The sequence below is a fragment of the Panthera leo genome, chromosome D4 (genome assembly GCF_018350215.1).
Source record: "Panthera leo isolate Ple1 chromosome D4, P.leo_Ple1_pat1.1, whole genome shotgun sequence".
In the NCBI taxonomy this organism is placed as follows: Eukaryota; Metazoa; Chordata; class Mammalia; order Carnivora; family Felidae; genus Panthera; species Panthera leo.
In genome coordinates, this window is record NC_056691.1 from 6,038,478 (window position 1) to 6,308,040 (window position 269,563).

Sequence of the window (269,563 nt, forward strand, 5' to 3'; positions counted from 1 at the left end):
GCCTGCCGCGTAATAATCGTGTCCTGTAAGTTTTCAATTCTCTCTTGTTCTTGCCACTCGAGGAAATCGATGCTTACTATGGCCTTTAGTGTTGACATCAACTCAAGCATACATAACTGTCTCGCATCATGCTAGGCTAAATATAATATAGTGTCGATATAATAAAAAATGGTGTTCTTCATGCCTGAAATTTTTATGGAGCCGTCATATTATTTTCTGTAATTTCATTCAATATGCCTCTTCCTTTAGTCACCTCGTTGGTTTTATTAATGTCAGGTGCTATAGTTTTCCCGGTATCCTATATATCACTATGTTTTTAATATATTTCCTTTAATTTAGATTCTGGGGTATTATTAGTGCTCATTATTATCTCTGTGGGTGTCTGCACTATTCATCTATTCAAAGAAATTTTTCCATCCTTCCTATGTCTGTGATTTAGAGATCTTGCAGCCTCCCAGATTGCCTTAGTCCAAGCTTTCAAATCTAGATCATTAGTAAGGAACCTAGAATTTTGTGTGAGTGAGCCACTGTGTCTTTCAATTGAACCACATTATGCTTCATTCCTCAGCCCATTCTTGTATTCTCTTTCCTATAAAGTAGGTGCCCTGATCTGATCTGATGATGATGATTGGGCTATCAAAGCAAGTAACACAGCTTTCTAATGCTCTGGTGTTGGTTTCTTAAATCATTTTTCTGGAAAAGATAGGGGAATCCTATTCCTGACCATGTGTCTTCTATGGTGCATACATATATTTTATTCTCTGATACAGGCAAGAGTTTGTTATAACCAATTTGTATAATTTGGGAGAGTGTGTCAGTTTTGACCAAATCTGGAGTATTCACAAATGACCTTCAACCTTCATCTTTGGCAATTCTCACATTTCTTTATTTGAGAGTGGAAGGGTTTCATAAGGATATAGATGTTCCTTGCCTCTAACCATGTTCTTCTGCGTTTGCCAGCATAACCTATTTCGTGATATGCAGGTGTCCATGCAATGCTCCTATCAATTGGCATATGTGTGTGTTGGCTATCTGTACGTCTTCTTAGAAGAAATGTCTGTTCGTGTTTTCTGTCCATTTTTAAATTGGAGTATTTGGGTTTTACGTTGAGTTGTATAAGTTCTTTATATACTTTGCATACTAATCCTTTATCAGATATGTAATTTGCAAATATCTTCTCCCACTCAGCACGTTTTCGTTAGTATGTTTTGTTGGTTGTTTCTTTTGCTACGCAGAGCTTTTTATTTTGGTGTAGTCTCAATAGTTTTTTTGTTTTGTTTTGTTTTTACCCCAGGAGACATATCTAGAAAGATGCTGCTATGGCCAATGTCAGAGAAATTACTGCCTGTCCTCTCTTCTAGGATTTTTATGGTTTCATGTCTAACATTTAGGTCCTTAATCTATTTTGAGTTTATTTTTGTGTTTGGTGTAAGAAAGTGGTTCTGTTTCATTCTTTTGCATGTAGCTGTCTAATTTCCCAACGCCATTTGTTGAAGGGATTATTTTTCCCCCACTACATATTCTTGCCTCCTTTGTCAAAAATTAATTGACCATATAATTGTGGGTTTATTTCTAGGCTTTCCATTCTGTTCTATTGATGTATGTGTCTACATTTGTGCCATTGCCATACTGTTTTGATGACTATAGCTTTGTAGTATAACTTGAGATCTGGAATTCTGATACCTCCAGTTTAGTTTTTCCTTTTCAAGATTGCTTTGGCTGTTTGGGGTCTTTTGTGGGTCCGTAGAAATTTTAAGATTGTCTGTTCTAGTTCTGTGAAAAATGCTGTTGGTGTTTTGATCAGGATTGCATTAAATATGTAGATTGCTTTGGGCAGGATAGATATTTTAACAATATTTGTTCTTCTAATCCATGAACTTGGAATTTCTTTCCATTTCTTTGTGTAATCTTCATATTCTTTAACCACTGTTTCGTAGTGTTCAGAGTATAGGTCTTTCACCTCTTTGGTTGACTTTATTCCTAGGTATTTTATTTTATTTTTGTATTTCGTGCAATTGTAAATAGGGTTGTTTTCTTAATTTCTCTTTCTGCTGCTGCTTCATCAGTGTATAGAAGTGTAATTGATTTCTGTACATTGATTTTGTGTCCTGCAACCGTACTGAATTCATTTATAACATTTATCATGACTCATTTCCTCACTAGTTCTTATTGATCAATCAATTCTGTGTCTCTCATCTGCAAATACTGTAAATAATGCTGTTCTGTCCTGTGAGGGCACAGCATTTAAATCTTTTTAATTTTTTCTGTTGCCACTGCATGGAGTGGTATGTCATCTATCACAAATCATAATTAATAGTCCTAATTTTATTATTAGTAGGTTTTCCTGATGTTTTCCATGGAGATATTTTAAAGGATTATATATTAGGTATATGCCATCTTAATCTCCAGTTTGCTCCTACCCAGTCAAAGATGTTTGTAAATTAGCATTATTTTCCAAAATCCTCTAAGGTGTTGATTAAGTTTTAGCATCAATGGTAATGGACCTGAGTTGCACAATCTCTGTCCCCGGAGGATCAGATTTTTTCCACCATTGGTCCATACATTTAATAGCCATCGGGTTTCTGTGTCTGAATCAGTTTTTGGAATTCTAATTTTCATCATTTGTGTTTTGGTATAAGTTCTCACTTATAGTATTTATTCAAATATTCAAATAAACAAGTAATAATATAATACATAATATTTATGCAAATAGTCTGGTAAATATAGTCAAATGAATTGCTGGCTTCCCAGTGTATATGAAGATCTATTTATACTTTATTTTATTCTATTAAGTGTGCAATAGCATTGAGTCTAAACAGTGTACATATTTTAATTAAAAAAATACTTTATTGTTAAAAAATGCTAACCATCATTCAAGTTTTCAGTGAGTTATAATTTTTTTGCTGGTGGAGGGTCTTGCCGTGATGTCGATGGCTGTGGACTGAACAGGGTGGTGGTTGCTAAAGTGTGGGGGACAGTGGCAATTTCTTTAACATAAGGCAAAAATGAAGTTTACCACATTGATGGACTCTTCTTTTTACAAATAATTTCTCTGCAGCATGCAATGCTGTTCAAATGCTTTTTACCCACTGTTGAACTTTTTTCAAAATTGTGAGTCTATCCTCTCAAACCCTGCCACTACATTTATGGGATATCCTAAATCCTTCATTGTCATCTTGACACTCTTCACAGTATCTTCACCAGGAGTAGATTCCATCTCAGAAAACCACTCTCTTGGCTGATTCATGAGCAGCAACTCCTCATCTGCTCAAGTTTTATCATGGCATTGCAGCAGCTCTGTCCCATCATCACGCTCCACTTGTGATTGTGTTTCTTTTGCTATTTCCACCACCTCTGCATCTACTTCCTCTCCTGAAGTCTGGAACCCCTCGAAGCCATCCATAAAGATTGGAATCAACTTTTTCCACCCTCTTATTAATGTTGATATTTTGACCTCTCTCCATTATTCACAAATGTTACTAATGGCATCAAGAATGTTGAATCCTTTCCAGTTTATTCTGTGCAAGTACCTCAGAGGAATCACGCTCTGTGGCAGCTATAGCTTTATGAAATGTACTTCTTTTCTTTTCCTTTTTTTTTTTTTTTGAAAGGGAGCATGCCTGAGTGGGGGGAGAGGGGTGGGGGGAGGAGGGAAAGAAGAGAATGAATCCCAAGCAGGGTCCACACTCAGCATGGAGCCTGATGTGGGGCTTGATCCCATGACTCTGGTATCATGATCTGAGCCAAACTCAAGAATTGGATGCCCAACCGACTCAGCCACTCAGGTGCCCTGAAATGTATTTCTTAAATAAGGAGACACTACAGCCACCATAACTCCTTGACCCACAGGCTGCAGACTGGGTGTTGTGTTAGTAGGCATGAAAATAACATTAATCTTGAATCTATCTCCATCAGAGTTGTTGGGTGACCAGTTACTGCCAAGGAGCAGTAACATTTTGAAAGGAATCTTTTTTTTCCTGAGCAGTAGGTCTCAACAGTGGGCTTAAAATATTCAGTAAACCATGTTGCAAACAGGTGTGCTGTCATCCAGTCTAGTTCCATTTGTAGAGCACAGAAAACCTAGATTTAGCATGATTCTTAAGAGTCCCTAGGGTATTTATAATGGTAAATGAGCACTGGCTTTAACTTAAAGTCACCAGTTGCATTAGCTCCTGACAAGAGAGTCTGCCTGTCCTTTGAAGCTTTGAAGTCAGGCATTGACTTCTCTCCAGCTAAGAAAGTCCTAAATGGCATCTTCTTCAAGTAGAAGGCAGTTTCATCTACATTCGGACTCTGTTGTTGAAGACAGCCATCCTCATTAATTATCTCCGCTAGATCTTCTGGAGCTTCTACATCAGCACTTGGTGCTTGACTTTATATTTTCAGGTTATGAAAATGGCTTCCTTTCTTAAACCTCATGAACTCTGCTGACCTCAGACTTATTTTTCTCTTCTTTACCTCTCTCAGCCTTTACAGAATTGAAGAGAGTTAGGGCCTTGCTCTGGGTTAGGCTTTGGCTGAAGGGAACGTTGTAGCTGGTTTGACATTTTATCCGCTGGACGTTCTCCATATCAGCTTCACTTTCTTGTCATTCGGGTGCTCGCTGTCATCGCACTTCTCAATTCCTTCAAGAACATTTCTTTTACAGTCACAGCTTAGCGAACTGCTTGGTGCAAGAGGCCTAGCTTTTGGCTGTCTTGGCTTTCGACAACCCTTCCTCACTAAGCTTCATCGCTTCTAGCTTTTGATTGAAAGCAAGAGACATGTGAGTCTCCCTTTTGGTTGAACATTTATGGGCCATTGTAAGGTTTAACTGCCATAATTTCAGTATTGTTACGTCTTAGGGAATAGGGAGGCCTGAAGAGAGAAAGAGACTGGGGAACAGCGGGCCAATGGAACAGTCACAACACAGACAACATCTGTTGATTAAATTCACTGCTTTCTATCATGGTGCCCCCAAACGATTCCAATGGTAACATCAAAGATCACTGATCAAAGATCGCCGTAACAAATATAATAACAGTGGGAAAGTTAGAGGTGTGAGAATTACCAAAATGAGACAGAGACGTGAAGTAACCAAATGCCATTGAAAAAATGGTGCCAATAACATTGGTGATGCAGCATCGTCACAAACCTTCAATTTGTAGGAAAAAAAAGGGGGGGGGGACAATATATGTGAGGCATAATAAAGAGAGGTATGTCTTCAGTTATGTGTTTTACATTTAGGTCTATGTTCCATTTTGAATGACTTTTGTGAAAGGTGTAGGGTCTGTGCCCAAATTCACTTTTTACACATGGATATCTTACTGTCCTGGGTCCATTTATGGAAAGGTCTTCACTCTGTTGTGCTGTCTTTACCTCTTTATCAAAGATCAATTAACTATATTTATGTGGGTCATTTTCTGGCCTTTCCGTTCCATTCCACTGATCTATTTTTTCACCAGGACCCCCACTGTCTCAACGACTGTAGCTTTACAGTAAATCTTGAAGTCGGATAGTGTCATACTGTCTGTCCTCTAATTTTGTTCTTCTCCCTTAACATTGAGCTGGCTATTCTGGGTCTTTTGCCTCTGCATATATACTTTAGAATCTGTTTATTGATATCCACAAAAAAAAAAAAAACTTGCTGAGAATTTGATTTTCTTTTTGTCTCTTTATATCAGCTAGGACTTTCTCTCTACCAAGTCAGTTATCATCACTTATCCACTTTCTGTCTTTCAAAATGTTGACGTCTCTCATTATGATGTTGAAAAGCAGTGATAAGAGGGGACATCCCTGCCTTGTTCCTGTTCATAGTGAGAAAACGTTGCGTTTCTCACCATTAAGTATAATGGTAGCTTTACGTTTTCATAGATGATCTTTATTAAGTTGAGGAAATTCCCCTCTGTTCTTAGATTGCTGGGTTTTTAATCATTACTTGATGAGCTGTGCATTTTGTCAAATGTTTTATCCGCGTCTACTGCCCTGGAACAGAACAAGTGTCAGGAGAAGCGGGTCACGGTTGCTAGCATTTGGGGGTGTAAGATATCTGCCAGTACTGAACCCCAGCCTACACGAATATGCATCTTCCCCCTGAAGGTATAGCAGAGGAGCCTGGACTGGCCAGGACAACACCTAGCTAGCTGCTGGAGCCCCTTTCTGAAGACACTTGGGAGCCTTGATTAGCACTAAGCACAAGACCCTATCAGATAGCCAGTTAAAATGGTGGCTGACTTTTTGCTCGTTTGAAGCTAACACCTCAGCAAGATTTTTCTCCCTCCACCCTGGCAGCTGTCTAGGTAGATGAGAACCGGCCTGAGCGGCACGGGTCTGCCGTGCCCTGGTTTCCTAAGGTTGGCTGATGGGGTATGTTCTGTACATGCTTGTGTCAGTAGTTTGGAGTAGTCACGGACCTGTTACAGGACAAGTATCAGCAGAAGCCTGGTCGTGGGAACAAGCTGTTGGGAGTATAGTGCATCTGCCCGTCTCCAGCCCTAACCGACTCACGTGCGCCTATTCCCCATGAAGGCAGAGCTGGAAGAAATGGCACTGCCTTGCCAGTGTTGGCCTCCAAGAAGAGACACCTGAGAGCCCTGATTGCTAGCGAAGCCAGGAACTCCATCAGTCCAAATGGGGACTGAGTGTTGCCAGCTTAAAGCTGTCACCTCAAAGATTTTTCTGAGCATAGACTCCCTCCCCGTTGGAGGCTCTGCAGGTGGTGGGAACCGGTTCCACAGGCCTGGAGTGTCCAGGCTGCCTAGACAGGCTGGCAACGTGTGTACTGCATGAGCACAGACCCCTCGGATTACTTCTGCAACGGACCTGAAATAGGGCAAGCATCAAGAGAGGCCGGGACACAGAAGGGGAGCAATTGTGGGTCCAGGGAATCTGGGTAATTTCATACCCTAACCTACACACATGCCCATGTGTGGGCCAAGGGCAGGGCAATGTAAAATGTACCACATTGGCATAGTGATTATTTTTAATTAAACTTAAGGAACAGCCTGTGCAAGAATATCCTGTGCCCCCTTTGTCTCCAGAAAACAGGAAATAAGTCTCGTGTGAACGGTGCCCTCCCTATACCAGGAGGTACAGACAGACATTGTTTTTTGTTTGTTTTTTTTTGTTTTAAATTTAAGTGTATTTATTTATTTTGAGACAGAAAGAGATAGAGCCTAGGGGGAAGGGCAGAGAGAGAGGGAGAGACAGGGAATCCCAAGCAGGCTCCGCACTGACAGTATGGAGCCCAATGTGGGGCTTGAACTCATGAACTGTGAGATCATGACCTGAGCTGAAATTGAGAGTTGTCCGCATCACTGACTGAGCCACCCAGGTGCCCCTAGACAGACATTTTAACCTCTAGAGATAGGACGTTCAGAGCTGAATGGCTATATGAACAAACCTTATCATTTTCACGAATTTATTACCCCAGCCCAAAACTCAGTTTTGATTTCTTTATCAGTTGAAGCTCCTGAACAAAAGTTTTCTTCGTCCCATCAGTTCCTCACAGATTTGTTGTTTGTCTAAAAAGTATAAATGCTGCCAACCTGGATCATTTCTTTGGGTCTCAGCTTTAATATTGGGCCTCCTTGTGCTTATATTTAAAGTTGGGGGTTTTTCTTTCCTGTTAATTTGTCTCTTGGCAATTTGATTCTCAGAACAGCTAGAAGAACTTTGAAGAGTAGAGGGAAAACGTCCTCCCCAACTGTTGGCATTGTCAGCGGGATAAACTTTAACCAGCTGGAGACCCCTGCAGCTGAGAGACCCTGGGACATCTGACAAACAGCGGGCAGAAGGTAAGAATCCTTACCACGTCAGCCTGAAGGTCTAATGGAAGCAAGACTGGTGAGAGATCTTTTTCTCTCTCTTTTTAAATTTATATCAATAGGAGAAAAACGTGTGGAACTAGTTCTTTGGGTTTCGTGGACTCTGGTAAATTCGGCAGAGTACTCTTGCTGTGACTCACCCATTTCCTCCCAGAGATGGTCACCGTTTTGAATTTTGTGTATTTGTCATAAAAAGGAATTACCATGAGGGGAAAACAGTGTGGGCATATGACCTGTAAACCTGCTGTTTAAGCCAGCCTCACAGTTCTGACCAGTGGCTGTTTACACCAATTTTGTGGTTGGTCCCCTGTGTGAAACCCAGATGATGTGTTTCCTTCACCTAGTTCTGTGTACTAAGAGCTTGGCTTTGTGACCAGTGAGAATGTTCTCTCTGGTCTCCACCATCTGGAGGGTGCGCTTCCCGGGATGCACTTCAGTGGTTTGCCAGATAGACTATGGCCCAGAGTTCCGAGACATGCAGCCACAAGCAAAACTCTTTGGCCAGGCCAGCTCTCAAGGGAGTTTGGCATGGCAGTCCCAGCCCACAAGGGACCTCTGGCATTCCAACCCTTGTTGCTGGTTAGTGCTGGAAAAGTCCTACTGCTGTACCCTTGAGCGGTGCCACAGATTAGCAGGTCCCCAACTAGAGGTGCCGCGCACTCATGGTAGACTGGGGACCCCGTTTTCAAAACACTGTCCTTACTGCCTGTGTATTGAAGGCCTTGGCTTTCTTAGACTCTTTTTGGGAGTAAACTTCTGGATTATGGGGGGCTGCATCACAGATGCCCTCTCCAGGGATGCCCTCTTGCATCCGTGGCCTAAGCCTGGACTTTACTTCCGAGTCTGTTCATTAAAAGAGCTTATCGGTTTCAGTGGCTGTTGAGATTAATGGGAGCCAACCTGTCAATGGCCAGAGGATGGACCCTTCAAAATGGCTATATTTGAGAGAAAACAAATTCTCGATGGTCTTATTAATACAACGGTTAGCTTTAGAGACTCCCTTGACAAGATGAAGCAACAGAAATGAGAAGGAAGACAAAAGCTAGCATCCGCATCTAATGCCAATTCCCTCTCAAAAGCTGGCCCCCACCTGCCTCTCTTAACTTGCCTTTCCCTGCAAGATACGCAGGGCGCACTCTGGCCTAGTCTCTAGGCCCAAAGTATCCAGGTCAGCCATGCAAATGCTAAAAGCTAGGAAATGAATTTTGCACATGCTGTCCCGTGCTGCTCCTTCTGTGTTCCAGAGCTCTGTCACAAGGCTCTGCCAGCTTCTGGCAGTCCTATGCAAGGTCCTCTACAGAGGTAGCCTAAACCACTCCACACACATGTTATGGAACCAGGCTGGAACGCTGGCGGAGAAACCAAGCAGCGCTTGGAGGTCTTGGTGGATCAGAGATTTATTTAACACCGGTGGGCTCAGAAGAGACTGTTTCTCCAAAGATCTGAACGCCGAATGCAAGTGGGAAGGGTAATTTATAGTCGTCAGCTTCCATATCTATGGCAGGTTTTTGCTTGGGCGGCAAACAGGGCGAGAAGAACCCAGAGGAGGGCTCTCTAAGCCAGAGATCCAAGCTTCTTTTAGTCCCATTGGCCATCTTTGGCGCAGTACTTTATTCATTTCTCCAACATTCCCCCCCTTTGATGCCTAAAAAAAACTTTCAGTAGGCATCACCTTTTAGTTTTACAGGTTGGTACTCTCGGAAGGCTAAGATACGTGCTGTAGTTTGGCGAGCAATAGTGTTTTCAATAAAACGTACCACGGCATTCAGTATACAGGGGCCAATGGATACAAGTAAAATTTTGGAGAAGAGGGACCCGGCCAGGGCAGGAAGCCAGGATGCCCAATCTGTGAGATCCCGTCCTTTCCATTGATTGATACTTTCCTGTTGTCTACGTTGAATTCTTTCCTTGAGTTCCTTAACCTTAGTTGTAACTATTCCAGACTGGTTTACAAAATACCAACATTCCTCCCCCAGAAAGATTCAAGTTTCTCCTTTTTCTGAAGTGAGGAGGTCAAGGACTCACCTATTTTGGAGGGTCACTGCCGCCAGAGAGTTCATTTGGTTTTGTAAGGTTACCAGAGAATCTGCCACTCGTTCCATGTCTTCGCTTATCTCTTGAGATAGTCCATGGTATAGTCCAACAAGATGAACCTATGCCCCCTATTCCGGTTCCTATTCCTGTCACAATTCCTGCTCCTATCAGAACGGGTAGCAGGACAGCCTGTTTAGCCCGGGACTTGGGGCTAAATGCTGTTAGGAGCTGATCTTCAGTGTACATGGATATCTCTGGGGTTAGGAAGACAGAATAACATATCTGAGTCCAGTTGGCCTCTACGCATCGGTAGGCCGAACTAGAACACAGATAGAACACCCAGGGGTTGAACACAGGGTTGCATTCCTCTGTAAGGGTATATTTCTTCTGCATAGAGAGGTACTGTTCATACCTTCAGGGACTGTAGAGATTAGATTGTCGGCATTTGTGAGACAGACCCCAGTGGCCAGAGGTCCAATTAAGACAGAGGTGTTGGTTTTGAGATTTTCAGGAGCTTCCCAGGTCAAAGGGATGTGAGTGGCTAAGTAAGCCCTCTGCTGAGAGGCAAGCACATCCAGCAGGTTTGGGTGTGATTATCTATTTTATGGAGGACTTGGAGAGTGGTGTTGGCCCAATGCTGGAGTGGGGAATTGGTAAGCATCTGATTGAGGGCTGAAAGGTCAAACCTTGGTAGGCTGCCGGGGGAGTGGTCGCCTTTATGGCTTGTATTACCCTATCCTGGGTATCCTTTATAACTTTTGGAAGGGCCCTGTCTTGCACCCCTCCCCCGTCCGAGATCCCCCATTGAGGAAGGTAAGTGTGGCAAGATCGCTTCCCTCTCTGGAGGCCCTTGTTGTGACATGGGTTCCTGACATTTTGGGTTATCTCTACAGTCCAATACTTAGTCCTTGGGGCACCGGGTGACTGACAGAGAGTGGGTGTTTTTCCCTTGTAGCAATCTTTGTGGAGGGAGGTGAAGGCACTAAACACCCTTGACCCCCTTATTGTCATATAACAATCCTGGAGGCAAAGTGGGTAAGCGGCAGTTGTGAGGGTGAGAGAGGTTATCATAATATGCAGGCAATGCTTAGTAATCCTCCCATGCAGAGGAGGTACTTGAGACCCAGCATGCATCTTTTGTCCCATGTCCATCCTGTTGGTATAGTCTCTGTCAGCCCAACAGTAAAAAGTAAGATCAGGGCTATGACACCAGTAAGGGGCAAGGGCTGGCAGAGTTGCATCCAAACCCCTGGACTAGGTTCACGTATTGATTTCTCAGGCTTCTGCCGTTTCCAGGGTGTGGCTGGAGCAGGGCTGGAGGTCTCAGGGGCCAGTTTCCCTTTTGAGGGTCAGTTTAAGTGGGTTGACTGGATCTGGATCACTTCGCCATGTTGTGGGTTCTTCTGAGTTGGCCTTCTTAACTCTGGAGTGATGGACCCATGGGGCGACACCTGAAACTGTAAGGGCTGTAGGAGTTGTTAGAATAACAGCATGAGGCCCAGTCCACCGTGGTCTTCCAATCTTTGACCCACACAGAGAGTCCTGGCAGAAAGGGGTGACTGGGGTCCCTAAGGAAATTGGGGCCCTCTCTTTGGTGTATCTCTATAACTTGTTTAGGATTGCCCCAAAGATGTGGAGCTGTTTTCTTATTTCCTTGTCTCCAATCTGGTGTAGGTCTCCTGGAAGTTTCCCTAAACATGGCGGGGGTGGGGGGGTTTGCCCATATACTAACTTAAAAGGGGACAATCCTAGTGCCCCAGGCATGCATCCGGCACGCAGGAGGGCCAGCGGTAGTAAATCTGGCCATGGGAGATTAGTCTCTTGGTGGAACTTAGCCAGGGTTTCCTTGAGGGTGCGATTCATCCGCTCTACTTTCCCTGAGCTCTGCGGTCGGTAAGCAGTGTGCAGTTTCCAGGTAATGTTGAGGGACTTTGTCAGCGTTTGTATAACGTCTGCCACAAATGCAGGCCCGTTGTCACTGTGTATGGTTAAGGGTAGACCAAACTGTAGAAGAGCTTTGGCCACCTCGCGACTTCATTCCATTCTGGTCAGGAATGCTTCGACCCATCCCGAATATGTGCAGATTGTTACAAGAAGGTACCTGTACGCTTTATTTGGTTGTATGTCGGTAAAGTCCACCCCTAAGTCTTTGAAAGGGGTGGCCCTCATCCTTTGTGTGCCAGGCGGGGACCGTGGGGCAGACGGAGCATTGTTTTTGGCACATGTTACATATCGTTGACTGACAGCTCGGCATAATGCCGGCAGCTGGCTGATACAGTAGTTCTTTTTTTTTGGGGGGGGGGGGGGGACCTCCAGTGCAGTTTTCCCCAGGTGCGTGAGTGGTGGTATTCCTTCACTAGGTGTTTTCCCATAGACGATGGGACGAAGATGTACCCATTTGGCATGACCCACCATCCCGCCTTGCTCAGTGTGACCCCTTCTGTCGAGGTCCAACTTCTTTTCTCTTGTGTACAGGGGCGTGGAAGCTTCCCTCTGGGGCGCAAGAGTCATAGTGTAGGTAGGAGCTTCGCCTGGGTCACCACAGGCGGCCGCTCTGGCTGTTTTGTCAGCCAGGCGATTTCCGTGCGTTACGGGGTCGTCTCCTTGCCGATGTCCCTTATGGTGTAGGATAGCTACCTTGTCTGGCAGCCAAATGGCCTCAAGAAGCTGTAGTATTTCTTCCTTGTTTTTGATAGTTTTCCCTGCAGCAGTAAGGAGGCCTCTTTCTTTACAGATGGCCCCATGTACATGCACAGTAGTGAAGGCATACCGGGAATCCGCGTAGATGTTAACTCGTTTACCTTTGCTAAGGATGAGGGCTCGGGTTAAGGCATCCAGTTCAGCCCATTGTGCCGACCATCCTTCCGTCAAGGCCTTGGCTTCCAGAACTTCAGTGGTTGTGGTTACCGCATATCCTGCTCTTCTCTTCGGCTGCACTCTTGTAAATAGCTGCTCCCATCGCTGAACAGGGTAATCTTCGGGCTTGTTATAGCCTGGTCTTGGAGGTCCGGGCGGCTGGCGTAGACTTCATCCGCTATGTCGGAACAGTCATGGTCGGGTTCTCCCTCCTCCATGGGAAGGAAGGTGGCCAGGTTTAGTGTTCGAGAGTGACCCTTGGGTTTTCACAGAGAAGGCCTTGGTATTGTGTCAGCTGATAATTGGAGAGGAAACGATATTCTTGGGTGCTCTTAAGGGAAATCACCGTGTGTGGGACCTTAACATTAAGTGTTTGTCCCAGTGTGAGTTTGTCTGCCTCCTTCATGAGCAAGACTGTGGCTGCCAGCACTCTGAGGTACGCTGGCCATCCTGCAGCCACAGGATCAAGTTTTTTTGACAGGCCACTGGCCGTTGCCAAGGCCCCATGCTCTGACTGGGCACTCCAAGGGCTATTTTGTCCTTTTCATGTACGAAGAGGTTAAAGGGCCTTTCTGTGTCAGGCAAACCCAGGGCTGGGGCTCGTCCCAGAGCCACCTTTATTTCTGTGGAAGTGGCCCTTGCCTCCTCAGTCCATGCGAGGGGCTCCCGGTCTGGCCCTCCCAACAGGTCATAGAGGGACCTCGCTATGGCTGAGAATCCGGGAATCCAAATGCGACAGAACCCTGCGGCCCCTAAAAATTCACGCACCACTGACTGGGTAGCGATTGACAGAACTCTCAGGGAGAAACTGATGCCTTCACAAAACTGCTAACAAAAGATCAAGATCCACAAAAATTAATTCCGTGGGACTGAATAGACTGAGGAGGGTGATTATACTTTTTATGACTTTGTTCACAATATTGATGGCTCCTTCACCTTTTGCGTCCCAGATATAAGAAAACCTTTCCTCTTAAGCTAAGACGTACAACCTTTTGGTAAAGTACACCTTTGTAAACAGAACTGAAACATTTATCTTTTGCTCCCTACTGTGATCCCTCCAGAATTCAGAAACCCTCGGTGGGTATTCTTACGTTCTAGGCAACGTAGTTATTTACGTAAGTTCAAAGAGAATCTGTTCTCCTTGGAACGGGACGCAAATGGAAACACTGATTACCAAGGCTTTGACTAGAATGACCTACCGGAGAAGGATCTTTATAGACTCAGATCTGACCAGGCAGCTTTTGGGAACTAAGGTTCACTTTATGGAGCCAATAAATCCACTTGGAAGTACTGGCCTGATGCTTACAGGGTTCCCTGCAGACTTACCAGGTGATTAAAGAAGGTCATTTCCTTAAAGGAATATGAACTCCAAGATCTTTCCAGGACCTTGAGAAGAGAGGTAATAACCCAGACTGGTAGGTATTGCAGGCAAAGTCTGATGGCTTAGCCTCAACAGGATGTTAAAGTTCATTCTGAGAGAGGGGAGAGGGTCGGAGATGGTGACACGGGGAAGACCCTGAACTCTCTCCTCCATGGGCACCCTGAATCTGCACCCACGTGTACAGCAAGCAGTCCCTGCTGCAGAACTGCCTGAACAGCCCATGTGTGACCAAGGATGGACAGACCACATAGAGAACAGGAGAGACAGAGACCTAGTAATGATGGGAACCCCACCTCAATACTGTGCACTGCAGTGAGGAGGGATAGTATTGAGGGACCAAGAGCTGGTTCATCTGCCCTGGGACACAGAGAAAAAGCCACAGTTTAAAAGGGGAATTAGAGGCGTGCCTCGGTGGCTCGGTCGGTTAAGCGTCTGACTTCAGCTCAGGTCATGATCTCACAGGTTGTGTGTTCAAGCCCCGCATCAGGCTCTCTGCTGTCAGCACAGAACCTGCTTCGATCCTCCGTCCTCCCCCCGCTCTGCACCCTCCCCTCAAAAATAAATATTAAAAAAATTTTTTCAGATAAGAGGGCAACTGGAATATAATGATAATAATCCTAGAGGGTCAGCCAGATGGTGTAGGAACTGCAATGATACTCTTAGGGGTCAGAGGTGCTGGCCAGCGCCATTGTTTACACTTCCCCTTCACCGTGACAGTGCAGAGGGTGGTCGTGTCTGGGCTCCCTGGCTGACCCCAGCCCCGTTTAGCCCACCAAGGCAGCCCTAGTGCAGCACCCATCAGACACGCCCAGACTGCACCCATCACAGCTCCCGATGGCTGGAGCCATCTGGCCAGGGTGATACAGGCCCAAAGCACCCTGAGATGTGCCAGACCTATACCCATGTTACTTCCAGACCACTTGCCAGGGTGAGTTTTAGAATGCCCTGGGGACCTCCAGGCCCATGCCCACCTTAGCTCTAGCTGTCCCACAAGGGCACCTCCATATGGAATGTCCCAGCACCTCCCAGCCTTCACCCATGATGAGGGAGCATCAGGCAGGCTGAGGGCAAAATACAAGGTAGCACACACACCCCACTCCCCTCATCAGTAATATAGGGATCCCAGAAGGAGAAGAGAGAGAGAAAGGGGAAGAAAGCTTACTTGAAGAAATAATAGCTGAAAACCCCCCTGACCTGGGGAAGGAAACAGGCACCCAGGTCCAGGAAACAGGGAGTCCCAAACAAGGTGAACCCAAGAAGGCCCGCACCATGATACATGATAATTAAGATGCCAAAATTAGAGCTAGAGAATCTTAAAAAGCAGCAAGAGAAGAGCAGCTGGTTATGTACAAAAGAACCCTATAAGGCTATCACCTGATTTTTCAGCAGAAACTTTGTAGGACAGACGGAGTAGTATGATCTATTCAAAGTGCTAAAAGGAAAAAACCTACAGCCCAGTATACTCTACCTAGAATATTATCACTCAGAATTGAAGGACAGAGGGGTGCCTGGGTGGCTCAGTGGGTTAAGTGTCAGACTCTTGATTTCGGCTTAGGTCATGACTTCATGGTTCATGAGATCAAGCCCCACATCAGGCTCTGTGCTGATAGTACAGAGACAGCTTGGGGTTCTCTCTCCCTCTCTCTCTGTCCCACCCCTGCTCTCATGCTCTCTCTCAAGAATAAATAAATAAACATTAAAAAATAAGAATTGGAGGAAAGAGAAAGAATGTCTCAGACAAGCAAAAGTTAAAGCTACCAAGAGGTAAGAAAATTATGAAAGGAAGAGTAAAAGCAAACATACAGTGAAGCAATCACTGGTAAAGAATGTTTAAGAATGTATTAAGAATGTTAAAACACGGAAGTATTAAAATAAATTATATTTTAAGAATTAGATAACTTAATGACTATAAGTTATGTACGAACTGCCTGGTAACCGCAAAACCAAATCCTATAATAGACAGACAAAAAAATAGAGAAAGAGAGCTAAGCAAAATACTAAAGAAAGTCATCAATTATACAGGAAGAGAGCAAGAGAAAAATAAAGGAGCAAAGAACTACAAACCCAACCAGACAAAAATTAAGAGAATCACGGTAAGCACTTACCTATCAATGATTACTTTAAATGTAAATGGTCTAAATGCTCCAATCAAAAGACAAAGGGTGACTGAATGGGTAAACAAAAGACCCACCTATATGTTGTTTATGAGAGACTCACTTCAGACCTAAAGAAATATGCAGATTGAAAGTGAAGGGATGAAAAAGAAATTCCATGCAAATAGAAGCAAAAAAAAAAAAAAAAAGAAAATGAAAAGCCATGGTAGCAATATATGTGAGACAAAATCGACTTTAAAAGAGACTGTAACAAGAGACAAAGGCAGTAATGAGTGTACAGTGATGAAGGGATCAATCCAACAAGAGACTATATAACAATTGTAAATATGTATGCATCCAACATAAGAGCACCTAAGTACACAACTTACTATATTTTTCTCAATACATAAATTATCAACAAATATTAACAGATATAAAAGGGGAAGTTGACAGTAGTACAATAATAATAGGGGACTTTAACACCCCACTTATATCTGTGCATAGATTGACAGAATATCAATGAGGAAACACTGGCCTTGAATGACATATTAGAGCAGATGGACTTACAGATACATATAGAACAATCTATCCAAGATTAGAACACACATTCACTTTGAGTATACGTGGAATTCTCTGGAATAGATGACATGTTAGGCCACGAATCAAGTCTCAGTAAATTTAAGAAAATTTAAGTGCTATCAAGCATCTTTTCCGACCACAATGTTATGAAACTAGAAATCAGTTGCAAGGAAAGAAAGAATGGAAAAGCCACAGACATGGAAGCTAAACAACAAATGGATCAACAAAGAAATCCAAAAGGAAAGAAAAAAATACATGGAGACAAATGAAAATGGAAACACAATCGTCCAAAATCTTTGGGACACAGCAAAAACAATTTTAAGAGGAAGCTTATAGCGATAGAGGCTTACCTCCAGAAACAAGAAATATCTTATATAAACAATCTAACCTTATACCTAAAGAGCTAGACAAAGAAGAACACACAAAGCCCAAAGTTAGTAGAAGGAAGAAAATCATAAAGATCAGCGTGGAAATAAATGAAACAGAGACTGAAAAAAATAGGAAAGATCAATAAAACCAAGAGATGGTTCTTTGAAAAGAAAAACAAAAGTGGTAAACCTTTAGCTACACTCATCAAGAGAAAAGAGAGGGGTACCTGACTGGCCTAGTGAGAAAAGCACACAGCTGTTGATCTCGGGGTCATGAGTTTGAACCCCAGGTTTGGTGTAGAGATTACTAAAACAATGAATAAAAACTTAGAGGACTCAAATCAGAAATAGAAGAGGTAACAACTAACACCACAGAAATACAAAGGACTATAGGATATAACTACAAAAAGCACATGCCAACAAAATTAATAAAAAAAAATACATGCCAACCACTTGGACAACCTGGAAGTAGTGGATAAATTCCTAGAAATACACACAGCTTTCCAAAACCGAATCAGGAAGAAAGAAAAACCTGAACAGACGGATTACTAGTAACAAAATTGAACTAGTAATCAAAAAATTCCCAGCAAACCAAAGTCTAGCACCAGGTGGCCTCACAGGTGAATTCAACCAAACATTGAAAGAAGAGGTAATACCTTTTCTCAAAGTAATTCAAAACAATTGAAGAGGAAGGAAAACTTCCAGATTCATTCTACAAGGCCAGCATTACCCTGATATCAAAATAAGACAAAGACACTACAAAAAAAAAGAGAACACAGGTGCAAAAATCCCCCCTCAACAAACAATTTGCAAACTGGATTCGACAACACATTAAAGGATCATTCACCAGAATCAAGTGTGTTTTATTCCAGAGATGAAAGGATGGTTCAGTATCTGCAAATCAATCAAGATGATCTATCACACTTAGGATAAAAACCATATGATCATCTCAGTGATGTAGGAAAAGTTTTAAAACTTCAACCTGAGATTGCTTATGAAAACTTGGAGCAAAGCAGATTTAAAAGCACCTGTATGATCGATTGCTATTCTTGCTGCACTGATGCAAATAATCCAGCTGACTTGATCGAAACTAGATTTAATTTGCCAACAGATTAGTCTTAGTATGGTTACAATTGATAGAAATGGGGGTAATTTTTGAGAGAAAAACCATTGTAACTATAACACATACTTTTGGGTATTAGATTCTAGCCCCGGGGGGGGGGGGGGGCGCCTGGGTGGCTCAGTCAATTGAGCGTCCAACTTCAGCTCAGGTCATGATCTCACCGTTCATGAGTTTGAGCCCCATGTTGGGCTCTGTGCTGACAGCTCAGAGCCTGGAGCCTGCTTCAGATTCTGTGTCTCCCTCTCTCTCTGCCCCTTCCCTGCTTATGTTCTGTCTCTCTCTTTCTCAAAAATAAACATTAAAAAAAATGTTAAAAAAAAAGATTTTAGTTCTGGGCAGAGTCCTGAAATCTGCACTCCAACCAGCCTCCGGTGGGTTCTTATGTACATGCTAGTCCGAGAACCACTTCCTGGAGAACTGTGCAGGGGTGGGGGAGAGCAGACAGAGCAGTTGTTTGGGACCCTTGCCAGGGCCTCTACCTCCCATTTTCCGTGGCTTCCCGGCCCTTGTTTCTCAAGACTGAAGCACATTTCCAACACACACAAACTGAGGTCAACAAGGCTTTGAAACCCCATTGGGTGGCTGTTTCTTAACTAGCAGAGCATGATTCCTCGCAGGACACATGTCGCCATCCTGGGAACTCAGCACGGCAAGTCCACGCATGTCGGGGCACGGCCAAAGGGAAAGAGGGAAGACAAGTGATGCGGTGAAGGGGATGACCTATGCTAACCCAAATAGGCCCTTCTGGCACATTGATTATTTTGAGCAGAAGGCAATGCAGAAACAGTAAATGCAAGAAGAATATTGTGCCCTCCCCCACCGTAAAGTAGGGCGTGTATGTCCCTGTGTGAAGGCTGCATAAATTTACCTCACCTCCTGCACAAGGATGAGGAGAGCTGGTGCCATGATGAGTCTGCACAAACAGACTTTACTAAGATAACCCTTACCTTCTATCTGCCACCACTTCCCCCCCCATATATTCCCCAGTCACTGTCACATAATGTATCACCCCTAATACCCCGAACTCCCGTTCCTTTGGTCACTTTTCTGCTCTTCATCACCCTTTGTTAAAAAGGTGTATGTATAAGCTCCCCATCTAACTGCTTCTTTGGGTTTTTACTTCTCTTCTCTGAAGCACATCAAAGTATTAACATCGATAAAATTTGTATACCTTTTCTCCTGTCAATCTGTCCTAATCTGTCCAATCTGTCAGTGACCTAACCTGGGAACAGAGAAAGTTTTCCCCCCTCTGACGCGGGAGCTGACGGGTGGGATGGCCCTGTGGCTTTGAAAGGGGAAAATATTTCATCCCACTTATGAAAACATGTCCCAATGTGACGAATGGAACCTCTTCTGTTTCTGTTTAAATTTTTCTGTAATCTCCCTTATTTTATTTATTTTTTAAAGTTTATTTATTTTGAGAGAGAGAGAGAGGCAGAGAGAAAGGGAGAGAGCGAATCCCACGCAGGATCCGTGCTGACAGCATGGAGCCTGACATGGGCCTCCAACCATGGGCCCCAAGAAGATGATCTGAGCTGAAATCAAGAGTTGGACCCTCAATTGACTGAACCACGCTGGTGCCCCAACCTCCCTTATTTCAAAAATGCAGATTTGAGGCAGCTGTTTAAGGACCATCTACTACAAGGTTAAAAAAATTAATAGATGCCCTCAGGATTTGTAAGTTGTTCATTTAAATGTTAAAATGGTTCGGGGCACCTGGATGGCTCACTCAGTTAAGTGTCAGACATTGGCTAAGGTCACGATCTCAAGGTTCATGGGTTCGAGCCCTGCATCGGGCTCTCTGCTGTCAGCACAGAGCCCGCTTAGGATCCTCTGTCCCCCTCTCTCTCTCTGCCCCTTTCCCATGTGTGCGTGCTTGCTCTCTCCCTTAAATATAAACAAATGTTAAAAACATAAATCTTAAAATGGTTGGCTTCGGGGCACCTGGGTGGCTCAGTCAGTTAAGCGTCTGACTTCGGCTCAGGTCATGATCTTGCAGTTAGTGAGTTCGAGCCTCGCGTAAGGCTCTGTGCTGTTACCTGGGAGCCTGGATGGAGCCTGCTTCAGATTCAGTGTCTCCCTCTTTCTCTGCCAGTCCCTGTTCATGCTCTCTCTCTCTCTCTTTCTCTTTCTCAAAAATAAATAAGCATTAAAAGAAATGGCTGGCTTATTTGCAGATATGATAGCAACCAAAGATTCTAGCGTTTGAAACCTTAAGAGTCCAGTACTTACCTGTCCTAAAGATAAAAGCATCTAAAATGAAGACTTAAGAAAAACTTAGTGACTACTAGCTCATTCTTAGGGTTCTGCATTCTCCATAATTTTCTTGGTTATTTTTCTTAAAAAAGGATATTTGTCACAGAAGTTTAATGTCATACACCTGAGTATGTTTGCCACTTAGGTAAATGTAATCTCTGTAAATGTGTGATCTGGGACTTCGTTTTTATTTTGAAATGAGAGCTTTTTGGTTAACAAGAAGTATTTCTGTGAAGCAATGAGATTCTTTTATTTTTTTTAACAACAAAAATGCCTTGCTGACTCATTATGAAACCAAAATTTCCCCAATTGGTGAAGAGACTACGTCAAGCCACTTGTTAAGGAATATTTCTTTGCAAATCACTTTAGATATAGCATTATCACTTTCTCTCAGTTTTTTGTTTTGTTTGTTTTAAAATAACATGTGAGTGTGGGGTGCCTGGGTGGCTCAGTGGGTTGAGCATCCGAATTCGGCTCAGGTCATGATCTCACTGTTCGTGAGTTCAGGCCCTGAGTCGGGCTGTGTGCTGACAGCTGGGAGCCTGGGGCCTGCCTCAGATTCTGTCTCCCTCTCTCTCTGCCCGTCTCCTGCTCACGTTCTGTCTCTCTCTCAAAAATAAATAAACATAAAAAAAATTTTAAGGGGCGCCTGGGTGGCTCAGTCGGTTGAGAATCTGACTTCAACTCAGGTCACGATCTCATGGTGTGTGAGTTCGAGCCCTGCTCCAGACTCTGTGCTGACAGCTCGGAGCCTGGAGCCTGCTTCAGATTCTGTGTCTCCTTCTCTCTCTGCCCCCTCCCCCTCTCGTACTCTGTCTCTCTCTCTCAAAAGTAAATAAACATTAAAAAAATTTTTTAATTAAAAAAAATAAAATGAAATAACGTGTGTGTGTGTGTGTGTGTGTGTGTGTGTGTGTGTGTGAGGGAGGGGGGAGGGAGAGAGAGAGAAAGAAAAGGAGGGAGAGGGAGGCATTCTTTCCTTTTCTGTTTTCAATGACTCATGGTCACGGTACCTAGTACCCTAACTGCCAGGCCTTGACATTGTGATTCCTGCAGCCACTGACTTAACAACTGGACTGGTTTGGGTTGAGAATAAGAGTGTTAACAGGTTTGACTACAGGAGGAAGTTTTAAAAAATCCTCGTGAGATGACCGTGAGCAGATTACTGCCATCCTTGGAGAGCGTGGCTCTGTAGGGTTCACATCATCCCCTTGACCCTCTGGGTGGGGGCTGGGGGGCTCACTTCTGCAGACTTTCTGTGTGCCCCTGCTTCCTGTCTCAGTCTCATTTGCATGAGACTGACTGTCTCAGTCTCATTTGCATGAGACTGACTGTCTCAGTCTCTTTTCTTTTTCTCTCAGACCCAAGAGAAAAAGCACGTATTGATAACAACTCTTTAGATAGTGTAATTTACCCATTTGCACAGCAGAATAAATTGAGAGAACATTTGCCTGAAAGAAAACTAGATGAACACAGAAACAAGTGACGGAAAACCCATGGAAGGAATAAAGAGGCGGCGCAGGAGTGAGATGATACCAACCGCATGCCATAGGTGCTGTATAATTGCTAAAGGCGAGCCTCGCATTTGGCTCTGAAGTCCTCAGTAGAACAAAGAACAGAGCAAATCGTTTGTAAGACTCGCTGTGTCCATGCAGTGCGAACACTGCAGAAGCTTCACTGGATAGTAGCACAGCAGAGAGAGGTCTCTTGAGGGGCCTCAAAGAGAGACGGTGGAGAGATCTTTGGAGTCATGAGGGGAGGATGTCAGGGCTCCTTCCTCATTGATGGATGAGGTTCCCCGTCTAAAGCCCTGGGGTTGTCAGGGCACCTAACCCGGCACCTCGTGTCTTGTCCACTCTCAGTAAGCTCTGCATTTCCACCGGGGAACCTGCAAGGTGGGACATGGCCGGAAGGATGGGGTTGACTTACTTGGAGGGCTGCCCTTGTTTTGGGGTTATAGTATCTGTTACCACTGTTTACAGGGCCATGAATTTCCAGCTCTGCACATTAGAATCACGTGGGCAGCTTTCCCCCAGTATGTAAATGCCTGGGTACCACCCAGATTGAATGTGGACCTCCAGGATGAGGCCCAGGAATTCATGTAATTTTTTCAAATGCTCCAGCTAGGGACACACCTGGGAGGTTCGGTTGGTTGGGCTCAGGTCATGATCTCATGGTTTGTGAGTTCAAGCCCCGCATGGGGCTCATTGCTGTCAGGGCAAGCCCACTTCGAGTCCTCTGTCTCTCTCTCTCTCTCTCTCTCTTTCTCTCTCTCTCTCTGCCCCTCCCCTGCTCACGCACTCCCCCAAATAAATAAAACAATAAATGAATGAGTGAATGAATGAATGAGTGAAATGTTCCAGGTAATTCTTACGCACAGCCAAGTACAGACCCACTGACGGTTGGATATACTCACAGGTTCACAAACCCAAGTGACATCAGAGTCACTCGAGGAGCTTTTAAATGTTCACAATTCCCAGCCATGCTTTTCTTCCTAATCTCCCCACAGTGTCCTGTTCAGAAGGCCAGGAAATTCTCTATTTTTAACAAGAACCCCAGGTAATTCGGATGCAGCTTATCTGCAGACGTGCACTAGTCCACAAGGTTTAAAGGGGGAAAAAGCTGGGCTCTCCTCTGCTCTAACCACAGTGGACTGTGTGACCTTGGGCCTAGCGCTTAAGCACTCTGGTCTTGCTTCCTCATTCATAAAATGGTTATGGAAATCATCAGCTACTCCACCTCTCAGGTCGTTGTAAAGATTTCCAACTGACCCCCAACTAGACGGGGAGCCCCACCAAGGCAGAAACTGGGGTCTATTAATTTTTGTATCCCCAGAACCTAGATCAGTGCTTGGCGCATAGTAGGTACTCAGCTACATTGCGGATGAGCTCATATTTGGGAAAGCAGATTAGAAAGGATTAAATAGGGCGCCTGGGTGACTTAGTCGATTGAGCATCTGACTCTTGATTTCGGCTCAGAGCCTGATCTCGTGATTCATGGGATTGAGTCCCATGTTGGGCTCTGTGCTGACAGCGCAGAACCTATCTGGGATTCTCTCTCTCACCCTCTCTCTCTGCCCCTCTCCAGCTTGTGCTCTCTCTTAAATAAACAAACTTAAAAAAAAAAAAAAGGATTAAATAGTCTGTGGCCACCAGGTACGCATGTTTGTTTGGGGTGAGTGTGTGTGTGTGTACATGCTTGCGTCTGCACCTACAGCGGGCTGGATTGAAACCCACAAGCCCACAATGAGCATCGGGCTCTTTGGGTTCGTTCATTTCAAGCCTGTGTGTGGGAGCTGAGGGCATGGGTGGAAGAGTGCCCTTTGGCCTAGTTTCCTCTACCTCCTGTCGAAATGTGGGTGGATTTATATGAGACCCAACAGGCAGATAGTTAAGGTTGTCACTGCCGGCGCAGGCACGTTGCAGGAACCGAGCATGCAAAGATGTGCCACCCCAGAATGACGGATCTTTATAACACTTGTGGCTCTGGAGCCGACCTCCTGCAACCGCATGAGTTTATTGGCTGAGTATAATCAGAGAATGTATCGAAGGGTGGACACCTCTTGGGGATCTCGGACCGCGTCTGCAAATACCACTTTGCGAACAATGACCAAGCCGTGACCTTATGTGAAATGCCCAATCAGGGTACACAAAGCCCCACCAGGTGCCAGCGTGAGAGCAGCGGGGGGGGGGGGGGGGGGGGGGGGGGGGGGGGGGGAGCGAGGGTTGGAGCTGAAGTCGGGGTCTGGGCTCGAGTCCCCGCCCAGGGTTTGCCTGCCGTGTCCCTTAGGCAAGTCCGCTCTCCTCTTTGGGTCGGAGTCCCTCCTCTGTGAACCGAAGGGGCTGCAGGATTATCCTGAGGGTCCCCTCTGTCCACCCCCCTCCAGGCTGTGAGTATCTGGTTGCAAGAATGAAACTCGGAAAGTCTTCCCCCTTTATTTTCTCTGTCAGCTCACAACAGCCTCATCTGATCATCATTAGCCCCACGGGCCCCTCTTCTCTTTCTGACCTTCACCTGTGCTCAAAGTGACGCCTGTAAACCAGTCCACACCATTCACAAGGGTGATGTTCAAGCAGCCTTATCAGTAATTTCCATCACAAATAAACTTTATAGACTTCATGTAGCAATCCCTGCTGAACCAGAATTCTGACTACAACCAACCTTCCAACAATGAGGGGCATTTCGGGGGGGGGGGGGGGCGGGGGGTGCGGTGGAGGCCGGGAGAGGTCACTCAGCTCAGTGATTAAAAGTTCAGGCTCTGAGCATTAAAAAAATCCACATGGAGGGGCGCCTGGGTGGCTCAGTTGGTTGAGCGTCCGACTTCGGCTCAGGTCATGATCTCACAACTTGTGAGTTCGAGCCCCGCATCAGGTTCTGTGCTAACAGCTCGGAGCCTGGAGCCTGCTTCGGATTCTGTGTCTCCCTCTCTCTCTGCCCCTAACCCGCTCGCATTCTGTCTCTGTCTCTCTCAAAAATAAATAAACATTAAAAAAAAAAAATCTACATGGAAAACCAGAAACATTTAATACCAACACATACATGACTCGTTGAGAGAGCCTCTGAGGCTCTCTTCCCCTTCCACGCTGCTCACTTGGGTGTGCGTAGTATTTCCTATTGCCGCTGGAAAGAATTATCACAATATAGGGGCTTCAAACAGCCCAAATTAAAAAAAAACAAAAAACTTCTCTCACAGTTCTGGAGGTCAGACTCTAGAATGGCTCGTCTGGGCTGTGTTCCTTCTGGAGGTTCTAGCAAAGAATGCATTTCCCTGCCTTTTCCAGGGCCAAGAGAACGTCTACCCTCCTTGGTTCACGGCCCCACCTCTCTCTGACCTCGGGTCCTGTCACGCTTCTCCCACTTCCCACGTTTCCTTGCAAGGTCCCTTGCGTTTACATCGAGCTCACGCAGATAATCCAGGGCGGTGTCCCCTTCTCAGGGTCCTTAATCACAGCTGCAAAGTCACATTAATCAAGTCAAGTAATATGTTCCCGGCCTCCAGGAATTGGGGTGTGGACACCCTTGGGGGCTATTATTCTGTCTCCCACACAGATACATCTTCAGATCCCATCCCAGCCACTTATATAGCCTGTGTGACCTTTGGTAAATTACATCTTTTCTCTGAGCCTCAGTTTCCGCGTCAGTAAAAGTGGGTTAATAACAAATTCACTTTATGGGTTTTTGTTTTGTTTTGATTAGCTGTTTTTTTGAGGATTAAATACGGTCATGCTCACTCAGCTTGTGGTATGCCTGCCTGGTACATGTTATTCATTAGAGAAGGAAGAAAAATTGGGGTTTTAGTTTAAAAACTCCTGCCCACAGTCACCAACGGCTTAGCATTACCGTGTAATCAGCGATGAGATTCAGGACGATGACTCAGATATTGCAAAACTCAACCTTCAAAAAACTTTAATTGCTCGGGAATGTTATCCCCCTAATTAAGGTAATGAATTGGAGAGCGATCTTTAATGATAAGAATCAGGTGGAAAGAAATCCGTATTTCCTAGATGTAACAGTGAATTAAACAGAAAATCCTGTTTGCCAGAGCTCCCTCCCGCTGTCCCCTGGGTGTTCTCGGTCATGGAGGCCGTCCAGCGTGCAGGTGCATTGGTGCCCTAGAGGAGGTGTTGAGTCTGGTGGGGGTGAGGGGGAAGCCACCATATCGCACCGGCCGACTCAAAGGGAAATGGGCCCTGCTTTCAAGGCATGGCAACTGCAACGCGTCTTTGTAGTTCTAATGTCAAATAGGAAAATCAACTGTTCTGCCCACAAGTGTAGGTGAAATGTGAGATAGTCCCAAATAGAAAAGAGATGTTTCCATAGACACAAATTCGTCCTTCATCCTTTCAATTAAAAGAAAAATTTTAAGTTTATTTATTTACTTAGCGATTTGGAGCAGGGAGGAGAGAGAGAGGGAGAGAGAACATCCCAAGCAGGCTCTGTGTTGTCAGCTCAGAGCCCAACGCACGGCTCTACCCCGGGAACAGTGAGATCATGACCTGAGCTGAAATCAAGAGTCAGACACTTAACCCACTGAGCCGCCAGGCGCCCCAAGTCCTTCATCCCTTCGGAGAGGAATAGTCTTCCAATGAAACAAGTCAGGTGATGGTGTTGGACCAGAGGGACAGCAAAGTCCCCGGCCAGGGACGAGTGAATGTCCAGTCATGGCAAGACTCTGAAGGATGATGATGTAGATACAAGGTTCTGCTCTCCACCCTCATGGAAGGAAGCACCCACCCACTCGTCCGAGAAATATAGTTACATGGGGTCATTACTCAGACATGGGTGAAAATTTTCGGTGTTACCGATATAATCATAGATTACATTTGCAAAGTGCTTTGATGGCTATAAAGAGCTTCCTGATATATTTATCTCCTTTAATCCTGGGAAGTGGGCAAAGACAGTTTTATTATCCGTGTTTTTACGAATGAAGAAACTGAGGCTCTGACAGATGAAATGACTTCCTTAAGATCACATAACAAATTAGTGGCAGGGCCGGGACTTGAACCCAGATCTGTTCACCACTGGGGGAGCCTGATCTCCTCTTGGCCGTCTCCCTCACGAGGCTGTCTGTCTGCTGCCTTAGTGGCAAAGCGGATGTAGACTACCTTGTTGGCTCTCTCCTGCCCTGCCTCTCGCCTCACCTTTATGCTATTCCTAGCTCCAAGGTGACGCTACCTTCTAGCTTCACAAAGTGGGGTTATCTCGCGTGGTGAAATAGCACCAGCCTCATCAGGAAGCCTACTGCAAAGGCAGAATCTCTCCCACCCGTTCCTCCAGACTCAGATCCTGGGTTGTTCTTGTACACGGCCAAGTTCAAGAAAGCCCTGCTCGGGACGCCTGGTGGCTCAGACGGTTGAGCGTCCGACTTCGGCTCAGGTCGTGATCTCGCAGTCCGTGAGTTCGAGCCCCGTGTCGGGCTCTGTGCTGACGGCTCGGAGCCTGGCGCCTGCTTCGGATTCTGTGTCTCCCTCTCTCTGCGCCCCTCCCCTGCTCATGCTCTGTCTCTCTCTCTCAAAAATGAATAAACGTTAAAAAAAAGAAAGAAAGCCCTGCTCTATGACATCTGACTGGCCAGGCCTGCCTGATCCTTCACTGTGGCTTCTTCCCGTCCCTTCCCTTCTCCTTATCCCAGGCACTGTGCAGATGGGAACAACAGAGCTTCACTAATTCCCTTTCTCCTGGAACTTCCCCTTGCGGCCTCAGAACTCCTCAGGCCCACTCACTCCCCCTCGCTTTACCTGCAGGCCTCCACCTTGGGGTTCTAGCTCATTCCAGCAGGGAGATTCATTCAAGGAAGTTTCCTCAGCCAAGTGCCCAAAGAACCTTTGGCAAGGTGTGCTTTCCAGAAAGGCAGGAACTGACCCCAATGCTCCAGGCGGGGCCGAGATAATCAGATCTCTTTGGTATAATCAGAGAGAACTAATCTGACTTTTTTTCTTCCCTCCCCTGTGGTAGAAATGACAAAGGACACCCGGAAGCAAAGAGAGGGAGAGAGAGGGGCCCCTGGGTGGCTCAGTCGGTTAAGCGTCTGACTTCGGCTCAGGTCACCGTCCATGAGTTGGAGCCCCGCGTCGGGCTCTGTGCTGGCAGCTCAGAGCCTGGAGCCTGCTTCGGATTCTGAGTCTCCCTCTCTCTCTGCCCCTCCCCTGCTCACACTCTGTCTTCTCCAAATTGATAAACATTAAGATTTTTTTTTTAAAAAGAGAGAGATGAGGAGGGGTGTCATTAACCCATCTGATCAATTGGGATTCAGTTTTGTGAGAGGAAAAGAGAAAAGAGAAATAACTCGAACAAATTATTCTTTCATGCTTTCTGGCTTTCTTCCCCGTTCCCCCAAAGTTTTAAGAAACTTCTTAGTATGGATCACAAATCAGGAGCCTTACAAGTTTAAAAACAAACAATGCTTAAAAAACCCAAAAGCTGACAGCAGAGAACACTTGAAGACTGCCTGATGAAAACAGGAACAAGGAAAACACCACGCTTTAGGGTCTGGGCTCAGCAAATTCAGGTTTCAAGTTTCAAAGGCCCAACGCTGTTCCTGGGGAGTAACAACCGGGTGGGCTGAAACTTCTCCCCTGTTCGTGTTAGCAGGAAACCCAGCTAAACCCCCGGTGAGGCAGGGGGCACATCTTGCCCTTTGGAGTAAACCAGAAGGCCAACATGCTCAAACCAGCCGTAATTTATGGTAGGCCAGTTGGAAAGAATGTGGTATTTGTTGATTTTTATCTCTGCAGCCAGGATGGTGTCTCTGGAAGGAAGAACTGGGGTTCACATAACCAGAAAGCACAAGTGCCAGCTGGAAGTCTATTTACGGCTTCCTGTGAGGGCTGATAAAGCTGAAAAAATCTGCCCACGTGTAAACAAGACGGGGGTAAGGAGCGTGCATGCCTAGGTTTCTTCTAGAAGAGCTCCTTTTAGTCTGACCCACGTGGCTCCTGGTCAGGTCTTGGTAAGGTGGACTGTAGAGCTTTCTCTGTAGCTGTTAACAAAAATTAAGTTTAATCTCTCTTGCTGGGAGTCTGCGTCTGAGCTCGGGCGGAAAGCGCTAGAACACCACAGGAAGGAAACCTCCGGATTTAGGATGCCAGTGTTTTCGGGGCCAGCGTGTCTAATTTTAAGAAGGTGTTTTCCTTCACATCAGAACCAGTTTGTAGATTTGACTGAGTCTCGGCGCTTGGAAATGCCGTCATAGTTTACGGATTACATTTCCCATTAAGAGTCTGTGCTGCCGATAGCAGCCACAGAGCAGGAATGCTGGTGTTTTCCGTGGCGGTGGGCTTTCTTCTAGGCCCACTCGCTCTCTGCTCTTCCCTTCCTTCCTCCCCACGGGACACGCGGGAAGAATAAATACAGCTGCGTAGCCCCAGGCTTGGTCCAAAACCCAGGAGGGAGGGACATATAGTCTCACGCTCGGTGTGTGCTCTGTATAGTGTACCGTGTTTACAAGGTAGGGGTGGGGGTGAGAGGGAACCACCCCACCCAGCTCTGCACCAGCAAAACTTGAAGAAGTCTTCTCCTGCTTACTCCTGGTTCGGTGCAAAACAGAGCAGTGGCTAGAACCGGGGTGGGGGCGGGGGCGGGGAACGGAACGGAAGGAGGGAAGCATCTGACAAGGCTCACCTTCCACCTAACAGAGAGAGAGGAGGCTGGCCAGCTGCAGCTGATCCACTCCAGCACTTTCCCCTTTCCCCTAGCTCGGGGCATAAGAACCCCAAGGATAACCTGATTCTCGCTCCGGGGAAATATTTTTATCTTAGCAGGTGCATCCTTGAGGGCTTAGAGGCCAGGGTTCAGAGGTTCCCAACCGACAGTTCTGCGGGTGGGATCCAGTTTGCAGACCTGTTTTGTTTGGCAGGCGCATTGGTCCTCTCTTTTAAAATCAGTTTCCAAAAATTAACAGAGCAGAAGTTTTCGCATAAATACCGGAATTGCTGCTGCTTCTTGAAAAATTAGAAGATCTGGCTACGCCGAGCCCCAAATTCCACACCACAGCGCTTCCCGTGACTGATTTAGGTGGGGCTCAGGGTTGCATAGTCCTTGCCGCTCCCTACAGCCCTCCTCTGGTCTGTTTTATTTTGCCTTATCTGCCGTATCAGGAAGTAGTGTGTCAGTGCTCTGTCACCCCAAGTAAATCACAACTGCCTTGCTGACACGCCAGCACATTTGAATAACCAAAGTCTGTTTGTCACTTGGGTTTTAAACCCCGAATCTCTCACTATGGGCTCCCAGGCTTGCAGGGGCCCTTTAAAGGGGTCCTTACCTCCAGCTGGAATATTTGGGTGCCTCCTTCGGGTAACCATGGAAGAACCTGGAAGGAAATGGTTTTAAAAACTTGAGGCTACAAATGAAGCTCTTTCCTTTGCCTTCTGCTAAGCATCAGCATCTGTGACACAGATCTGTTTATTGATTTTCTTTGAAAACAAGCAAACGAACAACTGAGGGGCGCCTGGGTGGCTCAGTCCGTTAATTGTCCGACTTCAGCTCAGGTCATGATCTCACGGTTCGTGAGTTCGAGCCCCATGTTGGGCTCTGTGCTGACAGCTCAGAGCCTGGAGCCTGCTTTGGATTCTGTGTCTCCCTCTGTCTCTCTCTGCCCCTCCCCTGCTTGTGCTCTGTCTCTCTGTCTCTCAAAAGTGGATAAATGTTAAAAAACAATTTTTTTTAAGACTTAGAAAAGTAAAAAAAAAAAAAAAAAAAGTGAGAGCAGAAATCCCAATTTGAGTTGTTGGAAGAGGCTACTGAAGCCTTGTCATCACATCTACTGGCAGTAGTGGTGGGGGAGTGAACCCCTTCACCGTCGCTCTGAATTTGGGCAGGCATCCATCTGCCTGTGGAGCGAATACTTTTTAGATTCTACTTACCATAGTCAGCTGTGAATAATTCATAGCGGATGAAATTTCAAAGTACTCTTATTGAGGGGACATCCACATCATATAAAATCAACCATTTTAGAAGCGAACAGCTTAGTGGCATTTAGTCCGTTCACAATCTCGCGCAAGCCACCGGCTTTGTCTAGTTCTGAAAGCTCTTCGTCGCCCCAAAAGGAAGCCCCATGCCCACGAAGCAATCGAGCTCATTCTCTCCTCCTCCTTGTCCGAGGTAGTCACCAGTCTTCATTCCGCTTGGATGGATTTACCCGCTCTGGGTATTTTATGTGAATCAGACAATGTGTGACCTTTGGGGACAAACTCCTATCACTCAGCGTAATGTGGTGGAGGCTTATCTGCACAGCAGCCTGGTCAGCACTTCATTCCTTTTGATGGCTGACTATTGCGAATACGTTTCCATTACTTTAAAAAATAGAGTACCTGTTCTGGATACTTCTGGTTGTCTGCTCATTGATTGCTTGTGTATCAAGGGTGACTGAGACTTGAGAGAGGAGAGCAGGTTTTTTTCAGCAGAGAGGGTAGGAAGGAACAGGACTGGACATGCAGGGACATGAACACATGTGTTTCAAGGGGTGGAGAGAACAGAGTAATAGCATGCACTTAGCAAATTTGTAGAAGTCAAGTTTCCCTCAGGCTTGGGTCACAAATGGTGTTTCACAACTTTTTTTTTTAATGTTTATTTATTTTTGAGAAAGAGAGAGAGAGAGAGAGGCAGAGGGTGGGTGGGACAAGGGCAGAGAGAGAGGGAGACACAGAAATCTGAAGCAGGCTCCAGGCTCCAAAAACAGAGCCCGGAGTGGGGCTCAAACTCACAAACCGCAAGATCATGACCTGAGCCGAAGTCGGACGCTTAGCCGACTGAGCCACCCAGGCGCCCCTCACAAGTTTAATTTAGGTTGCTATAAAAGATTGTTGGCCAAAAAGTCTCTCATTTCCTTTCAGGCACTTGCAGAGGAGTGATGAGAGGGTTTGGAAATCCAGTCATAGACCCAGAGAGGTTATCTCCCCAGCTCCCTGATGACCCACAGCTAATGTCCCAACCACAGAGTAGGAGAAGCCCCTGTCACATCTTGAGCTCTTACTGGGTCTCCATAAACAGCCCTGTTCGCCCTGCATTTCAGACGGGGAAACAGAGGCACAGCAAGGTTAACTGATTCACTGAGGCCACACAGCAGATAGTAGGGCAGCCACGACCAAAGTGATTTGGTGGCCGTAGGTGGGTAGGACACAGGAAGATGACTTATCCTCAGGTCCCCATGCAATTCTTTTTTTTTTTTTTAATTTTTTTTTTTTAACGTTTATTTATTTTTGAGACAGAGAGAGACAGAGCATGAACGGGGGAGGGGCAGAGAGAGAGGGAGACACAGAATCAGAAGCAGGCTCCAGGCTCTGAGCCATCAGCCCAGAGCCCGACGCGGGGCTCGAACTCACGGACCGCGAGATCGTGACCTGAGCTGAAGTCGGACGCTTAACCGACTGAACCACCCAGGCGCCCCCCCCATGCAATTCTTATGTTACCTGGTCCTCAGACCACACTTGGAGAGAGATCTGCCATTGTCATCCAAGATCCTTTGTTGTCCCTCTTCCCCTTTGGGCGTGTTGGAAGAGAAGGACTTACAGAGGCTATTTTTGGCCAGTAAGCACCCGACCAAGGTCACGGGCTCGCGGGCCAAGTGAAACGGATCCAGGACAGAACCTGCAGATGGTCTCGGGGTGGCAAGAGGGAGGTGGCCACTTGGAAAAGGGCCCTGGAAGAGAGGGGGTGCACTCCTCGAGGGGCCGAGCCCCGGCAGCGCGTACCCTCATTAATGTTTCAGTAGACAGACAGGCAGAGTCAGCTCCCCCTCCAGACTGCTGAGTCACACCCCTCTGTCCTGGCTCACCTGCCCCTGCAGCCCAGGGAGAAATGCAAACAAAGCCCTGGGTATAGGCGCCTCAGATAAATCCCTGGAGACGTTTAAGATTCTTGAGTTCTTTTCCTCCAACACAAGGAACGTGCTACGAAGGACGGAGAAGAAAATTCAAAGTCCAAAGCCATTTGGAAGCACACACATCGGGTCTGCTCCTGTGTCACAGGCCGAATGTAGAGAAAGATAGGTTCAGTGAAAAGGTCTCTCGAGAAATTGTTTAATTGGAGGTGGCAGTACATTAACTTCTGGATCTTTACCCTAAACGTTTCAGTCTAGAAATGTTTTTGAGGAGCACAGGCCAGAGATGAGGTTTTGACGCTGAGGTCCTGTTGGATCACGTCCATGCTGAATGCAGTTTATTAACTACCTTCTGAATGATTACAAGGTGCCAGAGTTCAAGTGTCTTACCAGGCCCAGGGGCTGAGGGGCCTGACCTCACCTTCGGAGGCTCTTGCAGGGAATAAATGCCAAGGCCACCCCAGGGGAGGTGGCAGTGAGATAAATGAATAAAAAAGGAAAATACCGCTCCTAGGTAACTGCTGTCATTGCTTTGCTGTATTTCCTTCCACATATCTAGTATCCATCCAATATATTCTTTTTTCAATAGTGTATCTTTACTTTTTTTTTTAACCCCTTGGTATTTATAACAAGAGCAATTCTCCCACATTGTTGAACAGACCTTGCCGATGCTGCATCTAACATTACGTGGTGTTCCGCACCCTGGATGGGCTAGAATTTATTTGACTTTTCCTTTAGTTTTATAGGCTGAAATCGTTTCTACGTATTTCATTTAAATATTTATTTATTTTGAGAGAGAGACAGAGAGACAGCAGGGGAGGGGCAGAGAGAAGGAGAGAAAGAAAATCCCAAGCAGGCTCCATGCTGTCAGGGCAGAGCCCGACCCAGGGCTCGAACTCACGAACCGTGAGATCATGACCTGAGCTGAAATCAAGAGTCAGGACACTTAATTGACTGAGCGAGCCAGGTGCTGCCATCACATATTTGACTTTTATAAGTGGGGATTCTTCTGCAGTTTTTTTTTTTTTTTTAAATTTTTTAACGTTTTTTATTTATTTTTGAGACAGAGAGAGACAGAGCATGAACGGGGGAGGAGCAGAGAGAGAGGGAGACACAGAATCGGAAGCAGGCTCCAGGCTCCGAGCCATCAGCCCAGAGCCCGACGCGGGGCTCGAACTCACGGACCGCGAGATCGAGACCTGAGCTGAAGTCGGCCGCTTAACCAACTGAGCCACCCAGGCGCCCCTTCTGCAGTTTTTTAAAAATCACTTCTTCACTAAATTTCTCCATCTGAAAGTGCTACATCAAAAGTTGTGAATTCTTTTAAGGCTCCTGGTACATCCTGCCAAGTTGCTTTCTAGAAGGGCATTCCAGTACGTATCCCCCCTGCATCAAATAAAGGTGCTTATCAATTAACCTTTGGTGAGCAGCACCTACTGTAATTAAAACCAAAACAAAAAAACTTTTTCAACATGATCTGTGGCGCCTGGGTGGTTCAGTCGGTTAAGTGTCTGACTTTGGCTCAGGTCATGATCTCGTGGTTCGTGAGTTCAAGCCCCGTGTCAGTCTCTGTCCTCTCTCTCTCAAAAATAAAAAAAAAAACATTAATTTTTTTTTTTTTAATGGTCCACACTTCATATGTGTTCTTTTGATACAAAGGATGAGTGCTTTACATATTTTTCTGTTGAGGCACTGGGATTTTTCTTATTGATTTTAATATATGACTACATTAAATATATCTATTAAATTGTAATAAGTTATAAATATGTAATTTAATTTTGTATTTATATTTTATCTATCAAGACACAATGAGAGTAAAATGTATTAGCCCCTTGTTTTTAGAGTTTGTTGAATATAATGTTTCAGATTTGTCATTTGACTGTTCATGTTTTTGGTGATTGTTCAGTTTTGTGTACTCACATCCCTCTGATTTCTTTTACTATTTTTTTAACATTTATTTATTTATTTATTTATTTATTTTTAAGTATTTAATTTATTTAGAGCACACGCAAGCAGGATTGAAGCAGAGAGAGAGGGAGAGAATCCCAAGGCACCCAGGTGCCCCTCTTTTACTTTTTTTTTGGTGAAAGAGTCCTTGCCTGCTTTGACTCTTACTTAAGTTTACCATATTTCTTATCAGTTAAAACGTTTAGGTTTAATTCTGAATTCTACTTTTTTTTTTTGGTGTGTGTTACGGTGTGAGGTTCCAATTTGATTTTTTCCCCCCAAAGGAGCCAATTTTCTCAGCCCATTTGCCTTTTGCAGCTGGTCTGGATTCTCGTGTCTTGGCTCGGGACCTCCCTCGATTTTAACCGTAACTGTAACAGGGGGTAAAGGGCCTCCTCCTGCCCTCCTCAGTCCTGCAGAACTTACCGCGTGCCCCCGTAGCCCCTCTTCCAAAGAAGCAGGCCCGTGGGCTCTGGGGTGACCTCCGGGGAAGACGGACACTGGCATTTTCACCGGGTCCCTGACAGCCTGCGTCCCCTTTCACGCAACTTGGCCAGGTCACTGGGAAATACCGGAGAGATGGCAAAACAGAAGGGGCTTGGGACATCTCGGTGCCTGTCGGCTGGTCCAGCGCCCACTCTGTCACTTGTCTGCCAAGTGGGACGAGGATCCTGAGATTGCAACTTGCATAATGCCCCCGTCATCAGTAGGTCCCCGGAAGGAGCCCCGAAGCCTTTCGCGTCTGGTCCCACCCTCCCCAATTTCACACGAGCACGGGGAGCTGGGGTGTGTGCTTGATTCTCATGGTCTTACTACCCACGCAAACACCACTACGCAGCATCGGCTTCAAACACTTCAAAGGCCAGACGTTAGCAAAGTCCTTTATTAGCCTCTGTGATCTGGGCGTGGTCTGCATGCTGCCCCGAAGGGCACTGAGACTCCGGGGACTGTTACAACTCGTAGTTTTAGCCAGGGCCCTTCGAGGCTCAAAACCACCCCAGAGTCCTGGCTGTGACCCAGGAGGCCCTCACTGTGCGGGCCCCGGCCTACTTTTCCCACTTCCCCACCATCACCACCCCTCCTGCTCAATCTGCTGTAGCCACATGCCCTACTCGGTGCTTCTGAACACCCTGGTTCATTTCCCTGTGCCCAGAACATTCTCTCCTCGGGCTTTTATGGCCGCGTTCCTTCATTCAGGTTATCGTGCATGTCTTCTCCTCGGAGAGATCTTCCTTGATCACCAGACTTAAAAAAACAGCCTAGGTCAGTCTCAATTACCAGCTTTCTTTTTCTTTCTTTTTAAAAATTCTTTTTAATGTTTATTTATTTTTGAGAGAGAGAAAGCAGAGCAGGGGAGGGGCAGAGAGAGAGGGAGACACAGAATCTGAAGCAGGCTCCAGGCTCTGAGCTGTCAGTACAGAGCCCGACGCGGGGCTTGAACCCACAAACCATAAGACCATGACCTGGGCCAAAGTCGAACCCTTAACCGACTGAGTCACCCAGGTGACCCTGCTTTATTTTTCTTTACATGGCCTTTTATTCACTCACAAATACACACTCTCTTGTTTATTGTCTCCCACCTAGAACATAAGCTCTGCAAAGGCAGAAACATTGCTTTGTTCTTCTGTTTCTTCACCTTGGTCAGTATCTGACAGTCTACACGTCCAGCAACTGGTAGCTTAAAAGTATTCAAATGTGAATACCACAGTTCATACAGTGTAGGAAGCTGCCATCAGGAACCCAACTATAATAACATCCACCGTCTAGGGCTTGACGAGGATCACAATAGGAAAATGGCTTTTGATCCAATCTGCAAAGGATTGTATAAGAAGGAACACTCTGGGGGGCGCCTGGGTGGCTCTGTTGGTTAAGCATCCGACTTCAGCTCAAGTCAGGTTCTCACAGTTCGTGGGTTCAAGCCCTGCGTCTGGCTCTCTGCTATCAGCACAGAGCCCACTTCGGATCCTCTGTCCCCCTCTCTCTCTGCCCCTCCCTCTCTCTCTGTCAAAAATAAGTGAACATGAAAAAAAGAAAAAAAAAAAAGAGGGAACACTCTGGAAAATATTAATGAGACTTTTGTGTGAGGATCTATCATATGTTAACTGATTAATCCCTACTGAAACCCTTTAAGGCAGACATCATCTCCATTATCACAGATAAGGATCCTGAGATTTTAACTTGCATAATGCCGTATCTATCAAAGGTACGCAATTCAGGGTCAACAACCAGGCTCTTCTGCTCTGGTACACTGCCTCCCACAGAACATCCTCAAAGGTGCTTAAATATAGGTTATCCTTCTGAAAATGAGACCTCAAACGATTTAGCCACTAACACAGCTCCTGAGGGGTACAACCTGTCCCTAGGTTTTCGGATACCCACCCAGCCCAGAAAGTGACAGCATAAAATAAGTGAAGCTTAAAAGACCATGGAACATATGTGCCCTTCCCCTGAGAACCAGTGAGCTCCACATCTTGTTTATGCTACAGTGGACGGAGTTGTTCCTGAAGTCTTACCTTCCAAAGTTTTTGGAAAGAGAGTAGCAAGAAAGCTGGTTCTTATAAAAGATAATACATATTCATTTGCCCAACGAATAAATACGTGCGGAGTGACAACCATGGGCTAGGTACAGAGATAAGCCCCTGGGAACATAGTGATGAATAAGATATAGACATTGTCTTTGGTCTCACGGACCTCATAGGCTAAAAAGAATCTTAGTGAAAATTATGCTGCTGTCGTAAAATTTCATTTTATGACTCAATCGAGAAATATTTATTGACTACTTTACGTCCTGCTTTGTGTTAAGAGGAGGGAATTCAAACGGTGAGCAAAACCAGACCTGATTCCTGCCTTCATGGAGCTCACAGTCTCATGAGGAAGATCTTTAATAATTTACATGCACATTTGGTATCAGGGGATCCTACAAATAGGGGAAACTGGCTTCATGAGATTAGATTTCTGCTTGAAGAAGTACCCCTTGAGCTGAGATGTGGAGGACAAATAGGTAACTAGGCAAGGAGGGGGGGAAGAATGCTTCAGGCAACTTAAATGACTCCTGAGACGATCCTGTTGTACAAGGAAAGATGGTGAGCCGGAAAGACAGTGAAAGAGGGCTGTGTGGCTGGAGAGCTGGGAGTAAGGAGCACCGGGTTCCTGGTGGGCCTGAGTCCTGGCCGGGAGCAGACCCCGGGTGATGTACCTTCCCGGCGGCCTCTAGGCTCACAGTCTTGCAACTGCGGCACCTCCCTGCTGGAGACACAGCTTTGAGGCGGCGGGGCTCCCTGCATGGGCAGGCAGAGAGAAACCTAGATGGTCGGGAGCATCTGCAGGAAAACCAGGGCTCCGCCTCTTGGTGACATGGAGGGAGGAAGAGCTTTCCCCCAACCTTCCTTTCCAGAGTGCCACCCATATTCAGCAGCGGAGCAGAATGCTGTTTTGGGGTCCCACTGAACCGGATGTAAGTTCTTCATCGGTTACCAGTAAGTTTCTCAGCTATTCAGTAGGAATAAAGCAGGATGCTTAGGAGGATCCAACGAGGTCAAGTACGAAAGCGCCAAGCACAGTGCTTGGCTCAGGGCAGATACTCAGCAAATAAGGGCTGTCATTTTTCTTCATCTGTTAAACGGAGACCGTGACAGTGCTGGTTGCCCGGCTTGGTCAGAAGATGCGTGTTTGGATTGCGTATGTGGAAATGTTAGGCTGGGCCTCCGGGGCGCAGTCCTACTTCTGATTTTAAGAGCCAGGAGCTGACTTTTCCCAGCGCCCGTCCTCAGAACCTGCCCGGTGCACCGTGTGCATCCTCTGAAAAGCGACCTCCCGCTTTTTTTCCAGGTTCCTGGGTAGCTTTCCGTTTGGGAACCTCCGTCCCCCACCAGGCAGAGCCGCCCTGCGGGAGCGGGCGCACCCGGCACGCCCACCCGGGGCCGCCCCGCCGCGGTGCCCGCCGGCGCCGGCCCTCAGAGGCTGGGTCGCGGCGGGCCGGGCCAATCAGAATAAGTTTGGCCCTCTACAGTTTCCGTCCGCTCACTAGGAGGCGCTGCGGCGGCCGCGGCTGCTCCCGGGGCCGTCGCGGGCCGGAGCGGTGGGGCTGGGGGTGAAGGCTCGTGGCCATGGAGTGGGCTTCGGAGTCGGCGGCCGTGAGGCGGCACCGCGTCGGCGGGGAGCGCCGGGACGGCCCGGCGGCCGCGCCCCAGCCCGGGAGGGAGGCCCTGGCGCCGGAGCCGCCGGCGGACGCGGGCGGCGGCGGCGGCGGCGGCGGCGCGAGGACGCGGAAGCGGAGCGCGGGGGGCGACGCGAGCCGGGGCGCGGGGACCGGACTGTCCGAGGCGCGCGCCGCGCTGGGGCTGGCGCTCTACCTGCTCGCGCTGCGGGCGCTCGTGCAGCTCTCGCTGCAGCAGCTCGTGCTGCGCGGGGCCGCCGGGCGCCCCGGGGATTTCGACGCACGCCAAGCCAGGTACCCGCCGCTCCCGCCCGGCCCGCGCGTCTCCTCCGCCGCGGCGGCGGTTGGGTCCCGGGCTCCGCACCTGCGTGCGCCCGCCCCGCGGGACCGCCCGGGCTCGCCGGCGCCGCGCGGCCGCACGTGGGGCGGGGCGGGCCCCGCGCGCCCCTCTGCCGGAGTCCCCGCGTGCGGGTCGCGGAGCCGGCGTGGCCCTCTGTGGATCCGGCGGTGCGGTCCGGGGTGGCCCGGGGGGCGGATTGCACCGGCCTGTTCGCCCCGGTTCTGCCGGGCGCGTGGAGGGTTGGCAGTCGTCCCCCGTCTTCTGGAGCAACTTCCACTTTTTAGTCGCCTTCCTGCATTCCGTATGAAATGGGGAGTGGAATTTGTGTGTCTAGACCGTTTGATAAATTCGGTTTGGGTGGGGAGGTGATAATGGGGATAACGCGGTGCTCTTAACTTCCGGAGGGTCACGGTCCTCACCTGTAAGCCGTGGGGGCTTCCGGAGGACTGCACCTTCAAAATTCTACCATTTCGGGGGTTCTCAGATTCCTGGAGCGTGTCCTTGGGCCCCTGGTGTGTAAGATCTGGTGGTTTTCTTTGCTTTTGTTTTAAATTCAAGAAGAGACCTTTAAAGGTATTGTGACCCTAAGTAGGTCAAAGCTCCTAAAATCACAAGCTAGCATAGTTTTCAGCAGCCTCGGTGTTTTCAAAACTTTGGAATACAAAGTGCCGGAAGCTTATTTTCTTAAAGACGTTCTGGCGCACACCTCCCCCACTCCCTTTTTGCCCACTTGGAATGTAGTGAAAAGATAACACGTTCCGTTTTGTTTTGTTTTGTTTGTTTTAGGGGTAGGGTTGGCTTGGGCCTGAATTGTTATTAGGCTCAGTGTGCACACCGTGGAGAGGGCTGAGTCCATTCTCATCAATCGGAAGTTTGTTTTTGTTTTTGTTTTTGCTTATTTAACCTCTTGACTTATTTGTCTTTGCTCATCGGCTTCTGCTACTTAGAATCAGTAACTCTCCAGGGCGAAGCTCAGTGAGGCCGGATTCTGTCTGTCCAGCCTGCTGCAGCCACACGTTTTGAGTCGAGTCCCTAGTCTTTGTATTGGCTTGATATGGGGATAGGAAGAATTTGGGAGCGGGGCGGATCTTGAAAACTGAAAGGAGGAACTCACAGAAGGCATAATAAACAGATGGAACTTTACAAGGGATTTTTCACAGAGTACCTGAAATAATAAAAGCTTTTTTGTATGTGAGAGGTCACAGAACTGGCTTTTGCCGGGGGGTGAGGGGGGGATGGAGGGGAGGTCAGGAAAAGTTGCCTCGTGTTAAGCATCCATTTCAAGCCTGGCACGCCTTGTCATCATCGTTCTTTTGGTTTCTTCCAGGGATTATCTTGAACACATCACATCCATTGGCCCCAGGACTACAGGAAGTCCAGAAAACGAGATTCTGACCGTCCATTACCTCTTGGAACAGATTAAACTGATTGAAGTTCAAAGCAGCAGCCTTCACAGGATTTCAGTAGATGTCCAACGGCCCACCGGCTCCTTTAGCATTGACTTCTTGGGAGGTTTTACAAGCTACTATGACAACATCACCAACGTCGTGGTAAAGCTGGAGCCCAGGGACGGGGCCCAGCATGCTGTCCTGGCTAACTGTCATTTTGACTCCGTGGCCAACTCCCCAGGTACGTACCTGACTTTCAGTCATTTTGGAGTTGGACTTGAGTACACCCAGAGAGCTTACCAACCCCCAAGCTGCTTGGGCAGTTGTAGGGCACCATTTTGGGGGGGTTGTATTATTTTTTTGACAAACCTGTTTTTCATCGTGATGGAATTGAAGATAATTAGAATAGTATCATTTAGTTTAAGATCCAAACCTTCACTGTTCTCTCAAGTGCTTTCTTTCTTTCTTTCTTGGGACATTAGGGCCAGCAGCCCAGTGACTGTACAGGGAGCAGATCACAGCTGCCTTGCCAGGGTGCAGGAGTGTGTCCCTGAGTCCTGGGGTTAGGTTCTGCCGCATCCAGTGTTTACTCAGCTCCGTGGTGTAGGAGGCTGTGGGCATTTGGGATGAAGGAATAGGTTTCGCCTTCAAGGGAGGGAGGGCTTCCGGGGACGGCTTCCCTAGCAGAGTCTGTCGCCCTGGAAAGTGAGGATTTGGGCCCACTGGGGATGCCATACTCTTAGAAGAGCTCATCGATCCACAAATCTTGCTGTGAAAATACTTTGGCACAATGGAATACTTGATGTTCAGGACGGTGCCTGACACGATAAAACATTCGTAGAATGAAGGAGAGTTCCCTAAATTGAAGTTCCATTTTTTAAAATAAGATTCACAAGAGAAATGTGTGCAGTAGCTAGATTTGAAGTAGGGACAGATGGAAAATAGTAGCATTTTGCAGTGGAATCCTGGCACTTTAGAGATGGAGGAAATGAGATAGTGTCTGGTGCTGTCCGGTTCAGCCCTGTCTTTTGTCACAGGAATAAACTTAGCTGGTCACCACTGATCAGAGACAGGTGGCACCAGAGGCTGCGGTTCTGGCCAGCCAATTATTTGAGCTACATTTGAAAGGAAGGAGAGCATAGTTAAGTTCCTTTTGGCAAAATACCTAACCTCTTCTCTGCTCCATTTCTGATCTGCAAAATGGAGATTAATTCCTAATAATTGTTACTTGACTGTAATATTTCTGGATTGCTCGAACGCATAGCAGGCTCAAAGGACTATCCAGATATAAAAGATAAAACACAAGATACAAAAGTTATACAGAAGGTAGAATTTATTTGCTTGATGAAATGACTCACACCAGGGTTTCTTTAATCAGAAAGCTTGCCAACTGCATTTAGAAGGTAACGTGCTTTTTCGAGTGTCCGTGTATAGATACCTGCTTTATAAAGTCACAAATACCTTTGTGTGTGCTAGGGAAACCAGTAGTCCTTCATGCCTGTTTCAGAGAAGCTGTAAAATCAGTGTCCCCCTACGCCCACTATTATAACGCTTAAATTCTTGGGTGGGACAGATTAACACCAGGGTTATTTAAGAGCATTATAAAAGAAAGATGTGTATACGAGTATCAGAAACATGGTGCCAGGTGTTATAAATCACATACATGGAGTCCAGGAATGAAAGAATGGCAATTTTGTGGGTCATTGGAACCCATTTTTAATTAAAATTGTCTACAAATACCTAGCCGACAATCTCAAGGAAATTTCTGTTCATTGCAAATTGTTAAAGAATCCCCATGTTTCACTTAGTTCATCCATTGAAAGGATGTAGGTGATAGTCTATTTTGTGACTGTGCGTTTCAACTTTTTTTTTTTTTTTTTTTTTTTTTTTTTTTTTACACCCTTTCTTCTCACCAGCGTATCTGGAACTTAGGAACTGATACCAATTCGGAGTAATGTTACCCACAGAAAAGCCTTAAGTTTCTTCTTGGTTTTGCTGCACGGTTCCAGGTTGTTGGTAGAAGAGACGTGGAGTTATTTTAGTGGTGGTTTCAATTTCAGGGTTAATTCTAAGTGGAAAGGGATATTGACAAACCACCCAGCCTTTATAGATACTGTCCTCTAACTTGTCTTTGCTTTCTTAAAGGCATTTAACCCTTCTTTAGTCCTGTTCTCAGGTGCCAGAACCATTAAAATAAAGGAAGATAAGTGGACAGTTTAACTTTTTAATCAGCCCTATATATATTTCTTTCAATTTCTCTCTCACTTTGAATAAAAAATTTAGGGGCGCCTGGGTGGCTCAGTCGGTTAAACATCTGACTTCGGCTCAGGTCATGATCTTGTGGTCCATGGGTTCGTGCCCTGCGTCGGGCTCTGTGCTGACAGTTCAGAGTCTGGAGCCTGTTTCGGATTCTGTGTCTCCCTCTTTCTCTGACCCTCCCCTGTTCATGCTCTCTCTCTGTCTCAAAAATAAATAAATGTTAAAAAAAAAAAAATTAAAAAAAAATTTATTGTTTGCTGTTTACATTAAAGTAACTCAGAGTGTCAAAGTGAAAAACCATGAATTTCACTTGGTTGTAGGAATGTGTTACTTCTTACTGAGAGCTACCTATGCTTTCTGCTTGATGGTAATTAGATAATTATTACTTTGGTTCACTTTGATTCAAATGCAACCTGGTGATCACCACCAGGACAAGGACAGCTGATAAGTGGTTTCTCCTTGAGTAGGAATGGGTCTGGAATGGAACAGCCCCAAAATGAGCATTTTAGCCGGCTGCAGAGCCTTTCTTAAATTTGTAAAGAGAAGAAGGAACGATTAGCACTGGATTGGACCACATTTTCTTGTAATCCTCCCGACACACCTCAAATAAACGTCATTGGCCCTGCCCTCCAGACCGACCAGGAGGAAACTGTAGAGTAAATAACAACTAGTACTTACCGCCCAAGTCTTTCTTGCTCGGAAACCCACACTAAATTCTGTAGCACCCTGCCTCCCAATAGGCACACCCAGAAATGCTTCTGCTGGGTTATTACTATGTCTATTTACTTGGCTTACTCTTTAAACTTTTTATTATGGACAATTTCAAACATGTGCAAAACCAGAATTGTTTAACCTGAGCATACCTGTCAGCCCACTTCAAAGGTCCGGTCTGGTTTCTTTCCCCTCTGCAACCCTTGAGAATTTTGAAGCAGATCTCAGCTGTACTCAGTCCTCTGTATTTCAGTCTGCTCCCACCCAAAGATAGGATTTGTTTTGGGCATGCTCGTAACACCATGAATTATCTCACCTAAAAAGTAAAAACTTACCGAGAATTCCCCAATATCCTCAAATGTCTAGTCTACCTGTTACAGTGCTTTTAAAAAATCAGGGTATTAAAGTCATCTTTATAATCATGTTTAATTAATATACGAAGTGTCTGAGTCAAGAAGAAGTGAAGTGCTTTGATGAGGTCCTCTGCAGATTTCTCAGCACGGGGACCAGGGAGGCTCTTCGGGTCATTGGTCTCCTCTCCTGTGTCTTACTAGATTTGATGTCGTGTCTGTACTTTTTCATCACATGATCCCCTTCATCACATAATCTTCACAAAATGCTCTGTCACCCAGACCACCCGCTCTGTGAAAGTGGAGTGACGTGCAGCTTTGTGATCCTGGCAGGAAAAGAAGCAGGAAGGTCGTGGTGGTGCGGGAGATGATGGAGGAAGCCAGAACCCCAGAAGTGAGAATACCCCAGGGGGTGTGGAGTGAGGACGAAGGGTGGACCAGATTGCCCGGGCTTGAGGGAATGCGGGTTTTCAGTTAACTGAGATCCTGCCTGGTTGATGGTTCAACAGATAGGAGTCAAGTGACTGCTCTCGGCTGGGGACGGTTCTAGACCAGTCAGCAGGCCGACCGGATGAGGATCCCCGTCGTCATGGAGTGAGGCGGCGCGGGCCAGTGCCCTTGTCAGCTGGCAGTGACAGATGTGCTTGTGGTCTTGCAGCCAGTGTTGTGCTTTCTTTCTTTTTTTTTTTTTAAAGTGTCTTGTTTATTTTTGAGAAAGAGAGAGAGAGTGCAAGTGGGGAAGGGAGAGAAAGGGACGGAGGGTCTGCAGCAGGCTTTGTGCTGACGGCAACGAGCCCGATAAGGAGCTTGGGCTCACCAGCCGTGAGGTCATGACTGGAGCTGGAGTCTGACACTCAACCGACTGAGCCAGCCAGGCGCCCCGTGGTGCTTTCTTGACGAGAAAACCGTTCCTAGCCATGACGGTTCACCCCATAAAAGTTTTACGATCTGAGAAGCGGGGCTCCCGGGTGGCTCAGTGGGTTGAGGGTCCGACTCTTGATTTCGGCTCAGGTCATGACACCAGGGTCGTGGGATTGAGCCCCGCGTTGGGCTCCTCGCTGATCACGGAGCCTGCTTAAGATTCTGTCTCTCCCTCACCCTCTGTCCCTCCCCCTTGCTCTTGGCACGCTCTCTCTCAAATAAAAAATAAATGTAAAACAACCAACCTTCAGTCTGAGAAGCAAATCTTTCTTTCTGATTCGAAGGTGCCAGCGATGATGCAGTGAGCTGCTCGGTGATGCTGGAAGTGCTCCGTGTCTTGTCGACGTCTTCAGAAGCCCTGCGTCACGCTGTCATATTTCTCTTTAATGGTGCCGAGGAAAACGTCTTGCAAGTGAGAGTTTACTCTCTTCAGTACTAGACCTGAGCAACGATGACGACAGTAGCTCGCGCTTAGGCATTTCGCTCATGCTTTTGAGTGGCATCGTAAAACGATGTGCAAAAGAAACACCGTCCGTGGCGGTGCTGTAAAAACCCCGCAGCCGCCGTGTACACGGGTTCGGTACTCGCACACTCACGTCACCTTGTCAGCGTTTGAGTCCCGCAGGGGCTTTGTGATGGCGTAATTAAACATGGCAGGTTTTCTGTGACCCCGGGGCGTCAGGGAGGTTTCGAGGCAGGCACGCAGCATGCGGATTGTCCTTTCTCTTCTGTTGGTTTGCCCGGCCTCACACTTCCTGCGGGTGTTGTTCGGCACCGCTCGCGGAAGTCGGGCTGCCTTCGGCGATGGCGACTTTCCACTCAGCAAGCTGCACGCAGCCAGTGTGCGTAGAGACACAGATCGGTGTCTTCAGGTCCTGCCTTTGAAAAAAACGATTATTTTCCTCTTCTTCCCCTTATCAACGTAGACCTTCTGTCTTTAAAATAAACCAAAGAAAGACTTTGATAATTTAAGATTGTTTCACCTACATCTGTTTTATTTCCTTCTTATTCAGGCCAGTCATGGTTTCATAACTCAGCACCCTTGGGCCAGCCTGATTCGTGCATTTATTAACCTGGAGGCAGCGGGCGTGGGAGGGAAAGAGCTTGTGTTCCAAACAGGTACGTGAGCCGTATTTTACATTTTAATGCAGTTGCCTCGTGTACTTTAATGCAGTTCTCGTATTTGCGGAAGTGGAAGTTCTTCAAACATAAGGAATTTCCCTAATGAAAGAATGTTCTTTTTGGAGCGTGAGGTAGTCTGTGTTTGTCGTCGTCGGGAGTTTTTAACAAGGTGATATGACCAGCCCCTGACACTCCCACTGCGCTAATCACATGTCACGTGTGTGCAAAGCCTCGTATGTTTGTCATGTCGCTTAATCCTCAAAGCAGCCTGAGGGAGAAGTACGGTCGTTACCGTCGTTTTGCAGATGGGAAGACCAAGGCAGGAGACATCTCAGGCGGCCCGGGGTTTCACAGCTGGGAGCAGGCACAGCGGGGTTGGACCTGGGTGGTCCTGACCCGTGTTCTTAACCACCAACCAGATTGTCATGTAGGCGGTGGACTTACCTGTGTCCATTATGGATGATTACGATATAAGTAATATTAAACGACGGTCATTTCCTGAATTGAAATGAGGAAAAGGGCTTTAAATTTATCTTTGAGTTAATTTGAATGTGACAGAGTTCAGTAATACTTTAGCCAGAGAAATGTTTTTAATTTCTAAAGGATAACAAGATTATAAATTACAAGGGGAACATCCATTAAGTTAGTATCATCTGTCATCTTTTTTTTTTTTTGAGAGAGCACGCAGGGGAGGGGCAGAGAGAGAGGAGAGAGGGAAAAAGAATCCCCAGCAGGCTCCACGCTGCCAGCACAGAGCCCAGTTCAGGACTTGAACTCACAAACGTGAGATCATGACCTGAGCCAAAGTCAAGAGTCACGCTTAACCCGACTGAACCACCCAGGCACCCCTGTCATTTTCTTTGTCTTTAAAAAAAATTTTTTTTTTTAATCTTTATTTCAGAGAGAGAGAGGGAGGGGCAGAGAGAGAGGGAGACACAGAATCGGAAGCAGGCTCCAGGCTCTGAGGTGTCAGCACAGAGCCTGATGTAGGGCTTGAACTCACAAACTGCGAGATCATGACCTTAGCCAGAGTCGGACGCTTAACCGACTGAGCCACCCAGGCGCCCCAGCCCCTGTCATCTTTCTTAACAGAGTTCAAAGCTCTGGGCTTCCTAAAATCTGATCTGGGAAGTTTCCTGCCATTTCCCCTCTGTGTTAGGAATTTGGATAGTGCATTGTAGCTGGACAGACGGCATCTGGTAGGCGTTCTACAATGAGGGGTCTGAGATGGGCCAGGAAAAGTGAGTAAGCAGATGGAGAACTCGGTTTTTAGTGCCCTCTACACACACGGTATCAGTTAAGATGCGCTGAGTGCCGAGTACGTCTTTATATACAAGCTGAACAGAACCGTATTCTAATATTCTCCAACCAACTTATCTTAGACTTTCACTGTTTAAAATGGTTGTATGTTTTAGGGGCGCCTGGGTGGCGCAGTCGGTTAAGCGTCCGACTTCAGCCAGGTCACGATCTCGCGGTCCATGAGTTCGAGCCCCGCGTCAGGCTCTGGGCTGATGGCTCGGAGCCTGGAGCCTGTTTCCGATTCTGTGTCTCCCTCTCTCTCTCTGCCCCTCCCCTGTTCATGCTGTCTCTCTCTGTCCCAAAAATAAATAAAAAACGTTGAAAAAAAAAAAATTTAAAATGGTTGTATGTTTTAGGCCAGCTAACCTCTGAGAATCTCAAGGTCACGAGATGAGGAGCAAAGCGCTCCTTTCTTTCTGACTCAGACCTTCCTGTGTGTTCTCACGCCTCCGCTGACTACTGAGAAGGAGCTGGTCTTAGTATCCGTAGGGCTCAGCAGATGCCACACTCTTACCCGGCCCCTCTAGTTCTGGGGTTCAGTCAGGATAGGAGGACTGCTTGGTGTAACAACCACCAGGTCAAAAAGCAGCAAGAGAAGATTCCGTAAGCAGAGCTGACGTCGCGTCTGTCCTCCGGCGAAAATGTCAGGGCCCTGCACGGGCAGGAGCGCGTCTTCGAATGCTTCCCACCCCCCCCCCCCCCGGAAGTGTGCTGTGTGTCACACGCTCGGCCGTTGTCCCAGCACGCTGGCCCCGTACTCCCGGGACCCGAATCACAGCCGGTCTTAAGGTTTGGTCTGTACCGTTCCTGAATGTATGCTGTGCGTGTGTATAAAAATATATGTTATCCGTATGTAGTCCAGAGAGGTTAAAACACCTCTGCCTAGGGCAGGTTAGATCTAGAGCAACGTTAATTCCTTCATTTCCATGTATCGAGTACTCAGTTTTACTAGGCGTGACTAGCCTATAGTCGGTGTTCTTTTCAGTAAATGTAGATAGTTTTACATAAATTGCACAATTGCATGCATTTTAGATATAATTGTATTGTCTGGAAAGAGTCAAACAAACTGCCCTCAGAGTCCCTGCCGGCCGGGGAGCGTCGCCTGGTGGAGCAGGGGTGGTGTCACTGGAGCAGAGGATGGGGCTAAATGTGAAAATTTTGACCTCTCCGTTGCTTCACGAATTTAGAACCAGAATGTCATTACTGCTTTACTTCTACTCCTTACAGTTTTGTGTACTGTTTGCGTTTTTTGCGTTGCATATGATTACTTTAATAATAGGCAAAGAACAGACTTGTTACCAGTTAGCAGTATGCGGTTGATGCTCGAACCTTGAAGCGCACAGGGCTTAGGGGCACTGACCCCTTGCGTGGTTGAAAATCTGCGTGTAACTCTGGGCTCCCCGAAAGCTAACTAGTGTGGTCTCCTGCAGACCGGAAGCCTAACTGATCAGACAGTCGGTTAACCCCCGCTCTTTGTGTCGTGCGTGTTGTGTATTCTCACAATAAAGCGAGCTAGAGAAAGTGTGGTTAAGAAGATAAGAGAAAATACATTTACAGCATTGCACGTGTTCATTGAAGAAAATCTGCATATAAGTGGGCCCGGTTCAGAGCCGTATTGTTGGAGGACAGACTGTGCACGCAGTTCACGTGCTTCACTCGTGCGGAAAGAAAATCGTCGCACTTGAAAAGTAATGTTTTCCGGAGGGGCATATCCTGCGGGAGGTTTGGAGAGAGTATTTCCCTCCCGTCTCCGAGTTTCTAGGCCGCGTTTCCCTCCAGGTTTGGGGGCTGATCCTGGTGGCTGTAGCGCACACACGCCGGCTCTCCGGGCTCTGACGTTCAGTGCCTTTCCCTGTGTCTCACCGGCGGGTGCCGCCGCCCGGAGCGAGTCAGCCTCGCCTCCACCTTCGACCAGAAGAGGGGAAGGCCTCCAGGATTTGGAGTTCTGCTGGGCTCCTTAAACAGGCACAGGTCCTGTCCTGGGAACTTCTTGCTTAAACCCACGTATTCTCTCTCGTGCTCCATTGTCCCCTCAGAGATTCATTCGGGGTTTTTAGTGACTAGACTGGAATAATCATTACTACCTAATTTTTTTTAAAGGGCCAGACTGCATGAAGGAATGACTTAGCTTATCAGATTAGTGATTTATATCATGACTCAGTAAGGCTGACTTAATAATTCTGAAGGTGTTATAAAATGCATAGATTAAACCAGTTAATATCTGTGCCCTGTGAGAAATTCAGATACTACCAACCTCGAGTAGAAGAAAGCCCAGAAGCCAGGGGGTCACAGACTCCTTTTTTTCTCTGGCGAACAATACCATGCCCTGTGACTCTACTTCCCCCAGATACCCAGTAATTCACCCACTTATGGAAGATTCAGTGGTTTCTAGATCTGTGCACAGAGTTGAGTGCTCATCACCGCAGTCCATTTTAGAATCTCCTTCTTGCCCCAAAGAGAGACCCCGTGCTCTCTCAGTCCACCTTCTTTCAGTTCGTGTGCTATTTTCTAAGGATCAACCGTGTTGTAGCACGTGGGGGTACTTCGTTCTTTTTTATGGCTGAATTACGCCCATTGTATAGACTGGTGGATTTCGTTGATCCATTTGTCAGTTGATGGACATCTGGATTGATTGTACTTCTAGGCTATCGTGGATAATGCTGCTGTGAACGTTTGTGTGTAAGTCTGTGTGTAAGACCTACATCTTCCTTTCTTACGGGGGGATGCCCGGGGCTGAAATTCCCGGTTCGTATGGTAAATTAATGTTTAACTTTTAAAGAAACTGCCCGAGTAAGTAGTGAAGCTTTTATTTCAGAAGAAATGTAAATTCAGATAACAATAAGACTTTTTAAAATGTTATTGATTTATTTGGAATTTTTTGAATTTTAGATTTGCAAAAAGCAGGGAGGCTACTGCCCAGCGCTGATGAATGTAGAGAAACAGGTGGTTGCGTACAGTGCCGGGGGGGAGCGTGGACCGATGCGGTTTGGGGCACTTCGGCCGTAGCGACTGCTTGAAAACACGTGTGGACGCTTCCGTCCCACACATCCACTTGTAGGACTTGATCGTGGAGAAGTGAGTGCACATACGCACACAGATCTGAGTCCTGCGGAGTCTTCTTGGCTTTTAAGAAGACTGAAGAATTGAGAACCCTTTCCAGGTCCACACGTGGGAGACTGCTTGTATTAACGGTGACCTCACATGTTTCCCTCTTCCATCGTTCATTTTCCCCTCCCTGTCGGATCGTTTCCATCTGCACTCGACACGCCTTTCCTCTCTTCTTCGGGAAACCACTTTGACCTCCTTCACCCCCAGACCGCTGCTCATTTCTCTCTTCTCATCTATTGCAAACTCCTTCAGGAGTGGAATTCTTTGTCCTGCTGGGCTCCCGGCACGCCCAGCACAGGCTCTAGTCGGACGACCCGCGTTCAGATCCCCCCGGAGCACACGCCCTCGGCGAGCAACCTCGAACAAGTCACACGGTGCTCCGTGCTTTAGTCCCTCGTCTGTAAAGCTGGGGTGGTGGTAGCGCCCGCTCCTCGAGAGTCTTCGCCACCGCGTGAAATCCTCAGCTCCGGAATCTCTCCTCTGAGGGCTCCCTTTGCCTTGTTTGTCCTTTGGGGAGTGTCTCACCCAGGAGCCGACTGACTTGCCCGTCTGTCTTCCTTTTTACACCAGAGCTTGACCTGGCAGCCTCAGCAGGTGATCAGTGAGAGGCCGGAGCGGGGCTGGAGCTCTCTAAGCGGGTGAAGGCCGGGTAGTGGATATTTAAAACTGTAAATTTCTTTCCTGCTGACAGGTCTTACGTTTTTTACAGGTTTTTTCTCCTAATGTTTATTCATTTTTGAGAGACAGAGACAGAGCACGAGTGGGGTTGGAGAAGAGAGAGAGGGAGACACAGAATCTGAACAGGCTCCAGGCTCTGAGCTGCCAGGACGTAGCCTGACGTGGGGCTTGAACTCACGAACCACGGGATCGTGACCTGAGCCAGAGTCAGAACTTTGACTGAGCCACCCGGGTGCCCCTGCAAGTATTTTTTATGGCACGATGCAGAAGATGAACTTAACATCTTAAGCGTCTCTGTCTTATATCGTGAAAGAAAAGCATGCAGCTCTGCGTGTTTAGCCTGAGGGGTTTTTATAAACTGAATATAATCCTGTGAGCAGAACCCACATCAAGACTAAGAGTATTGCCCGTACTCGAGAAGCCTCCCCTGCGACCTTTCCCAGCCTTTCCTCCCAGCAGGGTTACGGCTATCCTGACTTCTGTCTTAACAGGTTTAACTTTGCTTGTATTTGCACTTTCTCCAAATGGACTCGCGCACGGTTTTCCCTTACGTATGGCTTCCTTTTTCATTCAGCGGCATGTCTGTAAGATGCATCTGTCTTGTGTGTGGCAGACTTCTTTTTTATTGCTAAATACTGTTCCAGTGATGAGAGTGTCCACTCTACTGGTGATGTTAGATCGTGGGTTTTGGCCCTTAGGGATGGTGCTGTTGTGAACTTTCTCGCGAACGTCTTTTGGTACACGTGTGCGTGTATGCTCACTTCTGAGTAGAATTAGTGAGTCACCGCGTGTGCATCTGCTCGGCTTTGCTAGATAACTGCCATACCTAGATGTGAAAATCCTAAATAAAATATTAGCGAACTGAATCCAGCAACGTGTGTGTGCGTGTGTATGTGTGTATACGTGATGTTTTCCAACAGAGTTGAGCTCATTCCAAGAACACGAGATGTTTTTTCCCCTTAAGTTTCGGGTTTCCAAAATGATTCAATATTTGCACATACTGCAAAGTGATCACCACAATAAATTTAGTTAATATCCATCTTCATAGTTACAATTTTTTTTCTTGTGTTGAGACCTTTTAAGATCTATTCTTCTAGCAGCATCAGTATGGTACAGTATTATTACCTGCGGTCAGCCTGCTGTGCGCACCATCCCCGGGACTGACTGACGTCATAACCTCGACTTTGTACCTTTCCATCACCTCCACCCATTTCAGCCACCCCCCAGCCCCCACTTCCGGCAGCTGTCAGTCTGTTCCTTGTATCTATGAGTTTGGGTTTTTGTTTAGATACCACATATAAGAGAGGTCATATGATATTTATTTTTCTGTATGACCTATTTTGTACAGTGCCCTCAAGGTCTATCCGTCCTGTCGCAAATGGCAAGATTCCCTTTTTCACGGCTGAATACCATCCCGTCGTACACATATTCCACGTTTTCTTTATCCATTCGTCCATCGATGGACACTTAAGTTATTTCCATATCCTATCGTAGATAATGCTGCAGTGTCCGTGGGGATCCACACGGTTTTCCAGAGTGGCTGCTCCAGTTCACGTTCCCACCAGCAGTGCACAGGGTTCCCTTTTCTCCGCATCCTTGCCAGCACTTGTTATCTCGTGTCTTTTTGGTAAAAGCCATTCTAACAGGTGTGCAGTGATAACTCGTGGTTTCAGTTTGCGTTTCCCTGATGATTAGTGATGGTGAGCCCCTTTTCGTGTACCCGTTGGCTATCTGGATGTCTCAATTTGGAAACGTATCTCTTCAAATCTTTTGCCCAGGTTTTAATTGGATTTTTTTTTTTTTTTTTTTTTTTTGGCCACTGAGTTGTAGGAGTGCTTTATATATTTTGGATATCTACCCTTTATCAAGATATAGGATAGGCAAATATTTTCTCCCATTCTGCCGATTGCCTTTTAATTTTGTTGGTTTCCTTTGCTGTGAAGAAGCTTTTTAGCTTGACATATTTCCATTTATTTAACTTTTGTTGCCTTCGCTTTTGGTGTGAAATGCAAAAAATCATTGCCAAGACCAATGTCAAAGAACATTACTAAACCCGCATTGTTTGTTTGGTTTTTTTTTAATGTTTATTTTTGAGAGAGAGAGGGAGACATGGAATTTGAAGTGGGCTTTGGGCTCCAACCTGTCAGCACAGATCATATTTTACATGACCTAAGCCGAAGTCAGACGCTTAACTGATTGAGCTACCCAGGTGCCCCTAGCTTTGGGTTTTATGTTCAAATCTTTAATCAGTCTTGAGTTCATTTTTGTGTATGATGTCAGAGTGGTCCAATTTCATTCTTTTGCGTGTGGCTGTCCAGTTTTCGCAACACCATTTATTGAAGAGATTGTTCTTTCCCGGTATATGTATGTTCTTGGCTCTTTTCACATAAATCGATTGAACGTGTACGTGTGGGTTTATCTCTGGGCTCTCTCTTCTACTCCACTGATGTGTATCTGTTTTTATGCCAGTGCCTTACTGTTTTGATTACTGTGGCTTTGTAGTATCGTTAGAAATCAGGAAGTGTGGTGCCTCCAGCATTGTTGTTCTTAAGATTGTCTTGGCTATTCATAGTCTTCTGTGCTTCCATACAGATTTTTAATTGTTCTATTTCTGTGAAAAATGCCATTGGAATTTTGATAGGGATCGTGTTGAATCTGTATATTGTTCTGGGCATTATGGACATGTTAACAGTATTAGTTCTTCTAGTCCCTGAACGTGGAATATCATCTTTCCATTTATCTGTGGAAGTAAATAATCTTCATATTCTCTCATTAATGTCTTAAAATTTTTCAGTGGACAGGTCTTTAACCTCCTTGGTTAAGTTTATTCCTAGGTATATTATTATTTTTGTTGCAATTATAAGTGGGATTTATTTTCTTAATTTCTCTTTCTCACACTTCATCATTAGTGTAGAGAAATGTAACTGATTTTTGTATATAGATTCTATATCCTGCAACTTTAGTGAATGGTTAAATGAGAATGGTTTAATATTTGAAAATCAATCTATTTCACACATTACCAGAATAAAAGAGAAAAACCATCTCAATTGATAATCTCAATATAATCATCTCAGTAGGTAAAGAATAAGGATATGTCCCTTCATAACAGTACATTTATGATGTTCATAGAATATGACAATATAAAACCGTTATTTAGTAGATGATTTCCAATAATGACCTAGTTTTTTTTTTTTTTTTTAAAGTTTATTTATTTTGAGAGAGGGAGAACACGATCAAGGTAGGGGCAGAAAGAAAGGGAGAGAAAGAGAATACCAAGTGGGCTTTGTGCTGTCAGTGCAGAGCCTGACTTGGGACTTGAACTCATGAACCCCAAGATCAGGCATGACTTGAGCTGAAACCGGGAGACACTTCACCAACTGAGCCACCCAGGCACCCCTATTTTTGTGTTTGTTTTTTTTTTTTAAATCAGAGCTCTAATCCAGGATCAAATAGCATTTTATTGTCATGTTTTATTAGCTATATCACAGTGATTCTATAACACACACATCACAAATACAGAAGTGTAAAACTTAGTCATGGTGAGGTGCATACCTCTGAGCCCCAGGTGAGAAGCCCGGCTCCTGTCACACCCTCCAGGTGGCTGTCACCTGCCCCTTCTCAGATACAGCACCTGCCCTCTCACCTCAGAGTGGCATTATCGTCCTGCTATTCAGGATATTCTCTTTTCTAGTTTAGCTTTGCCTGTTTTTCATATGGTTTTCATAGTATTTTATTTAAAAATTTTTTAACGTTTATTTTTGAGAGAGAGAGAGCACGCACATGTGTGAATGAGCGGGAGAGGGTTGTGGGGAGTGGGGGAGACACGGAATCCAAGCAGGCTCCAAGCTCTGAGCTGTCAGCACAGAGCCTGATGCGGGGCTCGAACCCACGAAGCGTAAGATCATGACCTGAGTCAAAGTTGGGCGCTCCACTGACTGAGCCACCCCGGTGCTCCTTCATAGTATTTTAATAGTATACCTTTGGTTATTAACATCTAATTGTAATAGTAATAGTATTTTAACATGGTAAGATTTGATCACCTAGGTTTTCTCACCGCTGTTTCCCTTTCTCCTTTCACATCTGTGTCCTCCGTGCATCCTGTCGGAGGCATCTCCTGTCTGTCTGGCCACTGATGATGGTAACTTCTGGTCATTTGATGATGGTATTTGCCAGGTTTTTCTAACTGCTTTCCCCTTTGTGATAGGCCCTCTGAGACTGTACCTACCTTGTTTCTCGTGAGACTTTGATCCTGTTTCGGCAGACATTGAGATTCTTGCTCCAAAGCATTTCTACGTGATGTTAGCCGGCTATTAAGAGTTCTGGCTCCATCGTTTCGTCTGTAGCTATTAGTTGGAGTTCTCGAAGACTTTCTGTTCTCCCTTGTTTGTGTATTTATTTCCATGTTTCATGTGTTTTTATTTTATGGATGATGTATTCTGTTGCTGCCATCTTAACGCGTGAATTGTCTCCAGTTAGGCCAGCGGTAGCCCCTTCCCCTGCAGCTTGCGTCCTTCGGAGGTGCTTCTTGGAGCACTTCTCACTCCCGGCACGACTACTTTTGTACTTTCCCAGCTCCGGAGCTGGGGTTAGCCATTTCCTAAGGAGACCTCCTTTTAGTGGATAATGGTATTCGGAAGCAAAGATCTTGCTGGGTGGTAGGGTAGTTCTGATTTTAACTTTTTTTTTTTTTGAGGAACTTTCATACTGTTTCCACAGCAACGACGTGGATGCAACTAGAGTATATTATGCCAAGCGAAATAAGTCAGAGAAAGACAAATATCCTGTGATTTCACTCATACTTGGAATGTGAGAAACAAAACAGATGAACACAGGGGAAGGGAAGCGCACATCAGATAAAAACAGAGAGGGAGACAAACCATAAGAGACTTAAATACAGAGAACAGACCGAGGGTTGCTGGCACGGTGTTGGGTGGGGGACAGGCATCAAGCAGGGCACTCGTTGGGATGAGTACTGGGTGTTGTCTCTCAGCGAGGAATCACTGGGTTGTATGTTAACTAACTAGAATTTAAATAAAACATACTGGTGTCAAAAGAGAAAAAAGCAAAGATCTTAATGCTAGGTCTATTTTTTTTTCTTTGTATTTATCCTGCTTGGGGTTTATAGAACGTTTTGAATTCATAGTTTGATGTTTTCTATGACTTTTAGAAAATTATGGGCTGTTACTTCTTCAGAACGTTGCTTCTGCTCCATTCTGTGTCCTCTTTTTTCTGGAACTAACTGTGCCACATATGTCTCTTACATACATTTCTATATTTTCCATCCTTTTTTTTTTTTTTCTTTCTATGTCCTAATTCTGTCGCTCTATAATCCTTTCTTCCGCTGTGTTTAACCTGGTAGTAAACCATCTATTAAAATTCTTAACATCAGTTTTTATAGGGTTTCCATTTGACTCCTTTTTTTTTTTTTTTTTTGATAGATTGCACTTGTAAAATTCTTGCTGTGTTTCTGAAAATATTCATCATAGTTTTAAAATCCGTGTCTGGTGACGAGTATCTGGGTCACCTGGGCATTTGGTTTTGTAGTGTTACACTCCACCCCATCTCCACCTTTTATGATCATTTTTTCAGTAGGAAAGCAATTTGATTATTTGTTTATAAAGTTATAAACATCTTGATATTCTTAGATCGCCTGAAATACAATGACTTGATGTGCCTATCAGAGTCAACTTTTTGCTAAATTTTGTTGGAACAAACAATACCTGAATCTCAGTGGATTACAGCAGCAAAGGCTTATATCTTGTTCGATACGTTTTGGTTCCTGAATAACTGTGCTTACGAACGTTCCGCGGTTTTGTTCCATGTGTGCCCTTCGTTATGGGACCCAGACTAAAGGAGAAGCGTCCGTCAGGGACATATGGATCTCCTGGCCAAAGTCAGCAGGCGGGAGGGACTGTGTGGTGGTCCCTGAGCGTCTTCTCGGCTGAGGGTCATGTTTCTGCACTCACAGTCTGTTGGCCAGAGCAGTTTCCAGGGCCGCACCTGCAGGGAACAGGGTGAGGATGTGGACGTGCTCCTTCTGCGGGAGGCGTGATGAGTCACGTGGGAGGGAGCAGAGAGTAGCCGTGGGCAATAATACAGTTTATCTCACCGTCCCAAGGAAGAATCTCCCGCATTTGAAAAAGCCGTATATGCGTAAAGATGTTATGCGGAATTATGAATAATGATAAAAAATATAAACAGTAGTAATACAAAACTTAGGGTGTTTTCAGAGAAAAGTTGTAGCTATTAAAATGGTAATCGTAGTACCTGGCAACTCAGGAGAGCGTGTTCAGTATGTTAAATGAAAGCACAGCGGACAGACTGCACGTGCCCTGTGAGTACAGCTGTGTACACACAACCGGATGTTTGTAGGACAACTCAAGATGGAAAAGCGACAGTACGTGTCGTAGAAGGATGGACTGTTGTGTGGGTTCTCATTTTTAAACTTAAACCTTTCATAGTGCAGTTACTTCATAATTAAAAATAATTTTACTTTCTGAAAGGTGATTTCTCGTTGTGAAAGTTGCATACGCTTATCAGAGAAGGGTTAGAAAACACAGAAAAAAAGACGAAAACGAAGTCTGGACCTGCCTCCCCAGACCACCGCAGGGCCGTTTTGGGTGTGTTCAAACATGACCACGTTCCCTTGCCTGAGTCCTCGCCTGTCCTTGTAGGTCCTGAAAACCCGTGGCTGGTCCAGGCCTATGTTTCTGCCGCTAAACACCCGTTTGCGTCAGTGGTGGCCCAGGAGGTTTTCCAGAGCGGGATCATTCCTTCAGACACCGACTTCCGCATCTACAGGGATTTTGGGAACATACCAGGTATTTGTCGTGGGCTGTGGTGTGACGGCAATTAACCAGTAGCGAGTTTTGTTTTTTGCGGGTTTGTGAGTAAACGGCTTTTTCTGAAAGCATGTTTTCTACGGGAGAACTGTATATTCTGACTCACTGAAACTGATTTCCTGGTATTTTTTTTTTTTTCCCTTTAAACCCTGGTCTACTTAAATGCTTGCCTTTTCTAGAACATGTCATCTTGCCCCACACTGCGGCAGAACGGGATGGGGGTGGGGGTGGGGGGGGGCAGCTGGTTAGCACTTCATTCCCCACAGGTGGCAGTACCTCCTTGAGGGGCCTTTGACTTTGGCTGTGGTCTGTCTTTGCCAGTTCCCCTGGCGGCTTGTGCCACTGCTGGGAATCTAGAGTTGGGCTTGGCCCGGCAGGGCTGGAAATGACCAAGTGTCGATGGCCTCCTGAGCTCTGTGTTGCCACCCCTTGCCGTGTGACTTACAATGTCTCCCCGACGGGTGTACTTCCTTGGTCATTATGTACCATGGCTACAGATTCTGTAAGAATTTGGAAGAGAATTTATATGGTATTCATTCACAAGTGTGACAAAGCAGTCATGTCACTGCTTCGACGTTTTGTCTTTTTGGAACTTGATACATTAAACAAATAGGCCTAAAGAAAGGTTGATCTTTAAAGTAAAATGATGTGTTTTTTTGTTTGTTTGTTTTTTCCTGTGTGTCTTAGGAATTGACTTAGCTTTTATTGAGAACGGATACATCTATCACACCAAGTACGACACAGCAGACAGAATTCTGACAGATTCCATTCAGAGAGCAGGTTGGTATTCAAATGTAAACTCGTGATCTGTGTTAAGATGGAATGTTAGGGCTGACCTGCAAACCTGTAAATATCCCCGGGGACTGTGCTTCAGGGAGGCGGCCCGGCCAGCCGGTGGTGTGCGTGAGCCGGGTGGGGCTTTGCAGTTAGAGATGAGGGCCCGAATTTTAGCCTTGAAGTCTAGATAAGCAACTAAGAACGTAAGATTGTTGGTGGTGAGGCACTGGAAAGAGAGCGGACCCAGGGTTAACGTAGGATTGCTGAGCAACGGGCATGTAGCCAGAATGGAAGGCATATGTCGGAGGAGGTACAGGCACGTGTCTGGGCAGTTTGCCCAGGTGGAGGAAAGTTCCATCAGTCCAGGTCAGGTATGAGGGCAGGTGAGTGGGTTCTAGAATGAGTGTCAGGACCACACAGGGCAAGGGAGTCCACGTACTTTCAGAGAGGTCTGGAGTAGTCAGCGGAGGGGCGGCTGACTGTGAACCTTAACTCACAAGTTGGTAGGATGTGGCCCCGCCCCGTGTAGAAGAGGATGCTCCGGGCAAGAGCACAGCGAGAGTAGTGTGTGCGCGCGCGTGTGGACCGTCGGTGAGGAGAGTGGAGACTGCGGTCTGAATGGAAGTCGCAGAAGAGCCGCCCGGTCAGAAGGAAGGGACGGGTCAGGTGGCCAGCAGCAGGGACGGCTGCGAAGTGCAGGGCCCAGCCGGCTGGGGAAGGACGTGCCATCGGCTGCAATAGGAACGTGGGGAGGTGACCTGACCCGGAGCAGTCGTGGAGGGGGCAGACGTGAACTCCGTCCGATGGAGACGGGGTCTCCGTGAAGCGGCCCGGTGGAAATCGCACTGTGGCGGGAGAGCGCTCGGCCGAACCGGGGACGCGGGTGTGGGCGTGGAGGACTTGGAGGAAGCCACAAATGCGTGGAGAATGGGAACGGCTTTTGCAACAGGGGACTCAGCCTGAGCTTTTGGGGAAAGCATATCTGAAGGCAGACAAGCCAGTGACAGAAATGCCACGATGAGGTAGTGTGGTGTGTAAGTGGATGGCGGAGGAAGGGGTGGGATGAGCGGCAGGGGGGCCGCCAGTCGGTGGTTCAAGGCCTCTCGCTGCCCCTGTGTTCAGTTCAGACTCCTCCGCTCTGTCGGTGAGCGAACACCTCCGGGGAGTCTGGTTCTGCCCCTGGACTCTCGTTCGGGACTTGATCTGTCCGTGTGGGCGGGCGCTCCCATCGTCCTTCCGTGGTGGCGGCCCGGACGGACGCGCTTGACGGGGAGCGTCTACACAGAAAGGCCTCCCTAACCTCTCAGACTCCACGGGATGCCCGTACTTCTCTTTATTGAGTTGAGACAGAATCGACACTCGTTATCCTTAAGGCACGTGTGATTCCCTGTTCGGTGCCTGTGGGCCTCCTGACAGGGTTTTTGTCTCTTGGGTCGGCACCGAATTTCTGGTAACCAGAGCGGTGGCTGTTATGTGAGATACCCGTTAAGTGAACAGAGTGAGCAGCAGTGTTTGGGTTCCATAACAGCAGGGAAAGGATAGTTCTGGGATAAAGGAGAGATGAAGGCCAGGTGGCCGAGCTTCCGAGCGGAGAGGAGACAGAGCGGAGGCCTGGGCCTCATCTGAGAAATTTCATGAGAAAGGTGGCCGGGGGGAGATGGAGAGGGCGGGAAACTGTTGTCGTTCACATTCTGTCAAACAGCGCGTGGCTTATTCAACTCTGTGGTCTTTCTTTTCTTTACTGATAGGTGACAACATTTTAGCGGTTCTTAAATACCTAGCTACGTCGGATGCGTTGCCTTCTTCTTCAAAGTATCGCCATGGGAACATGGTCTTCTTTGACGTGCTTGGCCTATTTGTCATCGCCTACCCCTCTCGCGTCGGCTCCATAATTAACTACATGGTGGTGACGGCCGCAGTGTCGTACCTGGGCAAAAAATGGTTGCGGCCCAAACAGAAGAGTGAGTATTTTTCTCTAAAACTGCAACACTGGCCTGGGTGTAAGAATCTGCGTGAAGTTTTTCAGGAAGCCTAAAATCTTAAAGAAAAACAACATTTGATGTATATTGGAAGACGTTCGCAAATGGATGTCAGATGGACGTGCCCGTTACACTTCTGGTCTTGGGGCAGCAGGATGTTTTTGTGTACCTAATACACAGAAGCACCACAGAGGGGCTACCGAAAAGTGGTTTGCACACACTGACTGTGAGTGAAAACTCCCGTTGAAAAGTCTCGTGCACCCGTCGCACCGGGCGTGAGCGCACTGACTCCAGCACTCGCCATCACGTTGGTTTCCTTCTCCTTAGAACGTTTCATTGTCGAAGCGGGTCTGGGCCGTGACGAACTAACACGCGCGGGCGGCACGGTTCAGCCCAGTTTGCCCCAGTTACTTCGCCAGCCCTGCCGCTCCGGCCTTAGCTTCCGGGCACGATTTCACGGGGAGCTCTGCCTTCCGTTCGGGCCGGTGTTTCCATACGCAGAGCATCGCAAAGGTGGCGAAGCCTAGAGCTCTCTGCTTTCCTGGTCACGAGTGTGTCGGAGCCGCTCCTGGCCACTTCTGTCTCCGGGTGTTTGGCGCCCGCAGACTCCCCGTAAACGCTACATGGATACGACTCGTCCGTAACCTTCCCTGTTCGGGTTTGTCAGAAACCTCGCCCCAGGGCCTTTTCACTACTTTCCAGTTACAGTGCTGGATGTTTTGTTTTGCTTTGTTTTGAGTTTGCCCTTTTGACTCTACTGCTTGTGAGACTGGTTTGATAAAGCTGGTGACGTCCACGTTGTGTTCTGTCTCCAGCTGGTAACTACACGAAGGACTTCTTCTGCGGGCTCGGCATCACTCTCGTGAGCTGGTTCACCAGCCTGGTTACCGTGCTCATTATAGCGGTGTTCGTCTCTCTCATCGGACGGTCTCTCTCGTGGTATAACCACTTCTACGTGTCCGTCTGTCTGTATGGAACCGCAGCCACAGCCAAAATAATCCTCATCCATACCCTCGCAAAAAGATTTTATTACATGGTAAGTGTTAGGCATGTTTATTGATTTTTTTTTTTGCCGCCTGCAGGGATTGGAGACAGACTCCGGTGGGATTCATTGTATTTGGCCTGTGGAGGCGTCAGAAATGGCTTCGCGTGATCGTAGAACACTGGCTCCCAGAACCGTGTTCCGGTTCTGGAAGGCTGCTGCTTTGGAGGGTTTTGTTGCAGGCTTCGGTGCCGTTATCAAGCTGTGAGGCGTTTGGGTGGTTGTGACAGCAAGGCCGAATCTGCTTCGGTGTGCCCCCGTGCACTTGGTCTGCCAGCCCTCCCCGGGCTCGCCCGTTCCTCTTGTGAGTGGCTCGGTCCTCCGCTGGGCCGTGGGTTGAGCGCCACGAGGGCCCGGCTGCCGTGCTCCTCGTCGCTGGTGCCCGGGCCCCTCGGACACAGGGCACTGACACGCAGGAAGCATGTTGCCCTGAAGCTGCACTCGGAGTTTCTCTTCCGTCTCCTTCACTTTTTTTTTTTTTTTTTTTTTTCCCTTTCACCCCGTGTGTTAATGCGGATTCTGACGGCATGCAGATGTGCTGTGGCAGGGGGAGGACACCTCCTAGGGGAAAAAGAGGGAAGAGTGATAGGGTTCCAGAATGATCTATGCTGATGGGGAGAATATCCCCATATTGTTAACGGTTTCAGCCGTGTAACAGGACTCACAGTAAACTACAATGCAAAAGTGACCCATGGTTTCTAAAGAGTTTCTAAGTGACTTAAAGGGAAAAATCTGTTAGCTCCCATATTTATTTTCAAGACAGCCAATGCGCACCTGTTTTTTCAGTTTGCCCTGCTAGGATTAGAATGCAGACAGAAGGTTAGGTAATCCGGCGTCTTTCCACAAGGATGTCTTTGGTGCTAGACCGTGGATGAACCTTGGTCTCCGTTTCAGTTGATGTTGGGCTGTGGTCTGAGGACTGCTTCCATGCCCACCTCCAGAAGAGGCCCTTTGAAGCTAGCCGTCTGTTTATGGATGAACTAATGCTTGTGTCTTTGTGGCTTCCGTGTCCAAGAGATTGTGCTGTGGGACTCAAGTTCATGTGCTTATTCTTAGTGCAGTGGTATGTTACCCGGGTGTGGGGGTCGTTGTTAATGAGGCAGGGGGGCCAGAGACAGAAATGCTTATGAGTGAAGTTCCATTTACTTGGACTGATTTCAGTTGTCTGATCATGAACTTTGGGGCTGAAAGCACAATGGAAAGGAAGACGGGTCGCATTTCACAAATATTCTCAGAGCTGCCTGGTGGGCCTGGCCGCCTGCGACGGCCCGGTGGGAAGAGATTCATAAGGACGGGTCTCTTGGAGGAGCTCACAGCTTCATCTGGGGGGCTGGGGGAGACCCTTGTTCGCAGTACCTTGGGATGAAGTGAGAGAACGGCCTGTTCGGCTGGAGCGGTTCGGGGCCAGGAGAGAGGAGTCGGTTTGTGGAGGTCGGGAAGGCTTTGTGAACGAGGTGGTGACGTGTGAACTGGGTTTTGAAGCAGGAGCGAAGTGCGGCAGATGGCGGTCAGAGGTGGGAGCGCCCGGGATGCATTTGGGTCATGGTCAGTAAGCTCAGCGTGGTGAGCACGCGGCGGTGGCCCGGTAACCGGGAGAGCAGGCCAGCGTGAAGCCGGGGCACGACCCTGAGGATCAGTGAGGCGGCCAGTAGCGTTTTCTGAGTAGGATCGCGAGTGACTGTGACAGCATAGAGACTGATGGCAGTGGGCGGGTGGCAGGGATCAGAGGTGAGAGAGGGGAGCCAGACCTGGGGGCGTCTGTTTGATCTCTGAGTACAGTTACATATCTGGGTGGTACTCGGCTTGAGATCGAATCCTAAGTGCCATTTCCTCTAAATTATTTTTGAAGACTGTGCCTCTTCACGCCGCGTTGTACGTCTAAGTGCAGCAGCGATAGCCTTTCGTTTCTGAGCGGGTTTGTCGAGAGAACTTGAACGGGTTTTGAAAACTCGTGACCGAAGCTGTCTCGAGCTCTCGAAGTAACCCACGTGCCGATTTTGGGGTTTTTGCGCTGCAGTGGTAACTTTGTTGGTCATGTTAATGGAATCCCTGGTGCGGACGTTCAGAGGTATGAAGTTCTTACGGCAGCTTTTTTCTGAGGAGCTCGGGGTGCTGCACGGGACTACTCAGACTTCAAAGCCCAGGAATACAGATCAAATTTCTGAACGTGAAGGCACCAGGAAGTCAGGGCGGGGCCGAGCTGCACCACAAGACCAGTTAGAGGAGGAAGAGACACAGGAACCCAGCCAAACCCCAGAGGGCCAGGTCCCCGAAGGGCCTGCAGTTTTCCAGGCGTGCTGCTGGTGGCGCTGTTCTTTGCAGGTCCCTTCTCGCCTTTGGAAGCTGCAAAACTAGAAAAGCCTACAGGGGTGAATGTTTTTAGGAGAGCCCTTCCTAAATCTATTTTAGGAAATTTCCAAAGGTTCCTTTTAGCCCAGTGGAAGAAAAGCACAGATTGCACACGAGTAATGATATTTTGTTTTGTTTTTAAGTGTTTATTTTTGAGAGAGAGAGGAGAAAAGGAGAGCGCTAGTTGGGGAGGGATGGAGAGAAGGGGACAGAGGATCCGGAGCAGGCTCCATGCCGACAACAGAGAGCCTAATGCGGGGCTCGAACCCACGAACCGTGAGATCATGACCTGAGCCGAAACCAGCCAAGAGTTGGAAGCTTAACCGACTGAGCCACCCAGACACCCCACGAGTAATGTTTTTACCCCATCTTCCTAAATGCCCCTTTCCTGTGCAGCAATTTAAATTCGTTATGTCATGACAGGAGGTAGTGTTTACTTACAGTTTAAAATGCTCTTTAAAACAAAATAACTCTTCTGAGGGATGGAAATTTTATCACAATATTAGATCTTTATGAATGCCCATGGATGAGATTACTGGTATATCTCTCTCTCTTTCAGAATGCCAGCGACCGGTACCTGGGAGAAGTGTTCTTTGACATCTCGCTGTTTGTGCACTGTGTTTCCCTTATGGCTCTCACGTCTCAAGGACTTTGCTCGGCGTTTATTAGTGCTGTCTGGGTGGCATTTCCCTTGCTCACAAAGTTTTGCACGCGCAAAGACTTTAAGCAGCATGGTAGGGTATATTGGGTTTTTATGCAAATGGGAAAATACCTTAAGATGAATAGGACAGGACTTGCGGGAATTGGGTTTTTTTGGTCTTTTGGGCTAGGGTTTCAAGATTCTTGCTGTGTTGTGTTTTGGTTTTGTTGTTTGTTTTTTTTAAATTTTCAGATCACACGGATTTTTATTTTCTACCTTATACCCCATCCCATTCTCACATTTATGAATGCATGCTGATGTATTACCTACGTTCCATTTCATTCTTATTTGTATTTTAACGTCCCTGAGTGAAATGTTCTGTGTTAGGTACAGCAGTGCTATGCAAATCTGTGTCTCACTGTAGAACTTCAAAGATGTGTGATTTCTTTCTCTTTTTCCCTAGGTGCCCAAGGAAAATTTATTGCCTTGTACCTCTCGGGGATGTTTGTTCCTTATCTTTACGCACTGTACCTCATCTGGGCAGTATTCGAGATGTTTACCCCCATCCTTGGGAGGAGTGGTACAGAAATCCCACCTGACGTTGTGCTGGCTTCCATTTTGGCTGGTTGTACGATGATCCTGTCTTCCTATTTTGTAAGGAAAAAACATTTAAAAAATAGTTCTTCCTGTATGTTTTATATGAATATGCGATGAGTTTAGCCACAGTCGATTCTGTGAAATTGTGTTGCTTATACTTGGAAACACTTAAGCAAAAGAAACAGTCATGTGTGTGCAGAAAGTAGGTTTGGTGTGGTAAGAAGATGGGAAATGGGGTTTTAGTTTTGCGTCCCGGTCCTCCCGAGTCCTCTGGTCGTACCTCTCCTCACAGCCTTCAAACCAGCTGAATGTGAATTTGGAGAACGCACACCAGGTGAGAACTGGTAGAGATTGCTTGGTGGTGGATTTTTAGAACAATTCCTAATTAGAGGCAAAGGTTAATATATACGTGGTGGTTTTATTAGTGTTTTTAGAGCTGGTGGAGGAAGACTGGTTCTGATGAGGCTCTTTCCGTTACCGTTCAGCTACCTGGCTGCTAGGGCCGCAGAGTTCGTAACGGAGCCCCTCTCCTCAGGTGGTGGACACACACGATGCGGAGCGTCACAGGCCTTGTCATTCTGGTGTCGGCGTTCTGCCCTTACAGGGACAGTCCTGCCTTTGCCCTCCCTGCAGCTGTCCAGAGAGAAGGCAGACCCCACGCGGACCCCCCGTGTTAGAGCGGGCTCTGGGCAAGCTCTGCCCTCGGCACGGCGTCCGTACTCTCCAGGACTCCGGTCTGGCCCCGCTGGTGCAGGCAGGCGTCTGTGTTGTGCCTCTTTCCATTGGAATTGTGAAGGATGGGAAGCAACTACTGAACGCCCACAGGCACGCTGCAGGATTTGCAGCTAGGGACTACACAGAAGAGTAGTTGTGACTTTATTATAGTGCTTTCCTCCACGGAGATGGTGGTGGGCCTTTCCACGCCGATTCAGTAAAGGACCTCTCATGGAGGTCAGGATTGAGAGACAGCACGTAAGAATACCACGTGTGTGGCCCGCACCATCCACGGAAGTCTCTTAAGGAGGCCGTAAAGAGTTGTACGCGCACCTGTGCATCTAGCCCAGGAGAGTGCTTCTTCTGCACACTGTTGCTTGCGCTCAGCTGAAAGAAGTCTGAGCGTTCCAGCCATTGTGCCTGTAATACAATCATCAAGTGCTTACTGGCATTTTCGGGGGGTGGATGGATGGAAAATTCTAAACTGTTCTTTGTGGTTTGCAGGGTTTACTTCCTTTGGTTTTTTGGTTTTTTTTTTTAATTTTTTTTAACGTTTTTTATTTATTTTTGAGACAGAGAGAGACAGAGCATGAACGGGGGAGGAGCAGAGAGAGAGGGAGACACAGAATCGGAAGCAGGCTCCAGGCTCTGAGCCATCAGCCCAGAGCCCGACGCGGGGCTCGAACTCGTGGACCGCGAGATCGTGACCTGAGCTGAAGTCGGCCGCTTAACCGACTGAGCCACCCAGGCGCCCCTACTTCCTTTGGTTTTAATATTAAGCCTTTAAATTCTCTGTACGTGTTAGTGGATGGTTTTGCTGCTGTGAGGGTGAACGGAGTTGGTGGGGTTTCATCATACGCGGATGAGGTTCTGATCCAGAATCAGCTCAGTTAGAAACTGGGTCCCCAGTGTATTTAAATCAGGGCCAGTGGATGAAGGTTCAGAGGAGATGATCAGAATGTGGGGCATTTCAGTTCTGTCCCACATGGAACTGGACAGAGTAAACCCTGAAATCTTCACTGTGGAAACTGAAAATGCCTCCAAAGTAAGGAAATCTTAGCAAGCATAGGGAGAGGATTAAAGTATATCACCTGCTAGGTTATATTTTACTAGGAAAACCTCAGGAGAACGCCTGCTGGAATACCCGAAAACCTCGTTTAGTTTTCATCATCACGTGAAGTGGCCGCGTGGCTCTTGGACACTGGTGGCGTCAGTCAGTCGTGATTCCGTGTTGACGTGTAGCGGTCGGAGTGGCTGAGGCAGAGCCGGCCTGCGCTCCTCGGATTGTGGAGAACTGAATCGGAATGCAGATTTCAGAAAGCGTTCCTTTCAGTCCTTGGGGGTTTATAGTATATTTGCCAGGAAGCAGGCACTCTCCTGTCTGCGGTGGGGTAGCAGGTGTCCCGGGTGGTGCTCAGTGACATCGGGACCCTCACGAGGAACGAGACCGCTCGCACGTGCGCACGCCGCGCAGACCCTTCTCGCGCTTCTCTTCGTTTTATTTTGCACCCATTTCGGAACCTAGAGTGATGGAAGATGGGACATTTAAGGCAGAAATAAAAGTGAAATTTAAGAGAGCGGGATGCAAACGCAGGCCCCCCTCCTCCTCTTCTGCTCTGGGACTGCATTTCACTCACCCCCGTTACCAAACCGCGTCCAGAAAATGCGGGACAGGGCAGAAGATGAGCCTCACGGTTTGGAGAAGAGGGAATGGATGTGCAGACTGTAGCCTCCATGGAGGTTTGAGGACAGCTGTGGGGGAGCTGGGTGGAGGTGGCAGGAAGCACAGCATGTGGTGGGGAGGTTGTATCTTGTCCCGAGAGACTCTGCACCAGGACTTGGCAGGGTATTTGACACTGTGCCGAGGAGCCACATGTTAAAGGACCGTGACTGTTAGGACAGAGAGGGACAGACAGGGTTACAGATTGTGTTTTGCTAACTCACTGCCCCCCCCCCCCCCCAACAGCCCCAGCTCCTTGGGTGCTATCTTGTTTCTGTGCTCGCCGTGTGAAAACGTAAGGTCTTGGGGCACCTGGGTGGCTCAGTCGGTTGAGCGTCCGACTTCGGCTCAGGTCATGATCTCACAGCTCGTGAGTCTGAGCCCCGCGTCGGGCTCTGTGCTGACAGCTCGGAGCCTGGAGCCTGCTTGGGATCCTGTGCCTCCCTCTCTCTCTGCCCCAACCCACTCGCATTCTGTCTATGTCTCTCTCAAAAGTAAATAAACATGAAAAAAAAATTTTTTTTCTTAAAAAGAAAATGTAAGGTCTTAGTCCTGAGACCAGTACTGTTTTGCTGGACATTACCCCGGATGAGATACTGGTGCACTGTAGGTACAAAACCTAATGTTATGTAGCAGAGGACATGGCTGGTTGTGGATGTTTGCCTGATTTTTCACAGTCGTGTTCTTCAGTCTTACTTATCAAGCCTGGAGGGTGAGTGGAAGGGGGAGCAGGGATTGGATCAGTGTGGCTCCTTCCGAACCCCTAAGGGATCTGTAGACATCTTTTATTTCAATGATTTCGTTACCATTGAAAAGCTCGTAGAAGCATATATAGGATGTTCTAGATGCCCACCTTGGGACCGAGCCACTTGCTTTTCCTGCCCAAGTTCAGATCTGCTGTTTTAGACGGCGTTGGCTCTGGATACCGAGCACCGAAGGGGACCGTGTTACTTTGTGCTACAGATTTTCCTTATGTGCAGGCCCATGGGTAGACTACGTCTTGAAGGTACATCTAAATGCAAATTTAGATGAAGCCGGCACGTTGGCACATTACAAAAGCATTGGGAGTGGAACTTGAGTTTTGTTGAAATGGGCTCGCTTATGCTTAAAATCCCGCCTCCAGTTCTTTCATAAAAACCCGATGTCAAGGGGCGCCTGGATGGCGCAGTTGGTTAAGCGTCCGACTTCAGCCAGGTCACGATCTCGCAGTCCGTGAGTTCGAGCCCCGCGTCAGGCTCTGGGCTGATGGCTCGGAGCCTGGAGCCTGTTTCCGATTCTGTGTCTCCCTCTCTCTCTGCCCCTCCCCCGTTCATGCTCTGTCTCTCTCTGTCCCAAAAATAAATAAAAAACGTTGAAAAAAAAAATTAAAAAAAAACCCGATGTCATGATGTTTGGTAGATAATTGGGGTCTACTGTGCAGTGGTTAACTAGGGGCGTCGAGAGGATCAGAGGTACAGCGAGGTCACGGTTTGACCGGCGTTGGGTCTCCATCCTGGTTCTTCGCCGACCGAACCGAGACCCTGACTGTTTCCTTGCCCCTCTCGCTGGCTGGCTGCCTGTCGCAGGCACCATCGTGGCGGGTGGGGGCGGCCCTGGTCTCTGCAGCCGCCGCCCATGATGGAAGCCCCCCGCCCCCGGAAGTCGAGCCTGCTCGCGGGCACTTGCGGGGGGCCGGCCACGCCGACGAGCGCTCTTCACGACTGGTCGGGTGACCCCGGTTCCCAAGTGAAGGGCAGCTTAAAAGCACCTCTCTGCCGACGGTAATTTTTCCTTTTCTGCGTTTTGTGTTTTAGATTAACTTCATCTACCTTGCCAGAAGCACGAAGAGAACCATGCTGAGTTTAACTCTGGTGTGTGTGGTTACGTTTCTCCTCGTTTGCAGTGGGGCGTTTTTCCCATACAGCTCGCATCCCGCCAGTCCGAAGCCAAAGAGGGTGTTTCTGCAGGTGAGCGCAGTTTCGCGTGAGCGCTGTGGTTCTGGAGGGGAAAGCCTCGTGTGTGCCGCGCCGGTCAACAGGAAAACCGACAGACTTCCCTGCTGTTGACCTATTTGGTTGCACTCGGCCACTCTGGGCAAGGCAGTGAGGGAAAGACTGACCACCAAGAGGCTCTTATCAGCAAGAGCCTTCTCCCAAGAGACTGAATTGGAAATGTCCGCTCGTGCTGGCACTGTTCACGTGCTGCGAGTGCCCCAGCCCAGAAAAACAAGAGCAGATGTGTGGGGTGATGAGCTCTCAGAAGTACACACTGTAAACCTGTCTGCAGGCTGAGTCAAAGTGTGAATTCAACTGGCAAAATAAAAGATATTTTAAAATGCCAGTAAAAGTGCTCTTAGGTAGCGTTGAAGGTACTGTGTCATAATGAAAGTATAATAGCTTAGGGACTAAGAACGAGATTTAGAACTGTCTGAGATTTTAGGTTTTTCTGCACACGTTTTAGAGTTGGTACTATAAAGCAGGAGAAAGAACCAGGTTGCCTTATGTATAGTCATGTTCTGTCTTAGAGGTTGCAAGAGGCAAACAAAAGCCAACTTCAGGGGTCGCCTGGCCGTCTCAGCCGGTGGAGCGAGCATCTCCTGGGTCTTGGGGTCAGAGTTCGAGCCCCACGTTGGACGTAGAGCTTCCTTTAAAAAACAAATCTTAAAACCAAAAAAAGCCAAGTGATAATCTATGTAACTATTCGGGGACTTGAATAAGTTAATAGTAATGTTTGAATGTAAATAGTGGGGAGGAGATACTGAAAAAGGGCCAAATATTCCTTGTTTATCGTCCTGGAGGACACAGCCACATGCTTTTTTTCTGTGGCTACAATTTGCAAAACCTTCAGTGAAGAACAGCTAGTTTTCAGATTGTGTACCTTCAGTGACTTGCCACATTTTTATAATTACATCAGTAGTATTTAGAAAAAGCTACATTTTTATTTTTAAAAACTCCTGTTCTCATTTGTTTGGGGTTTTCTTCTTCCCCAGTGCCGGAAGTTGGCAGACTTTTCCCCAGAGGGGCCAGGTAATAAATACTTCAGGCTCTGCCAGCCGTACAAGTCCGTGTCCCGGCACGGCACAGTGGTCGCAGACGTACCTGAACGAGCGAGGGTGGCTGCATTCCAGTGAAGCCGTTTATGAGCTGGCGGTGGGCCGTGCACTTTCTCTTCCAGTTTGATTTTCTTTCCGCAATGAAGCTGTTCTAGCTGGCGCCTCTTCATAGAAATGTTAGGCCCAAGTCTGACATCTAGTGGTGACAACGGGAATTAGCTTCAGGTCACAGGGAAGGGGTGTGTGTGTGTGTGTGTGTGTGTTTGTTTTAGGATGCATTTGTTTGTGGCCTTTATCTAAATGCAGTTCTAGTGTCCGTGTCTTTTCACTCTGAAATAGGTTTTCAAAAACATTTTAATGAAACTTAAATATATATTTGTAAGGAATAATGAAACTGTGTATCTGTATATCGATGGTCGAGTGTGAAAGAAAGAACATTAAGCAGCACCTCATAAAACCCGCGTGTGCCCTTCCTCCCGGTTCTCCCCCCCTCCCCACCTGCTAGGATGTACTCATTCGCGATCTTGAAGTTTAGGATTAATCATTACGTTATTTTTCTTCACCACGTATGTGTGAATCCCTAAACAAGAAGATACCATCTGCCTCTTTGTGAACTTCTGATAAGGCAGTGCCTAACTATGCATTTGTGACTTGCTGCTGTTTGCCCGCAGCATGTGAGAAGCTTGCACGTTGCTGTGTGTCACAGTGGTGCGGGAGACTCCTGGGGGGGGGCACCCCCCTTTATCTGGCCATTCTGCCATTGGTGGGTGTTGGGGTGGTTTGCAGTATTCGCTGGTATGGGCAGTGCCGAATCAGAGCTCTTGAACCTTCAGGAGTTTCTCTGAGTACACATTCCAGAGCGGAATTGCTGGCTTGAAGGCTGCGTGCACGTCGAGGGGACACCAAGCAGTTTCCTGAAGCGGCCGTGCCAGCCCACACCTCCCGCGGCAGTGAGGGTCGGTCCCTGTGACTCTGCAGCCACGCCAGTTCTTGCTGTTGTGGATGTCCTCTGTCTGTCCCTCCGGATTGGGGATGTGGGGGAGGGGATTCAAGTAGTATTCTCATCGGTCCGTTCTTTCCAGCACATGACTAGAACTTTTCATGACCTGGATGGAAACGTAGTCAAACGGGACTCTGGGATCTGGATCAATGGGTTTGATTACACTGGAATGTCTCACATAACACCTCATATTCCGGAGATCAACGAGAGCATCCGAGCTCACTGTGAGGAGAACGCACCCCTCTGTGGTTTCCCGTGGTACCTCCCGGTGCACTTTCTGATCAGGTGGGTTCACTCCTGTGCTGCTTTAGTCGGGGGGTCAGTTCTCAGGTCCCGTCGCTATGCGAGTACTTCATTACTGCAGCTGGTGAACAGAGGTCAAGTGCCAGGTGCGCTGTTTCCTGTCACTGCACAAGTTCTCCTCCTTTAGTGGGACAGAGAGCTTGGAAGTTTACCGTTGCCTTTTCAAATTTAGGAAGTCCTTCCTCTGGAAGCCCGAGTAGTTAGAAAGGCTGGCCCTCTCAACTGGTCTGGTAGATAGCAGATAACTATGAATTGCGAACTTTCATTCCTGGGAAGCTTTTACGGTTTGGTAGTCAAGGGTTGGATGAGAAGGAGTAGGATGGGTAGTGGAATCAATATCACCTAGGATCCTTTGATCTTAATTTTGGGTAAGTTTTATTACCCGATAGCCCGGGCCTTCAGAGTAGTTAGCATGGTTTATCCTATCCATCAGAGTCGGGTTGTTTTGTTTTTTTTAGTTTATTTATCTTGAGAGAAAGCAAGAGTGGGGAGTGGCAGAGGGAGAATCCTGATGTGGGGCTTGATCCCACAGACTGTGACCTGAGCTGAAGTCAAGAGTTGGACACAACTGACTGAGCCACCCAGGCACCCCAAGCTTATTTTCATGCCCCAGAATGTGATTCATATATTTGACCATGTCCACGAGTTACAGGTAGCTGTCAACTAATTAAGCATCCTAAATATTGAAGCTCCCTTTCCAAATAGGAAAAACTGGTATCTTCCCGCTCCAGAAGTTTCTCCAGGAAATCCTGCTCATTTCAGACTCGTGTCCAAAGAACAGACACCCTGGGATTCTATAAAGCTGACGTTTGAAGCAACAGGTAAGTCATAGGATATTGTTTTCTTCTCTCCTTCTCTTAAAATTCTTAAGTGTGTATACTTTCTCTTTAAATAATAGTAACCACAACTCAGGAAGAACGTAGTGTTTGTAAAGGTACCTCAAGCAGATTAGTAATGATTTATTGAGGAAAATTAGACTTTATTTTTTTTAGAGCAGTTTTAGGTTCACAGAAAAATTGAGCAGAAAGTAGAGCTCCCCTCCCGCCACTTCTTTTTTTTTTTTTTTTTTAACATTTATTTATTTTTGACACAGAGAGAGACAGAGCATGAACGGGGGAGGGTCAGAGAGAGGGAGACACAGAATCTGAAACAGGCTCCAGGCTCTGAGCAGTCTGCACAGAGCCTGACGCAGGACTCGAACTCACAGACCGCAAGATCATGACCTGAGCCAAAGTCAGACGCTTCACCGACTGAGCCACCCAGGCGCCCCCCACTACTTCCCTTCTTAAGACCTTGCACTAGAGTGTGGGGTATTTCTTAAAACGGAGGAGCCAGGACTGATCCATTGTTAATTATAGCCCCTGGTTCATATTAGGATTCGGTTCACTCTGTGTTGCATAGCTCTGTAGGTTTTGACAAATGTGTAATGTCACGTACCCCCATATCAGACGGAGTAGATTCCCTGCCCTGAGAGTCCCATGCACCCCCGGTCAGCCCTCTCCTCCCCACCCCCTCTGGCAACCACTGATCTATGTTACTGCCTTCTACTATTCTGCCTTTTCCAGACTATCTCATAGTGGCGGTCATAAGGTTTGCCACCCTTTCAGGACAGCTTCTTTCATTTAGCAGACAGCCCTCCTGTCTTTAGGGGCTTGATAGCTCATTTCTTTTTACTGCTGGATGGCATTGTGGATGTACCGTAGTTTATCTGTTTACCTACTGCAGAACATCTTGGTTGCAGGTTTTTGTCTAGACTTGTTTTTTTTAATGTTTATTTTTGAGAGAGAGTGCACGCGTGCAAGTAGGGGAGGAACAGAGGGAGAGGGAGACACAGAATCTGAAACAGGCTCCAGACTCTGAGCCGTCAGCACAAACTCACGGGCTGTGAGATCATGAATGACCTGAGCTGAAGTCGGACGCTTAACCGACTGAGCCACCCAGGCGCCCCTGACCTCATTTGGATAAAAACCTAGGAGTGCAGTTGCTAGATCATATGGTAGAGCCTAGATTTACCTTTGTAAGAAACTGCCAGGCTCTTCCAGCATGGATGTACTGTCCCGCGTTGTCACCAGCATTTGGTACTGTGTTTGGGACTTTGGCCATTCTGACAGCAACGTGGTGGCATCTTATTGTTTCCATTTGCAATTACCTAATGACCTGTGAGGCTGAGCATCTTTTCTTAGGTTATTTGCCATCTGTGTGTGTCCTCTGGTGAGGTGTCTGTTGATTAATTGGGCTGTTTGGCTTTTTTCTATTGAAATTTAAGAGTTCTCTGTGTATGTGGATAGAAGTCCTTTATATCAGTAAGTGGTGTGCAAATATTTTCTCCTGGTCTGGGTTATCTTTTCATTCTCTTAACAGTGTTTTCCACAGATTGTAAGGCTTTAAATTTAATTAAGTCCAACATAATCAGTTTTTCTTTCATGGGTCATGATTTTGGTGTTATGTCTAAAGGTCATTGCCAAACCCAAGGTCTCTGGATTTTCTCTGTTATCTTCTGCAAGTTTAGTTTTGTGTTTTATATTTAGGTCTATGATAGATACATTCCGAGTTAATTTATGTGTTTTTTTGTGTTTTTGTTATAAGGTCTGTGTGTGGGATTCGACTTTTTTTTTTTTTTTTTCCTGCTTTGCATGCGGATTTCCAGTTGTTCCAGTACCATCTGTTGAAGACTGTCCCATCTCTCCCGAATGACCTGACCTGTTTCTTTGTCAGGAATCAGTTGACTGTATATGTGTGGGTCTATTTTTGGGCTTTCTATTCTGTTCTTACCTGTTTGTGTCTTTTGCCATCACGATGCTGTCTTGATCAAGTCTTGAAGGTGGGTGGTATCCATCCTGTCAGGCTTTGTTCTTCTTCGATATACTGCTTGTCTTCTGTCTTTCCACGTATTAGTTTGCCCATATCCACAGTATAACATTCTGGGATTCTTAAATGGAAGCGCATTGAAATCTGTAGATCAAGTTGGGGAAAATGATATCTTAGGGGGACCTGAGTGGCTCAGTCAGTTAAGCATCTTACTCTTGATTTCAGCTCAGGTCACAATCTCACAGTTCATGGGTTTGAGCCCCGAGTCAGGCTTTGCGCTGACAGTGCAAAGCCTGCTTGGGATTCACTCTCTCCCTCTCTCTCTCCCCTTCCCCCACTGGTGCTTTCCCTCTATCTCAAAATAAATAAATAAATAAACACTTTAAAAAAATGACATCTTAATATTTTTTCCTGTTTATGACGTGGAGTATCTCTGTTTATATCTCGTTTATTTTCTTTCATCAGAACTGTATTTTGTAGTTTTCCTCATACAGATTCTATACAACTTTTGTTAGATTGGTCCCTCAGTATTTCATTTTGGGGGATGCTAATGTAAATACGAGTTTTCATTGATGGTATGTAACCATGTAGCCTGCAACTCTGCCATCACTGTTTATTAGTTTCAGGAGATTTTTGGTTGATTCTTTGGGATTTTCTACATAGATGATCATGTCGTCTGCAAACAAAGACGGTTTTATTTCTTCCTTCCCAAATCTGTTTTTGATCTTTTATTGCTTTTTCTCGTCTCACTGCATTAGCTAGGACTTCTAGTATTTTGAAAAAGGCTGCTAAGAGGAGTAGTAAGTGTGGGAATCCTTGCCTTGCTCTTGATCTTAGGGGGAAAGTGTCTACATTTTTACCATAATGTTAATTGGCCCTTTATCAGGTTGAGGAAATTCCCCTCTATTTTTAGTTTGCTGAGCTTTGTGAATGGATTTTCGGTTTTGTCACATGTTTCTGTTTGCTGATATGACCATGTGATTTTTCTTTATTAGCCTTTTGCTGTGATGGATTATATTAACTGGTTTTCAGAGGCTGGATCAATCTTGCATACATGGAATAAATCCCACCTGGTTGTAGTATATAATTCTTTTTGCACATTGTTGGATTTGATTTGCTGATGTGGAGGATTGGTTCTGTGTCTCCGGAGCTCCGGAGAACTCGAACATAGGAAGTTCACTTTTGAAAGTTCCTGCTACTGTTCACTTGTATCATTCTTGAATTTCATATAAATGGAATCATCCAGTATGTAACATTCGGGGTCTGGGTCATTAGGCATAATGTTCTTGAGATTGAGCTATGTTCTTTTGAGTATTAGTATTTTATTCCCCACAAGTAGTGTATGAGAATTCCAGTTCCACATTCACTCTAGTATTTTCTGTTCTTTCCATCGTACCATTTCTGGCGGGCATTTAGTGGTAGCCCTTGCATTTCTCTGTAAGTCATGACGTGGAACATGCTTCCAAGTGCTTACTGACCATTCAGGTATCTTGCTTTTGTGTCTTCATTTCTTCTTCCCTTCTAAAACTTGGGCTTACTGATTTATAGGAGTGCTTATGTTCCAGATCAAAATCCTTTATCATATATATATATATTTTATCTAGATGTTCTTGTCCATTTTTTTTTCTTAAAGTTTATTTATTTTGAGAGAGACAGAGACCAGCGTGAGTGGGGGAGGAGCCGGGAGAGAGAATCCCAAGCAGGCTCCATGCTGCCAGCACAGAGGCCCAGTGTGGACTCAAACCCACGAAGCTGTGAGGTCATGATCTGAGCTGAAACCAAGAGTTGTACGCTTAACCAAATGAGCCACCCAGGTGCCCCATGTCCATTCATTATCTTAAAGGAGTCATTTGATGTGTACAAGTTTTAAATTTTTGTGAGTTCCAATTTATCAGGTTTTTCTTTACAGTTAATACTTTATATGTCCTCTCTAAAGAATTCTTGCCCACCGGAGGTCAACAAAGATAGATTCTGATGTTTCCTTCTAGAAGCTTCATAGCTTTAGCTGTTACATTTAGGCCTGTGATATACTTTGAAATAATTTTTGTGTATGATGTGAGGTAGAAGCCAAGCTTCTTTTTTTTTGAAATGGATATCCAGTTGTTCTAGCATGATCTGTTGAAAAGACTTACCTTACCCTATTGAACTGCTTTGGCATCTTTGTCCAAGGTAATTGGATTGCATACCTCAACTTTTGCCCACTTTTTACTGAGCTTCCTCGCCCACTAGTAGGTTTCATGTTTGTATTTTTTTGATGACTGTGACCATTTTATTTACACTAAAAAGTAAATAATTTATGTGCTAAGGCACAGTTTAACTCAGAAGGGACTTGAATATCTAGTATGCAAAGAAAGCTGGAGGACAGACACGAGATGGTAGAAGGGAAGTAATAAAACTTGGTAGTTAACCATGGAAAGAAGCCCTTGCAGGGCATTCAGTGCCTTAGCTGATGCGTTCAATGGTGGATACTTTTGTGTTCTCTGGGCTTTTAAAATTTAATTGGAAATCAATTTATTTTGCACCAACCGGTTTTTTGTTCATGCCAATAATTATTTCTGATTTTTAATCACCAGCTTGTAAAAAGGAAGCACAGAAAAATCCAAACGTTTCTCTATCCTTTATGCACAATTTGGAGAATTCCAGTAAAATTTAGGTTCCTGGCAGGCAAGTTGCACATCTACTGCCCTATATTTTGTGATTACAAATGTCAGGAAATCAGAAAAAAATTGACTGTGTGGGTCTGTGTACCAGTTACCATATTTTTAGTTATAGAAGCTTTGCAGCTTAATGATCATAAGGGTGAAAATCCGTTGTATTTTTTGTTATTATTTTCCTTGCTATTTTTGTTTGTTTTCCATATGAACTTTAGTATTAACCTAACCAATATAAAATTTATTACTAATTGGTGTTTTGGGGGAATATCATAGTAAGTTTATAAAGTAAGGAGAACTGACATAATGTTTTCACCCTGTCCGTGAACTAGCAATGTCTTTTCACATGTTCATATCTACTCCTGTCTTTCGTAAGTGTTAAAAGATTTTCCTCATCTAGTTTTTGTGGCTGTCATAATTGGAATTTTCTCTACCTTTATGTTCTCTAACTGGTTATATTTGTTGGCGTAAAGGCAGCTGATTTCTGTAGGTCAAATTTGTATCTTTGCTACCTCACTGAATCTTTCACTTTTTGCGTTAATCATCACTCCTCTAGAGTTCTCCAGGTTTACTAGGAATTGCCAACCTTTAAATGGCCAGATACTATTTTAGGCTTTGCCATATGTCCCCAATGTAGATTTTTTTTGTTAACTACTGTTTAAATACGTAAAAAACATTCTTAGCCTGTTAGCCTTACAAAGACAGACCAAGTATATAGCTTATTGACTACAGCGTATCGTCTGCAAATAGTCTTTCTTTCTTTACCAGTTCCTAGGCCCATAACTGATGTGTCTAAGTGGCTGATGGTGTGGAGCAGCTGTGGATGTAGTGAGCCAGCGTCCTTGTTTTACTTAGAGCACAGGTCTCTTGTGTTTCCCAACATGTGAGAGACTAGCCTTAGGCCTGGGGTGTATATTTTGTATCCTGTTAAGCAAGCATTTATCAGCTGTCATTTCTTGAATGTTTTTATAAAGAATTGGGTTTTAATTTTGGAAAAGGCTTTTTTTTTTTTTTTTTTTTTTTTAAAGCATCTGTCTAGGGTTTTTTCTTCCTTGGGTCTTTTAACGTGGTTTATTCCACTAGGTTATGGCTTATTTTCTTAATGTGATGTTGGATTTTGTTTGCTACAATTTAGATACTTTCTGTTAATACTCCTGAGTGATACTGGTCCGTGTCTGTTTATTTTTTTGGTTCTCTTTAATCAGATTTAGTTATATGTTACCCATAAATGTATAAACATGATAAAAATGGTAAGTCTTCCTTAATTTCCAGTGCCTCGGAACAGTTTAGGAAGCATTTGAACTGGCTAAAAAGTTGGCTTAAATTCCTCTCTGAAACCATCTGGGCATGGTGTTTTTTCGTGGGGGATAGTTTCCTAACTTTTTCTTGGGAAATTCATCTAAGATTTATCTCTCTCTTGTACAGTACAAGAGAGTACAGTAATCTGTGTTTTCCTTAAAAAGTATCCACATTTCATTTGGGTCTCCAAATTTAATAGTATAGAGGTCTGCTTGTAGTCACGTGTGATTTTAAACATTTCTTCTGTTTATTTTTCTTACTCTTTTTGTATACTTGTGTTTTCTCAGCTCCACTCCCCTTCCCGTCTCTTTCTTAACCAAGTTAGCTAGTAGAATTGTTAATAAAAAATCTAATTTTTAGAATTAAGTTAGGTCTGTTTATTTCTGGTCTCTACTTTCTTGATTTCTTATCATCTGTAATATTTCTTTGTTTTCTGTTCTCTTTGTTGTAGTATTTTATAAAAAAATGTTTATTGCTATGGATTTTCCTCTTATCACTGCTTTTCATTGTTTACAAAAAATGTGATTTTTGTTCAGATTTCCTTTTTCTTCTAGAAGTCTTTGAATTTTCAGGTAGAAGGCTATTTTAAGTTTTACTGAATTATGGTCAGTGTTATTTGTAATATGTGTTATGAAATGGATGCTTTCCTTTGTAAGTTAATATTTTGAGTATTTTGTGTCCCTTTTAGAAGATACGTTCTGTGTTACCAGCTTGTGAAGTTTGATGTGTATACATATCCATATAATCAACTTCACTGATCTTTTTTTGTTCAACTGATGTCTTGTACTGACAGTGGAGTGTTTCTTATTTGTAGTCTTCCTATATACGTAGGTATCTTTCTGCATCTCCTGTATTTTGCTTCATCAAGTAGCTGCTGTTACTTAATGCACAGGATTCACAATTTTGTGTCATTGTGAATTAAAACTTTTAGTATTAAAAAGTGCCTTTTTACATTTAGTGCTTTTGTCTTGAATCCTGGTTTTTTTCCCTGGTATCAAAGAGGTCTTTTTTAAAAACTGCTAGCCAGAAACCCCTTTGTTTATTCCTTTATTTTTACCCTTTCTGAAACTCGTGTTTTTTGAATACAGTGTATGATTAATCCGAGTTATTGGTTTTTTTTTCCCTTTTCACATTTATTTCTATGACTGATGCATTTGGTCTCAACTTTGTTCCAATATTTTGTGCTTTGCTATATTCCTTTTTGTGTGATCGGTCATCTTTGCTCTTTAAAATATTTTCTGGCATTTTAGGCAAGTGTGTATTTTCCTTTGACCACATAACTGTGGAACCTTTTACTGTCTGTCTCAGTGTCTCGCGGGCTCCGTGTCTGCTTACCCAGCTTCCCTGGCTCCCTCTTGGTGTCGGTCACGTCCCCCACTGGACACTGGTCTTCCACCCTCACTGGGATGTTGCCTTCGAAATGTGTCCGGACAGGTTAAAACCTTCACTGTCCGTTCTTCTGCTGTAGTTTTTGAAGTTCCCTCTTGGTTAAATGAAGCTTATTCTCTGGATTTCTGAAGGCCTCGCGAGTGCTAGGTTCTTGGATGTTTAGATGACAGGTTTTGTCATTGTAAATTCTGCGCCTTTTCTGCTGTGCCTCGTGACATACCTCATTACTTACCCCGGTTGACACACGCAGAACATCCTAGCCAGGAGACCTCCCTTAGGTCTGGAGCGAGAATCTTTAAAGTGACGTAAGGTGTGCCCTTCATAGTCTGGCTTGGTGGTGAATTAACTGCTTCTCCCGATGCCTTTTTAACGACTGTTCCCCTTACCTTTCAGGACCAAGCCACATGTCATTCTACATTCGCACCCACGAAGGGTCAACGCTTTCTCAGTGGTCTCTTGGCAACGGCACCCCCGTCACCAGTAAAGGCGGGGACTACTTCGTATTTTACTCCCACGGGCTCCAGGCCTCTGCATGGCGGTTCTGGATAGAAGTGCAGGTGGGGATTTGCCAGCTCTGCCGCGGTCACCGTCAGGCTCCCGGGTGGTGCGTGGTAAAAACCGGGATGATTCTGCCTTCAGAGAACTAAAGCACTGCCAACTGTTCTCTGCTAGGTCTTGGAAGAACGGCCTGAAGGAATGGTCACCGTGGCCATTGCTGCCCACCACCTGTCTGGTGAAGAGAAGAGGTCCTCCCAGCTGGATGCCCTGAAAGACAAGTTCCCAGACTGGACGTTTCCCTCAGCCTGGGTGTGCACGTACAGTCTCTTTGTGTTTTAATCTTCTGGACGGGCTCAAAGCACATGCCTGGCGGGATACCCCCGGTGACATGCTTTCTCCCTGTGTCACGTGGGTATCTGTAATGTAAGTCCGTGATTTTTCATGAGCACGTGTTCAGATTGTAAGTCCGTGGTTTTTCAGAGCTTGGGGGCAGACGCTCTTCAGGGCCACACACCTAGCGCTGTGGGTAGTGACGCATGGCCTTTATGACACTTGAAGACGCCAGTTTTCTGGCACTTAAGCACATGGGGGTACTACCACTACACATGGAAGTCCTTTTCTGTGACCTTAAGGATTAAAGCCAACCAACCACTTCAGTAGTTCTCCCCTTAGAATCACGAAAGGTGTAGAGGGCACCGTGAGCCCGCTCACTGTTCACTAGACAAATGACGTTTCCAGTCGAAGCTGTGGAGGGTAGCTCGGATGCCGTTCCCCGGAGTGGTAACTCCCCTGCGATGGAACCAGAGGTACAGAAGGCGGTTCCGGCAGCAGCTGGGGACGGGCAGTGGGCTCTGGGGGCCCCGGCCCGTGCCCAGAGCTCTGCTTCCTCCCCGCCTGCCGCACAGCCCGGCCCCGAGGTGGGGAGCTGTGCCGTGCTGGGGACTCGAGACCATCGTTCTGATGCTTGTCTGAGGCTGCTCTCGAGGCCCAGGATACCCTGTTCCCCCCTCTCCACCTTGTCAGTCCGAGAGCAGCTGCAGTTCCTGCTGGGTTTTCGGAGGCTCTTCTGGTTCAGGACATCGTGTGCGCAGTCACGCGTCTTCAGTTCCGTCCCCAGAGCACGCAGTTGCCGTGGCAGGAAGAGAGCGAGGTGAGGAGAGGCTGGGCATTTTATGAATCTTCTCTTCTCCAAGGTTCATGCTTCAGGGCATAATCGTATTGACGCACGGAGTCCTTAGTCGGTCCGAATAGTTCCCGAAGGCCGTCCAGCGGAGCCGGCCTTGCTGGGCCTCGGGGCCGTGGCCCACGCCGGAGTGAGGCCGCCGAACCTCTGGCCACTGGGATTCGGGCCCTGCGTCACGGCAGGCCCGAGACTCGGAGGTACTTTTCGTTTAGAAGGCGGCTGCCGGCGGGTCCCCCCGGCTCCGTGGCTGTGGCACTGCAGGGATTTGGTCGGACGAGCCCTAACTTCTGCTAGCTCTCCTTTTTCCCTGGAGATTAGCAAGCAGAGGCCGAAAAGACATTTTAAAGAAGAGCCCCGGTAAAACGAACAAAGCGTCGTCCCTCCGCTCCTCCCGCACAGAGCACACCACGTGTGCGTCGCAGGCCCGGTCACGCTGCTCCTACCCCTGCCGAGTCTGGTCTGTGACGCCCCGCGCCCTGACTGGGCACCCCCTCACGGCACTGCTGGCTGGCACGTGTGTGGCTCCCGGGCCTCGTCGAGGCTGCGCGTTAGTCTCAGCGCTGCGAGAACCTGGCTCCTGCCAGATTTCAAAATAGGGGCGGATTTTCTGTCCCTGTGGTTAATCTTAGATTACGTGGAAAAAACCAAAATGCCGTATCGAAGAAGGACATTGGTTACTCCCTTTTGCCAATAATCATGATTCTCTTTTTGCCTTTAGGTTATTCTCCTTCGTAAACAGGATCTCTTGTTTTGGTTTTCAAGTCACTTGTCTCAGGGCACATTTAGTATTTGGGCAGATGGTTTTAGTGGCAGAAATGGTTAAGTACAGATGATACTCGTGGCTCTGTTCATAAGCACCCTGTCTGGTCTGTCAGCGAGCAGCCTCTGAGATTAAAGAGCTTGTTTTCTTTGAGTATCTGACCATTCAAAACTCATTTCTAAAAGGGTCTTTCCAGATTCTAACCAACGCATTCTTTCCTGTACAATTTAAATGTAAGTAGCCCAGTACTGTACATTCAGTGAAAATGTGAAGAGTTGTGATTTTGAAGAAATGCTTAAAATTTACCTTGTGCCTGACCGATGAGCGACTGTTGCATGAAGTATTTGTTTCCACAGTTTAGCTGATCTAAGTGAGCATGAGAGGATTTCTAAGATGTTACCACTGAAGGGGCCATAACCAGCTGATAACTCAGGAAGCTGTCGGGAGAATGTCTGTCTTCTCTTTTCACTGGTCGCTGACTTGAGATTAATTGTTGCCTTACATTACTGAAATAAACTTTTTAACAAACTAGTTAGTATCTTTAACAGAAAAAAACAGATCTTTATTGTTTTTCTGTGTCCCCATCGTTGAAGGGTTATTTCAAGTCTACAGGGCCTTTGAAAAGACCTAGATGGCTCACGTGGACAGGACAGTTATCCCTAAGGGGTCATGTGGGCAGAGACTGCGTTCAACATGGAAATGTTTAGCTTAGCATATTTTGTCAGTGAAATACCAAGAAAATCGCTGAAGGATGTGGGGACGGGCAGAAGAAATGGTCTTTCAGCCAGTGGCCCACTGCTCACTCTCCTCTCCACCCAAGGAAAGGGCCCGGCCACTCCCTGCAACAGAGCTCCCTGCGCAAGTTATGTGGCTTTCTCGGTGAACTCCCTTGGAAACAATGGCAGTATGCTTCCTCATCGTACACCTTGCCTCCTTTTAGGGCCAATAAAGCCAAAATGCATTTAGGCCTCTGTATGTCTGACTCTCTTTATTTGGAAAATGTCTTCTGTAACGTTGAAGTACATTAGTATAGATTTTTTTTGATACTACTACTTCCTTACTGATTTGTAAAAATAAAATTTCTTCCAGTGTGGCCCTATACCATGACCAAGTGGGATTTATCCAAGGAATGAAAAGTTGGCTTAACACCTGGAAAATCAAAGTACCACACCATGTGGTAGTTGTTCTTATTAATTCTATTGATATGATCACCTCAATAGATGCAAAAAAGATTTTTTTTTGACAAAGCCTAACACCTTTTCATGATAAAAACACTCAGCAAACGACTGATTGTCTTTATCAGGGTGATTATCAGGGTGAGGAAGTTCACGTCTACAAAACACTGCTAACATCATCATGTGTGATGAAAGACAACCAGCATGTCCTCTACTGCCACTGAGTGTACTGAGGCTCCGGCCAGGGCAGTTTGGCAAGAGACATCTAGATTAGAAAGGACAAATTAAATCTGTTTCTAGGTACGGATGACATGATCTTAATAAATGAATTCACTCAGCAGTGTTGTAGCAATGTATCAATACACAGCTGTCAACTGACTTCTGTAACAAGAAAATTCTGTTCACAGTAGCAGTAAGAGTCAAGTACCTAGTAATAAGCATAACAAAAGTACAAGATTTTTACACCGGATACTAAAACATTGCTGAAGGAAATCCCATGTTTGTGGATTGAAAGTTCTCCCAAATTGATCCACAAATTGAACACAATCCCAGCTCGTGTGTGTGTGTGTGCGCACGCACACAGAAATGGACAAGCCGATCCTAAAATTCATATGGAAATGCAACGACCCATAATAGTTCAAACAGCCTTGAAAAACAAACTTTTAAGAGTCCCATATTCAAAACTTCCTACAAAGTAGGGGTGGTAATCAAGACAGTGTGAACACCTATCAATATAATACAATTGACTGTACAGAAATAAGTCCCATGTGTTTATTATAGTCAAATGATTTTTGGCAACTCAGTGGGAAAAACTTATTTAAATGGTGCTGGGACAACCAAGTTAGATCCCTCACTTTATGCCATACACAAAAAATTAACTCAAAATGGGTCAAAGATCTAAATGTAGGAGGTAAAACTGTAAATAAAATTTAAAAAACCAAACCAACAACAAAACTCTCAGAAGAAAACATAGGCACAGATCTCCATTACCTTGTGTCAGGCAGTGGTTTCCCAAAGCACAAGCAACCAAAGAAAAAGTTGAGACTTCACCAAAATGAACGACTTTCATGCTTCAAAGGACAGTGTCACGAAAGTGACAAGGTAAGCCTTTAGAATGTGAAAATACTTGCAGGTCATATCTGATCAAGGTCTAGTATCCGGAATGCATGAGGAACTCTTGCAAAGCAACAAAAAGATAAGCGACCCAACTGTGAAATCGGCTAATAGCCACATGACGAACCACCAGCCACCACGAACATGCACGTCTACGTGGTAATGACACACCGCTTCCCACCCAACTCGGATGGCTACAACCAAAGATACAACAACAAGTGATGATGGGAGAAACTGGAACCCACCTCCCCTGCCAGTGCAATGTAAAAAAATGGCACAGGCACTCTGGAATATGGTTAAGATTTCCTCGGAGCATTAAAACCGGTTATGTGACCAAGCGTTTTCACTCCCAGGGAAAACTGAAAATGTACATCCACTTGGAAACCTCTATGTGAGTGTTCACAGTAGCATCATTCGTGGTAGTCACAAAGTGGTAACCACCCAGATACCTCAACTGACGAATGGACAGATACACTAGATGCATGAAGTGTATTCAGCCTTAAAAAGGGATGAAGTCACTGATATGTGAAGATGAACCTTGAAAACATCCTGCAAAGTGAAAGAAGCCACACAGAAAAAGCCACATATTCTATGGCTGCATATATACCAAATGTCTTCAGAAGAGGGAAATCGATAGAAACAAAGATTTAGGAAAACAGGGAAGTCAGAATCCCACCTACTAGAGGCAGGCGGCCCGTCTCCTCTACGTTTACGCAATTTTGTTTGATGAAGTCCTTTTTATTACATTTTGGACGTTTTCCAAGTCCTCAACATGGATTTCTCTTCCAAACTTCTGCGGTCAGACATACAGGATGCTGCCAACTCTTGATGCTCCTATCCTAAATGATTCTGCATATAAATTTTTAACCTGTCTTGATTTGTAGTTATAAGGAAAATTCTATGGGGCGGAATTACATAATGAAAAGAATATTTCCGTGGCTTTTAATAAATACACATTTTGCTGTCAGCCTGAGTGATGAGTAAACACAAGTGCATGTAATGGTTTTATTGCCCTTTACCAAGTAAAAAAAAGTACACATTACAGAAGTAGCAGCAACTTTAATTACAAGCAAACGTTGACTCTACCCCCACCCAAATGACTTCTTGTTTTGGTATCAGCAAATAATTCAAACTTCAAATAGTTCTGAATACTGAAATTCATTGGTTAAAATTATGGCTTAAACATTGACATGTGAACCAAACAAGGCAAAATAAAAATACGAATTAAAAAAAAAAAGTGAAGTCTATTACAAATTACCAAGAGAAGATTTCTGTAAACCTCCCAATTGTTCCGCCTTAGGGCCGTCCATTTCCTATTACGTGGAAAAGCAAGTCTGGGAGACCAGATTCATTGGTGGTGTTCCCCACAGGAGTACAGTTCACTTACTGGTGCCCTGCTTGCAAGAGTGCAGGACGGACCCAGCAGCACATTCAGAGATTTGAGAGGATCACGGCTGTTTACAACGGTGAATCATTTTTATTGACCGCATATTCACACCAGACACAAAAATAATGCCAGTTCTCCTCCTAAAGGACTAGGACAGGAGAAGAAATTTCAGGTTGGTTTCTTGCTGGGCTGCATGTACTCACATGGGAAACATTATTGTTCTATCCTAAGATTCAGGAAAGGTGGTTTAAAACAAAGGCTTAAATAAAGTAGCACCAGAAAGAGCAGGTACCATAATCACATATCCCACCCGTTCAGGAGTTTGGGGACGTGACGTTACTGCACTCGTAATGTAAAAAGTAAATGATAGTAAATTACCAAACTCAATAATTTAAAACACTTTGATGAATTCTGAACTAACGATTTCAAAATGCTTTTGAGTTTCCCTTCGAAGGAAACCTGGCCGGGACAACTGTATCCAGCCGTTTACTTTAAAAAGCCAGGATAGAGGACCAAGTTTTATTTTTAAACTGTAATTGCACTATGAGAAAGGAGGCTGTTTTACATAGTGGTATGAATTTGGTCCACATCAAATACATCGTTATTACAAAAATAAACAAGTTTGTTTTTGTAAAAAATAACATTGCATTCCTTTGTTCAAATTGCACAGTACAAACAAGCTATCTAAATTAATACTGACAGAAGGTAACCGAACTACATACCGTGGATATGCGTTTAGTCTGAAGCAATTAGGACAGGAGTATGCAGGTAGGTTTTCATAATGTATGAAAACTAACATTTAAGTCCTATCTAGAAATACATAAAATATTTTAAAAGTTACAGTGAAGAATGCATTGTTCACATAGTAATTTTTAGTAGCCGTGATAATACAGGATTCAGCAGTCTATTTACATGAAAGTCCCATTTTTATTCAATTTACAAAAGCAATAAATAAGAAACTACATTAATTTGCACAAAACCTGTTTGATTTCATGATCAGTGTGACCGTTTCCGTTACTGTATGACCAAGCCGATAAACCTGTTCTCTTCTCTGAAGACTGCTCAGATTTGGAAAGAAAAGCAAGTCTTGTCTCTCTTCCAAGAGTGAGAATAGCCATGCAGAATCCAGCATAAAACCTTACAGATTATAATATAAGCCCTAAAAATATGAACAGTGCCTCTGAGTATATTTACACAAGAGTATTCACAAAAAGATACAGTTCTCGGATACAAAATAGTTTAGTGGTATCTAACAGCATAATTGATAAGAACCCCCCCCCCCCCCCCCCCCAGACCTCTGCCCACACGGACTGGCAGGAATCAAGCTTGCTATAAGAGAGCAGGCACACAGCGTCCATCAATTCAGGACTGGGACTGAATGGGCTACAAAAGGCCAAGGAGCATGACCCTGTCACAACAGCCACACGGTGTGCCGTGGCAGGTGTCCATTCAGGAGGCCCGATGACGGAGCCCAGTGCTCTCCATCCGAAGGGGCACACAGGTAGCTCAAGTACCTGATGAGCTACACAAGCACCTTAGCATTTAATTTTAAAAAGCAGTCTGGACACACGCTGAACCAGAAAACACGTAAGAAGCTGTTAAGTAGTGAAAAAGTAGGCTCGTCTAGGGCAAAACAATCCCAAGGTTTAGGAGCTACCATTCTTTACGAATAAAATCAAAATATTCTCATGTACAACTGTACAGTGCTCTTTATTACTTTCCACTGCAGCTTAAAAAATTTTATGAAAAAGGATTTGATATCACATTTTTATGGAGTCAGATTTCTTAGAAGAGGAAGAGTTAAAATTCAGTAATACCTTACCAGAGTCTCTGAGTTCTCTCCCTGGTTAAATCGTCCAGCTAGGCCAGTTTCCTCAGTTGCACATGCCGCCGCAAGTTAACACTGCCCGTGGTGATGGCACGCCGCTGCCGTTAGGACACAGAACAGTCGTAAGTCCCGTCTTGAAAGGATTCATCCTCCTCTGCTCGGGCTGCGTCCTCCTCGTTCCTGCCGACCAGACCGCTGCCTCCGACCTCGCCCTGGGGGAGGCTTCCATGGCCCGAGGGGCCCCGGCTTTCCTCTGCCCGGGGCCCAGTGTGTTCAGGAGTCTTACCCGCAGTTATTGGCTGGAAGGCTTCAGGCTGGACCTGCTCCTCTGTCAGCTCACTGAACTTCTGTACTTGTGGCTTAATGATGTTTAAGAATGGCTTATATCCAGGACTAGGTAGAGAGAAAAGAAAATTAGCTCTCTACTGCCACATTGGAAATGCTCCATGGAATGTTCTGGATAAACTCCTAAATGCTGAAACTGAGGTCAATGCTAGATGTTGCGTGTAGGGGAGGAGGCACAGGGTAGGAAATGATGCCGCCCCCTTGGGTGCCTGGCCAGCACGGGGGGCGGGGGGAGGGGCAGGCTTTAGTGTGTGTGTCTTACAGCTCTGAGCTCGAGGAGCAAGGACTAACATTCTCCAGTAGTAGCATAATTCAAAAATCCTATTCCACAGGGCACCTGGGTGGCTCAGTGGGTTAAGCATCTGACTCTTGGTTTAGGCTCAGGTCATGATCTCACGGTTGGGGAGTTCAAGCTCCCCATGGGGCTCTGTCCTGGCAGCGTGAAGCCTGCTTGGGATTCATTCTCACTCTCTGTCTCCCCCACTTGGGCTCACTCCCTCTCAAAATAAAAAACAAACTTAAAAAAAAAAATCCTATTCCACAGTGTAAGGACCAACAGAGTTTCAGACTTGAAAAAGAACCTTCACAGGGTACATCTAATCTTAGTGAACTTGGCAACTAAGAAACAAACTAGCTCCAAGTAAGGGAAACCCCAAATCCACACCTAGCTGGTTATAAAGGACTAGAAGCCAAAGCTCTTAGCTTCTAACCACTAACTCTTAACTTGGGCTTGCTGGTCACTGCTATGGACTGTTAAATGCACACACTCCTCTTTTCAGCAGATGCTTAGAGGTTATTACCTGCAGTTCTACAGAACCACAGATCTCATGTTCCAGCCTAACTCTGAGACCACCTGTGCCATGCCGCTCTGCACTCACACACATGGCTGGGTAGAGAATGGTGACTAAAGAAAACCGCTTGAGAAGTGAACGTGTCGGGACACCTGGGTGGCTCAGTCCGTTAAGGGTCTGACTTCGGCTCAGGTCATGATCTCACAGCTCATGGGTTCCAGCCCTGCACCAGGCTGTCAGCACAGAGCCTGGAGTCTGCTTCGAAGTCTCTGTCTCTCCCTCTCTCTGGCCCTCCCCCACTGGCACTCTCTCTCCCTCTCAAAATTAACTAGGGGCACCTGGGTGGCTCAGTCGGTTAAGCATCCGACTTCGGCTCAGGTCATGATCTCATGGTTCGTGGGTTCGAGCCCCGTGTCGGGCTCTGTGCTGACAGCTCAGAGCCTGGAGCTTGCTTCGGATTCTGTGTCTCCCTCTCTCTCTGTCCCTCCCCTTGGCGCGTTCTCTCTCTCAACATAAATACACATAAAAAAAAAAGTGAACAGAAATGAATGTGTGAAAACACTTTTATTTCTACCAACCTAAAAATCTCCAAATAAATGCAGCAGAACTAAACCTTACTCGGAAGGGGCAGGGCCCACCCCAGGACAGCAGAGGTAACAAGCCTAAGGAGCCCCACACTTACCAATCCGTAGAGGCCCATCGGTCTACCGCATGTAGCCCTGTCTTTATGTTCTGTAACATCTCTCCATCCACCTCCGAAGACTGGATGAGCAGCAGGATCTGGCTGATTACTGAGGATTCTCGGAGAATCAGGCCTATGACGATGCACCAGTCTAGACACCCTGCCTCCATGAACATGTGCAGCAAGTACCTATGCATGAGAAGAAACACAAAGATCGACACTAAGAAGCCGTAGATGGAGACAGGAATCGTCATCAGGAACGGAGCCCCTGTACGCTATATGCCCAAACACGCTGACTAGGCGTTCTGGGCTTCTGAAAAACTGAGACACTCACCGAAGCTGGACCTGGGATTTATGAGGCCCCTTACTGGCCAACTCCATGGAGATGTGCTCCAGCTCCGACTGAGTTAAACTGAGTGTGGAGAAGTTTTCATCCACCATTGTCCAGTCTCCATCCACCATGGAGCTACTTTCCGTCAAATCTGTGGCTGAACCAATACTGCATTCATCACCTGATGAGAAAGGACCGAAAGTTACGAACTAGCTTCATGAAGAAAATGTTCAATTTGAAATATTAGCAGTTCCTCACATGTGGATTTCTGCTCGGAATTCTCAAAGCCAAACATTAAATCCACTGCTAAAATTCCCATGTTATGTTAACAGTAGTAGATATTTAAAAAAAAAAAAAAAAATTCATTAGAGAGAGACCCAGGCACAGAGAAACACAACCGCCACCTGGGAAGTAGTCTTGCCTGCCTCCAAAACCAATCAAGCCAGAATCTGATCGGTCTTTAGATACAATTATTAATTTACAAAAAATACAGAGGAGAGGGTCGAGCAATGAAGAAGCAATCACCAGAGTCCACATTTTGAGAAAATCCACAGAAGCAAGTTTCGTCAATGAAAATACTGCAAAGGGTTAAAAAAAAAAAAAAAAAAGGATGGGGAGAGAACAATTAGTTTTTAAAGAGTTGAAAACTTAATCACAATGTCTGACCCTCTCATCTGGATCTTGGTCCTAACCGTAAAAATATTTATGACATTAGGAAACAACTGGAATTTAAATACTTACTAGACATTTGATGGTTTTAAGGAATTACTGTTAAATTGTAAGAGGAATGATATGCCATTATGGGTTTGTTTTTTTAAAGATTCCTTTTAAAGGTACATACTGAAATATTCAAAGATAAAAAATGGCACGTCTTGGATTTGGTTCAATAATACAGGAAAGGGAAAGGGATCAAACAAATCTGGTCATGAATTAATAACTGAAGCTGGGTAACAGACACATGGCAGTGGGAGGCAAAGGTTCCATTATACTATTATCTCTAATTTCTAAATTTGAAATGATCTCTTTAAAAACTTTTCTTAAAAAAGCAGTGACACCACCTCATGTCCCCATTTAAAAAAAAAGGCCCAGAAAATAAAATCGTTGGCAAGGATGTCAAGAAATTGGAATGCTTTAAAAAAGCAAGCAAGCCAGCATTGGTAGACAAAAAAATCGGAATGCTTTGTCAATGCTGGCGGGTCGACAGTTGCTCAAAAGCTCAAGAGTAGTAACCCTGTGACCTGGCACCCCACTCTGGCCCAGAAGAACTGAGAGTCATATCTTGAAGAGCCAGTGCACGCTCACGTCTGCTGCGGCCTTGTCACAGGAACCATGAAGTCAGAGCAGCCCCGTGCCCAGCACAGGGTAGATGGATGGATAAACAGGGTGTGTTGGTATACACACGCTGCCACAGGGGTGAACTCAGAATGTCAGACAAAGTGCACTAAGCCTGAGTCACAGAAAGACAGAAACTGTACGATTCCACTCACGAGAGGCATCTAAAGTAGTCAGATTCCTAGAGACACCACAGTGGTCCCTGCCAGCACCGGGGAGGGGACATATGTTAGCCGGGAAGAGCGAGCGAGCTCTGGAGGTGGGCTGCACGACCATGTGAATGTACCCGACGCTACTGAAGTTTACACACGAAAACGGTGGAGACGGAACATACTGTGTGTATCTTCCACAATTTAAACAAAAGGAACGGCAGCCACAAGCTTCTCCACGAAAGCAGGTTCATGAAACAGTGAGGACAGACTGAAAATCAAACACCGGGCAAACGCTTGGCCATTAAGAAAACCGCCAACACTCAGACCACCTCCTACTCACACACCCCTGTAACTCTAAACCCAACAACGTGAGTCATTTTAAAACTTCTTCAACTTTCTACTCCCCCAGTATGGATGCCCGCACTCAGTTTCTGGTGAAGGGCCAGATTATTAGGCTCTGAAGACTAGGAGGAAAAATTAAGGCTATTACATTAACACTCACAAGAGAACAAGAAAATTTCCACAAATTTTATCAGTAAAATAAAAATGAGAAGACAACTGACTACAATTCTGTATGACCCACGGCTACTTATGACAAGAATGGTATTCCTTACATGAGCGTAACAGTCTGCTTAGTTCAAGTTCAAGCTTAGTGTTTGTTTCATCAAAATCAAGTGCCAAGTTTCATGTTATCAGCGCTGACCTGGAATGACAGTTTACCTGCGTTATCCATCTAAAATAAAGCAAAGGATAGTTAAGGCCAGTGGGCCTTGTTCTAGTAACTATCCCCTCTCTAGCAGATTCTCATGACTGGCCCTCAAGGACCTATAATGAAGGAGTAAGGCTCTATTTTGGGCCCTAAAGCACAAAAACCTTCCCAGGAAAGTGAAGAGCTGAGACTTAAAATGACAAGTACCTTTAGTAGATAAAGGTGACAGGAAGGCGTCTTGCATTTGTGGTCCATGGGATGAGGCCGTGTCTATCTCATGGTGGGCGGGGCCGATGCTGCCAAGCCAGCTCTGACTTCGTTGTACAGTAGAGACCCCAGCGTCCATCTCGAGGTTTAGAAAAGGGTCCGCTGACTGAGACTTCAGCAGCTGCTCTCCTGCCACAAGGCAGGCCCCAAAACGAGAAAGTGGCAATTCGAGATGCACGCAGTAACATTTCCAATTGAGTTATTTCAGCTTCTCTTCCCCCCTACTCCCAAACACTGAAAGGTCAAAGCTAATTACTGTCCTACACTCATCACCCCCACGAACCAGGGACGGGGACCAAAGGGACGGATTGACTAGGTAATGCCGTCTGACAGTCTCCCTCACTGCAGCTCTTACCAGCACTAAACAGGATTTATTCTGTTCATCTTTTAAGTGATTTCCCTTGGTTCTTAAAATGAGATGAAGTTTCCAAATGCCTTAGTAAAAGGTTTTTGTTTGGATTTTCATGAGTAATAATGATTTATAACAGTTTTTTTTAAAAGACCTGAACTCCTGCTTCAGATTCTGGGTCTCTCTCTCTCTCTCTCTCTGCCCCTCCCCTGCTTGCACTCACTCACTCAAAAATAAATAAAACAGTAAAAAAATAAAATAAAAATTAAAAAAAGGGGGGGGGCACCTGGGTGGCTCAGTCAGTTAAGCGTCTGACTTTGGCTCAGGTCATGATCTCGCAGTTCGGGATTTCGAGCCCCACCTCAGGCTCTGTGCTCACAGCTCAGAGCCTAGAGCCTGCTTCAGATTCTGTGTCTCCTCGTCTCTCCCTGCCCCTCCCCAACTCACGCGTGTGCACACGCACTTTTTTCCTTCTCTCCCTCCCTCAAAAATAAACATACATTATCTTTTAATTTTTCTTTCACCAAAACAGTTCCACTTTGTCTTCCCCTAGATTAGACAACAGCCCAAGTCCTCAAAGATGCATTTTTACCACTTCTCTGGAACGTCCTACCAGATAAATCACAATTCGGCTTTTCAGGTCCGTGACTAACCCATTCCATAACTTCCCACAGTAAGGTAAGTGTGGTAGCAGTTATATTCAGCCAGTTTTCAACTTGTTGATAATCTGTTAACAGTGGCTGGATTTACAAATTAAACTTCAAGGTCACAAGACTTAGAGACCTAGTTCTACTTTATTTACATCCCTGGTCAAATGGTGGATGTTCCAATGATGTGCAAAAAGTTGGTTTTATCTGTTCCTGAGTTTAGGAATGAAAAGACTTCGTGAATATCGACTAAACAAAATGTCCAAATACTCGCAGTGAAATACAACTCTTGTCCAAGTGACACGAGCTTGCGTTACCTGTTCGGTATTTTCCATTCTTGAAAGGAGAGCTGACAGAAGAGGCTGGGGTGATGGGAAGCGGCCACAGGAAGTCTTTGTGGAGTCTCTTCAGGGCCAGCACAAAGTTGTCCACCCGCGCGGCTCGGGTGCGCTCCTTGCACAGCCAACTGATGAGTTCAAAGCCCAGCTGGGCTGCAAAGCAGCCGAGGTCCTTCAGCCGAACTTCTTCTAAGAGACGCCGGGCGTGTCTCCAGAGCATCATATCAATGTACATGTTCTCAGCACAGTCACTGTCTTTGCTCCATCTGTAAGTGGGAAGACGAGAAACCTGCCGAAAAACCATCCCTGGAGGGCTCCGCGTAGTTCCATGCGGTAGGAACGATCATGCGGAGAGGGAGGGAAGGGATCCAGATCTAAGTGACTGACTGAGGATAAAGGACCACGGCTTTCCTCCACGTGATACAAGCTGCCGAACGTACGTGGAACACAGCAGGCTTTTAAAACATACTTGTAGAATGAAGTATGGAATAGGGAAAAGAGGAGACAGACACAGCCAAACCAGGAGGAGGGTGGTGACTGGTTGAAGGAAAGAAAGAGAGCAAATAATGCTGTAGTCGAAGAGACCAATGAAAAGAGGCAAGGAGACCAGACCAAAGAAACTGAGAAGAGAGACGCAAGGCGCCATGAAGTCTCTCCAGGGGAATGGGAGATAAGCAGACACATAAACATACAACCGATGTTTAAAACTTTGCAGCTTGGCTGTATGCAGTTCTACTCACATGGGCTGATGTGGGATGATCGGTTTGGTAACTGGGCAATGTGGTATCTTCATGAGAGGCAGCGCCGGAAGACTCTAGATTCAGATCTGGGCTCTACCTCTCAGTTAGTTGTGTGAACATAACCAAGTTTACAGTCTGGGCCTCTGTTTCTTCACCTCTACAACGTGTGTTAGCAACAGTGTCCACCCTTACAGGTTGTAAGGATGAAAAGACATACGCACATAAATGCTTAGAACCAAGCACGTACTGAGCACTTAATATGTATTAGCCAGTAATTACGTTCAGGGTATGGCTGAGAAGCTGCTGTTCACCTGGCAACTGTTTAGAGTATCCTGTGGTTGCATTTTACTTGGACATAGCCCATGACTGTGTGTGTATATGTTGGGAGTAAGGGTGGCATAAATGGCCGTGATAGGAAAAAGTAGTAAAATATGATAAAAAATGTTCAGCCAGTTCTCACTACGTGTCAGGCACTGTAGTACCATAAAAACAATATAAAAGAAAAGACTAGGGAAGAGAAAAGAGCCGAGAATGTGGAACAACAGAGGAAGGAACACAGGCACCTCCTCACAAACCAGAGGAAATTCTATTTTATGACGTTCAGTGTGAGTTCACAGTTACCTCTCAGGAGACAGTAACCCATCTCTGTGTGATGTAGGTTTCTGTCTTCAGGATACACTTCCCCTTGGCTCTCCCACTGTTTAATGACTTCTCCAATCAAAAGAGTCACAGGAGAGTCAAGTAAATCGGGACTAACTTTTTATTTTTTCAGCATGAGGTACAGTTGGAAGGAAAGGTAAAAGTGTTGACTGTAAGAAGGCTTTCTGTGTGCAGATTTAATTACCTTCCTTTTTATTCTGGTCCTCTATTATCAGGGTAATTGGAAAGCTGCCTGCATTCAGAATGGGTACACAGGACCTCCTCTAGGACAAGGAACAGAACTGTACAGAAAGTAATGAAGTGAAATACGGCAGAAGGAAGAAGGGAGGCCTTCTGTGTGGTCTTCAAGCCTTTCACAAATGGAAGAAGGAACTGCATTTGGATCAAACAGTTGTTTTCATAAGATCCAATTTACAAACGCCCTGAAATGCAATGTGCCACAGAATGCCCTAACAGCAGCGACAGCTCATTATTCTTTTACCTTTTCCCAGAAGGGCCGGATGGCATACTCAGTGTTTTCTGTAAGCTGAATTTACTAGCAGGAACATTCTCAGCTGACTGGGACAAACTGATGCTTCGATTCCTGAAGAACTCAAATCCACCACTTGAACTGGGTTCCTGTGATCATACACGATGTGCAGTGCAGTTAGAGAAAGGTGCCATGGACGCGTGTGGTCTAGAGAAGCTGTGCAATTCTGCAACCGACCTGAGCTGTAGGCGTGGATGGAGGGGTCTCAGATTCTCCAGAGCCAATGGCTTTAAGGAATCGAATCATGTGTCGACATAGGTCCCACTTGCCTTGTTCCAGGGCTGTGTTGAACAGAAGGGTAGCATGTTGCCTACTTACTGCCGGAACTTCCATATTCTACAACAAGAACCAAAGACAAGCATTCCTTTTGCACGGCAAATTATTTGGGAAGTATGAGCAACTCTTCATCTCCACCGTTTCTGAACCAGAGAAGGAATGCAGCCACAACGCTGTAGGGGAATGTTTAACAGTAACAAGAAAGGGACCAATATAAAGGACGATGCAGGGAAAAGCGAGGCAAGCACTCGGCTGGTGTACTATAAACATGATGTTCTAAACTCCCGCTATATTCCAGATACCTCACATAAACCTGACCCACATCCTCTCTTCCCTGGTTCCTACTGACTCCGCAAAGTACTTCCACCATTCCTATCTTACAGATGAGGAAACAGGGTTTGGGAACTTAACGACCAGCTGAAAAGCAACGATACAAACCTAGGTTTGCCTGACTCCAAAAAGCTCAGGTCCACCTCTTGTGGCAGGTTGTGGAGGATGTGACAAAAGTGCTCGTGGCTCTGGGCAACCGTCTGTAGTTCTGCTGCACAGGGGGCCTCAGTAATTCTTTCACAGGTGTAACCTCACCGCCTACCTTGGCCTTCAGGGAAAGGCTAATCTGACTGTAATTATTATCTGACAACCCACAAAAATGCTGGAACTGGGAGAGAAAAAGTTTCCAATTCCATTGTTCGGGAGGTCACGGAAAGCCTAAGGGGTGACCTAAAACAAAAAAGAGCTGCATCTATTTTGTTTCTCTTTTTAACATTCTGTGGCTTTTTTTAGGCTAGCCAAGGAATCACAGAATTTAAGGGCCATCCAGCTTCTGCTGGACTGTTTCCTCTGGTTCCGATCAGTGCTCGTGAAGTAAATAAGCACACAAGAAATGTGCTCCAGGCACAGTTTAAAACAAGTTTATCATTAGTTTCTCAGGTCAATGAAAGTGCAGCCTGTCAAATGCGTATGACACTGATAAGAACAACAACTACGAAGCCCTTCTGTCAAACACACAGTGGAACTAATTTTCAGGAGTCTCAAAGAAGTCCTTCATTTGAGAAGAACCATGTGCTGCGAGGGTAATTACTGTGGCCGGCCCGAGTCTTCTCCGCTTGCTCTGGGGAGCCCAACACAGGTGCTCTGCCAGGACCCACACTGCAGCCACAGTCCCGCTCGGCAATTCCACATGTGAGGAAACACGATGAGCCTGCAGGAGGCTCAAAGAGCTCCAATTAGCCGATACTAGCCCAAACCTGCTAATATTAAAGATAACTCTTTATTATTATGTTTCCTATGTAACAGATGTTATTGTATGTATCATACTATATATATGTAGTATACACTACTACATTGTCTTTATAATAATATACAATATTGTTCAAAATAATACCATAAACTCAATAGGTTTCAGGCCTACTTATGGACAAACAGGATTTTTAAAAAATCTTGCAGGGGCACCTGGGTGGCTCAGTTGGTTAAGCATCTGGCTCTTGGTTTCGGCTCAGGTCGTGATCTCACAATTTGTGGGTTCAAGCTCCGAGTGGGGCTCTGTGCCGGCAGCACAGATCCAGCTCGGGATTCTCTCTCTCCCTCTCTCTCTGCCCCACTTCTGCCTGCACTCTCTCAAAATAAAGAAACTTAAAAAAAATCCTTGAAGCATTACTTCATGATATTCAAAAAAGTTTTCTGGGGCGCCTGGGTGGCTCAGTTGGTTAAGTGTCTGACTTTGGCTCAGGTCATGACCTCACAGTGTGCGAGTTCGAGCCCTGCATCAGGCTCTGTGCCAACAGCTCAGAGCCTGGAGCTTGCTTCAGATTCCCTGTCTCCCTCTCTCTCTGCCCCTCCTCTGCTCGCGCCGCTGTCTCTCAAAAATAAAATAAAAACATTAAAAAAAATTCAAAAAAGTTTTCTGACATCATTTGATAAGATTAAGTTCTTCAAGAAGAAGATGTAAAATGAACAGAGAACCAGACTGTGTCAGTCCCTTTAACACAAACACAGTGTCGACACAGGATATTTCTTTTTTCTCTCTCCTGAGTTTAAGCTCATTAAGTCTCGTACCTTTATGAGAAGAGAAGTGTTACCTGTAAGATAATAAGGTAAGAGGCAGCTGTGTCCAAGTCCTGAGCCATCAAGCATTCCTCAAACAAGTCCTTGGGGTTTCCAACGGCTGCAAAAAGGTAATTCCACAGGGCATATTCAGTCTTCCTGGCACAATGAACAACCGTCTGCAGGAAGAGGGGGAACTCGGTGATGAATTTTGCCACAGTGGGAAGCAGAGGGTCGGGAATGGGTTCCCGTGAGGTAGCTTCTTCCTCCAGCACTTCGTGGAGCATGAGCTCCAGCACGTGAGGGAAGTAAGGTAATGCAGCGCAGGACTGGGCCAAGAGCAAGGCCTGCTCCCCAAGGTTCCTGACCAGCAGCTGACGCAGAATGTGGTGGAGGTAGATCTGGGAGGTCCTCTCCACGACACAGTAAGGGAAGAGCACCTCCAGCTGTTCCCGAGCACTGTTCCGCGTGTACAAAGAATCATAGAGCAAAGTGTCATTGACAGCACCAAGGACTAACGCGTCTTCAAACAGAACAGCCAGGGGGTAAATATTGATGTGGAAAGGCAGCATGATCCGCTGGGACAAGAAGGAATGGGGCTTGCGGTGATCCCTGGGGAAGAGAGGGAGCCAAACTTTCATCCCTGCACCTCCACAGCTCAGCCACAGGGCCTCCAGAAGGTGACGCTTTTGTTTATTTGCTCGGCACGTGGTCCAGACATTTTCAACGGACTGGGCCAGTACAACGGGAGGACAGAATGGCAGCTGCAAAAGCAAAGACCAGAATCAATCGTCTTCCTATTAAATCTGCACATTCTGAAGTTCCTAGGTGCCAGTTTCTGAAGTCTTTCAAAACGACAGCACAACTTCTTTTGGGAAAATTAGGGGACTCTATTTAGAATTAGAGTTAATGAGGGTACCTTCCTTTCTTTCAAAGTATGTGTATTTAAATCTAAAAACAAGACAAAACCCAAAGACCCCACAAACTTCATCAATTTATCCTACTTTCCCATTAGAATTAGCAAATAATAATGCCTAAGCGTTACCATCTGGAGCATGGAACATATAATTGTTGCAAAACGTTCTTATTTACCCTTCGCAAACAGTCTTCTACCTAGAAACTTAAAGGCTGATATTACACGTCTTCCAGTTTCCAAGTCACAGACAATACTCCCCTCTTAAGTTATTTTATCCCTTCATCCTTAATGTTCTAAATGACTTTTATTTTACTCACAAGCTTCCTTTGGTTAGGGTGACTGTCCTTCTCCCGGATCTGAGGCCCCGATCTGTCCCTCTGCATCATGATGAGCTGTCCTGCGAGATTTAGCATAATGCTCTCTGCATCACGAGCCTGAAAGAAAAATTGAACTCATGCTAATCCGTAGGTCTGCAGCATCCCCCACCCCCCCAATCTATATGGTTTACAGGTGAAACCACCAACAGTGTTTACGGAGTGTGTACCGTGCACAGCAGTTCTGTTGGGCAATGTGGAGAACAGGCTGCTTTCTGGCCAGGCTATAACTGACCACACTGCAACTCAGGAACAGTACAAATGAATGTAAAACTGAGGGCAGAGCTGAATTATCCTGATAAAATGAGGAGAATTTCACAAGTTCATAAACGTGAGAGACCTTTCAGTGACCTCGCTGGCACAGCCACAGAAGGCTTACAGGGTGAAACGGGCTTGAAGGGTGAGGAGGACACCTGGGAGAAAGGGAAGGGGCTGGTTCTCCAGATGAAGAACATCACGTGAATGACACCGAGACATAACATTTCTTTTGGGAAAATGAGAACAATCTGACTAGATTAGGAATATTATGGGAAAAACATAAAAGAGACCTTCAAGGAGGGCTTGGAAAGCCAGGTTTAAAAAAGAAGGCAGAAAATAAGCCACTACTTATGATTCTTAAGAGAGTTATTAAAAATTCTGAGTTATCCATTATCCAGGGGCACCTGGGCGGCTCAGTCGGTTAAGCGTATGACTCTTGATTTCGACTCAGGTCATCATCTCACAGTTTGTGGGTTCAAGCCCTATGTCAGGCTCCGTGCTGACAGTGCAGAGCCTGCTTGGGATTCTCGCTCTCTCCCTCTCTCTCTGCCCCTCCCCTGCTCATATTCCCTCTTTCAAAATAAACTTAAAAAAATTCTGAGGTACTGGCAGACATCATGGGTGTTAACTTCAGGAGTGAATGAAACAGTCTGCCTTTTCATTATGGAAAATTTCAATCAAATCCTAAAGTAGGACTCCCCATTAAAAACCCTCTCACCTGGCTGAAGGTTGAAAAGCATTGTTTTACAGCGAAATCTCAGATATCAAGATGTTTTCACTTGTAAAGAGGAAGAGCATTTTAGTATTTTGATTTACCAAACCTCCCCCTGTCAAAAAAAAAAAAAAAAAAAAAAACCCAAAAAAACTCACAGACACCACAGATATGAAAGGCAGGAAAAGAGACAACTGAATCAAAGAGGATTACAGGCTCTCGCACCTAGGGGAGGTGCCAGGTACCACTGACCAGTTACAAGGAGAAGGCAATAAGGAAGGGAAAATTGAACGGTTTAATTTCCTCGCTCATTAAATAAACGTGAAAGAACCGGAAGGCTTGCAAGGAAAGGTGCGGTGAGAGAGGAACTGAGTTCAGAGCAGCATATGCCAGAACCACAGCGAGCTGGTGAAGTGAAGGAAGCGGACGAGCTTCCTCAAGCGAAGGATGCAGGACTGGAAAGCATCCGGTGGCCAGAAGGGACAGAGGAGCACAGCGTGACACAAACCAGAGAAGGGAAGAATTTTAGGAAGGAACGGGTGGGACTGCATCCCAGCTTGAGGCCTGTTGACAGGATGAATTTAAGCTGTCGTCATTATTTAGGGTCCAGTCAGAAAAACAGCACAGACACCCTACGTATGCTATTGCAAAGCAGTTACTCCAAACGCTTTTGTACTGGCTTTCCGACACCACAGGGACTGTGTATAAGAAATGGCAAGACGGTCCAGGAGATTCATGGGTTTTGTCATTCACTTTTTCTTCAGACTGTGTCCAGGTAGAAAATAAATGTAATAAGAACTGTTATTGGGACGCATAATTCAACTGGTTCAGCCGGTTAAGCATCCGACTTCGGCTCAGGTCATGATCTTGCTACACTATTCATGGGTTCCAGCCCCACATCGGGCTCCGCTGACAGCTCAGAAGCTGGAGCCTGCTTCAGATTCTGTCTCCCTCTCTCTCCCTGCCCCTCCCCTGCTCTCTCTCTCAAAAATAAAAATAAAACACTTAAAAGAAAAGAAATGCTATTAATTTACAAAAAAGTAGAAATTAAAAAAATAAAAAGTATCTCCAAACAAGTGCTTCAAAGACTGAGAACTTTACTTGGAAAGAAGTTGTGGTTCTCAATTTAGCACAGAAAAACATGAAAACTAAAAACTGGATTATCTTTCCATAACACATGAGAAACAACATAGAACATGGAGGTAGGAGAAGGAAAAATGGAAATTAAAAGATGCGTGGCAACTGTAAGAGCCTGACCGCAGAGGACGAAGAAAAAAAAGACGCAGTCCCAAGAATCAGAACAGTGGGCCCAGGGACTGGCACAGAAACTCCGTAACACTTCTTAGGAGGACCTACTACAATTCACCACAACACGACTAATGTTCACAATGACCATTGTGGAGTGTTAAAATGGGCAAATTTCACTACATTTTACATTACCTCACTAAACAAATGCAACCATTTCTCTTCATTCGCGTCCATGCATTCAACATTTTCTATACTACAATATGTAAGAACAGATGACTGCAACAGCACTTTCAAGCAATTTTAATAAGCTTTTCAGAAACTTAACATAAAAGCAGGGACTACATGTATCTCCCAAATGCCAAATTTGAAAGAATCAAATATACCATCCCTTACCCTAAAAACTCTCTGGCAGATGATTCTTCTTAGGAGCTTCAGAGACAAGGAGCCCCTCTCATAAGGGAGGCCATCTCACTGTTTTTAAACAGTTTTCGTTGTTGGAGTTTCTTTAATCTCTAATATTGAATCAAGACATGCCTTGCTGTAGCAATCTTGGTCTTTCCTCTGTGCAAGGAGTAATCAGTCTATTTCCCACTACATTTCAACTTCTTAATCTGCTCTTTACCACATTAGATCTCTTCCCTTTGTGAAAGGCCCTCTTTGTTAACTTTTTAAATTCCAATTAACATAGTGTTATATTAGTTTCAGGTGTACAGTATAGCCAATTCAACATTTTCATACATCACCAGGTGTTCATCACAAGTGCACTCCTTAATCCCTGTCGTGTATTTCACCAATCCCCCACCTATCTCCCTTCTGGTGACCATCAGGTTTGTTCTCTACGGTTAAGAGTCTGCTTCTTGGGGGGGTGCCTAGGTGGCTCAGTCGGTCGAGCGTCTGACTTCGGCTCAGGTCATGATCTCGCAGTTTGTGAGTTCAGGCCCTGCGTCGGGCTCTGTGCTGACAGCTCAGAGCCTGGAGTCTGCCTCAGATTCTGTGTCTCCCTTTCTCTGCCCCTCCCCTGGCTTGCACTTTCTCTCTCTCTCTCTCAAAAATAAATAAACATTAAAAAAGTTTTTAAGAAGAAGGAAACTTGGAATAGGAAGTTTAAAATGTTGGTTTAATCACAAACTAAGGCATTATGTTTTCTCTTTCCTTACAGTTGACTAATCATGCAGTGTTTGTATTTTATGTTCATTCCACTTCTTTCCATCTTCTTTTTCACTGGCAAGTTTGGGTCACTAGCACCCTCCACTTAGATCGTTATAAGGGCCTCTCAGCTTCTCTCCCTATACCCAGTTTTGTCCCACTCTGGTTCATTCTCCTTCTTATGGCTAGACTGAACATTACAAAGCTTACATCTAATAATATCCAGCTTAAGATACTTTACAGACTTCCTAATAAAGCCAGACTTTAAGATAAAGTCCACTCACTCTGAAGTTCTTCCAATTCCCTGAATGTGTAATCTTCTCTCCTACCTATGGGCCTCTGCGCTACTCTTCTCACTGACCTGAAATTCCTCCTCTTAGATAACTACCACTCACCCTTTGGGTTTCAATTTAAATGGTACAGAAATCTCTATCTAGACTATTCCGTGTTTTTGTTATATACTCTTAGGGTGACCTATACTACTTTCTGGTATGTGTATCACAACTGTAATTAATTACGTACACAATTACTTCTGTATTGTCTGAACAAAAGCCCAGTTTGTTTAGTTTGCCACTATAACCCAGTATCTCCATAGAAGGACATGTTAGACACTTAATATTTATTTGCTAAACAAATCAATAGTTGCTGGTATCACCCTGAAATGCTATAAACCGAGATGAAACTCTAGAAAGCTCTGATAAGGGAATGGTACCTGCTGTGGCATTTTCAGGGTGATCCCATTCTCTGTGCTCACTGATGTCAGAGTGACAGACACTACAAGGAAAGGGTGAGGAATGTAGCGCGACATGGAGACTTCTTGAAGAACCTGAATACCAGCTGTAGTGGTGGGACTGCAAAAAAAGAGAAAAATACACCTCAACATGAAGGCTAACGAGTTTTTTGTTTTCCTTTCTTGTCCACTATTAACAGTAGATTTCATGCTTATGGATGATCCAAATGCCTTCTCCTTCTCATTCCCTCCTCCCCAAATATCCTTTAAGCAGTAGACTGGTGAGGTTGACATATACAAAAAATACATATGGAAATGAGGGAGAAAGAAAGGAAAGAAGGAGAAAAAGACCTCGGAAGATTAGGAAAGGAAACTAGGAAACAAAAATAGTAATAGCTTAGTTAGTTGAGAAAGGATACGGGTTCTGTCTGAGGCTAGTAAAATTTCTTAATTCTTATCTTTACAATATTCCTCAATCACTAAGCTATTTCAGCAAATACACACTTCACGACTATTTTAAAAAAGAAACAAATACACATCACAAGATTAAAATAAAACTCAAGACGTGGGGTCTAAGTGCTGCAAGCCAACCATATACCAAGAAGAATACAGGCAACACACAACAGCAACAGGGATGCACAGCATTTCCCGCTACAGTCTACAGCCATCTAGCTCGGGGGAAATTATGTGAGTTGGCAAAGGACACTCTTCCTAAGGCTTGAAGCCAGTGTTAAATTTCCCCAAGTGTCTAGAACTTTCGGATCGCTGGTAACCACTTGTTTTCAAGGCTGTGAAAAAAACCTTGTATCGAAGTTACCCCATCCCAAACTAGATTTTCCTTTTCTTTTTCTTTTTTTCCAAATAAATCCAGTAAGATCAGCTGAAGAAGCTAGTGCAGCCTCTTTTATTTACTTAGGTGGCTAAAAAATAACCACATGAACATCACTAAGCATAGCATTTCTTACTTTTTTAACTTCTAAAACAAAGGAAACGAAATGCAAAATTAGAATAACTTTTAAGAAAATAAAAACTACAGAGGAAACATAATACACAAAAGCAAAAAGTGACTTGTCACATGCTATACACTTACCCATCAGATTTTCTTTCAATACTGTAAAGGCATATTGAACAGTCGGCTCTAAATACTATTACCATGTCCCGGAAGACACTGAGCAGTAATGTTTCTGCTTGTGCTTTGGTGATGTGAGCAAAGGCATTGTCCAGATTTGATGTTCGCAAATAAACTCTGAGCTGAAGAACACAAAAAGAGAAAAACTGTAAAAACAAGATACCTACACCACAGATGACTAAATACTTTAGACATCTGTGTTTTGTCTACTGACTTCTTTTCAAGTAAGAGAAATTTAAAGACTAATGTGAGCATTAATAATGTTTATATTTTCACAGGGTAGGCTCATTTACAAACAGCCAAAAGATGAAGTGATTAAAACAGGGAATGTATAAGGTACTTTTTTTTTTAAGCTTATTTATTTTGAGATAGAGAGAGAGAGAGAGAGAGACAGAAAGCATGTGAGCCTGTGCATGAGCTGGGGAGGGGCAGAGGGGGTGGAGAGAGAGAATCCCAAGCAGGCTCTGCACTGTCAGCGCAGAGCCCAACATGAGGACTCAAACTCACAAATCATGAGACCCTGACCCGAGACGAAACGGAGTCAGCCGCCCAACTGACTGAGCCACCCAGGCACTCCCTTTTAAAGACCTGAATATCTAGACCTGATATAAGTAGACCAGCAGTTTCTAAAAATATAAACATACAAATCAATAAATTATAGCCATCCTTATAAACTTCTCAGCTTTGAATAATTCTTTTTATAAACTTCACAGAGAATGTCTAACAGCTAAAAATCCCTAGAAAAAGTTATCTTAAAAGTTTGAATTTTCCCTTTAAAAATCTAAAAAAAAATTTTTTTAAATATTTATCTTTGAGAGTGTGTGTATGCGTGCAAGTGGGGGAAGGGGTGGGGGGGAGGGGGGCGGCAGACAGAGGATCCGAAGCAGGCTCTGTGCTAACTGCAGACAGCCCACTGTGAGGCTCAAACTCATGAACTGTGAGATCATGACCTGAGCCAAAGTCAGATGCTCAACCAACTGAGCCACGCTGGTGACCCTTTAAAAATGTTTTTAAAGTAGTAACCCATAATGAAAGTCTCATTACCTAAAAATGCCAAATTCTTTTTTTTTTTATTTAATGTTTATTTACATTTGAGAGAGAGAAAGCGTGTGTGTGTGTGTGTGTGTGTGTGTGTGTGTGTGTGTGTGTGTGTGTGTCAGTGGGAGAGGAGCAGAGAGAGAGGGAGACACAGAATCCGAAGCAGGCTCCAAGCTCTGAGCTGTCAGCACAGAGCCCGACATGGGGCTCAAACTCACGAACCGTGAGATCATGCCCCTAAAAATGCCAAATTCTTAAGAATAAAATGATTTGTTCTTTTTCCAAAAATTATTTTAATATTAAACCAAATAGTGCTTATTAACATCTTTAAAATATAAAAATCTATTATTTCTGAAAGAAACAAAACCCTACCTCTTCTTGATGGTCACTTATGTTATAACATGCCAGGACAACAAAATCATTCCACCAGGCTAAGCCACCAGTCACAATCATATTTTGCTCCTTAAAAGATAATCAAAAACGCTATTTACCTTTATGTATGCTGCCAGAAGTTACAACAAGTAACACACTTATAAAATATTCCTACGCAGACAATGAAAGCTCAAATTATTTCTGCTCTATTCTCTATCCCCCCCAATGAAGTATTACTCTGGGGCCTTTAATAATAATGATTCATGTCCTATTCTGAATATACAAACATTTCTGTAAAGAACTGGGTACCATGCAGCATCATTACTCCCCCGAATAGTCAACAGACTTTGGTTAAATTCTGGCTTTATCATTTATCACCTGCTTGACTCCAAATCTTGGTTTTTCTTTTATAAAATGGTGAGTGATATCAGTGTCCTGAGTTACGAAGATCAGTGAGGTGACAAGGGTTCAGGAAGCCCCTTCAAGTGCACTGCAGGCACCTACTTAACAGGAACTTCCTCATCTTTTCCTACTTGATTCGTGCGAAATCCAACTGCCCATCTTTCTATGCTACCCACATCTTTACATCACACACTGACAAGCACGAAACGATGTCAAATTTTGTGGATATTTATTCTGATCATAGCTGGTGATCCCAAGATGTAATGGAAGAGTAAATCCTCAAGTTAAAAACCATCTCCATACAAATCCTTTACCAAATATCAAGTACTTTATTAGAACTGACTCTTACATGTAATCCAACATCAACATCATTTTTTTATTAACTAAATTTTTTATCTGATTTGATTATTGATTTGAGTTTTTATTAACAGTAGCTTACTTTACAGTTCTCTTAGAGTCTGAGACATCAGTTTTTAATTTCAAAAAGACTAACCTGGGTAATGTTTCCAAAAAGTTTCCATTTTTTGGTGAGTAAAGAGTAATGTGCAAAACCAAACTTGCCAACCACAGCAATATTCTGTCCAAGCTTATCAATAGCTGAAAACTAATTTAAAAAAAAAAAATTAAGAACTCCTCTTTGCAAACCTATATACTTTATTAAGTATAAAGAGCTTAGCATTATTGTGTCAGGCAAACAGATTACTAATAAATGTTTGCTAAGTGAATTAAATGTAAAATGCTAAATATAAAAATCTGAATATTTACACGCAAGTTACATTTGACCAAATTATAGATGTTAATACGCTAACAATGTACAAAGGATCAAGTATTAAAATGTTACTTTTATCAATGCACCCACCGAAAAGGCTGAATTCCCGGAATGCCTCTTGCAGCAAACGCTATCCAATAAAAGTTAACACCAAGAAAATAACAAATAACTCACCCGTATAGGCCAATTGCTCTCTAGATAGGTGTTGGAAATCTACAGAAAATAATACATCAGTTTGGTAAGACTTCCAAAATGTATTTAAACTTAAAGCAATTAACGTCACAATATGAAATTCATTTTCCTGTACGATGTCTAGTGTTACCAAATAACAGGTATTACTAGCAGAGTACTTGGAATTTACCATTTGAATACCAGTCCATATTTCACATCTCCTGCCTTAACCATTTCATTATGAGTTTCTAGACATGAGGCTTTCCTACCCTACACTGCTTTTTCTCTACCCCGTTTTTATTTTAAATATTGAACACGCAATAAATACAGACTGACAAAAAAACTTTTAGAGAACCAGTCATGAGGACAACCAACAACTGGGAGATGAACTGTCTTGAGTTGCTGACTGGCATCATCCCCAAACAACCCTATCTGATAAAATGAGAGCCTCGGCAAGAGATTGTTTTGCTTTTTAATGGAGCTATTTTTTTATTATTTTTATATTTTCTGATTAAAACAGCAAAATACTGCTTATAAAACTTAAACAATATAAAAATATACAAAGTACAAAACAAAATTCTGTTCCATCATTGCTCCAGGGATAACCACTGGTCGGTTTTTATTTTATCTCAAAACAAACATCCATACACCCATAGAAGTACATACAGGCTACTGTTTTTTACTAGGGTGTGTAACCTATTCACCTGTAAGAACTCTTGATTACACATACTAACTCTTAATCTGCAATTCTGGTACTAAATATACCTTTCCAGGTTGTCAGTCTTACATCTCTGTGCATGGTGTCTTTGTATTACTCTAGTAAGAATTTTAAACTTAAAAGATTCTTGAGGTATCAATGTAAACTAAGTAAATTCCACCTTTAGTGAGACTGATCTCTCTACTAGCCAACTGATTAAGCAGTTTTCATGAGCATGTGGTGAGTGTGGGGTGAAACTTAACAGAAAGAAAGAACAAGGGAAGATTCTTCTGTTCCTAGAAGAACCTCAATTTATTCAAATTCATTTTCATTGTACTCAAAGAAAAAGCATTATATATTTTTAAAAAGAAAGCCAAATTTAAAAGCCAGTACAATACAATCAAATCTAATAAGATTTTTTTTACGTAATGTGAAAACAAAACAAAAATCAAGTAAAAACAGTATGCTGAAAATATCGGTCTTAAAATTTATTTATAAAACTATTTGTTAGACTTCATTTATTATCTAGTAAGTCAACCTAAAATCCAAATAAATTAATAGCTTTTGGTACGTTAGGAAGCTCTCAGCCCCAGGGTTGGTCTGTGGAAGCCTACCTTGCAGAATCAAAGATAACACTGTCACGCTATATGCCTGAAAAAGGCTTAACGTGTATCTTGACAGATAAACTGCATCATTCAGGCCAGTTAATAAAGCTCCCTATGATGGATGACATCAGTTCAGAAGCACGGTAACCTGAAGTCATGATCGGGTGGTGAGAGAAGAGTTCAAAGTAGTTTTGTGGGAGGTGGTAAGTGAATTGTTTGTGGATGAAAAAAATCAAGTCACTTGAAGAAGGCTGTGCCTAGAGGACAATGGAGCCAGCTACCCAGATGGCATTTATTTCTGATGCAGTTGTGTGTCTGAAGATGCTATGAAAGGAGAACAAAAACTTTCATTTTCCCCAGTAGGTTCCATTTACTGATCTCTGTGTCCCCCGAACTTTGAGCTCTGCCCCCAATACTCAGAACAGGAAATGGCAGAAGTAAGGGAAAAGGAAGCCAACGAGTCATGAAGAATTCAGGCCAGGACAGCAGACTCAGGGCACAAAGGTCACTCCACGTCACTGGGAGACTGAGTGCTGAGGGACAGAATCTCTATTCTTAATACCTTAGGATTTTCCTCAGTCTCCCCAAAAACCTGTATCTACCTTTTTCCCCCTTAAAGTCATTTTGCTAACACCTATCTATCTCCTGCTTACACTGCTTCTGTCTGTAGCCGGAGAGACTGAGAGCACCACCCTCTTGGCAGGTGTGCTCGTGCCTAACACCACACCCAGTACATCTGATCCACATTCTAGAAAGCAGAGTAAATCATGTATAAATGAAACAGCTTTTAAAATCCTCTCTGCCAAAGCATAAGAGACTGTTAAAAACTGAGAACAAACTGAGGGTTGATGGGGGGTGGCGGGGGGGTGGGGTGGGTGATGGGTACTGAGGAGGGCACCTGTTGGGATGAGCACTGGGTGTTGTATGGAAACCAATTTGACAATAATCTTCATATATTGAAAAATAAAATAAAATAAAATAAAATCCTCTCTGTTGATATCCCTAGCATATTTTGTGAAGCCTATTTTTTTCCAAAGAGTCATTAGCCAGGTTAACTATGAAACCACCATTTCAGAACAGTGGATGGTAACGATTCATGCGCCTTTCAGAAAAAAATGTTTGTATCACACAACGTACTGGGTGTAAAAATAAATGGCAGTCCAAGAAGGAATGTACCCTAAAAGCACAAGGATGCTGTTGTCGTTTTAATTTCACACTATTTGTGCTCCATTTGTCAACCAACAACTTTCAAAGTTTTTAAAATCCGTAGACAGGAAAACTACATTTAAAAAAAAACACACACAAGAAAAGCACCATCCCTACCACCAGCCACTAACCGAACTGCTGGCAAGTGTGCACGTGTGTTAAGTGAAAGGAAAAGCATATTTAACACTGAATCTTCTGATCAGGAGACCAACAAGTACAAGGTAGAAGGCCTAAATAAGCAACAAGTCCAGCGGTCTAGATGAGGAACAGACAGAGAGACAGAATTACTTGGAGCTCATTTGATGACCTCTAAGCTGTCTAAGAAGAATACAAAGTATAAATCACATAAACAACGTCACTTTGATAGAGGCTGTGGGCACTTATGCCAGAGAAGAGCGTATGTTGGAGAGGGAATTAAACAGGTACCCATGTTTCTTCAGGGAATCATTACTCATGGCTAAAAGCCCGGGAGGTAAAGCATTACGTTATATGAACACCATAAACTGCCACACCAAAATTCCTGCATATGCTGCACTGACTCATCTGGCTAGAGGGCCAGCCAACAAAGTTCAGGGCAAATCATAACGAAACACTGCCAAACAGACACATTCTAGATCTTGGTTCAAGGTCAACAGTATATGATTCAACATTTAATACCTAGAGGTGTTAAAATAAGTTAGATTGTTACTTTAATTTTGTATTATGGTAAGTTTAAGTCTGACACTACTCTGCTGTGTGACCTTGGGCAAGTCACCTAACTTCTCTGAGCCTCAGTTTCTTCATGTATAAAATCCAGTTGGACTACACAATCTCTAAGGTCCTTCCAGCTCTAAAAATTCTATGAGTCTATTACAACTTAATTGTTTTTGTGACTAGAACTCTGACATTATTTTTATTAGTTTTAAGTAAAAAAAAAAAAACCAAGAACTGGGTAAAGCTAAAGTCCATCTTTCTGAATATTTTAGATGGCTAACAAAATGACAAAAGAATCTTCCTAGTACCTACTTTGTCTAAAGTGGTAAAATCAGTGTATGTGCTACTAATATGGGATAATTCATAGATAGCTAAGAATCACAGAATCACTGAATTTTTGAGCTGGAAGGAAATTCAATTTTTGTTATTTATTGCCTGACGGATTTTTGAGTTCCAGACCTACCTTCTTTGATCCTCTGCTCTACTTGGCTCTCTGGCAACACAGACCTGGCTAGGCAGAACTGGCATTGATGCTAGGTCAGTGTAGAATGAATAGTTCAAAGTATGGGGAAATGAAAATAGCAGAGAAATGGCTATAAGAGAGAAGGGAGCAGTGGAAAATTTTAGTCAAGGAAGTAGCTGATGCAGTTTTATTTTATAATTGTTACTAATTATAAAATGGTACACACACTGTTTGATTTTATGAATTTATTAATGTAAGTTAAACACATTCTCTTTTAGTATGTACCACAGGCTAGTGCAGGAGACATTCCTTCAACGCCTCATACAATGACCACTCTTCTGTCTCTCATTATCTCCACTCAAAGTCAACTGAAAATACCACGGGAACTGAACAAGCTACGAGAGTAAAAGTACAGAATGGAGAAGGAGCGCAAAGAACTGTGGAAATAGCACCTGACTAAAGGAAGCTAATCCAAGAGTCACTGTTGATGTACTGAAGACACTTTGGTATCAGAAGGGGAAAGAAAACATTCGGGACTTACAAAATTGTGTAGCAAGTTTCTTTCAAGAGACTCCAACTTGTTGATTTACTAAAATTAATTTTATTTGGTGTCAAAATTCAGAATTAATTTCCATGTTAAATCCCAGTTTATCAGAATTATTCAAAGAAACTAATTTAAAAGTTATACCAGAATAAGTAATTTGGAACAAGATTTACTTAATAATACTATTATTGATAATAAGGTTCTAGAGTGTGAATGGAAGTCTGCAATTTGGGTTCAAAGTCAGGCAGTTAACCCAGACATGTATTCATCAGGACTACAGGTCAGCGGCACAGGGTCCTAATGGACACTGTCCCTTTCCATGAAATCACTACACTTTTGCCTATGCAAATCTGCAGAGCTGAATTTACACCAAAAAAGAAAACACAAAGGCTGACAGCTGTATAAAGTTTTGCTCCTTCAGAGGGCAAAGCACACATCTGCAGTCTGGGGAACTGTTAGCTGCTCGTGGGCTCAACACAGTGGAGACCACGCTACATCAGTGGCAAGAAAAGAAGACGACAAGACAGAAAAGCAGAAGAGAGATGTGACAGTCAAAAAGGTTAAAAAGCTTCTCAATTTTCCAAAGGAACAGAAGAAATTTAACTGCTCCAGGTGCTACCTTAGCAAGGACTACGTCAACAGCCAACAGTAACTGAAGACTTACCTGCACCACATGCCAATGCCGATGTCCAAGCAAAGTGCTTAAACCCTGAGACTCTACACCGCTATCTGCAAAGGGGCTTTTGGCCCCAGCAGCCTTATGCTCAGGGTGCGCCGAGGAACCCCTGGCGTGCTGGGTTTGTGAGGCCTCTCCACAGTTCAAGTACAATCGATCCTCCCCCTGAAGCAGCACTTGCTCCTGGTTACTCTGGATGAGGGAGAAGGGAAGAAGAGGGTAAAGGAGGAAAGCCAATAAAAACACCTCTGTATCAGGTAAAGGAAAGCACGTTAATACATTGATTTAGTCTTATCCTAGGAAATGTGCCATGTTTCTCAATGCAGATTTTACTCACTGAGGACACAACTACGTAATGATCTCATGCACTGTTATATTCAAAGGGAACAGGTAACAGTTTCATGATTACTTCCCAGTGTAAACAAAATCTGTGCTACAGTCTGTTTTATTATGTAGACTCCAGAATATGACCTGGTTTACAACTGCTACACGGTAGTGTCCTTTATTACTGCTCCAAAATGGCAATGCTAGGAGGGATTTTCCAAATGAAAAGTGAACTACTCATTATATACAAACAAGTTTCACATAAAATATCTCATGAATGGTGGCAAGAAAATGTATCTGGTCAAACAGTTTGTGGGTATATGTTCACCATGTGCCCATATGGCAAGAAGAAGGTGATTACGAATGGGGATAACTGGATGCTGAACGGTTGTAGCCCAAGGGAAGAGTAGCCCAAGTCTGTGGTCCTGGTTCAGAACAATTAATTCAGTAATCACTTGGGTAAATGCTTGGTTAGTGCCAAGGACTGTGCCGGGTTCTGAAAATATTTAGACAAATAAGGTAATTTCTACTCTTGGCGATTATGCCCTGGTTTTCCATCAGAAGGCCAGTACTCTCAAATGTGGGCCTACTATTCACTGACCACTCCATCAGACAGAACAGCACCTCAGCCTCTCAGCTTTCCATGGCAGTCCAGATGTGGTCTTCACAGAAAACTCAAAAATTTGCCTTTAAATTATAAATTGGGATGGGGGAGGGGAGGAAGAATTACTCTGTTCCTGTTTTTCTGGGGATCTTTGTTCTGCAACTACAGTAATGAAATCTCAGATCCAGACTACTGTCATATTCTTTCTCAATGTACTATAATTGTACATTTCGTTTAGAAACTGGTTGTACCGAATGTTTAAAAATCCATTAGTGGCAGATACCAACGTATGCACTTCTAACATGTAACATATACTATTATTATACATTAACAATATAGAATATGTTATTTCAGATTAATAAAACATGAGGAGTTCATATTATAATTTGGGGCAGTGTTTCCCAAAGCAGGTTTCTAGGCATATTTTCTTCAAAGTGTTCTTGAAAATTCATAGTTAAATTGGCTTGGGAAACATTCTTTTTCGTACACCGACTCTGGGATTTTCATGATGCACATTTCACATTGAGAGCCTACAATAAGAAATCTCTGTAGTTTTAAGTCTTTATTTCACTTACATGATGACAGACTTTCCCTTATCCTAACTGCTATTGCTATTTCTTAAAAACTGTGCCTTATGGAGCACACTTTGGGAATTTCTAGTCAAATAAAGACTAAATTACGTTACTCAAGTAAATCTGCATACATTGCTTTCCCTCAAATTGCTTATGATCCTATTTTTAAAAAATCAAAAAACAAAAGCTGCTCAGAAGTAAAATTTTTGTGTAAGTTATTAAAAAGAAACATAAGAATCACAAAAACTATATACTGAAGAAGATAATACACCAATTTTAGAAGAAGAATCTTGATAGTCTACTTTGAAAGCCACTAAAATAAACGGTTTTAACTGAAAAAACTTACCATACAAGGGTTTACAGTGAGTACACTCTTGATAAACTGAAATAGCAGAATGCCAGGCTGTTTAACTATACTCTTGGAGTCAGACTCAATTTCAGTACTTTGAGCACCAAATCCGCTGATTACCCAGAGGTGATAGCCTTCTGCACCCCAGCTCTTGGAGAGAAGAAGGGGGAAGAAAAATCAAGACAATAAAAAGTTTCTTATCCTTTCTTAACTTCAAATGTCCAAATCCTGAAATAACCAATAACAGCATTACTAATGACTTCCAAAGGTTGGAAAAACTATGAGAAACAACTCAGACAGGAATCCTACCCACACCTGCTACATCTTGGTTCTCTCCAGTGGAAACCACCACTGCTGCTCTCTACCTGGAAGACTGAAAACACTGGATACCAATCTTAGCTCCAAATCCTGAGAAATGCCTACTGCTCTTTATAACTTCTCCAATAACTTAACTGCTTCTCAAATACAAAGAAATTCCTGGCAGAGCAAGATCCATGTGACCCAGCTGAAACTTGACAAAGAAGCACCCAAAACAGACGCATCTTGTACAGAGCAAGCAACACTGGATAGGAAGCTTCCCATTACAGCCTAGTGGCCATTCTGCTGTATGACCTTGGCCAAGACACTTGGTTTTCTCAGGGTATAAGTTTCTTCCTCTATAAAAGGAGAAGGTTCAAATAAACTCCCCAGGCCCAGTCAATTTTAATATTCTGTAACTATATCCCAAGATAGTTTTTTAGTTTTTTGTTTTGGAGATTAGTGAATCGCAATCTACAAGGTCAAGAAAATAGTAGGGGGACAATACATTGTTGCTTAATTTCAAAAGCTTAATAGAAGTTTTCCTCTTCCACAGTAAGAGCTGAACAGCTAACTAAAATGCTTAGATTCCTAGTGTGTGATTAAAATATCAATTTAGTGAGGCTAAACACTGGCTGGTGCATGCCATTCGGAAGCACTGATGGGCAGTCACCGAAATCATTTGTTCAAAAACTATTTTAAAATATGGAGTGGAGAGAGACAGCAAATGGGGTCCTTGATGGTAAAAGACCGGGAACCACTACTCAAGGCAACCATGGTGGTTTTAACTTTTCAAGAAGCCCGAAATCAAAAATGCCTTCCTCTGTGGAGTGAGAGAGAAAGGCAGTGAATATGCCTCATAGCCACTAATTTCCCAAAGATGGTGCCCAGAAGGGCTACATCACAAAATGTGCTTATGTAAAGATAAGAGTTACACCCCACTGCTTTCTATGGAAACTCTTGAAAATATGTAGTGAATAAAAATATTGTTACAACAGGGACTTTAATGCCCTTGACAGACATCTGCGGAAAGTTTTAAAAATATGTTCAAAAAATGTCCAAATCCTACAGGAAAACCACCCAATGAGCATTTCACTTCATGTTAGAAGAAAAGAGGCCATGAGAAGTGGGTGCTAGTGAGTCACATAGGAATTGAGGCTTTGGAAAGGCAAAAGCCTTTGAATTTCACTACGTTCACAAAGATGACAGGGGCTTGCTAGACATATGTAAGCAAAACCAAGTATTTAAAATCGGGCAGCCTGATTTTAAAAAATACTTTTACAAAGTGAGAACTGTCCAAGAGCCTGCTGAGATTAAAACAGCTTTGTAATTTTATAAGGCCAAGAGGAGGGAAAAAAAGGAATTAGAAAAATCCAAGTTTTTCACACTACAGTAATATTTTATAGACAGTACTCACCATAGAGTTGATCTTAAGGGGATCTTTTTTGGTACCATCAGACCTATAACTGAAACAGAACAGAAACTCAAAAAGAATCTTCTATTACATATAATATTTGGCTTTAGTTTAAAACTAAAATTTATTTTGTATTTTGTTCCTTTAAAATAGAAATACATAATAATGCATGAAATATTAGAGTGCTGGTTAATCCACTAAGGTATATCACCGGGACACAATCTTTCAGGTCCTGAATAACTTCATGACAGGGTCAGGCAATTTGTGAAGGTGTATTCATTTTGTCAGGACTAAGGTTCAAAAAGTATCATATGGTGCGGGCAGAGATAACCCACTGGGTTAACCTACATCAACCCAAAAGGATAGTGATTTTCCATTTCCTACTAGTTACTTATGTCCATGGCTTACTGCTCTTAGAGGATCATTAGATACCTGAAGGCAAAACTAGAACGGATGTATCCTGGAACCCAACATGCTATCACATACACAATAGGGGTTCAACAAACAAATGCATTTTTACTGAATGAACAATGAGTTTTAAAAGAATGGATGTTTGGACAATCAGTATGTTGTGACAAATTAATTCTGAACCTTACATACTGTTTTGGGGTTAAGAGTCAAATATGGAAGAAAGGTAGCTGCGTGACACAACATTTCTGTGTGTGTGTATCTTCTGGAGTTGCTTTATCTAAAACTTGTCTTTGACTCACGCAAAGTCTCCTCCGAGTGTACAAATCAGCTGGGCTCCAAACACACTCCATAAAGATAGGCCTCCATTTTCCCAGGTCACTATTACAACACTATTGTCAGGAGACCATCTGACCAATTTAACAGCTCCTGTTTTGTTCCAAATATCTGTTAAGAAATTGTGAAAAGTTAAAAATGAAAGATTCCTTCAGAAACACTCAGTAATTTTTCCAAGTTGAAATGAACAGAAAGACATGTCTGTTTCAAATAATGAGACAAATCCTACTCATTTAAGGTCACTTAAAATAAGTAAGGCCAGTAGCCTTGACCTGATCCAAGCAGAACTTAAGCGCCACATACTTCAAAAGAGGGGAGAGCCGTCTGGGGCCACTATTAGCTTGAATAACTACAACTGTGTAGTTTTACAAGTCTTTGGCTTTGGGCAATTCAGTTCCTGTAAAATGGAGGCAGTATTTCTCTTGAACAATTCAAAACTGAAGGTCAAAGTACTCTGCAAAGTATAAGGTGTTTTAAGATGTAAAATAACGCTGTACCACTATCTTCATGATCCGCTGGCAGTATCAGAGGGATCCAAGTTAAAATAAATTGAGGTTTAATCTTGTATTAGGATTAGGTAGGTAAATTCCGGCTTGAGTACTCCAGGTGTTGATATCTTAAGTAATAATTGTTCTTTCAGTCCAATATATAATTTCACTGCGCAGTAAAGTCCAAGTTTCCTTACTGTAGTTAAATGAAACATGCTAGTGTTTCCCATCAGCAATCCAAAACCAGCTATAGTATCATTTTAAAATTAAAATTCTTTTCATTTGCAGCATTAACACATTTTTGCTATAAAACAGGGTAGATCTGCTACCAAGGCAGGGGGGGGGGGGGCAGGGCATACAGATTTTAGCCTATAGAGAAGAGGCTTGGTTAACATAGAGGACGCCCTTCTGCCTGTATTTGAATCCTCGCATTAGCAATCCCCACCATAATGAATAACCATGTTACTTGTGCAGATGAAAAATAAATGGGAATATACAGAAGAAACATCTTATTAGCATACTTTACAACAGGGGAGAAGTTTAAAACCAAACCAAGAAGAATCAAACTGAAGTTTACTAAATGAAAGCAATTCCATGTGCAAGAGAAAAAATAGGAGTATTTACAATCATAAAAGGATGTTAATGTTGACTGAAAAGGATAGGTTATGAACAGTATTCCTATTACCCCACTTAAAATATATACACATATGCATATAATAGGCATACCTATTTTCCAAGCATTATACACATATTAATCATACAAATACTAAAATCTAGCTGCAGAGACCTAGAACAATACATTAATGGTGGCTGCCTAATCTTCAGGTGGCAGGATTACAGGAAATTTATCTAGCTGGTAACCTACAATGAACATAGGTCATGATAATCTGCATATTGAGAGAAATATTAAGAAAGTAATCCAGAGACATTCTGTTACAGAGTTAAACTTCCAAAAAAGAGTCAGCCGCAGAAGCCAAAAGAAAAGAGAAATCCTAAAAAGAGACTGGTTAGTACCTGGGGTAAGAGGAAAGGGTCAGAAGCAGGGCGGGGAGAAAGGTTGAAAATACAGAGAAGGATGGAATGAGACCAGCAGTGATGAGAGGGTTGGGGTTCCCATCCTATAGAAAGACAAAGAAGGGGTCAGAGGCCAGCATCAGTCTGAGAGTCAGAACTGACCCCTGAAGCTATAGCTTGTGAACCTCAGCCACTGGAGCCGGAAGGAAACAAGGAAGCTGGTCTCTGCTCAAGATGCAGGAGGCTCCAGTCTCCCAAAGTCTTACTTAAGCAGGTTTATAGCCTAAGGTTATTTAATTCAAGTCTGTAGGTAACCAACGGGAGAGACTGCATTAAAAGCACCTGAGAAAACAGAAAAATCGAAGAACTCAATACAGTGTTGTCCTACGGAAGCAGGCAGGAGCACTTCCTGCAGTGATGGAAATGTTCAGATTTTCTTGGTCTAACATGTAGCCTCTCGCTACAGGTGGCTACTGAACGTTTAAATGTGACAATGCAACTGAAGAAATAGATTTTTTTATTTAAATTTTTAAATTAATTTTTTAAATTTTAATTTTTTTCAAGATTTTTAAAAATATTTATTTTTGAGAAAGAGAGAGAGGATGTAAGAGGGGGAGGGGCAGAGAGAAAGAGAGAGACACAGAGGATCCGAAGCAGGCTCTGCACTGACAGCAGCGAGCCCGATGAAGGGCTGAAACTCACAAACTCCAAGATCATGACCTGAGCCCAAGTCAGACACTCAACGGACTGAGCCATCCAGGTGCCCCCAATTTTAATTTTTTAATAAAAACAGCCACACGCGGCTGGAAGCTACTGGGCAGGAAAACTTAAGTATGCATAAAAAGGATACAGAGGTAAAAGGGCCAGAAACCACAATCAAAACACACATCACCCTGCTCTTGCAGGTTGTAAATCTGTCTTTAGAGAAAAAAATACATGCAAGCCTTTAAAGGCTATCTGATAAGAAAGATAACAAGTTACAGAGCAAATTTCTATTTCTGACAGTATAGCAAATTAGACACCTTAAATGACTCTCCACACTGAAACAACTACAAAATTAAATAGAGTAAACACCTCAAAACAACTGAAAATACTGGGAGGTGAGTGTATCAAGTCATTTTGCCCTGAATTTTTCAGCCAAACCCAAAAGACCCTGACTTCCACTTCTGATGACTCAAAGCATATGGGGGACAGGAGATAAAGCTTAGAGCCTGGCCAAGGCAGGGCATCTAAGAGAAGATATCTACATGATGGGAGGGGCCGCAGGGGCGACATTCCCAGTACAAGGAAGAAAGAGAAGCTACCATGTGGAAGGTAAAGAAACAGCAAGGGACACTTTCACGTTTGTCCGTGAGCGGAAAATAAAGATTCTTCCTCTGAGAATCTGCAATCACAAGTCAGTCCTCTGATGTATAATTTGTGCAACTTGAATGGGTCCAGAAAAATTTCAAACAGAGAATATAATGCTAAGGGTTCCAGACTGATGTAGTACTCCCAGGTAATCGGCCATGAACACATACAAATCCTCTCTGCAAAAACTCAAATTCAATTTAGGTCGCAAAGCATTCAAACAATTAGGTTTGAAGAAAATTAACCAGCTCTCAATCAAAAATCCTAAAATATATAAACAAACTAGTAAGAGCCCAAAGAACTAAGGCAGTAGAAACAAACTCAGAAAGGTTTCAGATACTGAGATTAACAAAGAATACAAAAACCATTTTTTTTTTTTTTTTTTTACTATCTAAAGAAATAAGAGAACATTGAAAACAGGGGCAGAATGCATACAGATTAGAAAAGAGCTAAGTAAACCCTCTGGAAATAAAAAAGACAATATTTAAAGTAGACACATTAAGTAGACTATTAAGCATAAATGAAAAGAGAATTACTGTACTCAAAGATAGGTATGGAAAATTTTTCTAGAATACAATCCAGAGAAACAAAAAAAGAAATGAAAAATATTAAAAGGCAGGTTAAGAAACATGTAAAAAAAAAAAAAAAAGTGCAATGTAAGTCTGATTAAATTCCCAGAAAAAGAGATTAAAGAGGCAGTATTTACAGAGATAGTGGTTTCCAGAACAGTTGAATCCTCAGATCCAGCACGCCTGAATCTCAAGCAAGATTTAAAAAAAAATGAAAAAAATTTAGAAAATTCTTCACCTTCCCAATCACAGTGAAACCACCTCAGAGACAAAGAGAAAATCTTAAAAGTATCTACAGGGAAAAAAGCCAATCTCCTGAAAAGGAACTACAACTGGACCAGAGACTTCCTAATAGCAACAGTGAAACCAAATGGTACTCGAACTTCAATGTACATAGACACAGTAACTGTCAATCCAAAACTGTGTAACAAATTAAACCATAATTAAATTACAAGGGCAAAATACATTTTCAGGCAAAAGAAAAAATTGGGTTTATCATCACGAAGTTTTTAAGGAAATTCCAAAGGATGTACTACAGACAGAAAATGGTCTCAAATTGAAGGTATGAGATCTTGTAAGAAATGATGGGCAAAAATATTGATATACATGTGGGTAGCACTAAGTCAACATTAACAGTTACATATTTTAATGCTTCCTGAGATTTTGACATCGGATACCTTAGCTTCCTCCTTGAGGCTAATCAGATTTTTATTATTAGATTACATTTAGATGGGTGCCTCAATTTTTTTTGACATTTTTTTTCTGATCCAAACATCAGAGAAGTTTGTATAGTTATATAACAATTATTCTTAACATGGGAGCATATCTAAATCTGGGAGAGGAACAGAACACAGTTTGGAAAAAGGCTCCCGATTACTAATGGGAGCACAGTATCAAATCACGAGACATGTAGTCATGAGATTCTACTGCCTGTTAAATACAATCCTGCAAAGGAGACTGGCTTAAAAACATATTGCTTTGTTCATCACATTTGTTAACTATGTGCCTCTCAATAAACTGAACTAGCGTGGTACAAAGAGACAGATATATCCTACACTTCGACACTGAGCCTAGTAGAAACAAAGACCCGTACGCTAATAAGTTCAATAAAGCATTATCAATAACAAGATGTGATATGCAAACTATATCGGGGCACAAGAGGGAATGGAATTCTATCTAGTTCAGAAAGAAATTTCACTTGAGCTGTATCTTGAAAGACCAATATATTCCCTCCATAGAGAAATATGGGACATTTCAGGTACAGAGAACAATATGAGACAAAGGCTGACTGACTCTCAAGAATCTGTAGGTAGTTTGGTAAAGTGGAAGCCTGCCGTTGCTAGTCTATGGGCAGGGTACCCCAGTACTCCAGAGCACTGCAGAAAACTCACAGGGGGTTACATGAGATCATCTTCCAGAGAAAATACAGTGCTATACGTAGGATCTGTTGTACATGATGTGAACTATTAGATCCAGGTAGTTCACAGCTGCAACATTAGATTGTGCTACATTTACTTTGATGATGTTACCTCTTGGTGAAGATGGCTTTTTAGGAGTTGCTGCAGAAAAAGTGTCATGCGAAAATCAATGTGGAACAGGAATTATGGGTGAACATACCCGATCTCATTCCAAGGTTTGAGAAATTGTACAGTGTCCAATAGGCACAGACATCCTATTGGTAAAAATCAATGATTTTTTAAGATTTATTTTTGAGAGAGAGAGCAAGGACGAGCGACAGCAAGCATGCACACACAAGTGGGGGAGGCAGAGAGAGAGGGAGAGAGAGAGAATCCCAAGCAGGCTCCGTGTTGTCAGTGCAGAGCCCGACGAGGGGCTCGATTTCATGAACCGTGAGATCAAGACCTAGGACAAAATCAAGAGTCGGATATTTAACTGAATGAACCACCCAGGCACCCCAAAAACAGTGTTGAAGAGTAAAAATAAAATACTATTTTTCTTTCCATTTATGAGTATTATTTTTGAAAATGCTACTAGGGTTTAGACCTAACGACTTTATAAACAGAACTTTTGGTATTTCTTTTAACATAGAGTTACTGTGGTATAATTATGGAGACACAAAGGGCAGAGGGAACCAAGAAATAATGCCAGAAGTATTTGGCAGAAGACCTTACATGCCGCATATGGGGTAGATACTGATGAGGAGTTAATCAAATATCTGTTTCCATACTCAAGCTCTCCATTGCCCACTTCTGCCTAAAGGCTTGGAAAATCCTAAGGTAGCTAATGTGACATAATTATAGCCGATTAAACAAAAACTTTTTTAATGTTTATTTATTTTTGAGGGAGAGAGAGACTGAGTGTAAGCTGGGGAGGGGCAGGCAGAGAGGGAGACATAGAATCTGAAGCAGGCTCCAGGCTCTGAGCTGTCAGCACAGAGCCTGATGTGGGGCTTAAACCCACAAACTGAGACCACAACCTGATCAGAAGTGGGATGCTCAGCCGACTGAGCTACCCAGGCACCCCTAATTATAGCCAATTAGATGTGAAGAGAAGATAGCTGGAGCAGGTAGGAGAGGAAAATGCTCCTAAGAAAGCTTTCGCTTTCCTGATCAAAAAACAAATATGCCGTTTCCTCCTTTCTCCTTGAATCAAACGCAGCAGTAATGTCAGGAGCTCAGAAGCTGCATGCGACCACGGAGGAAAGGCCAGATGAAGGCCAGAAGCAGCTAAACTTTGGGTTTCTTCCTATTAGAGAAAATAAATCTTATTTAAGCCACAGTAAGTTGGGTTTTCTGTTAGGTTCAGTCCAAAGTATTTCCAATGACAAAGACTTTAGACTTAATCCTACAGGCTCCACAAGGGGTTCAGAAAGAGACTGTTTTATTTACTGCAGTGTATCTACCATTTAGAACACTGTCTGGCCTACAGTGGGTATTCAATCGGTATCTGCTGAATGAATACATTGAATTGGAAGGCATAAAACAACAAAGGCAATGAAATCAGGTAAGAGACTAGAGCAAAGTCCAGAGAGGGATTATACAGGGTAAAGTACCCTTAGGAGCCTCCCTAGCTACACGGAAGTCCCTGAGCCACACAGAAACTGTTATACGGTTTAACACTATCTGAACGATAGCATGCATTATTTAAATTTGCAATCGCTACACATACCATTACCTGCACGTTAAAAATTAAAAATAAGAAGGAAAATAAAAAGGACTCACCAGGATATTGTTTTGCTGTTAGCTCTAGTTTATGAGACAGCAGCATAGCTCCAGTGGTGTTATCTATTGTATAAACCTGTACAGAACCACTGTGAAAAATAAGCAAGCTTTTAATGAAAAAAGATAAATACAAATATAGAAAGCATTACTATGGAATGATTATGTTCTGCTGGTAAGAGTGTAAACTAGACTAAAACCATTTTGTAAATAATTTGCAGTCTCATAAATCTGAAATGTGTATTTGTAACCCAGTAAATTTTCCCTCTAAACATAGCCCAGAAATATCCTTGTCCATGTTATCAAGAGGCATGCTCAATGTTCATGACAGCATTGTGTATAAAGGCAAAGAAATGGAAACAGTCTGAATGTCCAGCAAGAGAAAAGAAGCATACACTGGAGTATTCTCATAGAAGAGTATAGCACACAGCACCGACGTGCGTTAAAATAGATAGCTGACACATACGTGTTGGTATAATTCTGTTTGTATACAGTGAAAAACATTCAAAACACAGTACACACATCTGTGGTAAAAATGCAACAAAAAGTTAATGGACACACACACTCTACTGGCAGAGAAGGGGGGTATTAAAGAAGAGGAAGAAACGGGACCTACTGGTCCTCGAAATGTGCTATTCCTCATGCTGACAGCAATTTATACAGATTTTTATTTTATTATTTTTATGTACTATATCATTTTTTGTATCTACACACACGATGTATGTTCTTTTATGTACATGGTATACATAATGATTTCATTTATGAAATCTTTACAAGGATCAAATTTATGAAGGGCCAGAAACCAAAGCTAAAACTTTGTGTATTATCTCTAAGCTACATTTCAAGACTGACCTATAATCATCATAAAACAATACGATTTTTGCTTATGAAACTATTTTCAGATCAAAAATTTAACACAAATGTTGGTTTTAAAATACTGTTAAATCTAAGGCTGCTTTTGCACAAATTAGGACGACACAGGTACATGACTGCCAGAATGTTCTGGCACTTATGCATGCTCTTTTGTGGTACAAGTCAGATGGTTTCCACAGCAGTTCTGATCCATATCCAGCCAGGTCAACTCTTCCCAAGGATTAGGACTGGGACGAAATAAAATACCTGCTGCAACAGGTCGCTTGGAGTTACCCACAGCTCATTGATGCTGTGTGTTTTTGTTTTTCTTTAATGTTTATTTTTGAGACAAAGCATGAGTGGGGAGGGGCAGAGAGAGAGAGGGAGACAGAATCTGAAACAGGCTCCAGGCTCTGAGCTGTCAGCACAGAGCCCGATGCGGGCCTCGAACCCACAAACCGTGAGATCATGACCTGAGCCGAAGACGGATGCTTAACCGACTGGGCCACCCAGTCACCCCTGATGCTGTGTTTTTAAATCTCTTTTTCTGTTTCATTTTGGATCATTTCTCTTGCTGTGTTTTTACGTTTATTATTATTTACTTCAGCAATGTCTGATGTGGATCTTTTTTCTATTTTCCATATTTAATACTCAAAAGAGACCCTCTCCAGCTCTCTGGAGTTCCCTCTTTGTGCCACTCTGTCACCTATGCCTGTCTGTCCTGAGTCTTAGCTGCTCTGGTCTCTCCAGATTCTCACTTCCTCATAATTCAACTCAGGGAATCTGCCAGGATCTGTCTTGGCCTCAGGCTGCAGCCTGGAAATGCAAAGCAATTAAAGCTGAGGCATTTATAGAGTTTTCTTATTTGTTTCTCATCTTTCAGGGATCGGTGTCCACTGGTGCTCGATGTCTCAAATTCATACTGCCATGTTTCATATTTTTGTCCGTTTTTCCCTCCATATGGGAGAGAAAATCTGATCTGTTATTCCATCTTAGTCAGAAGTCAAATGTCTGCAAATAGGTATCTTTCCAGACTACCTGCCCAATTAGACGCTTTGCTGAAAGATAGCATTAGGTAGCTAGCAGGTGTTTACTTCTTTTTGCTTTGCATCTGAAACTATCATGTGGTAACTTTGGGTTGCTGAGCTCTAACAAGTCAGTGAGGAGAGTCCAAATATTTCTACAAGAAACTGGTGTTAAGCCAACACTTACAGAATGACAATTGACCTTTTTATGTATTCTATAAAGCCTCTATTATTTAAATTATTTGTATTTCCATTTCTCATTAAACCATTATAAGAGAGATTTTTTCATGTGTAAGACGCTACTCACTGACCTCCAAGCAAAAACGATACCTCTATAATAGAGATACGGCTCTTACACAAGTGACCAAATTTAGTATCATTAATACTGGGACAACTTAACGTTACTGCTCCATGGTGCCGCGGTAAGTACACGACATCACATATGACAATGTTTAACCAGCATCTAGTCAAACCTTTAAACATAAAGGTAAGAATAAGGCTGTAAGACTGATCCCCTGCAAGCTGACATCCTAAAAGTTAGCTTCTTACACAACTTAAAGGATACCAGCTACAGTTTAGTGTTCAGTCCTGGACTAGTGTTAGGACTGGAGGGTCAGAGCTAGAAGCCACTATTATGTCACACAGCTACAATCACAAAACTTTCAACCCCAACCCATGATCACACGAAAGAAAGAAAGAAAGAAAGAAAGAAAGAAAGAAAGAAAGAAAGAAAGAAAGAAAGAAAAGGAAGGGAAGAAAGGGAGGAAAGGAAAGGAAAGGAAAGGAAAGGAAAGGAAAGGAAAGGAAAGGAAAGGAAAGGAAAGGAAGAAAGAAAGAAAGAAAGAAAGAAAGAAAGAAAGAAAGAAAGAAAGAAAGAAAGAAAGAAAAAGGCTGGTACTCTCCCAACTGATGGAAAAGTAAGATGACTGGAAGGCTGAAGGCTGAGATTCCACCTCCATGACCCTGGTGAGGGGATCCTCTCGTGGATCCTAACACCGGGCCGCGGCAGAGCCACCAGCGCTAGCCCTGACTGCGGCCAATATGGAGGCAAGCTAGCCACCACCCCGTCCGTGCTGATGCGCCAGCCCTCTTATCATCTGACAGCACTGGCTTCAAAGTTTCAAGCATTATAGGTTTAAAGGAACTAAACGAATGCCATTATGAGGAAACAATGAGACACATTTAGAATATAGGACATTCTATAAACAACCAGCCTGGACTCTTAAAAAAGTTAATGTCATGAACATAAAAACAGTGTATGGGTTGTTACAGGCAAAAGGCGACTAAAGGGAAATAATAACTAAATACTGATTGACTCTGGTGAAAATAAGGAGCCACAGAAGAAATTCTGGTGACAAATGGGTTAATTTGAAGATGAACTGAGTATTAGTTCTTATCTGGGATTTATCATTAATTTTAAATTATAAATTCTCATAATTTTCTCATGACAAAAATATTGATTTTATATAAGAAAATGCCCTCTCTTTTTTGGAAACCAAGAAACAATGTAAATGTCCATTAACAGCAAATCAGATAAATTAGGATACATTCATACACTAGAACACTATAAATCAATCAAAAATGATTTCAGCCACTGGCAAACAGCATGGATGAATTTCACAAAGCTGACTGAAAGAAGCAAGACCCAACACATAGAATATGATTCTATTCCTATAAAGTTCAAAACCAGGTAAAACTAAATTACGCTCTTTGGGAACGCATGCATGGGTGGGAAGCTATAAAGCCTAAGGAAATGATCATCACGAAAGACAAAAAACTGGTTACCTTTAAGCGTGTCGGGGAGGAGATGGGAGTTATGATTTAGGAAGTCACAGGGTGGGACTACCCACCTTGCAAAACTATTTCTTGACCCAGTTGTGAACAGATGGGTGTTTGCATTACAATTATATTTGCAAAACTGAATGTTTGGATTATGCACTCTCCTACAAGTATATTTTTATTTTACAATATGTAAAAAAGGTTATTATGAACCTTAAGCCAGTAAGTTGGACAGGGATATGAACAAAACCAATTCCCAGAAAAACAGAACTTGCCAAAGTGACAGGAATACGTAGAAAATCTAAACCTTCTTAAATCTACTTTTAAAACTGGATTAAATCAGTAATCCAAAAAATTCCCACAAAAAACATTGTAGGCTCAAATAGCTTCATTGACAAATTCAAGCAAACATTCAAAGATAAACAGAGAAAGAGGGGAACCAGTCCTCAACTTGTTTTATAACATAAGCATAACCTTGGTTAATCAGGAAAGGAAAGGAAAAATTACAGGCAAAATGTACTAATAGACAGATTTAAAAATTCTAAACAAAATGTGACCAAATCAAATCCATGAATATGGAAAAAAAAAAAAAAAAGTACTTTTCCTTCTTAAACTAAGCTAAATTTACTTTTATTCTACATTTATCTCTTCAATGAGAAGCAGTGTTGAGAACTCACCACTTTACAGATTGAGAGTGTAAAGAAGGTGATGATTTATAATGTGTATTATTTACACTCAAGAAAAATACTGTGATACTCAACTTGATGTAGCTAGAGATAATACCAGATGTATGTTCTACAGACCCACTAAACTTCAATCTGAAGTTAAAAAAAAGGCTAAAAAAGCACTACACATATTGTAAAGTATTACTTATTTAAGTAAGTATCTAATATAAGCTTTTTACTTGAGCTAAAATATAAGTTTGAGAAAGTCAGGTACCTTAGTGTTTTCCAACAGATCTCAAGTGCTTAGCATTGTGCCTCGTGCACGGGAGACACACAGACACTTGTTGAATGAATAATCTGTATTTAATTTTGTATTAAATTTGTATCTGTATTAATTTGTATTAACTAATGTAGGTTTTAATGTCTAAAACCTACATTATTGGAATTAAAACAAGAAACTGATATCATGTATGAGCTGTAAATGTGCTCATTAACTAAGTCACATCCACAAATTCAAAGGCAACATCAACACTGATGTCTTAAAAAGAAAGGGTTATTTAAAAAAAAGAAAAATATCTTCTTGATCCTCTTTTAAACAATCAAGAACAAAATTAAATTTTGGCTGATTTAATCTTCTTAACTTATAACTCAATTTCCTACCACTGGAGAAAAGCTCATCTTTACAAATTAAAACATTCAATATCTGAAATCTGCTCTTTAGATTTGTTTACTTCAATCTAATAAAATACCTCCAGATTTTATATTACAGCTGATTCCTAAACTATGATAGGCATGACGAGGTTTACAAGTGCATGCAGAACATTTTATGCTTCAAAATATATATTAAAAAAAATTTAAAGACCCATTATTTTTGCCAACAACTCTTAAAATGAAGAGGACTCTATCAATTACCTTGCACAACCAAACGCCATGAGTCGGTACTTGTTATTTACTGCTACACAAGTTCCGTCAACAACATCTTGTGGCCAAACTCCATGGAGCTGCTGTAATAAAGAAAAATAATGAAGGTTTTAAAAGTGCTGTCCAAATATACTGTAATCAGTATAATTCTCCTTCAGTAAACATACAGTTCCCTAAGGCTTGGCTTGATCTGGTTTCACAGGAAAATATCCCATCAGGACTACCATCTGAATTTTCTCCCTTAAAGTATCAACTTCATTCAATAGTTCAATAAATATTCCCATTTGATCTCAGTCCAGTGCTAGCTTATCTACTCATAAAACACTAAAAAATGGACAATCTGCAAACCCAAACTAAAGGAAGATGACTTTCCTGTTAGAAAGTCAACCTCTTACAGCAGAAACTGAGTCTAACTGGCTCCCTACTATCAGCCTCACCACTCAGCACATAGTGTTTAACTTCTCCCTTGGGGGCAAAGAGTAAATTTATTTGGTCTAACCTTTAGAAGGAATTAGTGATTTTCTAGTGCCCACTATTCTCTACTATCCCTTTGCTTTACAGTGTGGCACATCACCTGGTGTGGCTAACAGTGTGGTACCTGGCAGTCTGACCCAACATCTCAGGTCTACTGTTCGCTTACTGAGATGATCATCTGACCTTTCCAAGCCTCAGTTTTCTCATCTGTAAGTTACTTAACTCTTAGAGTGTTTTGAGGATTAAATGAGAACATACATCTACGTAAATTACTTAATACAATGGCTAGCATTCAACAAGTTAAGCATTCAATTAATGAATAAATTATTAAGCTTAAATGCTATTTTATTTACTTTGAATATAGAAACAATAGATCCAGCTCCATTGTCTGTTTTTATTTGTCAAATCAAGGATGTCTTAGATTATAAATTCTAAGGCTAAGGTCACCGTGACTATTAGTTTAGTAAGCACAAAAAAACCCAGCACACTACAATATAGCACTTATTTCTGGATGATCCCAACAGTAAAGATTAGAAAATCCAACATAATTATAGCTCTGTGTAAAACAGAACACTATAAATTTTATTTAATTCCCAAACGAGCTATATAATCCACTATTTAAACACGGCATTATGTGCTTTTTCATAGGAATTTTATTTTTCAATTTTAATAATAAAACTACAAACTACTTTAGATGACAAAAAAAGTGTAAAGATAGCACTGAGCATTATTTCTGCGGACCACCACTTAGACTGAAATTAATTCATTGATTTCTCTAACAAATATTTTCCAGCACTCTTCACCAAGCACTGCTCTAGGTGCTAAGGATATGGCAGGTATTCAAATACACCAAAACCCTTGTCTGTATCCCTGCCTTATATGTTAGGAAGCTGTCAAGTTAAAAAAATTGTATAGTATATTGGAGGTTGGGAAACGCTATAGAAAAAAATAGTGAAGCAATTACAGGGAGTATAGGAAAAGGATATAATATTAAACAGTTTTTCCCATGAAGGTACATTTTGAGGAAAGTACTGAAGGAGATATATACCAGGTACAAAGGCCCTATCATAGTGGCATTTCTGGCATGTTCAAAGAACATGAAACAAGCCTAAGCAGATGGAGTAGAATGGGGTAAGGAGAAGTAATAGACGAGGTAACAGGTGTAAAAGGAGACCAGATTTATAGGGCTTTGAAAGCCACTACAAAAACTTTTTGGGTTTTTTCTCCCTTATATATGGGGAGTCACTGGGGGGGGGTCTTTAATTTTTTTTTACCTTTTCCGTTACAAATTATATTAGAGAAGAATACACAAAACCAAAATTGTACATCTCAATAATATCATAAAGTAAACACTTGTGGAATTAGCTAGCAGTCAGGCCAAGAATTACCAGTATCTAAAAATCCAACAGTGACCCTCCCAATCAATATCCCCTCACACACTACTACAAAAGTAACCGGTATCCAGACTTAAATGGTAATCCCTTCCTTCTTTTTCTTTAGACCAATACTATTTAAGAACATGCATCCATACAAACTCTAATTTAGAATGGCCTATGTTTTTATTTTCCTTTAATTTTACGTAAAATAAAATCATAGCACACATTCCTTTGTGCCTAGCTGCTTTCACTCAGAGTGTCTGTGAGACCCATCCACATCACCACACACAGCCCTGCTGTTCACGCTCACCATAGCCTCAAACACCAGGCTTAGCTCACTGGGCCTATGCCTCCGTCACCCGATCAATCTTTACAGTCTCAGGCACATTTAAAAGTATTTTTCCTCCAGCTTTTCTAGTTGTCTTCGGCAGGTTTTGTCCTAATTATCTAAACCCACTGAAGGGTTCTGAGCAGAGGAGTGACATAATCTGACATATTTTAAGACATCTGTTAAATGCATCAAAAAATGTCAAACAATTTTTACAAAGCACTTAAATAATGCCTAACATAAACATGTCATCAGTGTATTTCCTAATTACCAGTAATACACATATGTATTCTTTTCCTGTAATTTGTATTTTCTAACTTATTTAATAATGTCCATCTGCTTTTCATTATTTTTTAAATTCTTCTTAATTTACTGGAAAATTTTCTTTAACCAAATACTAAGAAAATTAGTAAAAGCTGATCATCAGAAATGAGTTACTTTTTCAGTTCTGGGATTTTTGTTTTCAAAAAAAAACATTTAAATCCCAAACATAATTTACAAATATACCTTGTAAAAAAATTATTCTCCAAAAGCTCATTTTTATTCTTATGTATTGACATGTTACCACAAATGTACTGTTTAGTACTTCATTATTTGAGTAAAGATGATAGTGGAAAACAGTTTTAGGAATATTAAAGCTGACATTGTAGAAAATATGCCCTTGAGAACTTAAAATCTTTTTCAGTCAGAGAGCAGACTGAATATCTAGCTTCTCTGACTCTTAAATCCCCAACTTTATAGCAGCAAAGATTTTTTTCAAAAAGCACAAACTTGCAAGGAAAAAGAATGGGTGAGGAGGTAGAATCATTAAGTTTTAGAAGCTAGGAAGCACATGGATGAGTAGAATCCTTAACTTAGAGAAACAGCTAAATTTACACTGTAGGGCACACAGAAGGCCTGGGGACTGAGCTTTCTCAGAAAGACTGAACCACAAGCAGTGGGACTGGTTCACAGCCTGTAGAAGCAGCAGCTGGGCGGTCCCACAGTACCTTCCCAAACTCAACAGCTAAGAAATATCCCACCTTCACTCCAACAGAAAAATGGAGATTTTTTTCTTTGGAGAAAAACAAAACAAAAAACAACCCTAGTGGTTTCTGGACCACACTGAAAACATGGGTAAGTGAATATGGACCCTCTAATTTAACACGTCTATAACTTAAATCCAAGACTACTGGGACGGCCAGGTACGTATTCTCTGGAAAGGACTGCAGACTCTCTTCCAATGAGCACCAGATACAGAGAGGGGAGGGGAGGAAACAATCCAGTCAGCTCACCCTATGAAGATAAGGGTCAACCAAACCCAGCAAAACCCACAGATTTCAGTGAGTCCAAATTTTTATTTTGGGTCTCTGTCACCGCAACCAAATTCATGTATTAACTAAACATATATTAATTAACCATAAACCATGGAAAGAGCTCTTTCAAATAAAGGCATTAAGGAAATCCTCAGGATGATGGACAGCCCCAAAATACAACTGTGTTAAAGGTATAGTGAGCCAGCAGCCCAGTTTGGAGCAAGCCAGAAGGTTCCAAGAGAAATTACTTCAAAGAAGATGAAACAAACAGAACATCTAATGTGCCTGAAGGAATTGAGAGGATATTTACACAACCAGCAGACAGTCTAGGGTTGAGTTACTGGTAAGTACATAAAAAGTAAATAAACATAAAGAATAATTATTAATTCCCCGTGGGAGGGAAACCTGCAGGAAAGAAAAAATGATCACAGCATCCATGGCTCAGGTACTAACAGGTTTTATATAGCAGTAACAATATCAACAATGAACAGTAATCTAATTGAAATCAAAATAACTGTATTAGGAAGACACGAAGAATAGATGAGTGCAGTAGGAACAGAGAAGCAAATGAACTTTTTCTACAGAAGGAGTCAATCAACCAGCTAAAAACTAAAAATTAAATACTCAGAGCTGTGGAGATAAACTGCAAAATAACCAGTAAAGAAAAACAAAGTCGTTGTCTCTGAGAATAGAAATTGAGTGTGAAGAGTGCAAGAAAGAGGGAAGGAACTATCATTTTTCTTCAGCACATCTAATAGAGTTATTTGTCTCCTTGTATTATTTTTAAGTATAATACATGTATCATTTTGATTTACAAATTAGTTAACATAACCCTAAAATACTAAATAAGGGAAGTGGCAGTGGGATTTAATAGCAAAAACCAAAACTGGCAAATGCAAAATAGAGAAAATAAACACTCCAAAGTCAGTCATACCTCTGCAGTAAATCTACTTGACACCGGAGTAATAAATCCAATTTTACCATCGTTAAACACAACAGCAAATCCATCAAGTGTGGCACAGTATTCCATGTCTCTGATGTGCACATCTGCAAAACCCAGGAATGAACCTGCTGATGAAAACATAAGTACATGAAATACGAATATAAATACAGTAAATAACTCCCTCACATTTCTCTTTGCAAACCCTATAAGGACAGTTAAAAGGGCAAAAATAATGACCTAACAACACCAAACCATTAAACTATTCCTTCCTACACACACACACTCTCACTCTCTCTCTCTCTCTCTCCCCCCCCTTGCATAATTAATTCCAAAGGAAAAAAAATCACTGCCCATCCATAAAAATATCTAACCAGATTATATCAAAAATAAACACCTGGCTCCACCCCATGCAGAAAGTATACCTACCTCTAGACGACTGCAGATCTACTGAAAAGGGTACTGTGCAAAGATTAATAGCTTTCCTTCCGTTTGTCATTCCTTCCCAGTGAATAAGATGAAGAAGTCCATCAGAAGTAGCAACGAGGAGATCCTCGAGCATGGACTGCAAACTATAGGGAAGTAAGCAATTTAGAATCAATGAACTTTAGGAGAGCACACTGGGAAAGCAAGGAGTATGAATGTAATGGCTCTGGAGAATGTTCATATACAGTGGATCATGAAACCACTTACAAAACTGTCATTTATCTACAATTTAGGTATCTAGTAGCTTCATCTTTGTATAATTTAATCTAGAACCCGAAATTCTGGATGAAATACAAGACTATGCGCAGCCACAGTCATGAACTTGATCAACTTGGTTAAAACTAGAAATACCCAAACAGTAAATTCAAAGATGAAAGACGATAAATGACAAGAAAGGACAAAGGCACAGAAACCATAAAAAGAACAACTTATGACAGGCTGACAGTCTGGAGCCATAAAGTACAGAGGTAATAATCCTCTAGCCCTGGCCACCAGAACCTTCTCAGACAGTGATGGAAATGTGTTATCAAACATGGTAAGCAGCAGCTACATGTAGTGACTGCATACCTCAAATATGGCTACTGTGACAGAAGAACGTATTTCTTAACTTTGCTCCCTTTGAACTAACTGAAATTCATGGAACTTCATTTGACTAGACGCTACTTTACTGGAGCTCACAGTTCTGAGTATTGTTGAGCCTCGTGTTGTTCATTCATACAAGTATTTATAAACCCATGCTCCACGACAGGTGCCATGTTCTGTGCTGGCGATTCTGGGGTGAAAACAATAGTTTCTCCTTTCAGAAGACCTCTCAGCTGATTTCAGTGAGAATTACGGAGTATGATCTCCACACTATTTACAAAGAGATTTAACATTTACTTACCTAATGGCAAATAATTATGTGCCCAGCCCCTAAGGCAGTGCTAGTTATGTATGGCACGCAATGTTTGTGGGAGGAGGAAAAAGGGGAGAAAAGGAGAGAGGAAAGGGAATCCAAGAATAACAATGCAAAGGCACTGGCATAGAGGAAGAAAGAGAACCAGGGGAACCAGAGGAAATTGATATAAAAAAGCCAAGGGAATAGATGGATGGAAAAAGTACTTAAGAGTATCAAATGCTACAAAAAATGCAAATGTAAGAAAGAAATGAAAAAGTTAAAAATGTGGTGTCCATAATATATACTCCCTATTATATTAATACTATTAAAATTCTTTTCATACTTAAGAAGAGTATATTTCAGAAATATTTTAATCCATAATGGTGGAAGAGATGTTTTTAATGTTTTAATTCTTAAATAAACCTTCAATCCTTTAAAAGCTGAGCTCAAGGACTCATTCACCAAGAATTTCAGACACTGAAGAACTGTTTTCTTCCCAACTACAAAAATATTAAAAAGAGAAGAACATTCGTAATCAACTGAGTTTACAGAAAGTTCACTTTTTGAAATACTATATATTCTTCCCTTTCAAATTTGTATGTTAGTGCAACATTTGCATGTAGCATGGAATAAGCAGAGAATAAAAACTTTAGGTTTTACATCTGCTGCTACATGTCAACAGAAGCAATTTAGTGGAGTAGTCACTGGCTTACCAGTGATTTTCATTCAGCAGGAGTCAGCCTAGGTTTTTTCCAACTATATTCTCCCTCTCCCCTGTTCCTATTTCCCTAGAAGAATCACTGCATATGACAGTTAGGAGCAAGATCAAGGTTACCCTGCAGGAATTTAACCACCTACTAGGCAAAACTCAGCACTCTTCTGACAAAGTTAACAGAATTCAGAATCTCTACTTTGTCATCCCCAGCGCTAGGACAAAAATGACCAGATGTGTGGGGACAGGAAAACGTGACCCAGGGTCGAGAGAAAAATCAATCAATATAAATAGATTTGGTCAATCCTGATGTTGGAATTAAAAGATAATGACTTTACAATAACTATGGTAAATATGACAAAGAATCCACAGGAAAAGATAGATCCTCCTCATTCAACTGAAGTAAATAAACTCATTAAAACAAAGGCTGAGGTCAGTTGTTAAAATACGGAGTACTTCCCTAAAGTTAGTAAACAGGCCTTGCTCCACACCACACAACTATGTGCCCACTGACTGCTAGTGTTACAAAGATCTAACAATTAAAGATTAATTCCTGGAATAAGGGGATATCAGGATTCTTTACCGATAATCACTGTGACAGGTCTTTTCATGCTGCACTGGTTTTTAAGTATTTTGAAAAATCACTCCTGGGTATAAATACACACAAAATATACATAAATATACTCTAAGTTATGTCCTCAGAGAGCCTCTCCAATCATTGACTTCATGGGCTTTTTAACAGCTAACTGATATGCCCGAGGTGCCTCTCCGTCCCCTCCCCACCCCGCCCCTTAATTTAGGACCTTAGAAGAATAGTATCATCTTGAAAGCAGATGGGGCACCTAGGTGGTTCAGTCGGTTAAGTGTCTGACTCTTGATTTCTGGCTCAGGTCACGATCCCAGGGTTGTGGGACAGAGCCTCGCGTCAGGCTCTGTGCTGAGCATGGAGCCTGCTTGGGATTCTCTCTCTCCCTCTCCACCCTTCCCCCACTCAGGTGTGCACTCTCTCTCTCAAAATAAATAAAATTAAATTAAAAAAACATTTAAAACATAGATTAGCATTTCTGATTAATCAAATATTCTTAATGGGACATATCATTCATAATCACCAATTCTCAAATATGTAAATATATTTAATACCTAACAAATATTAAATACTATATACTACATACGGTTTTCCTAAGTACCTGGAATAGAGGAAGATAAGGAATAAACTGTGGTATTTACTAGTATTTATTACCTGCTATTAGTTAGAAACAGACTAAGGGTTTAATTACAGATCGTATCAGTACTTTTCACCTTCTAAACATTCTCTATCCTCTGACCATTAATCCTATTCTTTCTTCAAGCAAAAATTAAAAGATGGCATATTTGCCATATTATGCCTACAAGCAGAAGTTCTAACTATTATCTCTAATTTCACAGGACTTCTATTTTTGGTGGCGAGCAGGAAGATAGTTGGTTACAAAGTCCAAATACTGTGTCTTCTCCCTCAATGCAAAATCACATAGGATATCCAATCACATTTCCAACAAGTATGCATTACAGGTGCTAATAATAATACTGCTCTGAAAAGCAATTATTTTTCTGAAGTTTCAAGATAAACCTTAGAGATTTCCTATCACCTAAATTTGTAGTGTGTATTGAAAACTAGCGCCTGACTAAAACAAACAAAACCACTTAGCACCTGACAAGTTAAACTTGTACAAGATGACAGGATTTCTTTTTTTAAAGCCTCTTTTTCTATCCCATCCCCATGATCCATACGGTCTGCCGCCGGATATAGGTAGAGAGCCGTGTCTGTACAGGTCCATCTAGCTTGTACCCAGAGACATTCCAAATTCCTTACGTCGCAAGTTACATTCTTAAAAAGAATCTCCGTACTGAAATAACATCTGCGGTCAAGAGTGCCTTTCTGACCAAGGTGATCATAACTTAAACTCAATCCTTTGTAACCCGGATCACACTGATGCAAATAACAAGAATAAAACAACATTCTTTTTCTCTGAAGAAAATACATAAAAAGATGGACTAAACACGGCAACACAATAGCCAGCCGCTTGCATACAATTTTATTTTTTTAATGTATACCAGTATCTGTACTGTATTCTAACAAAACTAATGGTGAAAATAGCCTTTTATTAGAACTGTGACTCAGAAGAATTGAAAAACATTGGTAGTACATTTAGATAGTTCAATATATTCATATATCACCATCCATATAATTCAATATTTAATGAGACTACACAGTAAAAAGTCTTTTTCCCAAACCTGTGGCCTAGCCGGTCAGTTCTCATACTGTTTCTTATACATTTTTCAAGAACAATACATATTTTAACACTACCAGCTCCCTTTTAAAAACAAATATTGAGGTGCCTGGGTGGCTCAGTCGGTTAAGCATCAGACTTTGTTTGGCTCAGGTCATGATCTCGTGCTTTGTGAGTTCGAGCCCTGCTTTGAGCTCTGTGCTGACAGCTGGGAGCCTGGAACCTGCTCGGGATTCTGTGTCTCCCTCTCTCCCTGCCCCTCCTCCACTCACGCTCTCTGTCTCTCAAAAATAAATAAACGTTAAAAACAAATATTAGCATTATTATAGAGTACACCTTGCTTTTTTCACCCAACAACACATTTGGGAAGTTTCTTCAGTAAAGAGTGCCCTCATTGTTTCTACAGATGCATACTGTCCCCACTGTGCAGAAGGTAAGAAAAGCTTTTTAACCAGCTCCCTACTGATTGACATTTAGGTGGTTTTTGATCTTTTGCTATTATAAACAATGAAAAACCCTGTAAGCATGTCATCTGAATTACTATATTTGTATGAGTAATTCCTAACAACAGACATGCTGCACAAAGACCATGAGCTTATGTAACTTTGATAGACATTGCTTAATTAATTTCCATAAATACTGTATAAATTTACACTCCCACCACCAATGTATAAAGTTCATATCCCTGATCTCCCCCCCAAACAGTATTTTACCTAACTGTTCACATGTGTAAGTCACTTATTTACTCTCCTAAAGGAGATTATGTAATATATTAACTGAAATGTAGACAACAAAAAGAAATTGTTTATATTCTGTGTCCATTTGTTCTACTGTCTTTTTCGTGCTATAAGAAGTCTTCACATACTGTAAAAATTGGACTTTGTGGTATTCACTGGAAGTATATTTCCTTGTTTTCATTGTTTATGTTTTCCTCTGATCATACTTATGGTGGATTTTTCCCCCCAGTTTTTTTTAACTTTTATATAATCTAATTTATCAATATTTATTTTCATAAGAAATTATTTGCAGACATTTTGACAAGAAGATTTTAATGACTCCTAACAAAATGAATTTTGAATTACAATACTTCTTTCGCTAATATTTCTTATCATTTTTTAAAGCAAATCTTATTAGAGATAAGGACTACTGGCCATTTTGATGCAAAGAAGGCTGGAATATCACCGTTATAATTTCATAATTGTATACGTCTGGGCACAATAACAGCAAAAGGTTCTTGAAGGCCAGTTTTAACTCTGAATTCAGTTAAAAAGAACTCTTTGTTAAAAAAGAAACAAAAAATACCGTTATAGTGAAAACTTTATGTTAAAAAATGTACTTTTAACAAGACCCACACATCAGACAACTAGAATGTCAAATATGAATTAAGGAAATAAGGCCAAATTATACATACACTTATATTTTCTGCCAATGGATATAAAATAATTTTTTATATTTTGGTAATTCTGGCCTTAACACAAAACCTTTATTCATACTTAGATCAGAAAGCTTAACTTTCTTCCAAGTACATAAATATTTTCCAAAAACTTAAGAGAAGGTATTAGAAACAAAGCCACTTTCTCTTTTCCTCAACTTCTGTGATTTTTATCAGTATCAAGTAACTATGCTGTATCATTCAAACAATTCTAGATCTTACCAAAAAAGATAAATTTCTGAAAAAAATTATAGTTGGTATACTCAATTTATGGGCTTTATATATTTAATAAATAACTGAAGTATAATAATGTACCATCTAGGGGTTAATCAAGCATTTAGAGCTAAAAAAAAAAATTATTCTCAGTGAAAAAAATGAAATAAACTTTCTTACTGATCATGTGATTAATCAACTACATTGTATACTGTCATCACAAAATGCTAAATTTAACCAAGGTACTATACCTCATGATGGGTGCTTGCAAATCCAGTATTTTCTTCATTTCTAAATTTAATGCTGGAGCACACTGTTCTTCCTTAAAATGGGGTGTCCCCTTCATTTGTGGACTTCCTCTAAAAAAAATACAAATATACAGGATTAAAGAGAAAGATATGAATTCTCCTCCACTCTGTGACTCATCTATACCCAATCAGAGTAAACACAATCAAACTTACAAATCAGGCATTAATCCCTGAAGTTCTCAAATGAAAAATGGACTTCAATTCCATTGTAGCAGAGTAAGCAGTTAGACAAAGGGGTTTAACCAATGTAACTAGTGTTGGGGAGAAGAGCAAAGAATCTAAAGGAAAAAAACAAAGCAAATTCTCAAGAGAACCAATAGACATTTTTAAATGACTGATGGCCCTTTCCGAGGTGGGCGACTTTGGGGGATACACAACGTTTCTACCTACTGCATGTCCAAAGGGATCCAAATCCTCACCTCATCTTACCTTATGCCACACAACATCCTCGTTCCTCTGTCCTTTGGGTTATGTATCAGAATTAAGGTCAATTCAGGGATGTGACAGGAAATGTTTCCCATAAAACTTGGTAATAAATGGCAAAATGGCTACACCTGGTAGCTCCCTGCTACACGAGAGGTGACTAGATCAATGGCAACATAATTGAGCCGCCACACACGACCCCTCAAAAGGAACCCACGATAGTTCTGGGATCTTTATCTCTGCATGCATGGGACCATTCTTTCTCAATTCCTGTGCTGGGATTTAATAGCTGTCTCTTCTCTTGCTACCAGCTATCACTTACCCTTGGCAACAATGAGCCTGCCATTTCTCCCCCTTCAGTCACCTACACTATTAAAATTATGTGTAAACAGTCTAACATTCAACAGCTTTTAAGGTTCCTGGCTTGGTAAAAATTGATACTTTTTCTGCTTTCTGGTTTTAAGTTATTTTCCATATAGAAGCTTGGCGGTACTTTACCCTGGTCTGTGACTGCCATGACCTGGAATATCTGACTCCTTGTGTACGTCTGAATGGCTAAACTGGTTAATGTTACACCACACAGGTTCAGATTTAATTAACATGCTTGCTGTGACAGCTACTAAGAAAGACACCATGAGTTATTAGTTTACAGAACTCCTATATGGACTGCTAATCTCTCTCTCTCACACACACACACACACACACACACACACACACACACACACTAATGCATCTCCTGAGACATTCTCCACATATGTCTAGTTTTAAAGTTATTTTTCAAAGTACTACATACACACCATTTAAACCAATAGTGCTAGAAAGCTTATGACAAAGGGGAAAAAACAGGTTTTTTTTGTTTTTGTTTTTTTGTGAGGACACAACCAGCTTCAGTTTTTAGCTATTACCTTCTTCTAATTACCTGGATGTTTTCCCACAATACATTCATGCTGCTTCAGCATCATTATTTAGACATTATCTACTAACTTCCCATGCTTATTCTCCATTTTTCCCCATCCTCCTAAGTACACAAAAATGTTTTCATTACGATGATTAAATAATCTTTACTTCTGGGTCAAGAAGTATTCAGTTCTATGTAAGTATTAACTTAAATAGCTTGTTAATTTTCCTGAAGTGAACTTTACTGCATACTTTCATTTACTTGGTCTTCTTTAAACTTATACCTAAGTTTTCTCAGACTCCTTAACAGCTTTGACAAAAACAACTCTCAATATAGTCTTCTATGTGGTCAAACCTGTCACAATAAACTATTATTTCCTCCCCCCGCCCCACATCTCTCCTGGTGCCCAATGCCCTAGTGACTAAGTCTATTGCAAAGTATTATCCTGATAATTTCCTTTGTCATCATCCTGATGACTTCTTTGCTTCTTTCCTATGAGCCTTTATTTTTTTATTCCTCTTGCTGGGGTTACATATTCTTGTGGGTTCCTGGAAAGGTGTTATGTGGAAGAACCGAGCAATTCTCAAGTCCAATATGTCTTTGACACTTGAATGGGTATTTGGGTAGAAATTTTTAGGCTGCATATCGCAACACAAGATGACGCACATGCAAAGCAATTTATTACATCACAAGACTGTTACAATCAAAATATGTATCACAAGAATAAAATATTATGCAGCCCCCCACCCCCCCCCCCCAAAAAAAAAGGAAAGGTGGAAGAACTCTCTAGACTCCTTGGAACGATCTCCGGGGTCTGTTGTTAAGTGAGAAAAATCAAGGTGCACAACAATGTATATAATCTGCTACATTCATACGACAGGGAAGGAAATAACAAATGTTCATACACATGTGCTAAATTTAAAAATGAAAGAAGAGCCAAAACTAAAATGAAAATGGTTATCTACGGGGGAAGACAGAATACAGGGTAAAGAATGCCACATTTTTTTAAACTTTGGGACATGAAAATATTTTATGTAATAAACCAAATTAAAATTGGCAATAACCAATCTCTAAAAACAGAAAAGAAACGAACCTAACTGTACATCAAGCTAGCAGCACAAATAAGAATTATTTCAAGTAACTTTGAAACACAGTAGTTTGTGCATCCTTAATGGGAAACTTCCTACGGACAAAAATCAAATTGTATTCAGTAATAATACTGTTATAATAATAGTGGTTATTATTTTGGAGTCACTCTGTACACAAAAGGATAAATCAAGTAAGTGATTATGTTTACATTATTAGGAACCAAGATTATCAATAAGAGAAAATATACAAACATAAAACTAGAGAAGTGAAACTGTAACTTTTAAAACTTTAAAAAATTTTAAAGCTTTTAAAAACTTTTAACTTTTATCTTAATCTTTAATTTGAATTAACAATATCAGTATTAACTCACAGTATCTTTTCCTCTTTCTAAAATTTACTTTTTATCTCTGTGCACTAAAAAGTCCTAAAAGCAAGTATAACCAATAACAATCAGCATCAAGTCAGTCTTCAAAATATTATTTTGCACAGAAAGAAGTCAAAGGTCTTTGGAGAGTTGACTTACTCCAAGACAGGGGCAAAGAATTGCTAAGACGAGCCTTGGATCTGACAAGCAAGGATGCCATTTAAATAACACCATTTTTACGGGCTCTCTGACAGACTAACGATGTGACAATCTGATCAAAAAGAATGACTGCAATTGGTTAAAACTCAAAAATGTAAAAACCCCTGCATTTACAACAAGACGAAAAGCACTCATTAGTTGGTTGTGTCTGGAAGTTCTTAGGACACAACTGGTTACTATAAGAAAAGGGAAAGAATCAACCATCTATTCTTTCTTCTTGTAGACTATACTTCAGGGTAAACATCAAATAGATAATGAAATAAAGTTTTTCTTTATATAATGACAGCTACAGAATGCAGCACAAATGGTAGAGTTTTTTAAAAATCACAATTTTGGGGGTGTCTGGGTGGCTCAGTTGGTTAAGCGTCCGACTTCAGCTCAGAGATCATGAGACCCATGATCTCATGGGTCATGATTCTAGCCCCACACCGGGCTCTGTGCTGACAGCTCAGAGCCTGGAGCCTGCTTCAGATTCAGTGTCTCCCTCTCTCTCTGTCGCTCCCACGCTTGTGCACTATCTCTCTCAAACATAAATAAACATTAAAAAAATTTTTTTAATCACAATTTTGTGATCCCTATCAAAATAACAGATGCAGGGAACAAAATTAGTAAGTGCATACACCAGTAGGCAGGTAAAAAGTACAAACTTAACACATATCCACCAAATGCAATAGATCCTGGTTTGAACAAATTCCTAAAAAGATAGCTCTGCATTAAAATGGAGACTGATATTAATAAATTACTAATTTTGTTAGATATAATAGTATTACAGCGTTGTTTCTTTAAAATGTCTACTTGTTGCTGATAAAACTATTTGAGGTTGAAATGACACAGTATCTGAAATATGCTCGAAAATACTCAAAGCATACATAAGTATGATAACCTGAGAGATAATGATAACTTGTGAATGTGGGAGATGGGTTCAGAGTTTACCATTAGACTCTTATACTGACAAATTCCTTAACAAGAGCTCAAATGGATTTATTTCTTTCAGCATTTTAAAGGCTTTCTGCCAATGTTTTTTAGACTCTAATGTGTGGTTGTCAAGTTCAATGACATTCTTGTTCAAAGACTATTTTTGATCTGTTTTTCCCCATCAGGAAGTTCTTAGGAGTGTCCTTCCTTTGATTTCCAGGGAGTTATAAAATCTGAGAACAGTGTACTTTTTTAACAAGTATGTGGACTTATCATTGTTTGCACCAAACAAGCTACTAACAAACAGTCTTTAGGTTAGGTCTGGGAAATTTACATGTTTTGTTTCCTTAACATACTAATAAGATTCCCCACTTCTGTCTTCTCTTTCTGGAGCTCCTACAAGATTAGATACTGGACCTCATATGAACCTCTAATTCTCCTTTCTTCCCCTCTCACCTGGAGAGCTCCTCAACCGTTTCTTCCAAAGCTTCATTGAATTTGAAATTTCTGCTTTTGAGATTTCATCCCAGAAACACTGTCACCCACCTCCCCTTTTTTCTTGCACACCAGTTTTCTTCTTTTAATTAGATTACACCTGTCTGAGGTTGCGAATTTTCATTTCCTCAAAGCGTTTTTGTTCCCTATTGTCTATTTCCTTTTAGTTTCCTTTTTTCTGTTGTGTCTCTCTCTTTTACACTGGAAGCTCTAAGATGCCTAACAATTCCTAGGTGTGTCCATTATGTGTTCAACAGGTTAACAAGAAAAATTACCAGCTCTGATTACAAGCTCTGTGTGTTCAAGTTGGGCTTTTCAACTGGTAGAGGCCAGCTGGCATTTTTGTTGAGATCTTCAAATATCAGGGCCTTTTCGGTCATCTTTCTGGAGTGATTTAATTTTCCCAGGAAGGATCCCTCAATGCCGCCTGGGGTGTCAAGCATAGAAGCTCGAAGTCTAGAGCCAAGCAGGGGACAAAGGCTCACCATCCTAACGTTCAGTGTGACAACTTTCGTTTAATCCCCATCTTTAGTTTAGCAGCTCACCCTTGCCCTACTCTGTGTCTGGAATCCCTCTGGCTTATCAGACAATATACTTCCTGTCACTTGTGATGCGGAAACATAAAATTCCTCACTCCTGATTCAATTTTTTAAAACAACCCCCCTGTTTATGGCCCCTGGTTCACTCCTATATTCTATGGTACTACTACATCTAATTCCTGGGTCTTTCCACGGTTTTGAAGATCAAACAAGTTGGTTTTCTTTTTCTTTTTTCTTCTATTTTTTTTTAGATTGAAGTTTAGTTGATACACAATGTTTCATTAGTTTCAGGTGTACAAGAGTGATTCAGTAGGTCTATGTATTACGCCATGCACACCCCAAGTGTGACTACCATCTGTCACTATACGATGCTATCACAATGCCACTTACTATATTCCCAGACTCTAAGTTTTATCTCCGTGACTTATTCATTCCATAACTGGAAGCCTGTTCCCGCCACTCCCCTTCCCCCATTTTGCCTATCCCCTCAACACCACCCCCATTTGGTAACCATTAGTTTGTTCTCTGTATTTATGGGACTCAAACAAGCTGCTTCTTATCAGTATTATTAACTAACCTTAGGCTCTTGGGTTTCACATTCTTCCTTAGTCATTTATTCTTTCTCATCCAATCGTTAGCTCAAGGGTTAAAGATGCCTCTAACTGTCATTAAAGATAAAAACTGCACTTCAACTTGTTATTTTGTTGGTTACTTGCAAAAGAAAGGTTGAAAAAAACCTTACTACCATCTTCAAACTGGAAGCCCTCTATTTTCCTTTATGCAAATACTCTCATTTATTAGAGAGCTGAAGTATTATAAGAACTTTAAAGCAAATTTAAGTAAATCCTGAGTCCTCAATGACTCCCATTATAAAACTAGAGATATATTTCACACAGAAGTTTCTATATGTTCTTCAAAATTAAGTAAAAAGTGTTAAAAATTATATTAATAAAAAAACTAAATTTCTGATAAAAATACTATTACTTGTAGTTCAACAATAATTTGAGTGTACAGTATCAGACTTCTGGAAGGGAATCATAGAAGATGAAGCTGGAACAATACCACTAGATGATATAGAGCACTGAATGTCAGGAAAAATAGCAATAAATCGAGCATTTACTATGCATGAGTGTACAAAATGTTCTGCACACATTATCTCAAATGCCACATGTTAATAATCCTTTGAGACAGGCATCATTTTTCCCCCTTTTCCAGAAAAGGAACTAAAGCTTTTGCTCATGGTCACAGAGCTGGTAAGTAAAGGAGTGAGCCTGTGGCTTCAATTCCAGATCCTAGGACACTGACAACTACTAGAGAATTAAGGAGACTAACAAAAACCTTTGCAGAAAAAATATGAGAATGGATGCTCAAGAATGGACTGCGGATGGAGTGGGGAGAGGGAGTAGAATCTGTAGATTAATTAGGAGGCTGTCAGTAAGAGTACACAAGGAATGGGGCGTCTGGTGGCTCAATCAGTTAAGCATCTGACTTCGGCTCAGGTCATGATCTTGTGGTTTGTGGGTTCGAGTCCCACGTGAGGCTCTGTGCTGACAGCTTGGAGCCTGCTTCGGATTCTGTGTCTCCCTCTCTCTCTGCCCCTCCCCTATTTGCACTCTGCCTCTCTCTCAAAAATAAATAAACAGTAAAAAAATTAAAAAAGAAAAGGACACAAGGAAGGACTTGGGACAGTGGCAGCAGAAACGTCTTTTCAGACAGCTTTATCATAGCCTTTTTTAAAAGGAGATAATAAAAGCATACTGAGAATTGTCATCTCTGCTTAGTAATAGAGGCTTGTCAGAGACAGGTACCACTGCATTGTACACATTCCTGGTTGGCATTCAAGCTACTGGGAAATATTCTATTCTTCATTCCCGGGCACTTAAAATAGGTATGGCCATGTGATTGACTCTGGCCTGTAAACCACAAGGGGGAGTTACTCGTGCACTTCTAGGCAGACACCTTAAGTGCCAAAATTGGTACGCAATGCTATTTTATCCTCTACCACAGGGACATGGCCTATGTCAATGCATAGAGTATACTACATCAAATAACTAATAGACTGCGGTCCACTAAAACTCAGCAAATTAATAGTCTATGATCATTGTTCATATGTGACTTTATTAAATGTATAGTCTGAGAAGGAGAAAGAAAAAAGAGCAAAGAAAAAGGAGCACAGTTTAAGAGACTTGTGGAACACTACCATGCATAACAACATGTACAGTGAGAGTCCCAAAGGCAAGGCAAGAGAAGGAAGCAGAAAAAATAACAAATAATGGTTGAAAATGTCCCTAATCTGATAAAGACATAAATCTAACCATCCACTTAAGGTCAGAAAATTCCAAATAGAATTTTAAAAGATTCATACCATGATACATTATATTCAAACTACCGAAAGACAAAGAGTCTTGAGAGCTGCAGGAAAAGTGACACATCATATACAACAAGGGATCCTCAGTAAGATTAGCAGCCAATTTCTCATCAAAAACCATGGAGGCCAGAGGCAGTGGGACGACATATCTCAAGTGCCGAAAGAAAAAATGTCAACCAAGAATTCTATACCCAGAAAAATTATCCTTCAAAAATAAAGGAGAAATTAAGAGATTTCCAAACCAATGAAAGTTGAGAGAATTTCTTGCAAGTAGACCTTAACTACCAGAACCCCTAAAAGGACTCCTTTGTGAAGAAACAGAAAGACAATAGAGAATAATCCAGTCTTACAAAGAAATAAAAGAAAAATGATAAAGGTAGCTACACAAGTAAATATAAAGCCAGCAGTGCTTTAGTTTTGGTTCAAAAATCCACCTTTTTACCTATGTGATTTAAAAGACTAATGCCTAAAATAGTAATTATAAAGCTATGTGTTGGGCATACAATGTATGAAGATGTAATGTGTCACAATAAGAACATAAAAAGGGAGGGACAGATATGTACAGGAACATACTTTTTATATACTATTGAAGCTCAATTGTTTTTTAATGCATTCAGGTTGTTGTGAGTATAAGATGTTAAATGCACTCCTCAAGGCAACCACTAAGAAAATAACATACAGAAAATGAAAAGAGAAAGGAATCAGAATGGTACATCACAAAAAACCAAACACAAAAGAAGGTGTTAATGGAAGAACTGAGGGACAAAAAGATATGCCACACAGAAAACTAACAGCAAAATGGCAGAAGTCCTTCTTTATCAGTAATCACTTTAAATATCACTCAATTAAACACTCCAATCAAAGGCAAACACTGTCAGAATGGATTTTTTAAGAATATGATTCCATTTCAAAGTTTTCTATAGGAGACTTACTTTAGATCCAAAGACCCTGAAAGGATGGAAAGAGACCTTCCATACAACCAGCAATTAAACACAGCAAGGTGTTAAGAAGACGACAAAGGACATTACAGACAATCCTCAACTTAAAATGACTTGACTTAGTTTTTCCAACTTTACAATGATGTGAAAGTGCTACGCATTCAGTAGAAACCTTACTTCAAATCTGATCTTTCTCCAGGCTAGAGATACAGTATGATAATCTTGTGATGTTGGACAGAGGCAGGAAGTACAGCTCCCAATCAGCCAGGAGATCCCAAGGGTAAACAACTGATACACTTACAAAAATTCTGTACCTGGGGAACCTGGGTGGCTCAGTCAGTTAAGCAACAGACTCTGGATTTTGGCTCAGGTCATAATCTTGCAGTTGTGAGATCAATTCCTGCCTGAGTAAGCAGCCTGCTTGGGATTCTCTCCTTCCCTCTCTCTCTGTTCCTTTCCACTTGTGCTCTCTCTCTCTCAAAATAAATAAACTTTAAAAAAAAATCCTGTACCTGTACAACCATTCTGCTTTTCACTTTCAGTACAGTATTCGATAAATTACATGAGCTATTCAACACTTTATTATAAAATATGCTGTTACATGATTTTGCCCAACTGTAGGCTAATGTAAGTGTTCTGAGCACATTTAAGGTAGGATGAGCTAAACTTTGATGTTTGGTAAACTAAATGCATTTCCAACTTAATATTTTCAATTTGCAATGGATTTACTGGGGTAAAATCCCATTTAGGTCAAGGAAGATCTGTACATGTAATAAAAGGGTCAATTCAGCCAGAAGAGTACCACAATTACAAACAGATACACCACAAATATATGAAGCAAATACTGGCCAAACTGAAGGGAGAAACAATTCTATCATAACAGCTGGGAATTTCAATATCCTACTTCCGTCATCGAGAGAACCAGACAGAAGTTCAGAAGGGAAAGAAAGAATCTAAACACTATACACCATTTAGACCTAAAATAAATACGAACACTCCACCCAGCAGCAGCACAATACATGTTCTTTCTCAAATGCACAGGAACATTCTCCAGGACAGAACATCTATCTGGACAGAAAAATATCTCAGTGAATTTCAAAAGACTGAAATCATACAAAGTATCTTATTCTCACTACAATTTAGTAAAAGTAGACGTCAATCATAAAAGGCAAACTAGAAAATTCACAAATGTGGAAATTAAACATCGCTTAACCAACAGGTCAGAGAAAACCCAAAGGGAAATTAGAAAATACTTTGAGACTGATGAAAATGAAGACACAACATCATGGGATAAAGTAAATGCAGTGCCTATAGGAAGATTTACAGCTAAAATGCTTACACTGAATAGGAAGAAAGATCTCAAATCTATAACCTAATTTTACACCTTAAGAAACTAGAAAAAGGAGCAAACTAAACTCAAAACCAACAGAAAGAAGGAGATAATAAAGACTGGATATGAGCAAAATAGAGAACAGAGAAAAAAAAATCAATGAAAGCAAATCAGTTCTTCAGAAACTAATAAAGTTGAAAAAACTAAGAAAAAAAGATGACTTATTACTAAAATCAGAAGTTAAGGTGGGGACATTACTACTGGATTTGGAGAAATAAAACAGATTACAAGAGAATCCACATATTTAGTGAACTAAATATGGACATACTACTTCTCTGGACATAATATCCAGTAGAGGCAGATTATGTTTAATAATTCAGAAGCCTAGATAATAACAACCGCAACTTATTAAGAACACGCTCACTTGTTTTTCTCATTTTATACACACAAAAGCATAAAAAGGGACTTGAAAAGCAGCTTTTCCAAAGTGACTGTGAAAAGGAGAGACTAGATACAACCCAGGTATCTCTAATTTAAAATGGATTCTCTTCTCTACATCTCCAAACTGCTGTATCTTTACCTCAAGTAGTAACATCAAGTCCAGTATCATTAAAAAAAGTAGGAAAAATGAAATCAAGCCCATTCCAGAGTTTTGTTTTACTAACATATTTTTCATTAATTAAAAGTACAGTTTCTCAGGTCTCCATTCTAATGAATGTAAGGCATTCTTGTCAACAAGCAGCCCCCACGGGGCAATAAAACTTCCATAGGGTAGGTCAACTATTAATCAAACTTCCCACAGCCTTGAGGAAGCAGATTCCCATCAAACTGACAAAAATCAAAACTCAAACTACAGTACTCAGAAATAGGTCATAAAAATTACAAAGGATGTCGTAAAAGAAAAAAAAATTGCCTCTAATTTATGTCAACTGTGCTTTGGAGGGCTAAACAAGGTGACACAGAAAACTGCCACCACACAATTAAATTCAGCAGGCATTTATTGCAACAGCCTCTGCTGTGTAGGAGATCTCAAATACATTCAAGGCCAGCTGAAGAAAATACTAATGTGGTAGATAACCGAATGGATCTGGGAGGTGGACAGGATGGACAGGAACTTCAGGAGTACAGCTGATCATGCACTATTTCTCCTGTCAAGGTAACTAACCTAAGTCTGGGCTTTCCTCACAAGTATAGCTCGAGTCCTGCAAGCAAAACTTCCCCTGACAACCTAGCACATTCCCCTAGCTGCTAGTACCACTTTGGGGAATCATTCGTTCACTTGGCATCTGCTTTTTATCAACATTACCTTTAAACAGTTCTCTCTTCATGAGCAGCTAGCTTATCCCTGCTTAGCACCCTATACAAATAGGAGGCATATAATAAATGTTTGATAATGATAATGAAGATCTCATTCCAGATTTTCAAATCTTTTTTCCTCTGATTTTAGTAAGGTATAACTGGCATAGAACACTATGATATTAAGCAATAAAACATGATTTGATAGATATATATATATATATTATAAAATGATTACCACAACATTAGTTAACAACCAACTGTGATCCTGACTGAAGAAAAACAAAGTTTTCTGATAGAAGTCACTTTTCAGACTACCATGTAGGACGGGAGAACCCAAACATAGTTTGGCACTCTCAGTACGTTGAGGAAAAAAAGATTAAAGTTCAGGAAACTATAAGTGACCATTTGTGGAGGAGTATCAGAGGCAGAAGATACAGAGAAAGAGCTCTAGAAACCTTCCAGGTTCCCCTGGAGTCTGCATGAATACTAAGCTGTGTGTACATATATGGTGAGACCCCACAATGCCCGCCAAAGAATAACTGGCAGGGTTTTAAGCTGTAAAGTTCATACAGGGCTGGGAGACATTCCAGTTCTGACCACCCAGGGAGAATACACCTTGTTTAGGACCAGATCATTCAATAGAGAGCTCAGAAGGGCTCAGCTAGCCTACAGTAAAGGTTGAACCCACCCTAAAATCATACAAACAGACTTCAAAAAGTTCAAGGCGATCTACAATTTAACAGCCACTCAAAACACAAAATCTCAACATTCCTTAAGGAAAAGAAAACTCAGACACTCGATAATGTTGCACAGTTTCCATCATCTGATCTAAAATCAACAGACATGTGATACGACCCAGCAATTCTACTCCCAGGTATTTATTTACTCGGGAGATATAAAGCTATAACTGCAGGGTAAACTGGGAATGGAAACTAAAAAGAAGCAAACAAGGTTCACAATTTCACTTTTCATTGTTTTTTGTTGTTGTTTTTTTTTAAGCATGATGGGACTGTACATGAGGGATCAGCTATTTCTTGGGTATGAGGGAGGACAGGAGAGTTGAGAGAAAAGCTTTATATGATATTATGTTTGACTTGAGCTTCTAAACGAGGTGATCCAGTTTTGATAAGTAAAACACATAGTCAGGGAGGCGCACCAAGAAAATAGCGAATGAACAGACATTACATAGGAATTGGGATTTCAGTGGACTAAAGGTAGGTGTGGCCAACAGGGGAGTAGTTTTCAGTGCCCAGAATTTATACAGTTACATCGCCATCAATGTTATAAGTGTTCATGCAGTTATGATGTAAGCTAACACATAAAATATATAAAGTTCAATACATATGTACATTTACAGAATATATACATACTGAAATCAAATGACACATGTAATATTTTGAGAAGATCAAAGGGAATAAAAAATATTAGGATAACTAACATACTTTTCAAGTTTATAAAATTAATTTAGAACAAGGTACACTGTTAGAAAGAATACTCTAATTCTATAAAACCTTAAGGGAAAAAAGCAGATAAAGTTTATTTTCCAGAAAACACTAAAATTTTATTAGTAAAATGTTGGGGGAAACTTTCACATCTGTAATCCAGACCTTTTCTCTTCTAAATGTGATGTAATTTCAGTAAAATTTCTGTCCCTTAAATGTTACAGGATTTTTGAAAGAGCAGGTCATGTTTAAATTAGAAAATGCGAACCTCGGGGCACCTGGATGGCTCGGTCAGTTAAGCATCCGACTTTGGCTCAGGTCCTGAGCTCAGAGTTCATGAGTTCGAGCCCCACATGGGTCTCTGTGCTGACAGCTTGGAGCCTGGAGCCCCCTTCGAATTCTGTGTCTCCCTCTCTCTCTCTGCCCCTCCCCCGCTCACGCTCTCAAAAATACTTAAAAAAATTTTTTTTTAAAAGAAAGAAAATGAGAACTTTAAAGAGCTATTCCCTACTTGCTTCCCACCTGACACTACTTCTTTAAGTCAGCTGGTAAAAAGTATAAAATCTGATAAACTATGTTGGGGGTGAGGAAAAGGAAACGAGAGGTTGAGTTTTAATAGTTGTTTTGGAGGTTTTTTCCGGTGAAGATAATCTGTATATCTTTAATATAATTAAATTTACTGGGGCGCCTGGGTGGCTCAGTCGGTTAAGCGGCCGACTTCGGCTCAGGTCATGATCTCGCGGTCCGTGGGTTCGAGCCCCGCATCGGGCTCTGTGCTGACAGCTCCGAGCCTGGAGCCTGTTTCAGATTCTGTGTCTCCCTCTCTCTGACCCTCCCCCGTTCATGCTCTGTCTCTCTCTGTCTCAAAAATAAATAAACGTTAAAAAAAAAAAAAATTAAAAAAAATATAATTAAATTTACTGAATTTTAGAATATATATATATATTTTTTTTAAATAAAACTTTGTCCTCAGGAAGGCTGGTCTCTGACAAAAAAGGTTGACAGAGTAGAAAGAATAAAAGAAAAAAATCTCTACTCTCAACAAAGTATACATTATGATGACATATTTAAATGATTTTCATTATGATAAAATTAAATATGATTCACAGTTTTAAGATCTACTAAACTCATATTTAAACATAAACAAGTGAACACACTGACTCCAGTGAAACACAAGTTATTTCTGATTTCTCCCTGGCACAGTTTCTTCCATTACTTTCAGTGCCAGTTCCAAGACATGAAAGAAAAAGCCAAGATGACCTTTAGTGGACAAGTCCATCCACTGGTCTGTATAGCTCACATGAAAGGACATTTTAATACAGAATGAAATGTACAAAGGCACAAAAGATATAAGAGGTGAAACTTATTAATCAAAGAAATAAATGACCTCTGAGGATAAAGAGTCATTTGATAAGGATGCCACCACTGTTGAAAGTGGGACTCCCGGGGCGCCTGGGTGGCGCAGTCGGTTAAGCGTCCGACTTCAGCCAGGTCACGATCTCGCGGTCTGTGAGTTCGAGCCCCGCGTCAGGCTCTGGGCTGATGGCTCGGAGCCTGGAGCCTGTTTCCGATTCTGTGTCTCCCTCTCTCTCTGCCCCTCCCCCGTTCATGCTCTGTCTCTCTCTGTCCCAAAAATAAATAAAAAACATTGAAAAAAAAATTAAAAAAAAAAAAAAAAAAAAAAAAAAAAGAAAGTGGGACTCCCAACATCGACAGGAAGGATGCTGGACACACTAGGTGGAAACTACAAAAGATGATGGGGATATCTGACCTGTTCTCAGTTGGAGCATAATGGAAAAAGACATGCAGTCTAAGGTCAAGATGCTGTCACACAATACAGAGAAGCGGAGATACTCTAGAAAAACTCATGTGATGAACTCATAAAATTTACAGAAGAGAAACAAGGGATAACAGTGTTTCCATAACCGAACAGAATACAACTACTGGCCTCAATTACACTGCCTCTATTCTTAAGAACTATTACATATAAACCACTCCAGATCCTTTGTCCTATTTTTGACTCCCTACTCCTCAAATAAACCCCAAACTAACAGATGACTAGATGGGCATAAATAAGGTTGAGGCAGTAAAGTATTGGTCGTTAAGAGTTATACACAATTGGGGCACCTGGGTGGCTCAGTCGGTCCAGCATCTGACTTCATTTTTGGCTCAGGTCATAATCTCATGCATTTGTGGATTCTAGCCCCGTGTTGGGCTCCACACTGACAGTGCAGAGCCTGCTTGGGTTTATCTCTGCCCTCCCCCAACAGTGTCAATAAATAAACTAAAAAAAAAAAAAAAAAAAAGAGTAATACCCTATAAGCTAAACACTTACGTCTGAATCATGGCCATGCCACTTACTAGTGACTATCGACTGGTCATTTACTTAGCCTCTCTGTGCTGCGGTAACTGTACCTAACTACCTCAACAGGGTTGTTACAAGGATTAAATTAGTTAGAAAAAGTGCTTCGAATACTGTCTTGACAGAGCTTACAATGGCACAGATGGCGATGATGATACACTGTCAAAACTAAACATTTTTTTTAAACTCTCCTCAAATCCATGTATGAATCACTTTCCAAGTTTTAAAAACATGAACTCCTATATTCCTCCAAACAAACTGAAGAAACAAATATTCTTATTCCCATTTTATAAATAGGTTCTACAGGAAATCTAAGAAACTAACCAGGGTACAGTAGCCTGGCAGTAAAATATACAAGGAGATTCTAATTTGCTCTGCAAAACTGTTTCCCTATAAGATATTTTGTTGGATTTTAGATAGCAATTACTAGAAGTTAAACTGGGAAACAAGTACATTATCAAGTCAAATATTAAAAAACTAAAAATCACTTAACATATACATATAAAATATGATTTACACATTAAATCACTTTTTATATATTTATTCGGACAGAATCACTTAAAATATTAGAAACACAGTAAAAATTTGGTGAAGGAAAAAGTATTTAAAAATAGTATTAACAGCAGCAGCTGTCCTTTATTAATTTTCCCACAAACTAGGCAGTTACGTGAGCACTTAATACACATGATCTCATGTAATCCTCTGAAATAATCACTACGGTTGTCTCACTGTACAGATGAGGAAACTCCGGTTTGGGAGGTATTACGTAATTTGACAGAAGCTGCACAGCTGAAAAGAGAAGGAGTGGACGCCCAATGCCAGGTCTACAGGACGCCAACACCTCGCCCTTTGACGAAGGCAATGCACTCCTCATGCCACTAGGGCAGGACACACTTTCCCGAGCCACAGAGTGAAACCCATGATCGTCAAGACAGTGGAAGAAAGCCCACACTTTTAAAACACACAATGTATTTTGTTTAGTCCTCTAGCCTATATACTGTCAAATGCAGCAAAGTTCACGCACTATCAGAACTACTACTCAGTTAAGGGGCGTCCTCTACAGTCTTAAAATCAGAAGGTAAGCAACTCTTTTTAAATTCTCTGCAACACCAAAAGGGAGTCTCAAAACACTATTCCAAATCACTGTAAACATATGAAATCGTGGTAGTGACTTGAAATAATGGAAATGGTATTTTTCATTGTGTCGACAGATGTTATCTCCCTACCCTGCCCATCTATACTAGTATAAATCAAGTAATTATAGGAGCATGTCTACATCAAGCAAGAAAATGGGTTTAAATGCGCTAGTTCAAAATGCACAAGTAAATGAAATTAAAGACACTAATTACAACAGTTCTTCAAAAGGCTCACAGAATTATCACTTAGAATGAAAAAGTAAGTTTTATATTACCCATAAAACTGCATTTAAAATTTCTAAATACATCCTATCAAAATATCCATAACACGTTAAACAGGAGTACAATTTATATACCAAAAGAGTTTTTGCATTAAAATTTTTTATTGAAAAAATCAAATTAAATTCCATCATTTAAAGAATTTCTGTACTTTACAAAAGATTTCCAAAAGTCAACTTACACCTCAACTAATACTATAGTACAAAAATAGATGGCTTATGGAATCAGAAACATAGATAGTTCCTTAAAATCTATGCTAAAGGGATCTGAGTTACATTCTACATGGCCTACATTTCCCTCTCCCAAAGTATATTCTCAAGAATTTTAACCAGTATTGACCAACTTTCATAACACAATTTTTTAAATAAAATTTTGCCTTGTTTATACATTTTTCAAATACATTGACACTTTTAAACCATAATGAATATACTGTACGTAAATCAAAACTCTTGGAAAATTCAAAAGCTGAAAGAAGCTGAAAACTCACTAAAGTTCTACCATTTAGGAGCAATTACTATACACATATATTGCTCTAGCTTTTTTTAAGATAATTTTTGTTTTGTTTTGCAAAGTTGCAGTCACATTACATGTATAATTTTATGTGACTCGTTTCTCTACTCAGCGTAATATGATCAGGTTCCCAAGTTTATAAATGTTTTGAAATATTACATTTAATGATTATATATTATTTGAGAAGAATGTACCACAGTTAACTTCCACACCAAAACTCTCTATTATCACACTTTTGTGTAGATCTACTATCAGAAGCTTCTAAGAACACATTTTACTATTCCTCTACTGGCAGAGCAGTAATTTTTAAAAAACCAAAAACTATCTTTACATATGAAAACTGTATGTTTCTAAAAGATTTGTTTTTAATGTTTTGAGTTAGTAGTATTTAGTTTGAGCTACTAATTAACACAAGTTTCTTTTGTGTTTGTTACTTATATTTCCTCTTATTACTTTTACCTATTTATCTTTTGAAATCTTTGGGTTTCTTAGCAATTTGTCTCCTTAAAATATAAGATACATTTTATACATAAAATTACATAAACTATAATATTTTATGAAAATATAAAGATAGAAAGCCTCGGCCCTATTTACTGAAAAAACTTCCTCCAGTTTGTTACTTTTAACGCTGTTCTTTTTTTCCTGTTAATTTTGAGAAATTTAAACTTTCATATATTAAAATGTATTTTCTGTCTAATTTCTTATATACCTAATAAATTCTGGCCATCTCCTACCATCTAGAAGTGTGGTAAGTATTCACTTATATATTCATCCAGCTTTAATGGTTTGATCTTTTGCTTTAAAATTAGGATGTTCTTTTATTTCAAAAGTTCTTTCAATAAAATGTTCTTTTATTTCAAAAGTAAAGCAAAAATTTTAAGGAAAAAAAATGCAAAACATACACAACAACATGGCTTAAAGATCAAGTTCTAACCAAGAGGTAACCCCTGCTTGGGGTACACTTTTTTTCTCTGCAGGTATAAAACACTACAGGAGTTAAGTGTCAGTAACTTATATTGACATTTCATTTCTTTCCCTCCTGATGTTTTAGCTCCCCCCTAACAAGGCCTGGAGAATGCTAGACTATATTAGTAGTGATCCTGAATGTCCAAGAAGAGATACAGTACATTCACCCAAGATTTCCAAGTAACTAATTACTTAGTTACAGAATTCTTTATTCAAGTAATGATAGTTAGAGGAGACCTGGCAATTTTTGACATACTATTTTTAAAATACTGACTTGGCTTTATTTTATTCACTTCAGACAATGCAAAACTGGGATGTTTTTTATGAATATAAAGTATGCAAGTCAATTGTTAAAAGAATGAAAGACAACAAACTTACTTGGGATACACTGGTTCATAAAGGTACTTGTCCCCTCTTGTAGATGTAATATGAAAAAACAAGATGTAGCCATATGCAGTCTGAAAGATAAATTTTATTTGCCATGAATTAAAGGGTAAGGCTATGACTAAAACCTTATATTTCATTTTTATATATTCTTACTTTGAAAACACTTCACTCTTGGGAACCCTCTTCTGAAGAGCTATAGTCTAACTATCCAATTAAAACAACCATCTTGTTTAACGTAACCCATGAAGAGTTTTTATATTTTAATATTTCATAGATGTCACTGAAATCAACAGTTCATACTATGTTGCAGACATTAATACTCTAAAATTAAATTATACTATTCAATAGCAGGTGATTATTTTGCAAAATATACAGACCTTTTTGAACTCAGCAACATGGCAACTAATTTTTCTAATTTTTAAAGCAACAATGTCACCAAATAACAGTAGAAAATCCTTCACTCAACTCAAAGTTTACACAACATAACTTCAAAATGACATATTTACCTATTTCAAAATCAATCGACTGGCTTCTGATTTGCTATAAAATATACCAAGACACAGAAGAAAAACAGAGCAAATCTTCAGTTTCCAAATTTGAAGATCAGTTAATTTTTCTAAGTTAAGAAAACGGTATTAAAATATAAATTGTATTAAAACATTGTCTGATTATGGCACACATCTGTGAATTGTGAAGCTCAACCAACCACTACACACTTAAGTGTACAAATATACCGTTTCTAACCAAACATTTTCAGGCCTGAGAAAAGTGGCAACTGCTTGGACCCAACTACTACATGCTAATACTGAACTTTTTTTTTTTTTATATATATTTTTATTTATCTTTGAAGGAGAGACAGCGAGAGAGAGACACAGCATGAGTGGGGGAGGAGCAGAGAGAGAGGGAGACACAGAATCTGAAGCAGGCTCCAGGCTCTGAGCCATTAGCACAGAGCCCAATGCGAGGCTCGAACTCACGAATGGTGAGATCTTGACCTGAGCTGAAGTTGGATGCTTAACTGACTCAACCACCCAGGCGCCCCAATATTGAACTCTTTATCATTTTAGAAGCAGGTGGGCTTTTACCCAAAGTAGAACAAAGAAAACTGAAAAAAAAAAAAATTATCCAAGTTTTCAAATTTTTTTCCAGTACTTGCTTCTGTTCTTCACTTAAAGGAACACCAGAGGAAAAACAATTTCTTCAGCAATGTGTTCTGTTTTATTTTTAAGCTATGAACTTTCCTATTTCATAATATATACCAAAACTCTAGAGTTCAATATATTGGGACACAAAAGAAAAGAGGCTGAGATCATCCTAGTTCCTCATGGGCAATTTTACATTCTTCAAATGTGCAGAATATGGGATCAAAGGAAAACAGATTCAAATCAAACTACATCAGACATCATAACCCCCACACAGATCAGTAATTCTTTAAAATTTGTAAGCTCTACTACTACCTTATATGGGCTAGAAAAGTAAAATAATTTGGGTCTAGCACTGAGATGAATAACATGCAAATGCTGTCTGGAGTATCAGTCACTCAAGGTCAGAAGTTCAACATTTCAGAATATCAAATGCTAATAATATACTTGGAATTTTAACAAGTGCTTAGGAGACTATAATGCCAGGGAAAATATAGCATCATTTGCAACAGCATTTAGAAAATTTTATACATGTGATATACTAGATGAAATTATAAATGGCTTGATTTACTCTTCTAGTATTCTGTATCAATCTTACTGAGTATCTATAGCTTCGCATGTATATTAAATGCTATATAGTTCCAGATCTCACTGACCTTTTCTTTAACAGTCTTCCTTTGAACAAGTTCTGCCTTTGAACAATCTAAAAAGTTCTGGTAATAAATGATCATCCTTAAAAAGTAGCATCTTCATTGTAAACTATACCCAATCTGTTATTATGCAGTATTATGATGGCCTTTCTCTTCCCACCTTCAAAATACTGCCAATGAGCATACTACAACTGCTTAATCTATAGGCAGCAGTCCCAATATCTACTTACAGTACGGATACACATTCTCTTTCACTCTCACACACGCACACGTTTCTTTCTCTCTGTCTCTGTCTCTCTCTCTTCTCTCTCTCTCTCTCTCTCTCTCTCTCTCACACACACACACACACACACACACACACACACACACACACGGTGCACGAACTAATTTTTTCTAAGAAAATGAAAAGACAAAATAAAGAAACTCGGAGTTCTCTTTCCTGGTATCATCCCATATCTTTTTTTTTTTTTCTTCTTTCTCCAAGGCACACTACTGGATTCTGTGGTTGTCATTACAGAGGCCAAACAATTTTTGTAGGCAACTTGAATGGCAAGTCCTCAAGTCTCTTTCTTTAGTATACCCAGGAATAAGGGTCACAGATACATAAGAATAAAGGCTATCAAGAGGATAAAAGAAAGAAGTCACTACTTAAGTGGAGAATGGAACAGACTTGTCTCTAATAACACCACTTAAAAGAACTGGAAACAATTGCAAAGGATATTAACAATGCATCAAAAATTCAGTCAGTATGAACATTCAGTCAGAGAAGTATCATCTTCTTTTTTCAATTGCAAACTGTAAATGGAGATTTAAAAAGCTCTGCAAACAACCTCAGATAATTCCACAGTTTAAGAGAAGAGTGTGAAATCTGGAGGTGGCAGTGTGGTTGATGCCATCACCATTATTAATTGCTTGTTTGTATTTTGCTTTGTCTGTCATTGCTTTGTTGGGCATTTGGGAAATTTCCCCTTGCTACTTACAATTAAAAATATTTTAAAAATTATTTTATGACTGCATGACATAAATAAAAGTAATTTTATATTTTAAATCCAACTGCATCATGATATAAATCAACTGTTAGATGCAACTAATGCTTCACCTGCAGGAAGCAATTCCAATACCTTCCTCTACTATCCAATGCCTCTATTGGACATGAATTCACCACATGCTTCAGAATTCAAGTCATTGTGCAATTCCTCCTTAGGACATACCATTTTTATCATGAAGAATAGGACAGATTCATGCATCTAGCTCCAATGATGCATCACAAAGATATCTATGATAATTAAGAGATAAGGATTTGATGATTTTAGAGATGTATCTTCTATCCCAACATCTGTCATGTTAGGGTTCAAATAAGGCTGAACTAACAGAGTAGCACTTTTCAATTCTTTACACTGGTTTGTAAACATTGTTTACTGTTTTTAGATTAATTATACATGTTCAAATACATATAATTAATCACCCAAATCCTACCACAAAGAATAATTACCTAACATTTCTGTATAATCTTTCAGACTCTATACATTCTGATACATGAATCTATTTAAATGGGAAATGATTAAAAACAGCTATATATATCAATCACACACACTCAAAAATCGGTGACGACTCTTTTGACATGAAGTCATCAAAAATTATCCCTAATACATACTTACTACTACACTTTTATAACAGAGCACTAATTAAAAAAAAAAAAAAAGTCTTCTGCTTCCAACCAGGATGGTTTAAACTGAAGCCAATTTATGCTCTCATCTGAAAACAAAACAAAAACCTGGACAAAATAGAAGAATGGTTTTTGAAACACCAACATGAAGCAATGAAGGCCAGGGATCCCTGAGAGATGAAAAACTGATAGGAGTCCTGTAATTGCCCCAGCTTACTCCCTTGGGAAAGTTTCCAGGGCACAGCAGTGAGAAGAGGGACTAAGGCAGAGCCTGGCAGACTCCCTGACTTGAGGAATGAAGCTGAGAGCCCAAGAGGAACAAGGCAAACAATGTATACAGAAGAGTACCAGACAGGAGAGAGCTGTGCACAGACAAAATCCAAGAGTACCACACACATGCATGTGAGGAAACTACTCGAGGTAGGAGAGAACACAACCAAAAGGATTAGTCAGTAAAGAAAATGTGTATGGTGCTCAAACAGTCCTGAGAACAGTACCTGTCTCACAGACTGAAGAACTCATAATTCACAGGGAAGAACGTAATTCACAGACCGAAGAACTCGTAATTCACAGGGAATTGACTAGAACACTCAGGGATGTGGTCCTCAGGTATTCCTGTGGCAATCCTAGGAAGGTATTCCCTTAGTAGTTGGGGATAATTACCTTTAGATTGAGCACTGTTCAAAACCCGCATTACGAAGCATAAAATAAGACACGGACATATACTGTCTCCAAGTAATCAATACTTCATCCCAGACCAAAACTTGATTTATAGGACCACAAAAATATCCAGCACATAACAAAGTAAAAAATCAAAGTCTGACGATCCAATCAAAGATTACCACATATGCAGATCAGCAGAAAAACAAGAGACACAATGAGAAGAAAAAACAACCAATCAAGAATGATCCAGAATTCAATTAAATGTGAGAATTAGTAGAGGGGCATCAAAACAGTTATAACTATATTCCACACGTTCAAATGGCTAGGGAATATAGAAACCATATTTGAGAGATAAAAAATAAAACATGAGACTAAAAATATACTGGATATGAATACAGGAACCATATGTGAGATAAAAACTAAAATATGAGGCTAAAAATATACTGGATATGACTAACTTGCAAGAAAAATTCACTGATCATAAAAGCAGAGCAGTAAAGATTATCCAAATGAAACACAAACAAACCCAAAATAAAACTGAAAGAGCACTGGTGAACTGTGGGACAACTTCAAGTGGCCTAATCTACAAGTAAACAGAGTCCCCAAGGGTACGGGTAGAAGTCAGAAAAAGCAGCTGCATTTATTTAATCCAAATTTTATTTGTTTCAGTTACACTTCTTCAAAAAGTAACTCCATTTTCAACAAGAACAAGACCAATCTATGTTGTGGTTTTACCATATGCAAAAATCAAATATGCACAACAGATGTTCCTTGACCTCAGTAGAATTAAATTAGAAATTTGTAACAGATTTCTGGAAAACTCTCTAACATTTTGAAACTAAATAATTCATAGATCAAAGACATAAAAAAGGAAACTTAAAAAATACAGTATACTAAAATTTATGGGAGGTTGCCATAACAGTACTTAAGGGGAAATTTTAGAGCTTTAAAAAGCTGTATTAGAAAAAGAGAAAAATCACAAATCAGTGACATCAGCCTTTGCCTAAACTAGAAACAGATGAGCAAATGAAATTCAACTTAAAAAAAAAAAAGCAAATAATAGAGATCAGAGTGGAAATCAATGAAATAGAAAACAAAAATAAACTCAATGAAACCAAATTTGGTGTTTTTTAAAAATAAGATCATTAGGGGTGCCTGGGTGGCTCAGTCAGTTAAGCGTCTGACTCTTGATTGTGTCTCAGGTCATGATCTCACAGTCATGGGACTGAGCCCCACTTTGGGCTCTCTGCTGACAGCGCAGAACCTGCTTAAACATTCTCTCCCCCCGCCCCCGACTTGCTCTCTTTCAAAAGAAATAAACATTAAGAAAAAATAAGATCATTAACACTTATACACCTCTAGTCATATTGGTCATGGGGGAAAAAAAAAGATAACCACTATCAGAAATGAGAGAGGTGACATCACTACAGATTCTAGAGGTATTAAAATAATGATGGAGCACAATGAAAAACTGTAACAAAAAATTTACAACTGTATGTCTATTTTATCAAATAGACAACTTCCTAGGAAGACACAAACTGCCAATACAAGCACCTTGCATAAGCCTACTATGTATTCAAGAAACTTAAATTTTAACTAAAATCCTTTCTAGGCTCAGATAGTATCACTGGTGAATTCTACCAAATATTTAAGAAATAACAATTCAACACAAAATCTTCTAGGAAACCAAAGAGGGACACTTCTCATCTCATTTTATGAGGCCAGCATTACCCTCATCCCAAAACTAAAGACATTATAAGAAAATAATCTAGTGACCAGCACCTCTTATTAACACAGATGTAAAACTTCTAAACAAAATTTTAGCACATTAAATCTAGCAATATATTATCAGGAAAATACATCGTAAGTAAATGAGGTTTATTCAGAAATGCAAGGTTGATCTAACATTGAAAAAAATCATCAAATGTATTTTACCATATTAATAAACCAAAAAAGAAAAATAATAGTCTCAAATGCAGAAAAAGCATTAAACATCCTACAAAGCATCCTGATTAAAAACTGTCAGAAAATTAGCAAGAAAGGGAAAACTTCCACAACTTGATAAAGGAGATCTGTAAAATACCTATAATATCATTCTTAATAGTGAAAGACTGAATGTTTTTCTTCTGTTCAACACTGTAATGTACAATCTAATCAGTAAAATCAGGCAAGCAAAAGAAATAAAAGGTATCTAAATTAGAAAGGAAAAGGGAAAACTGTCCTTTGACATCATCATCTATGTAGAAAAATCTGATGGAATGTACCAAAAATGAACCAGAGTAAGTTGAACATGACTGGAATACACAAGATCAATATACAAAAAATCAACTGCATTTCTATATATGTAAAGAACCAGAAAATTAACATGTTTTCTCAATAGGATCAAAAATATGAAATACTCAAGAAAAAATCTACCAAAGATGTGAAACAGCTGTACACTAACAAAACACTGAAGTTAAAAATATCTAAATAAATGAAGAGATTTATCTTGTTTGTAGGTCAAAAGACTCACTAGTGCTATGACGAGAACTCTGTCCAAATGGGTCCACAGATTCAATGCAATCTCAATCAAAATCTCAGCAGGCACTTTCATCAAGACTGACAAGGTTATTCTAAAATTCATATGGAAACAGAAGGTCCTACAATGGTGAAAGCAACTTTGAAAACAAAGAACAAAGTTGGAAAATTAACACTGACTTCAAAAATTACTACAAACCTGAAGTAATCAAAATGATGCTGAATTAATATAAGGGCAGGCAAATAAACACATCACAGGATAGGAGCAAATACAGACAAAAACACAGATATATGTGGGCAACTTATTTTTGAAAAAGATGCAAAGAAAGGTAGTATAGAAGAACCTTTTCAACAAACTGCAAAAATTCAACTTGGATTCATATGTTGCACCACGTACAAAAATTAACTCAAAATACATCACAGACTTAAATCTAAAACCTAAATAATAAAACCTCTAGAAGAAGATATAAAAACAAGATATGAAGCATAAAATACAAAACTGATAAACTGGACTTCATCAAAATTAAGTACTTCATTCAAAAAACACTGTTAAGAGAGAAATTCTTTATATAGTATATACGTACTACAGGATGTGTACCCAAAATGCATTAAGAACTCTAGGACTCTGACAATAAAAAAAGCAAAGAACCAAATCAATAAAATGAGCAATTGATCTGAATACACACTTTACCAAAGAAGACATACAAGGCCAATAAAGAGATGTTCAATATCATTTTTCATTAGAGAGATACAAATTAAACTTATAATGCACACCCGTGAGAATGGCTACAACTAAAAAATCATACCATACCATAGGTTGGCAAAGGGGAATGAGAACTCTCATACACGCTGCTGGTAAGAACATAAAACGGTACAACTTCAAAAAAAGTGTGACATTTCCTTAGAAAGTTAAACATTCACCTACTTCATTATTTAGCCGTTCCACTCAGTACTGACCCAAGATAAACGGAAATACATGCCCATAAAGGTATTTGTACATACATGAATGTTCCTAAGAGCGTTGCCTGTAATAGTCAAAAACTGAAAACAACTCAAATGCCCATCAAGAGATGAATGGTCAGTCAAACCAATGTGGCTTTTCTACAGAGCAAATCAGGGGTTGAAGGAAGGTGGATCACAGCATTAGGAGGGAATTACAAAAAGGTACAAGGAAACTTGTAGGAATGATGATCTGTTCACTATCTTAATTTAGTGATGGTTTCAAAATTTATCAAATTGTACACTTCAAACGCGCATTTACTGTAGGTAAACTGTACCTCAATAAAGCTATCTAGGAAAAAGAAAGTGATGGTTGGATTTGTAGCAGAAACTTTTGCTCTCTGGAAAAGCTTCCACCATCACATAAAAAGCTTCATGTAGCCTCCTGGAGAATAAGAGATCACAAAGGAAATCGAGGTGGACATTTCCAGTCCAGATAGGGACAGAAACATTTGGACCATTAGGCACCAGAGAGCGGCCAGGTAAGTGCTGTGGTAGCCTATCAGTGACCCCAGGGGAAACCAGGAGAACTTCTTGACTAAATAAAGAGCAAGTCACAGAACACAAGTAAATAAATGGTTGTTTTAAAGCACTAAGGTCTGAGATAATGATTCAATAAATATTACATAAGAATAATAATCCGAACAAAAATAGTGTGGTTTAAGGAAAGGCTAAGAATATCAAGTTATGGAGTTGAGAGCAAATTTCAAAGATATCCAGCAGAGCTGCACCACAATCACTTCCAAACCAGAGTCTGGTCACACCAGCATGAAAGGAAAAAATGAGGCAAGTAGGTACTACGTGCAGGCCTGTGCTCCTCGGCAATATGCTCTATCTCAGAATACTTTGCTTTCAGCTGTTATTTGGGTACTCAATATATTAACATGGTGGAAGGGAAAAAGAAATCAAAATAAAACAAGGAATTCTAAGTTAAGTTATTTTTCTCTTATTCACAAATAAGTAGATTCTAACTCATGTTACACTAACATAATCCATACTACATACTAACATACATCCTAACATACACGCTATACATCCATTGAGCTGGGTATGAAGGGGAATAACACTGCAAGTAGCAGTGGAAAACAGTTTGGAACGGCAGGCTGGGGCCAGATCACAGTAGATCCCGAGTACTAGGCTAAACACTTTGGAACACATTTTGAATGCAACGGGAAGCCACTGAACAGTTTGAAAATAATATAAAAGCCTTGATTTGGAAGTAGCTATACATAATCAGGATGCACTTTAAGTGGAGAAAAAAGAATAGCTAGAAGTTTTAAGCTCTAGGCAATCTAGACAAGATACAAAAAGACCTGTACTAAGGTCATGGCAATGAGAATAAAGAGAAAGTCATGGCAGCAAACTAAAGACAGGACTCAGCACCATCTTGGTGACTGGATGGGAATGCAGACTCAAAGGACTCCAGTGTTTTTTCTTATTTTAAGTTGCAATAGAAATATTTACACATATGCTTAAATACACTGGTGCTCCTATCTGTCAGAGTCCCAAAGATGAGACAGTACTTAAAATTGATTTCAATGCTCCCTACACCTGGCCATCTATTAATAGCCTAAAACTGAGGAAAATCTGAGGGATAATTATGGCCAGGTACCATGTCAACAAAAATGGTATTCTACTTTTGAGAGGAAAATACTCTCCCAAAAATCACTATAGAGCAATTCTTAAAATGGTAAAGGATTTTCTTTCCCACAGCCCATTGAAAAAGCCAGTGAGATTTCTTTTCAAGGTACCAGTTGATAAGGAGGTGACTATGGTAGAGATGATGATACAGAAATAGAATGTTGTAGTAACTGATGAGTGAGAGCACACGATGACAAAACTTGAGTAGGGAAGGTCAGGCAGTAAGAAAAATACACAGGGTGGCTGCTTTGGCACTGACTTAATTTGCAGAAAGAGAATTATGTTGTATTGCTCTAGACCATACAATTGCATATCCTTCCCTACACATTCTATCAATGACATTTTATAAAAGTAAGTTTCAAAGTATCTCCTAGATTCAGCTTCATTCCACAATAGCTAGTAGGATTAAACAATCATGCTAATAGTGAAAGGCAGTAAAGCAAAATTATTAAGACTCTAGAACTCTAGAACCAGGCCTCATGGCTTAGAATTCCATTACCAGAAATATGATCTTAGATATAGGATGTACCTCTGTAATCTTGGGCAGGTTACTTCATCTCTCCTAGTTTGTTCAGATTTATGATGGGAAAAAATATTATCTACCTTTAGTGCACTGTGATGAAGAATTGATTTTAAGAGACATAAAACACAACAGTGCATAGCCCACACTAGATATCCCCAAAATTTGCTACCATAATAACTCTGAATCTTCAATAGTTAATTTATAATCAATGCATTTCATGTAAGAAGCTAATAAAATGTATAATGCATTCAAGGAAAAGGACCATCAAAATTACTAAAGCTTCAGAATCCAAAGTCTGGTTACCTAGAAAGTTCACTTACTCAATACCCATTGTATGACAGTATACAATTCCTTAACATTATTTTTAAGTTTATTTTGAGAGAGAGAGAGAGAGAGAGAGAACACGTGTGTATAAGTGGGGGAGGGGCAGAGAGAGAGAGAGAGAGAGAGAGAGAGAGAAAGAGAAAATCCCAAGCAGGCTCCATGATGTCAGCAAGGAGCCCAAAGCAGAACTTGATTCCACGAACTGTGATATCATGACCTGAGCTAAAATCAAGAGTTGGATACTCAACCAACTGAACCACCCAGGCACCTCTTAATATTACTTTTAAATGCACCTTGATAGATTATCTTTTAGTACATATGGTTATTTGCAAAGAGTGAATGCCTTACTGAACAGATCACAAAAGTATCCGTGGCCTTTCTCAACTAGTACCATATGACTAATGGTTCTTTCCATGTATTTCAGTCTACACTACAATGTCAGAAATGAAAATTAAAAATAACCTCTTTTGCAGGCAGAGGCAATCAAAAAATTGGACACCAGGTAGATATGGTTTAAGTTAGCTTTCGGGGGCGCCTGAGTGGCTCAGGTAGTTAAACGTCCAACTCTTGGTTTCAGCTCATGTCATTATCTCCGAGTTCATGAGTTTGAGCCCCACATCAGGCTCCGTGTTGATGGCAAGGAGCCTGCTTGGGATCCTCTCCAAGCTCCCACCCCTCGCTACTCGCGCTCTCTCTCAAAATAAATAAATAAGAACTTTAAAAAGGTAGCTTTCGGATTCTGTTAAAATGGAAAAACTGGGCCCACATTCCTAATCTCTCCTCCTCTTCTCAGAAGACAATTGCCAAAACGTGTGCTGGATGAGTGTGGAGACTATCTGAGTCATCAAGCTCTCTTGAATTCTCATGGGATAGAATATGTGGTAAGGGACCAAGCAAAGGGAAAGTTTTGCTTTGCCACTCCTCGAGGCACTGGGCCAAGATCCAGGATTTCAAAGTTCTCTAAGTAACTTAAAAAGCAGAACCCCCTCTGAAAAAGGCTGAATGAATGTGACTGCTCCTGGAAATAGACATTGACAGGGCTGTCCATGCAACTCTGACTTCAGTAGGCTTACAGTAGTGGCTGCAATGGTGAATCGAACTGCTCCCACACCTCCTGGTCTGGAGAAGCTTTTAGCTTAGGGCCCTTCCACTCAGAGAAACCTCCTGAGAGTAGAGGAGACTCATCCTAAGCCTCAACAGAGCACAAGAGCTTATAAGCTTGTCTGCCTCTGCCAACTGCCATTTTAGCGACCATCTATCTGCTGGTCTGCATTCTTAGAGACCCACATGAAAGCCTCACCTCTGTGGGTAACTAATGAAACACAACAAAAGTACCATTTCTACTGGAGGCTCAGTAACAAATGAAACAGCTAAAATATATGGATCCTACTGATGCGCCACACAGATGAGAGACAAGAATGCAAGCAAATTATAATAAGAAAAAATTAAGGACTTTCAGGAGATACCATTAGAACATAAAGAACAAATAATAAAGAATAACCTTTATGGAAGCTAAACCTTTTATTCCAGAAGATCAAATGGAAACAATTCCATGACACAAAACATAAAGAGATAAAAATCATTATTGAAAGATAAGAGACTTGAAGAACAAACTCTAATTTATTCTTTAGAAAGTAATAGAAGAAAACTTCCCTAGCTGTAGAAATACTAGAGCTAAGATTCGGGTTTAATATGGGGGTGAGCAGGGGGGAGAGAGGGAGATGGTTTAATGAAAAAGGATCTATATCTACAGGTAACAAGCAGAAACAACTGAATTTCAATCATAAAGAGAAAAATCATACAGAGAAAAAGATCAGTTGCCTACAAAGGACAGAGAACAGATTAGCACTAGACTTCTCTCACCAGTGACACTAGAAACCAGAAGGCCCTGGAACAGTATTACATGGCTAGAAAAAAAAGAATCCCAAATCTAAGAATCCTACACCTAGATAGGAGATCCTTTACTATGGCTCAGAATAGAATGTTCAGATATTATTTACTTCGTTTAATATGTGAATACCTACCATGTCCCGAAAATGCTTTCGGCACTGGAGCTAGAGTGAAGAGAACAAGCAAACAGACATGGAATATTCTAGGTTTGAAAACTGGACAAACACAGGCAACCTGCAGAAACAGAACTGCAAAGGGCCAATTCATACATGAAAAGATGCTGAACCTCACTATCAAGGAAACAAGTGAAACCAACAAGACCATTTTTCATCAATCTAATTTAGACATAAATGCAGGAAAAAAGAAATCTTATGAACACTTACGAGGAACTCTGGAACTGATACAATTTTGGTGAAAAATAATTTGGCAACATTTATTAAAAAGAATAAAGCTATATTCTTTGAGCTGGCAATACTACATAGGGGAAACTGCCCTAAAGAAATAAATGTACCAATACAAAAAGGATATATGTATAAAATTACTGTAGCACTGTCTGTACTTGCCAAAAATCCATCAAAAAGAGTTTAACAAAGTAAATAAGAAACTTCCACACTATGAAGTATTACACAAATACTAAACTTAGTAAGCCAGAAGTATATATATTCCTCTGGAAGGACAGTTGTAATATACTAAGTGGAAAAAAAAAAAAACTGCAAAGTAATGTGTAAATTAAGGTCAAAATTTTGGAGAAAAATATGAAAAGTCTTAAACTTATTGATCAACTTAAAAATCCACTCATCTGAAGTTATAATCAAGTTACAGAGGCATGCTGAAGTGAGACAGAGTTCATGATATAATGATATATCAAAAAAGCAGATTGCAAAACTGTATGATAGCTTTGTATGTTTTAGATAATCCTCTATTTATTAAACTCACAGATTTATCAAATATGCCCCCCATCAACAAATGACATTAGCAGTCACTTATAGTAATATCACTTTGTATTTAAAAATAAATAAACTTCAATTAACTTTCAAATTCTAAATGCTATTAAATGTAAGAGTATTTGCAAATGTCCATAAAAAAGATATAAAGACGTAAGTAAAATGTAGTAATTATCTCTGAATGGCAGAATTATTATTTTGTGTTTCTTAGGCTTTTTTCATCAAGCATGTATCACCCTTACAACTTAAAAGTTAAAACTTAAAAAAAATCTAATTCTTAAAACCACAAAACTCCTAAAAGATAACATAAGAGAAAATCTAGATGAACTTGGGTTTGGCAATAATGTTTAGATACAACACCAAAGGCATGATACAAAAGAAGAGATAAGATGGATTTCATTAACGTTAAAAATGTATGCTCTACCAGAAGACCTGTCAGAAGAATTAAAACACAAGCTGCAAACTGGGACAAAGTATTTGCAAAAGACATTTGTCAGAAAGGACTGTTATTCAAAGTAAACAAACTACTCAAAAAGTTCACGGGGTGCCTGGGTGGCTCAGTCAGTTAAGCATCCAGTGACTCCTGATCTCAGCTCAGGTCTTTAAGAGTCATGAGTTCAAGCTCCACACTGGGTTCCACACTGGGTTCCACACTGGGCATGAAGCCCACTTAAAAAAACAAAAATGGGCCAAACACCTTAACAGACACGTCATCAAAAACATACAGATGACAAATAAGCATTCGAAAAGATGCCCCGCATCGTATGTCATCAGGAAAATGCAAATTAAAACAATGAGGTACCACCATACACCTATTAGAATAGCCAAAATCCAAAACATTACCACCACCCAATGAAGATACGGACCAACAGGAACTCTCATTCACTGTAGACAGGAATACAAAAGAGAACACTCACCATGTAAGGCAGTTTGTCAGTTTCTTTCAAAACTACATATACTTCTACCATGCAGTCCAGCAATCACACTTTTTGGTATTTACCCAAAGGAGCTGAAAACATAAACCCATATAGAAACCTACAAACAGATGTTTATAGCAGTTTTATTAATAACTGCCAAAACCTGGATGCAACTAAGATGTTCTTCAGTAAGTGAATGGATACAAAAACTGATATATCCAAACAAGAACATATTACTCAGTGCTACAGAGATAAGTTATCAAGCCAGGAAAAGACATGAAGAAACCTTAAATGCATATTACTAAGTGAAAGAAACCAATCTGAAAAAAACGATATACCATAGGATTCCAATTACAGGACATTCTGCAAAAGGCAAAATTGGGAAGACAATCAAAGAGATCACTATTTGCAAAGGGTTACAGGAAAAGGGATCATAGGTGGAGGAGAGATTTTTGAAGCACTGAAACTACCCTGTAGATACACTGGCAGATATACATCATTATGTGTTTGTCCAAACTCACAGAACATACAATACCAAGAATGTACCATAAATGTACACTATGGACTCTAGGTGATGATGATGTATGAATGTAAGTTCACCAATCATAAGAAATGTACCACCTTGGTGGGGGATGTTGATAATGGGGAGAGTTGTGCATGTGCTGGGGAAGGAAGTATAAAGGAAATCTCTATACCTTCCCCTCACTTTTGCTATGAACCTAAAAATACTCTGAAACAGAACATTTATTTTTCATAAACTCCACTTACAATCCTATATGTATTTTAAAATTCATAAGCTAAAACATTAATTCATGTTCTAAATTATACAAATGGAGATGATAACTTAAATCACTTGGATCAGGTCAGTGTTTACTCAGTATACTTAATACAAGCCAGGGGCACCTCGGGGGCTCAGCAGGTTAAGCGTCACACTCTTGATTTCGGCTCAGGTCATGATCTCATGGCCATGAGATTGAGCCCCTTGTCAGGCTCTGTGCCGGGCATGGAGCCTGCTTGAGATTCTCTCCCTCTCCCCTCACCCTGCTTGCTTGCTCTCTCAAAAAATAAATAAATAAATAAATAAAATTAATGCAAACCATACTATCACAGCTAAAATTACATTCATCATGGTATCTCCACGAAGTTGCAGATAAAGACAGTAAGCTGGGGTGCATGGCTAGCTCAGCTGGTGGAACATGGGACTCTTGACCTTGCAATTCTGAGTTCAAGCCCTGTGTTGGGTGTAGAGATTAATTAAAAATAAAGTCTTGAAAAAAAAAAAAGACTACAAGCAATAACTACATGAAATAAAAACTGGATTCTCAATAGCCAAAAAAATAATTGTTTCACCTTCTCTTCTATATATGCATTTTATTCTCCAAACTGAAGACAGGAATAATTTCTTCTAACTTCTCTGTTTTCTTAGTACTTGGTAAAATGCAAAAAGTTAATAAACATGAAATTATTTCTGCTCTAAAAATAAAGCTAATAGACTATTTTCTCTTTACTTGGATGTAGGGGCTGTCTCTAGTTATCTCTTCCTGGGTCCGGCATAAGTAGGGCAGGGGAATAGTGGCCCAGAGTATAAGAGCTCCATAAAGATGTCAGGGGGTACTGGCTATGGACTGGTTGGTCTGCAAGTCAAAGGCACACTAAACAGGTGAATCCTTAAGATTCTCTAGAAATTGCCTGGCCTTGGGAGGGAGAGTCCTTCCAGGGTCAGCAAGGCCTCAAGATGTTAAAGTATCATACGTACACAAATATAAAAAGGGTAATTAATGCAGAGAGAAAAATGATCATAAATTTTACTATTTAAAAATTCTAAATATAACAGTAATGAAGAGTGAGCACCAATTTTCCACTAAAGAGAATGGAATTTTTCTTATGAGGATAACATTTTTGCTTAACTGGGGCTTAAAGTTAGTGTTCCCTATCATCAAAATCGATTGTAAAGTTTCTTCCATTAATGCTGTCCTGTAATGAGATCTTACATATTCATATTTGAAATGTCTTTTCATACAAGTAGTGATATCAATCCATGAGCACATGATTTTAATTGAATACAGTCAGTCATCAACTAGTAGGTAAGTACACAAGTCTACCAGACTCTTCTGATGTTTGCCATTTAACATGTCAATACATGGTAGATTAATCATTTTCAATTGAAGGTAGGGCGAAAGCATTCTTCATTTGCACAATTAAATGGATTATGAAATGTGGACATCTCCTTTACAATTGCATCAAGTTCTGCAATATGCTATTAGAACTCAGGATGAGCTCAGAAAACATACCTACTGCTAATTTTTGTTGGAAAAACAGGTCTTACTTTGTAACTTTTGACAGCAGTGGAAACACAAAAAAGCAGCCTGACATTGTGATTCAAGTAACATTAGTTGTCACCAAAATGACTTGACCATATGTAAATTTCACATACAAGCATTGTTTTGTAGATGTGACTGAATTCATGTGGAAACATTACTAAGTCTACAGCAAAAATTATCTACCAAATCATTCAGGGTCTAAGTGGTTCTTCATTCAGTGGTTAAGGTGGTTCTTCAAGTTCAAAAATTTTCAATCTCAGCCCAATGTAAAAAAAATTCACAATAAACCTTTACCACTGACTGCTCAGACATCAAAGACCCATGGAGTTTGGCAAGTGACGAATTCCAGCTTCTATTTCTAAAAACTTAAAATGGTTACAGGCATTAAACACTTCCATGTGTGCTAGTTTTATAAACTGCCCAACTAAGCCTTTTACCGCTTCAGGTGTATTTTTGTCGCTATCAGTTAAAACACACCTTAGTGGACTCTACTTCACGTTGTACTGATTGGTGTTTTTGCAACTTCATAAAAACTTTTTCACCTAAAGTTCTCCCATACATGTTATTCACAGGGATTAATTCCTAATCATTTCACACTCTACACTGACTGCTCAAATACACTGAGCCGGACTGTTACATTTCTCAGTTCATCAAAAAACAGCTACACAGGCTCTGTGCTGATAGCTTAGAGCCTGGAGCCTGTTTCAGATTCTGTGTCTCCCTCTCTCTCTGCTCCTCCCCCACTCATGCTCTCTCTCTCCTTCAAAAATAAGTAAAAACATTAAAAAAAAATTAAAAATCAAACCAAAAAAAAGCTACATATCAGGTTTTGTGCTGACAGCTCAGAGCCTGGAGCCTGCCTCAGATTCTGTGTCTCCCTCTCTCTCTGCCCCTCCCCTGCTTACGCTCTCTCTCAAAAATAAAAAACATTAAAAAAAATAAAAATTAAAAAAAAAAGAGCTAAACTTACTTTGGCTGTACCTTCATTTTCATTTTTATTTTTGTGAAGATATGGTCTTAAATTTTCCAATTTTTCTATTAATTTCAATGAGTTGGGAATGCTATGATAAATACTAAGTTGGATAATGTCAACTTTTATTGTATTTTTTTGGCTTTGCTATAGGGTCACTGCATAATTAAGACAATAATTTTCCATCTAATCCAGTAAATTAATCCACACTCCAATGTATTTTAATTTTTTTAAATATTTATTTATTTTTGAGAGAGAGAGAGAGACAGAGCATGAGCAGGCAAGGTTACAGAGAGAGAGGGAGACATAGAATCTGAAGCAGGCCCCAGGCTCTGAGCTGTCAGCACGGAGCCCGACGCGGGACTCAAACCCACAAACCATGAGATCATGACCTGAGTCAAAATCGGACGCTTAACCCAATGAGCCATCCAGGCACTCCCACTCCAATGTATTTTAAAAGCATGATATTCAAAACCTATTCTCCTCATCTTTTCTTCTTTTGACATGATAGGTATGCACTAGTAATAAAAATTACACAAAATGTCACTGTATGGCAACATGTGGCACTTGAAACACGTGATTTATAAGTGTTACTGTCATTTACAGTGTGCACTGAGCAAAAAAGAGATGAAGTGTCACATATGGTAGCTGTCAGGACTACTTGACTCAGCTATTGCAGCCTGAAAGCAGCCATAGAAATTATGTGAATATATTAGCATTTTCATATTCCAGCAATACTTATGGATAATGAAATTTAAAATTCATTATCAATAATGGAAGATACACCTAGATAACAGCCACATTAGTGCAAGTAACTCAGAAAACCACCTGAATACTGGGAGAACAGATTTTCCACAGCTAATCACAGACAGGACACATCAAAAAGGGTAGGAGGGGCAGAGACTACATTGGGAACCAAACTCCCGGGGAGAGTAACCACAAATGGGAGACACCCCACAAGTATGGAGAAGGAAGAGAAGCAGACCTCACACCATGACCCTTAGGCACAGAAGACCTGCTCAAGGAAGAGGAGTGCCTGTAACACCTGGTTTGGAAACCAGCAGGGCTTAACTCCAGGTACTTTAAAAAGTGGCTGACTTAGCTCTGGCAAAAGGGGAGGGCAACAGGAGACTGATTCCCTGGCCTTAAAGAGCCAGCCTAACAAACAAGTTCAAGGATATACAGCACAGAAACAACAGTTTGAAAAGAGCTTGAAATGGACAGAGGCACATGTATTTACTAATCTCAGAACCTGTGCTGAAGGGTCAGGGATCTTTAGGAGACGCGTCCAAGAACAAAAGAGCTGGTGGACACCACTTCTCTACTTCCCCCCCACCCCCCCCAGCTCAGATAACCTGCCACTTGGAGTAATCAGCCTGAACACACTCTACCTCTCTACCTACCTACTCGCCCAGGCCCAACCAACCCACTACAGCTCCTGCCCAGACATGCCCGCACACGGTCCAGCAGGGACCAGCACCACTCTGAAGTGATGCCTGCTCGAGAGAGAGGGGGAAATAACCACACACACCGGTGGGACTACAGCCCCAGCAGATGCGTTGGGGCAGACATCTGTTTGACTTCAGGCCTTGCCCACAAAGGAAAGCCTCTGAGGGGCAAGGCAGGGAGAGCACCCCGAAGTTTGGTGCAACTGAAGATCCAGCAGACGGGCTGAGGACAGGTATCTGGTCTGACTGCTGGCACCATCCAACAAGCCCACGGCAGCCCCAGAACGGCCCTTTAACAGCACAGGGACCAAACCGTCCAGGGCACCTACAACGGGCAGCGTGGGCCACCGCTGGAGACTGGACTGCAGGCACACACGGCCGGGCCATGACAGCATGCCACCCCACAGAGGAAACACCTATGAAATGCCTGGTTCTGATCAACAGGGGACGCTGTGCTACAGGGCACCACGAGGTCTTTTCTTCTTAAGGCCACTATTTCAAGAGAAGGAGATGGAGGGGCACCTGCGTGGCTCAGTCGGTTGAGCATCCAACTTCAGCTCAGATCATGATCTCACGGTTCAAGAGTTCCAGCCCCGCACTGGGCTCTGCGCTGTTAGCGCTTGGGATTCTGTCTCCCTCTCTCTCTGCCCCTAACCTGCTTGCTCTCTCTCTTGCAAAAAATAAAAATAAGCTTAAAAAAAAAGAATGGGTTCAAACTTAAGTGACTATCAACTTAATACAGACTATCATATAGACAAGATGCTACATCTGAATCTAATGGTAACTACAAATCAAAAACCTGTAACAGGCACACACAAAAATAAAGAGAAAGGAATCAAAGCATATCATTAAAGAAAGACATCAAACCACAAGAGAGCAAGAGAAAAACAGAAAAGAATAAAACAACCACAAAACAAGTAACAAATGGCAGTAAGTACATATCTATTGATAATTTATTTTATTTAGTTATCTATTTATCTATCTATTTATCTATTTATTTATTTATTTATTGAGAGAGAGAGAGAGAGAGAGAGAGAGAGAGAGAGAGACCGCGCGCACGAGCGCGCAGAGGACGGGCAGAGAGAGAGGGAAAGAGAATCCCAAGCAGGTTCTGCACTGTCAGCACAGAGCCCAATGTGGGGCTCAAACTCACATACTGTGAGATCACAACGTGAAACAAAATCAAGAGTCTGACGCTTAACCCACTGAGCCACTCTGGCTCCCTGATAATGATTTTAAATGTAAATGGAATAATGCTCTCATCAAAAGATACTGGTTGAGGGGCGCCAGGGTGGCTCAGTCAGTTAAGCACCGACTTTGGCTCAGTCATGATCTCATGGTTCATGCGTTCCAGTCCTGCATCAGGCTCTCTCTCCTGTCAGCATGGAACCTGCTTTGGATCCTCGGTCCCCCTTTTTCTCTGCCCTTCCTCTACTTGCTCTCTCTCTCTCTCAAAAATAAATAAACATACAATAAATGAACTAGGAGTCACACTCAAAAAAGAATTTTTTTTAAGCTATTGATTGATTGGATGGATAAAAAAAAACAAGACCCATCTCTATGCTGCCTAAAGACAACTCCCTTCAGACCTAAAGACACATGCATATTCGAAGGGAAGGATGGAAAAACAGTTACATGCAAACAGAAGTGAAAAGAAAGGTAGGGTACCAATAATTATATATCCGAGAAAACAGACATTAAAACAAAGACTCTAACAGGAGACAAAAGGCACTACACAATGATAAAGGGAAGAATCCAACAATAGTATATAACAATTGTAACTGTTTATGCATCCAATGTGGGAGGCACCTAAATACATAAAGCAACTACGAATAGACATAAAAGAAGAAATTGATAGTAATATAATAGCAAGGGACTCTAACACCCCACTTACATCAGCAGATAGAACACCCCAATAGAAAAACCAACAAAAAAATAACGGCCTTGAATAACACATTGGACCATAGGAACCTAACAAATATATTCAAAATGTCCCATCCAAAAACAACAGATTACACATTCTTTTCATGTACATGAGGCACATTCCCCAGAACAGATCACCCATTAAGCCACAAATTTCAGTAAATTAAAAAAAGGCTGAAATCATATCATGCACCTTTCTGACCACAAGGGAATGAAACTAGAAATCAATCACAAGAAAAAACCTAGAAAGCACACAAATACATGGAGGCTAAATACCAACGTACTATACACTGAATGGGTCAATGAAGAAATCAAACAGAAAATCAAAACATACATGGAAACAAATGAAATTTAAGATAAATAGTCCAAAATCTCTGGGATGCAGCAAAAGCTGTTTTAAAAGAGGGAAGATTATAGCAATACCAGACTACCTCAAGAAACAAAAATCTCAAACTAACTTTATGTATAGGAGACAGGGAAAGAACAAATAAAACCCAAAGCCATTAGAAGGAAATAATAAAAACTAGAGCAGAAATAAATGAGAGAGACTAAAAAAATCAAATAGACAGGTCAATGAAACCAGAAGCTGGTTTCCTGGTTCTCTAGAAAAATAAACAAATTGATAAACCTTTAGCCAGACTCATCAAAACAAGAGAGAGAACTCAAATAACTAAAATCAGATGAAGAAGGAGAAATAACTGATACCATAGAAATACAAAAGACTGATACAAGAGAATATAAAAAAAAAAATACATGCTAACAACTTGGACAACCTAAAGGAAATGGATACATTCCTAGAAACATAAAACCCTTCAAAACTAAATGAGGACAACACTGAAAATCTGAACATATCAATTACTAGCAAAGAAAATGAACCAGTAATAAAAAAAAAAAAAAACTCCCAACAAACAAAAGTCCAGGACCAGAAAGCTTCACAGGTAAACTCTACCAAGCAGTTACACAAGAGTTAATATTCTTTTCAAACTAGTCCAAAAAAACAGAAGGGGAAAGAAAGCCTCCAAACTTACTCTTTAACAGCAGCATTACCCTGATACTAAAACTACATAAAGACATTACAAAGAAAGAAAATTACAGGCCACTATCTCTGATAAACATAGATGCAAAAATCTTCAACAAAATACTGGTCAACTGAATACAACAAGAAATGATAGAGGGAATTTCTTTAAATTAAAAAAAAAAAAAAAATCACCACCATCAAGTGGGATTTACTCCAGGGAAGCAAAGGTGGTTCAATATGCCCAAATCAATTAATGTGATACATCACATTAACAAGAAAAAAGATAAAAATCATATGATCATTTCAAAAGACAGAGAAAAAGCATATGACAATGTACCACATACATTCATAATAAAAACTCTCAACAAAAAAATTTTAGACCAAACATACCTCAACAAAATAAAGACCTTAAATGAAAAATCCACAGTTAACATCATTTGCAATTGGGAAAAATGGAACTTTTCTTTTAAGATTAGGAACTAGACAAAAATGTCCGCTCTCACCACTTTTATTCAACATAGTGGTCAAAGACCTAGCCATACCAATCAGACAAAAAAAAAAGAAAGAAAGAAAGAAAAAGAAAACCCAAAACAGTAAAGTAAAACTTTGACTTTTTGCAGATGACATACCATATACAGAAAACCCTCAAGACTACCAAAATACTACAAAACAACAGATAAATGAATTCAGTAAAGTCACATGATGCTAAATTAATATTCAGAAATTTGTATCATATCTCTACATTAACAATATAGTAGCAGAAAAAGAAGAAAACAATCCATTTACAATTGCACTAAAAAGAATAAAATACCTAAGATTAAACTTAACCGGGGAGGTGAAAGGCCTGGACTATGAAAACTATGAAACACTGATGAAAGAAATTGAAGATGACACAAACGGAAAGATATTCCATGCTCATGGGTTGGAAGAAACAATGCTGTTAAAATGCCCATACTGCCCAAAGCAATCTACAGATTTAACGCAATACCTATGAAAATATCAACAAGCTGTTTTTACCAAGCTAGGAAAAATAATCCTACAATTTGTATGAAACTGCAAAGGACCATGAATAGCCAAAGCAAACTTGAAAGTGAGGAATAAAGATGGAGAGGTCACAATCCCAGACTTCAAGATATACAATGAAGCTGCAATAATCAAAATAGTACAGTACTGGCCCATAGACACATAGATCAACAGAACAGTATAAAGAGGCCAGAAATAAACCAATAATGATATGGTCAATTTATTAAAAAAGGAGGTGAAAATACACAATGGAGAAAAAGACAAATGATGATGGAGAGCTACACAGAGAAGAATAATACTACTTTTAAAACATAAGAAACAAACTCAAAATGGATTAAAGACTAAACATGAGACCTGAGATCATAAAATGTCTAGGAAAAAAACATAGGCAGTAATTTCTCTGACTTTGGCCAAATAACCATTTTTCCAGATTATCTCCTCTGACAAGGGAAATAAAAGTTAAAATTAAACTATAGAGACTAAACCAAAACAAAAAGTTTTTGGCAAAGGGAAGCAAATCATCAGCAAAACAAAAAGGAAACCTACTGAATGGGAGAAGATTTCTACAAATGATCGATCTGATAAGGAGTTATTATCCAAAATACGTAAGAACTCCTACAACTCTAACGTTAAAAAAGAAAAAACCCCTCAACTTCTACAACCCAATTCAAAACTCTAAGTAATCCAATTAAAACTGGGTAGAGGACTTGCACAGACATTTTCCAAAGAAGACATACAGATGAAACAGACACATGAAAAGATACTCAACATGAGTAATCATCAGGGAAAAGCTAATCAAAACCATAAGGAGACACTTTATACCTGTGAGAATGGCTAGAATCAAAAACAAAAAGCCCCTACCCTGAAGCCATTTTGTGAACTGTCATGTGCCACCTGAGCCTCCAGTAAAACCAAAAATAGGCAAAACAAACAAAAACACAAGAAGTAACTGTTAGTGAGGATGTAGAGAAAAAGGAACCATCATGCACTGTTGGTGGGAATGCAAACTGACGCAGCCACTGTGGAAAACAGTGTGGACATTCCTTTAAAAATTAAAAACAGAATTCCCATCTAACCCAGTAATTCCACTTTTGTGTATTTACCCGAAGATTACGGAAACACTCATTTGAAAAGATACATGCACCGCTATGCTTACTGAATCATTATTTATAATAGCCAAATTATGGAAGCAACCCAAGTATCCATCCCAAGACGAAAGGCTAAATATGGTGTGTCTGTGTACATACACATATTTATGTATATACATATATAAGTGCAAAGGAATATTAGCCATAAAAATGACTGAAATCTTACCATTTGCCATACATAATATGGATGGAATTAGAATGAATTATGCTAAGTAAAGTAAGTCAGAGAAAGATAAATACCCTATGACTTCACTAATATGGACAATTTAAGAAGCAAAACAAATGAATAAAAAAAAAAGAGACAAAAAAAGACTTTTTTTTTTTTTTTTTTTTTACATTTATTTATTTTTGAAAGACAGAGTGAGGGAGTGACAGCACAAGCAGAGGAGGAGCAGGAAGAGAAAGACACAGAATTCAAAGCAAGTTCCAGGCTCGGAGCAAGTGTCCGCACAGAGTCTGGCACGGGGCTCGAACCCACGAACCATGAGATCATGACCTGAGCCAAAGTCGGTCACTTAATTGACTGGACCACCCAGGCACACCAAAAACAGACTCTTAAATACAGAGAACTAGTGGCTGCCACAGAGAAGGTGTGCGGGGAGGATGGGTGAAATAGATAAAGAGGATGAAGAGTACATGTATCCTGGTGAGCACTGAGAATATATGTGTGGAATCGAACTACTTTGTGCACCAGAAAATGTAACATTGTATGCTAACTAAACCTCAATTTAAAAAATAAAAAATAAAATTCATACAATTTTCAGTTGTCAAAAATATTACTTCTGAGGGTAACCCTCTTGCACGTTGGCAGGAATGCAAACTGATGCAGCTACTCTGGAAAACAGTGTGGAGGTTCCTCAAAAAATTAAAAATAAAATTACCCTATGACCCAGCAATTGCACTACTAGGTATTTATGCAAAGGATACAGAAGTGCTGATTCATAGAGGCGCATGTACCCCAATGTTTACAGCAGCCCTATCCACAATAGCCAAATTATGGAAAGAGCCATCAACTGATGAATGGATAAAGAAATTGTGGTTTATATACACAATGGAATACTACTTGGCAATGAGAAAGAATGAAATCTGGCCATTTGCAACAACATGGATGGAACTGCAGGGTATTATGCTAAGCGAAATCAGAGAAAGAAGGTATCCTATGTTTTCACTCCTATGTGGAATTTGAGAAACTTAACAGAGAAGCATGGGGGAAGCAGAGGAAAAAAAAAAAAAAAATAGTTACAGAGAGGGAGGCAAACCATAAGAGACTCTTAAATATAGAGAACAAACTGAGGGTTGATGGGGGGTGGGGGAGAGGGGGAAATACTGAGGAGGGCACTTGTTAGGACGAGCACTGGGTATTGTATGTAAGTGATGAATCATGCAAATCTACTCCCAAAGCCAAGAGCACCGTGTATACGCTGTATGTTAGCTAACTTAACAATAAATTATAAGACCATGGGGGAGGGGAAGGGGAAAAAAAAAAAAAAGAGGGAGAGAGCCAAACCATAAGAGACTCTTAAAGACTGAGAACAAACTGAGGGTTGATGGGGGGTGGGAGGGTGGGGAAGGTGGGTGATGGGCATTGGGGAGGGCACCTGTTCGGATGAGCACTGGGTGTTGTATGGAAACCAATTTGATAATAAATTTCATATTAAAAATAAATAAATAAATAAATAATCCTTATCTATTAATTCATTTTTAATTTTTATTAAAAAAGTAAAAAATAAAAAACAAATTATAAAAAAATAATTAAAAAACATATATATATGTTTTTTCTGACTTTTTAAAATAATTGAAATATGTTGAACTACTCTTAATTCACTGTCCTTACAAACATAGGCAGGAGGTAGATTTGGTAGGTAGCTGGTAGTCTGCAGAAGGAACTATTTAATATTTTGATCATGTGGACCATTTTCCAATGATTAACCTGGTCAGCATCATATAGCAGACTAAAAGAAGGACAGAAAGCAGAGACAGAAGTTAATGCAGAAGAACAGAGGCATACCTCTGAGACAGTGCAGCTACAGTTCCAGAACACCTCAGTAAAGTGAATTTCACAATAAAGCCAACTCAGAAGAATTTTTTGGTATTCCAGGGCATATAAAAGTTACATTTACTCCACACTGTGGTTATTTAGGCCTGCAATAGCATTATGTTTAAAAATACAGTGTACATACCTTCATTTAAAAATACTTGACTGTTAAAAACAATGCCAACTACCATCTGAGCTTTCAGCAGCTAGAAATCTTTTTGCTGGGGATGGCTGCTGACTGGACAGGGTGGTGGCTGCGGAAAGTCAGAATGGCTGTGGCAAGTTCTTAAAATAAAACAACAGAATTTGCTGCATCAACTGACTCTTCCTTTCACGAAACTCTCTCTGCAGCATACAGTGCTGTTTGATAGCATCTTGCCCACAGAACTTCTTTCGAAATCGGAGTCAATCCTCCCAAACTCTGCTGCTGCTGCTCCATCAACCTGGCTGATGAGATATTCTAGATCCTTCATGGTCATTTCAACAGTCTTCACGGCATCCTCACCAGGAGTAGATTCCATCTCAGAAAACCACCTTCTTTGCTCACCCATGAACAGCAACTCCTCACCTGCTCACATTTTATGACATGACAGCAGTTCTGTCCCATCATCAGGCCCCACTTCTGATCCTAGTTCCCCTGCTGCATCTATTTCCTTCCCTCAAGTCTCGAACCCCTCCACGTCATCCGGAAAGACTGGAATCGACCTCTTCCAAATTCTTAATAATGCTGGTATTTGGAGCTTTCCCCATGAATCATGAATGTTCCCCATGGCATCTAGGACGGTGACTCCTTCCCGGAAGGTTTTCAATTTACTTTTCACAGATCCATCAGAGGAACCACTATCTATGGCAGATAGAGCCTTAAGAAGCGTTTTTCTTTAACAATAAGATTTGAAAGTCAGAATGACTCTCTGATCTGCAGAATGGATGTTCTGTTAGGAGACAGGAGACAACATTAATCTCATTGTCCAACTGCATCAGAACTCTTGTGCAATCAGACGCACAGTCAATAAGTGACAATATTTTGAAAGGAATCGTTTCTATCTCTGCGCAGGCCTCAACAGCGGGCTGAAAACACTCAGCGCGCCAAGCAGTAAGCAGATGTGTCCCTCCCTGCACTTCCACGTCGGGACGACGGCCTCCTTCCTCAAACCTCCCGAAACCACCTCCGCTCGCTTCAGACTCGTCCTCTGCAGGCTCCTCACCTCTGTCAGCCTTCACGGGACTGAAGAGTCAGGGCCTCGCTCTGGGTTAGGCTTCTCGGAAGGGAAGGCTGCGGCCGGTTTCATCTTCTGTCCAGACCACCAAAACGTTCTCCGCATCAGCAAGAAAGCTCTTTGGTTTTCTTATCCGTTGTGTGTTCACGGGAGTAGCGCTTTTAATTTCCTTCGGGAGCTTTTCCTTCGCTTCCACAACTTGGCTGTTTAGTGTAAGAAGTCTCAGCTTTCAACATGCTTCCCTCACTAAGTTTTAATCGTTTCTAGCTTTCAACTGAAAGTGAAAGGTGTGCAGCCCTTACTTTCAGCTAAACATTTAGAGACTACTGTAGGGTAACAAGCGGTCCTAATTTCCATATAGTTGTGTCTCTCATATAGGGAGGCCCAAGGAGATGGATCAGACAGGGAAAGAACAGGCCACCAGAGCAGTGAGCACACACCCAACACTTATTAAGTCTGCCATCTCATATGCACACTGTTTATGGCACCCAAAACGACCCTCAATAGTAACAAAAAGATCACCGATCACAAATCACTATAACAAACATAATAATGAAAAAGTTTGAAATATCGTGATAATTACCAAAATTGCCAAATAATCGATTTGTAAAAATGCAGTATCTGTAAAGTGCAATAAAGCAAAGTACACCAGAAGTTATGCCTGTAAATAGAATCTAAATACCTAATTTAATCCCTTCTTTCTGATATACACCATCTATATAACACTTAATTCCTAAGTGGTGACTCAGTGGCTTAGTCGGTTAAGCATCTAACTCTTGATTTTGGCTCAGGTCATGATCTCATGGTTCATGAGACAGAGTCCTATATTGGGCTCTGTGCTGGATTCACTCTCTCCCTCTATCTCTGTGCCCTTCCCCTGCTTGCGTGCAAGTGCTCTCTTTCAAAATAAATAAATAAAAAGTAAAAAAAAAAAAAAAAAAAAAAAAAAAATCACATCTTCAATATAACTTCATTTACTATGAAGAATAACAGTATCTACTTCAAACTGTTGATTTAAAATTAAATGAGATGATCCACGTATAATGGTTATCACAGTATTTACATAGGAGACGCTCAATAAAGATTAACCATATATATATATGATGGCTAATTCAGATTAGGTCATAATGACAGTCCAAGAGATGACAATGACAAAACATAGATTGAAAGGGTAAAATTAACCAGATCAAAGCACACTAATCGAACAGAGGAGAAATGCAAAAATAGATCGAAATGGATATGAAAATTTAGTTTGACATAAAAACATAAAGGTTATCATTTTTGTGAGGCATCCTTAAAGATGGAGGACAGGCCTTTAAAACATAAATTTGGGAGTACTGTGTGAATAGAGATGAAAGTTTTAAAATTTTGGATTAAACTTCCAGGACAAAACAGGAAAGTAAGAAGACTAAAGACAAAAGAATAAGGTGTGCAGCCCTTACTTTCAGCTGAACACTTAGAGACTACTTAGGGTAACAAGCTGTCCTAATTTCCACATAGTTGTGTCTCAGGAAATAGGGAGGCCAATAGGGAGGCTTAATTTAGGGAAGGGAGGAAGCAGAAGAATCACAAAAAGATACGTAAGAGTACCCTGAATAGAAGAATCGGGATAGCAATTCCTATCACAGAAGATAAATGCTAATGGGTGGGAAAGACCGAAATGGAAGTCATCTAAAAGAATCAAATTTAAATGCAATGTAATGATTTCATAAAAAACACTATTGAAGTTGAAAATTCTACTTACTGACACAGCTATCATGGTACTATCTGGCCTCCATTCAGCTTGTTTGTAGAATCCAAACTGAGAAGATGATTTTTCAGGTTCCTTGTAGGTTACAATTAACACACTAGGCTGGAAGGAAAGAGATTTATTTTATTATTATCCCATAAAAATACATACAAAACAAATTTAAGATAATTTATCATGGAGCACTCTGAAAATACTTTAGTAACTCTAAATGTGTATAAAAGATAACATTAAGTCATCAGCCCTAATTAGCCCAAATCAACTAAAAAGAACCAAAAGAAAGACAATCTGAAAAGGACTACACACATTTAAGTTATTGAGTTGATTACTAATCACCTTCAAAAACAAAAAGAAACAGGCCCAGATGGGTTCACTGGTTAATTCTATCAAACATTTAGGAAATTACACAAATTCTCTACAATCTATTCCAGAAGACAGAAGCACAGAGAATACTTCCTAACTCTATAAGGTCAGAATTGGCCGAATAACTAAACCAAACAAAAATATTACAATAATGCAAAACAGCAGACCAATATCTCTCATGAACACAGCTGAAAAATTATCAGCAAAACATTCGCAAATCTAATCTAACAGTGTTTAAAAAGAATTATACACAATGGTGCATCTGGGTGGCTCAGCCGGTTAAGCATTCGACTTTGGCTCAGGTCATGATCTCATGGTTCCTGAGGTGGAGGCCCATGTCGGGCTCTGTGCTGACAGCTCAGAGCCTGGAGCCTGTTTCAGATTCTGTGTCTCCCTCTCTCTCTGCCCCTCCCCCACTCACGCTCTGTCTCTCTCAAACATAAATAAATATTGAAAAAAAATTTTTTTAAATAAGAGAATTATACACTATAACCAAGTGAGATTTATTCCAGGTATGCAAGACTGGATCAATATGCAAAAATCAGGGCAACTGGGTGGCTCAGTCGGGTAAGCACCCACCTCTGGATTTCAGCTCAGATCATTATCTCACAGTCATGAGATTAAGCCCCTTGATGGGCTCCATGCTGACATCACAGAGCCTGCTTGGGATTCTCTCTCTCCCTCTCTTTCTGCCTCTCCCCTGTTCATGAGTGCTCTCTTTCCCTCCCTCCCTCAAAATAAATAGACATTTTAAAAAATGCAAAAACTGGGTGCCTGGGTGGCTCAGTCAGTTAAGTGTCCAACTTCGGCTCAGGTCATGATCTTGCAGTCTGTGAGTTCGAGCCCCACGTCAGGCTCTGTGCTGACAGCTCAGAGCCTGGAGCCTGCTACAGATTCTGTGTGCGTGCGTGCGTGCGTGTGTGTGTGTGTGTGTGTGTCTCAGAAATAAACATTAAATATTTTTCAAAACAAATGCAAAAACCAATTAATGTAATCTATTTTTTTTAATGTAATCTATTGCCTATCTACAGGCTAAAGAAGAAAAAACACATGAATGTACCAATAAATTCAGGAAAAGAACTTGAGACAATCCAGGACCCGCTCATGATAAAAACTCTCAGTAAACTAAGACTAGGGGAACTTCTTCAATCTGACAAAGAATACCTACAAAGAACCTATAACTAATGCCATACTCACTGGTAAGAAACTACAAGCTTTCCTACTAAAATCCAGAACAAAGTAAAGGCACCTCCCTCTCACACTCTTTCTCAAAGTCACAATGGAAGTCCTTACTAATGTAGTAAGACAATAAAAGGAAATAAAAGATACACAGGTTGGGGGGGGGGGGGAGTACAACTTTCTTTATACATGACATGACTGCCTATATAGAAATCCAAAAGAACCAACAACAAATAACACAGAAATAATAATTATTAGTACGGTTACAGAATACAATAGTCATATACACATCAATTGCTTTTTCATACAACAGCAATGAACAAGTGGAATTCAAAATTAGAAACAAAATAGCATTTGTATTAGCAACCAAAAAAATTTATTTAGGCACAAATCTAATAGAATATGTATACAACCTATGTGAGGAAAACTACAAAATTCTGATGAACAGATTTTTAAAAGAACTAAATAAATGGAGGGATATTCCAAGTTCATGGTTGGGAAGATCCAATACTGTCAAGATGTTAGTCCTTCACAACTTGAACTACAGATTCAATACAATCAAAATCAAAATCACAGCAAGTTATTTTAAAGACATCAACAGGCTGACTCTAAAGTTTACATGGACAAGCAAAAGACCAGAATGGTCAACTCAATACTGAAGGAGAAGAACTAAGCTGAAGGACTTGATGCTACCCCAAGACTTACTATAAAGATACAATAATAAGACAATGTGGTACTAAACAAAGAATGGAAAATATTCTGTTCAATAGAACAGAATAGAAAGCACCAGATATACATTCACATAAATACAGTCAAGTGACATTCAACGAAGGGGCAAAGGAAATACAAAGGAGAACACATGGTCTTTTCATCAAATGGTGCTAGAAAACAGGATATCACTTTCCAGTAGTATAAGAAGCCTCAAAGGGTCATCTTATACTTTTCCTGCTGTTGTCCTAGAAGCAGCCATTTTTCCAGGGACACCTGTTCCATTTTTATTAGAGAATAATATTTAAAAAGCAAGATCTGGAAACAAGATGCTTGTTGTTAGTGGGGTATCATTGCTTCTACGTCCTCACAGCAAACACAGTAGGTAACATACATACCTATACTAACCTATATATGAATAAACATGTCTACTTTTTTCTGTATACACATATGTATATATTTGTAGACAGGAACATAGGAGTGCAATGAAGCACAATGTGGTTAGTTCTAGCCTTCTCCCTTACTTTTAACTTTTTTCTAGTCATCATCTCATTCAATTAATTTAGTTCTTTGTTAAATTCTACTGTATACTAGAGTAGTTTGGAACTGCTAAGTATTTTCCTACAGTAAATAAATTTACCAACTAGAATACAGTTTTTATAGCTAGCTTCTTTTACTTTAGCCTTTGGAACATAGTGGTACATATACCATTCCCTTAAAACCCTTTTTTCATCCCTAAAAGCAAAATACAAATGTTTCCAAGAAGCTGGCAATATTCCAAATACATTAAAACTGTTAGACATCAGTTGTTTGTTCTTCAAGTATCAATTAAAAGTTAAAAATCAGTACCTTGGGAGAAGTGACATCAGCAAGATGAGAGAGTAGGAAACCCTGGACTCTCCTTCACCCCACAAACACATAAATTCAGCAAAAAATTCAAACAAAAATTCCCTATGGCGAGAAATCTAGAAAGTAACTGAAAGGCACCTGAAGGCTAGATAAATACAGAATCAGACTCATCAAAACTGGTAGGGAGATTTGGGATGCCCAAACCCCTACACCCACCAGAACACCTACCCCCAACACAGGATAAACCCTCCACCTCCAGCTTCTTCTTGGGAAGGGAAAGAGTCCTCAAGTCCAGTGCCCCAACTTTTCTGGGGGCTGTCCATAGGGAGGGAAGAGGGTCTGTCTTGAGGCCGTGATGAAACCTGGCATAATCTAGCCACCAGGGAGGTCAGGAGAACAGAGACAGAGTTTGGTCCGGGAGTTGCCACAGCCCTTCCCCTGGCTCAGCAAGGAGCAAGTGGATGAAAAAACAAAACGAAAGAAACAAACAACAACAACCAAAAAAACAACTTCCACCTTCTCCCTGTGGACAGAAACAGTTGGATGGAGCTTACGGCAATCCAACTTTTCTGAAGGATGACTGGGGAATGGCTTCAGTCCATTTGTTACAGTGCACTGAGGGGATTCAGCATACCCTAGACACTTGGGAAGCACAGAAAACAAAAGAAGCATGTTGGACTAGCATGAAGGTTTGAGAGGCCACCAGAATCTCTGGCCAGGGTGGACTGGGGGGACGGCAGTCTTTGAATATATAAGACCATTCCACGAAGACTGGGAGAGGTGACTGTTTTGTCTAATGCACACACACCAACACAGAGAGTCAAGGAAGATGAAGAAACAAGTTAATGTGTTCCAAACAAAGGAAAGAAGATAAATCTCCAGAGACCCTAATGAAACACAGCTCTATGATTTACCAGAAAAATAATTCAAAATAACCATCATAAAGATGCTCACTGAGACTGGAACAACAACAAATGAGCCAACTGAGGACTGCAACAAGAGACAGAAAATATACAAAAGTATCAAACAGACATGAAGTTGAAGAAAATAACTGAAATAAAAATTCATGAGAGGGGCTCAACACAAAACTAAATCAAGCAGAAGAAAGGATCAGCAAATTCTAATAAAGGTCACTGGAAATCATTCAATCACAAGACCAATAAGGAAAAAAATGAAAAAGAATGCAGCAAGCTTCAGGAACTTATGGGACACTAAAAACAGACCAATATATGCACAGCAGGAGAAAAGAAAGAAAAATTACCTGAAAGTTTATTCAAGAAAACAATGTCTGAAAAATTCCCAAATCTGAGGAAGGAAATGGACACACAGATCCAAGAAGCCCAAAGAAACCCAAAGAAGAGGAACTCAAAGAAATACACAAGGAGAAAAATTACAATCGAACTGTCAAAAGTAAAAGCAGTGAGAATTTTGAAAGCACAAGAAAAAGGCAACCTGTCATGTATAAGAATCCCCATTAGACTATCAGTGGGTTTCTCAGCAGAAATCTTGCAGGCCAGAAGAATGTGGGATGATATACTCAAAAAGCTGAAAGAAAAAAGCTGCCAAGTAAGAATACTATATCCAGCAATAGTGTCCTTCAAAAATGAAGGACACGGGAGCCTGGGTGGCTCAAATGGTTAAGTGTCCAACTCTTGGTTTCGGCTTGGGTCATGATCTCACAGTTCATGGGATTGAGACGCACGTCAGGTTTTGTGCTGACAGCATGGAGTCTTCTTGGGATATTCTTTCTCTTTCTCTCTCTCTCTCTCTCTCTTCCCCCCCCCCCCCCACCCATGTGCACACTCTCTCTCTCAAAATAAACATTAAAAAAAAAAAATGAAGATAATATTTTTCCTAAACAAACAAAAGCTGAGGTAGTTCAACACCACTAGACCTCCTTACCAGAAATCACTTTAGATTTAAGCACATACATAAGCTGAAAGTGACAGGATAGAAAAAGATACTCCATGCAAATGGTAAGCTTAAAGAGAGCACAGGAGACTATAGCTTACATCAGACAAAACTGACTTTAAGTCAAAGTGTCAAAAGGGGAAAAAGACACTGTACAATGATAAAAGAATAAATTCACCAGAAATACCTAATAATTATAAATAAACACATACACACACACACACACACACACACAGAGTAGTATATTAGGTGTAACACCAGAGCATCTAAATAAAGCAAATATTTGCAAAAGTGAATAAGGAAGTAAACAGCAATAAAATAGTAGGGTACTTCAATATCTCACTTTCAGTAATAGAACACTGAGACAAAATCTATGAAGAAACTGAAGACTTGAACAACACTACAGATCAAATGAAGCTAAGACATACATACAGAGCTTTCTGCAAATAGCAGAATACACATTCTTCTTAAGTGTACACAGAACATTCACCAGAACAGATCCCGTTAGGTCTTGAAATCATACCAACTATCTTCTCTGACCACAATGGAATGAAACTAAATAGCAAAAAAAAAAAAAGGGGGGGGGGATAAACACACTCTTAAACAACAAATGGGTCAAAGAAGAAATCAAAAAGGAAATTAGAAAATACTTTGAGGGGCATCACCTGGGTGGCTTAGTTGGATAAGCGTCCAACTTCAGTTCAGGTCATGATCTCATGGTTTGTGCATTTGAGCTGCATGTCGGGCTCTGTGTTGACAGCTCAGAGCCCGGAGCCTGCTTCAGATTCTGTCTCCCTTTCTCTCTGCCCCTCCCCTGCTCATGCTCTGTTTCTCTCTCAAAAATAAACGAACATTAAAAAATTTAAAAAGTGTATATATATAGAAACAAAACCTAAAACACAACATAACAAAACTTATGGGATATAGCAAAAGCAGTACTAAGAAGTTTATAAGCGATAAATGTCTACCTTAAAACAGAAGATCTAAAATCAACCTAATTTTAAATACCTCAAGGATCTAGAAGAACAAACTAAGTCCAAAATCTACAGAAGAAAGAAAATAATAAAGATTAGAGCAGAAATAAGTGAAATAGAGAACAGTAAAAAGAGGAAAAAGTAAGTTTTCTGAACATAAAATTGACAAATCTTCAGCTAGACTAAGGTAAAAAAAAAAAAAAAGCTCAAAATCAACTCAAAGAAATAAAAAAGGAGACATTACAACTGATAACACAAACATACAAAAGATCACAAAGATAACTACAAACTGTATGCCAGCTGTGGACAATATAGACAAAGTGGGAAAATTCCTAGAAAGATACAACCTATCAAGACTGAATCATGAAGAACCAGAAAAGCTGAACAGACCTGCAACTAGTATGCAACCTCCCAACAAAGAAAAGTCCAGGACCAGATGGCTTCACGGTCAAATTCTGCCAAACATTTAACGAAAAATTAAATCCAATTCTTCTCAAACTACTGAATCAGCAAGAACACTTTCAAACTGATACAAAATACCAGATGAAGGCACTACTGGAAAAAAAAAAAAAAATCCTAAGTCACTATCTCTGAATATAGATGCAAAAATACTCAGTGAAATACTTGAAAAGTGAATTCAACAGCATAGTAAAAAAAAAAAAAATTATACACCACAAGCAAGTTTGACTTATTCTTGGGATGCAAGGATGGGTCAACATATAAAAATCAATTAATGTGATACACTGCATTGTAAGAATAAAGGATAAAAAACCCACAAAATCATCTCAATAAGTGAATAAGTATGTGACAAAATCCAACACTCTTTCAGAAGAAAAACTTGTAAACTACAAATAAAAATGCAAAGTGCCTCAAACATTAATAAGGCCATTTAAGATCTATAACTAAATCATACTGAACAGTGAAAAATTGGAAGATTCTCCTCTGAGATCAGGAACACGTCCAGGATGCCTACTCTTACCACCTCTATTCAACATAGTACTAGAAGTCGTAGCCAGAGGAATTAGGCAAGATAAATAAAAAACATCCACATCAGAAGGGAAGAAGTAAAACTCTCTATGCAAACAATATCATCTTATATATAGAAAGCACTAAAGATTCCCTTAAAAAGAAACTAATAGCAGGACGCCTGGGTGGCTCAGTCAGTTAAGCATCCTACTCTTGGTTTCAGCTGGGGTCATGATCTCATGCTTTGTAGGACTGAGCCCCATGTTGGGCTCAGCACTCACCCCCTGCTTATGCGTGTGTGCATGCACATGTTCCCTCTCCCTCTCTCTCTCTCAAAAAAATTAAATAAACTTAAAAAAAATAAACTAATAGCTAATAAAAGAATTCAGTCAAGTTTTAGGATACAATATCAACATACAAGAATCAATTTCTATGAGCTATCTGAAAACTGAAATTAGGAAAACAATCTTATTTATTGTTAAATGTTAAAATGTCTCTGATACCTAAAGCAATCTCCAAATCAATGCAATCCCTATCAAAGTCAGAATAGTACTTTTTACTGAACTAGAAAAAAATTCTAAACTTCATATGGAATCACAAAAAACTCTAAAATTCACATGGAACCAAATAGCCAAATCAATCATGAGAAAGAACCAAGCCAGTGGCATCGCACTTCTTGATTTCTAAATATACTACAAAACTACATTAATCAAACAGTAAGGTACTGGCATAAAGACAAATACAGGGCAATGGGGGCGCCTGGGCAGCTCAGTCGTTTGGGCATCCAACTTCAGCTAAGGTCATGATCTTGCAGTTCATGAAGTCAAGCCAAAGGTAGGTCTCTGTGCTGACAGCTCAGAGCCTGGAGCCTGCTTTGGATTCTGTGTCTCCCTCTCTCTCTGCCCCTCCCCCGCTCACACTCTGTCTCTCAAGAATAAACATTTAAAAAAAAGACAAACATAGGCCACTGAAACAGAGTAGACAGGCTAGAAATAAATCCCCACGAACAGGTCAAGGGGTCTTTCACAAGGGGTCTAAGTAGAGGGGCCCCTGGGTGGCTCAGTCCATTAAGCATCTGACTCTTGATTTTGACTCAGGTCATGATCTCAGGGTTTGTGAGATGGAGCCCAGAATCAGGCTCTGTGCTGACAGTGCAAGAGTGGGGGAGAAGCATAGAGAGAGATGGAGACACAAAGAATCCGAAGCAGGCTCCAGGCTCCACCAGAGCTGTCAGCATTGACCCTACTCGGGGCTCAAACCCACAAACTGCGAGATCATGACCTGAGCCGAAGTTGGACATTTAACCACTGAGCTACCCAGGTGCCCCTTTAAAAAAAAAAAAAAAAAGTGGGGGAGCGTTGGGGGGCTCTAAGTATACACAATGGAAAAAGTACAGTCTCATTAACAACTGGTGCTGGAAAAACTAAATAGCCACATGCACAAAATTGGACCTTTATCTAATACCATACACAAAAATCAATTCAAAATAGATTAAAGACTTAAAGTTCCCTCCTGAAACTATAAAACTCCTAGAATCAGAGAAAAGCTTAATGACACTGGCCTTGGCAATGATTTCATGGATATAGAAATAAAAGAATATGCAACAAAAAGGCAAAATAGCCAAGTGGGGCTACATCAAACTAAAAATCTTCTACAAAGGAAGCATCAACAAAGTAGAAAGGCAACCTACAGAATGGGGCGAAAGTATCTGCAAACCATATATCTGACAATGGGTTAATTTCCAAAATATGGAAGGAACTCCTATCACTCAATAGCAAAAAAAAGCAATACCTGATTTAAAGACTTGAATAATAGGCGTTTATCCAAGGAAGACATACAAATGAGTGACAGGTATAAAAAGATGTTCAATGTCACTAATCACCATCAGGAAATGGAAATCAAAACCATTGTGTAAGATATATCTTCACACCTATCAGGAAGGCCATTATCAAAACAAAAGCAAAACACCAAGTGTTGGCAAGGATGTGGGGAAAATGGAACCCCTGGCACACTGATGAGGGAAATGTAACATGGTGCAGCCAATATGGCAAACAGAGGTTCCTCCAAAAATTAAAAATACAGCTATCATCTGGTCCAGCAATCCTGCTCCTCAGTATTTATCAAAAGAACTAAGATATGGAAACAACCCAACTGTCATTGTCTGATGAATGAATAAAGAAAATGTGGCATATCCATGTAACAAATATTATTCAGCTTTTTTTAAAAAGAAGGGAATTCTACAATATGCAACAACATGTATGACTCTTGAGGACATTTACTAAGTGGAAAAAGATAGTCACAGAAGGACAAAGAATACATGACTCCAGTTATACGGGGTATCTAAAATAGTTAAATTCATAGTGCCGAAGAGAAATGGTGGCTGCAGGAAGCTGAGGACAGGAAAATGGGGAGTTGCCAATCAAGGACATAAAGTTTCAGTTAAGCAAGCTGAGTAAGTTACAGAGATCTGCTGTACAACACTGTACCCATAGCTAACAACACTGCATTATGCACTTAAAATTTATAAAGGGAAGATCTCAAGTGCTTGCATCACAGTAAGATAACATTTGCATATTAACATAATCATATTTTTGAATAATTTTATTTCTAAATCAAAAAGATAAACACTGGTACTATTTTACCAAGCTCTTTAAAGTCTAGTATAATAAACTACATCCAGCTGGATTCATTCTCCCAGCTACTTCTGTCTGTCGTGACATGTTGTTTTAATTCGAGTATGCAAAAAAATGCAATCTTACACATTTATAGTTGCACTTTTTAAATAATCGTAAATATTCTTTGATATTACACCAAAACTTGACAAGGGGTAGTTTCTTTTATTATTATTTTTTATACATTTAAAAAAATATTTTAAGTTTGTTTATTTATTTAAAGAAAGAGCACGCGTACACACGAGTGAGCACGAGCAGGAGAGAGGCGGAGAGAGGAAAAGAGAGGATCCCAAGCAGGCTCCACGCTGTCAGTGTAGAGCCCAATGTGGGACTCAATCAAACCGCAAGATCATGACCTGAGCCAAAATCAAGAGTCAGACACTTAAATGACTGAGCCACCCAGGCACCCCTACAATGGGTAGTTTCTTAAAAATAAGTTGTAGTGTGGAATCTGAACCCTTATCAATAAAGTTTTTAAACTGTTTCAAAATCAAAACCAAAAGTACCTTGGATAGTATTTACAAGGGATGAAGAGAAGAAATGTAATTGGGGAAACCACTAGAAATTTAACAATCTAGAAGTGATGCCTGAGTCTAAAAAAGAAATTAGAATAGCAAATCAACTTTTAAAAGTAACACAGAGAACTTATGCTACCTGAATTGAAGATCTATTATAAAGTCACAGTAATCAAGACTGTGGTATTAGCATCAAAACAAACAGATCAGCGAAAGAGAATCATTGAAACAGAGTCCAGAAACAGAGAAGGGAAATAGAAGATGCAAAGTCAATTCACTGAGGGGAGGATCAGTTCAACAAATGGTGCCGAAAAAGCCACATGAAGAAAAGAATGCCAATCCATACTTTGTGCCATATAAAAAGATTAACTCATGAGGCATTAGAAACTTACATAAAACTTGATCAATAAAAGTTGAGGAATACAGGAGAAAATCTTCTGTGGCCTTGAAGTAAGTAACTACTTAAATAAAATTTAAAAATTATGATTCACAAAATAAAAATAATAAAATTGATAAATTGGTCCTTACAAAAAATGTTTCTCTTCAAAAGATATTGCTAAAAATATAATTTAAAAAATTACCACAGACTAGAAAAAAATTTGCAAATCACATTTCTGTATCAATGACTTGTTCCCGGGACATACAAATAAGTTTTAAAATTAAGTAAACCACGAACTTTTTAAAGGCGGCAAAAAATTCAAACAAAGTAATTACAGTACCGGATTTTAACACACAAGTATCTATGAAACCATATAGAGATAAATAACTAAATGAAAGCAAAGGGATTGCTCTTCCCTACATTAGAATTCCAATTATTAAATGTACAAGTTAAAAGGACACTGAGAAATACCCTTAGGTAAACACTGCATAATAACAGTTCCAGGCAAGATCCAGTGATGGATGCTAAAATCAGTAAGCAAGCATCAGGAAAAAACAGGATATACACAGATGTCCCCCCAAGTTGCTTTTCAACTACAAAAGACAGTAACTTTTTACAGTGGAGAAATCTGGCAGACACCAACTAACCAAGTGATCAAGGTAAAATATCACCAATAATAACATATGTGAACATTATGAACTCCGATATGATACACTGAGGACCCATTTTTTCTGGCATTTTTTCCAAAAATACGTAAGTTCATCCTATTCATGAGAAAATAAACCCAAATGGTTAGATTCTATTAAATAACTGATCAGTACTCTTCAAAAAGATCAAGAGGTCATAAAGGACAAGAAAAAACTTAGGAAATATTACAGAATGAAGAGACTGAGAATAACAATCACGTGCAACGTGACATACAGAAGTCTAGAACAGAAAGAGAACACCAGCAGAAAAATTAAGGAAAATTTCAATGACATCTGTATTTTAGTTAATAATACTGTACCAACGTTAAATTCTTCCTTATAATTATGCTAAATGAAAGCCACACAAGAACAGCAAAAACAAGTACATACTTACTGTACGATTCCATTTATATCAAACTTTAGAAAAGGTGACCCAATCTATAGCAAGAGAAAGCAAGCAGATGAGTGAATGCCTGGAGATGAAGGGCGGTGGGAAGCTATTACAAAGAGGTAAGAGGAAACAGCTGAGGGTGAAGGGTATGTTCATTATCATGACTCTGGAGAATGTTTGCCTATGGTAACGTATACAGGTCAAGTCTGATCAAATTTACACTGTAAATGTGCAATTTATATCACGTCAATTATATCTCAAAGAGTTTTTTAAAAAGTTGGAAACAAGTTATCTTGGATGGTCTTTTTAAAAACGGATTAAGGGGAAAAAACATAATTAGGGAAACCTATTTACAATCGATTGCAAAAGCCTAGAAAAGAAGCCTAAACTATGCAGAAAAGAAAAAAAGAAAAACTGGTTGCAGTTTGTTTAGCATCTAAAATACATACACATTAAGATACAAGTTAGAGGGGCGCCTGGGTGGCTCAGTCGGTTGAGCGTCCAACTTCGGCTCAGGTCATCATCTTGCAGTCCGTGAGTTCGAGCCCCGCGTCAGGCTCTGTGCTGACAGCTCAGAGCCTAGAGCCTGGAGCCTGTTTCAGATTCTGTGTCTCACTCTCTCTCTGCCCTCCCCCCGTTCATGTTCTGTCTCTCTCTGTCTCAAAAATAAATAAACGTTAAAAAAAAAAAAAAAGATACGAGTTAGAATGAACGGTTTCCCTGTATTTATTTTTAATGATTTTGGTATCTTTGACCTGTTTATGTGAAAGATTTTTTTTTCATGCTGGCGACAAAGGAGACATTAACCAACTCAATCAGAAAATGAGATTTTAAAGAAGGTTTTGATTGTTATAATCAGCAATGATAATTGCCAACGGATTTAATAAATGTAAAAGAGTTGAACAGAGATAATGTTTAATCACTAACTTAAAATCATAGTATGTTTTAGCATTTACTAATTTTTTATTTCTTAGTATTTCAATATAGATTTTATAAGCTGTTCAAATTTCTAAAAATGAGTACTTCTCTAATTTGGGAGTCAGATCACATACTAAACCTGAGGTTTTTACTCTGCTTGCACCTATATTAAAATGGCTTATCAAACTACTTTTTTTTTGTTTTTTAAATTGTTTTTAATGTTTGTTTATTTTTGAGAGAGTGCGAGTCGGGGAGGGGCAGAGAGAGGAGACACAGAACCTGAAGCAGGCTCCAGGCTCTGAGCTGCCAGCACAGAGCCTGACTCGGGGCTCAAACCCACAAACCATGAGATCATGAGTCAAAATTGATTCTTCACCGACTGAGCCACCCAGGCGCCCCAAACTAAGTTTTTGTATGAAGCAGATAACAAATTGGTCTTAAGTCTCCCCTCTCCTCTGGTGACTGACATTTTGCACAGAGTGTGTTAGTAAGTACTACTTTAACTCTGTAAACAGCAGAAACCAACAGGTTTAAAGGTCCCCTAACTATTTGCTTTATTAAAAAAAAGAAAATCTAGGCAGCAATTTTAGTCCTAATGGCACTGCTTGTTTCTAAATACATGTATTCATAAAGAAGTCTACTAGGTACTTCCTTATAACCCATGACAATACAGAAAACAGGGTCCAGAGGTTTTGTGTGTGTGTGTGTTTTTCTTTAAGTAGGCTTCATGCCCAGCACAGGACTTGAACTCAACACCCAGAGAACAAGACCTGGGCTGAGATCAAGAGTCGGACACTTAACAGACTAAGCCACCCAGGCACCCAGGGGTCCCAAGATTATGCATGAATTTTTTTGTGTAAAATTTCATGCTATTAAAACAGATTCTTAATAATCGTATTATAACAACTAATAGTCTGTTTTATATTCCTTGAATATCCATGAAGAATAAATGTATACATTCTCAGTAATCCACTACTTCAAATAGTTCTTTCCACAGACTGCTGATTTCAAACTGATTTTAATACCTAATATAAAGCATATATAATGTATAAAGGATAAAATGAACACTGACAAACCCATCATCCAGCTAAATGATTCACTATCCGTAATTTGAAGGCCTTGCGTTCCCTTGCCTAATTACATGCACCTGTAACTCTCCAAATCTAATCACTATCTTCAATTTTGTGATTATATCCCTGCTCCTCTGTAATTCATTCACTTTTGTACTGAATATACCACAACGTATTTATCTTCCTGTTAATAAAAACCGCTGAAATTAGAAAAATAATTTATGAATTTTTTCTGATTAAAAAGAAAATTAATTCCAAAATCAGAAACGTTGAGGGGAGGGGGATCTCTGTCCATACAAAGTCCAATTCAATGCACAGTGTAAATTTAAAACTTGACAAATACAACCAGCACTGTTGCTATTAAACTAAGAGAAGTATGGTACATTTATGTTCTTGACAGAATTGCAAATCTATGATGTTCACAGGCTTTCCAGAACTTTTGGTTAATTTTTAAAGATTAATGATCATAGCTGTACCAGCGAATACATATCTGTAAAAGACTCCAGACTTATCTTTTAAATTTTATAGGACACTGTTTTCAAAATTAGTTCATTAGAGATTATGTAACTATTTAGGAAGTTCTCTGTGTTAGTTTCCTAGGGTTGCTGTTACAAATACCAAAAACCGGGTGGCTTAAAACAACAGAAACTTGAATCAAGGTGTCAGCAGGGCTTTGACAGCTAGAGAGGAAAGTCCTTCCTCACCTCTCCTACCCCTGTGTTTGCGACAACCCTTGGCTTGTAGGTCCATCACTCCAGGCACATGGCCAATCTCCCTGTGTGTCTTCACACAGCCTTCCCTGTGTGCAGGTCTATTTCGTGTTCAAATATCCCCCTTTTATAAGGACGGTGTCATATCAGATTAGGGCCTACCCTAACAACCTCATTTTAACATGATCACTCTATAAAGACCTGATTTCTGGGTTAAGTGTCCGACTCTTGCTTTCCGCTCAGGTCAGGATCTCAGTTCGTGAGATTGAGCCCTGCGTCAGGCTCTGTGCTGACAGCACAGAACCTGCTTGGGATTTTCTCTCTCCCTCTCTCTCTGCCCTCCCCTGCTGTCTTTCTCTCTCAAAATAAACTAACTTAAAAAAAATTTTTTTAATTTAAAAAATTTAAAAAGACTGATTTCCAAATAAAGTCACATTCTGGTACTGAGGGATAGGATTTCAACACATCGTTTTGGGGGAACATGATTCAACCCATAACATTCTTTGTAAATGTTCCATAATAATTGAGAAGTGGGGTACTAAAAGCAAATAAAAACAACCTATGACTGTAGGTCATACTGTATGATCTCACAGCATTAGTACAGTATCTGCAATGAGAGAAATGTGGTTTTAATTTTTTTATGCTTATTTATTTTTTGAGAGAAAGCAAGCTGTGGAGGGGCAGAGAAATCCTAAGCAGGCTCCACACTGTCAGCACAGAGCCCAACACAGGGCTTGAATTCACAAACTGTGAGATCATGACCTGTGCGGAAACCAAGAGTCGGAAGCTAGGCTGGCTAAGCCACCCAGGCACCCTGAAAGAAATGTTTTTATCTACACTATCCAATATAGTACACACTACTCACACATAACCACTCAGCACTTGAAATACGATTAGTGTAACATTTTATTTTACTTCTTTTTTTCTTTTTGAGAGAGAGAAAGCACAAGCAGGATAGAGGAGCAGGGGAGGGGAGGAGGGGGGGAGGAGGAGAGGGGGGGAGGGGGGGGAGAAGGAGAGGGGGGAGGAGAGGGGGAGGAGAGGGGGGAGGAGAGGGGGGAGGAGAGGGGGGAGGAGAGGGGGGAGGAGAGGGGGGAGGAGAGGGAGGGAGGAGGAGAGGGAGGGAGGAGGAGAGGGAGGGAGGAGGAGAGGGAGGGAGGAGGAGAGGGAGGGAGGAGGAGAGGGAGGGAGGAGGAGAGGGAGGGAGGAGGAGAGGGAGGGAGGAGGAGAGGGAGGGAGGAGGAGAGGGGGGAGGAGGAGAGGGGGGAGGAGGAGAGGGGGGAGGAGGAGAGGGGGGAGGAGGAGAGGGGGGAGGAGGAGAGGGGGGAGGAGGAGGAGGGGGGAGAAGGAGGGGGGAGGGAGGGGGGAGGGGGGAGGAGGAGAGGGGGGAGAGAGGTGAGGAGGAGGAGAGGGGGAGAGGGAGGGGGGAGGAAGAGAGGGGGGAGGAGGGGGGAGGGGGGAGGAGGAGGGAGGGGGAGGAGGAGGGAGGGGGGAGGGGGGGGAGAAGGAGGGGGGAGAAGGAGGGGGGGAGAAGGAGGGGGGGGAGAAGGAGGGGGGGAGAAGGAGGGGGGGAGAAGAAGGGAGGGGGGAGGAGGGGGAGGAGGAGAGGGGGGAGGAGAGGGGGGAGGAGGAGAGGGGGGAGAGGTGAGGAGGAGGGGGGGAGAAGGGAGGGGGGAGGAGGGGGAGGAGGAGGAGAGGGGGGAGGAGGAGAGGGGGGAGGAGGAGAGGGGGGAGGAGGAGAGGGGGGAGAGGGAGAGAGGGGGGGAGAAGGAGGGGGGGAGAAGGAGGGGGGGAGAAGGAGGGGGGGAGAAGGAGGGGGGGAGAAGGAGGGGGGGAGAAGGAGGGGGGGAGAAGGAGGGGGAGGAGGAGAGGGGGGAGGAGGAGAGGGGGGAGAGGTGAGGAGGAGGAGAGGGGGAGAGGGAGGGGGGGGAGGAGGAGAGGGGGGAGGAGGGGGGAGGGGGGAAGAGGAGGGAGGGGGAGGAGGAGGGAGGGGGAGGAGGAGGGAGGGGGAGGAGGAGGGAGGGGGAGGAAGACGGAGGGGAGGAGGAGGGAGGGGGAGGAGGAGGGAGGGGGAGGGGGCAAAGGGGGAGAGAGGGAGAGGGCCCAACATGGGGCTCAATCCCACGACCATGGAATCATTACCTGAGCCAAAATCAAGAGTCCAACATTCCAAATAGGCGCCCCTATTTTACTTAATTCTTAATAAGTTAAAAACCGTAATAACCTGTGGCTACTGGTTTCCATACTGGATATACTGACATAGGGTCTGCAGAACTGGTGATTATTTAAAGGGCTGGAGACCAATTGTTACAAAAATGCTGTATTAAAGTTCAACAAGTTTCTTCACTATAGAGTTTTAGCAAATTTTTAATGGCTGATGTACCCTGTAAATCTTTAATAGCATTCAGTATGTAATGCCTCCCAAGCTTATTTGATTAAGCAATTCATCTTTGCCCTAGGTTATCACACAGTACCAAGAATTCCTTATACCAGCCTTCAGGTAATTCTATTCCATGCTTTTTCAAGTAGTTTTATTTATTTATTTATTTATTTATTTATTTATTTATTTATTTATTTATAATCTGTAATTACTTTTGGGGGGGGGGAGAGAGAAAGAGAGAAAGAAAGAAAGAAAGAAAGAAAGAAAGAAAGAGAAAGGGAGAGACAAAACATGAGCAGGGGAGGGGCAGACAGAGAAGGCGACACCGATTCCGAAGCAGGCTCCAGGCTCTGGGCTGTCAGCACAGAGCCCGACATGGGGCTCAAACTCACAAACTGTGAGATCATGACCTGGGCCGAAGTCGGAGGCTTAACCAACGGAGCCACGCAGGTGCCCCTCAAGTAGTTTTAGATATACAGTATGTGTGATAAGCTACATGTCATCACCATTATTTAAGTCTGTTTACTTTTCACAGTGTATACTTTACCGGTTTCGAGTACATATACAGAATTGTTCAATCATCATCACTATTCCAGAGCATTTTAAAAAATCATTCCAGTAAGAAATTCTGCCTATTAGCAGTCATTCTTCATTTTCTCCTTCTCCCAGCTCTAAGCAACCAATAATCTACTTTCTAACTCTATGTATTTGCCTATTCTGGAGATTTCATAGAAGCAAAATCCATCAGTATGTGGCTTTTCATGTCTGGCTTATTTCACTTCACACAGTATGCTGGGGTTAATCCACACTGTAGCATGTACTGGTACTGCATCCCTTTTATGACTGAATGATCTTCCCTTGTGTGGACATACCACTTGTGTTTATCCATTCATCTGCTGATAGACACTTGGGTTGTTTCCACCTTTCAGGTCTTGTGATAAGCGTGGTGATGAGATGAGGTTCATTTGTGTTGGAATAATTTTCTGTTTGAACACAATTACTTGGAAATGTTTGGTCATATGGTAACTCCATGTTTAACTTTTTGAGGAACTATCAAAATTTCGCCCAGGAGCACCACCATTTTGTCTTCTTACCAGCAGTTCATGATGAAGGTTCTAATTTCTCTACATCCTTACCAACAATTGTTACTGTCTTTTTTATTGTAGCCATTTTAGTGGGTGTGAAGTGGTACCTTGTGCTTTTGATTAACATTTTTCCCTAATGACTAAATCCTGTTGAGTATCCTTTCATGAGTTTATTGGCCATCTGTAAATCGTCTTTAGAGAAATACCTATTCAAATCCATTGCCCGCCCCCTTTTTTTTTTTTTTTAAACTGGGGTCACCAACTTTTAAAGAGGCACCTGGGTGGCTCAGTTGGTTAAGCGTCTGGCTCTTGATTTCAGCTCAGGTCATGATCTCACAGTTCATGGGATGGAGCCCTGAGTCAGGCTCTGCACTGACAGCGTGGAGCCTGCCTGGGATTCTCTCTCTCTGCCCCTTCCCTGCTCATGCTCGCTCACTCTCTCTCCTTCTCAAAATAAATAAACATAAAAAGATTCTGTTTCAGTAGCTGAAATGTTAAGTTGTTTACTGGAGTTCTTGTGTTTCTACAGGAAAACTCATTATACGTGGTGATTAGGTTCGCCGGCCAGCTCAAAAAAGTCTATTCAGCCCACATATCCTAACAAGGAACACAATATGGTGGCTAACGATACAGGCTCTCCTGTCTAAATGCAAGGTTCAAAAACTGGCTCAGCCACTTACTAGTTTTATAAGCTTGGACAAACTATTTAATTTCTCCTGTGCTTCAGTTTCTGCATCTTTAAAATAAATGTAATAGTACCTATCTCCTTGAATCTCACCACTGCAAAGATTAATAGCACAGCATTTGGCAGAGTGCCTGGCACTCAATAAGCACTATAAATATTATTTGTTGCTGTTTCCTTATTTTAATATCTCGGAATATTAAAAACACTGCTGCACAAAACTCCCAACTACTTCCTTGAGATAATTTATGCAAAATTCCTACTGAAGACACCAGTATGTCCCTGCTATAGCTCAGGCAATGACAACAAGATCTGCCCAACCCTGTGGCAGTACACAGCTTAGACCAAGGCAAACCACCAAACACCTGTGAGGAGAGAAGGGTAGCAGACATACTAATGTGCACAGGGGACTTTGTGCAGTGATGAACATGTTCTCAATCTTGACTGGAATAGTGGTTATATAAGGAAATACACCTGTCAGTTTCACTGTACATAAATTTTACCTAAAAAACAGAAGTCCAAAAGAAATAAATAAGCCATCATTAAAGTATACGGAGAGCTGTTTACAAAGGCAGGAAAAATTACTAATAGATCTTAAGACGATTTTCACAAAAGATTTTCTGTTTAATTGTTGACAATCCACTAGATACTGTTCAAAGTAGGTACAGGGCACTTCTGGCAGTAACCTGCAGTTTCTTCTACTGATACTATGTCAGTAATGATGAGTAATTAATTTCAAGCTTCCAAATACCTCCATTTTCAGAATGTGATCTTCCTTCAGGGTAACAGCTAATAACTGCAGCCTGTATCTCAACTTCAACACCAATGCTCTTGCCATTAAACTGAGATGATCAACCTCACATACAAGTAAAAGATGATAAACTGGCCGTCTTCTTTCTCTCCTATATAAAATAAATAATATTTGAGAAACATATGATTCCCATTTCCAAGCTCCTGAATTTAGGCTGCTGTCTCTCCCACCCTGTTACTATTCTTTTATCCTGTGGAAAATTACCTCAATTAACAAGTGCTCTTGAATGAAAACACCTTTAAAGTTAATTTCATGAATACATCATCCATAAAGTATTCACACTAGGTATGTGAAACTTGAATCAAGCCTTTAAACATAACTTCTAGTTTACAAGAAATGTAGAGGATTCAGGAAAACATTAACAATTAGACAAATCCAGAGTGCAGAGGTTATCTGCAAGGAAAGTGGTCTAACCTACTAAAAATAAATCTATGTAACTGAAAATGAGACAGAGAGGGAAGACTGTTCTAGGCTAAGTGACTAAAGAGATATAACAATCCAATGGGATGCACGAACCTTGCATACAGCTGACCCCTGGACACAGCAGGGCTGGGTTGAAAATCCACAGCAGTTGAAAATCCACACAGAACTTTTGACTCTCCAAACACGTACTCACTAACAGACTACTGTTGACTAGAAGTCTTACTGATTAACATAAACAGTTGATTAGCACACAACCTGTATATCGTATATATTATATACTGTATTCTTACAATAAAGTAAGCTAAGGAACATAAAACGCTATCAAGAAAACTGCAAAGAAAACACATTTACAGCACTGTAGTGTATTTATCAAAAAAAATCTGCAGATAAGCAGACCCACGCAGTTCAAATCTGTGTTGATCAAGGGTCAACTGTAATTCCTTGTTTTAAAATAAGAAAAGGGGGTGGGTGCCTGGGTGGCTCAGTCGGTTAAGCGACCTACTCTTGATTTCAGCTCAGGTCATGATCTCAGTTTCCTGAGTTCAAGCCTCGTGTCACACGCTGCACTGACAGTGTGGAGCCTGCTTTGGATTCTCTCTCTCCTTCTCTCTCTGCCCTTTCCCTGCTTACATGTGCCCTCTCTCTCTAAAAATAAACATTAAAAATGAATGAATGAATGAATGAATGAGGTACGCAAGTAATTTGAGGAATGAATATTAGGGGAAATTTCATATCAAACTCCATACTAGAAAATAGGAAGAATTATTAATTTTCATAGCATGGCTACATATGTGAATGTCATTTTTAGAAAGTGAACACTTTAGTATTTAAGTACCAGTGACATGTCTTGATGTCTGAAACTTTCAAATAGTTCCCACAAACATACACACACACACACACACACACACACACACACACACACACACGCAAATAAATAATGCAAAATGTTGACAACTGTTAACTCCATGTGGGAAGTACCCAGGTATTCTGCATGCTTTAAGATTTTTATAAAACTTGGGGCATCTGGGTGGCTCGGTTGGTTAAGAGTCCAACTTCAGCTCAGGTCATGATCTTGCCATTCCCGAGTCTGAGCCCCACGTTGGGTTCCATAATGACAGTTCATTACTTGGAGCTTGTTTTGGATACTGTGTCTCCCTCTCTCTCCCTGCCCACCCCTCTCTCTCAAAAATAAACATTAAAAAAAGATTTGTATAAGACTTTATAAAGAAAATAAGAGTGTCTGATTATTTTAAAGAAGCTAACAACATTTAAATTTCATGAATTAAATAAAGAAACCAGTATCGGTCACTCTAGAGAAGCATTTCAATTAAGTACAATGTATGTACCCAACTGGACATAAACAGAAGTGGAAATTTCTATACACAAATTTGATACAGAGCTGAAAGTAATCTCTATAATTTATCTCTATTTCCTAGCATATATTTAAGTGTCAACTCCAAGTCAGAAGACAAACAAACCTCAACAACACACCATGATATCAATAATGAAGGCTCAAAGCTTTATATATCATATCACCTAGTAGGCACTTACTAAACAATCTTTCAATCTTAACAGAATTATCTGAATCTTTAAGTCAGCTTCTGCTAAGATATCTTTCCTACAGACTGTTTCAAGTTTTATGGCTCCTGTTTTATAGAAGAAGCCGTATGAAACAATCTCCAAACAATAAGCTTTGGCATCAAGTGTGGGTTTGAATCAGCTCTGCCACTTATTAAGTAATTTTCCTTAGATCACAAAATTACTTTATTTGAGCCTCACTTTTCCTATTTGGAAAAGAGAATTAATTAAGACCAATCTCCTGAAGTTACTGTTAAGGGTTACAAGTACATACAGAAAATTTAAAGACTGACATACAATATATACTCAATGCTTTTTAGTTTCTTCTCTTTTAGTTTAAGGTCAATGTGACTTATATTTCATGTGACTGAGACTGAACAAAAATGAACAAAAATGTTATCACCTCTGTGCTTCAAAAACCTGTTCTACTGATGACGATGGCAGCAGAAGTGACAGCAGTGGATCTGGATGGTGAGTGAGGTACTACAGTCATGGCAATGGCAAACAAGTGGGACCTAAAAACTACTCAATACTGTACTGCAAGTAACCAGACTGAAATATATTCTCTCCTTACCATCGTCCCTGTGGAAACAAACAAACAGACAGACAGACAGACAGACACACACACACACACACACACACACACACACACACACTGGAACCAAACAGCTCAGTCTCCCAAATGGCAAGAAGACCGCACAATCACATCAGCAATTACATCTGCAAAGGAAAACTAAAGACTTATTTTTTCTAAATGTATGTCTGAAAACTATGACACAAATAGCCTCTGATCAGTTTTACCCCATTAAGACAAAAAAAAAAAAAAAAAAAAATGTCTAGCCAAAGTGAAAACACAAGGACTTGTAACAACGGCAGAGTTAAGAGACTGACAAATCTTCTCCCCCCAAAACAACCATACAACTGTCGAAACAACCGCTTCAAATATTTGGGAAAGGCAAACACAAACTTAAGGAACATTTATTCATGAAAAACCATTGAACGTCAGGTAAGAACAATGGAAACAGGTGATGTCTTTCCAGGACTGTTCCATTCTCTCCCCAAAGCCTTCCTGGTAGGCGGTAGTGCCCCCAGGATGGGGCTGTTAGTGAGCAAGCAGCAACTTTGCCGCAGGAGGCAGACTGCCTTGATATGGAGCAGAGGGCAACACACCCTGCAGCGCAGTCTGTATATGTAGCAAATTCCTGGGAGAGCTCACAGTGCTGCTAGCTCACAGGATGCCGCACATCCTTCAGCCAGCCTGAAATTTAACAGGGAAATCCCAGAGAGCGGGAAGAAAGTCCACCACACATCTTTGGTTGTGAAACAGTTTTCCTTCCTTATGAAGAGGAACAACCCTGAAGGACCCAAGCTCTACACTCATGCCTAACAGAAAGTCTGTGTATATATGCACAGATAAGAGCAAAGAAAGGCAGAGCTCCCCACATATCACTGGCTCACTGGGAGGCTGTTCCCCAGGAAGTCACAGAAAGGTCCAACAGGAAGTCAAAGCTGGGACAGACACAAAAACATCCTGAACTTTGCAGGCACTTCCCAACACACATACAGATCAATCAACAGAGAACAGAGTTGTCTTACTGGCTCAAGATGTTTTATGCAAAAAGGGACAACCCCTAAAAAGCCATGATAAAAATAAAAATAAAAAAATAAAGCAGAGAGGTTAGTCGCTGCAGAGTGCAGGGGAGATAAATTCTGCAGATTTAAGTGGGGCAAGTTACTAAAAAACAACACTAAAACAAAAAATTAGCAACAAAGACCCTGAGGAAACATAAATTCTCTAAAATAGGCAATTATAGGGGCGCCTGGGTGACTCAGTTGGTTAAGCGTCCGACTTCAGCTCAGGTCATGATCTCACAGTTCTTGAGTTTGAGCCCCACATCCAGGCTCTGGGCTGACAGCTCTGAGCCTGGAGCCTGCTTCAGATTCTGTCTCCCTCTCTCTCTGCTCCCCACCTCCAACTCACTCTGTCTCTCTCTCTCAAAAATAAGTAAACATTAAAAAAAAATTGAAATAGCCAATTATAAGCAAAAAATTAGAAAACACACAAAATACAAAGACTTGAAAAGTCTGACCCAGTCTGATGGAAAGAGAAACTACTCCTGAGTGGGTCTAGAGTAGCACACAAAAAAATTCAAAACAGTAATGATAAATATATTTTAAAAAAATAAAGGAAGATGTAACACCTCAATATGTGTGGATTCTCAATAAAGAAATAAATGCAATAAAAAGAACCAATTCCAGAAATTCTAGAATTTAAAAGTACAATAACCGAAATGAAAACTTAATTATATATACGTATATACATACTCAGATTCGAGATGTCAGAAAAATTTTAAGAAAACATAAAAATAGTTCAATAAAATTATCAAATCTAAAAAACAGAAAAAAGTTTTTTGCTTGAAAAGAGCATCAGAGAGCTGTGGGACATCTAGTGCAGCAATGTATATATAATGGAAAATTCCAGGAAATGATACAAATGATAAAAAAAAAAAAATTGAAGAAATAATGGCTGCAAATGCCCCAAGTCTGATGAAAGACACTAAGCCCCAGATTCACAATGCTCGACAAAACCTAACAGGGATAAATGACTACACGTGTACCTATGTACATACACCACAAACTACTGAAAGCCAGTAAGAAAATGTTGAAAAAACAAAAGTAAAATGATCACAAACAAGAAGACAGAAATAGGACTAATCGCTCACTTCTCATCAGGAACAATGGAGGCCAGAAGGCAATGAAATGAAATACATAAATGCTGAAACAAACAGAAAAAAACCTGTAAGCCATGAATTCCATATACAGCAAAATTATTCTTCAAAACTGCAGGCAAAGCAAAGACATTTCTAGATAAACAGAGATTGAAAAATGTGCTGCTAGCAAACCTGCCTTACAAAAATACTAAAAGATATCCCTGGGGGGGGGGGGGGGGGTGGGGGTGGGGGGAGATATCAAATGGCATGCGGAATAAAGTTAACAAGCCTAAGACTGCTATACAAAAAAGCCCTGTCTCTAAAGCTGATCCTTGGCTGGCATCTGAAAATTTGGATTTGGGGAGGGCTCCTACCACCGCTTAACTGATTCTGGCTAAATGTGCCTACACTGTACAGAACACTTGTCTTATGCTGAAACACCTGTTTTCCTTCAGGGTATGTGCTAGAGTAGGTAGAAAGGTAGAAAGAACACACTGCACGTATGTTGTCACAATTTGATGCCGGAAGTAATAAGCACATCTTATAGGACTACACTGAAAAAGGACTATTGAAAGCTTGCACCTCGTTCCTGGAGATTATCCCCAATAGGACTTTCACCTTTGGCAAATTTGCTCTGTATCCTTTTGTTGTAACAAATTATAGGCATGTAGGACTACATGGTGAATACTGTGAGCCTTCCAGCATCACTGAACCAGGTGGTGGTTTGGGGCGGGGTGGGGGGGAACTACTGACACAGATGGTAACTCAAATCCAAAAGAGCCAACACAGGTAACAGATCAAAAGACATGCTAAATACATTAACTAAATAGAAATATACATTTTTATCTTTTTTTCTTTTTAATTTCTCTAAAAAATACCAGGCTTTGGGATGCCTGGGTGGCTCAGTCGGTTAAGCATCTGACTTCGGCTCAGGTCATGATCTCACAGTTCATGAGTTTGAGCCCTGCGTCAGGCTCTGTGCTGACAGCTCGGAGCCTGGAGCCTGCAGCCTGCTTCAGTTTCTGTGTCTCCCTCTCTCTCCGGCCCTCTCCTGCTTGCACTCTTGCTCTCAAAATTAAATAAATTTTTAAAAATTAGGCTTTATAGGGGCGCCTGGGTGGCTCAGTCGGTTAAGCGGCCAACTTCGGCTCGGGTCATGATCTCATGGTCTGTGAGTTCGAGCCCCGCGTCGGGTTCTGTGCTGACAGCTCAGAGCCTGGAGCCTGTTTCAGATTCTGTGTCTCCCTCTCTCTGACCCTCCCCTGTTCATGTTCTGTCTCTCTCTGTCTCAAAAATAAATAAATGTTAAAAAAAAAAATTTTTTTTAAATAAATAAAAATTAGGCTTTATAAAGCAATAGTTTTAAAAAATACAACTGAACCTTAAATAATACAGGTTTGAACTGTGTAGGTCTACTTATATGAAGACTTTTTTTCAGTAAATACAGTAATGCATCTTTTCTTCCTTGTAATTTTCTACACATTTTTCCTCTAGCTTATCTTATTGTAAGAACACAATATATAATACACATAACCTATAAAATACGTGTTAACTCTTATCAGTAAGACTTCCCATCAATAGTAAGCTACTAGGGTTAAGGGGAGGGAGAGGGATCAAAAGTATACATGGATTTGTGACTGCACAGGGAGTCAGTGTCCCGGTTCCTGTTCTGTTCAAGGGTCAAGTTTATAAAAACATACTACACAACAATACCTCAAAGAATGGGATGGAGAACAGAACAACCAGACAGAAAATTAATAAGGTAACAACTTGAGAGAAGTTGAGAACTTGAACAACACTATAAACTAACAGGACCTAAAAGACATACAGATCACTCCACACAACAGAAAAATATGCATTTTTGTCGCATGCACATGGACTGTTCTCCAAGACAGACTACAGATCAGGCCACAAAACAAGTCTTACTAAACTTATAAAGATGGAAACAATCAAAAGTATTTTCTCTGATCACAATGGAAGGAAACTAAAGATCACCAGCCAAGAGAAAACTGGAAACTCACAAATATGTGGAAATAAAGCAACACATTCTTAAACCACCAATGGGAAAGGAAAAAAAACATCACAAGGGAAATCAGAAAATACCTTGAAATAAATGAAAACATAACCAAAATGTATGGGATGCAACAAAAGCAATGCAATGTGGGAAATGTACTACTGTAAATGGTTATATGAAGAAAGAAAAAGGTCTCAAATCAATCTTACTTTACATCTTATGGAAATACAAAAAACAAAAACAGAAAACAATTTAATCCAAAGCTGGAAGGAGGAAGTAAATAATAAAGATTGGAGAGAAATAAAATGAAGAATAGAAAAACAGAAAATCAAAGAAACCAAGAGTTGGGTCTTCAAAATGATCGACAAAATTGTGAAACCTTACCTAGGCTAAGAAAAAAAAAGACTCAAATAACTAAACTCAGAAATGAAAGAAAAGACACTATCAACAAAGGTATGCTGACAAGTTGGATAACCTAGGTGAAATGAACATATTCTTAAAAATGCACAACGAACCAAGACTGAATCATAAAAAAAATAGAAATCTGAATAAATTTATAAGAAGCCTGAATCAGCAATTGAAAGCCTAACAAAGAAAAGCTCAAGACCATATGGCTAGTGGATTCTACCAACATTTAAAGGAAAGTTAACACCAACTTTCTTATTAAACTCTTCCAAATAAATTGGCAAGGCAACATTTACTAACTTATTCTATGAGACAATACTACCCTGATGCTAAAGACAAAAACACTACAAGAAAATTACATACAAGGCAATATTCCTAAAGAATACAGACGTAAAAATCCTCAACAAAACACTAGCAAACCAAATCCAATAGCATATTAAAGGAATTATAAACTATAACCAATGGGATTTAGTCCTGGAATGCAAAGATGGATCAACGCATGAAAATCAAAGTAATATACCACATTAAGAGAAGAAAAACACATGACCATTTCCATGGACTCAGAAAAAGCACTTGACAAAACTCAACAGATTTTCATTATCAGAACACTCAAAAAAACTACAAACAGAAGAAAATTACCTCAACCTAACAAAAGCCACGTATGAAAAATCTACAGCCAGTATCATACTCACAGCGAAAAAACCAAAAATCTTTTCTTCTAAGGTCAGGAACAAGATAAAGATGCTCACTTTTACCACTTCCATTCAAAACAGTATTGGAAGTCCTAATCAGAGCAGATAGCAAAAGAATAAAAGGGATCTAAATTGCTAGAGAATAAAAAAATTATCTCTGTTCTCAAATAACATGATTTTATATGTGGAAAACCCTACAGAATTCACACAAAACTGTTTGCAGGAATAAACTCAGAAAATTTGAAGGTACAACATCAATACACAAAAATCAGTTGCATCTCTATGTAATAATGAATTCCCAAAAATAAAATTAAGAAAACAATTCCAACTACAGTAGCATCAAAAAGAATATAGCGTACTTAGGATTAAGCTTAACCAATGAAGTGAAACACATACATTGAAAACCATGTTGCTGAAATAAATTAAAGAAGATGCAGATAAAATGAAAAAGACCTGTGTTCCTGGATTACAAGATGATATTAAGAAGTCCATATTATTGAAGACAATCTACAGATTCAACACGAACCCTATCAAAATCTCAATACCACTCTGGGGGCAGAAATATGAAAATTCTTCTTAAAATTAATAAGGAATCTCAAGGAACCCAAATAGTCAAAACAATCTTGAAAAAGAGCAAAGTTGGAGGTCTCATGCTTTCTGATTCAAAACTTACTACAAAACTATGGAAACCAAAACATAGTACCATACTGGCGTAAAGACTGACATATACAACAAGAGAATACAAAAGAGCCCAGGAATAAACTCTTGTATGTATGTATTGTTAAAAGATTTTTTTAATAAGGATGCCAAAAACACTCAGTAGAGGAAAATAGCCTTTTCCAACCAAAAGCACTGGAAAAACGGGATATCCACATGAAAAAGTAAAATACCCCTATCTTACATCATATACAAAAACTCAAAATGGAGTACAGACCTAAAAATAAGAGGCAACACTATAAAACTCTTTGAAGAAAACCCAAAATAAAAACTTTAAGACACTGAATTTGACAATATACTCAACATCCCTTGCTATTACATAAATGGAAATCAAAACCACAATGAGATATCATTTTGCACCTATCAGGATGGCTATAAACAAAAGAACAGAAAAGAACAAGTGTTGGTGAAAATGCGGAGAAACTGAAACCCTTGTGCATTGCTGGTGGGACTGTGAAATGATGAGCCATTGTGAAAACATGGTATGGCAACCTCTCAAAAAATTAAACACGGAATTACCATATGGTCCACATATTCCACTTTGGGGTATATGCACAAAAGATCCAAAAACTAGGGCCTGAACGCCAACGTTCCAGCAGCATTACTCAAAACAGCCAAAAAATGGAAGCAACCCAAGTGTCCAGCAATGAATGAATAAACAAAATATTATATATACACACACTGGAGTATTTATCAGCCTAAAAAAAGCAGCAAATTTTGGTACATACTATAACATAAGAGAATCCTGAGCACATGCCAAGTGAAATAAGTTTATCACTAAAGGACAAATATTTTGTTTCCACGAGAGTAGTATTCACAGAGACGGGAAATAGAATGGAGGCTGCCAAGCAAGGCAACAAGGCAGAATTGGGGATTATTGTTTACTGGGTATGGAGTTTCAATTTGGGAAGATGAAAAATGTTCTGGAAATGGATGGTGATGGTTGCATAACAATGTGAATGCACTTAAAGCCACAGAACTAGGGGTACCTGGGTGGCTCAGCTGGTTAAGCATCCAACTTCAGCTCACGGCATGATCTCATGGTTCGTGAGTTCGAGCCCTGCATCGGGCTCTGCACTGACAGTGCAGAGCCTGCTTGGGATTCTGTCTGCCCCTGTCCAGTGCATGCCTGTGTGCACACTCTCTCTCAAAATAAATTTTAAAAAGCCAAAGAGCTATACATTTAAAAATTATTAAAAAGGTAAATTTGTTACGCACATTCTACCACATTAAAAAAATGAAAGTAAATCCAGTTATAGATAAGTCACAAGGATAAAAGGTACAGCATAGGGAACAGAGTCAATGATATTATAATAGGGTTTTATGGTAGCTACACCTGGGGTGAGCATAGGATACTGTATAGAAATGTTGAATCTCTGTGTTGTACACCGGAAACTAATGTAACGTCAACTATACTCAAAAAAATTTTTAGGACGGCCAACAGGCACATGAAAAGATGCTCAACGTTGCTCCTTATCAGGGAAATACAAATCAAAACCACACTCAGATATCACCTCACGCCAGTCAGAGTGGCCAAAATGAACAAATCAGGAGACTATAGATGCTGGAGAGGATGTGGAGAAACGGGAACCCTCTTGCACTGTTGGTGGGAATGCAAACTGGTGCAGCCACTCTGGAAAACAGTGTGGAGGTTCCTCAGAAAATTAAAAATAGACCTACCCTATGACCCAGCAATAGCACTGCTAGGAATTTACCCAAGGGATACAGGAGTACTGATGCATAGGGGCACTTGTACCCCAATGTTTAGAGCAGCACTCTCAACAATAGCCAAATTATGGAAAGAGCCTAAATGTCCATCAACTGATGAATGGATAAAGAAATTGTGGTTTATATACACAATGGAGTACTACGTGGCAATGAGAAAGAATGAAATACGGCCCTCTGTAGCAACGTGGATGGAAATGGAGAGTGTTATGCTAAGTGAAACAAGCCATACAGAGAAAGACAGATACCATATGGTTTCACTCTTATGTGGATTCTGAGAAACTCAACAGAAACCCATGGGGGAGGGGAAGGAAAAAAAAAAAAGAGGTTAGAGTGGGAGAGAGCCAAAGCATAAGAGACTCTTAAAAACTGAGAACAAACTGAGGGTTGATGGGGGGTGGGAGGGAGGGGAGGGTGGGTGATGGGTATTGAGGAGGGCACCTTTTGGGATGAGCACTGGGTGTTGTATGGAAACCAATTTGACAATAAACTTCGTAAAAAAAAAATAAAATAAAAAATTTTAAAGGCATGAGAATAAAAAAAGAGGCTGAAAAAACTGCTGTATTTTATCAGAATTATATCAGTAGTAACCCCAAATATACTATAAGAAGATACACATTGTAATCACTAGAGAAACTGTTAGTAAAATAATTCAAAAAAGTATAGTTAAGAAATCAGAGGCCAAGGGTGGCTCAGGTAATCATCTGACTCTTGACATTGGCTCAGTTCATATGGTTCGTGAGATCGAGCCCCTGCTTGGGATCCTCCCTCTCTCTCAAAATAAATAAATAAACTTAAAAAAAAAAAAAAAAAGGAGTAACAAAGGACATATTAAACAAAACACCAAAATGATATAAATCCAACCATATCAATAATTATATGTAGCTGGACTAAACACTCCAATCAAATGGCAGGGATTATCAGATTAGATTTGGGAAATAACAACAAAAAAGCAAAATCTAAATATATGCTGTCCATACAAGACATACTTCAGACTCAAAGATGTAATTATTTTGTGCACGTAAAAGGGTAGCAAACAGTATGTCACACAAGTGGTAAACCATAAGAGAACTGTAGTGGCAATATTAATATACAGTAAAATACACTCTATGAAAACAAACATTAGTGGGGAGAGAACTCATGATTTAAACAAACACACACACGCGCGTGCACGTCAATGCAAAAGACAAATATGACCATAAACCTAAGCAACACAGCCCAAAAATACATGAGCAAAAATCAAAAGCATTGAAAGAGAAAACAATTCAACCAGAGTTGGAGATTTCAATCTCTACTCTCAATAACTGATACTGCTAGACTGAACATTAACAAGGATACAGAAGACTTGAACCATGTCAACCAATTTAACCTACCATTTACAGAACTCTCTGCCAGTAACAGAATACATATTCTTTACAAGTACACATCAAACATGTTCTAACACAAAGCATATGGTAACCCATAATAATCTTAAAGGAGTAAAATTATTCAAAGTAGAGTCCTCAACCACAATGGAATTAAGTTAGAACCAATAACAAAGAGTATGCGAAATCCTTAAATATTTGGAAATTAAACCACATACTTCTAAATAATCCATGATCCAAAGAAATTATTTAATTTTAGAAATGATTAAATTTTAAGAACTGAATTGAGAACAAAATTTGATGCACATCAAATGCTATGGGGTGGAGGGGAGATGAATAGGTAGAGTACAGGGATTTTTAGGACAAGGAAAACATTCTGCATGACATTACAATCACAGATATTTGCAAATATACATTTGTCCGAACCCAGAGAACCTACAACACCAAACCCAAAGAAAATAATTTAAAAATCAGTGCACAAATAAAAAAACAGGAAACACAAAATTAACAGACCAATAGAAGATCGGTAAAACCAGAAGTTGGCTCACTGAAAAGATCTACAAATTGCTAAAATTTTACCTAGACCAATGAGGAGAATCACTTAAGATTCCATCTTAATTTTAGGATGGATTTTTCTATTTCTGAAAAAAAAAAAAAAATACCATTGGGATTGCACTAAAGCTGTAGATTGCTGTGGGTAGTACTGGTATCTTAATCTGTGAACATGGGATGTCTTTTCATTATTTGCATCTCTAATTTTTTTCAGCAATGGTTTTGTAGTTTTCAGCATATAAGTCTTTTGCCTCCTCAGTTAAGTTTAATTCTAATTATTTAATTTTTTTGATACCATTGTAAATAAAATGGTTTTCTCAATTTCACTTTTGGATATTCATTGTTATAGCACAGAAATGCAACTGATTTTTGCATGTTGATTTTGTGTCTTTCAATTTTGCTGAATTTATTATTTCTAACTATAAAAAACTATGAGAATAAAACAAGTTTTGGCAAGGTTGCAAAACAGCAATATACAAAAATCAATTTTACATCTATATACTTGTAATAATCTGAAAATGAAATTAACAATTACATTTATGAGAGCATCTTAAAACATAAATAAAAATACGTAGGAATAAATTTAACAAAAGTGAAAGACCTGTACACTGAAAACTACAAAACGCTGCTAAGAGAACATTTTTAAAACCTAAATAAATAGAAAGACACTGCATGTTCATAGACTGGAATATACTATACCAATGAGATGGCAATTCTCTCTGTTGATCTACAAACTTAGTGCAATCCCCTGAAAATCCTGGTCTTTGTTTTGGTTTGTTTTTTGTGTTTCGTTTTTATGGGTTTTTTTCTTTTTCTTTTTTTTTTTTTTAGAAACTGACAAGATAATCCTAAAATTTATACAGAAATGCAAAGGATCTAGAATAGGCAAAATAATTTTGAAAACAAAGTAGGGCTTTTACCACCCAATTTCTAAATTTGCTATAAAGCTTCAGTGTGATGCTTGCATAATAGACATATGAATGAATGAAAACAACAGAAAATACAGAAATCACCCCTTACTGTTATAGTCAACTGATGTTTGACAAAGGTGCCAATGCAATTCAACAGTGAAGAGTTTTTCGAACAAATTGTGCTAAGACAACCGGATATGTATGTTTAAAAAAAAAAAAAAAAAAAAACAACTTTGGTCTTTACAAAAAATCAACTCAAAATTGGTAACAGACTTACATATAAGAGGTCAAATTATAAAACTTATAAAAGGAAACATAAGATGCTGTGACCTTGGATTGGCCAAAGGTTTTTCAAGATACAAAAAGCATGATTCACAGAAGAAAAAAAAGAAAAACAAACTAGACTTCATCAAAATTAAGCTTTTATTCTCCAAAAGACACCACTAAGAAACTGAAAATCCAAATTATATAAGGAACCCTTACAACTCAAGGTTGTTAGGTAAAACATTCCAATTAAAAAAAAAAAAAAAAAAAAAAAGGAGGGCAGGGCGCCTGGGTGGCTCAGTGGGTTAAGCATCTGACTTCGGCTCAGGTCATGATCTCTCTGTTTGTATGCTCCAGCCCCTGCATCAGGCTCTGTGCTGACAGCTCAGAGCCTGGAGGCTGCTTCAGATTCTGTGTCTCCCTCTCTCTCTGCCCCTCCCCTGCTCACACTCTGTGTCTCAATAATAAATGAACATTAAAAAATTTTTTTTCTTAATTTAAAAAAAGGAGGGCAAAGGGTTTGAATAGATATTTCACCAAATATGGTATACAAATGGCTAATAAGCACATGAAAAGATGCTAAACACTGTCAGTCATTAGGAAAGTACAAATTAAAGTCACAATGAGATACCACTACAAACCCACTAAAATAGCGGTAATAAAAAGGAATTACAATAACCAAGTGTTGAGAAGGATGTGGTGAAACAGAAACCTTCATGCTTTGCTAGTGGGGATGATGTAAAATGCTACTTAACGCTACTGTGGAACAGTTTGGCAGTTTCCTAAAAAGCTAAACATCAACGTACCAGATGACCTAGCAGTTCCATTCCTATCTCCCTATAAGAAATGATAATACGCATCCTTGCAAAGATATGCATACAGTTGTTTATAGCAGCATTATCCATAATGAAACAGAAACAACCAAATATCCATTAGCTGGTAAATGGATTTTTAAAATGTGGTATAAGCCACACAATGGAATAATATTTGGCTATAAAAAGGAGCACCACAAAAACATTATGCTAAGTAACAGCCAGACACAAGAGACTGCATGTTGTACGGTTTCCTTCACATGAAACTTTCAAAAGTCAAATCTACAGGGCCAAAAAGGCCAATGGTTCCCTGGGGCTGGAATATGAACACAAGTTAAATGCAAATGGGCATAATACTTCTTGGGGTTGCTGTAAATGTCCTAAAACTAGATTGTGATGACGTTTCACAACTCTATAAATTTACTAAAAGTCACTGTACCTTTACAATACTTTCATACATCTCAATAAAGCTGTTAGAAAATTAAACCACAGCAAATTCTACTGTACACCTACAATAATATTCAAATTTTCACATGTAAACTTATGTATGCTTTATTATGGATCTAAGGCAAATCACTTGGGGAGACGGGTTTGGGATAGCAACTCAAAATGAAGCAATTAGAATGAACTTAAAAGAAACCAAGATACCTTGATTCCAACCGACGCTTGCTAGCAAATAAAGTATTTTTAATTAAGTAACTGTCACTTTGTGGCAAGTGTGAATTCTAGACTGGTCTTAAATACTTTTAAATTTTAAGTTTATTCACTCTAATATGATATCTATATATGATATCTAATTTGATAAATTGCATATTTAGCAGTAAACAGAATGCTTTAATGCAGTATTTCCCATATAGGTGACACTTTTTTAATCACAGTGTAAGAAAATAATTTTTCCAACTTTTCTTCAATCCTTTTGATTTAAAGAGGATATCTGTGACAGGTGCTACTGATCTTTTTTTGTGTGTTTGTTTATTTTTGAGAAAGAGACAGAGTGTGAGCAGGCGAGGGGCAGAGAGAGGGGGAGACACAGAAACTGAAGCAGACTCCAGGTTCTGACAGTGAGATCATGACCTGAGCCCAACTCAGATGCTTAAAGGACTGAGCCACCCAGGTGCCCCTGTCCTGTGCTGGTTTACTTCTAAACACCTCTCGCGTAGCTGCTAACTCCTCCTTTTAAGAAAAGGGCAAGAGCCTTTGGCAGGAACCTAAATTTTCATAACATCGTTTTCATTCTATTCCCTCATACAGTAACACTGTATTTATCCAAGTGGTGCTGGCTTTCCATTTATAGTAAAGATATAAATTACTTTAAAAGAGAATTAAAAGTTAGATTGGAGAAGTACTATAAGGACAGGGCAAAAATCATGAATTAGGCATGTGAAGGACCTAAATTCAAGAAACGCTGCTTCCTATGATGTAAAGCACCTAGTCCACAAACTCAGAATGAATGTTTCCCTGTCATATGCATCAAATCAATGCTTAACAAGCATCCGAGGATGGGTGAAATGTCCTTATTTAAATGTTTATACTACTGTTTTATGGGACTTTCCTTTCCACAGGTCACTTCCAATATAAACACAGACTGGGAACCAGTTCAATTGGTTATGAGACCGCACAATAGTTTACGTTTTGGTAAACTACAGAGGACCCTTTACCACGTACCACTTCTTCCCTTTTCCCCTAGCTTTACTGAGATATAACTGACACACAACACTGCATAAGTTTAAGATGTACAGGCTGTTTGATACACTTATATCTCACAAAATGATCACCACCGTAGTGTTAGCCAACACCTGCATCACATAGTTAGCACTTTTCTCATAGTGAGAACACCGAAGATCCACTATGTCAGCAACTTTCAGGTATATAATGCGGTATTACGAACTACGGTCATTACATTAAATCCCCTGACAGAACATATTCACCTGACATCTGGAAGTTTGCGCTCTTTGAACAACTCCCCTTTTTCCACACCTCCTAACCTCGGGTAACCACCATTCTAGTCTGTTTCTTTCTATGCATTCAGCTTTTTCAGATTCCATACGTAAGTGCCATCATACAGTATCTGCCTTTGGTTAACTTACTTAGGACAATGCCTTCAAGGTCCATCCATGTTGTTGCAAATGGCAAGATTATCTTTCTTGCTGGTGGCTGAGTAACATTCCATTGTGTATATATATCACATCTTCTTTATCCATTCATCCACTGACAGACACTTAGGTTGACTTAGGTTGTTTTCATATCTTGGCTACTGTGAATAACAAGTACTACTTTTCTAATATAACCAAACTGTGTATAATAAAGTATTTAATTCACTTTCACCTAAATAACCCTATCTAAAATTTTTCTAAATTTAGCTTGTAATTTAATACTACCATTTTTTTAAAACTACATGTCAACATTTTTAAATCTTCCACTTATTAAACCTTTAAAACATTCTGTGCTATGCATAGGATACCCTAAATTCATCAACTTAGTTTCAAAATACTTATTAGGGGCACCTGGGTGGCTCAGTTGGTTAAGTGTCCAACTCTTGATTTCAGCTCAGGTCACGATCTTATGGTTTGTGAGTTCGAGCCCTGCGTCAGGCTTCTGCCCTGACAGACAAGACGCTGCTTGGGATTGTCTCTCCCTCTTCCTCTGCTCCTCCCCCACTAGTTCTCTCTCAAATAAGTAAACATTTAAAAAATAAAAATACTTATTAAGCATATGCATTGTACAGGCATTATGTATAGTACAAAAGATCATTTCTGCCCTCCAGAAACTTATTATCTAAATGGATAAATAAAACGTGTGCAAAAACTTGCAAACATTAGTTCATCAAAAAAAATGAACACATCTTGTTATGGTAAATAAAGAATGACTCAGAGAAAGCAGAATTTCAACAGAAGCTAAAGGATGGATAATATTCTGATAGGCAGAGATGGGGCAAGTGATCATTCTAAGAGGGGAGTGTCTCTGATAACAAACTAAGAGTTTGAACTTCATTCTGTAACCAACAGTGAACCCTAAAAGACTTCCAAGCAGTGAGTTTGTGAGAAAGGCTCTCCAGGGGCGCCCGGGTGGCTCAGTCCGTTAAGCGTCTGACTCTTGGTTTCGGCTCAGGTCAGGATCCCACTTGTGAGATCAAACCCAGGCATCGGGCTCTGCGCTGACAGTGAGGAGCCTGCTTGGGATTCTCTCTCCCCCTCTCTCTGCCTCTCCACCCCTCACAAGCTCTCTCAAAAATGAATTAAAAAAATTTTTTTTCTATTAAAAAAAAAAAGCTCTCTGGAGGCAATCAGTGATAGAACAGAGTTGACAAGGTATGAAATGGGAGAGTGGGAAAATATAGGTACAAACTAAATGGCCCTCCTGAGGTCCACAGTTAACCATATACCTAATCCTACAACTTGGCTTCTTTAAACATCTCCTTGTTCTCTCTTATTAGCATACGCCAACAAGAACATAAGGTTGTAGTCAGGGTTACTCAAAGACACACATTTTATTTCATAAGCCAAGTAAGTATCTATTTCAGCTTTTTTTTTTTTTTTTTTAGCAAACTTTACAGCAATAAATCACAAAATTTTCATTTTTATTAACACATTTAACATATTAACACCTTTGCACGGAGTGTTTTGTTACGTATAACATACCCCATCATCCGTTTCCTATACTGCCTATTAATGCTATCTTTCACACAAGGTGTTCAAAAATACTTCTAAAGGTAATTTACATATATAAAATAATGACCCCAAAATTGACATAAAACTAACTTAAAATTACAGCATTCTAAGGTATCATTCTGTGGTTCACGTATGTAGACTTTCGTATTCAGAGTTAAGCAGTGCATTAGAGGAATCATTCTAGGCCCTCTAGCACAGTTCAAAACACAATCTCACAAAACACCCTGTCAGTCATAAATCATAACACGGTTTAAACAGCAGCTTCAATCCCAAAGCTGAAACCAGCCCTTTTTCTTTTTTTATTTTTTTTTTTTAACGTTTATTTATTTTTGAGACAGAGAGAGACAGAGCATGAACAGAGGAGGAGCAGAGAGAGAGAGAGAGACACAGAATCTGAAACAGGCTCCAGGCTCCGAGCCGTCAGCACAGAGCCCGACGCGGGGCTCGAACTCACAAGCCGTGAGATCATGACCGACTGAGCCATCCAGGCGCCCCGAAACTAGTCCTTTTTCAATGCCCTCAGCAGAAATACATCATCAACTGCTCCATTGATCATACCTCTGCCACCCCAACCTAACACACACGTACTAAACTGGTTTTTTTTTGAGCACCCTTTTTTGGGTTGCAAAATCTATGGATGACCCCTGTTGCAAACTCTTGAGCAGTTTTTAGAACTCCTAAGTAGAATCACAAAGTAGAGAAAACAAATTTGTATCAACATGTTACAATGAAACGAGTTATACCTTCACACTAAAAATGAAATAAAAAAGCAAAGCGAGTATTTGAAGAAAGTCTTTTGTTCATAAACAACCAAACAGCACTTATTTCTCAAATTTGGAGTTAGGGAAGAATTTTAAAGAGGTCTGGCTGACACTGATACTACAAACAGACGCTTAGAGTACATAATAGTAACTACAGCAGGTACAAAAAAGTTCACTAGAAGACCCATAAAACGTACACAAGTTATTCTTAGGAATTTTATTTAATGTTTCCATAGTCTCATGACTAAGCAATATTTTAAACATAGCAATTCTTTTTGGACATTAAACACACACACACAGAGCTTAGGCTTTTAAATGCACGGATACTTTCCACAGGCTAGTTTTCTCTTTTCAAAAATGCATCCCTCCTAAGTGACTGAGAGAGGCCTAACAAAATTTCAGATAAGCAAATCATGTTATACATCCTGATCTCTCTGTGCATGTCTCCCCATCTCAAATGCCCTCAAGCAGCTTTTAAGACCTCAACCCCACATCTCCATCTTCAGTGTTCACTTTATTCTCTAAAGTTACGTGTATGTACGGGAGCTTTCCAATATCAAAGCTCTCGTGTTTTCAAGCACACGTTTTACTTTTTTAAAAGTTTTTTAATGTTTATTTACTCTTGAGAGAAAGAGAGAGCGTGAGCAGAGAGATAGACGGGAGGGGGTGGGGGTGGGGGGTGGTTGTGGAGAGACAGAGAATAAGAAGCAAGCTCCAGGCTCCGAGCTGTCAGCACAGAGCCCGACACGGGGCTCGAACTCACAACTGTGATGAGATCATGACCTGGGCCGAAGTCGGAAGCCTAACCGATTGAGCCACTCTGGCGCCCCTCATGCAAACATTTTAAACCAATTCATTCTAAATTGAATACTGATAGTTCCTCAATTTAGCTAGAGGTGTTTTCACTTTTAAAAGAAATTTGTTAACCTAAATTGATTTTAACTTACATAGTTTCAGTAAGTTTAGAAATTAAAAAAACAAAGCAAAAAAAAAAAAAAAAAAAGCTTTCACACAGTGAAAAAAGGCATATTCCAAGAGGAGGAGACTTGAAAGCAGGAGTCTGGCACCGGCTCCCCATTAACCCAGCCATCTAATCACAGACCTTCAGAGCATCTGATCCAATACGTGACTCTTCAAGTGATGAAGCTGATGCCAGAGACCAAGATTAACCATTCCTGGACCTACAGTAACACGCAGCCTCCACTCAGGCATCTCATTTCACCTCATATGCCCTAACCCCACACACGGGATCTTATTGGTAGTGACCCCAGGACTTCTGTAAGAAAGCAGCTGTGTGTAGGATGGAAGTTTAAAGGTAGGAGTCACCAGCAGCTTTAAATTCCGTGACTGCCTATTTTACACAGTGTCTAACTCCAAAGGCAAAAAAAGCAGGTATTAGTTTTCTTTTTTTATTTATTTTTGAGAGAGCACAAGCGGGGGAGAGGCAAAGAGTGGGGGGCAGAGGATCTGAAGGGGTCTCTGTGCTGACAGAAGAGAGCAAGACGTGGGGCTCACGAACGGCGAGATCATGACCCCAGCCGAAGTCCGACGCTCAAGTGACGAGCCACTCAGGCGCCCTAACAGATGTTCTTAATATCCCTAAGAAAACTGACGCACATTTTTGTTTCTTTCACAGAGCAATGAAGTAACCTGCAGGCTTCGGGTCCATTCATCCCTCGTAGTAAGTTGGGGACTGTCGAAACTTAAGTCTACCCTTTCAGGGACAGTTAAATTTGAGGCTGTTCCATCAAGGTGAAATGCATTCCAAATTCGGAAGACGAGTGAAAATTCAAGTTCTAATTATTTCTTCTGCATGAACTTTCAAGAGGATTATATACACACAAGCAAATAAAAATTACTCCACTGGCATACACACTGTAAGTGAGGTAGCATCTCATTTAAACACCAAATGATATACAATGCCCATATTCAAAAAGGACATCAAGCACCAGACACAAGAGTCACGCTGCCGGTTACATAACCACCTCTTCGGTTTTGATATTTACTTACAACGTACATGGGCCCCAACTCAACGGCGAACAGTTTCGCCTTACAGCCTAACTATGACAGTCCTATAAAGAAGCTACCGGAAACACCTCAGTCCCATCATCACTTTCACCAGGGCTGTGAGAGTAGACAGGACTTTTCAAGTATTCACACGGCCAGCCAGACATCTGAGGGTTTTAACTCAACTAAAGCCAGTAACGCCACACGGATCTAATACAACCAAGGTCATAACCTATTTCCACGCGGTCAAGTCAGCTATCAAAAGACACAAACTGCACTCTGACGTCGGGAAGTACTGCCCTCTTTGGGGGACAAACCACCAGCAACAAACATTTTTTTTTTTTTTTTTCCCCTTCTGTAGCTTTTAGAGCCTGACCTAAGAGCAGCGTTCGCGGAAAAAAGGGAGTAGCCCACCCACCACTTAAGTTCGGTGAAGTTCTTTTCTCTTACCTACTCAGTAGTGACACGAGAACCAGGAAAAAAAAAAAAAAAAAAAAAAACCCAGGGCTCGCAGAAAGCACACACAGAACTCATTTTCATGCTTTTCCCAAACCTCATGACTTCCAGGTGTTAAATGCCCGGGCGCAGCGCGGGCACAGCGGAGTTCAACTTCCGCTCCTGCCAACCTCCCCCTGCAATTCTCTACCGAGAGTCCCGGGCAGCAGCGAGGCGGGGAGGAGATGCTGGGGTGAAGCGACGCGTGGGACGAGCAGACCTTCGGTCAAAAACGAAGGAATCCTGGCTGCGGCTGCTAGAAGAAAGTTCTCACAGGCCTGCCAAGTCTGGCACTGGGTGAAGCCCAACAGGCTCTCCCTGACTCCAGAACCACGGCCTTGAAAGCAGGGGCGGGCCGGGAGCGCACGGCGCCCAGACTGCTATTTGCGGAAAGTTTAAACAAATTTGCTCCTCGGGGAATGGGGGAAGGGAGCGGAGGGCAAGTCCGGGCTCGGCCAAGGGAGCGCGCGGGGTGTGCGCGGCGCGCGGCCGCCGGTCCGACGCGGGGAGGCGCACGGATTTTCGGCGGCCGCCGCCGCCGCCGCCGCCTCTGCCCCCCGAGCCCCGGCCGAACGGGCCCGGCGCCGAGGAGCAGGGGCGCGGGACGCCGGGTGGAAGTTGAGGGCGGGACCGCGCCGGGACGCCGGGGAGGGAGCGGCGAGAGGCGGCGGGCGGCTCTACTTACGCGGCTGTACCAGATGCTGAGGCGGACCGGGGCCAGCACGGCGAAGAAAGTCCTCTGGGGGTCGGACTGAACGTGGATAGGCGCCTCGGCCGGGCTCCCCAGAGGGCACAGCAGCCTCTTGGGCCAGCCGCTCAGGAAATACATGGTCCGCGCGGAGCCGCCGACGCCGCGGCGCCCGGCGGCCCCCGGCCCCGTCCGTCACACTCAGCGGCCCGGGGCCGGACGCCCGCCTCCCACACCGCCCCCGGCCGAGTCGGCGGCGTCGGCAGCGGCAGCTCGGAGCATCTGCCCGCTGGCCGGGCCGGGCCGGGCCGGGCCGACGCGCAGCTAAGCGACGAAGGAACCCTTGGGCTGACGGGGCCCAGTGTGGGGGAGGTAGGGGGAGGGAGAGTCGGGATGGAGAGGGGGCGGGAGGAGCGCGGAGGCCCGCCCCGGCCCGGCCCCACCCCTTCCTCGGGCCGCACGGGCGTCACCACGCCGCGCCGCGTGGGTCGGGCCGGGGAAGGCTTGCCGCGCGCACGCGCCTTGGAGACTTCTCCCTACTTCCCCCCGCCCCGCCGTCGCTCTTCTTTCTGAAGCTCCGCCCCTATCTTCACGAGCGGCCGCCGCGCTGCGTCAACACGCATGCGCCTCTGCCCCCTCCTGGCCCCTCTGCACCTCCCACTTGCAATGTGCACCACGTTGTTGGGGCCGGGTGGGCGGGACTACCGCCTGAGACTCAGGGGAAAGTGGGCCGAACGGGGCGAGACCCAGTTGCGGGGCGACTCGAATCGCGGAACACGCCTCTCGCCCGGCCTTAAGCCAAATTTGACTCCCTTCGCGGATTGGTGAGGCTTGTGGGCCGGGCCTGGCGCTGCAACTCGGGGGAAAGGTGGGTGGGGGGGGAGATTTGCAGGGGGCGCGATAGTCACGTGACCTTCCCTGCTGGCCAGCCCACCCACCCCAACCGTTCCCCGTGCTGGGCCGTGGGGTCCTTGGCCTAGTGAGCCGCTGTTGCGTGCCAGGCTCTGCAGTGAAAGCTGGCGGTGGAGTTCCTGCCCTCATGGGGTTTACAGCCTAGAGGGGGCCTTTATTCGATCCGTGAATAAACCACCCGCCTTGAAAGTGCCTGAGCCGCGTCCTCTTTCCTTCGGGTTTCCAAATCTAGCGTGTAATTAAGAATTCAATTTGTATTCATCTATCCCTTTACCAACCACAATGTTAGACAAGGCAAGGCTGTCTCTTTTTTTGCACCCTTCGGTAGAGTATATGCCACAAAAGAATTGGACATAATTTTAGATCTGGGACGGGCCTTAGAGTCTCTCTAGTTGGATGTTTAACTTTTGGACCCCAGGGATCACCCTAACAACTGTTTCTTTTTGAGTCCTGACCCAGTGGTTACCTCTGAATAGGAGGACGGCGTCAATGGGGATGGAGTGTGTGTAGAGAAGGCGAAGGGTGGGGGGGTCCAAAATGAAAGACTTCTCATTGTCTGCCCCTTTTGTTCACTTTTCATTTTTCCACATTTTTTAAATTAAAAAAATACGTTAACCCAGGTTTAAAACAAATGTTGCATGAAAAAGTAACAATAAACAGCAAAGGAGGAAACAAAGTAACTTAATGCGTATCAGATGTAGCATTGTAGCTGGTATTCGTAACAAAATATGTAACTTTTACATAATTTTTTTAAACATTCACTGCATTCCCCAGAAGGTGATCAAAGAACCCAGGATTCCTCAAATCACAGTTGAAACTGCCGCACCACTCACTGGCCTCTTGAGGTCAGACTGTGTCTCCTTCCTGGCGTCCCCCACCCCCACCCCCACGTCCAGCACAGCAGCCTGGCACACACCAGGAATAGTAAACTCTGAAAATATGTGTCAAATGAAAATTGGATGAAACCCTGATCCAGCTGAACTACACCATTGGACAAAGAGACCCAGAGAAGTTTCTTGACTTACCAAAATAAAACTGTAGAAGAATAATACAGTTGCGTCATACTTTCATCTGACTTGTATTCGGTTATGCACTTGGCAGAGAAAGAGAGAAAATGAAAATAGGTTACAGTGCAGCAGTTACACGGGCAATTTTACTGAGAATGTATTCGTCCTAGCTCCCCTTCAGAGGTCTTTGTTCTGTGCCTTCTAAGTGAGAGCACCAACTTCCAAGTAATTTTCTTCCACTCTGTTTTTTTAAAGTTTTTAATGTTTATTTATTTTTCAGAGAGACAGAGAGTCAGAGCGTGAGTGGGGGAGGGGCAGGCACACACACACACACACACACACACACACACACACACACAGAATCTGAAGCAGGCCCCAGGCTCTGAGCTGTCAGCACAGAGTCCGACATGGGGCTCAAACCCACCAACCATGAGATCATGACCTGAGCTGAAGTCGGACACTTAACTGACTGAGGCACCCACACAGCACACCCCCCCCCTTTTCTTTTTTAATTTTTTAATGTCTATTTTTGACACAGGCAGAGCGTGCACTCGGTTTTAACTTTACTTGCTAACTTTAGAATCTAATTCCCTGGCTACACTCTTCTGTATATTTAAGGTTTACAAAACATTTTCAAATATATGACTTGATTTAGTTCCACAGCAAATCTTCAAGGTGGGTAATACTGGTGTGATGTTTATTCTTACTTTCTTAGTGAGGAAACAGGACCAGACTGGTGGAGGGTCCCAAAGTCACATGGCCTGAAAAGAACCCTTCCTTCTGCAGACCCACTCAATCTTGAGACCGGATTGAATTGAATCGTGCTAGTGGTCGAAGGCAGTGAGGAGCTGGAGGGTGGGATGATATGTCTGACTCCCCACAGTCCCTTACATGAGAGTTCCACATCGTGATAGAAACCCTATGGGCTGGATTTTCCAACTTTCAAATATCATATTCTAAGTTTACTTTGTAAAATACACAAGCAGTGCCATGCCATGGATCTTCCTTCTTGTAGCCTCCCAACATCACTCTCCAGTCAAACTTACTGAACTGTATTCTGAGCGAAGACTAAGCTGATAAATGAAAATTAACAGGTGCATCTTTTCAAACAGATTTGTTTTTATTGCAAGAAATAATGTGGGTAAGGGTGCACAGAAACAGAAGTACATTTATAAACTGTTGGGACTATAATGTGGTGCAGTTTTTCTAAAGTATATTTGGTGGGCACTTGGGTGGCTTAGTTGGTAAGTGCCCAACTCTCGATGTTGGCTCAAGGCATGCTCTCATGGCTTGTGGGTTCAAGCCCTGCACCAGGCTCTGCACGGACAGTGTGGAGCCTGCCTGGGATTCTGTCTCCCTTTCTCTCTGCCCCTCCCCTGCTTGCTTTCTGTATCTTTCTCAAAATAAATAAACTTAAAAAAAAATTAAGTGTAGTTGGAATTACATTTAAAAATGGAGAGATCTTGGGGCACCTGCGTGACTCAGTCGGTAAATCATCTGACTCTTGATTTCAACTCAGGTCACAATCTAGCGATTCATGGATTCGAGCCCTGCATCGGGCTCTGTGCTGACAGCGCAGAGCCTGCTTGGGATTTTCTCTCTCCCTCTCTCTCTCTGCCCCTCCCCTGCTCTCTTTCTGTCTCAAAATAAGTTAATAAAACAAAAAAAAATTTTAATTAAAAAAATGGAAAGATCCTTAAATTATGCATACTCCTGCCCACAACTATTTCTGTCCAATGGTTACTTTCCAAGGAAATAAACACTGGTATGTATAGAGTTTAGCTTTAAGAACGTACCCCACAAAGGTGTCACTAAGTGTCCCCAAAAAGACATTAATCACAGTTCTCTCTTAGAATGGAATATTTTGTAAAAATTAAAAAAAAAGTGTGGTAAGAATATTTAATCATATAGAAGTATGTTTAGTATATATTATCCAGTAATGAAAGCAAATTAAGACAGAATGTAAAATTTCCCATGTTCATTGGGGTGGGGGTGGGAGGGAGCGTATGTGGGCCAAAGGAAAAAAAAAAATGAAGACCTGCACTAAAACATTGGTGTTTACCCCCTGATTACAGGTGCTGCTTATGTTCTCTTTTGGGCTTTTTTGGTATTTTCTACATCGTCTATCGTGAACATGTTACTTTTGTAGCGAGAAAAAAAAGTTGTGCGAAACAGTTTACATTGCTAATGATGGACGATGGCCCTCAATGTCCAGCTTTCACTAGGGCCTGAAATGCTGGCGGATCAAAGGGAGCAATGTAGTGGCACCTCAGGTGCAGTCCTGAGACTAGCAAGAGGAGGGTCAGGATGAAAGGCCCTGGGTACTGCTCACATTCACAGACTTTGTGACGATGGCACAGCACCAGGACTGGATTGTGGTTGTGAATGCACCGCTCCCCATGTTTGGTGACCTCTATGAGAGCCTACGCAAATGTTCCCTGAAGAGGATGCTGCTTTAGTTGCTGACTCGTGCATATGCTTTTAACATTCATCCTTTATTACGCTTTCATTATGGACAGCTGATGTATTTGCTTCTGGGCCGGACTCCTGATTATCACTTATCCTGTTCGGAAGATTGGTAATGAGTATCTGAGCAGAAATGATAATGGTGTCAGGAGTTGGCTTCTCAGTAGCCTGGGGGTGAGTGGAGAAGGTGCAAATATACATGAAACAAGGTTGGCCGTGAGCCAATCATCTTTGAAACTAAGTGATGGGTAACTGGGAACTCACTGAGGTGTTTGCTCTCCTTTTCCATACAGATGAAATTTGCAGTCATAAAAAGTATAAGCATTTAAATTAAAAAGAGCATCTCAGTAACTTTGGTCACATGTGACTAACCAGTCTACTTTGTCCCCTATCCTCCCAACAGTGGTGACTATTACTTGGAATCATTTCATTAACCATAAAGGCAGGATGGCTTATTATTAAAAGGACTTCGTGGTTGTAAACAAGTCTGGGCTGAAGCATGAACGCAAACTAGAAAATAGAGAGAGCCTGTGTTTCCTAATCCAGCAAAATGGGAAGAGAGTCACTATTCTTGTCCTTAGCTTTGTGTTTTCTTTTTTTTTTTTTCAATATATGAAATTTATTGTCAAATTGGTTTCCATACAACACCCAGTGCTCATCCCAAAAGGTGCCCTCCTCAATACCCATCACCCACCCTCCCCTCCCTCCCACCCCCCATCAACCCTCAGTTTGTTCTCAGTTTTTAAGAGTCTCTTATGCTTTGGCTCTCTCCCACTCTAACCTCTTTTTTTTTTTTCCTTCCCCTCCCCCATGGGTTTCTGTTAAGTTTCTCAGAATCCACATAAGAGTGAAACCATATGGTATCTGTCTTTCTCTGTATGGCTTGTTTCACTTAGCATAACACTCTCCATTTCCATCCACGTTGCTACAGAGGGCCATATTTCATTCTTTCTCATTGCCACGTAGTACTCCATTGTGTATATAAACCACAATTTCTTTATCCATTCATCAGTTGATGGACATTTAGGCTCTTTCCATAATTTGGCTATTGTTGAGAGTGCTGCTCTAAACATTGGGGTACAAGTGCCCCTATGCATCAGTACTCCTGTATCCCTTGGGTAAATTCCTAGCAGTGCTATTGCTGGGTCATAGGGTAGGTCTGTTTTTAATTTTTTGAGGAACCTCCACACTGTTTTCCAGAGTGGCTGCACCAGTTTGCATTCCCACCAACAGTGCAAGAGGGTTCCCGTTTCTCCACATCCTCTCCAGCATCTATAGTCTCCTGATTTGTTCATTTTGGCCACTCTGACTGGCGTGAGGTGATATCTGCGTGTGGTTTTGATTTGTATTTCTCTGATGAGGAGCGACGTTGAGCATCTTTTCATGTGCCGGTTGGCCATCCGGATGTCTTCTTTAGAGAAGTGTCTATTCTTGTTTTCTGCCCATTTCTTCACTGGGTTATTTGTTTTTCAGGTGTGGAGTTTGATGAGCTCTTTATAGATTTTGGATACTAGCCCTTTGTCCGATATGTCATTTGCAAATATCTTTTCCCATTCCGTTGGTTGCCTTTTAGTTTTGCTGATTGTTTCCTTTGTTGTGCAGAAGCTTTTTATCTTCATGAGGTCCCAATAGTTCATTTTTGCTTTCAATTCCCTTGCCTTTGGGGATGTGTCAAGTAAGAAATTGCTACGGCTGAGGTCAGAGAGGTGTTTTTCTGCTTTCTCCTCTAGGGTTTTGATGGTTTCCTGTCTCACATTCAGGTCCTTTATCCATTTTGAGTTTATTTTTGTGAATGGTGTGAGAGAGTGGTCTAGTTTCAATCTTCTGCATGTTTCTGTCCAGTTCTCCCAGCACCATTTGTTAGAGACTGTCTTTTTTCCATTGGATGTTCTTTCCTGCTTTGTCAAAGATGAGTTGGCCATACGTTTGTGGGTCTAGTTCTGGGGTTTCTATTCTATTCCATTGGTCTATGTGTCTGTTTTTATGCCAATACCATGCTGTCTTGATGATTACAGCTTTGTAGTAGAGGCTAAAGTCTGGGATTGTGATACTTCCTGCTTTGGTCTTCTTCTTCAAAATTACTTTGGCTATTCGGGGCCTTTTGTGGTTCCATATGAATTTTAGGATTGCTTGTCCTAGTTTTGAGAAGAATGCTGGTGCAATTTTGATTGGGATTGCATTGAATGTGTAGATAGCTTTGGGTAGTATTGACATTTTGACAATATTTATTCTTCCAATCCATGAGCACAGAATGTTTTTCCATTTCTTTATATCTTCTTCAATTTCCTTCATAAGCTTTCTATAGTTTTCAGCATACAGATCTTTTACATCTTTGGCTAGATTTATCCCTAGGTATTTTATGCCTCTTGGTGCAATTGTGAATGGGATCAGTTTCTTTATTTGTCTTTCTGTTGCTTCATTGTTAGTGTATAAGAATGCAACTGATTTCTGTACATTGATTTTGTATCCTGCGACTTCGCTGAATTCATATATCCGTTCTAGCAGACTTTTGGTGGAGTCTATTGGATTTTCCATGTATAATATCATGTCATCTGCAAAAAGTGAAAGCTTGACTTCATCTTTGCCAATTTTGATGCCTTTGATTTACTTTTGTTGTCTGATGGCTGATGCTAGAACTTCCAACACTATGTTAAACAACAGCGGTGAGAGTGGACATCCCTGTCATGTTCCTGATCTCAGGGAAATGTGTTTTCTTTATATATAAATTAAAAAAAAATTGTTGGAGACAGACCTAATTTCACTTAAATTAGCCAACAATAACAATTGTTCTGTTTGACTATGTCTCAAAGAGTTTTCCAGTATAAAAAATGCCATAGCTGAATTTTCTGTGTGCATTCTCTATTAAAATAGCAAGAGGAGTTGGAAACAGACATTGTTTAACATGAGAAAATAGAGTTTACTATAATTCTAATTAGACCTCTCTCTCCTCTCTCTCTCTCTCCTTCTCCTTCTCCTTCTCCTTCTCCTTCTCTATTTAGACAAATACGTCTTCATTAATTTGGGCAAAAATTCACATTCATTGTGTTAGCCCTTTATCTTTCATGTTTATCAGGGAGATTCAAGTCAAATGTAATGCCCAATTGTAACACACCATTCTAGTATCTAATAATTTTGACTCCTGGCCTATTCTCATCCATTATTCTTATATTTTCCATTAGGTTTAATCTGACAGTTTCAAGAATTATAACCCCCGGAGCACCTGGATGGCTAGTCAGTTATCTGTCTGACTTCAGCTCAGGTCATGATCTCACGGTTCGTGAGTTCAGGCCCCACATCGGGCTCTCTGCTGTCAGCACAGAGCCCGCTTCAGATCTTCTGTCCCTCACTCTCTCTGCCCCTCCCCTGTTCTTTCTCCCTGTTTCTCTTTCTTTCTCTCTCTTGGAGAGAAAAAATTTTTTAAGTTCCTTTCTATTAAAAAAAAAAAAGAATTATAAACACCAAGTGAGTATGATTCTAGAAATTAGCAGGTTCCATGACGATGTTTTATCGAACTGAACCTTACCATTGACTATAAGATATCACTGTTTTGTAACAGTCCAAAATGTTATAAAAGGGCAACACTGTCATTTTTATTATCTTTCTGTATGGTTTATGTTATTTTATCATGGTAAACACATAACATAAAATCCACCATGTTAACCATTTTGAAGCATGAAGTTTACTAGCTTAAATACACTCATAATTGCGAAACACGTCACCAGAACGTTTTCATCTTGCAAAAGTGAAATGTATTCATTAAACTGTAACTTCTCTTTTTCCCCTTCCCCTTATGAGCACCATTCTACTTTCTGTTTCTGTGAATTTGACTACTTCAAATGCCTCACACAGGTGGAAAACCATCCATTTTCATGGATGTGAGGTAACATCTCATTGTGGTTTTGACTTGCACTTCTCTGATGATGAGGGATATCGAACATCCTTTCACGTAATTGTTGGCCGTTTGTGCATCATCTCTGAAGAAATGCTATCACTACCTTTGATACTATATCACATTAGAATGTCTGCACTTAAACTCGAAGATTTGCTCTTGAGCTTTGAAATTTTGGAGGATGTAGTTTTGGATTCTCCATCAAGTTTGAATGTGGTTAATCCTTACGCTCAAAGAATGGCACGACTCTTACAAGTATGGCATCATAGTCAGAGTAGGCTTTAAATAGCATCCAGTCCAGTTTCTAGACCCAACAGGAATATAAGTGGATTTCCTAGAGTAATTTTATACATATTTCAAACACAGAAGTCATTTATAAAATGATTGAAGAATTAATATAAAAGGAACACATCTATGAAACTGAACATTCAATACACTTGATTATAAGTATTTGAAAGAGGAGGAGCAGCTGCATGTTTTTAAAAGGAGAACTTAGAGGGACAGCTGTCAAATATTTGTGATAGTCATCTGTAGAAAGTATCATTATGACTGGGTTCTATTTTCTTTTGTATTATAAGCATTTTCTAATTTTTTTTTCTCTCATAACCAGAAGAATAATAAGTGGGGTTTTTTTTAAGAATGTTCATTTGTTATTGAGATCAGTTTTCACAAAGTGTGGTCTGCTCATCGACTGCATCAAAATCACCTGGAGAATTTAAATGTGGATTCCTTGGCCAAGTCCCAGGCCAAGAGTTAGCATTTTTAACAAATACCCTGGTGATTCTCATGCATTTTAATAAGGCTGACAAAGAGTTGATGAGGAGTAAAATAGCTAAAGTGCCCCCCTTTGATACTCTCTTTATACATGGGCTAGAGTTTCCGAACCGCACCTGCCCGTTGTCCTCCCCGCACGGAAATAAGTCAGAAGGTACACTGGATTCCTGGTTGATGGAAGCACGATCCCTCCTCCAATCCCTCCTCCGGCTAGCCGGAGTTTTCTTGATTTCCTGATGGAAAGAGCTGTCTGAAGGACGTAGCAACCCTGCCATTGAAAGCAAATGAAGACTGTGGTTGGCGTGACCGGAGGTCATTAAGTAGCAACCATTGGGAGTGAGTCGAGCCCACCATGCTGACGGACTGAGTGGCTCATCCCGCTCACTTTCGTGCTGCATTGCTGGCCCACTGAGCCCCCCGTAACTGTGCCCCATCCATAGAATGAAGACAGTCCTAGTACCTATCTACTCGGATTTTCACTTTTTTTAATGCTAGAAACCGAGAGTTCAGAGTACTCCATGCCTTAGAACAAAGGAGACCTTCCTAATGATGGCTTCTGTCTCACAAATAACAGTAACCATTATTTATTCAGCCCTTATTGTGTGCTAGAGACTGCTCGAAGCACTCTGCGTTAATTAATTTTTATCCTCTTAACAATCGTATGAGATAGATAGCATCCCTGTTTCACAGACGAAAAAACTGAGGCTTCTAGAGAGACTCAAGGTTCACAGACTTGGGAAGCAGTGGAGGCCAAACTTGAGCTCATCAATTTCACTATATTGTCTCTTTCCACAGACTTGAGCTTATCAATTTCACTATATTGTCTCTTTCCACAGACTTATTTTCTCACTAACTAAATATACGTAGTAATTTATGTTCGGCTGACTTGCTAATTAAATTTTTTTTTTTAATTCCTAAGAATATTTTTTTTTCTGGCTCAACGCTTCATGCAGAAAAATTATTCTGCTGAGGCACCTGGGTGGCTCAGTCAATTGAGCACTCGACTCTTGGTTTTGGCTCAGGTCATGATCTCACGGTTTGTGGATTTGAGCCCCACATCAGGCTCCATGCTGCCAGTGTGGAGCCTGCTTGGGATTTTCTCTCCCCCTGCCCCCCCACTCAAAATAAATAAATAAACTTAAAAAAAAAGAAAAGAAAGAAAAATTGCTAAGAAACTGAGTGAAATTAGCATTTTCACGTTCACCTGGAGGACAGCATCCTTTGTAGCTTAAGCAATAATGAAGACAAGAATTTATCCAAAGGGTCGTGGGGACTCTTGAAAATCAGCAGTGGAGGGAAGAGAGAGGAAGGAATCACATCGTCCAGGTATGATGTCAGAGGCAATACATGAACCAGGAATTAACCGTTTAATAACTGGATAGAATTTTAACAACATTAACCCACCCACCTCAGTTCCACATTTGATTCACCAACGGAAGTCTCTCTCCCTTCCCAAGTCACTCCCTAAAAATGCGCAGCATAATGCACTGCGGGGTCTTACTCTCCTCCAAAGGTAGCTGTGCTCTTGCCTTGTGTGGCACTTCCTGCTGCTTCCCAGCATGTGAGGATCTCCTTCTGCAGGACTCTGAGAAGGGAGAACAGGGTCCCAGCGACTCCTCTCCACCTACACTTCCAAGGCCCCAAGCAACCTCCTTGTTGGTCATCTCAGGATTCTTCAATAGCAAAGAAGAAAATGGACAAGGATGGCGAGAGCTCCTTCCATGTTTTTACCCTAACCAGGTGGGGGAAACACAAGGGCGTAGATCAGTAGATGAGCCTAGTGTATGGATTAGGAAAGGAAGCTGGCCATTGCCTGTGCACACTTTGCTGCAAAGGCCACCTCTTCCCATGATGTGGTGGATAAAAACCAGTTTACCTGTTAATGTCTCTTAAAAGGCAGAGAGGAGTTATTCAGCTCTGTAGCCCAGGTCTATGGGCAAAACACTATTTGGCTAAAATGTGGCAGACATATTGGGATGCTTCAAGACTCCAGGGATGGGCATGGGTGCTGAGGTCCTCTAGAGATTATCTCAAAATATCCAATTTTTGCTCACATAGTTCCCTCTTGTGGCTAAAGTATTCACTAGAAGAAACATTTACTTAAGGCTTAATCATCCTCTATTAAAAACATTGTATAACTGAGGTATATATAACATACAATGTTATATTAGTTTCAGGTGTACAATGCAGTGATTCAACAATTCTGTACATTATACTACACTCACCATGATGAGTATACTCCCCATCTGTCACCAAACAACGCTATTACAATGTTGACTATCATCCTCATTCTCCTAATCTATAGACTTGATAAAAATAGTGGACATTTCTGGGTTACCGGGGTGGCTCAGTCTTGGGGCTGAGTTGTTGGACTTTTGATTTCAGCTCAGGTCATGATCTCACGGTTCATGGGTTCGAGCCCTCGTTGGGCTCTGCGCTGACAGCGCAGAGGTTACTTGGGATTCTCTTTCCCCTCTCTCCATGCCCCTCCCCCCCTCAAAATAAATACATAAATTTTTAAAAAATGGACATTTCTAAGCTTCTTCATCATGAAAGCATACTAACAATTTCCTTATTCGTTTCCTATGATTACATCCTCAGCGTTCTTTTCGAACATGTGGGCATTTCTATCTTGTTTTATTATTCCAGTTATCAACAATAGCATTTCTTGGGTTCTCTGACTTTTCATTACACTGTGGACAAATATAAGGTAAGAAAGAATGGAGCAAAAGAGAACTTCTGAAAGGAGGTCCACCCAACTGAGCAGTCAAGCAACCATCCAGTGTGTCAACGTCCAGTAATCCTCCAAAGTCTTCCTCTCTGTCTCGCAAAGACACTGTCACCTTTCTCCTTCCAACCATGCAGCACCTTTTCTACCTGGGTTCTCTTCCTTCATAGACTCACCTTTATTCTTTGTCTTCGTGTTGGTTCCCCCAGAAGCTGACTCTGAGACATAAATACACACACAAATAGTTTGTTTGGGTGGTGATGTCAGGAAATTCCAACAGGGAAAGTAAGACATGGTAGGGAAGACGGCCAACAAAAGGAGTGTTTCCAAGCTTGTTGGCAGCACCATGGGTAACAGGTGCTCAGTCCCTCTGAGGAATTCTGGGAACCAGTGTGGGACCCGTGCCTCTGAGGTATTCTACCTGGGAAGTGAGGGAGCGAGAGAGTTATACACCAACTCTTATCAGTCATCAGAGAGGGGCTGCTCCTGGGAGGTGTTAAATCTCCACACACTGGGCTTCCACACTCATGGTTGGATCTCTGGCCACTAGAAAAAGACATTGCAAGGTGGTGCACCTGCTGGCGGTTGCTGAAGCCCCAAGGAGACATGGTCAGAGCACCAACAGCATCTGCTACACTAGTGCCTAAGATTCTAATCAAGCACAGTGAAACCCATTGTCAAAAGCCGGGGCTCACAGATGAGGGAAAAGGAACAAAGGCTCTGGAGACAGACTGATTGTTTTCAAAATCTGGGTTCTTTTTTTGTTTTTGTTTTTAATTTTTTGAATGTTTATTTTTGAGAGAGAGTGAGAGATAGAGAGAAAATGTGAGCGTGGGAGGGGCAGAGAGACAGGTAGACACAGAATATAAAGCAGGCTCAGGCTTTGAGCTGTCAGCACAGAGTCCAATGCAGGGCTCGAACCCACGAATCGCGAGATCGTGACCTGAACTGCAGTCAGAGACTTAACCCACTGAGCCACCCAGGTGCCCCCAAAATCTGGGTTCTTAACCTCTCTAAACTTCAAAACTCCACAAAGAGTGTTGTAGGGATTGAATTGTGTCACTCGTGTAAAAGTCCCCAATATTGTGATTGACAATTAGTACATATTCCCCCAAATGCTAGTTGTGAATATTTTTATTAACACCTGATCGCCTCACGGAGAGCAATTGTCAGACACGACCTAAAAATGTTCTGCTTCGGGCACCTGCGTGACTCACCCGGTTAAGGGTCTGACTTAGGCTCAGGTCAGGGTCTCATAGTTCGTGAGTTTGAGCCCCACACGGGGCTCTGCACTGACAGCGTGGAACCTGCTTTGGATCTTCTGTCTCCCTCTCTCTCTGCCCCTCCCCTGTTCATTTTCTCTCCCTCTCCCTCCCTCTCTCTCTCTCTCTAAAATAAATCAACATTAACAATAGTTTTTAATAGTATAAAAGTAAACATTAACAAAATCTTTTAAAAATGTTCTGTTTGACTGGGTTGCCCAGCAGGGACCCAGAAGTTTCTGTCTCTCTGCTGGCACAGCCTTTACAGCAGTGAGAAGAACTGACAAAATGTCTGGGTATCACTCCAACTACTGTAATCTTGGAGACGTGGCCAGATGGAGCCCTGAATTACCATCAGAGTGGGGAGAGGGTGGTTTCAAGCTGAGGGGGCTCAATAGGTCACAGAAGAGTGGATAGATGTCCCAAGCAAGGTCTCTTTTGTGGTCCACCTTACATTCTCTGCACTATTTTCCTACCCAGACACCCAGTCTGTAATTTTTTTTTTTATGTTTATGAGAAAAAGTAAGGGAGGGAAGAGCTGGTATTTCTTATTCTCCAAAACAAGTTCCAACACAAAAACATAACTGCCCTTTCAATAAGCAAGTATTTTTGGAATTCCTTAGCTCAAATGAAATTACATGGTTCACATGCTCAAAGCATTTTTTTTTTTTCCAACTGTTTTTCCTCCCCAGTCAGCGGAGACCAGACTTTTGGAAAAGCTCAAACTTTCATTAAAGTTCAGCCATGCAGGATATAAAAGCTGGGTGGGTCCCGTTCAGATTTTTCTTTCTTGCTAAACATCTCTACCTAACTGACAGCAAGAACAGGTGTAGAAGGCCAAGGAGAGCCCTAGGAGGCCACGTAAAGACAACAGAAAAGCAAATTTTGAGGAAAAAAAATTTAAATTTTCTAAAAGGCAGAAAACACTAATTTTTTAATTCTTAAAACACTGAAATAAATATCTAGCAAGCTCCTTTCAGTACAATGCTGTATTATTCTAAATCGCTCATTGATCATGAAGATTATAATTGAAATTACAAATCTCAAAAAGTGTTCTGCAATGAGTATTTACAGATCCTTGATTTAAAAAAGTATTGCCTGCCTGAATTAAAATAAACATTTCTTCCAAAGTTGGCACTGGAAGGAGAATGTTGATGTGGAGAACAGCTGGGCTGTAAACCCTCTAGATTCATCTTCCCCTTAGCCTGGGGGGGAAGGCAGTGTTCTCTCCCCTAATACGGGCCTAAGCCAGAGCAGTCGGCTGGTTTGATTCCAAGAGCACTTCCCAATAAACTTCCTGTACCCTAATGTCTGTCTCAGAGTCTGCTTCCCCGAAAACCCGGTTTGTGGCAGGTACCCACAGGCCAGGGGCACATATCCAGACACCTTAACCCCTCAGGTCTAGACCCAAAAGAGTGAAGGGAGGGGCACTTGGGTGGCTCAGTCTGCGAAGCATCTGACTCTTTGCTTCAGCTCAGGTCTTGACCTCAGTGTTTTGTGGGTTCAAGCCCCCCATCGGGCTCTGCGCTGGCAGTACGAGCCTGCTTGGGATTCTCTCTCTATCCCTCTGCCCCTCCCACTCGCGCCGCCTCTGTCTTTCTCAAAATAAATAAATAAACTTAAAAAAAAAAGGAGTAAAAGAAGGAAAAGGTCATAGCAGCCTATTATTGTCTGTATGTGAAATTATCTCAGCTCAGTTGATTGGTAGTGTTTTCCTCTTTGCAAAAGGAAGTTTGCCTGTCTCTCTTTCGAGGTCTCTGAATAATAACCGTATCAGAATATAACCCAATAGGTAGATTTATAAATATGTGGGTTGTGGGGGCATTTTATTGTAAACTGTCTTTTTTTAAAAGTGTATTTATTTTTGAGAGAGAGGGAACGTGAGCGGGGGAGGGGCAGAGATAGAGGGGGACAGAGGATCTGAAGGGGGCTCTGTGCTGACAGCAGAGAGCCTCATGTGGGGCTGGAACTCACGAACTGTGAGATCGTGACCTGAGCCAAGGTCAGACACTTAACCCACTGAGCCACGCAGGCGTCCCTGTTGTAAACTATCTTATTAGTAGTCAAAATAAAATACCAAAAAAGAATAGAGGTGACTTAAAAGAAATGAAAGAAGTATCAATATATCTCACTTCGTAAAAAACACATTCCTAGAAAAGCAGACTATGAATTACGTTTTGGTGAATTAAATTATATTTTAATGTCAGCAGGAGAACTCAACTGACAAATCGTTTGGCAGAGAAAAAATGGCAACTTTGAATCATTACCTTCCAATTCACTTTAGGAAACTAGATTTTCAGTCACTGAAATGATTTAAACTAAAGTATTTGTTATTCATGTCTCCTTTCATTAAAATATAAGTGTTTGTAGGGGCACCTGGGCAGCTCAATTGGTTAATCGTCTGATTCTTGATTTCAACTCAGGTCATGATCTTAAGGTCATGAGATCGAGCCCCATATTGGGCTCTGCACTGACAGCATTGAACTTGCTTGGGATTCTCTCTCTCCCTCTCTCTCTACCCCTTCCCTTCTTGCCCGCTCATGCGCACTCTCTCTCTCTTTCACACACACACAAAAACCTGAACATAAAATGTATTAAAAAGAATATATATATATATATATATATATATATAGGAGCACCTGGGTGGCTCAGTCTGTTAAGTGTCCAGCTTCAGCTCAGGTCACAATCTCACAGTTTGTGAGTTAGAGCCCTTGTCGGACTCTGTGCTGACAGCTCAGAGCCTGGAGCCTGCTTCGGATTCTGTGTCTCCCTCTCTCTCTCTCTCTCTCTCTCTCTGCCCATCCCCCACTTGCGCTCTGTCTCTCTGTCTCTTGCAAAAATAAACATATATATATATATATATATATATATATATATATATGTGTGTGTGTGTGTGTGTGTTTGTAAACATGTGTAGACGCATATGGGAATGACCCTGTTTAAAACTACATTAATTATAAAATAAAGTATCTGTTATTCAAAATATAAAACCATGGCAAAACACCTAATATAAAGTTGCATTCAACTCTAATTAATTACTCTCAGCCCAATGATTTTAAAGACAGAGGAAGAAAAATTTGCATCAAATTATACGTTGCTGTAATATTCTTGAGGAGATTATCCAAACACTCCCCCAGTACTGGAACTCTGTTTTATTACTATTGCCCACAATAAATGCATTGACAAGGATTTATTCTCTTAAATAATTTTAATTCTTTTGTTTTTCTTAATGTAGGCTCCACACCCAATGTGGGGCTTGAACTCGTGACCCCAAGATCAAGAGTCGCATGCTGCAGTGGCTGAGCCAGCCAGGAGCCCCAAAATAATTTGAATTGTAATGCTGTGTTTTAGCGGTGGATTTAAACTGCCTCCTAGATGAGTAGTTAAGAAGAGAGAAATGAAGGTTAGGAATTTACTATCCTCTTCCACCAAAGAGTGTTTTTGTTCCCCTTAGATTAGTAGTCACAGAGAAACCATGGATAATATGATGCCAGATTTGGATAGAGCATTGAGAACTTGGCCACAGCTCAAAGCCAGTAATTCATATTTAAATAAAATGAACATTTAGATGCAGCGCTCAGATTTAGTTAAGATTATATTATAAAGATCCAGGAGGAAATCAGTCCTGAGATCACATCTATTTGCAGTAGAATGAGTAATTTCCTTTGGTGAATAATTATGTGAGTAGATCTGTTATTGCAAATCGACCTAAGCCTGCATAATGGTATCATCAGAGGTAAGAGGCACAAGTCCATGGGTCAGGAATGTCCCTTGGAGAGGAGGAATAGTATGTACCCCAATCCAAAACACTGACATGTACTCTTTTGGAGTTTCAGGGGATGCCTGGGTGGCTCAGTCAATTAAGCATCCAACTTCAGCTCAGGTCATGATCAGTTCATGGGTTTGAGCCCTGCGTCAGGCTCTATGCTGACAGCTCAGAGCCTGGAGCCTGCTTCAGATTCTGTGCCTCCCTCTCTCTCTGCCCCTCCCCTGCTCACACTCTGTTTCTCTCTCTCTCTCTTAAAAATAAATAAACATTTAAAAAATTTTAGAAAAGAGTTTCAGATGCATAAGGATATTTCTTAAAAATAGGCTTCCAGAAAATTACTAGAACTGATAAACAAATTCAGTAAGGTTGCAGGATACAAAATCAAAATACAGAAATCTGTTGCATTTCTATATGCTAATCATGAAGTAGCAGAAAAAAAAAATTAAGAAAACAGTCCCATCCATAATCGCACCAAAAAGAAGAAAATAGCTAGGAATAAACCAAGGACTGCACTCTGAAAACTATAAAACATTGATGAAAGAAATCAAAGATGACACAAACAAATGGAAAGATATTCCGTGCTCATGGATGGGGAGAAGAAATATTAAAACGTCCGTGCTCCCCAAAGCAACCTATAGATTTAATGCAATTCCTATTAAAATATCAACAGCATTTTTCACAGAACTATAACAAAATGGACAATTCTAAAGTTTCTATGGAACCACAAGAGAATCTCAAATAGGCAAAGCAATCTTGAAAAAGAAAAACAAAACTGGAGGTATCACAATCCCAGATTTCAAGACATACTACAAGGCTGTAGTAATCAAAACAGTATGGTACTGGCACAAAAATAGACACATAGATCAATGGAACAGGATAGAGAACCCAGAATCAAACCCACAATTATATGTTCAATTGATTTTCAACAAAAGAGTCAAGAATATGCAATGGGAAAAAGCCTCTTCTACAAATGGTGTTGGGCAAACTGGACAGCTACTTGCAGAAGAATGAAACTGGCCTCTTTTATACACCATACACAAAAATTAACTCAAAATAAATTAAAGATCTAAGTGAGAGACCTGAAATCATAAAAATCCTAGAAGACAGCATGAGCAGTAATTTCTCTGACATTGACAAAATCAACATTTTTCTAGATACGTCTCCTGAGGCAGGGGAAATAAAAGCAAAAATAAACCATTGGGGCTACACCAAAATAAAAAGCTTCTGCACAGCAAAGGAAACCATCAACACAATAAAAGGCAGCCTATGGAATGGGAGAAGATATTTACAAATGACATATCTGATAAGGAGGCAGAATACAAAATAGATAAAGGGGCAGAAGACATGAACAGACATTTCTCCAAAGAAGACATCCAGATGGCCAAGAGACACATGAAAAGATGTTCAACATCACTTAGCATCAGGGAAATGCAAATCAAAACCATAATGATATATCACTTTACAACTGTCAGGATGGCTAAAATCAACAACACAAGGAACAGGTGTCGGCGAGGAGGTGGTGAAAGGGGAACCCTCTTGCCCTGTTAATGGGAATGCTAACTGGTGTAGCCACTGTAGAAAATAATATGGAGGTTTCTTTAAAAAATTACAAATAGGGGGACCTGGGTGGCTCAGCCGATTAAGCATACGACTCTTGATTTCAGCTCAGGTCATGATCTCACAGTTCGTGAGCTCAAGCCCCACATCAGTCGCAGCGCCTGCTTGGGATTGTCTCTCTCCCTCTCTCTCTCTGCCCCTCCCCTGCTTGCTCTCTCTCTCTCTTTTAAAAAAGTAAATGAAGAAACATTAACACAAACCTTAAAAAATTGCAAATAGAATTCCCATCTGATCCAGTAATTCAACTCTTGGGTATTTATCCAAAGAATACAAAACACTAATTCAGAAAGATATATGCACCCCTATGTTTACTGAAGTATTATTTACAACCAAATTATGGAAGCAACCCAAGTATCCATGGACTGATGAATGGATAAAGAAGATGTGGCATATGTATAGAGTGGAATATTACTCAGCCATAAAAAGAATGAAATCTTGCCATTTGCAACAACATGGATGGAGCTACAGGGTATGAAACTAAGTGAAGTCAGTCAGAGAAAGACAAATATCACATGATTTCACTCATGTGGAATTTGTGAAACAAACAACAAACAAACAAACAAAAGAGGCAAACCAAAAAACAGATTCTTAACTGTAGAGAACTGATGGTTGCCAGTGGGGAGGTGGGTAAGGGGATGGGTGAAATAGGTGATGGGGATTAAAAGTAGAATTATCATGGGGTGTCTGGGTGGCTCAGTTGGTTAAGTGTCCAACTCTTGATTTTACTTTAGGTCATGATCTTGCAGTTCAGGAGTTCGAGCCCCGTGTGGGGCTCTGTGCTGATAGCATGGAGTGTGCTTGGGATTCTTTCTCTTTCTTCCTCTCTCTCTGTCCTTCCCCCCACCTCAAAATAAATAAACTTTCTATTATTTTTTAACGTTTTTTTTAAATTTATTTTTGAGAGAGAGAGAGACAGAGCATGAACGGGGGAGGGGCAGAGAGAGAGGGAGACACAGAATCGGAAGCAGCTCCAGGCTCTGAGCTGTCAGCACAGAGCCCGACGTGGGGCTGGAACTCACTGACTATGAGATCATGACCTGAGCTGAAGTCGGATGCTTAACCGACTGAGCCACCCAGGTGCCCCTAAATAAACTTTTTAAAAAGGAGTACGATTATCGTGATGAGCACTGAGTAATGTATAGAATTGCTGAATCACTATATTGTGCACCTAAAACTAATATAACGTATGAATATACTGGAATTAAATAAATGTATGTATATGTATATATGGGTTTCTCAGTTACAAGTTACTTCACTTCTCTAAGCCTCTTAGACGTGTCACATGAAAAGACAAGAGACAACGCACGCCCAAAACAAAAGGTGCAGGTGAAGAAGCAGCCATATTTCTACACTGAGGAGGTCTGTGCAGACCCATAGCCTCTCCCACTCCTTTAGGACCTGCTTCAGGTTCTCCAACTCTTGGGTCAGGTGCGTGTTTAACTCCGTGATGAACACACTAAAGGTGTGGAAGTGGTGAGAGACGAATGCAGATTCCGGTGCGTCCTTGGGGCTTCCAGTTTGTCCTGGCTTCCCCCGCTCACATCCCCACTACCCATTCCGGGGATTTTAGCTCCAGCAAGAAACACAGAGTGACAGCCTCGCATAGACCGTGCAACCAGCTTTTATACTGCATACAATCAAATCCCTCTAATAAACCCATTACAGTGTTTCTTTCTATAGTGGCTCAACTGGTTTGAACAAACCTGGACTGATACATTTGGGTTAGAATGTTTTTGTTCTTATTTTTTACTGTTACAAAAAGTGCCACTGTCGACACTCAGGTCTGTGCCTCCTGGTGCACTTGGGCAAGAATTCCCCTACGGAAGGTACCTAAGAGTGCATATCGCTGGATTGTTGGGTATTCGAATGTTCGACTTTATGAGATAATGCCAAGTTCCATTTTAGAGCATTTGTGCCAATTTATATACTCACACCGGCATTGCTTAGGAGCTGCCCTTGATACAAGTCTTCGCAATGACTTTGTGGAGTAGTAGTTCTTAATTTTAGCCCATCTGGAGAATATAATATGGTTTTCTGACTGTCCTCTTAATTAACATTTATAGAATTGTTAGTGAGGGTGGAGAATATAATTTTATGTTTCTATTCCCTATATTTCCCCTTCGGCAAAATGACGACCCATGAGTTTTACCCATGTTCTGTGCATTGTGGGATGTTTAATTATTGATATACAGAGGGAGTTCTTTATATATGATGGGAACAAGTGCTTTAGGGTCAGATGCAGCGGTGTGCTGGAGCTGGTTTGGCCAAGAGCAATTTTGTGCATTTCCATCTCTTCCTCACTCTGCATTTCGTGACATCACATTGGTAGCTTGAAAGTGGCCTTGATGGGATTATCTGCTCCACGGAAATCATCCAACCCTACAAATCACGGACAGCTAGCTTTTAAACATTGATTGGCACACCACTATTATACATGTTGCAAATATCGGCTATTGGTTTGTGGCTTGTCTACAGATTCTTTTGTGGGGTCTTTTGAAGAAATGAAGTCCTTAATTTTGAATGTCTTAAAATCTGATAGGGTGAGCCTTTCTACCTTATTCTTCTCTAAGAGTCTTTGTTATTTTATATTTTGATCTTTGTTCATCTATACGAGTTTTAGAATCAGCTTATCAGTTTGAGGAGGAAACCATTAGGATTTGGAATTAAATTACATTGAATCTATAGATCAGAATGGGGAGGACTGACAGAGTTCTTCCTATTGAAGACCCTTCACCATTTATTTATTTATTTGAGAGAGAGAGAGAGACCATGCGTGCAAGCAGGGGAGGTGCAGAGAGAGAGGGAGAGGCAGAGAGAGAATCTTAAGTAGGTTCCACACTCACTCAGCACAGAGCCCAATGTGGGCTCGATCCCACACCCCTGGGGTCATGACTTGAGCCGAAATCAAGGGTCAGATGTTTAACCAACTGAGACACCCAGGTGCCCCACCATTTATTTCTGTAAAAGGTCTTCTCTGATGTTATTTGAATAGGGTTTTAGAATTTATTCCATGCAGGTCTTATACCACTTTCTCGTTAGATGTAGCTAATTTTTTTTATTCTTATTGCAAACTGTGTTTTTCCCCAAAATTATATCTCTGTTTGTTGCCAATGTTTAGAAATAATATCTGAGGGGTGCCTGGCTGGCTCCATCGGTAAAGCATGGGCTCTTGGGGTCATGAGTTCAATCCCCACGTTGGGAGTAGAGTTTACTTTCAAAAAATAAATTAAATAAAAAAAGAAATTATATATGATTGAGTGTATTGGTCTTCTATTCAACCATGTACTGAGCTGTTATTTCCAATCATTTGCCTTTAGATCCTTTGGGACTTCCTATGTAGACAATTATATCTTTATAAATAAAGATTACTCCAGTACATCTACCTTTTACTGCCTTTCCCCATTAATTATTTTTAATGTTTATTTTTGAGAGAGACAGAGAGAGAGAGAGAGAATGTGGGCAGGGGAGGGGCAGAGAGAAAGGGAGACAGAGAATGTAAAGCGGGTTCCACGCTGTTGGCACACGGCCTGATGTGGGGCTCAAACCCATGAACTGTGAGATCATGGCCTGAGCAGAAGTCGGACACTCAGCTGGCTGAGCCACCCAGGCACCCCATGCTTTCTCCCATCTTTGAGTTTTGTTACTTCTTTTTCCTGTCTTACTGCACTTGTTAGGAAATCCAGTATAATCCTGAATAGAAGCAAATGGGCTTCTTTATCTTCTTCCTGATTTTTTAGGGGCTGCTTCTCTTTTTTTCAACACTAGTATTATTTGTTGCATCTTTTGAGATGACTGTGTGTTTTTCCCCTTTAATTTGTTAATTACTGAATTATAATTGTATATTCTCTAGTGTTTAACTACCCTTTCATTTCTGAAAAAAAAAAAAACCAGCGTGTTTATGATGTATTGTGTTTTTAAAATAAACTCCTTGGTTTGTTTTATTGGCATTTTATTTGAATTTTATAGCTATGCTTTTGGTTGGGATTGGTCCCTGATGTTTCTTTATTGTACTGTCCTTGCTTAATCTTGACACCAAGGTTACATTAATCTCAGAAAATTAGCTGTGTCGTATTCCCTCTTTTTCTGTTGAGACAGTTTTAACGATTGGAGTGATATCTTCCTTAAAAACCTGTTGTACGTCATCTGTGAAAACATGTGAACTTAATATTTCCTTTCTGGGAAGACTTTAAAATATTGATTATGCTTCTTCAATAGCTAAAAGGCAATTTGGGTTCTCTATTTTTGAGTAAGTTTTGATGTTATATATTTTTAGGAATTTGTCCATTTCACTTAAATTTTCAAATGTTTGACCTCAATGCACACAATTAAAAAAATGTCTGCCTTATTTTCGGTTATGTGCCTTCCACCCGTGTTGCTTGTTCTTTCTCTCTTTTTTTTCTTGTTCCATCTCAGCAGAGATTTCTCTATAAGACAGAATTTGTACTTTATTAACTCTCTCTTTTGCATCTTTGTTTACTTTTTTAAAACATTTATTTATTTTTGAGTAGACAGAGACAGAGCACAAGGGGGAGGGGCAGAGACGGAGACTCAGAATCCAGAGCAGGCTCTAGGCTCTGAGCTGTCAGCGCAGAGCGTGACGTGGGGTTCGAACGCACAAACCATGAGATCACGGTCTCAGCCAAAGTCAGACGCTCAACTGACCGAGCCACCCAGGTGCCCCGCATCTTTGTTAACTTTTTGCATGAACTTCTATTTTTGTCTTTACTATGTACTTCCTTCTACTTTTTTTTTTCCCTATTGGTCTTTTCATAATTTCTTAAGTTGAACACATAGCTAACTAGCTCTTAACTTTCTTCTTTTCTACAATTAGCATTTAAATTAATAAACTTCCTTCCAAGGACAACTTTAGCTATATCCTACAGGACACGGTAGGTAGTATTTTCATTATCATTCAGTTTTTAGTGTTTTTACATTTCTATGATCCTTTGTTCTTTGACACATGAGTTATTTATAAGTGTGTTTCAATTATTTTCAAACATGTGGGGAATTTTACAAAATTATCTTTTGTTATGTGGCTGACCCACACCCATCGGGTGTAGTATGCTTTCCTACAGGCAAGCAGTCATTCTTAACAGGTGCTTGTGTGTCCTTGTAAAGATACTCAATGCATTTGCAAGCATAGATCAAGACATATGTCTTCTTTTGTAAAGAGGCACAATGTGAGCATTCTATAATGTTGGATTGGATCTTTTTTTCCTATTTAATGGTACACCTTAGAACGGTTCTTCTGCGTCTCTATAGATATACCTCTTTTTTTCTGACTGCTCAAGATAACACTGCATAGGTGTTCTGTAACTACTTTACCAGTCCTCTCTCAGGACACATTGCAGTTACTTTCCATCTTCTGCTGTGTGTACAATGTTGCAATGAGGGTTCCTTCGCAGGCATTTTTATCCCTATGTATGATTAGGTGCATAGGATGAATCCCTAGGAGTCGAATCACTGGCTCAAACAGAATGCATTTTGACACATGTTGCCACTTTGTTCCTAAAGCCAGTGCACCAATTTATATTCTCATCATAAAATTGAGTGCTCATTTTCCTCGCAGAAACACCAGACGGTTTGCTTATTGTCAATCTGATGAGCAAAAAGAATACTGTCGTCGCATTAATTTTTCTATTAAGGAAAAAAGATCACAAAAGTTGTTTTAAAAATCTTTGGGAGTTCAGAGGAGGAAGCAGGGACTTCCAGCCCTGTGTGCCCATTACAACCACTGGGGATCTTTGTTTTTTTAAGTTTATTTATTTTGAGAGACACAGAGCAAGTGGGGGAGGGGCAGAGAGCGAGAGGGACAAAGAGAGAAAATCCCAAGCAGCCTTCGTGCTGCCAGTGCATAGCCCTATGTGGGACTCGAACCCATGAAGCTTGGAGATCATGACCTGAGCCGAAACCAAGGGTAGGGCACTCAACCAACTGAGCCACCCAGGCGCCCCAAAACCACTGTGGATCTTAAAACCAAAACTAAACCCAAAAATCAATGCCTGAGTCTCATCTCCGCCCAATTAAGTTAGAATCTCCAGTAGGAGCTTGCTAAGACTAGGAGATTCACTGCAGTAAGGACATATGAGCAGGGTGGTGGCAAAGCTGAAACGTGGGCTTATGGAAAATTGACAGTCTTAGATCGTGTGCTGCTTACCTCTAAGTTTATGTAATGATTTGAAATGCAGGACAATATCATAACTACTTAGTGCAAAACTGAATTTAAGTGAATTCCCACTATCTCTTTAGAGGGAAACACAACAAATATTCTGTGTCTCAAAATGATTATTCTCTACCTTTAGGGGATAAGATCATTCACCAAGTGGGTATAATTCACAGTGAAAACGGCTCACGCACGCCAGTGTTGTTGGAGCCCAGAGCCTGGCTCGCGATAGAATTCCCCTAAAATGAGACTGTGCTGAGGACAGTGAGGCATCGCTTTGCCACTAGATGGGGCTATGGGTTGTGATTTCAAAGAACTAAGTAGCGTTTGAAAGGGAGAGGCTTAGAAACCTTCTCTAATCCTCGCTTCATGTTTTTTCTTTTTTTTTAATGTTTCTTTATTTTAGAGAGAGAGAAAGAGAGAGAGGGAGACAGAGCATGAGTGGGGGAGGGGCAGAGAGAGGGGGAGACACAGAATCCGAAGCAGGCTCCAGGCTCTGAGCCATCAGCACAGAGCCCAGCGCAGGGCTGGAAACCACCAACCGTGAGATCATGACCTGAGCTGAAGCCAGAAGCTTAAACGACTGAGCCACCCAGCCGCCACATCTCGCTTCATGTTTTATTTTTCTCTCTCTGGGTTCAGGTGACCACTTACTCCTGTTGTCCCTTGGGGCCTAGGCATGGTAATTGTTCCCCTCTGTAGCTGGCCCAAGGGTGGGCACATCACATTCTCTGTTGGGTGCCTTAGCCCTGTTACACCTTTGTAGATCATTCTTTGTTAAACCCCCTTTGATTACACCTGTTGAGTACGCTGTGTATTTCCTGCTGGCTTTCCTAACTGGTAAAGGTTCCCTCCTGACGTCTCTCTTGGCTATCTATCCAGTGCTCCTGAAGCAGCTAATTCTATAGGTTTCCTGTATGTTTGCCTGTACAAATATAAAGATAGATATATATATATATTCCTATCACCCCTATTTGTTCAAATTGTGGCATTTTATATACCCAGCTGTGTACCATGGTCTGTGTGTGTGTAAAACAATCTATTCTAGAAATCACTCTATAGCAGTACATAGAGATCTACCTCACCTCCTTTTTTATGACTGCTTTATATTCCATTTTATGGGTGTACAATCATTTTTTTTTTATCCAGTTTCCTATCAAGAGATATTTAGGTTGTTTCCCGCTATTTGCTATTACAAGCATTGCTATAAGGAATAAACTTGTATATGGGTCATTTCTCCTTCTTTTATGTATGAGGAAAATGAAACAGAAAGAGATTAAGTGAATTGCCCAAGGTTAATTCTGGGCAGAGTCCATATCATCGCACTCACTAGTTAGCAGGATGAGACCGCAGTGAATTTGCACAATGGAATCGGAACTTTGCTTAGTGTCCCCTCACCTCACCCCCCAATTTACTACATATTTCAACCCTTATGCTTTCATTCCCAGGAGAGTGGTTACAAGAACGGATTCTAGAGCCCCCATCCAGGGGATGTTTCCTGCTACATTGCTAACTGGCTGCGTGACCTTGAACAACTCAGCCTCCCAATGTCTGTTTTCTCACTTATAAAATACTTCCTGCCTCATGGTGCTGGGAAAAACATTCAGTATTTGGAGCAGCGCCTGGCACACAGAAAGAGCTATGTGAGCACTGGTTCTATGAGTGGTGTTATTAGCGTTCAAGTACAACATGAGAGAGCTAACTCATTGTGTCTCATCAATAGGTCACCTTCAAAACTGAGATCACCCGAGATGATCAGATTGCTGCTTTTTTTTTTTACATTTATTTATTTTTGAGAGACAGAGTGAGACAGAGCACGAGTGGAGGAGGGTCAGAGAGAGAGGGAGACACAGAATCTTAAGCAGGCTCCCGGCTCTGAGCTGTTAGCACAGAGCCTGACGAGGGGCTCGAACCCACGAACCATGAGATCATTACCTGAGCCAAAGTCGGACACTTAATCGACTGAGCCACCCAGGTGCTGCTCAGATTGCTTCTTAAGAGCAGATGTGGATAAAGAAAGATTGTGGATAAATAAATATTAGGGAACTGGGGACCTGAAATGGATCCTAAAAGAGAAAGGAGTTTCTAAAGATAACTTTGCCCACTTCGCAATTTCGTTTTGATTTTCCTGCTCACATTGACTTAAAACAAGTCTATCTGCCTTCTGGATAACCTCCCCGAGTATCTTACAGTTTCCAAACCAGACTCACTGTTCACAAGCCCTCCACTGTCCGCCACCCTTTACCAATAAACCAGCCCCCGTCTTCCTCTTGCTGTCCCACAGCACATTTGAATGAGTCAATTTAAAAAAAAATCTCAGATTCATCTTGACTGCTGCCTTTCGCATCCTTCATGGCAAATTTGTTAGCAAGCCCTCTAAATTTTTTCTTAATATTTCAGCTTCATTCCCAGCCGTCTCTCTCTCTATCTCCTCTGAGAGCAACCTTAAATTAGACTCTTATTATTTCTATGCGCCACTAACCCTAACCCTAACCTAGTTCTAATCCTTAATTCATGAAAGTTATAATCTGGAGAAAGTCAGACATTAAGCACATGAGGATATGAGATTACCTGAGATGACCAGATCACTTCTTAAGAGCTGATGTGGGGGTGCCTGGGTGGCTCAGTCGGTTGAGCTTCCAACTTCAGCTCAGGTCATGAACTCATGGTTTGCGAGTTCGAGCCCCACATCAGGCTCTGTGCTGACAGCTCAGAGCCTGGAGCCTGCTTCGGATTCTATGTGTGTGTGTCTCTCTCTGCCCCTCCCCCGCTTGTACTCTGTCTCTCTCTCTCTCAAAAATAAATAAACATTACAAAAAAAAAAAAAAGCAGATGTGGATGAAGAAAGATGGGCAAAATATTAGGGAACTGGGGACCTGAAATGGATCCTAAAAGAGAAAGGGGTTTCAAAGGTTACTTCCAATAACTGGTTATCTAAAATAACACAGATAACTGGTAGAGGATAACGGGGATGTTGTTTTCTGCTCTAGCCTCCCATGAAAGGAAGAGCAGAAACCTAGGCTTTCTGTCTTGGGGCTCAGGGCTTCCTAGCCTCAGGGTCACATTTTTGCCCTTGCTTTAGAAAGTCTCTGGGATGATAAGAACTGGAGATGGGAGGTGAAGAGGAAAAGAGGTGGCCTGGCCCTAAGGAGGAGGGAGAATGGACGAGACTGGCCTGAATAGGGAGCTGGGGGCAACAGGCCTGTGGCAGGCTCTGTAAGAGTTGGGGATCTGCCTGCACTTTCACACAGGGCTCCAGTGCAAGGGGATGTCTGTGCTGGCCTGCCCTGAGCACTGGGACCCCAAAAGCAGTGGCAAGAATCCCTTGTGGCAGACCTGGGACCAAGAGAGAACCTGTGTGGGGGCCTACCTGCACCCTGCCAAGGGTAATAGAGCCCAACAGATGCCCAAGGAGCAGCCAGCGATGGGGAGTAAGTGGCACCACAGCTAAGAGACCAACGTCTGGCCTCTCCTCCATTTTCACTGCACTGGATAGACCCTAGGGCCCTAGAATGAGCCATTTTGGGGTTGAGGTGGTAACTGAGATTTCCTCTGTGCAAGACAATCACGTGCTGACTTCACGTCACGAGCCTTATTCCATGCGCCGTTTCTAGAAGGCCAGAGAGGCAAAATAAGTTCTGTTCTTTTCTTTTGTAAAATAGAATAAGCCCAAGAGGCTGTGTGTGTATGTATACATATACATATTATACAAATTATATATATAATTATACAAGTTATATATAAATATTTATATGATATATATGTTTACATTTATGTGTGTGTGTGTGTGTATGTGTGTGTGTATATATATATATGTATATATATATATATACACTTATTTATTTTGAGACAGAGAGTGTGAGTGGGGGAGGGGCAAAGAGACAGGGGCGGGGGGACACAGAATCTGAAGCAGGCTCTGTGCTAACAGCAAAGAGCACGATGTGGGGCTGGAACCCACAAACTGTGAGATCGTGACCTGAGCCGAAGTCAGACGCTTAACCGACGGAGCCACCCAGATGCCTTCAGGAAATACGTATTTTTAAAGTCACAAATGAGTTGTGTTCTCATGAATGTGCCTCGAGCCCCCATGGGGCTCAGTCTCCATATCTGTAAAATGTGGGGGATGATGTTGAACCTCCATCCCAGCTCTGCTATCTCAAGGTTTTGTGTTGTCTCATCCACACACACCCACTCAAACATATCTGGTGCTTAAATCAAAGTTTGAAGTTTGCAGTTTCAGTACTCAGCTTCAAGGCAATTGAAAATCACAGAGCAAGAAATTTAGCAGCCTACTATGAGGCATCCAAAGGAGATAGATCACTTCAGATTTCTTTTGAGAACCAGGTAAAGAAGCTGAGAAAGAAGAGGTAAGTAAGAAGGAAAGATGCTATGGATGCTCAGAAGAAATGTCTTAGAAGTAACAAAATATCCAGAGTTAATCTTTTTTTCAAAAGGATACATGTGAATTGCCTGATAAATAATGTGTTTGGTTTCTCTATTTTCCTGAATGGATTTTTCTTTTTTCTCTTTTCTTTTTCTTTTTTCCCCCCTTTTCTTCTTTCTTTTCCTTCCTTCCTTCCTTCCTTCCTTCCTTCCTTCCTTCCTTCCTTCCGTCCTTCCTTCTATGTGTGTGTGTGTGTGTGTGCACGCACCTGTGTCAACCTTAAAAGATATCTTAGTATCTAAGAAGGTGCTTTCTGCTTTCATCCAAAATGTAGAGACAGTACACAAATGTGTCCAAACCTTTCTAATCTGTTTTAGAACAAAAAGTCACGTTACAGATCAGGAAATTTGCACTGTCATTCCGCGACAGTGTAATGATCAACGGTCACATACTATCTTAATGTTTGAATTTCACCTTTAACACTTCCGGATTATTGCACTTACACAATTCCCCCAGTCCTCAGAGTTAAGAACATAGCCTGCATCTGATTCACTTAATGAATATATGAACATAGCTTTTCATACACTGATTTTCTCTATGGCTTTTGAAAAGCTATAGTAGGATACTAGGAAGATTGTGCTGGTTGTGGCATTTGGAGGGACCTTTCCTTTTTGAACTCTTTTATGATTTCCAAATTTTTGCAAAATGACATGTAATTTTTTAAATAACAACATATGCAACCTGGCTGACTTTTTTAGGGAAAAAAAGAGACATTAACTAGTCTGCGTTCCTTCTAGAAATGACACAGGGAATAAGTACATGAAGTCAGCATTTTTTATTGCCTTAAAAAGAGGAAACTTCGTTTTTATTCAATTCTTGCCTCAAGTACAGCCGGTAGATTCTTAGGCAGTTATCAGTGTTAAGTCTCATGATGGTGATATATCAGAAAGACCATATCTCTTTTATTTTGGGCGTGATTACACATCATCTGATCATTAAGTTCATCCTAGATAACAAGACCAGAAAGTCCCTTAGGTGAAAAATTATGGCCCAAAATGCTGCCCATGCACTTTCTGATTGTTTGCCACACTAGCCGGAGGCAAGGAGATCCAGGATTAAATTCTGGTAAGAGATAAATGGGGATTTAGATATCTTACCCTACTTTCCCTTCTGTGTGTGTGTGTGTGTGTGTGTGTGTGTGTGTGTGTAATTTATTTAGGTTTTATTTTGAATAACATTTTATCCTGAAGTCACATGATAACATGCAGCTCTCAAGACTCTCAGTTCCCCTTACTGCAAAACCACGCTTACATGTTCAGAAACCGCCTTTAACGAGAAGAAGATGCTATAAGAAGGCAGAGTCCAGGTTGGGTTTCTGCAGGGTATTGGTATGTTGCTCAGAGGAATCTCTTTTAGAGTTGCAGGGTGAAATTCTGGATATGCTGGCTGAGGATTGTTAGAACCTCGGTTGTTTATTTTATCATCAATGACAGCTGTAAACTCCCTGCAAATCCAGCACCTACCTCATTTCCCAGGGCATCTCACAATCCCAGGAAGAGAGAGGGTGTCTGAGGCTGAGCCCCAACTCCAGGAAGCTTACAGTCTTGTCAAAGCCACACTCACAGGGAAACAACTGAGGAGCTCTCACACACCAGATCACACGAGCCCCACCTACAAGACTGCACGGAGAGGCCCCTTCGTCTGGGCCAGGCCTTTGTCCACAAAAACCAGGCCCTTAGCTATCAGGGGAGCCTCACGTTCACAATCTAGCACATTCTGCTTGGTTTCTGAGTTGAGCCCCCTAGGTGAATTCATAGTTTTGCCATCAACTCTTCTTGTTCCCAGGATGTTCTTTCTGCTGTAGAAACCGCTGCTTTCAATAACCTCTAAAGCTCATGACCAAATGATATCTTCAGAGTCCCCCTCATCTTCCCCTAGATCTGAAAAGACACGGCAATTGGGCACTGACTGTGGGCAGCCTATTTCTTTGCTCATTCTGATAAGCTTTCTACAGTGGCCTTTACATCTCTTTTCACTAATACTTATTATAATCCTTATAGTAAAATGGGGGCTTTGAGGACCTGGCCTTTCTAGCAGCATGTGAGCAAATCCCAGATCTCTCTCTCTCTCTCTCTCTCTCTCTCTCAAAAGAGAGAGGGGGGAGGGAGGGAGCAAGTGAATGAGGGGCAGAGAGAGAGAGAGAATCTTATGAGGGGCAGACAGAGAGAGAGATGGGGGAGAGAGGGAGAGGGAGAGGGAGAGGGAGAGGGAGAGGGAGAGAGAGAGAGAGAGAGAGAGAGAGAAGCGGGGCTCACCCAAAGCAGGGCTTGTGTTTTACCTGATACGGGCCTTGAGCTCACCCAATGCGGGCCTCAAGCTCACCCGATGTGGGACCCGAACTCACGAATTGTGAGATCATGACCTGAGCCAAAATTAGATGCTTAATGGACTGAGCCACCCAGGTGCCCGCAAACCCCAGATCTGTTGCTCATAGTTTAGTTGATTTACCATTAAAACCAAATGAAGTTACCGTCTGCACATTCCTCTCTGTGGTAGCCCTTCATTTCTTGCTCTCATCTCTCAACAAACATTTCACTCAATACAGTGCAGTGACAGGCACTGGGCTAGGAGATAGAAATGGAAACATGAATGAGATCCTGCGCCTGGTAGAAAAGACAATGAACCCCTATGGCCCCTTTATGTGATTTGGAAAAAGTCACCCCTTCCTCCTGGCGGGGGCAGCTCTGTGCCAGTGCTCAGGAATAATAAGTGGAGAACAGAATGGACTTCAGCCTCCTCTTGCCTCCTTGGTTAAGGACACTTGTGTAGGGCATAACCTGAGCAACCTTAGGGTACAGACCAGGAAATGTAAATAGCATATTATGTGTGATGAGCACGGAGGGGAGAGGACCTGAATGCCTGGGAGGTTGGGGAATTGGGAGGGTTCCATGGAAGATGTTACATGTGAGCTGAAACATGAAGGAGCTCATCCAGTGAAGGGGGGTGAAGGGCAGAGAGATGTACAAAGCCACACAGGTTTGAAGAGCATGCCGTATCTGGGGCTCCGCAAGTCATTGATGATGTCCAGAGTGTCCAGCAGGTGCATGGGTGTGGAGATGGCTTGATAAGTATTGAAGCTGGAAGACACTTAGAGCAATGATCTAGGACCTAAACTCTAGGTCCTTGCTACTCAAAGTCTGGTTCCCCTTAGGGTAGCTTTGGCATCACCAGACAAATTGTTAGAAGTGTGGAATCCTGGGTCCCACCCAAGACCTACTGAATCAGGAACTGCATTTTAACAAGCTCTTAGAGAAGGAGGGTTTCAAGATGGCTGCATAGGAAGATCCTGTGCTCCCCTCTTTTCCCTCTGAAAATGGTGTGAAAACTAGGTGACTTCTCCCCACAACAAAGGATAAAAGGACAACATCAAAATGGATGGAGAGACAGAATATGATCTTGGCGAAAAAATACCATCCCCAGTGTGGGGACATACAACAGGGAGGGATCAAGAACATTCCATCCAAAAGCAGCAGAATTCACATTCTTAAGTACACACAGTACCATCTCCAGGATCGATGACCTGTTCAGCAAAACAAAACAAATCTCAATAGATTCCAGACGATTGAAATCATATCAAGCATCTTTTCTGACCACAATGATTTGAAACTAGAAATCAATTACAAGAAGAAAACTGGAAAAGTCACAAATACAAGGAGATTAAACAACATACTAATGAACAAGCATTGGAGAAATCAAAGAAATCAAAGGAGAAATTAAAAAATACCCAGAGATAAATGAAAACAGAAAAATGACATACTAAAATCTATGGGATACAGCAAAATAGTTTCTAAGAGGGAAGTTCACTGCAATACAGACTTATCTCAAGAAACAAGAAAAATCTCAAACAAACAATCTAACTTTATACTTAAAGGAACTAGAAAAAGAAGAACAAATGAAATCCAAAGTTAGTAGAAGGAAGGGAATAGTAAAGATCAGAGTGGAAATCAATGCAATAGAGACTAAAAAGATAATAGAAAAGATCAGCAAATTAAGAGCTGGTGCTTTGAAAAGATAAACTTGACAAAAGTCTTTAGCTAGACTAACCAAGAGAAGAGAGAGAGAGGGCTCAAGTAAAATCAGAAATGAAAAAGGAGTTACAACTGATACCACAGAAATATAAAGGATTACAATAGACTTCTATGAACAATTATACATCAACACATTGGACAGCCTAGAAGGGATAAATTTCTAGAAACATACAATCTTTCAAGACTGAATTAGGAAGAAGTAGAAAATTTGAAGAGACTGATTACTAGAAAGGAGATTGAATCAGTGATCACACAAAAGTCCAGGACAAGACAGCTTCACTGGTGAATTCTACCAAATATTCAAAGAACATTTAATACCTACCCTTCTCAAAATCATCCAAAAAACTGCAGAGGAGGGAATGCTCTTAAACTCATTTTATGAGGCCAGCATTGCCCTGACATCAAAAACAGACAAGGACACCACAAAAAATAAAAAAGAAAGAAAATTACAAGACAGCTGATGAACATAGGTGCAAAATCCTCAACAAAATACAAGCAAACAGAATTCAACAATACATTAAAAGGATTCTACACCATGATCAAGTGGGATTTACTCCAGGGATGCAAAGATGTTTCAGCATTTGCAAACCAATGGACATGATACACCACATTAACAAAATCAAATATAAAAATCCTATGGTAATCTTAGTAGATGCAGAAAGTGTACTTGGCAAAATTCAACATCCACTTAGGATTAAAAACATTCAACAAATGTTTTTTGTTGGTAGCTCAACATAATAAAGGCTTTATATGACAAACCCACAGGTAGCATCATACTCAATAGTGAAAAGCTGAAAGCTTTTCCCCTAAGATCAGGAACAAGACAAGGATGCCTGCCATCCTCACTTTTATTCAGCATAGTATTGGAAGTCCTAGATACATCAGTTAGGCAAAAAAAAGAAATAAAAGGCATCCAAATTGGAAAGGAAGAAGTAAAACTGTCACTATTTGCAGACGACATGATGCTATATATAGAAAAGCCTAGAGACTCTAACAACAACAACAAAAATGTCAGAACTAGTAAGACGAGTTCAGTAAAGTTGCAGAATACAAAATTAATAATAAAAATTATTGTGTTTCTATACACTAATAACAAAATAAAAGAGAAATCAAGAAAACAATCTCAAAATTGCATCAAAAAGATTAAAATATCTAGCACTCAATTTAACCAAGGACGTGAAAGACTTGTACACTGAAAACTAGAAGACGGTCATGAACGAAGTTGAGGAAGACACTAACGGAAAGATATTCCACGGTCATAGACTGGAAGAATTAATACTGTGAAAACGTGCATACTACCCAAAGCAACCGACAGATTGAATGCAATCCCTATCAAAATTCTGATATCATTTTTCCCAGAACTAGAAGGAATGATTCCAAAATATGTGTGGAACCACAAAAAACCCCTGAATAGCCAAATCAATATTGAGAAAGAACAACACAGTCAGAGGTATCACACTCCTGGATTTCAAACTATACTACAAAGCTATAATAATCAACACAATGTGGTACTGGCATGAGAACAGATACATAGATCAATGGAACAGAATAGAGAACCCAGAAGTAAGCCCATGCATGTATGGCAATTAATTTATGACAAAGGAGGCAAGAATATACACTAGGAAAAGTAGAGTCTCTTCAATAAATAGTGTTGGGAAAACTAAACAGCTACATTCAAAAGAATGAAACTGGAAAACTTAGACTGTAAGCTCCATGACATTGATCTTACTGATTTTTTTTTTTTTGGATCTGACTCCAATGGAAAGACAAAAAAAGCAAAAATAAACAAATGTGACTGCATCAATCTAAAAAGCTCCTGTACGTTGAGGGAAACCATCAATAAAACAAAAAGGCAACCTACTGAATGGGAGAAAATATTCGCTCAACGTATATCCAATAAGAGGTTGATATCTAAAGTATATAAAGAACTCATACAAATCAATAGCAAAAACCCACACAACCTGATTAAAAAAAAAAAGGGGGCAGAGCATCTGAATAGGCATTTTTCCAAAGCAGACATACAGATGGCCAGCAGGCACATGAAAAGATGCTCAACATCAGGGAAATGCAAATCAAAACCACAGTGAGATATCATTTTACATCTATCAGAATGGCTAAAATAAAAAATACAAGAAATAACAAGGGTTGGTGAGGATGTGGAGAAAAAGGAACCCTCCTACACTGTTGGTGGGTAAATCGGTGCAGCCCCTATGGAAAGCAATATTGAATTTCCTCAAAACAATTAAAAATAGAACTACCATATGACCCAGCAATTCCACTTCTGGGTATCTATCAGAAGAAAGCAGAAACACTAATTCAAAAAGATATGTGCCCCCTTATGTTCATTGCAGCATTATTTACAATGGCCAAGATACAGAAACAATGTAAGGGTCCGTAGATAGATGAATGGATAAAGAAGGTGCATATGTACACCCCCCCCCCACACACGAATATTACTCAGCCATAAAAAGAATGAAATCTTGTCACTTAGGACAACGTGGATAGATGTAGTCATAAGTCAGACATAGAAAGACAAATACCACATGATTTCACTTTTATATGTAACTTTGAAAACAAAATAAGCAAAACCAAACCAAACTCAGACTCACAGACACAGAGAACAGGTTGCATGGTGTCGGAAGGAGGGGGGTTTTGGTGGGGCAAAATGGGTGAAATGTATCAAACAGTACAAACTTCCAGTTATGAAATTCATAAGTCTTGGGGATATAATGTATAGCCTGGGGCATAGAGTTAATAACACTGTATCAACTTTGGATGGTGACAGATGGTAACTACACTATGGAAGGAGATCATTTGCAACATATACAAATGTCAAACCACCGTGTGGTACCCCTGAAAGTAATATAATATTGTATGTCAAGTATACTTCACTAATGATATAAAAAAGCCCCCCCAGTGGTGCATGTGCACATTAAAGTCTGAGTAGCTCTGGTTTAGGGAAGAGTGACAAGAGTAAGGGTTTGCTTTGAAGGCATATTCTCTAGATATTATGAAACGTGGAGTTTCCCTTTACATTGTCACAAATCTACCATCAGCAGATTTCACCATCAGGGTGCCTCAGTGATATTAAGTATGATTCATCATTATGGAAAACAGGGACATGAATTTAATTTGCACATGGGCACCAGCAAACTGAAACCGAAGGAAGAGAATGCAGACTTCTCCCCTCGCCTTTTCCTTTTTCATCTTGCCAATGAGGCTTGCTTTATCTTGAGCCTTTGCCTGGGAGGTGCGGAAATGTGTGCCTAAGTCTAGCCAGCACTGAGGCTGGAAACATGAACCGACCCAGAAGCCTTCAGCCTGGAAATGGTGTCTGCACCATCCTGGATCAGCTGGAAAAAATGGAAATAACTCTAAAAAGATCCTAGAGGGGTGCCTGGGTGGCTCAGTCGGTTGAGCATCCGACTCGCACCTCGTGAGTTCAGGCCCTGCGTTGGGCTCTGTGCTGACAGTTCGGAGCCTGGATCCTGCTTCGGATTCTGTGTCTCCCTCTCTCTCTGCCCCTAACCCACTCGCATTCTGTCTCTGCCTCTCTCAAAAATAAATAATCATTAAAAAAATTAAAAATAAATACAAATAAATAAATAGATGCTAGGAAGAAAGTAAGGCAAGGGTTATCTCTACCCAGCCTCACTCATGTCTTCTTTTTTTTTCCTTTGCCCATTCATTCATGCAACTGTTCAATTATTGACCATAGATATTAAGCACCTACTGTTTGCCAGGGACTGATATCTTCATATTCCTAGTAACTACAGAGCTTTCTACACACTTCCAGATCCCCCAAGAGATCCTTTACCAAAGCTTCTACAAGCTGCTGTCTTTCCTATGCTAGACTCTCCCTCCAGCCCCAGGTGGCTCGTGGCGACAGTAGGAACAATGGAAGCTGGCAGACTCTGAGGTTTCTGTTCTATGCTCTGCCCTCTGTGTATGGGCTTCTCTAATTCTTTTTCTCCAAAAAGAATCCTGAGGGGGAAAAAATCCAGGTACAAATGGAGTTTCGGCATCTGCAGCAGACTATTTCTGTACTTGACTCAGGGATTAGCTCTGGGTTTTGTGTGTTTTAGCTACTGAGTTCAGAATGGGGTGAATGAAGAACAATGAACGAATTTCCCTCAAAAGAAGGACAGGTTGAAGAGCAAGTCTGAGGTGCACAGAAGGGACCTTTGGGGAGGGGAATCAAAAGAGAAGTAACGCTTTCCCGCCAACCTGTTTCTGGGAAGTCAGCATAGAAACCCCTTGAGGGTCATCATGGTATCATCACCCTGTGGTAGAAAAGCGTGTGACCACAAAACAGAGATGGCAAAAGAGTGATATACTGGGTGGTATGGGGGTATCTGCTTTGACTTTTAAATCTAATTATACGATAGGACTGCAGAAAGGCCACTTTGGACGCTTACCATGAGCTGGTACTCTGCTCTGTCTTCCTCCTTCCCACTGGTTATATGGTTCCTCTAACGCTGCGGGTGCAGGCTAGGAAAAGGGGAAGGCAGGGGGAGAGACATGCAAATATCAGGGTCCTAGCCTCGAGCCTCCACACGCAAATTTCATCTTCGAGATGGAAAGTAACGGCCATGCTCAGTTCTATACCAATCACTGGAAAGAAAATATCATCTAGCTCTCTTCACCTCTCTTCTTTCCTTCAGAACGTCTGTAGTAACTGAAGATTGCTTTCAGCAGACCCTGGGTTGCTTGAGTTAAAACAGAAAAAGAAAAAAAAGGAAGAAAAAAGGCAAAAAGTGAAAGAGGAAAATATAACCTGCAATTAATAGGCAGCTCAGAAGCAACCAGGGTAAGGCTGTTGTAAATGAACGTGAGGCGATATGGGCGCTTCTCAAAGTGGGGTCCGTGCGTTTGTGCGCATCCGCAGATGGTTACGGGCCTGCAAAGGCCGTGTGGCCAGTGCGTTCCGAGAGGGAGGGCTGTGAATGACCAAACTGTGGGACGTTTACACACAAACGTGGTTTTGCTTGGCATGTAGGATAGGTTTTCAGCCTCAACTGTTCGGGCTACACGTGTAGAACAACCTGTGCTTGAAACAAGGGATTTGTATCAACCTTCCAGGCACCTGCTTGAGTGCCTGGGACAGACAGATGCGGTCCCTTCACTCCTCTAGCCCATTTTGCTGGTGATCTGCCTGAAACTGCCGTTTGCCACTTCTTTTTTCCTTTGTGACCGTTGTCTGAGTAAGGGGAAGTGTCTTGAACCTGAGTCCCCGGAGCTCAGATTCTGTTACAACCGGAAGTGAGTGTCTCTGAGCGATAACCACGTATATGCGCTTGGGAGTGGTAAGCATTTCTCCCAGGACATTTTACTTCTTCACTGCGTTTGGCTTAGACTCGCTCTAAAATACATTTTCCTTTGTGGTTTGTGTAAAAAAATTTGGAGGTAGCTAAACATGCACTTGGGCCCCGGGCTCTTCCCTACTTACCAGTTATGTTACTTGGGACATAGGATTTTCAGCTTTTGTTTCTCATCAGAAAAATGAGGATAATCCTACCTATCGTGCCAAATTGCCCTAAGGGATTAAATGAGATAATTTATGCAGAACAGCCCACACAGTGGTTAGCACAACAGACTTCCTTCTGTGTCCACTTCTTTACTTTCACTCGGGCACCAGGTCCCAAGAGAAGCATGGATGGAAGAGAAGCATGGATAGTAGGTATGGAAGGGAAAGAGAGGGACGGAAGGAAATAGGCTTGGGTTGACAATCTCCAGTCCACTCAGGTCAGCTAGCTCAGGACACTTGTATCCCAGCATGTGAAATAATTTGCATTTAAAAATTTTTTTGAAATGTTTACTTATTTTTGAGAGAGAGAGGGAGAGAGAGACAGAGTACGAGCAGGGGAGGGTAGAGAGAGAGAGAGGGAGACGCAGAATCCAAAGCAGGCTCCAGGTTCTGAGCTGTCAGCACAGAGCCCGATGTGGGGCTCGAGCTCACGAACTGTGAGATCATGACCTGAGCTGAAGTCAGATGCCTAATGACTGAGCCACCAAGGCGCCCCAATAACTTGCATTTAATAATATTAATATTAATAAAATAATATTAATATCAAAAAAATAATATTTTAATATTATTTGAGTCAGTGGAGAGTGAGTTGTTCTGGCTTGAGATCTGGAAATGTGCCCAGTGGCCTGGTATCATGGAAGTGTGCCCAGTAATCATTCAAGACACCCACAAGGACAAATGTGCCATGGATATAGTCAGCCTTTAAAGGGTCACACTTCTAATTAATGCCCAAATCACTCTGAGCTTTATCCTCTCCTGTGACTGCAAGAAAGCTGGTCTCTGGTTTCTCCTCCTCAAGGATTTCTGGTAATTCCCAAGGAACGCTTACTTCGGCCAACTATCTGGGGCCCCAATGGTGGTGCATCTTGTAATTCCCCACAACAGAGAACAGACTGTAACACATAACATAATTTTACCGAAGGAGATGTGAGAATAATAGAGAGAAATAATAATGCAGAAAAGTAAAATACTAAACTGGGCCCTCCAAAACTTGTACCCTTGCCTCATAGGAAATGTTTTCCCCCTCAGTCCCCATCTTACTGCCGTTAACGAAGCCTTGCTTCCCAGACCCCCAGAAAATCCAGGGGTCGCAGTTGTACTCACAGCAAAGACAACGTTTTCACATAGTCAGTGTGTTTATGTTCAATGCCTTCTGTGGATGCAGCAGGTGACGGATAAATATTTGTTAAATGAGTGAATGAATGAATGAAAGAACAAATGATCTCAACCTTCCCCATTCCAGTTAGGATCTTGGTTGAATATTTATGTGATTAAAACTAATTATTAAGGGTTTTTTTTTCCCTCATGGAATCATCAATCTGAAAGGTAAATTTTAAAGTTTCTTTCTAGAAAAAGAAATCTGGTGACTTGGAAATAGCAACTTCTCTCCACCTCTGCATCCCAATGTCCTATTTGTAGCAATTAAGATTTCATGAAATATTTGCCCCCGGTTTAAGCTGGGGTACCTCATGACACAGGCACTTTCTATTAAGAGCATTATTTCCTGAAAATCCCAGGATTTTCACTTCTGCATGAAGGCTGGCTGAGCTGGCTCTGTTGTCCCACAATATAGTTTTTAAGACAAATTATTCTACTAGTGGCCAATCATCCATTAAGCTTTGGCTATTTGGCTACATACTAACTGGGGTGGGTACATTGCTATGTTATCCTTAATCCTCTCAATAATGCTGCTGGGTAAGACTGCTGATTTCACATGTGAGGAGACCGAGGGTCAGAGAACGAGCTGGTCAGTGGCAGAGCTGGCTTCAACTCAAGCCTGCATCTATAGGTCTCAAGTCAGGTTGGAAAAGGTCATATAAACTCAACTGGGAAATTATATGAAATTACCCCCTATTTCCCCCTTTCCCCATGATATTCTGCTATGCATCCCTCATGGTTGTGTTATCTCTGCAGAAGGAAGCCATTGTTACTGATGGACAGTGTTTAATTATCCTCCAGTGTTTTGGGGTAAAAGTCTGCTTTTACAGCATGCTGTTGCTCTTATCTGGAGCCTCTGTCTGAGGCTCCAAAAGAAAGTCACTGAGGAGTTCTAGCTCTTCAGCCCTACCAGTATTGCCCAGGGGGACTCCATACTTATGGAAATGATTGCCTGAAAACAACAACAAAAAAACTACAGAAAAATTCATGGCCCCACCACTTGACTGAGAGATTCTGTTTGACATCTCTCCAGTCCTTCCAGGATCACTGTCTTCCTCCTTGGGTGTAGTACTTTCCATTGACCAAATTAGTGGTTTCTAGCCACTAAAGTGTTGGCATCATCACCCGGGTAAAGGTCCTGCCATGGGTTGTCCAACCACACATACCCCAGCTGCTTTTCCCGTTTCAGTCATCTTGTGACATCTGTTCTTTTTATACAGAATATAACTATGTCAGAGGTTAGAGCGAGCGCTCCTTTGATCTATAAGCCCCTTGTGGACAGAGAAGTTGTTTTACGATCTCTGTATCCCCAGTGCCTAGTATAGTGCTACTAAACTGGTGGTAAAATAAATGAAAAAGTGTGGTTTTCCCGTGACTGCATCTTCCAAGGATAGCCTTGGACCCGACTTCCCTAAAAACGGCTCTTTCTCCCAAGTCTTAGTATATATTGACCTGGTTGAGTCAATCAGTAGCTCCTAAGGAGCTTCTTAAAGTGTAAAAGTGCTTTGAGGCCTAAAGGAAACTCTCTATCAAAGTGAGTGTTGAGGAGAAATGCAGGTGGTGTTCATACAGGGGGAAGGTAGGGTCCTCCCAGTATCCCTCTTAATACACCCGATGCAACCACTTACTTTGCCTATAGTGACGGATCCTATCTGGATCCAATTCTCTGAGGCGGTATGAATCCTAGTTATTGACTTAAAACCAAGCCCAGAATTTCACATTGGCTCTTCTCTAATCCTGGCATTGGCCACCAGGTAAAAGGCAGATCTTTGCTACCCTTTACCTAGTTTCTCATCCTGTGTGATTAGCCTCACTCTGTTTACTTAGATACAAAAAGCATTGAAGACAGGATGTTTGGGTTTAAGAACAGTTTCGGGGAAAAGATAATAGTACTGAGAAAGGAATATGGCAAGTTGACATCGTTCTCAGGGAACCGTACCAGTGAAGTGTGGAAACCTGACTTGTTTGATGATCTATTATTAGAATATCTTGAGGACTTGTTTCAGTTGGCAGAGGAAAGTTTGTTCGTTTGAGGATAAGATCTTGAGAGTCATGCTGGGAATGAAAGATTCCTGTCTCTGGTATCGCTGTGAAACGTAAGTAAAGTTCCACTCCAGAGCCACATGCATCGTAGATGGGGTAGAGTTCAAATCCATTTCCTACCACCACTGCTCCACAGCCTTCTGACCTAAAAGAAGTTGAGTGACTAGTTGGAAATGCTATGGGGTCTTCGGATAAGAAGGAGACCTTATAAGTTTACCTCCCAAGGGAAGAATACCTTGTAGAGCATCCTGGAAAATGGTAGTCCCAGGATGTGTGAATACTTCCAAGAACCAGGAGATGAACCTTTGAGGAGTAGCTCTAGCTGTTGTTGAGTTCTCGCCAGTTCTGAGCCAAACTCTACTTCAGTGGAACTTGTACCCATTGAACGTGGCTTTCACGTCTTCCCTTAATAATTCTTCTCCGGGAGAAATACACCCAACTCCTTTAGGTATTCCTAATCTACATTGGTTTTCCTGTGACTGCATCTTCCAAGGATAGTCCTGGACCTGACTTCCCTAAAAGTGGCCCTTTCTCCCAAGGCTTAGTATATATTGACCTGGTTGAGTCAATCAGTAGCTCCTAAGGAGCTTCTTAAAGTGTAAAAGTGCTTTGAGACCTAAAGGAAATTCCACCAATGGAGCTGGGTTCCTCACTCCAGGTCTATTCCCATTTATCAATGTCCCAGT

The 269,563-nt window shown here is 41.5% G+C and overlaps 2 protein-coding genes across 8 annotated transcripts; one reads left to right on the top strand and one right to left on the bottom strand.

The window, feature by feature from the left end:
* The first annotated feature begins 38,785 nt into the window (after positions 1 to 38,785).
* On the top strand, positions 38,786 to 84,736 carry ERMP1 (endoplasmic reticulum metallopeptidase 1). Of its 2 annotated transcripts, XM_042913338.1 has the most exons (15): positions 38,786 to 39,208; positions 40,582 to 40,883; positions 45,168 to 45,295; positions 45,897 to 46,002; positions 57,765 to 57,911; positions 58,620 to 58,712; positions 60,458 to 60,670; positions 61,504 to 61,724; positions 64,639 to 64,813; positions 65,183 to 65,373; positions 69,544 to 69,696; positions 71,864 to 72,066; positions 72,790 to 72,905; positions 80,625 to 80,788; positions 80,904 to 84,736. In XM_042913338.1, exons 1-15 carry the CDS (start codon positions 38,865 to 38,867, stop codon positions 81,066 to 81,068), a joined length of 2,721 nt encoding a protein of 906 aa, XP_042769272.1. In that variant the 5' UTR covers positions 38,786 to 38,864; the 3' UTR covers positions 81,069 to 84,736. The 2 variants fall into 2 exon arrangements, with proteins under 2 accessions (XP_042769272.1, XP_042769273.1); XM_042913339.1 differs by lacking the exons at positions 80,625 to 80,788; positions 80,904 to 84,736 and having other exon boundaries at positions 72,774 to 72,844.
* Positions 84,737 to 85,951: 1,215 nt separating this feature from the next.
* On the bottom strand, positions 85,952 to 227,451 carry RIC1 (RIC1 homolog, RAB6A GEF complex partner 1). 6 transcript variants are annotated; one of them, XR_006195934.1, is made up of 27 exons: positions 227,088 to 227,451; positions 186,052 to 186,159; positions 157,320 to 157,399; positions 139,313 to 139,420; positions 133,504 to 133,646; positions 133,069 to 133,205; positions 128,653 to 128,744; positions 123,423 to 123,511; positions 116,786 to 116,930; positions 116,079 to 116,127; positions 114,362 to 114,514; positions 112,504 to 112,707; positions 107,635 to 107,673; positions 107,185 to 107,295; positions 106,290 to 106,379; positions 104,841 to 105,001; positions 103,733 to 103,871; positions 99,600 to 99,716; positions 98,402 to 99,130; positions 96,225 to 96,383; positions 96,000 to 96,136; positions 94,098 to 94,384; positions 92,725 to 92,913; positions 90,328 to 90,505; positions 89,994 to 90,182; positions 88,170 to 88,568; positions 85,952 to 87,506 (listed from the first exon to the last, which is right to left on the bottom strand). XR_006195934.1 is itself a non-coding variant. In XM_042913334.1 (26 exons), the coding sequence occupies exons 1-26, from the start codon at positions 227,229 to 227,231 to the stop codon at positions 88,280 to 88,282; spliced, it is 4,242 nt and encodes a 1,413-aa protein (XP_042769268.1). In that variant the 5' UTR covers positions 227,232 to 227,451; the 3' UTR covers positions 87,934 to 88,279. The 6 variants fall into 6 exon arrangements, 5 of the variants coding, with proteins under 5 accessions (XP_042769268.1, XP_042769267.1, XP_042769270.1 ...); XM_042913334.1 differs by lacking the exon at positions 85,952 to 87,506 and having other exon boundaries at positions 87,934 to 88,568; positions 133,069 to 133,181; XM_042913333.1 differs by lacking the exon at positions 85,952 to 87,506 and having other exon boundaries at positions 87,934 to 88,568; positions 133,069 to 133,202.
* Between the last annotated feature and the right edge of the window lie 42,112 nt (positions 227,452 to 269,563).

What these genes read in the sequence shown, in the direction of transcription:
- ERMP1 (XM_042913338.1), top strand. Translation starts at nt 38,865, where the DNA reads ATGGAGTGGGCTTCGGAGTCGGCGGCCGTGAGGCGGCACCGCGTCGGC. An exon ending in CAAAGAGGGTGTTTCTGCAG is followed by an intron (nt 69,697 to 71,863) that starts GTGAGCGCAGTT and finishes CGTTCTTTCCAG; the next exon opens with CACATGACTAGAACTTTTCA. An exon ending in CCGGTGCACTTTCTGATCAG is followed by an intron (nt 72,067 to 72,789) that starts GTGGGTTCACTC and finishes CTTTCCAAATAG; the next exon opens with GAAAAACTGGTATCTTCCCG.
- RIC1 (XM_042913332.1), bottom strand. Translation starts at nt 227,231, where the DNA reads ATGTATTTCCTGAGCGGCTGGCCCAAGAGGCTGCTGTGCCCTCTGGGG. An exon ending in ACACTCGGAGGAGACTTTGC is followed by an intron (nt 116,128 to 116,785) that starts GTGAGTCAAAGA and finishes GTTCTGTTTCAG; the next exon opens with TTATAGGTCTGATGGTACCA. An exon ending in ACCCTAACCAAAGGAAGCTT is followed by an intron (nt 99,131 to 99,599) that starts GTGAGTAAAATA and finishes TTGCTTTTGCAG; the next exon opens with CTGCCATTCTGTCCTCCCGT.